The sequence below is a fragment of the Typopeltis vanoorti genome, chromosome 8 (assembly GCF_054136105.1).
Source record: "Typopeltis vanoorti isolate ZY-2024b chromosome 8, IOZ_Tvanoo_1.0, whole genome shotgun sequence".
Taxonomy (NCBI): Eukaryota; Metazoa; Arthropoda; class Arachnida; order Uropygi; family Thelyphonidae; genus Typopeltis; species Typopeltis vanoorti.
Window position 1 is genome coordinate 106656739 of NC_143556.1, and position 288358 is coordinate 106945096.

Here is a 288358-nt window from a genome sequence, read left to right on the forward strand (position 1 = left end):
TAAATAAATTTTGATTCACTGCTTTAACTGTATGGAAGTTAAAGCAGTGAATCCATACATGAGGAAACTTTTGTACATTTTTTTTTTTCAACATGATATTCATTTGTAACTTGCACAAAAACTAAATGGTGATCACTGATGACTTCATTACATATAAAAAAGCAAAGTTATTGTATTATAAGTTTTAAATGACAGAGTGTCACAGAAACAGTTGCAATTCAACAAAAACTTTCTGAACTGCAAAAGAATCAGTGGAGTAATTTTCAATAAATTTTGGAGCAATGCCTTTGTCCAAGTTCCCTTTCATACAAGAATTGACAGAATATTACCACAGTATATGTCGTGATCACATTTCTGGTGTCAAACATGACTACTAATTATATAGATCAAGTGGATATTAAATCCAGCATTATTTCAAAGCCAAATGGAGAAATTATGAAAGTTTTGTATGAAATTTGACCAGAGAGCTTACGGGAATGCACTCACCAGCATTTACGAGTTGTCCTAGCGTGGACCTTATAGAACACTTGCCCAAGCTTCCATATATTCACCTTCTATTGCTCTCTTAAGGTTTCTTCCGGGTGTTGTCCCGCTGAGGGGGCTTAAGATTTTATGGGAGTTTTGCTTTAAGAGAGAAATTTGAGTCTTTGGGGATTGATGCTTTCTGGCAGGGCCTCTATCAGAGCTGTGTCGGTGGGTGCTTTTCCCTGGAATATGAGTTGTTCTGCTTAGTAGTGGGGTGAGCCTGTCACTGAATGGAACCAACGCTGAGTTGGATGATCTTGTGGTCACTCATAGGGAATGGTCTGGGGAATCACCTAATTTTTAGAGATGGCTTTACTTAAATAGTTGCCTGGTCTCTGAGGAGGACCAGCCAGTTTAAAACGGCTGTCAGGCCAGTGAAACCTTATCAAAACTGACCAATATAAGGCAAATATATGAACGCTTGGGCAAGCGATCATGTCTTCACTGAGGAAGGACGAAGCAGTGTGGAAGAGCAAAAGAGTAAGGAAAGAAGGATTGAAGTGGTGCATATAAATATGGAGAACTGGGTAGCACAAGTGTGCAAGACAAACAGAGAAACGTGGGGACTCAGGGTGGACCGGAAAACATAGTGTGAGAAAAATCAGTGCTCAAAAAGGAAGTGAAAATGTGAATAGAAAAGATAGCAATGGGATGGCCTGGGATGTAAGGGGAAACAAGTGGGTTTGAAGAGGGTACCGGGGATGTGTTAGTGTGCTTGATGGCAGAATGCAGCTAGTCAGGACTGATGTTGCATCGTTATGCTGTCTTTCAGCACTGGCAAGTTATAAGGATGATCTTCATTAACACTGTCTTTGAGGAATCCCCTGAGCAAGAAGTAACAGGAGGTGAACGAGGTGGCCATGCAGTGGGAAATGCACAGCTGATTACTAACCTTCTGTATGAATCAACTGATGTGTGGAGGGACCCCATCCTGCATGAAAATGACTGCATTCATGCAGAAGCACTGCTGTAGCTCTGGCACAACAAAACTGTTTATCATATCATGATACCTCTTGGCAGTAACTGAGCAAGACACAGGACCTGACTGGCAAATGTCCTCAAAGAAGAAGAATGGTCCAATGATAAACAAAGCTGTAAACCTGCACCAGACACTAATTTTGGATGAATGCAAAGGAATTTGTTGGATTGCACGCAGGTTTTGCATAGCCTATACCTGGAATTGTGGGCATTCACAGCTCCATTCAGGTGAAAATGAGCCTTATCTCTCCAGAAAATCATCCATCCATGCAGCATCCAACTCCACTTGAGAAAGGAATGATGAGCAAATGTCAGTTAATTTTCAAAGGCATGCAGGTGCAACTCCTGTGTCAGGGTTATCTTGAACGAGTAGAAATGCAGAATCTTCTGTAGAATTTTCCAGACAGTTGTGTAAGGCATATTCATGCGTCTTGATACAGCATGCACGCTGTTATTCATGGCCTGCTCCACAACGGAAGTAGCAACTTCATTCACTTGTTGTGAACTGATTGGTTTGTGGCCTCTACCAGGCACACAAACTCCCAATCCTCTTTCTTCAAAATGATTAATCATTCGTTGCAGAGCACATGGAGGTAGTGGACCTTGTTGATATTTGTTCAGGTGATGAAATTTGCAGAGCGTAGCAACAGAATTGCAATTGTTTGGGTAACTTCACAAGCACAGTACATTGGGGCAAGGTTAGTGCCATCACTGTGCATGGTATTAACAACCAGAATGAAGAAGAAAATCCCATGTCCATCTTTTTAACCCTTCTGGTACCTGCCAAGTTGAGTGATATGCAAGTTCCATGCATTTGGTGTTTACAACATCCCTAGTGGTGAATTTTAGAATTTTTTTTTTTCTCAGATCTCACTTCTGCATGATGCACAATGTATTCCTGTCAAGTTTCACAGCATTTAGATCACTGGATGGCACTCCACAAGGTCTCAAATGGGATACTTTAATTTTTATCACCCTGTATATGATTCAGCACATCCAAGCTATGTGAAGCAGTTCATTTGTTCAAAAATTTTATTTTCAATCCTGAGTTTTTTTTATTTTTTCTTATCTTTGATTAGTGCTACAATTTTTTTATCCCAGTTTCTTATTCTCCTTCTCCTCTTCCTTGTTCCAAGGCATTCTGTTTCTTCATTTATAAATATGTTTTTTTTTAATTATTCCACTCTGTTCTCTATATCATCATTTTCTTTTATTCTTTGCAAAGATAGGTAATTAATAGTTTTTATCATCCACGAGTTGAACTCTTAAAGATTCTCAGAGAGTTCTCTTTGTTGAGTTGGTTAATTTTAAACCATCTTGGAGGTATTCTTAATTTTTTGTACACTAGATAAGGATCAGATTCTATTTCTGCTCTTCTAAATACTTGGCTGTCTAACATCATAGAAGTATTAGCTGTTTTCCTATTAGCTATTATATAGTCTATTATACTTTTTTAGATTTCTTGTTTCCCAAGTTGAACTCTTAAAGATTCCCAGAGAGTTCTCTTTGTTGAGTTGGTTAATTTTAAACCATCTTGGAGGTATTCTTAATTTTTTGTACACTAGATAAGGATCAGATTCTATTTCTGCTCTTCTAAATACTTGGCTGTCTAACATCATAGAAGTATTAGCTGCTTTCCTATTAGCTATTATATAGTCTATTATACTTTTTTAGATTTCTTGTTTCCCAAGTGAATTTATGGCAATCTGTATGCTTGAAAAAAAGTATTAGTAATTTTTAAGTTATTTTTTCACATATATGTGAAAAAAATCCCTAAGTCTGTATCTATTTCTGTTTTGTGTAGTTTTGCCATTTGTTCCTATATTTGTACTAAGTAGAACATTCCCTACTCTATCACTGAAATCTCCCATTATTAATAGATAATCTTTCTTTTTTAATTTTTTAATTTTTTGTTAAATCTGAACAAAAGTCATTACTGTCTTCCTTCCTTACTTACTCTGGGACATAGACACAATAATGATCAGGAAGCCACAACTTATTTGTATTCTTAGTTCTAGAATTCTCTTCCTCCACTATTTGTGATGTGTGATATATTTTTTAATTGATTTGTGAATAAAAATCATTACTCCTGCTTATGCTCTTTTTTTTTTCTTTTTTTTTTTTTTTTTTACTCCATTGTAGATATAGATGTAATTATCTGTTTTCATCTCTACCTTTTTTTTTTTCTTTGTTTCTGTTATTACTGCTTGATATTAATTGGATATTACTTTCTATTAGAGTTTTGTCTAGATCTTGGTATTTATGATGGATAATCCTGATATTCCAAGTAGCAACATTCCAGATATTGTTTATTTTCATTCTTTTCCTTTTCCTTGTCCTGATCATATCACCTGAGCAGGGTGATATATTGTGCATCCATCCCCTTTGAATCCCATCTCAATCACTTTATCCAAATGGAGTGAAATGCTATATAGATAATCATATCATCAGATCTAAGTCTGTTGAACCTGCTGTCTGCCATACATTATTATTATTATACAGGAATTTTCATGGAAACCATGCACTTGTCTCAGTAGGCCACACTAACCATTATATGCAAAATAGGGCCACATGTATTTGCACAGATTTGGTCACCTGGGTTTCTTGAAGATGTATGTGGAGGTGCTGGAAAGGATTCAGAGGTAAGCGACCAAAATGGTGATTGGTCTATCTTCCTCTTGGGCTGCTGCCTGTGAGGAAGATAGACTGAAGGTGTTGCGGGTTACAAAGTTGAACTGATTGGGAGAAAAAAAAGCATATAAGCTAATCAAGGAATTTTACAAAGTAGATGCTGAAGAAATGTTCCAATGCACAACAGAACAAGGGGGAGGGTCACCCTTTAAATTAATGTAACACAGTGTGTGTGTGTGTGTGTGTGTGTGTGTGTGTGTGTGTGTGTGTGTGTGTGTGTGTGTGTGTGTGTGTGTGTGTGTGGCAAAGTTAAGAAGACTAGATTTTCAGCTTGGAGGGTGATGAATAAGTGGAACAGGTTGCCAGATTGTGATCGTTGTGATGTATGGTTGTGATTGTCAGTGATGACTAAGAAGAGACACTACTGACAATCACAATCTAGCAATCATTCCACTTATTCATCAACCTCCAAGTTGAAAATCTAGTCTTCTTAACCTTGTCAAATGCACGGTTACATAAATTTACAGGATTATCCCCTTCCTTGTTCTCTCCCGTTCTGTCATATAACCTTTTCATCTAAGAGTTAATCAGCCTAACATCTAAGAACATCCAACCAAAGCCAATATAATAGGTGACATAGTTTTAGGACTATAGACCTCTCAATAGTTCTCCTATTCATTCTCAGTTGCAAAAGCATACCTGTGTGCACATGCTGATGCAAGTATATTAATCCCCTGAAGATGTCAGTTTAAATTTAGTGAAATATTGGAAATAATAGGTAAATTTATTTATTTATTATATGGTATGATTAATTTCCTGAAACAACATCATGTGTGCTCTGTGTTGTATTTCCTTTCTATATGTATAGAAATGGGGACCATATTCGCTTGATTTGTAATAAAAAAAATTAAAATTGTATTTTAAAATAAAGGAAATTTGATATGGCTGTGATTTGAAATTCAGTAGGCACACTGCAAAAAATAAAAAAAAATAAAAAATTAGCATCAGCAAGGATCACTTTGAAGTTGAAGAGCATGCTGACAAGTACAGAAAGAGATGTTGCTATTCCTCATAGCACCTATACTGCACAGATTTGTTGTGGATTTCTTGGTGAGAGGATCCAGTTTGGTGACCAAGATGGTGATATATGTGTCGGCTACAAAATAAAAATGAGGGGATATAATAGAAACATAAATTACTAAAGGTTTTGTAGAAAGAAATAAGTCATAAAGTCATAAAGATCTTTCATAAAAAAATCATATTCATAAAAATAAGTCATAAAGATCTTTCAATCTTGTCAATGTGACTTCATGGAGGGATTGAGAGCAGTTGATGATGGGGAAGAGAGACTGACTGTAGGTGAGCAAGAGGTGTATGGAGAGTTAAATAAACTAGATGTTAATAAGGCTGTGGGACATGATAATATATCACTAAATATTCTGAAAGAATGTGCCAGGGAGTTGACACCTGCCTTGACATATTTTTTTAATATGAGTCTTGCACTCGGTCAAGTTCCTAAGGAGTGGAAGGAGGGCAAGATTGTGCCACTTCATAAAGGACGTGATCGAACTCAAGCATCGAACTATAGGCCTATCTATGTGTCAGATGTTGTGGTTAAGTTGTTGGAGAAGCTTGTGAGAACTAGGATCCAGAGTTGGGTTGATAACAATGGTATAATCTTTGATGGACAGCATGGATTTGCTAAAGGGAGGTCATGTTTTAGTAATCTACTTACTTATTACAATAAAGTGACTGCTTCCTTGGAAAGAGGAAAAGGATGCACAGTAATATACTTGGATTTCGCAAAGGCTTTTAATAGAGTACCTCATGATAGGTTGACAGTCAAACTAGAGCAGATGGGGTTGGATATTCGATTGGTGCATTGGATTGGAGACTGGCTATCTGATAGGTATCAACAAGTTGTGTATGGGGATGCAATATCCAGGAAAAGGAAAGTCACTAGTGGAGTGCCTCAGGGGACTGTTTAACTTGTATATAGGTGAAGATTTTGATGGAGATATTCGGTTGTTTCCAGATTATGCAAAGTTGGGACGAACCATGAAGTGTAGTGAAGTTGTTGAGGCCTTACTTGAATAGATTGAGTGATTGGACACGGAAATGGGGATATGAGTTCAATGTTGCAAAATGTAAGGTTTTAAAATTTGGAAAACAAAGATGGGATGCAGAATTTATGCTTGGTGAGAATATATTGTTGGAGGTAGAGGAAATAAGAGATCTTGGGGTGATAGTGGATAAGGATCTAAAATTTAGGGGACACATCGCCAAAATTGTGAAGACAACACAAAGGCTTCTGGGAATGATGCAGAGGACACTGATGTGTAGAAGTAGGGAGATTCTTGTTCCATTGTATTAGGCTTTGATTAGGCCACACATGTACTATTGTGCCCAGATTTGGTCACCGGGTTTTCAGAAGGATGAAGAGATGTTGGAAAGGGTCCAAAGGAGACTGACTAAGGTAGTTTCTGATGTCTGGAATGTCGAGTATGAGGAAAGATTGAGAAGATGTAATTTGCAGAGTCTGGTGGACAGGAAGAAGAGGAGAGATATGATAGAGACCTACAAGTTGGTAAGGGGTTGTTATAGGATCAATGCTGGAGAAGTTTTACAGAGAATAGTGGGAGATCAGGGGAGAACCAGAGGTCATCCCTGGAAACTGTATAAAGAGGGTGTGAGTAAGGGAGTGAGAGGCAGGTTTTTTTTTTTCGTGCAGAGTTGTGAATGATTGGAATGCCTTGCCTGAGAATGTGGTGTCTGCAAAGAGTTTGAATGTGTTTAAAACACGGTATGATGAGCTGTGTGTGTGTGATAAAAGGACCTCCCGGATGAGTCTTTAACTCCATGAGGGCTTGGGGTGGTAATAATAATAACAATAATAATTGAGAGGTTTTTACAGCATTACTACAGAAAAAAATTTTCAATAGGAGAGAATCAGAATTACTCCTGAAAGTTTGTAAAAGTGTGGTCAGAAAAGGTGTGCAGGATAGATTGTTTGCTTGGAGAAGGTCTTGTGTGATTATTGTTTTGTGTGTGTGCCTCTGATGATGAGTCCTCAGACTCCATGGAAATGTCTGTATAATAATAACAGTAATAGTAGTATAATAGGCCTATAATAATAATACAAGTGGTATATTTATTATAAATTATATATTTAGTTTAATCATTTATCCAAGTGTAAGCAAACAAAGTTTGCACCTGAAGTATCTTCAAGACTGGGGCAACTCGTGACAAAGGCGGACTGAGTTCACATCACTTTCCTTAGTATCCCATAATGCAAAGCACATCTCCTTGCAGGCATGTATAATGCTATGCATTATGGGAAGGGTCACTACCCAGACCGGTTTCGAGATTTATTGAGGTCTCTTCAGTGGAAGCCAGACTCAGAGGTGATACCAAGGTTGAAGCAATTCAGAAGTCATATTTCCATATGCCAGTTGCCAAAAGGTGTCACACCTTATTATTAAATTACTCTGGATTAGAGAAAGATGTTGGAAATTTTTTTCCACTTGGTCAGACTATAAATTATATATTTAGTTTAATCCTTTATCCAAGTGTAAGCAAACAAAGTTTGCACCTGAAGTATCTTCAGGACTGGGGCAACTTGTGGCAAAGGTGGACTGAGGTTCACATCACTTTCCTTAGTATCCCGTAATGCAAAGCAAATCTCTTTGCAGACATGTATAATGCTATGCATTATGGGAAGGGTCACTACCCAGACCAGTTTCCTTGTATTAAGTGCGGGGTTACCTCTCCAAAAACTCGTGAGATCACCCAATGAGCGACCCGAATGATCAAACTCGGCATTGTTTCCCTCAGTAACAGGCTCACCCTGCCACTGAGTAGAATTGCTCATATTTCATCTGAGGGGTAACAGCAACAGCCTTGCCTCAGTTAACTTCATGGGCTACAGCATTGCTATCCATTACCCCTCTACCTGGGTAACAGCAACAGCTGAGCCTCAGTTACAACTTCATTGGCTACAGGATTGCCGCCCACGCTTCCAACCAGTTTTTACTCTTAGGGGTCTCATCAGTATCAGTAGGAGCCAGACTCTGAGGTGATACCAAGGTTGAAGCAATGCAAAAGTCATATTTCCATATGCCAGTTGCCAAAAGGTGTCACACTTTATTATTAAAGTACTCTGGATTAGAGAAAGATGTTGGAAGTTTTTTTCCACTTGGTTAGGCTATAAATTATATATTTAGTTTAATCCTTTATCCAAGTGTAAGCAAACAAAGTTTGCGCCTGAAGTATCTTCAGGACTGGAGCAACTTGTGGCAAAGGTGGACTGAGTTGACATCACTTTCCTTAGTATCCCATAACGCAAAGTACATCTCCTTGCAGACATGTATAATGCTATACATGTCTGCAAGTATAATGTGTACAAGTATACATGTGTGACACCTTTTGGCAACTGACATAGGAAATATGACTTCAGCAATGCAGAAGTCATATGGAAATATAACTTCTGCATTGCTTCAACCTTGGTATCACCTCTGGGTCTGGCTCCCACTGAACAAACCTCAATAAAGGTTGAAATCGGTGTGGGTAGTAACCCTTCATATAATGCATAGCATTATACATGTCGGTAAGGAGATGTGCTTTGCATTATGGGATACTAAGGAAAGTGATGTGAACTCAGTCCACCTTTTCCATGAGTTGCCTCAGTCCTGAAGATACTTCAGGTGCAAACTTTGTTTGCTTACACTTGGATAAAGGATTAAACTAAATATATAATTTATGGTATATTTATTGTTTCTAACTAACGGAATGTTTTTGTAATAAAATAAAAGAGCATATTCTGCCAAAACCACTTAGTTTCTATATATTTCTATATGTGTGTGTATTTTTTTTTCACTTCTGCAGTGTGTCCATGGTCATACTGTTTTCAGTGAATCATCCAAGCTGGTGAGCCTGTCTAGTCAGACAGACCCACCAGCTTGGGCGGCTGAGTGGATAGCATCGCTACTTTCCGACAAACAGACAGGATATGTATTCATGTCTCAATGTTGATTGGATGTTTGTGAATACGTTTAGATTACAGATAATTTTCATCTTCCAGTATGAAATGACATCACCACCATACTGCTTATTTGGAGACCTAATGTGGCTCGAAAAAGTAATATGTTTGTATATCAACCAGAGTGCCAAACTATCTTAGTTACCCATACTACCAGATGTATTACAGGTTTACAGTATTGAGTGAGTAAAATTTCTGTTCTATATTCTGTTTTATGTTTAAGAATAGACCAACACTGAACCATTCAGGCTTGCAAAACCAGATCTGATAGAAGTGAGTGGTTAATCCTTATTCGCATAGGAGACTATGCAAATAAAGAGACTTGTGCGGAATTGCACAAGTTCTTCTGGCCGGTTTGCTTGTTTTGCAGGATGAAAAACAATTTAGAGGAGAAAAATTCCCTCCCTCCATACAAGACAGGTTAACTGACCTTCAACTGAAAAGCTTGGATAAAGGTTCTTTGCATTTTAGATGGGATTCGAGACCAGGTCTCTCCTGCCAAAGGGCATTATCAAAACTGACTGACCTATGGAGATTAAGAGATTTACACAAAAAAATTTTATTTAAATATGTAAAGCAATACAAAGAGAGAGAGAGAGAGAGAGACTTATTTCATTATATCAAATGATATGCTTATTAAGGATATTAATATGCAGTGGTATAGCAGGAGCTTTCGCCACTCGGGGTGGTCCCTGAGTTTGCTTCCCCTCTCAATACACACCAAAAATACTACAAAAAGTCAAAACAACGTATAGAGATAGAGAAATAAATTAAAACACTATGTTTATTTTTGAAGAAAAACTTTAATTTCAACATTCTAAAATTTTATTTTTCTTGCTTTTCTGTTAGCAAAATCGTCGATGACATTGGCTAAGGCTATTTCATAATAATGTAGGTAATTCTTCTTATTATTATTATTATTAAACAAGACCTCATGGAGTCAAAGACTCATCTAGGAGGTCCTTTTATCTCACACACATCTCATCATACCGTGTCTTAAACACATTCAAACTCCTTGCAGACACCACACTCTCAGGCAAGGCATTCCAATCACTCACAACTCTGCACGAAAAAAACCTGCCTCTCACTCCCCTACTCACACCCTCTTTATATAGTTTCCAGGGATGACCTCTGGTTCTCCCCTGATCTCCCACTATTCTCTGTAAAACTTCTCCACCACTGATCCTATAACAACCCCTTACCAACTTGTAGGTCTCTATCATATCTCCCCTCTTCCTTCTCTCCACGAGACTCTGCAAATTACATCTTTTCAATCTTTCCTCATACTCAACATTCCAGAGGCCAGAAATTACCTTAGTCAGTCGCCTTTGGACCCTTTCCAACATCTCTTCATCCTTCTGAAAATCCGGTGACCAAATCTGGGCACAATAGTCCATGTGTGGCCTAATCAAAGCCTTATACAATGGAACAAGTATCTCCCTACTTCTACATGTCAGTGTCCTCCGCATCATTCCCAGAAGTCTTTGTGTTGTCTTCACAATTTTGGCTATGTGTCCCCTAAATTTTAGATCCTTATCCACTATCACCCCCAGATCTCTTATTTCCTCTACTTCCAACAATATATTCTCACCAAGCATAAATTCTGCATCCCATCTTTGTTTTCCAAATTTTAAAACCTTACATTTTGCAACATTGAACTCAAATCCCCATTTGCTTGCCCATCACTCAATTTATACAAGTCTTCTTGCAAGGCCACAACATCTTCACTACTCTTTATGGTTCGTCCCAACTTTGCATCATCTGCAAAACTGAATATCTCCATCCAAATCTTCGCCAATATCATTAATATACAAGTTAAATAGTAATGGCCCTAAAACAGACCCCTGAGGCACTCCACTCGTGACTTTCCTTTTCCTGGATATTGCACCCCCATACACAACTTGTTGATACCTATCAGATAGCCAGTCTCCAATCCAATGCACTAATCTAATATCCAACCCCATCTGCTCTAGGTTGACTGTCAATTTATCATGAGGTACTCTATCAAAAGCTTTTGCGAAATCCAAGTATATTACTGTGTATCCTTCTCCTCTGTCCAAGGAAGCAGTCACTTTATTGTAATAAGTAAGTAGATTACTAAAACATGACCTCCCTTTAGCAAATCCATGCTGTCTATCAAAGATAATGCCATTGTTGTCAACCCAACTCTGGATCCTAGTTCTCACAAGCTTCTCCAACAACTTAACCACAACACCTGACACACAGATAGGCCTATAGTTTGATGCTTGAGTTCGATCACCTCCTTTATGAAGTGGCACAATCTTGCCCTCCTTTCACTCTTTATGGACTTGACCAAGTGCAAGACTCGTATTAAAAAAATATTTCAAGGCAGGTGTCAACTCTCTGGCACATTCCTTTAGAATACGCGGAGCTATATTATCAAGTCCCACAGCCTTATTTACATCTAGTTTACTCAACTCCCCAAACACCTCTTGCTCACTTACAGTCAGGTCTCTCCTCCCCATCATCAACTGCTCTTAATCTCTCCATGAAGTCACATTCACAAGATTAAAAGATCTTTATCAACTGCTCATTAAGTATCTCCACCACACATTCTGCAACAGCTGTCTTTATTCCATTTCCTCCAATCAATGTCATCCTTCCATAATCATTCTTTCTTTTGCTGGCTACATATCGAAAGAACTCCCTAGGGTTCTTTTTGGCTTCATTAGCTAACTGTTGTTCATACCTCTCTTTTGCTGCTCTCACCAACCAAGTCACTCTCCTTGCTTGGTCTTTGTAGACCTCATGAAATTGGTTACTTCCACTTCTCTTATGCTGCCTCCACAATGCCCTTTTTCTCTGTATTGCATGCTTAATCTCTTTATTCATCCATCTCACACCTACCTTGTTTAACCTTCTCTCCCATGGTATACATTTAGACATTGCATCTACTAAATATTTTTTGAAAATCCCCCAAGCTGCATTGATCTCTTTTCCAGCTAACTCCTCATTCCATGCTACACCTGCAAGCTGTCTCCTGAGCTCTTCATAATCACCCCCCTTGTAGTTCTACATATACCCTGTTTTCACAGGGGTTAATGCACTGCTGGCAACCACCCAGTTAATCACCTCATGGTCACTTTCACCAATTGGTGGATGATTTGATACCTCATTGATAATTACATCCTCCAATGAGATGACCAAATCCAAGACCCTTAATCCTCGTGTGCCCTCTGTTACATACTGTCTAAGGTAGTTATCCCTCAAAAACTCAAGAAACTCATTTTCTTTACTTCCAGTTGCTATCTCTTCATTCCAGTCTATATTGCCATAATTAAAATCACCCATAATGATCACCCTTTTCTTATTTGCTTGGCTTATTTGACTATACATTTCACTATCACCACCATCCACATTACCAGGTCTATAACAACATCCCACCAAGTATTTGATTCTATTCACCTCTATCTCACACCATACTGCCTCAAAACCACTGGTCCCATTTCCCTCTTGCATTTCGACCTTGTATGGACATAACATTTTCTCTATCATCAATTGCACTCCCCCTCCCTTTTTACCCCTTCTATCCTCACGAAACACATCATACCTTTCCATCTTTATTCCTGTCAGAATGTCATCCTCATCTAACCATGTCTCACTTATTCTCACAAAATCTGGGTGCACAGATGCAATTTGTGCAACCATTTCATCTGCCTTGTTTCTTATACTTCTAGCATTGGTATACAAACACAACAGCTCATTTCTGGATCTACAGCTAGTTCCACTGATACCACTCACTCGATGTGATCTCTCCATGCTGGACTGGGGCCATTTCCCTTTCTGCTTTTTCATTTTAGAACCCTTTGCAATTCCATCTGTTTCCTTTTGATCCCTGATCATCCCATTACTTTCCTGCCTACGCATGCTCTGACCTCCTCTTGGAGCATCCACCTTTCTCACACTGTGTATCCCTGTCCACCCTGAGCCTCCCCGTTTCCCTGCTCCTCTTGCACACCCATTCTCTCATTTTCTATACTCATACCACTCACTTCCCCATTCATTTCCACTTCTTCAATCTCTCCTGTCTTACTCTCCTGCTCTTTCACATCACTCCCCTCTCGATCTGATTCATTCTCTCTATTCACTTCTCTACTTTCCAGCAGCAGTCTCTCCAAGCGACTCACACCATAACCACTCAAATGCAGTCCATCGCTCCCATACAGCTCACTTTGTCCCTCAAACTCATTCCACACATTAACAAACTGTACTCCCATCTCCTCACACATTTCAGCCAGAATATCATTCATAATCCTTGCTCTCCGCCTGATTTCACCACAATCATACCTAGGCAACACACTGACTACCCTTCTTGTCACACTATTCTCTTTTATCTTTCCAAGCAGTCTCCTGACATTCATTTTGACATGCTCTTTGTTCTCTCTCAAATCATTTGTACCAATTAATACAATTAACTCTTTTGCTCGGTCCCGCCTCATATTCAATGCCTCAATCACTCTACTCATTTTACCGCCTGGAAAACATACCTTGTGCATTTCATCCTCTAGCACACCTTTAATAATGGAGTCGCCATACAACTCCACTCGCTCATCTTTCGTTAACTCTTTCATGCCATCATGATATATTTTAATAGTTTTGACCTGAATTCTCTTAATTTCATTCCGCATCCATTTCATTTCTTGCTTCATCCAATCCAATTCACCTTCCGAACTTCGCGACACATTCTCTCTATCATTAAATCTTTCTAACTCTCGACCCCCCCCCCCCCTTCTCACTTTCCCTCTCATTCATCCTTCTTTGTTTCCGTACTTTCGGTCCAACATACGTCCAACTTTCACTATCATTCTTCTCACTTTCACTCTCACATATCTTTCTTTGTTTCCGTACTTTCGAACTAACATGCGTCCAACTTTCGCTATCATTCTTCTCACTTTTACTGTCATTCATCTTTCTTTGGTTCAGTACTTTCGTTCCAACATGCGTCCAACTTTCGCCATCAGTCATTCTTTTTTCGCTATCATTCATTCTTTCGATTTTTTTTACTTGCGATTTCTGCACCACGGCATTTCTACTTTCATTCGTTCTCTCAATTTCGTTTCTTTCCACCTCACTTTCGTCCCTTTTAACATCCGTTACGGTTGTCAAATCGCTCTTTTTCTTTTTTTCCTGATTTTTTAACATTTTTTCGCCTGCCTTTCTCACCATCCTTCTCTTTGAAACGTGCACTCGCGACACAATCGGTACTAGCACTTTCTGTCATCAATTTCATATTCGCATTCATCAATTCCTCGTTCAGGTCACACTTCGCACACACCCTTCTTCCATCCGCACTAAACATTCACAAATCATTTATGTAATCGAAGGAATACACATAACAGACCTCACACTTAACGAAATGACTGAAATCTAAATTAAAATCATGGAATGACAATGCCGCAGCCATTTTTTTTTTTTTTTTCTCTGCAGGTTACTAGGTCTAATAATAACGATTTCGTATTTAGTTTAGGCAAGGAAAAAACCCCCACACTAATAATATCGGTAGTGTACAACGTTTACAGCCGCTCTTACTTAAACAATTATGCATATATACTTAATTATTCCTAGTAAAACTTATCTGAATCAGGAGCTCTTCAAATCACGTCCGTAGCACTTGGCCCACTAGCACCCTTCTTAATCTATTTTATTTAGAAAAACTCCTCTCACAACTAACAACACTTACAGCAGTTGTGAGGAAAATTCGCAGTAGTATTACAATATTTGGAAATGAGTTCTCCAGACTGGAGAATTAACTGCAAAAGTTCAAAAAAGGTTCAAAGTGCCACCTAGGGCAGACTGCCCCCTCTGCTCCTCCCTAGCTATGCCTCTGCAGCTATGTAAATTAATATCCTTCAATTAAACCTCATTAAAGTTAACAATTAAGCCTATTTGTTACAAAGAGACTGCTACATCATCATAAAAAGCTTGGCTTTTTCTTTTCTGCTTTAAATAATTTTGGAGTTTCATGATATTTTCAGCAATTTACAGTATTTACTTGTATAAATGCTAAGGGTTTACAATACCAATATAACTGTGTTTTTTATATTAATATTGAATAAGATTGCAGTAAAAAAAAAAAAATATATATATATATATATATATATATAAGAGATTTTTGTATGTGAATTTCCATGAAAGATTGCAAACCCTATGCATTAGTATCTATAGAGTCAGATTAGTAGGAAAGCCTCTGTATAGACAACACAAGAACTGTTTTTTTTTTTTTTTTCCATAAGCCCATTTCAGACCTCCAATAAGCAGTTCCCTTAGCCAATGAAATTCATCTACCAACTAAAGACATATCCAGTGGCATTCAAATCCATCACATGTTGGTTGGAGATTGGAAATCCTATCCACTCAGCCAATTAGGCACATTTTCCAGCGTGTTAAGATCCTATTGTAAGTCTATCTGGATGCAACAAATAGTTTTCTGACTCTATGAATGAGGATTCTCATTCATAGAGTCAGTATGTGATGGTGACAATGTCGGTTAATTAGGTGTAAATAAAGTACAGGCATATTTGGGTAGACCAGTAGTAGACAAAGGAAGTCAGTCTTTATTTTGTTACCATTCTAGAGTGAACTTGGATATATTAACATTGGCTGTCAAGATTGCCAAGGAATACAATAGCATCAAAATGTGGATCATTAACTGTAAATAAAAATTAATTTTACATATAGAGTTATAAATTATCCTTTGTATAGTGCAGACACTGCAATTGACATTGAAATTCATTCTGAATTTAAATAATAATAATATTATAATAATACCAATAATATTTAGCATATTGGACCTTCACACACCCAGCATTCAAAAAGCATTCTAGTAACTGGTAATACATTTCACTCACACACACACACACAACTCCATGTCAAAATCTACTCCTCACACCCTTTTTTACCATACCTCTACACACTTTGTTCTTCCCTCTCACCTTTCAATGTTTTTCAATGTTTTCACAAATGGAGTCCTGATATTATTGCCTTGGTCACTTGTCATTGAATTACCTCCAGTGTTTCGATAGTACAATAAAAATTAGGTGACCAAATAAGGTCAGAACTTCCATGTGTGGTCTGACCAAAGCTTTATACATTGGACAACCACCTCCTTATCCCTATTTATCAGTATATACTTACCACAACAGCAATGTGAGAAGGTTAAATAAGTTAGGTGTGAGATGGATGAATAAAGAGATTAAGCATGCAATACAGAGAAAAAGGGCATTGTGGAGGCAGCATAAGAGAAGTGGAAGTAACCAATTTCATGAGTTCTACAAAGACCAGGCAAGGAGAGTGACTTGGTTGGTGAGAGTAGCTAAAGAGAGGTATGAACAGCAGTTAGCTAATGAAGCTAAAAAGAATCCTAGGGAGTTCTTTCGATATGTAGCCAGCAAAAGAAAGAATGATTATGGAAGGATGACATTGATTGGAGGAAATGGTATAAAGACAGCTGTTGCAGAATGTGTGGTGGAGATACTTAATGAGCAGTTCATAAAGATCTTTCAATCTTGTGAATGTGACTTCATGGAGAGATTAAGAGCAGTTGATGATGGGGAGGAGAGACTGACTGTAAGTGAGCAAGAGGTGTTTGGGGAGTTGAGTAAACTAGATGTAAATAAGGCTGTGGGACTTGATAATATATCACCGCGTATTCTGAAGGAATGTGCCAGAGAGTTGACACCTGCCTTGACATATTTTTTTAATACGAGTCTTGCACTTGGCCAAGTCCCTAAAGAGTGGAAGGAGGGCAAGATTGTGCCACTTCATAAAGGAGGTGATCGAACTCAAGCATCAAACTATAGGCCTATCTGTGTGTCGGGTGTTGTGGTTAAGTTGTTGGAGAAGCTTGTGAGAGCTAGAATCCAGAGTTGGGTTGACAACAATGGTATAATCTTTGATGGACAGCATGGATTTGCTAAAGGGAGGTCGTGTTTTAGTAATCTACTTACTTATTACAATAAAGTGACTGCTTCCTTGGACAGAGGAGAAGGATACACAGTAATATACTTGGATTTCGCAAAAGCTTTTGATAGAGTGCCTCATGATAAGTTGACAGTCAAACTAGAGCAGATGGGGTTGGATATTAGATTAGTGCATTGGATTGGAGACTGGCTATCTGATAGGTATCAACAAGTTGTGTATGGGGGTGCAATATCCAGGAAAAGGAAAGTCACTAGTGGAGTGCCTCAGGGATCTGTTTTAGGGCCATTACTATTTAACTTGTATATTAATGATATTGGCGAAGATTTGGATGGAGATATTCAGTTGTTTGCAGATGATGCAAAGTTGGGAAGAACCATAAAGAGTAGTGAAGATGTTGTGGCCTTGCAAGAAGACTTGAATAAATTGAGTGATTGGGCAAGCAAATGGGGGTGTGAGTTCAATGTTGCAAAATGTAAGGTTTTAAAATTTGGAAAACAAAGATGGGATGCAGAATTTATGCTTGGTAAGAATATATTGTTGGAAGTAGAGGAAATAAGAGATCTGGGAGTGATAGTGGATAAGGATCTAAAATTTAGGGGTCACATCGCCAAAATTGTGAAGACAACACAAAGACTTCTGGGAATGATGAGGAGGACACTGACGTGTAGAAGTAGGGAGATTCTTGTTCCATTGTATAAGGCTTTGATTAGGCCACACATGGACTATTGTGCCCAGATTTGGTCACCTGGTTTTCAGAAGGATGAGGAGATGTTGGAAAGGGTCCAAAGGCGACTGACTAAGGTAGTTTCTGACCTCTGGAATGTCGAGTATGAGGAAAGATTGAAAAGATGTAATTTGCAGAGACTAGTGGAGAGAAGGAAGAGGGGAGATATGATAGAGACCTACAAGTTGGTAAGGGGTTGCTATAGGATCAATGGTGGAGAAGTTCTACAGCGAATAGTGGGAGATCAGGGGAGAACCAGAGGTCATCCCTGGAAACTGTATAAAGAGGGTGTGAGTAGGGGAGTGAGAGGCAGGTTTTTTTCGTGCAGAGTTGTGAATAATTGGAATGCCTTGCCTGAGAGTGTGGTGTCTGCAAGGAGTTTGAATGTGTTTAAGACCCGGTATGATGAGATGTGTGTGAGATAAAAGGACCTCCTAGATGAGTCTTTGACTCCATGAGGTCTTGTTTAATAATAATAATAATAATAATGTGATGTCAGTATACTTACCATACAGCAATGTGATGATAAATGGCAACACTTGCAGTTTGCCCTCTTAACTTCAGTCCACTGTAAATCACTGCTTAAATTTTATCCACCTCCTTCAACACCTTGCACTTATTAAAAGTATAACTGCACTCATTTGTCTAAGTTAAAAGTCTATTCATATCTTCCAGAAGAGAATTAACATCAGCAGTACTTCTTATCATTCTTCTCAACTTTGCATCATTGGCAAGCAACTGATGATCCCCCCCCCCAATCAATCTGCATGAAATATCATTAACAAATAAGTTAGCAAAGGTTGGTCGATTGGAAGAGCCTCTGCTACTAATGGCTCACACAAAACGTTAAGCAAGTTTGAGCGCGGTTAGTAGTTGGAATGGTTCAATCGTTCGATGCTGTTGGCACACTCTCCCTCGATGAGTCTTTGGACTCCCTGCAGGTGTCACATAATAATAGCAGGGCTCAAGAACAGAACCCTGTAGTACATCACTAGTTACATTCTATTTTTGAGACACTGATCCCTCATATATAACTTGCTGGTATCGTTCAGATATCTAATCTGCAATCCATACCATATGGATTGGAATCTATCAAATGCCTTTGCAAGGTCCAAGAATATCAGCATAGGAGTCACCTTCCAACACATTCATCACTATATCATACAATACAAGTAGACTGCTAAAACAAGACCTACCCTTTATAAACTCATGCAAAATAAATAACATAATGATGCTAACTGGTGCTAAGAGTTATGAAGAGATAAAAAAGAGGTCACAAGACAGGATGTTGTGATGTGCCACTATAATTACCAATCTTCGGATTGATGCACCAAAGAAGAAGAAACAAAACCATCATAAAGAATCTCATGTTCAACAATCCAGTCATGTATTTGATTCGTAATCAATCTTCCAATACCTTGATGGCCTGATTCACCAAGCAGTTAATGTACTAGACACATCCAGAAAATAAGGTCTGTTCAAAATTTATGTTAAATAAGATATGGGAGAGGGATCGTGCACATGTGGTAGCATAGAATTACTCATTAGCTAGCTGTTGACCATTTTACTTTCGTCGCATTATCATAAAATTGTTGAGTGCTGTGATAAAAAAAAAAACTCCCACCAGTTGTAGACTTCGTGGTGTGATACAGTTTTTGTTGGCAGAAAACAATAGTCCTGCAGAAATTCACAAGGTTTACATATGATAAATATGATGGCCACTGTCTTCTGGGACCAAAAAGGGATTCTTCTCATTGATTTTCTTCAGTGAGGAACCACAATTAATGCTGATGTGTACTGTGAAACATTGAAGAAGTTCAGATGAGCAATTCAGAACAAAAGATAAGTAATGCCGTCGTCAGGGATTGTGCTTTTGCATGACAACATGTAAGTTCAGACTGCAGCTCAAACTGTCCAGCAAATTCAGAAGTTTGGGTGGGAACCTTTGACCACCCACCCAACAGTCCCAACGTCACACCCAGTGACTACTTCTTATTCCTGCATTTGAAGCAGTGGCTCCCATCTCAGTGCTTTGAAGAAGATGAGGAACTGAAGAACAGTGATGTAGTGGTTGAATTCATTGGTGGCAGACTGACATGCATATGAAGAAGTTGCTGCCACAATACCAAAAATGTCTGGAAGTCAATGGTGATTTTGTAGAAAAATAAATTATATATGTATGTAGGTATTCTAGGGCATAATAAAACCTTTTTTTTCTTCTTTATCAGTTTTTTTTTTTTTTTTTTTTTTTTTAATTCTTAACCAGACCTTTCTTTCTGGACATGCCTTGTACCTGCTCTCATCCAACAGGCTGCAGGATCAAATCCCACTGTAGGTATGGATGTTTGTTATTGTCTTATGAGGGGGGGGGGGGATGAATTTCATCACCAAGTGCCACCATGCACCACTTACTGGAGGCCTAAAGTGACTTGAAAAAGTTACATGTTTGATTTTAAAACAGGGTTTTGGATTATTTAAAAGATAAATAAAATATACAAAAAAGGTTGAAAAAATTTTATTCCAACCACACTACTAATGTAGTGTAGGTTTAAAATCTTTCTTGGGCAGGAGGCAAAAAAATCCTGCAGATATACAGACCAACCTATAATTGGAAATTTCTGTCCTAGAACCATTCTTGTGAAGTAGTACTGTTTTGCCCTTTGTTTTTTACACTCCTTAGCCCTTTCCTAGTACAAGACTTTTGTTAAGTAACCATATCAAGGGCACACCTGATTTATACATTCATTAAAAATATATGGTGATGTGTAATCCATTCCCATAGCCTTATTAACATATAAACCAATCAGTGATAGTACACCTCCTTCTATGCTGCACTGTATCATTTACACCAGCATTATATAAAGTGATAGTGCAGATTATCTCTCTGCCACCATAACTATCCATCAGTTACATTTCCAGAATTAATCTTTCTCTTGCTTACCACAAAGCAAAAGAATGCTCTTGAATTACCTTTGGCCTAGCTAGCCAATCTCCTCTCATGCTGCAGCTTTTCTTTCTTTACCAAGGTTTTCACCTTTCCATCTTGCACTTCATGTTCTTCAAACATCCATTCACTACTGACTGTTTTTACTGCCTCCATAACAACCTCTTTTCCCATACTACTTGCATCATTTCGCTGTTCATCTATTTCATTCCTAATTCTGTTTATTCACAATAACTTTTGGTATACAGTTTTGCATTGCTTGCATTAGATGCTTCCTAATAATGAATTCTCATGCTCTGTCAACCCATGGGATTGATGCTAGTTGACTATAGAACTTTTCACAATCACTGCCCTTATAATGCCATATATATCCCTTCCAATGGTAAGCTTTTCCTATTTCACCTCTCAAACAAGCACCCCCCCCCCATAATCTCTCTCTCTCTCTCTCACACCAACTGTTAGCAGTGTTCATACCTACAACCACATCTTGTGGGGATATCACCACCTCTGACAATCTGAAAACCTCATGTTCTTTCCATCATATGCTGTTTATGCTAGTTACCTCTTAGAAATTCACAGTTTCATTCTCTTAGTTCTTATACACCCTATCCTCTTTCCAGTCCACATTGTTATATAGCTATTCATTAACATTTCCCATAAAGATCACCTTCCTTTTTTTTACATGCCCCCCCCCTCAAACGTGCACTCTGTTATAACAACATCCTAATAGATATATTGTTCTATTAATTTCAACCTCAAACCAAACAGCCACAAAACCTTCATATTTTTTTCCACTCTTAGTGAACAAATTTCCTCTATCATCATTAGCAGTGCTGCCCTGCCTCTTTTCAAATTCTTATCCCTTTGGAAAATTTTATATCCCTCCATTTCTATCACAAACAGTACATCATCCTCAGACTACCAAGTTTTGCTTATACCAATTATCTTTGTATATATATATACTGGCTCAATCAATGCAACAAACTCAGCTCCCTTATTTCTAATACTGCTTACATCAATACACAAACACAGCAGTCCTTCCCTTTCTCTCTCTAATGTGTGTCACCAAATCACTCCTTACTCTAGCTACTATAATACACTTTTCTCTCCAATCGAACAATCCTATTTCTCTGTTCTTTATTCTGATTTTTATTCATATCTCCATCTTTATGCATTATGGACTTCTGTCCTTGCATAATCATTTCTTCACTCTTGTATTCATCTTTCTCCTGTTCATTCACAACCTACTTTGCAATTTCCCTCTGACCCTTAGCAATACCACTCTCCTAATCTTTTACTTCATCGCTTGCTTTCAACACACTGCTCTTCCATCTAACAACAGTTTCTTCAGTCCCCATAACTACACTAATTCTATTCATCGCTTTCTCATCATGTCCAAAGCATGAATATCTTGCTCATTTTCCTTCCTGGATAGCAGACCTTATGGACTCGTTCATTAACCAATCCTCTCATAATGGAATCTCCATATACTACTATTCTCAAATCATTCGTCATTTCTTTTACCCTTTTTTCTATCATTCCATTCTTTTGCACACTCATATGTTTTCACTAAATGTCTAATATCACTATGCATATTCCTCTTTTCATTTTGAATAACTCTTTCGTCAAATCTTGCATTCTGGCAATTTCATTCCCCATCACTCCTGTAGTCTCGCTGCCTCTCATTCTGCTGTGCCTTACTCCATTTTCTCATTCATACTTCCCTTCACTCCCTTAATGCTTACATCTGCTTTTCATTCTTGAGTTCTTTCACTCCCTCAGTTTCGCTAGATTTACTTCCGTTTCCATTTCTTTCATTTACGCTTTCGTTCCTTCAGTCTGTTTTATATTCATTAACTCATAATGTAACAAAATATAGCACTTTCTAGAAATCCATACTGCTCACGTCTCCTGTTCACAGACACATCTTTCACATTTTGCCACACATACATGTTACACTTGCATCATCGAACCATTTTTGAAAAATCTACATCATTAACGGCATTTGATTTTTGTGCCACTCACACTTTGCTCATTGTTGACCTCATGCATACCGGTTCCACTCAAGGCAAGATTCAAAAATTCAATAACAAAGTCAGTAATAAATCCACAAGTCCAATAAACACACAGACATACTAAGTTATCAAAAATAAATATATACTGAATGCAAGTAATATCACCAATTATTACACAAAATAGTACTTATTTTTTCCAGATCTCTTTCTTCGACACTTGCTTCATAGTACTAATTTCTCCATCTCATTCACATCAGCATGTTGTTTCTTTAGGTATTCAGTTCCATTCTCTAGATGCTTCATTTTCAATCTTTATTTTTACTAACTCTTATATAGCCCTTCCACTCTGTTTCCGTTATCATTATAGTGCTTCCATCTATTTTCTGACTGCTCTTGGCAACACTGGTCTCCATTTTGAAACATTCTAGCTTATCATAACACTTTGCACACATTTTAACACTTCTTTCATTTTGTCTATCCTAACAGGTAAACCTTTACATTTCCTGTTACATATATATATATATATATAACAATTTTTGTGGTGTATCCATGAGAAAAATCCAGTGCAAACCTCAATTTTTGAGCTGAAACTTTCTATATCTTGACATGTGCTTTCTTAGAGATTTCATTTTCAAAATGTTTAGCTGCCAATGGGAAAACAACACCATTACAAACTAAAAAATTAAGATACTGAACACCACAGATTCTATTCCGATTCTCATGAGTTGACTTGTAAAAATTTAAATTAATATTTACTAAAGAATAGTTTTACTTGTCATTATCCTTATCAGTATTGCAGTAATATATTTGTCCTTACATATTTTGCGGTGCACCCCCAAAATTCCAGCTGTTTGTTTGCATCTCTCCATTACAGCTTTATCTCATTCCATCTCATCTCTGCCTTCCAGTATAAAACTTTGTGATGCCGGACTGGGATACCACTTGTCTATCCACATTGACAGTCTATTAATCAGTCCTATTGGAAAGCTGCTATGCCAGCATTAATTCTTATTTTTCTCTCCAGTTCTATATTACCGCAAACAACTAAATATTTTCTGTAAAATCCCTCACATAGTTCTTTATAAGCGACACCCAAGGCATGAATCGTTAACAAATCAATGCAAAAAATAAGTAAATTCCACACAATGTTATGCCTGGATAATTCAAATTTATTTGCTTTTCCTAAAGCCCTTCCAGAGAAGCTGTTGAGTGCCCGAAACTAATATACAATTCAGTATAATCCAAATTATAAGCCAAGTGACAGAAGACATTATTAAAACAAGAGGCTATCCATGGAAGTTGTAGAAGAGTATGATGAACAAGAGAATAAGTATTTTTGTTTTTTTTTTCACATGAGAACTCTGTGTGCTATGAATGAATTTAATATTCAATATGACACTAACAGCTATCTTGCTGGTTTGAATCTAATGATTCTGCAGAGGTCTGCTAATAATGCAATATAAACACACACACACACACACACACACACACACACACACACACACACACACACACACACACACACACACACACACACACACACACACACACACACACACACACACACACACACACACACAAAATCCAGTTCCTACATGTAACTCAAAAATAGATGTGCAGAAATAAGTTGTAAATTATTATCATTACCAGGCCTTGATATATTCAAATTTCATCAAACTTAAAACTGCTAGTATGTGTATGAAAGAAACAGGTGTATCATTTTGATTTCATAGTTTGTGTCACTTATCATTATGCAAAAGAACTCATTGTTTACAAAGACTGCAGTTTGTGTTTATAAATTCTTTATATGACTATTCTATTGATTTATTAGTATAATACACAATAACAAGCTAATAAGTGCAATGCTGACACTCATCCTTAAGAAAATAAATATTCTAAAATTGCCTTCATTTATTTCTTTGTTTGTTCTACTTCTATTTTCCTCCCAGCACCACGAGATAATAGGGACTTGGTGCAAAGATTTGACTCAGAAGATGCAGTGGATTCAGATGAGGATGTCATCATTGATTACCTAAAATTCCACGGTTCATCGAAAAAAGGTTTTAAGATAATTCAGTGCAACTTATTTTTATTTGGCTTTACCAAGCTTTTTCTTTTATCATTCAGCAACCATTGCAGATGTAACTGCCAAATTTATGTTTCTCTATGTGGTTGATATAGTTTAACCTTTAGTTCTTCGTTTAAGAAATAATGCTGTTCATGTAGTTTATATTTAGCAATACATAATACACTAATTATATAAATAGTTCTTGATTAGAAGGCTGAGGCTGACATTGATGAGTTAATCAATCAAAAATATATGTGCATCAGGCAATTTATAATACTGTGGTCAATGCACTTTTATTTTTAATTCTGTTTATAACAGAAAGGAATATGCATAATTTCCATTATGCCTATAATGGAAATTATGCTCCATCACTGCATTAACAATCTGTTTATTAAGTTACAGAAATGCCAATTATTAGATTTATTAGTTGCATTTAACTCGATAAATTTACATTCATTAAATGCATCTATTTTAATCTAGGAACTCTTTTAACAAAGTAAGAAAAGTTTATGCAACTTTAAATGAAAATAGCATTGTCTACATATAAATGAAACAATCTGGAAAATATAATTATTTATAGGAATAACAATAATTAATATCTTCTGAATCAGTTTACAGTATGAGAGAACACAATGTGATAATTTGAAAAATATTCTCCTGTGAAAAAAAAAAAAAAGGCTTAAATGTGCATGACGCTGTTTAGCTTCTTGAAATTAAGAATGCCTATATGCTGCATGCTTTTTTTTGTTTTATAAATTTAGTTGTTGTGAAATACTGATATTTGCTATCTTGGGTGTTGGGTTAATCCAAAGCTTTGTTTTAATATGTACTGCTTCTTGTCAGACATATTGCAACTGATTTGTGTTAAGTGTGTTTTAAATTTTATTTCCTGCACACAATTCCATGAAATTTCATCTTTTTTGATAAAGATTGAAAAATATGAACTGATGAAAACAAAATTATATAACATGTTAGAAATGAATAATATAGTGAGAAAGGTTTCAGAGTTTTCCATTGCATGTTGAGTATGATAATATACAAGATTTACAAGCTCAACGTTTTATCAGTGATCTTTATAGAGTGTGTTGAGAAATATTTAAAGATAAGAGTTAATACATGGGATAATATTTCATCTATATTGAGTGATAATACTCATAAGCATGATGTGCATCTGGACCAAAATAACTTTTGTTACCCTTCTTTTTTTTTCTCTCTCTCTCTTATCCACCCATTTGACTATGATGGATGAAATATATCAATCATCCTGAATTTTACATTCATGTTATTATTATTGTACAGGCACCTCCATGGAGTCCAAAGACTTATCGCGGGAGATCCAAACTATCCAACCAATCTATCATACCTCTCCTTGAACCCAATGCTGGCCTGGTTGGCCAAGTGCTTAGCATATCCGCTCTCCAGCCAAAAGGCTATGGGTTTGAATCCTGCCTTGGGCATGGATGTTTGATTGTCTGTGAAAATACTAGTGGTGGTGGTGGATGGTAGACGGCGTTAGTGTAGCTGTGGTTCATTGTAGTTGGTGGACTGAGTGATAGACAGAGATCCTATGTAGGAACAGAATTCTATTCTTGAGAGACACTTGTGACATGAAATTAAGAATTATCAACACGTAAGCACAAGAATAATATTTTAATATATTTGCCAAATATTTCAGTCTGAAATTAACAGACTATTATCAGTGGCTTGATAGGAACAGTTTTTACAAGGTGGAATACAAACAATTGATCATTCAAAAGTAGAACGACTCGTGTGATGTTACATTGCTAAGCACTAAAGGGAGGTAAATTTATATCTAATTCTGTAAGGAATTTGCATATTTACTATCTAAAATGATTAACATCTCATGTTATTCCAAAGCTCAACTCCCCATGAATTACAGAAAGAACTTTCCACAATCAAACATTACATGAAATTAAATGGCTTCTCCGAAAAGATTACACAACATCTATTTGATTCCTACAATCCAAGCCAAAACAACAAAGAATCAATACGTTGAGTTCCAATTCCATATATTTCCAGAATTTCAGAACCAATTTCAAGAATTCTGAAGAAATATGATCTAACAGCCACTTATATCCCTATTAATAAAATGTCCACCTATTTCCCACTCTTCTAAAGATAAATGCTCAACTATGTCGCTACCTGGTGTATATCAAGTTCTGTGACTGCAATCTGGCGTTCTTTGGACAAACTGGTTGCTCTATAGAAAAAAGAATACAAGGACATCATTCGTACATTATTAACAATTCGTACATCCTATAATTCTGGATTGGCACAACATGGGATAGAGACAAGCCACAACATTCTCTGGTCCAGGACTCACCTTCTACACAGATGTCGCTATAAATTCGAACGCCTATTCAAAGAGAGTGCTGAGGCCTTACTTCAATGCCCTAACTTGAATCAAAATGATTGCCTATCCTTGTCAAAAATATGGGGAAGTTTGATCCGGATAACACGCTAAGTTTTTTTTGTTTTTTTCTCTCAATTGAGACCTTCTAGTTCTTACATTAGTCTAATGTTATCTTTAATTGAATTTATAAATTAAGATTGTTGTATGAAATTGTGAATTGATACCTATAATTCACTCATCACTCTGAAATTTACCTCTCTTTATTGCTTAGCAATGTAACATCATGTGGCTCGTTCTACTTTTGAATGATCAATTGTTTGTATTCCACCTTGTAAAAACTGTTCCTATCAAGCCACTGATGATAGTCTGTTAATTTCAGACTGAAATATGCTTGGCAAATATATTAAAATATTATGCTTGTGCTAACATGTTGATAATTCTTGGTAGACAGAGAGTTTAGAGTAGGTGCCTCCTTCTATAAGTCTTCGGACTCCCTGGAGGTGTCATGTAATAATAATAATTAACAGATAAAGCCTCACAACTGACTCTGGCAATCCATTCCACTCATTCACAACTCTCCAAGCAAAAAATCTAGTTCTCACACCCCAACTAACCACACCTTTATTCAACTTCCAGAAATTACCCCTTGTTCTGGCCCCACCAGCCAATTGCTGAAACATTTCCCCTGCGTCTATCCTATAAAACCCTTGAAACAACTTAAATGTTTCTATCATATCCTCTCTTTTTTTTCCTATCAACCAACTTCTGCAATCCATATGCCCTCAATGTTCCCTATGAAGATATCTATCTTCATAGGGAACATTCCACAGACCACTCACCATCTTGGTGACTTGGCTGTAAATCTTTTCCACCACTTCCTTATCCCCAAGAAACCAAAGAGACCAGATTTGAGCACAGTAATCCAGCCTGGTCAGCCATGTGGCTGCAAGTTGGAATACTCCTGTAGGCATGAATGTTTGTGATTGTCTTTAGGTGGGAGATGAATTTCATCAACAGTGTGAGAATACTGCCTCACTTGGCCTGCATGACTTGAAAAAGTTCCACATTTGGTCTCTAGAGCAGTGTTTCTATACTATGAGAAACATATATATTAAAAAAAAGAAATTTGACTACTCATGGCGATGATGTATTATATCAGTACTACACTTCGGCTCCCATTCACAACTTTTCATGAGTGGAAGTCACATTAAAAAACATTCTTTTGGCATATTAATTTCATCCACCCAAAATTTGTGGTGTTTACTGGGGGGGGGGACATCATCAAATTCTTACCATGTATGCACAAGGGGATACAGAATATGATAGTACTACATGAAAACTTTACATACTTTACTAACTTCCTATCAATTTTCCTCCAAATCAATCTGTTACCTGTCAAGACTCCAACATTATCAAATCTTATATTTCTATCTTCTAAGGCACTTTTTATCATATCAATCCACCTATATCTAGGTCTTCCTTTGGGTCTTTTTCCTGCCAATCTGGCAGAGAACATTTGTTTTGCTAATCTTTCCTCTCCCATTCTGTTTAAGTGACCTGAGATTAGCTCTCCTAACATATTCCTGGATGCTAACAATGTCAAGTTCTTTCCTAATATCCTTGTTTTTAATATGATATTGCCATTGATACCATCTCTTCATGCCCCTAATCTTTCTCAGGACTCTCATATCTGCAGCCTCGAGTCTTTCGTCAAGCGTTTTACTTCTGACCCAGCTCTCAGATCCATAAGTTAAAATTGGTTTGAGCACTGTCTTGTATAATTTACAAGAATTTAGTGTTTTAACTAATTTCTCTCTTATTCCATATAAATTTATTCAACTGATTTCCTACGATACCAGCTTTGTTGATTCTGTTGTCTATTTCCATATTTAATTTACCATCTTCACCATAAATCATGCCTAAGTAGCTGAAATGTTTTACTTGTTCTATAGGTTCTCCATTCAAAATGCAGTTGATATTTTCAATGCTTCTGCCTATTTTCATTGTCTTGGTCTTGTTATTACTGACCTTCATACCAAATCTATTACAATAGCTATTCAATTTAGTCAGGGAATCTTGCAGACTTGCAGAAGATTTATTTAGAAGTTTAACATCATCTGCATAAAGCAAAGAGCTGAGATTAACATCTCCAATTTTGATATCAGGTTTAATACCACTTTCCTTCATAATGTGATCCATATAAATAATGAATAACAGAGGGGATAATGTACATCCTTGTCTGATACCAGATTTAATATTAAACCATCGTCCCGTACTTTCTTCAATTCTAACTGCTGACTTACAACTCAAATAAAGACTAAGTATTGTTTGATATACTGTTCCATTGATACCATACAACTGTAGCATTTTGAATAGCTTCTCTCTTGGCACCTTGTCATACACCTTTTCCAGATCTACAAAACTTAAATACAGATCTTTGTTATATTCCCATGATTTCTCAACTATTTGTCGTAAAGTGAAAATCTGATCCTGACAGCCCCTATTTGGCCTGAATCCAGCTTGTTCTTCACCAAGCTTTTCTTCCACAATCCTTCTCAACCATTTTCTCAAGTATGCTTGCATAAATCTTACCAGGAACACTCAATTAAAAAAATACCTCTGTAATTCACATTCAGTTTTATATATGGGTACTATGAGAGTTCTACTCCAGTCATCCGGAATTCATCCCTCTGGCCAAGCCTTCTGAACTATGCAGTGCATCCACTGTAAGACTTTTATACCTCCATACTTGAGCATTTCTGGTCAAATATCATCTACTCTGCTGCCTTTCACCATTTCAGGCCTTTGATGGCTTTTTCTACTTCAAGTATGGATATGTATTCCTGACTGCATTCACAAGTGTTCCTGTTCAGTGTTTTTACCACTGTGCTATTATTGCTTGTTTCATTTAGCAATTTTTTGAAGTAATTACTCCATACTTCAAGGATATCTTTTTCTCCAATTTTTATGTCACCTTTATCATCTCTAATTCCTTTTACAGCACTCTTTCCTCCATTTCTGAGCTTCTTCAACAACCTCCAAAATATCTTGCCACCTTCTTGATATTTATTTTCTATGTTATTACCAAAGTCTTCCCATGACTTCTGTTTAGCTAGTTTGACACAGTGTTTAGCTTTCTTACATTTGTCTCTGTATTCTCAAAGAGCATAAGTTGACTTATCTACCAGGAACTTTTGATATGCTTTCTTCTTTTCCTTCACTGCCTCTTTCTCTTCCATTGTCCACCACACAGTTCTAATTTTTCTATCTTTACAGACAACCTCACCACATGCCTCTCCTGCTGAATCAACCAGTGTTTTCTTCAAGACTTGCCAGTGAATCTCCAAGGTTTGGTTCCTGTTCTCAAACTCTTTCATTTTTACTTGACTAATGTTTGTGTGTTTTAGTCTACAGTTCAAATCTGAGAGCTGCTTAACTTTTATTCACTTTAAAACTTTCTTACATGTTCTTCTTTTCAAAAAGCGCCTCCGTAGTGCAATTGGAAGAACGACGGTACCGTGCGCCCTTCAATTAGAAAAGGCCTAAGTTCGATTCTCGTCATGATGGGAGGAATCTTTATATGGACTTTTTCAATTGAATGAGTTAGCCAATCTCATACGGAGGTAGCAGGGTTTTTTCTCTCAGAAACTGGAATTTTTCATCCCACACACGAACAAATCAGCCCTTCCGAACACACACAATTTACAGACAAAAAATACTAGCTGTGGTGGTTGTGGCCAGTAGATGGCGTTGGTAGTGGTTGGTAGTAGAGGTTCTGTGTAGTAGTGGAGACGGAGAGTTGTACAATAGGTGTCCTCCCGTGATGAGTCTTCATACTTCTTGGAGGTGTCATGAATGATAATAATAATAATACGAAATTCAATTTTATCCTGCTCAAGACTAATTAGTGAACATTTCCAATTTCAATTCCTTTGTACATGCTAGTGTTCTAGTGCCCTGCACCAATGAGTAAACATCACTATGTTATTGTTTTCTCACTGGCAGGGCACTAGAACACTAGAATTGACAATAACATAGTCAATGAGACTTTTCTTATTCCTTGCCTCTTCTCTCCATGTGAATTTAAAAACATTTTTATGTTGGAACATGGTGTTAGTAATAATCAGTCCATGTCCTGAGCAGAAATCCAACAGGTATTTGCCATTATTATTAGATTTACTTTTTTCTCCAAATTTTCCCAAAATATTTTTGCATGTCTGACAATCCTTTCCTACTCTACTATTTAGATCCCCAACAAGGACCAACTTTTCCTTTTTCATTGTGTCAGTTGCTTTCTCTAAATCCTCCATTTCTATCTTAGTAGAACCTTCTGTGGGACCATAGGCACAAATAAGTCCCATTGTCCAGTTCCCAATTCTGATATTTGCCCACATCACTCAACTTGATATTGCATGCCATTCAAGAAGATTAGCATAGTATTTAGTGTTGAATACTATGGCTACTCCTTCTTTTCCTTGATTGTCATTGCCTAAATATAACATTTTGTATTTATTACTCAGAAAGATCTCACCAGTTTTTGTCTTTTTTTGTTTCAGTCATCCCTATTATGTCAATCTGGTACTTATTCAATTCCTCAGCCAGCTCCATTTCTTGGCCATTCAGGCTTATGTTGATAGTACCAATCTTGAACTCTGGTGATGTTGAGTTAGGGTATGTTTTAGGATTTGTTCCAGTAGCTGACTTTTTGCTGTTCGCCATGGTTCCCTGGAGAAAACTACATCTGTGCATATATAACACAGATAGATCACTACATGTCACTTGTCACCATTATCCTAACCAAAAATAATGTATCATAAAAATCCTTAAAAACAGGCTTGTGCCATATGAAATATTAAAAAAAAAAAAAAGAGTTAATTTACTTAAGAGAGATCCTCATAAAAATGGCTGAGTTAATTTCCTCTATAAAAATAAAATAAAATTGTATTTTTTGTATAATTTTTATTTAATTTTATTTTTCTGACTGTTTTCGAGATTTTAGATCTTGAATAGTCAGAAAAATAGTAACTACAAAAATGCTGTCACTCTACTCTACATGAAAAATATTACCAAGTCATCATGGTTCTCAAACAGAATAATCTGAAATCTACATTCACTCAATCATTAAAAAAAATCATCAATTCTGTAATCACTAAACGCTTCATCCACTTTAAAGAAATCAGGTGTATACAAAATTTTCTGCTCCCATATATATGATATTATGTAAGTCAGATGGGCCAATTAAGAGAAATTCATATAAAAGAACATATAAAAGATGTTTGCAAAATAGATTTTATTATGTGTCAGGTCTAGCTTTTCATGCAACAAAGAAAAAGTGTGAAGGAGCTTGGTAACTAACAAATATGTCACATCAAATTCATTGGTTATGTCTGTAAATTTAAAGATGCCACAATGGTTATCCATTGTCCAACTGAGTCAACAAAAACCAAGGTTTCCTTCAAACAGTATGGTGGTCCTCTTTCATTAACCATCTTAATTTTATTGATTTAGGTTACGACATATGATATGTATTTCAAATCAACAATGACGCATGCATGCATCTAGTACAGGCAACACAATGTTTATTATTGCCTTTTAGCATTATTCTATTCATGTGTTTACACATTATACATTTTAAGCATGCTTTTATGTTTAATAATTTTTGCATCAGCACCACTTAATATATTCCTGAAGAAGTACATAAAAGTGTTTCAGAAACTAGCTGAATGAATTTCATATATGCTTATACACAGAGCCTGTGTAGCTCAGTGGATGTGGCGTTTGCACACCATTGCGCTTGGCCGCACGAAGGAAGACTTCGTTTCAAGTCTAGTCGGTGACTAGAGGAAATTTTTCTAAGCCTTTTTTCGACCGGTTCCCGAGTTAGTCGATCTCTGGCACGGGCAAGCAGGTTTTTCCTCCCGGAAACTCGGGTTTTTCGTCCTGTAAACTCAAGAAAATCGACCGTAGAACCCACATTATTTCAGACATTAAATATATTGTGTTAGGGACCACGAGATGGCGGCACATTTGAGCCGTCTCTCTTCACTGCGTACCGCTTAATTAGTGATAGCTTTGGGCCATCTGTCTCTGATTGGGTACCAGTGGAGATTGAACTGCCCACTCAGTCTCCAAAAGTTAGATAGGGCTAAATGGCCTCGCCTACTCCCGTATACGGGAATAAAAAAGGCGTTAGCTGATTTTTTTTTTTTTTTTAGCTGATAGTTATTAATAGTCACTTTATATGCAAAAACTTCTCATCTGTGTATTTTATTTGTTTTCTTTTGAATAATCTATAAAACAGGCAGAGATGAAAAAACAACTGTAATTAACGGACATGATAATAGTCTCCTGCCATCATAGTCTGAATTTCTTTGATTTGTAATTCAAAAAACCCAACATAATTTTGAATAATTTATATATCAAATATACACTGCATCTCACAAAGTCCCTCACATATTACATTTCTTGAGGAGTGACATCTTGGCAGTTAACACTCTGGTATGCATTGGTGCCGTTAGTTAAATATTAATAATAGAAATTAAAGTTTCAAGTGTAATAATATACACACCAACTCAAACTTTTTTTTTTTGTAACTTCCCATCTATGAAAGATGGTTGTAAACCTTATAGTGCATTAGTACCACAGATGACTAAGAATTTTTATTTCATTTTTACATGATCTAGAAACCTGCACTTTATTTTTTATTTATTATGGCGAAAAGAATACAATGCAGCTATAAGTTAATGTCTAGCCCAGAAAGCCAATTAAGGGCTTCATCCATCACCTCATGGATGTCCTGGAAGCCACCACCATGAAATTGGTGCCTTGAGTAGTCATTCACGATATGAGTGATCGTCTGGGCTATGGGGAAACAGTCACAATAAGAGTGGTCTGACAGTTTCCATTTGTGTAGTAGGTAGCCACATCTGTCCTGGTTAGTTCTCATCCTGTTGACAGATGACCAAATCTTCCTAGGAAGAGCAAAACCAGGTTGCAGAGCACAGGGATCTACAACCAGAAAGCCATTTGTTGGGAGATTGTTCTACCAGTGTTCTCTTCACATGTCAGATGTTGATGGTAAGGCAGCTGAAGAGAGTTTGTCCATGGACCAGAAAGGATTTCTTGATATTAGGCAAAGAGTAGGCGGATTTTTGAGAGTCCGGTGCAGGGGCAAGAGCTGGTTGCTCATTACTTTATTAAATTCTTTAATCGAGGCTTGTCTTCTCGGTATATATTTGGTAGAGCAATGTTGGATGGGACAGGCAGCCAAGAAAGAGGAGGTGCTTCTCTGTGTCCCACTAATTGTGTGCATGATAGAGTTTAGCTGGGTATCTATGATGTTAGTGTGCACACTTCTTTCCCAGACAGGGCATAGTATTCTGCTGTAGAAAACATGAGGGATAGTGCAGACGACCTTAGGACTTCTGTCCCCACAATCCCAGAAAGCTGCACTAGAGACAAAACATGGAATTTTTTCAAACCTCTTAAGCCTAAAATAAGTGTGCAAGGCCACCACTATTTAAGGATAATCACAAACCTCCAGCCCATTGGTTGAAGAACAGATATCTAATCACTCAGCCAACCAGGCCAGCAGTAATACTGCAGACTCAGTAAAAACTAGATTAATAAACTAAATCTAACATAAAATACACAGTATTGCTTGTTATGAAACAAAATCTCCCCCTCTCTCTCTCTCTCTCAGCCTTGCAACATACTGTAATACAGTATGATGTATTACTGTAGCCATGACAATCATTCTGTCACTTGAATTTTGCTTTGAATCTAGGTGACAGACATGTGCATTGGTTGATGTTTTTTTTTTAGAACATCTGCCACTTGGGAACAAGTATACCAAGAGAAGTAAAGTGTAGTTCAGCCAGAAAGGAGAGCCAAAAAAAAGGTCTATAAACTACCAAGTTAAGTTCTCTACATAACATGTTCTTGATTTTGCTTGAAGTATATTATTCCCCACCTATATTCAACCTATATATTAAAGACAGTTGTGGAGTAAGATAACAATATATTATTATTATTATTATTCAGGCCTCCATGGAGTCAAAAGACTCATCGTGGGAGTTCCTTCCTAAGAAACACAAAGTTTATCATACCACTCCTTAAACTCGTTGACCGTTCTCACTCTCACCACTCCATCCAGCAATGCATTCCATGGTTCAACCACCCTCCATGCAAAGAAACCATTCCTCACCCTTTTGCTCACAGTAAAAGGGTGAGGAACAAAAGAACTCCCCAGTGTCAACCATGTAACCACCTCTCAATAGTTTAAAAGTCTCAATCATATCACCTCTCCTTCTTCTATCCACCAACTCTGCAGTCCACATTCCCTCAGCCGATCCTCATAACCAAAATTGTACAGTCCTGAAACCATCTTTGTCATCCGTCTTTGTATCCTTTCCACAGTTCATTTATCCCCTTCAAATCCTGGGTACCAAATCTGAGAACAATAGTCTGAGTGTGGTCTGATCAGAGACTTATACAACGGAATGATAACCCTTTTATCTCTGCAGGTCAGTGTCCTTCTCATAATTGCAGCAATCCTCTATGTTACCTTCACCACCTTTGCAATACGTCCCCTAAATTTCAGGTTTCTATCAATCATCAACCCCAGATCTCTTGTCTTCCCTACTTCCTCCAGTATAACTCCTCCCATAGAGTATGCAGCATCCCGTCGATGTTTCCCAAACCTCAAGACCTTACATTTTGCTGCATTAAATCGATCCCCATTCATTTGCCCATCTATCTAGCTTATTCAAATCCTCTTGCAGGGCTACCATATCTGCACTATTACTAATAATCCTTCCCAGCTTCGCATCATCTGCAAACAACTGAATATCCTCCTGCAATCCACTAGCAATGTCATTGATATAAAGGTCCTGGTACTGAGCCCTGTGGGACCCCATTTGTAACCCTCTGCCTCCTTGAAACTGCATCACCATACACAACTTTCTGATACCTATCAGACAGCCAATCCTGAATCCAGTTGACCAATCTGACATCCAGATCCATGTACTGCAACTTAAATATCAGCTTATCATGATATTTAATTTTATTTTAGTTGGTTAGAATGTTTCAGATTCCTTTATGGTGCATTGACTTCAGGATCAACATGTCGTGTTCTAAAGAATGAAGCTCAATGATAAAAAAAATTAAAATATTTACTGTAAATATATATATAATTATATACAATAGGTAATACATAAAGATCTAATTAAATGGCTATTTTAATAACACATCTGACTACAGATCAGAAGATTCCAGGTTTGAATCCTGGCTGGCTCGTGTGTATGTGTGTGTAATTTTTGTGGGGCAGTTTCAAGGAGGCAGAGGGTTACAAGTGGGGTCCCACAGGGCTTAGTACTGGGATCTATATTGTTTAACCTTTATATCAGTGACATTGCCAGTGGATTGCAGGGGGATATTCAGTTGTTTCCGGATGATGCGAAGCTGGGAAGGTTTATTAGTAATAGTGCAGATATGGTAGCCCTGCAAGAGGATTTGAATAAGCTAGATAGATGGGCAAATGAATGGGAATCGATTTAATGCAGCAAAATGTAAGGTCTTGAGGTTTGGGAAACATCGATGGGATGCTGCATACTCTATGGGAGGAGTTATACTGGAGGAGGTAGGGGAGACAAGAGATCTGGGGTTGATGATTGATAGAAACCTGAAGTTTAGGGGACATATTGCAAAGGTGGAGAAGGTAACATAGAGGATTGCTGCAATTATGAGAAGGGCACTGACCTGCAGAGATAAAAGGGTTATCATTCCGTTGTATAAGTCTCTGATCAGACTACACTTAGACTATTGTTCTCAGATTTGGTACCCAGGATTTGAAGAGGATAAATTAACTGTGGAAAGGATACAAAGACGGATGACAAAGATGGTTTCAGGACTGTACAATTTTGGTTATGAGGATCGGCTGAGGGAATGTGGACTGCAATGTTTGGTGGATAGAAGAAGGAGAGGTGATATGATTGAGACTTTTAAACTGTTGAAAGGTAGTTACAGGGTTGACACTGGAGAGTTTTTTCTCTTGGTGGTACAGTTGGAAGGAGCGATGACAAGGGGCAATTCCTGGAAGTTACGAAAGGAAACTGAGAGCAAGAGGGTGAGTAGTGGTTTCTTTGCATGGAGGGTGGTTGAACCATGGAATGCATTGCCTGATAGTGGTGAGCAAGAACGGTCAGTGAGTTTAAGGAGTGGTATGATAGACTTTGTGTTTCCTAGGAAGGACCTCCTGTGAAGAGTCTTTTGACTCCTTGGAGGCCTGAATAATAATAATAATAATTACATAAATGAGCTCAGTGATATTCTCTCATACTCTGACTTTCAAAATTCAATATTGAGAGATGACTCAAAATACTTCACAAAACAAACTGAACATAACATTCAGCTAAAAGTTCCATAGTCTCACTTAGCATATAGAAACTTTCTTTACAACATATTCAATATATCTTTCTTTATTTAATATATATATATATATATATATTACTCATTCAGTCTGTCTCTAAAATTTCTTAAATACAAAAGTTAAAGATTAAAAACTTGAAAATGTCTTCCAGTTTCCTTATCGTATCCATCTTTTCGTTTTCTGAAGTAGGCATAAAGAATAATTGCTCAAACAATAGGAATACATCAGATTAGAGAACTTAACTCAGTAGTTTTTTAGACTTTTTTTGGTTCTTCTTCCTTGATTGACTACACTTTACTTCTCTTGGCATTTCTATTCCCAAACGACAGATGGTCTAAAAAAAAACCCAACGCGCATGTCTTGTTACCAAGATTGAAAATGGTACTCAGGTGATAAAATGGCTGCTGTTGTTACAGTGATCTCACATAGTAATAGTGATATATAAATACTACTGTAACACAAAACTACAAATAATATACATACAACATTTCTGTGCTATTCTCTATTACGATATATGGTAAGCAAGCTTACTATTTAATTACATTTAAGTCTCTTTTAATATGCTATAAAATTAAGCTAATTTTATCTTTCCTTACATGTTAGTTACTTTTCTTGATTATGGTTATTTGTTGATAATTATTTTCTTGTTGATTGCATTTCTCTTTATATTACCTCCTCCTGGCTGATGATGATATTAAGCATATACTGTAAAATTGCAATACTAAATGTGAACAAATCACACATATATATTTTACATTATGTTATCATATAAAAAATGTATTTCTCATCAAAAAGTTACAGAGGTTTGAGCACAGTTAGTAGTTGGAAGGGGATCAATCGTTCGATGCTGTTGCCACACTCTCCCTCGATGAGTCTTTGGACTCCCTGGAGGTGTCACATAAAAATAAATAAATAGGAACTCTTTAATGAAATTTTTCACTTAGTATTTGTGTATATATATATATATATAAAACTGTAAAAATAGAAAATAACAAGTAATAATATTATGTGAGATTTTTGAAAGTCACCTGCCTTCTTCATGATTTGACTCTACCACATTTTGCTCCCCAGCCAGTGCTCTGTTCTGTGTCAATAGGTTCACATTAATCAGATTTGTTCCAGTTTACATAGCAGAGAGCTGTACAGCATCCTGTCATATGTCTTTGTAATGTCTAGAATTTTCATGTTGCAATTTCCCTTATCCACCTCAATGATTACTTTATTGTAAAAAGTCAGTGTGTGTGTGTGTGTGTGTGTGTATATATATATATATTTTTTTTTTTTTTTAATAAGTAAGTTAAGAAATTATTGACTATTTATAGTTATCTTACATTAGCAACTTAGGTGATACTTTTTTAGAATTGTCTGCTAATGTTTAATTGCCATTCTGTGATCTTGCCTATGATATTTAGGCGAAAATTCTACACTAATAAAGTTATTTACGTGAGTTTGCCTCTGGTTTTTTAATTCTTTGCAATATGCCGACTCACGGTCTTTCTTTACTGAAACAAATATTAAAATTAAAATGCAGTATAAATTGTAATTACCTCAAAAATAATAGTTATGAATATCCACCATGTAAGCCTTTCTTTACCATAAATTCCATCGATGATTTGTCTTGACAACATCTGCTTTATATGCATACTTGTGAAAAATTATTTATGATCTTTCATTTTTCAAGAATGTTTGTCATCACTTGCAATTATATTGATTGAAAACAAAATAGCGAAAATTAAATTAAACTTACCAAATAATAATATATTCTTATTTAATCCTTTATTCAGGTATATGTAATCAAAGTTTGCACATGAAATATGTTGACAAGTAGGCTACTTGTATATTATTATTATTATTTTGACACCTCGAGGGAGTCCAAAGACTCATCAAGGTATTGTACCTCTGCTCAACAGCTCTCTCCACCACTCAGTCCACCAACTGACTGCAACTACACCACCGCCATCTACTGCAGATCACCACCACTAGTATTTTCACAGACAATCACAAACATCCATGCCCACAGCGGGATTCAAGTCTACAGCCTTTTGGCTGGAGAGGGGATACACTAACCACTTGGCCAGGCTGGCATATAGAGGCGAATGATATCACATCAATTGCTTAGTATCCAATAATGCAAAGTGCACTTTGTATTATGGCTTCAACCTTTATTTGGATCTCATCAGTGGGAGCCAGACTAGAAGTTACCAATGTTGACTTATATATACAAGTAGTAAAAATGCTTATTGCCTTATTATTGAAATACTTGGGATCAGAGATACTTGTAAAAACGAGAATATGATTTCTTGACAAGTTTAATTTACTTGGTAACTAAGTGGGAAAAACTATCTAGAAATAGATAAAAATTTAAATTTTGAGGATATTATAACTGACTTTACCAAAAAAGTGAATAATATTAAGCAAAACTGCTAACTTACCTCCTCAAGTTAACATGTAAAAGATTTAATAAATATATTTTTGCATCTATAAATTATTTTTATTTTTATATACAAAATGTGATATGAAAGTCTGCACACTGAGAAGAAAGAAACTGCTAGTTTTTTTGGTCCACAAAATTTCTAGGTGTTTTTTTTTTTGCCAAGAAATTGGACCCTGCATTCATATTAATATTGCACAGGATCCCACAAAACATGGAGCCAGTCCTGATCTAATCTTCATCCCACTCATGGTACTAATGTATTATAGATTTGCCTTTTGTGGATAGAATTCAAATAAAATTACAAATATGGTATAAAACTAGATGCAGTGAATTACAAATCAGTATAAATTTCGGGAGTGATGATTAAGGTTTTGCAGAAGTTGCTAAGGATATGGGATTGGGTGGATGGGGAATATGATTCTTTGTGAGAACCAGGATGCATTTCTTATAGGATTGTCGTGTTTTAAAAATTGGGTTTAATTATCAACCAGATTTTTAAACATATCAAGGTAATACTGATTAAGTAATGCATATTTGGTGGTATTTATGAATTTTGTAAAGGCACTGGACAGATTGTTCTGTATCGAATTAGTGTATAAATTACAACAATGGAGTCCAGCTAGTAGATTATTTATAGAGGACTGGCAAGAGAAAGATAAAAGGGAGTCATGAGTGGAGGAGCAACATCTGAAAGAAGAATGAAAAATTGGGTATCTGTACTGGGTCTACTATTGTTCAACCTACATATAAATGAAATGTGGCATATGTGGTAGCTCTTCAGGAGATGCAGATCTATTGGCAATGCAGGCATATGAATGGGGATGCTAGCTAAGTGGTTACCATACTCACTCTCCAACAGGCTGTGGGTTTAAATTCCCTTCTAAGGCTTTGATTGTCTTTAGGTGGGAGATGAATTTCATTGCCCAGTACAAAACCACCACCCCACTTACTGGAGGCCTAAAGTGACTTGAAAAAATTGTTTGTTTCTAGAGCAGGGTTTCCAGACCTGTAAAAAAATTAATTAAAAAAATACAAAAAATATATACAAAATTGACCTATAGTACAAAATGTACTATAGGTTTGCAAATAACCTTTCATGGATGGAAGCAACATAAAAAAAATGGAAGAGTGGGGTGATTTGGAAGAAAATGAAAGAGTTTATAGATCTTAAAAAGAGATAGTGGAACAGGATGTTGAAGTTCTGTGAATTAATTGCAAAAGTAGAGAAGATAATCCTGAGTACTGCTGCTTATGGTAAAGCTGAAGATACTGTTTCCACTGATAACTAATAATTAAGGAATTGACAGCGTACACTAGAAATATAAATTAAATAAACTTTAATATATACTTTCCGATATTTCGGCAAACGTCACGTTGCCATCTTCTTGGGAACTTATTACAAAGACAAGTGCACACAAGTACTACATAACAGCAAATGAGAGCCGAAGCTAGGAAGCTAACATTTTTTGAATTTAACAATTTTTGAAGTTATTGAAACCCTATAACTCTAGACCCCCCCCCCCTGCATATTTGGGCTCCCAAAAATACATAAAGAAAATGTGCCATTATGTCCCATAGTGGATGGCATTGATTCCCCCACTTACAAACTAGCCAAGCATTTAGCCAAAGCGCTCTCACACTATACTGGCATCACACATAAAAAACTCAGCCCACTTCAAAGCCAGTATAGAAAACCTTACACTCCAACATAATGGTCAGTTTTGACGTCTTCCTTATTCACGAATGTCCCCCCCCCCCCCCTCAAAGAAAAGTTAGAGCTAATCCAAGCTAAATTTCCTCCTGATATCTCAGCCCTATTTCAGTTTACAATGAACTCAGGCTATTTTGTTTACCAGGGAAAATTTTCTACAAACAGATAGAGGGGACAGCCATGGGTTCACCACTTTCCCCACCCTTGGCTAACTTCTTTATGGAGACTTTTGAAGAGAAAGCCTTAAACTCAGCCCCACAAAAACCTACCATATGGCTTCGCTATGTTGATGATGTGTTCGCTATTTGGCCACATGGCCCAGATTCACTCCTCTCCTTCTTAACACACTTAAACAACCAACACCCTAGAATCAGGTTCACCCTGGAAAAAGAGGAAAACAATAACCTCCCCTTCCTAGACACACTAGTCACCCACCAACCTGATGGAACCTTGGTTTTCTCAGTTTATAGAAAACCCACCCATACAGGCAGATACATTCACCAACAATCCCATCACCTCCCCTCACAACAATATGGAGTTATTAAGACACTATTCAACAGGGCAAAAATAATCTGTTGAAATGATCAAGCCCTAACCACTGAACTAAATCACATCCGTGACACTTTCTCAGCCAAATGGCTACCCCCACAAAAGAATCCAAAAAATACTTAACCCAGTTATCCACAACCCACCATCCTCTCCCCTTCACAAAAAAGATTACTCTAAATCCATCACCATTCCCTACATCTGAGGCACCTCGGAAAAAATCAACAAAATTTTAAAAAAACATGACTTGACCACCTGTTACAGACCACATAGAAAATTGGCATCCCTTTTCCGCTCCACTAAAGACCAACCACTTCCCCTAGACCTACCTGGTGTATACCAGGTCCCTTGCAGCTGTAAACTGTCCTACTTTGGCCAAACAGGCAGGACAGCAAATATCAGAATCTCAGAACACAAGGATTACATCCAATTTCACAAGTACAGCCACTCTGGGCTTGCAGACCATGCTCTGGATACTCGCCACAGAATAAGATGGAAGAAAGCTGCAGTAATACACCGCAGCAAGTTCAAATATGAAAGACTATTCATGGAATCAGCCTCAGCCCTTAGGAACATGCCAAACCTCAACAAATTTGGATGCATGAGACTGCCCCAAATTTGGGAAACATTTATCAGAAGAACTTCAGCCCAAAGGCCAAGAACTACCAATATAGCCTGCCAGGGGACACCATCAGGAGACTTTAGGAAAAATGTTAGCTTCCTGGCTTCGGTTCTTATTTGCTGTTATGTAGTACTTGTGTGCACTTGTCTTTGTAATAAGTTCCCAAGAAGATGGCAATGTGACGTTTGCCGAAATATCAGAAAGTATATATTAAAGTTTATTTAATTTATATTTCTAGTGTACACTGTCAATTCCTTAATTATTAGTTATCATGTATAACCAGCATATAAGCCTCTCAACAAGAATAATGTTTCCACTGTATAAAGCTTTGCTCAGATCACACCTGGATTACTGTATGAAGATCTAATATGTTGGTTTTCATTGTGATGTGGAAATTTTGGACACTGCAGAATCAGGTAGCAAATGGCTTTACAGGACTGCAGAATAATGAGGGCAGACTAAGAAATTATAAATTGCAGTGCCTGATAGGAAAGGAATGATACATTGGCAGTATATAAATTACTGAGAGGAACTTACAGAATAGATATTGAGGAATTATAGAAGAGATGAAAGGAATAAAAAGAGGCCATCTCTGGAAATTGTATAAGAGTGTGTTAAAATAGGTATGTTGCAAGTAATAGGTTTTTGAATGGACTGTGTTAAGTGATTGGATTATATTTCTAGAATATGTCATCATAAGTGCAAAGAGTGTGAATAACTTCTTTTGTGTGGTACAACAAGTATTCCACAACAAAATTATCATTGTAGGATGGTAGATCTCCTATAGTATCTTATGAAGAAGTATTGTGTTGTTATAATAACAATATTACAAATAATTTTTCCAGGAAAGATTATGTATTTAGAGTTCTTTAAACCTCATGATAAAGCCAAAGTTATTTGTTGTAAATTCTGGGTTTTGTATCATTTCTGTCTCTATTTATTGCGGAAACTTGACCAATAGGAATTGAAACAAATTATCTGAGTTTGATTTTAGTCTTTCTACTTGTTCATATTGTTCTTTCTGGATTCATTTTATAATATCAAATATTTTCTAATAATTACATATAATATTAACTATTTATATGAATTTGTGAAAACTGTCATTTTATTTTCAGAAGACGATCATCAAGTGGTGTGTGAACAAAGGATTGATATTCAAGGTGAAACTAGATATAGTGATGTAAACAGGACAACAATATCCAGGTAATGATAAAATTCATAAACCAACCATAAGATTTAATCAAGCATTTTAAAGGAACATGAATACTAGATACATTTCTAAATATTTACATAGCTAACACATTTAGAAAAAATATAGAATTTATTAAAATTCTCTAATATACATCAAGGAGAAAAGAGATGTATTATTTTGAAAATACATCTGGTCTCCCTTGAATACATTTCTGCCATCTCAAAACCAATTTCCAGAATTTTTAAGAATTATAATTTAGTGGCTACATTTCTTCTTATTAACAAATTATCATCATGTTTCCATCTTCCAAAGCTAAACACTTCTCTCTGGCCCCGCTTGGCATTCACCAAGTTCCTTGTGACTGTCATCATTCTTGCTCAGTGGAAAAGAGAATACAAGAACACTAATCTTATATTAGCAACAAGAAATCTAAGATATCTGGCTTGGCATAGCACTGAATAGGTCATCATCATCATCATACTTTTCTTGGGTTTAGAAGTCATCGTTGAACCACTTTAGAGGGCATCCTGGTTTTCTTTTGCCTAATAGTTTGTAATTTAATATTTGTTTTGATAATCTTTCTGTTTTCATTCTTTCAACATGTTCCATCCATTTATGTTTATATATATTTTTTTTTTCTGTTACTGATTCCTGTTTTAGTTCTTTCATAATTTCTTCATTTCTTTTGTGATCGAAGAGAGTATACTTCGCAGTTTTTCCTCATAAACTTCATTTCAGCTATTATTAATCTTTGTCTTTTTGTTTTATTGTCCAGATTTCACTTCCATACAACAGGACTGGGAGGACTAATGTATTGTATACTTTTAATCTAGTTTGTTTCTGAACTAGATTAAGTTTAAATACAGAGTTAATTGCTCCTGTTATTTTAAATATTTTGCTACTTTTAGTTTTATGTCTTTTTCATTTTCATATGTAATCATACAACCTAAGTAGTTAAATGAATTCACTTGTTCTAAAATCTTGTTATCATTACTATTGTAATTCTTACTGGATCTTGTCCTTTAAAGGCCATTGTTTTTGATTTTATGTTGATATTATCGTTCTGTAATCATTGGCTATTTCATTTAAACTTAAAATATCTTTCTGTAGGTTATCTTCAGAATTTTTAATTATTATTTGATCATCAACGAAAAGGAGAGTGTTTAAGTTCACAGTAGGAGAAATTTTAATACCTTCATGGGAATTTTAAGGGAGCATTTTGATTGGTGAGGATATATTGTCGGAGGTGGAGGAAATAAGAGATCTGGGGGTGATAATGGATAAGGATCTGAAATTTAGGGGACACATTGCCAAAATTGTGAAGACAACACAAAGGCTTCTGGGAATGATGCAGAGGATACTGACTTGTAGAAGTAGGGAGATTCTTGTTCCATTGTATAGGGCTTTGATTAGGCCACACATAGACTATTGTGCCCAGATTTGGTGACCTGGTTTTCAGAAGGATGAAGAGATGTTGGAAAGGGTCCAGAGGCAACTAACTAAGGTAGTTTCTAACCTCTGGAATATTGAGTATGAGGAAAGATTGAGAAGATGCAACTTGCAGAGTCTGGTGGACAGGAGGAAGAGGGGAGATATGATAGAGACCTACAAGTTATTAAGGGGTTGTTATAGGATCAATACTGGAGAGGTTCTACAGAAAATAGTGGGAGATCAGGGGAAGAATCAGAGAAACCTGGAAACTGTATAAAGAAGGTGTGAGTAGGGAGTGAGAAGCAGGTTTTTTTCATGCAGAGTTATAAATGATTGGAATGCCTTGCCTGAGAGTGTGGTGTCTGAAGAGAATTTGAGTGTAGGACCTCCTAGATGAGTCTTTGACTCCATGTGGTCTTGGGTAATAATAATAATAATATTGAAAATAAAAGGCGGTTGCATTCCAACTATTACAGCTTCATGGTTCTCATAATCTCTCCACTCCATGTTAACCCATACAGCTAGAAATTGTTCTCTCTCTCTCTACTGATTAACACACAAATTTTGGCTATGCAGGCTACAAATCAGACTGGGCTTGCAATTCTGCAGGCAGTGTGGCAGCATGTGGAAGTTGCAACAGTATTTCTGGCAAGCCTGTGTAATGATATATATATATATATATTATTAGCTAGAGTAAGACTGGGTACATTAAAATAAAGAAATTGTATAAGAGTGTGTTAAAATAGGTATGTTGCAAGTAATAGGTTTTTGAATGGACTGTGTTAAGTGATTGGATTATATTTCTAGAATGTGTCATCATAAGTGCAAAGAGTGTGACTAACTTCTTTGTGTGTGGTACAGCAGGTATTCCATAACAAAATTATCATTGTAGGATGGTAGATCTCCTGCAGTATCTTATGAAGAAGTGTTGTATACTGTTGCAATCCCATCAAAATATGTTGCAATCCCATCATTAAAATCCCATCAAAAATTTAATTTACCAAGTTGCTTGGTCCAGTGGTTGGAACCCATCCCTGTGTCAGTTAACATGGACAAGTAATGATAGAGAAACTCATAAATGTTAATTATAAAACGCTACATTCAATTTACTCAAGAAAAGTAATTGAATGGTTCTGATACTCTTTCATAATTATCTTCTGAAATGATTCAGCAGAAAAAATACACTTGAACCAGTTGTGAAACAGAGTGTTCAAAGTACACTGTGAATGTTGTATTCCTTAAGGCAATTCAGACCATAAGTAAGCACTTATCTCTTCTCCCATAGAACATTACCTACACAGCGACTCCCAATCTAGAGTTGTCTGGCATTATAACAGTACCAAGTGGAATAAACTTCATAACTATTATGCCTCATTCACTTAGTTGGATTGCTATTTTCAGTCTTCCCATCCAAACATATGCACTGAACTCCTAACTGAAGTAATCCTTACTGGTATGGAAACACATATTCTCCCATTTCACTCTAAACTGCAATCCTTAATCTAAGCCTCATTCCAAGAGGTGCACCAAAACTGTGAAAGTGGAGAATCGAGCATAGTGCAACTGGCTTTCATCAAGAACTACATCTTCCTGTACCTCTTTAACCAAAGCAGCTTGAAACTGCTTTGAGAAAACTATCGACCCAGCCAAATTGGCTATGCCTTTTACATGTTTGTATAACTTTACTCTCAGCTCAGGAATGATACCACAGTAATGGAAGGAATGTATGATGTTTCCATTGTACAAGGATGGTGCAAAAACTGATGTATTTAACTACTGATCTATCAGTATCTCTGGTGTGGTAGTGAAGATTTTAGAGAAGTTGGTAGGAACTTGCATACAGAAATAGGTAAACAAACATGCTATACTCTGCAAGGAACAGCATGGGTTTTCTAAAGAAAGGTCATGTTTTAACAATTTGCTCATATTTTATAACAATGTTACGGCCAAGTTGGATAAAAGGAATAGATACACTATGACAATGTTGGATTCTATGACAATGCAACATTCTAAAGCAAAAAATCCAACCACATGAAAGGCTGTTGCATAAACTGAAGAATATGGGATTGGAATATAAACTCTTGACTTGGATAAGGGGATGGTTGACAGACAGATATCAAAAAGTGGTATACAGTGGGTGTGAATCTGTCAGATTTAAGGTGACCAGTGGTGTACCTCAGGTTCAATCCTTGGGCCTTTATTGTTCAGTCTATACATTAATGACATCAGGAAGGATCTAACATCAGATATGTGATTGTTTGCCGATGATGCAAAGATAGGCAGGGCAATCAGGGATGCTACTGATATTCAGCAATTAGAAAATGATTTGAAAAGACTGGAAATTTGGGCAAACAAAAATGGCTGTCAATTTAATGTTAGTAAGTGTAAAGTTATGCACTTTGGCATGATTAGAGTTCCAGTGTCATATTATATTAGCGGGGTTATGCTACAAGAAACTGAAAAGGCAAGGGATCTTATTGGTGAATAGGAATTTAAAGTTCAAAGGTCACATAGCAAAAGTTGCAAATACAACTCACAGGATAATTGTAATGTTGAAGCAAACCTTGACATGTAAGGATGAGGAAGTCATTTTGCCTCTTTATAAGGCTTTGATAAGGCCACACCTGGATTATTGTGTGCAGATTTGGTTTCCCAGGTTCCAAAGGGATAAAGAAGCTGTGGAAAGGGTGCAAAGAAGAGTTACAAAGATTATATCTGGATTATGCGATTTGATTATGAGGACAGATTGCGAGTATGTGGATTGCAGACTCTGGTTAACAGGAGAAAGAGAGGTCTATAAACTTTTGAATGGGTGTTATAGGATATCAACTGATCAAATTTTTCATTATATGGAAGTTGGGGAAAGAATACAGGGGCATCCATGAAAGTTGAATTTATTTGCAGTCAAGAAACGGGGTAAGAGCTAGGTTTTTCTCCCTGAGAAGAGAGCAGTGAGTGAGTGGAATAATTTGCCCTTAGAGGTAGTGAGTGAACCTAGTGAATGAATTTAAGGGAAGGCATGATAGCTGGTTTGGGTGATTTATAGCCTTCCTCGATGAGTCCTTGACTCCCTTGAGGTCTCAGATGATAATAATAATAATAACAATAATAAAAATCTCATTCTCATCAAACCTCAATAATTTTTGTTTCTTATCAATTACTAAATCACATCTATCTCACTTTATTCTTTATGCTACCACATGGCTCATAGTGTTTTTTGCTTAATCCATTGGCAAAAATCTATTTTATAATTAATAGTCTGATTGCCTCTGATGATGACCTGTAAATGTAAATATCAAGTTCAACTACGAGGGCAGTCTGAAAAGTTCTCAGCCTAACAATGAAAAAACGAATTTATCATTTCAAAATTATTTTTCTTTTTCAACATAATCTCCCTTTTGACTAATACATTTATTCCAGTGATGCTCCAGCGTCATTATCCTGTCCCTATAGTGGTCCTCAGTAAGATCTTCAGATTTGTAGTAGATTTATTTAAAAGTATAACATCATCCACATAAAGCAAATAGCTGACATAAACATCTCCAATTTTGAAATCAGGTTTAATACCACTTTTCTTCATAATGTGATCCATATAGATAATGAATAATAGAGGGGATAATGTACAGCTTGTAGAAAGTTGGGTATACTATACGTTAAAGATACCAAGCAATTTTATAAACTTGGTTTTAATCCTTTTTCTCAAGTAAGCTACAGCTGCAATCACCTCTTGATTCGAAGAAAAATGCTGACCAGCGAGGAAGAGTTTTAGTTTTGGGAAGAGATAGAAGTCAGAGGGAACCAAATCTGTGGAATAGGGTAGATGTTCCAACATTTCATAGCACAGATCCCTTAATTTTCCCATTGCCAAAACACCTTTGTGGACAGGTACATTGCCTGATGAAAGATGACTTTTTTTCTTCTGCAAACCGGGTCTTTTCTCACGAATTTTTTCGTCTAGTCTAGTTAAAAGATCGGAATAATATTTCCCAGTTATTGTTTTACCCTTTTCAAGATAATTAATAAACAAAATGCCTTTTGCATCCCAAAACACTGATGCCATGACCTTTCCTGCTGATGGAACCGACTTTGTCTTCTTCTTTGGTGCTGAACAACTGGCTTCTGTCCACTATTTTGACTGCTGTTTGGATTCTGGTGTGTAATGGTGAATCCAAGTCTCATCCATAGTAATAAATCGATGCACAAAATCAGTTTTATTCTTGTTAAAACACTCCAAGCACTGTTCAGAGATGTTCATGCAAGTGCATTTTTGATCAGCTGTGAACAAGCGCAGCACCCACCTTGCGCAAATTTTTTTCATTTGCAATTCTTCATGCAAAATATATCCTACACATTCGTTTGAAATGCCTATAGTCTCAGCAATTTCACACACTTTGACTCGCTGGTCATCCGATATCATATCGTGCACTTGATCAATGATTTCTGGTGTTGTTACGCTTTTTGGACGTCCTTAACATGGATCATCTTCAAGGCTGGTAAACTCGGCCTTTAATTGTGGAAAACGAAGGAGAAGAGTGCCCATAAACTTTTATGAACTTCGAATGAATTTCTTTTGGCATTAAACCTTCTTTTACAAAGAATTTTATAACCACACAATACTCAATTTTATCCATTTCTAGGGATACAGACAACACTTTTGCTTCATACAGATGTATAAAACAAACTACTTGATAGAATGACTTGTAATTTTCACATGGATGCTTATGACAGATGTACCAACTTAGAAAAAAAAAATCGTGCCGATATTGTTGCCATCTATGGTCGAGGCTGAGAACTTTTCAGACCACCCTCGGATTTGGCAATAAAAGTTTTTTACTTTTGTGTTATATTTTAATGCATAATCTGTTCTCATTATTGTGGCATAAATATCTCTATATCACTCATGACATTCAGCTGTTTGCAGACGATGCAAAAATGGGGAAACTAAGAGAAGCACAGCAGATCAGATCATAATAATAATAAATAGATATGGATGTCACTAAATATATTATTCATTTTTGTAAAATTTTCAGCAATGTTTCAAACCAGTTTTAGATACAACAGGAAGAGAAAAACAAAAAATTAACACAGTTAAATTGAAAATGTGTAGTATTATATGTGCAATCAACTACAAGAGGATAACTTTGCCAACATCAATAGATAAAGAAATAAAATAAAAATAAAATTTTCAGTTTTAAATAATTAATGACAGGGGAGGCTGATAATATAACCACAAGAAAGAACATATCTTAGACCTCTTTAACTCCCATGTTTCATCTAATTGTAATAATTTTTTTTTTCTTTTAGGATATATAAGAAGATATGTCAGTTCCTTCATGGTGATTATCACAACTCTTCAGCACACCCTCGTAATTACAGTTTTTTTTTTATATATTTTTTTTTATGAAACACATGAATGATGAGTATTAGTTAGAATAACTTCCCAAAATTGAAAAGGTTTAAAGGAATTGTTTTCCTTGAGGTTAGGCTTGTGAATGTGTGCTTCACAGCTCTCTTTATACAATCTTTCCAGAAGAAAATAACTTTTGTGTAAAACTTCACTATTATTCTGCTGTATTCTGTGCTTTACAAACAAAGCATAGCTAGCTAAACCAGATTTACTGGGCAGTGGAAGTGAGATGTGTTCTTGATGTTTTCTAAGATGAATTTGAAAGGAATGACCAGTCTGTCCATAATAACCAGGCTGCAAGAACAAGGGATTCTGTGAATTTTCTAAGGATATTTGTCATTTGGTGTTTAGTTTATGACTGAAAAAAGAGACACTCCCTTACCCAAAAACAACAGTCTGTCCAAATGCCTATGCCTTCTGCATTCAAATATGATCCACCTCTTGCATACAGCTCTCTTCTATCCTCAAATGGACTCTGTGCATACACATATTTCAGACCTCTTTTTCTACTCATTCTCACTATCATCTTATTCTTTATCACTGCTCTTTCCCTCCACTCTGCATTATCATACTGGGCAACATGCTCACTGTCTTTCCTCAGACACGTTTCTGTAGCACTATCACTAACATCAACCTCACCTTTCAGGTCATTCATGCCAACCATTTACTATCATCTCCTCTACATTTTCATCCCATAGAGAGTGTGGCCATTGCCACACTATCATTCCACTTGGCAAACACTCTACTCTACTCTGCACACTCTGAGTCATTGAATCTCCATATATGACACTCCAAACAAATTACTTCATCCTTCTCTCACCAGCATCACGGACTTACAGCTTCCAATTCTCCCTGCCTCTTCCTTCTCATGTCTCTATCCCTTTCTTCTATACTCTTTTCACTTACCGCAGTTTCCTTGCTTTTCCTGTCCTCTCCAATTCTCTCACCTTGCTCTCCGATGCCTTTCTTTTATCATCTTCATCACGTTGGTGTCTGATACCTCCATCACTATCTACTTCCATCTTTCTTTGTCCAGTGCACATTTACACTCATTCTACACCAGTCTTTTATGTTGTCTATCCATTCTCTGTATGGTCTACCTCTTCTGTTTACACCATCCATAATACCAAACACGAATGTCTTTATCTTCTGGTCCTCACTCATTCTGCAGATGTGTCCAAATAATTGCAGCTTCCATTTTATAATCTTCTGCATTAAATTCTTCTTTGGTTGTATCTTCCAATAGAGCTCTTCATTTGTAATTTTCTGTACCCATCCTATTATTAGAATCTTCCTGTAACAAATTGCCAATATTCTTTTTCTTGATTTTTATTTATCACCCACATTTCAGATCCATACAGTACACCACTAAAGATGCATGTTTCCAGCACTCTTAGTTTTGTTTGCAGGCTAATCACATTCCTTTTTCTGATGTTATCCATGGCCTTCAGATTTGTTCTTCCCTTTGCAATCCTGATCTTTATTTCTTTTTTACAGTCCAAATCATATGTCATTTTACTTCCCAAATATGTGAATTGTTCTAAATTTTCTATGTCAGTTCCATCCACTTGTATCTTTTGTTTCATGTTCTTCTCACCAAATACCATTGTCTTTGTTTTTTCCAAATTCATAACAAGTCCAAATCTCTTTCCTTCCTCATTTAACAGTTTCAATGTTTTTTGTAGTTCTCTTTCATCTTCTTCAATAATAACAATGTCACCTGCAAATCTCAGATTGTTAATTCTCATCCCATGTACTGATACTCCTTTTGCATCTTCCTTCATTTTATCTATTGCTCTTTCTAAATGTGCGATGAAAATGCTTTGGTGATATTGATATATTGATATAGTGTGCGTGTTGAATAGGAATGATAATGATGAGCTGAGCAGAAGAGCGGTGATATTGAATGGCATAATAGCAAGAATGTGTGACAAGAGAGGACTGGTATATGTGGATGCTTGGAGTGCATTTGAGGAAAGGGAGGAATTGTATGTGAGAGACCGTTTACATTTGAATGAGGAAGGACGTAGGCATCTGGAGAGATTGCTGTTCTGAACGAGTCAGTGTGTCCCAGGGAGGATGATAGCAGGGGTAGCCTCTTGTGGGAATGGATACTTGGGAGAAGGGAGACGATGTCAGGTAACACTGAGTCTAGTGGAGTCTAGACGGGATAATGCTGGGTATAGAAACAATGGCATTTATATGCTTTATACTAATGCCAGGAGTATCCGGAATAAGGGAGAGGAATTGGTGGCGCAGATAGCATTAGCCTGGCCAAAAATTATTGGGATCACTGAGACGTGGTTGACAGAAGGGGATATAATAACAGGAATAGAAGTCGCTGGGTATAGCATTTTTCGTCAGGATAGTAGGGGAAAGCGTGGTGGTGGGGTACTGCTTATGACAAGTGATGACCTATGTCCTCTAAGAGTGGAGGCTTTGGAAGGAAGTGAGACAAATGATTTTGAGAGCATATGGTGTGAGGTAGAGGTAGGCAAGACAGGATATTTAGTGGGGTGTTGCTACAGGCCCAGGAGCACAGAGGATGGGGACCAGGAGATGTTTAGACAGCTAAGTTTGGAAAGTGCAAGAAGAATGATTGTTATGGGAGATTTTAACTACAGTAGTATAAATTGGAGAGAGGAAGATGCATGTAGCAATAGTGGAATGGAATTTCTAGAATTCTTGAGGGACAAATGTCTTAGGCAAGGCAACATGTAACAGAGGGAACAAGAGGTTCAAGAGTTTTAGATTTGGTTATAGCATCAGAAGAGTTGATAATAACTGAGATGACATCTCTCCCACCAGTTGGAGAGAGTGACCATATAGTTTTGACTTGGAAAATGAATAGACATGCAGGAGTATCAAAGAGACGGGAACTTATGTGGAAGTATAATGCAGGTGATTATAATACTCTTAGACGTCAACTTCGGGAAGTTTCATGGAGGGAGGAATTGGAAGGCCGGGATATCGTTAGTGCATGGAAAATTGTGAAAGAATATTTGTTAGCAGCAATGGTAAGTTGTATACCATGAGACAGGTATACAACTATAATATAACAGGAATTGCATGCGAAAAAGAGGCTATGGAAGAAATATAAGGAGACAGATGAAGAGAGGATGCGTGAAGAATATAAGACACAGGCCAGAAGAGTGACTAGTGTGGTAAAGAAAGCGAAACTGGAATATGAGAGGAGATTGGCCCTAAGATCCAAAGAAAATCCTAGGGAATTTTTTAGCTATGTGGCCAGTAGGAGGAGAAATGACTGTGGAAGAATGATATTGTGGGATAAAAATGGGAATAGAGTGACTGATGCAGAGGACATAGTGGAATTGTTCAATGACCACTTTATTGGAGTATTTCATCCTGGAGGAGTCAGTTTTAATGCTAGAGCGATAGGGTAGGTTCAAGGTTTAGAGGTACAGGAGGAGAGTGTGTTTCAGATACTGAGAACTCTGGATGTCAATAAAGCTTTGGGACTAGATGGTATTTCACCACGAGTTTTGAGAGAATGTGCTAGGGAACTGACAGTGCCTTTAACCTGGCTTTTCATTGAAAGTCTGGCTTCGGCAAAGGTGCCCAGGGAATGGAAGGAAGGTAAGATAGTGCCATTGCATAAGGGTTGTAACAGACTGGAAGTGTCTAATTATAGACCAGTCTGTGTGTCATCAGTAGTTGTTAAGATCTTGGAGAAAGTAGTGAGGGACCGTATACAGCACTGGGCAGATGAGGGTAATGTTATCTGTGAGAGTCAACATGGATTTGTGAAAGGGCGCTCTTGTTTTAGCAATATGCTAGCCTTTTATAATGAAGTTACAAAAAATTAGATGAGGGAAAGGCATATACTGCAATTTTCTTAGACTTAGCAAAGGCATTTGACAGGGTGCCACATGATAAGCTGATATTTAAGTTGCAACACATGGGTCTGGATGTCAGATTGGTCAACTGGATTCAGGATTGGCTGTCTCATAGGTATCAGAGAGTTGTGTATGGTGGAGCAGTTTCAAGGAGATAGAAGGTTACAAGTGGGGTCCCACAGGGCTCAGTACTAGGACCTATATTGTTTAACGTTTATATCAATGACATTGCCAGTGGATTGCAAGGGCATATTCAGTTGTTTGCGATGATGCGAAGCTGGGAAGGATTATTAGTAATAGTGCAGATGTGGTAGCCCTGCAAGAGGATTTGAATAAGCTAGATAGATGGGCAAATTAATAGGGGTGTCAGTTTAATGCAGCAAAATGTAAGGTGTTGAGGTTTGGGAAACCGATGGGATGCTGCATACTCTATGGGAGGAGTTATACTGGAGGAAGTTGGGGAGACAAGAGATCTGGGGTTGATAATTGATAGAAACCTGAAGTTTCGGGGACATATTGCAAAGGTGGTGAAGGTAATATAGAGGGTTGGTGCAATTATGAGAAGGACACTGACCTGCAGAGATAAAATAGTTATCATTCCGTTGTATAAGTCTCTGATCAGACCACACTTTGTTCTTAGATTTCCAGGATTTGAAGGGGATAAATTAACTGTGGAAAAGATACAAAGATGGTCTCAGGACTGTACAAGGATAGTTATGAGAATCGGCTGAGGGAATGTGGACTGCAGAATTTGGCAGATAGAAGAAGGAGAGGTGATATGATTGAGACTTTTAAACTGTTGAGAGGTGGTTACAGGGTTGACACTGGGGAGTTCTTTCGCTTGGTTGAACAGCGGGAAGGAGTGATGACAAGAGGCCATCCCTGGAAGTCACGAAAGGAAACTGTGAGCAAGAGGGTGAGGAGTGGTTTCTTTGCATGGAGGGTGGTTGAGCCGTGGAATGCATTGCCTGATAGAGTGGTGAGGGCGAGAACGGTCAATGAGTTTAAGGAGTGGTATGATAGACTTTGTGTTTCTTAGGGGGAACCTCCCCTCGATGAGTCTTGATAGACTTTATGTTCTTAGGAAGGACCTCCCACGATGAGTCTTTTGACTCCATTGAGGCCTGAATAATAATAATAATAATAACCTAAAAAGTTTTCCCTGATCTTGACAATTCCATTGTCACAGGAAACAAAGCAAATAATAATGGTCATTTGTTCTGTTTTACTTGCATCAGGTGTGCAGTCTAAAATTATGGAATAATATTTAGATTTTTGAATTGATAATAAAATTGTATCCCTGATTGTGTTACTTAAAGTTTCCAATATTCTATTTTGACTGTTTTTACTCAAATAGTGTTCTCTTTTGTTTCGTTGTAGGGCCCTTTCAAAATGATTTTCCATAACGGGATCTAACTTCGCAAACAGTTCGACTCATTTAAAAAAATTGCCATTATTCCTTTCATATAATTTATCAGATGATCCGCAAAAAGCTACATTTTGGCTACCAAGGAATTTTATAATTCCAATCAAGCTTTAGAAAACACTCGTTGAATGTTTCATTTCCATTTCATACATGCTTTAAGTCTGGCAATCAATAGTAGTTTTTTTTTTTTAATTTTTATCAAGTTCCTTCTATTTTTATAAATTTTTCATGTGAGTTAAACTAGTCTCATTGCAAAGTTGTACTTACATTTCTCCAATTGTTATAACCTTATGCAAGACTATTTGAGTCAGTAGTTGTGAAAAGTTTGCAACAAAAGTAAAAACTGAATTTAAAGTTTCAGAATAAATGAGCCATGTTCTTGTCACGAGCTCCCCGTTTTCCATTTTTCTATTATAATACACGTCACCAAATTTACGACCATATGTATCTCTGGGATATATTATATTTTCTTTTGAACAGGCCCCATTTCAATTAAAACAACTCATAATTTTTCATCAATATTTCCCAATTCACCTGGATCTTCTAAATTTACAGAGACTAACAATGTGTTAGTTTCGTGGTCAACTACAATTAAATTTTCTCCTAACTGTTTTTCACTTAAATTATGTGTCTTGTTCAATAGTTGCAATAGTACTTTCATGCAAACTGGTTACAATCTGCATCAGAATATTTTAACAAATTTATTAAGAGCCCCAGTTTGTTTCTTAATATCTGCTTATTTCACAGCATGATGCTTATGATTTTGTGCACCAGATAACTTTTTTTAAATTTTTGATTCCATTTCTATTTTATACCCACAAGAAATTATTACACAGAGACGTAATAATAGTTCGCACTGCGCTACTGTCAGTAGCCTACTGAAATGCGTACCATATGACTGGTTAACTAGTAACAAATGTTTTGTACGAAAATTCGTTTCTGCGCATAAAAACTGTTCACCGTTTCACTTTAGATAGACTGCAGTAGACACAACATTCTGCAGGCAAGCATTTAGCCTGCTCTCGCTGCAAAATTGTAAACAGCCAGCTGATCAAAGAGGCAGCAATATACAATTTTTTTTAATTTTTATTCGGTGTATTCGGCTTTATTTATTTTAATATTGATCATTCTAAGAATTTTTTGTTTTTATGATAAAAATTTTGTTTCTTAAAAATGAACTTATGAACCATGCTCCGCCGGCGGTGCCCACATGCTCTGCATGCCCGCTTCTGCTGGCCCTGGCTATTAGTTTTCTATCAATTCCATAGGATTCTAGCACTACTTATATCACTTTCTGGTTAATACTGTCAAATGCCTTCTGAAAATCAACAAAGCAAGTATACGAGGGTGGACCAAAAGGTTCTTGGCCGAAACAATGAAAAAATGAATTTATAATTTCAAAATTATTTTTATTTTTCAACATAATCTCCCTTAAGACTAATACATTTATTCCAGCGATGCTCTAGCACCATTATCCCATCCCTGTAGTGCTTCTCAGTGAGATCTGCAAAATACCCCTCTACAGCTGCAGTCACCTCTTGATTCGAAGAAAAACGCTGACCAGTGAGGAAGAGTTTTAGTTTTGGGAAGAGATTGAAGTCAGAGGGAACGAAATCTGTTGAATAGGGTGGATGTTCCAACAATTCATTGTGCGGATCCCTTAATTTTCCCATTGCCAAAACACCTTTGTGGTCAGGTGCATTCATCTTTCATCAGATCATATCCTGATGAAAGATGAATTTTTATGACTAGCCTGGTTAAAAGATCAGAATAATATTCCCTGGTTATTATTTTAACCTTTTCAAGAAAATTAATTAATAAAATGCCTTTAGCATCTCAAAACACCGATGCCATGACCTTTCCTGCTGATGGAACCAACTTTGTCTTCTTTGGTGCTGAACAACCGGCCTCTGTTCAGTGTTTTGACTGCTGTTTGGATTCTGGTGTGTAATGGTGAATCCAATCGACTCACAAAATCAGTTTTATTCTTGTTAAAACGCTCCAAGCACTATTCAGAGATTTTCAGTCAAGTGCATTTCTGATCTACTGTGAGCAATCACAGCACCCATCTTGTGCAAACCTTTTTCATTTGCAATTTTTCATGCAAAATATATCCTACATGTTCTTTTAAAATGTTTTTGGTCTCAACAATTTCATGCACTTTGACTCGCCAGTCATCCAATACCATATCATGCACTTGATCAATGATTTCTGGTGTTGTTACACTTTTTGAACGTCCTTCACGTGGATCATCTTCAAAGCTGGTACAGCCACGTACTCAGCAGCCCATTTCTTAATTGTCGAAAACGAAGGAGAAGAGTGCCCATGAACTGTGAATGAATTTCCTTTGCCGTTAAACCTTCTTTTACAAAGAATTTTATAACCGCACGATTCTCAATTTTATCCATTTCAAGGGATGCAGACAACACTTTTGTTTAAGACATCTATATAAAACAAACTACATGATAGAATAACTTGCAGTTTGAAATGGGTGCTTATGATAGATGTACCAACTTAGAAAAAAAAATCGTGCCGATAGCGTTGACATCTATGGTCAAGACCAAGAACTTTTTAGACCACCCTTGTATATGTTTTTGTTTTTCTCCTAGCTTTCTCTGCTGTTAACTGCATTATCAAAATCTGTTGAATTGTACTTCTGTACTTCTAAATCCTGCTTGCTTGTCTGCAAGGTATTCTTCCAATTGTGTTCTCAGTCTTTCTGTCAGTATAATCATCATCACCTTACCAAGGTAACTTGTCAAAGCAATTGTTCTACAATTTTTACATTCTAGCTTATTTCCTTTCTAGTATAATATCACTAATATCAATTTTGCCCACTCGTCTGGCATTTTCACTTCTTTCCATACCATATTATATTATTATTATTATTACCCCAAGATCTCATGGAGTCAAAGACTTATCTGGGAGGTCCTTTTATCACTCACACATCTCATCATACCGAGCCTTAAACACACTCAAACTCCTTGCAGACACCACACTCTCAGGCAAGGCATTCCAAGCATTCACAACTCTGCACAAAAAAAACCTGCCTCTCACTCCCCTACTCACACCTTCTTTATACAGTTTCCAGGGATGACCTCTGGTTCTCCCCTGATCTCCCACTATTCTCTGTAGAACTTCTCCACCACTGATCTTATAACAATCCCTTACCAACTTGTAGGTCTCTATCATATCTCCCCTCTTCCTCCTCTCCACCACCAGACTCTGCAAATTACATCTTCTCAATCTTTCCTCATACTCAACATTCCAGAGGTCAGAAACTACATTAGTCAGTCACCTTTGGACCCTTTCCAACATCTCTTCATCCTTCTGAAAACCCGGTGACCAAATCTGGGCACAATAGTCCATGTGTAGCCTAATCAAAGCCTTATACAACAGAACAAGAATCTCCCTACTTCTACATGTCAGTGTCCTCCGCATAATTCCCAGAAGCCTTTGTGTTGTCTTCACAATTTTGGCAATGTGTCCCCTAAATTTTAGATCCTTATCCACTATCACCCCCAGATCTCTTATTTCCTCTACCTCCAACAATATATTCTCACCAAGCATAAATTCTGCATCCTATCTTTGTTTTCCAAATTTTAAAACCTTACATTTTGCAACATTGAACTCACATCCCCATTTCCATGCGCAATCACTCAATTTATTCAGATCTTCTTGCAAGGCCACAACATCTTCACTACTCTTTATGGTTCGTCCCAACTTTGGATCATCTGCAAACAACTGAATATCTCCATCCAAATCTTCGCCAATATCATTAATATACAAGTTAAATAGTAATGGCCCTAAAACAGACCCCTGAGGCACTCCACTAGTGACTTTCCTTTTCCTGGATATTGCATCCCCATACACAACTTGTTGATACCTATCAGATAGCCAGTCTCCAATCCAATGCACTAATCTAATATCCAACCTCATCTGCTCTAGGTTGACTGTCAACTTATCATGAGGTCATCTATCAAAAGCTTTTGCGAAATCCAAGTATATTACTGTGTATCCTTCTCCTCTGTCCAAGGAAGCAGTCACTTTATTGTAATAAGTAAGTAGATTACTGAAACATGACCTCCCTTTAGCAAATCCATGCTGTCTATCAAAGATTATACCATTGTTGTCTACCCAACTCTGGATCCTAGTTCTCACAAGCTTCTCCAACAACTTAACCACAACACCTGACACACAGATAGGCCTATAGTTCGATCACCTCCTTTACGAAGTGGCACAATCTTGCCCTCCTTCCACTCCTCAGGAACTTGACCGAGTGCAAGACTCATTAAAAAAATATGTCAAGGCAGGTGTCAACTCTCTGGCTCTTTCCTTCAGAATACGCGGTGATATATTATGAAGTCCCACAGCCTTATTTACATCTAGTTTATTCAACTCCCCAAACACCTCTTGCTCACTTACAGTCAGTCTCTCTTTCCCATCAACAACTGCTCTCAATCTCTCCATGAAGTCACATTCACAAGATTGAAAGCTGTTTATGAACTGCTCATTAAGTATCTCCACCACACATTCTGCTACAGCTGTCTTTATACGATTTTCTCCAATCAGTGTCATCCTTCCATAATCATTCTTTCTTTTGCTGGCTACATATCGAAAGCTCCCTAGGATTCTTTTTGGCTTCATTAGCTAACTGCTGTTCATACCTCTCACCAACCGAGTCACCCTCCTTGCCTGATCTTTGTAGACCTCATGAAATTCGTTATTTCTACTTCTCTTATGCTGCCTCCACAATGTCCTTTTTCTCTGTATCGCATGCTTAATCTCTTTATTCATCCATCTCACAGCTACCTTATTTAACCTTCTCACCCTTGGAATACATTCAGACATTGCATCTGCTAGATAGTTTTTGAAAATTCCCCAAGCTGAATTGATCTCATTTCCAGCTAACTCCTGATTCCATGCTACACCTGCAAGCTGTCTCCTGAGCTCTTCATAATCACCCCTCTTGTAGTTCCACATATACCCTTTTCTCACAGGGGTCCTCGCACTGCTGGCAACCACCCAAGTAATCACCTCATGGTCACTCTCACCAATTGGTGGATGATTTGACACCTCATTTATAATTACATCCTCTGATGAGATGACCAAATCCAAGACCCTTAAACCACGTGTGCCCTCTGTTACATACTGTCTGAGGTAGTTATCCCTCAAAAACTCAAGAAACTCATTTTCTTTACTTCCAGTTGCTATATCATCGTTCCAGTCTATATTGCCATAATTAAAATCACCCATAATGATCACCCTTTTCTTATTTGCTTGGCTAATTTGACTATACATTTCACTATCACCACCATCCACATTACCTGATCCATAACAACATCCCACCAAGTATTTGATTCCATTCACCTCTATCTCACACCATACTGCCTCAAAACCACTGGCATTATTTCTATCTTGCATCTCTACTTTGTATGGATATAACTCTTTCTCTATCATCAATAGCACTCCCCCTCCCTTTTTACCCCTTCTATCCTCACGAAACACATCATACCCTTCCATCTCTATTCCTGTCAGAATGTCATCCTCTTCCAACCATGTCTCACTTATTCTGACAATCTTTAGGTGAACAGATGACGCAATTAGTGCAACCATTTCATCTGCCTTGTTTCTTATACTTTTAGCATTGGTATACAAACACAACAGCTCATTTCTGGATCTACAGCTAGTTCCACTGATACCACTCACTCGATGTGATCTCTCCATGCTAGACTGGGGCCATTTCCCTTTCTGCCTCTTCATTTTAGAACCCTTTTCAACCCCAACTGTTTCCTCTTGATCCCTGGTCATCCCATTCATTTCCTACCTACACATGCTCTCACCTCCTCTTGGAGCATCCACCTTACTCACGCTGTGTACCCTTGTCCACCCTGAGCCTCCCTGTTTCCCTGCTCCTCTTGCACACCCATTCTCTCAATTTCTATACTCATACCACTCACTTCCCCATTCATATCCACTTCTTCAATCTCTCCTGTCTTACTCTCCTGCTCTTCCACATCACTCCCCTCTCGATCTGATTCATTCTCTCTATTCACTTCTCTACCTTCCAGCAGCAGTCTCTCCAAGCGACTCACACCATAACCACTCAAATGCAGTCCATCGTTCCTATACAGCTCACTTCGTCCCTCAAACTCATTCCACACATTAACAAACTGTACTCCTTGCTTTTTCTATCTTTCCTCCTGAAATGCCCATATTATACTCATTACCTGATGTTGATATCTACTTCAATTCTTCAGTCGGTTTCCTAATGCTATGTAAATCTAGTTTCTTCATATAACTAAATACAGTATCTTGTCCACTGCTGTACTATTTTATCTTTATTCTTCAATACTTTGCCTTTTTCATCTTTAATTGTGGTCTGTTTTGGTTTCCACATTCTATTAATAGTTCTAATCATTTTGTACGCCTTCCTGGTTTTATGCTCTCCATAATGCTGTTCTATATCATTGCAATGGGCTTTTAACCATTTCATCTTATCAATTCTGACTGCTTTTTTCTATATCGCTCTTCTATTTGTTCTGATGTATCCCTTCTTTTCTTCAACTTTCTCTTCTCCTGTACTAGCTTCAGTATTTCTTGTGTAATCCACTTCTTTGATCTTCTCTTCTTCTGGTACTGTTTTTTCAACAGCATCTTCTAACACCTTCAGTACTCCTGTCACTCTTAGATTCAAATGTTTTTCTTTGTCCACACTTTTAAGTTTCTCTTCTGTACCTTCTTCCTATTTCTGCTCCACTTAATCTTGCTGTGTCTCTTCGTTTCTGATGATGGGGTTTATATTTTCTTTTTTAGTTTCAACTTGATGTTTGCAATCACTAAACTATGATTTGAGTCTATATCTGTTCCTTGAAAAGTTGAACACTGCTGTACTGATGTTATCCATCTTCTTTTAATCATAATCATATCAATCATGTTTTTGGCTTTCCCATCATTTGATTGCCACATCCATTTTCTACACTCCTTTCGCTGGAATCTTGTGTTACAGATCATCATCTCGTGGTCCACAGCAAATTCTAACATTTGTTCACTCATTCATTCCTTTCTCCAAAACCATATTTTTCCATGATGTTTTCCAACACTATCATTATCTATTCCGACTTTGGCATTTCAATTTCCTTCAATAATTAGTACATCTTGCTTCGGTATTGTTTCTATTGTCACTGTTAGATCTTCATAAAATAAGTCAATATCTTCATCTGTGCTGTCAGATGTGGGTGCATATATCTGGACTACTGATATATTAAATGATTTTGCTTGAAATCTTGCTATGATGATTTTTTCATTGACTGGTTTGTAACCTAATAGTGCCTTTGTAGCATTTTTATTAAGAAGGAAACCAACTCCTTCGAACTTGGTGTCATGTCCTGGCCATATGACTTCACACCCATTTCACTCTCCTAATAATGTCCATCACATCTCTGCCAGTCCTAGCATATCACACCCGATATCTCTTCATTTCCTCGTGAAGTAATTCTAGTTTTCCTGACATCCAAAGTGTCCATACATTCCATATTCCTACTGAAAATAGTTCTGTTAGTTTTGGTTTCCTTTCGGTATCCCACTTTTCGATCCAACCCGAATCACTTGATGGGTATTGTGGACCTTGTTCATCTGGGTGATGTCTGAGCCAGTATGTTTTAGCTGTTGATTGTATAGACATAAGATAACAATCATGTTTTTTCTTTATGGTCAGAGCATCGACACTCATCTGACCAACCCTCCTCCTTTATCCAGGCTTGGGACTGGCATGAGACCCTTAAGGATCCCATGGCAGAGTTTTTATACCAACTCTCATTATTCTTGCACTAGCCAACCTCCCCAGCCTCCTAATATCTTCATTCACCCTCCTCAACTCAGTCTTCATTCCTTCCATCTCCTTTCTCAGCAGCTCTATTTCTCTCTCTACACATCCTTCTTTCAATTGACATTTACACATATAATCATACTCATTCAATAATCATGTTCCACAGTTTTGCCTAAAACACACACACATACAGAATAAATATCAATATTAAGACTTTCATAGCATCAACAAAACTTATCTTGGTAATAGCTTCAAGTTCTGAATTAACAGATTTTGAAAGTTTATTTCACTTGGTTAAACTATAAATTAAAGATGCCAAGAAATTATATTTTTTTGTCATGTTGTACCATCATTTTTTATTTTGGTTTAACCAATAAGAATACAATTTGGTCGGCTAAATCCCAAATTGCCAGCCCATCCTCGTTCGTTCAGTATCAAAGTAGATACCCAACAGGGTGCACCTCGAGAAGATGAGGATTGGACATTAGGTCAGAAGCGCTGGTCGGTTCTCCGCATTCCTTTAAAGGCTATGTGGAGGTCTCCTCTCAGTTATACAGCTTTGACTCTTAAGCACCAAAAACCCACCACTGACTTTTCATGTAGTACTGTCATATTCTGTACACCACTTGGGGTGGCAGGAATTTGATGATGATGATGATGAAGAAATTATATTCTTGATTTCATCCTTGATCCAAGTGTAAGCAAACAAAGTTTGCACGTGAAGTCACTTCACGACTGGGCTACTTGTATGTAAAGGCTAATGACTTCAAATCAATTGCCTTACTATCCGATAATGCCATGCACATGTCCTTGTGCATTGCATTATATGTGTCCATATAATGCAATGCATTATGGGAAGAGCCACTACCCAGACCAGTTTCCACCTTTATTGTGGTATGTTAAAGTGTGGGGACACCTCTCCAATAACTCTGAGTGATCTACAAGATCACTCTAAATCCCAATGAGTGACCCTAAAGGATCACTGCTAAACTCATTACTCCTGACCTGAATGATTCCAGGACAGGAAACTCAGCAGTGGTTCCATTCAATGAGAGGCAAAAACCCACCACTGAGCAGAACTTCTCTAATCCCTAGGAAGCAAGCAAACCCAAAGATGAAAATTATTAAATGCCATCAGCAGGAGCTAAACCCAGAAGTAATACCAAGGTTGAGGTAATGCAGAAGTCATATTTCCATATACAAGTAGTCAAAAGGTGTCACACCTTATTACTAAAATAGTCTGTACTAGTAATAGATACTGCAAGTTTTTAAACTTTGTTATACTATAAATTAAAGATACCAAGAAATTATATTCTTGGCTTCATCCTTTATCCAAGTGCAAGCAAACAAAGTTTGTGACTTTGAGCACAAAGTCATTAGCCTCTAATGAAGTCAGTAGAGGCTAATGACTTCACATCAATTGCCTTAGTATCCCATAAACCCATAAACTGCATTACTTCAATCTTTGTAGTACTTCTGTGTCTGGCTTCCACTGATGAGACCTCAATAAAGGTCGAAACTGGTCATTGTAGTTGCCTTCCCATAATGCATAGCATTATACAAGTCCATAAAGATTTGTAATAGTGTTTTGCATTATGAGATACTAGCGAAATAGTGTTTTGCATTATGAGATACTAAGGCAATTAATGTGAAGGCATTAGCCTCTTTATACAAGTAGCCCAGTTGTTAAGTTACTTCATGCACAAACTTTGCTTATGCTTGAATAAAGGATGAAACCAAGAATGTAATTTCTTTTCATCTTTAATTTCACAGATTTTCTTAATCCTTGTCAGAGTCTGTTGTGAATGACTTTAAGGAGCTAGTGATGCTGCTGGTTGTATGAGACCTCCCACAATAATTTTAGTGACTCTTAGGAAGTTTCTTAATAGTAATAAATGTTGATTCATTTTTACTTTATGCAGGGTAACAACATCCACTGGTGAGCATCATCCAATAACTGAAACAACTCAGGAAAACAGTGAGTCCCTAAGGCAAAGCATGCAACATATCCTTGATCAGTTTTTGAGTGAAAAAGAAAGTCAAAGAATAGAAGAACAAGAAAAATAATATTGTGAAATATTTTTACGAAACAGTAGAACTCTCTGTGCATGGCCAAGTGCAGCTGTCCATAAAGTGCTGATAATCCACTTTTGTTATGAATATTTTTTAAACTTATAATAAGTTTGAATTAATTTTAATGATGCCATCTAGTGAAAAAAAAAATAACTCCTATGTTGTCTACTGAAAAAAAAAGAAGAAAAAAAAATTGGCTTTTTTGTGCCATATTTTTCTTAAATATCTGTGTTTATTTATGACAAGAGTTGTTGTATGATATTGCAGACATGCTAAGCTTTATGCTACTATACAGTACTGTTTAGAAAGGTAATTTTATACAGAAAAATATTTATGCCTGAACATGTAAAACGGATAGTAATTATTTCATTTGTAAACTTTTACATTTGTGTAAGAGTATCTGTCACGTAAACTTCACTAACAGATGATATTATGTCTCTTTGTGGAGAAATTTTGCCAAAAAAATAATTAAATGCCAATACACACACACACACACATGCATGCACATACACACACAGCACATATAGTTCTACATATAATGTGTGTGTATAATTATGAATATGATGGTATTTCATTCTGCTGAGAATAGACAAATCAGAAATTTGTGTGTGTGTGTGTGAGAGAGAGAGAGAGAGAGAGAAAGAAAGAGAGGGGGGGGGTGTTTGGGTTGGTTCAAAATATATGTACATATGTATGTATTAAGTATATACATATACATATATATATATATATATATTTATGTATTATGTACAGTAAGTTACTCAATAACTGACCTCCTCTTCAGGACTTTTGCACACTAGATATCTAAGTCTAGGTCATAGGTATTATAGTAACTTAAAAAATGTGCCATGCACTGTAGTGTGATTAATGAATGTTTTTGTCCAATTAGTTTTCTGCAGTAAATTAAAGATAAGCAACTGCTTTAGAGAATAAATACATTTATTATTAACTCGACGTTTCAGTCCCTGTAATAAAATCATATTCAGGGGTGTGTGTGTATATATATATATATATATATATATATACTATATGCAAAAGACAAGTCAATGCTATCATAGTTATGCTGAACTGCAGTATATTTATTATAAATTCAACTAATCATTATAATGAAACTAATAGATACCTGCTTTGTCATAAAATACCAGATAACTCATTATTATAAAGGTGAATTGAAAAAACAAGAAACATTTACACAAATATTTAATAAACAAGCATTAATTTAATTATTGTAAATGTATCTATGAATTAAACTTGTTTGCTATATATCCACTATAAAAGGCTAACAAATATCATATTAAGATTGTTCAGTGGTTGTTTATCATTCAGCTACTCTTTCTCATTTTAATTACTAAGGTTTTTGATATTTCACCTATATACTTTAAAAAATGCAACAGAAGCATCAATTTGATTAACTGTATTAAAAATTTTTTGTTTGTTTTAAAATTACTGGAATACACTCTACGTATTCTGTCTAAAGAACAGTCACGGTCTAGTGCATTTCTGACTTCCATATCATGAATGAAGCCATTAGTGATATACAAGAATCTATACTCGTTAATGACTAACTTTATATAATATATAAAAAAGTAATAGTTTCATATAATTGCTACTCAATAGTGCAGCTAGAATGAGAGGATGTTGTGCACTCCTTTTGAATGGAAAAGACCAAGGTTTGATTCTCGTTGCAATGAGAGGAATTTTTATATAGGCTCTTTCAGAGAAAGATAAGTTAGCCAATCTTTTACTGAGGTAACAGGGTTTTTCCTCCTGGAAACTTGGGTTTTTCATCGCACATACAGACAATTAGCCAGAGAACACATGCAATTTACAGACAAAGAAGAAAAAAAATCTTCTTGGTGTGTGAAAGATGCCATTATGCATAGACTGTGGATAGTGCTAGTGTATGGATTATGCATAGACTGTGGATAGTGCTAGTGTATGGATTAAGTAGTGAGAAGATGGGTTGTGTGGAGTGGAATACACTCCTGCAATGAGTCATTGTGTATCTTTAAAACGATATCACATGATAATAGTAATACCAATCCAGCTCAATATCTCACTTATTTAAAGCTATACCTTATGCAATGCCTAAATAAAATATTTTTAAAAAAAATTGCAAATTAAATGAGTGAAATTACCGTATTTTTTCTGTGTATAACTCAATACTTTTTTCTAAAATTTCTAGACCCAAAAATTGGGGGTCGTCAACCAGTTACCCCTCCCGTATACACACGAGAGGGTAACTGGTTGAGAGAACCACGGTTACCGTGGTGAAACTGCCGGTACCTTGTCTCCGTGAACAGGCTTCTGCCAATCACTAACCATTGTTAACTCTGTCGATTGACGTCATTAACGGCTGATTCTGAATAAACCAATCAGAACTCTGAAAGCATTCATACGTCTGCAACTCATTGGCAGGATAAATTAATGCATTAACAATATTTTGAGCACTAGCCCACAAAAATGTCCGAAAATAAAAAACGATGAAAAAAATGATATGCCCGGAACTGAGAGTTATACATAATTTCTTAGTAGGTATCTTAAAAATATTACCTAATTACTAAATATACTTTGAATATTTAAAAAAATATCAAACGTGTTCTCTTTTATGTTTAAAATATTAATTTCTTAATTTTGGGTTCGAAAAAGTAGGGTTTATCTTATACACGGAAAAATACGGTATTTTAGAGAACTATATAATTAATAGACATGATGAACTTTACTAGTATATATAATGCATTTCAGTTTGACAAACATTGAAGCTGAAAGGTTAGCATTGATAAGTAGTAGTAATAATAGTGTCCATTACAGGTCAGTATTAATATTTTAACTTTAAAACAATAGTGATGATAATCACATCCTTTTGACTTAAACTAAAAAGGGCCAGTAACTGAATGAGCGAGTTAATTTGAGGTCAGATAACACATAACTTACTGTACATGTGTATATATACATACATGCATACATATATATGTGTGTATATACATACATGCATACATATACATGTATACAATACACACACACACACACACAGATTTTAAAATATTGATATTTTCTGTTTGTGAACTGTGTGAGAATACAAACAGACAATTTTAAAATGTTGCCTTACCTATTGTATATTAAACCAAGTCTTGTCCTACCATACCACTTGTGGCAATACTTATATTTAAATGCAGTTCCTTCTTCTACATCTTACCTAGCTATGACACCAGGACTTGAATATAAACATATTTGTATTTTATTAGTACCTGGAAAAAATATATATTAAGTACAAAATCCATTTTCTTATCCAAAATTCCATTTTACAGTATACTTCCTAACTGTTATCTCTTAATAAAGGAGAGAAGGAGTGATAACATGTAATTGACTTCAAGACCCATTAAACATCACAATCACTGTTTCTAATCTTGGTACACTGTCATATTTTCATAATATAGCCTTAAAAAACTTTTTTTGTGGTAAAACAAAAGTGTAACAGTGTGAGCGCTACAGAGAATTTCCATTGCATATGTTATATTAAAATAATCATGCCATAACACACACACACACACACACACACACAGTGAAAAATGTTTGTGTCATTCAGCATCACTGAGCTTTGTTACAATCTGGAGATTTAATCATAGCAGATTGTAATAAAGCTATAAAAACTTCCATCTTCATCACCCTGATTTACATACTGTTAGCTGCTTCATTTTTGCAAATAAAACCTTCCCCTCAGGCCTGTAAAAATGCTTTTGTGTAGTGTCTGAATTTAAATTAGAAACATAAATATTCCTATTCTTAAAATTATTTACATTTATAAACAAACTGCAATGCCGAAGATGATACCATTGAAATATTATAATTATGTAGCAATCATTTCAACATGGCATGATATCTAAGCAAAACAATAATAATTATTATTCCAGATCTCTCCATGGAGTTAAAAGCATTAGCATGGGAAATCTACCTTAGAAACTATCATACTACTCATTATTATTATTATTATTACGGGTATTTCCATGGAGTCGGTAGACTCATCACGGGAGACCCAAACTATCAAAACAATATATATCATATCTCTTCTTGAATTCATTTACAGAAGAAGAACTCACAACTGAGTCAGGCAATGCATTCCACTCATTCACCACCCTCCAGGCAAAAAACCTCGTTCTCACACCCTTGTTAACCACACTTTTCCTTAATTTCCAGGGATAACCTCTTGTTCTTCCATCACTATCACACAGCTGAAACATTACCCCTGCATCAATCTTATAAAAACCTTTTAGTAATTTAAATGTGGCCAAGGCAGGATATTTAGTGAGGTGTTGCTATAAACCAGAGAGCACAGAGGGTGGGGACCAGGAGATGTGTAGGCAGTTGAGCTTGGCAAGTGTGCAAAAAGAATGATTGTTATGGGAGATTTTAACAACAGCAATATAAACTGGGAAGAGGAAAATGCAAGTAGTAAGAAGGGGATAGAATTTCTGGAATTCTTGAGGGACAAATGTCTTCGGCAGCATGTAATAGAGGGAACAAGAGGTTCAAGAGTTTTGGATTTGGTCATAGCATCAGAAGAGCCGATAATAAGTGAGATGACATCTCTCCCACCAGTTGGAGAGAGTGACCATGTGGTTTGGACTTGGAAGATGAACAGACATGCAGGTGTATCCAAGAAAAGGGAACGTATGTGGAATTATAAGGCGGGTGATTATAATAGTCTTAGGTATCAACTAGGGGCAGTTCCATGGAGGGCAGAATTAGAAGGCCAGGATATCATTAGTGCTTGGGGAAATTGTGAAAGAATATTTAAGTAAGCTTTATTCCACAGGTGAAGAAGTGGACACAATTTGGTGTAAAGTGGATGACAAACGATATCAAACAGGAACTGCAGTTGAAAAAGAGATTATGGAAGAGATTTGGTGTAAAGTGGATGACAAACGATATCAAACAGGAACTGCAGTTGAAATAGAGATTATGGAAGAGATATAAGGAGATGGGTGGAGGACAGATACACGAAGAATGTGTATAAGACGCAGGCCAGGAGAGTGACCAGAATGGTGAGGAAGGCAAAACTGGAATATGAGAAGAGATTGGCACTAAGATCCAAAGAAAATCGTAGAGAAGTTTTTAGCTATGTGGCCAGTAGGCAGAGAAACGATTGTGGAAGAATGACATTACAGGATAAAAATGGGAATAGAGTGACTGATGCAGAAGACATAGTGGAGTTGTTCAATGAGCACTTTATTGGAATATTTCATCCTGGAGGAGGATTTAATACTAGAAGGATAGTTTCAGGGTTTAGAAGTGTGTTCCAAATACTGAGTATTCTGGATACCAGTAAACCTGTTGGACTGAATGATATTTCACCATGGGTTTTGAGAGAATGTGCTAAAGAACTGACAGCTCCATTGACCTTGGTTTTCAATAAAAATCTTGCTGTGGAAGGAAGGAAGGAAGGTAAGATAGTGCCACTGCATAAGAGCGGTAGCAGACTGGAAGTGTCTAATTATAGGCCTGTTTGTGTGTCATCAGTAGTTGTTAAGGTCTTGGAGAAATCAGTGAGGGACTATATACAGCATTGGGCAGATGAGGGTAGTGTTGCCTGTGAGAATCAACAAGGATTTGTTAAGGGGTGCTCTTGCTTTAGTAATATGATTGCCTTTTATAATAAAGGGTTAGTCAAATGGATTCAGGATTGGCTGATTGATAGGTATCTGAGAGTTGTGTATGGTGGGGGCAATATCAAGGAAGTAGGTTACAAGTGGGGTTCCACAGGGCTCAGTACTGTATTGTTCAACCTTTATATCAATGATATTGTCAATGGATTGCAAGGGCACATTCAGTTGTTTGCGGATGATATGAAGCTGGGAAGAGTTATCAGTAATAGTGCAGATGTGATAGCCCTGAAGAGGATTTGAAAAAAAACTAGAGAGATGGATAAATGAATCGGGGGTTTCGGTTAAATGCAGCAAAACGTAAATTCTTCAGGTTTGGGATCCATTGATGGGAGGATGCATACTCGATTGGAGGAGGTAGGGGAGACGAGATCTGGGGATGATGATTGATAGAAAACTGAAATTTAGGGAGCATATTGCAAAGGTGGTGAAGGTAACTCAGAGGATTGCTGCAATACTGAGAAGGATGCTGACCTGCAGAGATAAAAGAGTTATCATTCCGTTGTATAAGACCCTGATCAGACCACACTTAGACTCTTGTTCTCAGATTTGGTCCTCAGGATTTGAAGGGGATAAACTGACTGTGGAAAGGGTACAGAGGCAGATAACAAAGATGGTTTCAGGACTGTACAATATGAGGTATGAGGATCGATTGAGAGAATGTGGACTGAAGATTTTGGTGAATAGAAGAAGGAGAGGTGATATGATAGAGACTTTTAAACTGTTGAGAGGTAGTTACAGAATATACATTGGAGAGTTCTTTCACTTGGTGGAATGGCTGGAAGGAGTGAAGCAGTGAAGGAGGAAAGGGGCCACCCCTGGAAGTTACAAAAGGAGGCTGTGCGGAAGAGGGTGAGGAGTAGTTTCTTTGCATGGAGGGTAGTTGAACCTTGGAATGAATTGCCTGAAAGAGTGGTTGGAGCGGGAACGGTCAATGGGTTCAAGGAGTGGTATGATAAATTTTGTGTTTCCTAAAAACGACCTCCCACAGTGAGTCTTTTGACTTCATGGAGGCCTGGATAATAATAATAATAAATGTTTCTATCATATCCCCTCTTCTCCACCTATCAACCAACCTCACCTCTGCAGTCCACAAGCTCTCAATCTATCAATATAGGGAGCAATTTTTACATCACTCACCAACTTAGTCACTCTCCTCTGAACCCGCTCCACAACCTCCTCATCTCCAAGGAATCCAGGTGACCAGACCTGAGCATAGTAATCCAAATGTGGAAGTATCAATGCCTTATAAAGGGGAATAATAACCTCTTTATCTGTGGATGTTAGTGTGTTCCTCAACAATCAAGTAATCCTATATGCAATCTTGGACACCTTAGCAATGTGTCCCCTGAACTTCATCTCTATCCACAATATATAGGGGTGTCACATTTGGCATGCATGCCAAGGATTCCTCATCCCTGATCTAGCATCTCGCTCTCTTTAATTTGTCACTAGTCTTTTTTTTTTTTTAAACATGTTATATGCTACTTCTGTTCCACTGTCTGCTGATCAATTACTAATCTTCCATGACAAGAGGAACTTGTTCATTTCACTCTCTTATCTATCAAAGTATACATTGCAGCAGAGTTTTATAGAGGAATTTTGTAAAGGAAGTGCTTCTTTTGATACAGTATGGTGTATGAATTTAGCTTTATAATGGGCTGTATTAAAAGGCATGTCAGGTGTTCAAATGTTTTACAATCCATCTTTCTTTGGAAAGCAGCTACGTGTATGTTTCCTGGGTGATTTCTGGCCAATTCCATGTCACAGCATTTTTTTTTTCTTTTCTGAAATTGAAATCTCATGAAATCTAAATGTCTCTACTTTAAAAGACCTCAAAAACTTTGCAAAAATTCTGGAGTTTCTATCAGCAGTCCCAGGATATTTTTATACGTTACAACATGTAATTTTGTCTTCATAGAATTATTATTATTATTAGCATCTGACCTCCATGGAGTCAGAGACTCATCATAGGAGGTACAAATTACCACTCAAATTCCTTGAGCCATTTCTTGAAAGCAGGTCTGGATTGTTTTTAGTTATTTTAGTCATTGCCAGCATGGCAATGACTGAAAAAAAGCTGAGTGGTTAGCATATCCACTCTCCAGCCAAAGGGCTGCAGGTTCGATCCCGCTGTGGGCATGGATGTTTGTGGAAAATACTAGTGGTGGTGGTCTGCGGTAGATGGTATTGGTTTAGATGATGAAGGTAGTTGCAGATGGAGAGTTGTAAAGTAGGTGCCCTCCCTCGATGAGGCTTGGACTCCCTGGAGGTGTAATGTAATAATAATAATAATAACAGAACTCTTTTCTCCACTGTTTTTATTATCTTCTGATTCCTCACTTTTGCCTTCAGTTTTGCACTTCACAAAACTGAATGGTGTAGCTTGCATTTCTTTTCATAATAAGAAAATTTCATTTATTTTACAGATAATTTATATAAATTATCCATAAAATAATTCAATAGGAAAGACAAGTTTACAAAAACAACAGAAAATAGTCAACACTGGCAATGGAGCCAGACTAACTTTTCATGATGCAATGTCAATAACATGATCTGGTCTCCAGCTCATCAATGCAAGATAACTGTCTTTTTTTTAAATAACCCTATTAAAAACCTTTTCATTAAGTATGTTCAAGTATATAATTATACTAAGCTAATTCATGTTGTGAATTTTGAAAATAAGCTTACACCGGTACTACATTACAACTTCATACCTACTTAAGGATTAAAGAGGGTGTATGGGATAATTATAGTTGGCAGCAAAACAAACAAAAATCAACATTGTTATATTATTTTTTCATTTTGTTTTGTTTAAGGATATCTCTCATTTAAGAATGGATTACAACTTGCAAGTTATGCAGAATGAAATGTTTGAGAATACTTGTCTATTTATTTCAAATTAATCTGTAGACACAGAGTAAGTTTTAGTTTATAACAGGATGAGAGATAAATAGTACCACTTGTTGTCACAGATATATCACATCAAGGTATCTTTGAGAGTATCTTCATTAAAACTAACTTTTGGCAAGGACATCAGTCTACAAAGGAATTAACTTATTAAATGAATTACATAAGATACTGTCTCCTGGTTGAAAATAAAACTTCTTTATTACATTCATTGGAGGGCTCCCCACCCTGTGATCAAATAACTTGATAGTGAATGAGATGAAGTTTTGAAAAAAAAAAAAAAAAAAGTGTAAATTATAGAAAAAATAAATAAGGCAATGCATTTAGAAAGAAGCTAAAAATTCACTTCCCACTTGTCTCTGATAATTTGCCTGTAGCAAGTGGATTTCTGGAGCCCTAATCCACCTAGTTTAACAAAAACCAAGGAATTATCTTAAATCAAGCCTGGTCTTCATTTTTCAAAAATCTTAAATACACTAAACTGCTAAATCATTTAACCATTGATTTTTTTACTATTGTCTTGTAAACACCTCTTGTTAACATACTAATCATTTTTTTGTATTTCTCATGATGAAGTGTACCACAAGAGCACATAAAACAACTGGTAAAGTTGTTTTTTTAATTTTTTTTATGGTTACCAGTTTACACGTGATTTTTGTGAAAACTGCCTAATTAAAGGATATGCAGTCTACTCTCGCTACAGAAAATACCATTAAAACTAACTTGTTCACTAATGTACAATTAACTACCAAAAAAGTCTTGACTAAATTCTCACAAACCTAATCTGAAAGAAATTCAAAACAGCAAATTATCCCTGATTACAAGTTTACTATAATGAGAAACTATAAGGTAGGTGATGGCAATAGAAGAGAGTCACAGCAGTCAAGTAGCTTCTGCAGACTGGCCTCTATATAATATAATATGCAGGACTGAATCCAATACTGGCATGTCTGGAGGCTTCCCGATCAGCTAGCCAATACTCCTGCTTGCTGTGCCATGACTGAAAGGAGTATGAGTATACCAGTTTGCAGGGGCCATTGTCAAGACCACACTTGGATTGGAGTCTGGGCACTCCCTGTGTGGGAATTAAGTGCATAATCTCTCTCACCTGAGCTATGTACCCTCCATGCTCTTTTAGTTTCCTGGACTAACTCTACCACGAAAGATAACAAAACAATCTGTCACTGAGGATATAAAAAAATCTCTTACAAAAAATGCAGACAAATCGGCTCTTCAGAACACATGCAATTTACAGACAAAAAATAGTAGTGGTGGTAGTGACCAGTAGATGGCATTGATGCAGATAATGATTGCAGGTTTGGTGTAGTTGGTGGGTGGGGACGGAGAGTTGTAGAGTAGGTGTCCTCCCTTGATGAGTCTTCAGACTCCTTGGAGGTGTCATGAAATAATAATAATAACAAATACAACACTGCAAACAATAATAAAAGTACATTCCAAAAAAAGCCAAAATATCATCCAATAAAAACATTTCTACATCTATTTCACTAACAACTGGGGTATCAAACCCTATTTGGCCTGCACCAGGACTGCAGTCTTCCTCATCTATCTCAACTACTTTGTTAATTATGCCTTCTGTAAAAAAGGGAAGCACATGCACTTTTGTCATATTGGCCATTCTTTATCAATGGTTATTGAACATGGCATCCCCACTTTTTGATCTGCTCTGGGTCAAGATTTCCTTACTTCATTTTATAGCTTTCCTAATTCAGATAACCACACTGCACTCTTTCACTACTTATCTTGAAAAGTTGATTTTGTGTGTGCAAGCAACTTTTAGAAATAATAGCCTGTTTTGACAAAAGGTGCTCTGGCATACCCAGCAAACATTCTCAACACAAAAAGGATATCTTCCTGGTTGGAGGAAATGCCAACTAAACCCATTAGGTAGTAGATAGTGGATGACCTTCATTATCCATTGAAATACCACTATCATGTGCGTCTGCAAGGGGGGGGGGGCAGACGAGGCACTTGTCCCCATTGATGTGTGAAAAAAAAATTAACTAATTAAATAAAAATTTATTGATGTAATTATTATTATTATTTTATTATTTTCGTGACACCTCCAAGGAGTCTGAAGACTCATCACGGAAGGACATCTATTGTACAACTCTCCATCTCTACACTGAACCTCATCTAATCATCTACATTAGCACCATCTACCGCCCATCACCACAGCTAGTATTTTTTGACTGTAAATTGCATGTGTTCTGAAGGGCCGATTTGTCTGTATGCAGGATGAAAAACCCGAGTTTCCGGGAGAAAAAACCCTGCTACCTCCGTATGAGATCGGCTAACTCACCTTCGATTGAAAAAGTCCATATAAAGATTCCTCCCGTCATGACGAGACTTGAACTTAGGCCTTTTCCAATTGAAAGGCGCAATGTACCGTCGTTCTTCCAATTGCGCTAGAGGCACTTATTTGTCTCTCTAAACTTTGCCCCCCCCCCTGGAAAATTTTCTGCAGATGCCCATGACCATCATCCTGTTTATGGGAAGCCTGATCTGATGCCATATCTGATTCTGACCTCCACAGCTGGGGGTTCAGATTTCTGTCCCCTCTCTCCTCCATGCAGCATTAGTTATACCCTTCAAGGACATTCCAACCACATTTAGAGACCCAATGTCTATTCCATTTTGAGGACATCAATGAAAATGATGGTGCTGCAGGCCAACCTCCAAGATAGTACATGGTCCAAACATGTCAATAACGAGTCAGGAGACTTCCTAGTGAGTAGGGGCCAATACCACATACTCTGCCAGGGATGCTGAGTCTGAGTGGTGTTATGTGGGAGGTACTGTCAAGGCCATGTTATTGCAATGAGACTGGCCACTCTGTATGAGTGTCATGTTCAAAAGTCTATCTTTTCTCACTTCATATCCCTGCTCTATCTATTCATCTAATCTGAATCAAAAATGAAATTGAATAGTAGCAGTGATGCTGCAATGAAAATAAATCTCCTTGAAAAACTAATCCCAACAAAAAGAGCCAAACCAAACGCAATATAAAAAACATGCCAGAATCCTTACAAAAAATACTTTCACATCCACATTGCCAACATCCATGGCATAAACACCAACATACATTATGTAAATCATCACTTAAACACACACACACAGATCAGACTTCCTACTCTTGACCAAAACTAAAACTAGCATCAACCACAGCTCACACTCATGTTCAAATTACACACCTCGTGATTCCTTTCATCACCAGGATGACACATGCTTTTGTGAGATCTGATATTGCTTGCCAGAGCAGGTAAGGAACCCTTGTGCCACAGAAGGTCAAAAGTAGGAGATTCTAAATTAGTCATTCTCTGACCTCTTCATCTTCCTATCCATCACCTTCTACAATCCAGCTATCCAAATAGTGAAGCTGAGGTCATCTTCCTAGGTGATCTTAATGCTAAAAACTCCAACTGACTATCTTTTTCCCTCACACTGCTGACCAAGATGGATGAAATGCAGAAGTTATTGATATAAGCAACCTAATATATATTGTACATTTACATACCTAAATTCTTAAAAACCCTCTCCACCTTCCCAATATCTGAGGATTTATTTTTTAACCAGTTCTCTTAGATACACTGCTCCTCTTGATAACTCAGATCACAATGTTGTACAAATTTCCCTCACACAGAATGCCCTCCATCCAACTACTCCAAACCTAGTTTGCTTTGGTACTATAAAGAACCAAATGAGTTGACCTCTGGAACATCTGCTCTACTCTTCCTTTCCTGTGTTAGTACCAAATGTAATAAGCTTGCCTCCTGCTCAATTGGCTAAGGTGCCACTGGACATAACTTCTGCCCTACCTTATTTCCACTTCTCTCTCATATTCTGATGGTACCATGGTAACATTACCTAAAGATACCTAAAGGTAAGGCAGACCTTTTGGCATCAGTCTTTTTTTGCCAACTCTTGTATAAATGATTAAGGAAAATCACTGCCTTCAATACCATAAACTGTTCACCCCCATGCCTCCTGATTTTTTGCCAGAGGGGCTTCAGAAAAATCTTCATTCTTCTTGATATTAATGTCTCCTTGTCCAGATAATACCCCTCCAGTTGTGCTCTAGAATCTTATTCATCTGGCATGTACTCAACAGCAGGAAGTAATCCTTTATCCAGGCTGTACCTAAAAAGGGGAGATAAAAATCAACCATCAACAAACTGTCATCCTATTCCTCTCCCCCTCAGTACTCTTGAAAGTGATGGAGGTCATCAACAACTAGCTTCTTCACTACCTGGAGACCCATCAGTTAATCAGTGATTACCAGTCTGAATTTTGCCATTCTTATTTCACAGTAGACTTCCATGTTTCCCGTTACCCATATTTGGACATGGGATGTGGAAAGATTTGAAGAAATTCATATAGTTGCTCTTGATATTTCAGAAGCATTTGATCCTGTCTAATGTTGAGGTCTATTCAACAAACTACAATCTTATGGTTTTTTCCCTCTCCCATTTGTGAATGGACTGCCAGCTACCTCTCTAGTTGCTCAGTGCATGTCATGAGGAGGACTTCCTTTCATCAGAGCAGCCACTGGTTAACATCAATGCTGGAGTATCCCACAGTTCTGTACTCATATCCACACTCTTCCTTCTATACGTCAATGACATTCACTTTCTATAACTCTTCAAAACCTAATCATCATTTTGCTGATGACAATACTCTTCATTTGAGAAATCCTATACTGAAATAATTGAAGTTTCAAGATCTTTCATAATCTGTGTCTTAAATGACCAGAATAAAATCACTCTTCTTACTTATGATAATGTTCTGATTTCCATTCAAGATCAGGTCCCCCTTCTTTGACTGATTTTCACATCCATTTTATCCTGGCATATGACACCCAGAATCTCCTAAAAACTACATATTCTTTTTTGTTCAAAACACTACTTCTCTCCTACTCAACTCCTAACACTTTATAAATCCCAAATCCATCATTAGAATGTTATTCTCACATTTGGGGTGATGCACTCCCTAAGAATTCCAAGATTTCTTAGGAAATCTCCCTAAGAATTCTTGATTATAGTAAATAAGCAGATTCTTGATTAAGTAGATTGTAAGAGGGCAATGTACCTAATTGGCACTCCTCTGTCAAAGATTCCCCTCCAATCACTTTATGAGAGGCACTCTTTTTTTTTTTTTTTTTGCAATTATGCTTTTTTTATAAGTTTTAATGGGCATTGCTGTGTTGAACTGGCCATTACCATTCCTCTATTTTCCTGCAATCATGGAAGAACTAGAGCAGCCACTGGTTAACACCTGTATAACAGTCCAACTCTAAACACACCAGACCAACTCTTCATAACTTATTTTAATAGTATCAGAACACAAAACAAACTAGATTATAAAAAGATATTTATTAACTGGGTTATATTTCACTGGTTTGAAAACCAGCATCTTCAGAGCAAAACCACATGATACAGTTTATATGTGACAGATCTCAAGTCCTAATTGGCATCTTCTAATGTTGAAAAAAGTATTACAAGCATGTAGGAATTGATCTTAGGATAACAATCTCCTAAATTTTTGGCACATTAATGCAGCCATACTTAAGATTAGGAGAATGCTTCATAGCCACTGCTGATTCTAAAAATAATCTTTCTGACCTTGAATGACTTTTGTAGAAAGTATTTTACCTTGGGTATAATAAATGTTAAAGATACCAAACTATTTTAAACCTGGTTTCACTCCATTTCCCAAGTAAGCAAACAGACAAACAAGTCAAGTTTGTGCCTGCAAGTCTAGCTGACCCTGCAGGTAGTGCAAAACCAAGGCAACTCATGGTAAAAGTAGAATAAGGTCTGATCGCTAATCTTAATATTTACCCATAATGCAAAGCACAGCTCCTGGAAGAGATGTATGATGCTTTGTATTAAAGGCAAGGGGCCACTACCCAGACTGGTTTCGACCTTTATTGAGGTCTCATCAGTGGGAGCCAGGCTAGAAATACTGAGATTTTTATTTAATAAGGTTAAAACACCTTATGGTAACTTGTTCTGGTAAAATACTTATAAGCTCTGTATTACTAAAATCTTGGTATTTCTAGCCTGGCTCCCACTGATGAGACCTCAATAAAGGTCGAAACCGGCCTGGGTAGTGGCCCCTTGCCTTTAATTTAATACAAAGCATCATACATCTCTTCCAGGAGCTGTGCTTTGCATTATGGGTAAATATTAAGATTAGCAATCAGAGCTTATTCTACTTTTACCATGAGTTGCCTTGGTTTTGCACTACCTGCACGGTCAGCTAGACTTGCAGGCACAAACTTGACTTGTTTGTCTGTTTGCTTACTTGGGAAATGAAGTAAAACCAGGTTTAAAATAGCTTGGTATCTTTAACATTGAATGAGTTTTATATAGCACATTGGTTTTCTTCCATCTAATCCTGTATGAAGGGATGTCCAAAGATGGTCTGCCCATCCAAACTTGCCATAATAATAGTAGTAAATGTATTTCTTATGTGCTCCAAGGCAGATGTTAAAAAAATCTTTCTGTCTGTCTATAACAGGATAAGTCACAGGGAACTTCATTTATACTCCAGGATAAGCTAGAGGGCGTGGTTTGTCCTTAGGAGGGCAAATCAGAGTTGCTAATTTGACACATGATTTGAATATGGTGTGATTATATAGAGATGCACACTGAAAAGACAGCCAAAGAACTAATAAAACATAACCTTCACACCACAAGTCAAAAAAAAAATAATAATAAAAATGGAAGAAAGAAAGTAATGAATATGCTGCTTCCATGGAATCTGTTAAGAACAGTAACTGAAAAATAAAATTTTAAAATTTAATCTGTTTCAAATATTTACCAAACTTCTTAATAGCACAGAACATGCCTATGAATATTTATTATTATACTTCAAAATAATTTGGAAGTTTGACATTTTTATTTTAACACTATAAAAATTATGATGAAAAAACATGAAGGGATGTCCAAATCATGGTCTGCACTTTGACAAGAGGATTTGAATAAACTAGACAGATGGGTAAATAAATGGGGTTGTCAGTTCAATGCAGCAAAATGTAAAGTCTTGAGGTTTGGGATCCATTGACAGGAGGATGCGTACTCGATTGGAGGAGCTGTACTGGAAGAGGTAGAGGAGACGAGATCTGGGGTTGATGATTGATAGAAAACTGAAATTCAGAGAGCATATTGCAAAGGTGGAGAGGGTAACTCAGAGGATTGCTGCAATACTGGGAAGGATGCGGACCTGCAGAGATAAAAGAGTTATGATTCCATTGTATAAGACCCTGATCAGACCACACTTAGACTCTTGTTCTCAGATTTGGTCCCCAGGATTTGAAGGGGATAAATTGACTGTGGAAAGGGTATAGAGTCGGATAACAAAAATGGTTTCAGGACTGTACAATATGAGTTATGAGGATCGACTGAGGGAATGTGGACTGCAGAGTTTGGTGGATAGAAGAAGGAGAGGTGAAATAATTGAGACATAAACTGTTGAGAGGCAGTTACACGGTAGATATTGGAGAGTTCTTTCACTTGGTGGAACGGTGGGAAGGAGCGATGACTAGGGGCCATCCCTGGAAGTTACAAAAGGAGGCTATGCACAAGAGGATGAGGAGCGGTTTCTTTGTGTGGAGGATGGTTGAACCTTGGAATGCATTGCCTGATAGAGAGTGGTTGGAGTGGGGATGGTTAATGGGTTCAAGGAGTGGTATGATAGACTTTGTATTTCCTAAAAACGACCTCCCACAATGAGTCTTTTGACTCCATGGAGGTCTGGATAATAATAATAATAAAAACATGACAATAAAAATATCAGCCATTATAAAGTATAATTTCTGGGAAATTCCCATGCTACTCCTCTTAAACACTATTAATATAATTAACAGCTATTTTAGCCTGTTTTTGTTTAGGAGTGTCCCTTATATTTAATACATTGGCTAACATAACTCAAAAGGGGTATATATATATTTTAGGGCATTATGGGCGAGTGTAGAAGGCAATTATGGCAGAATAAAAAATGTGGAAAAATTATGTACATACCTTGATTTTGGTTTAAAGATGCCTTCTAAATCCAAGCTCTTGTTGAAAGGGGGGGGGGGAGAGAGGGAAAGAACATTGGGATGTACTTGAGACACGGGGAAATAAGTTTGGGAACAAAAAAATATATATTATTTTGTTGTGGGGAGAGGGAGGAAAGAAGGGGAAGGGTATCCTTATGTGGAAACTGGGGCAAGGGTTTACGGGGTGTGGACTGTTTCGGTCATCGTCGGAACTTTGTGGAAATGACTGTAGGGCTATGTCAAGGCTGCAAGATGTATCTGCCAAATTTGGACATTTGTTGTCGCTAAATGGCCAGAGGCGTGGCTTAATTTGTAAGTTTTGGAACGTCCAACATTCGGAAATTAGGTAGGGGCGGTGGACGTTGATAGAATTATCATCGCATTTTATGGCAATAGTTTCGGATATTCTAAGCATCGTTTCGTTTTCTTGTTTGTCAATGATGGCTTTGTCAATTTGGGGAATGTGTTTTAGTTCAAGGGCGTGAGCTGCAATTTCAGTCTTCCCTGTATTCTGTGGTTTGTTTTTCTTTTTGATGTTGCGATGTGTTTTCGTGTTCAGATATTCTGGAATGGGAATATTGCAATCCCTGAAGTGCTCTTGTAGTCTGGTCCATAACGACCTAATTGTAGAGCCCGTGTAGGTGACGTCACAGTCTTTTTGACAAGGAAATTTGTAGACTACGTTGTGGTGTTCGAATAATTCTTTATGAGTGAGAGATTTAGTAGGTTTTAGGAGAGTTGCTAATTTATGGTTTGTGGTGAATACTAGCTTATAGTCCGTGTTTTTGAAAATGTATTTGTAAGCTTTGTATGTGTTTTGGATGTATGGCAATTTGATGACCATACATGTCGGGAAGTCTGCTTTTGTTGTTTTATTGTTAAGATGGCATTTTGCCGTAAAGTTCGCGTAATTTATTAGGTGCGTGGGGTAGTTGCAATTTTTGAAAACCTGTGTTAAATACTTCAGTTCAGTGTTAAGAAAATTGCTGTTGGTGGAGAATTTGTAAGCATTGATAAATTGTGATAGGATGACTGATTTTTTAACGGAATATGGGTGGTATGAATTGAAATGGAGGTAGTTTCCGACATGTGTGGGCTTGTGAAATATCTTCGTGGCAATTCTGTTACGGCTTCTGATTAATATAAGATTTAAGAAATTGATGGATATGTTCTGTCCTGTTTCCATGGTGAATTGTAGTCTGTTGCTAAAATCGTTGAGGGATGTTTGTAAGGCGGAGATGTGTGAGGGCTTGCCAATGCATAGAATATCGTCTACGTATCTGCCATAGAAGGTGATGCCGGGGGGAAGGGAAGGGTGGAGTAGAAGTGATTCAATGTGCGCCAGGAATAACTCCGCTAATTGTCCACTGATGTTTTGGCCCGTTGGGAGACCGAAAATTTGAACATATAAGGAGTTGTTGAATTTAAAGAAGTTGGCAGATATTGTGAGTTTAATCAAACTAATGATGTCATTTGGTGTTAATTTTGTGCATGTGTGTGGGGTGTGGTCCTCGGACAGTAGTGTGTATACGATGTCTAAAGTTTTGGGAACATCCACATTGGTGTATAATGAAGTTGCATCTAGTGAGGAGAGGATGTCATCCTGGGATGGAGTAGTGTTGCTTAATTTCCAGAATAGGTCATCTGTATTTTTGATCATACAGATAGACGTATCAAAAATACAGATGACCATCTCCGCCTTACAAACATCCCTCAACGATTTTAGCAACAGACTACAATTCACCATGGAAACAGAACAGAACATATCCATCAATTTCTTAAATCTTATATTAATCAGAAGCCATAACAGAATTGCCACGAAGATATTTCACAAGCCCACACATGCCGGAAACTACCTCCATTTCAATTCATACCACCCATATTCCGTTAAAAAAATCAGTCATCCTATCACAATTTATCAATGCTTACAAATTCTCCACCAACAGCAATTTTCTTAACAGTGAACTCAAGTATTTAACACAGATTTTCAAAAATCGCAACTACCCCACGCACCTAATAAATTACCCGAACTTTAAGGCAAAATGCCGTCTTAACAATAATGCAACAAAAGCAGACTTCCCGACACGTATCGTCATCAAATTGCCATACATCCAAAACACATACAAGGCTTACAAATACATTTTCAAAAACACAGACTATAAGCTAGTATTCACCACAAACCATAAATTAGCAACTCTCCTAAAACCTACTAAACCTCTCACTCATAAAGAATTATTCGAACACCACAACGTAGTCTACAAATTTCCTTGTCAAAAAGACTGTGACGTCACCTACACGGGCTCTACAATTAGGTCGTTATGGACCAGACTACAAGAGCATTTCAGGGATTGCAATATTCCCATTCCAGAATATCTGAACACGAAAAAACATCGCAACATCAAAAAAGAAAAACAAACCACAGAATACAGGGAAGACTGAAATTGCAGCTCACGCCCTTGAACTAAAACACATTCCCCAAATTGACAAAGCCATCATTGACAAACAAGAAAACGAAACGATGCTTAGAATATCCGAAACTATTGCCATAAAATACGATGGTAATTCTATCAACGTCCACCGCCCCTACCTAATTTCCGAATGTTGGACGTTCCAAAACTTACAAATTAAGCCACGCCTCCGGCCATTTAGCGACAACAAATGCCCAAATTTGGCAGATACATCTTGCAGCCTTGACATAGCCCTACAGTCATTCCCACAAAGTTCCGCTGATGGTCAGACGATGACTGAAATGGTCCACACCCCGTAAACCTTTGCCCCAGTTTCCACATAAGGATACCCTTCCCCTTCTTCCTCCCCTCTCCCCACAACAAAATAATATATATATATATATATTATTAATAGTAACCCAGGTTCCCAAACTTATTTCCCGTGTCTCAAGTACATCCCCATGTTCTTTCCCTCTCTTCCCCCCCCCCCCCCTTTCAACAAGAGCTTGGATTTAGAAGGCATCTTTAAACCAAAATCAAAGTATGTACATAATTTTTCCACATTTTTTATTCTGCCATAATTGCCTTCTACACTCGCCCATAATGCCCTAAAATATATATATACTCCTTTTGAGTTATGTTAGCCAATGTATTAAATATAAGGGACACTCCTAAAAAAAAACAGGCTAAAATAGCTGTTAATTATATTAATCAGCCATTATGTTTTTTTACATCTTGATCCACCTCTTCAGAAGCAGATTAATCTTCTACAATACTATTCGTAGATAAACAAAATTTGAAGCACTCAGTCTTAACTTTCTTCTCAAAGTATAGTCTGTGACTATATGCTGAATGACAGAAAGCTCCTGCTCTATGATTTCTTTTTGTATCTAAACTTCTAGCATCAACTGGTTTTGTCAGGTCTACTTTCCTTTGACCAGGTATCGCTCATGAAGAGCAGCACAAACTTGGTCTAGTTCTTGAGAAGATAGATTGATGCTTATTGATCATCTTTCAGAACCAAATCAAAGTGGGCTACGGCCTCAGAATTCCACAAAAATGAACCGTATTATCCTGTTCACAAACCAAACTCTTATTACAATCTCAAGTGCTACTTCAATCTGTTGATTTTGCAGTATGAAGTAAATGTACTTTGCTTTTGATGAAACAGTTTTCTTAAGGCTCACTAAGCAGGTCTCTCACTATAGACAAGTCAGATTCTAACCTTAATAACATTTTGGCAGTTTTTATTGACTTTGCCAAGCTAGTGCCCAGTGAGCATTACACTGTACCATATCCATTGCAATACTAAGTCTAGTTAACAATCTATGTGTGCTTGCCACATAGATTGTTAACATCTCTTTGATGGACCAGTTAAGAAGGGCTAATTATCCTCAAAGGCCAAGGTTGGGTTTTGAGTGATGTGGCCAGCCACAATGTCTTTAAACAAGTAAAATGGAGTAATCTAATTCACAACAATTCTGTGTATTTCACTTTGCAGTTACTTTAGGCTGCTTTTTTTGCTATGACCAAAGTGAAACTCAGAGAGAAAATAAGTACTGAATATAAATAATTCATATATCATCATCATTTTGTTTCAAAGTTCTTTAATTTCTTACACACAGAGATATAATTATTTATTATAAGATAAAATGAAAATACAATATTAAGTCAAACTTTGAAAATATTTTGGTCACATGTGGTCTAAATGAGCCTTTGACAAATGCGAATGAAGCAAAAAAAAATTATATATTCTATGTCCACCTCTATCCACACCCTTCTTTCTTAATCCTCCTTTTCTACCTTTTACAGTGTCGAGGTTTTTTTTTTATTCTCGCAACTGCAACCACCTCAAGGATAAGGTGGTTGGTCCTATGTCTGTAAATGCATGTGTTCACGGGCCTGATTTGCCTGTTCTGGGGGTCGAAAAACCCGCATTTCTGGGTGAAAAAATCCCCTAACTGTCCCCTATGAGACCAGCTAACTCACCTTTTGTCGAAAGAGACCAGATAAAGATCCCTCACATCACTGACAGGAATCGAACACAGGTCTTTCCGACCAAAGGGCTTCGTCTATAATGACTGAGCTACAGAGGCTCTATCCACATTAAATTATCTCAAAATCACCCACTATTTTCCACTTGCATTGACATAATTCTTCTGCTATCATGAATGGCACACTTTCTGCCCTATCTTCACAAAAAACATATCTCTGAGTCTCTATTCCTGTCACGATATCACCCTTGTCCAACCATGTCTCACTTATTCCAACTATTTTTGGGCAAAAGAACTCAGTCAATGCAACAATTTCATTTCATTCAACAAATTCACCCTTATTCTGGATACCTCTGACATTATGTTTTAAGCAAACATAATAGCTTGTTTCTGGTCCCATAACAGGTCTCACTGATACCACTTTCTCAAATGTGACTCCTCCATACCTGCCCCAGCCATTCTTCTATCATTACCAATTCTACATCCCCTCCACAGACCCCAAAGCTCCTCCCTTATGCCAGGCCATCTCAATCTTTCCTTGCTCTACTTATACATCCACACTTCTCCCTGTCCATCCTTAACTCCCCCCCCCTTACACACATTTCCATGTCTGCCTTGTGTTCTGCTCTCTCATTCCCTTCACTCACACCTCACCTCACGTTCACAAGTTCTCCTTTCTTACTTTCCTGATCTTCCACATCACCTCTTATCTCCTCAATTTCCTATTTCCCTACAGTCATTAATTGCCCTTCCAGCAATGGTCTCTCTCTCTCCCTCTCTCTCTCCAACTGACATGCCAAAACCATTTAAATGTATTCCATCTTTCTTCTATACAGTTACCATCTTTCAAATTCATCCCACATATTCATCAAATGCACTCCTTTCTCCTCACACAGCACCATTAGCATACAATTCATGATCTTCATTTTCCATTTCAACTTGCTATCATCATACCTAGGCAAACATACTGGCTACCTTTCCTACCACATTGTTATCTTTTACTCTCTCTTCAATAACCTCCTGATATCCATTCTTCTTATTCCCAACCAAAAGATTCATTCATTTACCACTATCAACCCTCTTTATCCCTTACTTCTCATGTTCAATGCCTCAGTCTGCTCATTTTAAAGAACTTTCAAGTTCGAGAAGTTCAGCATTATTTAAATAAAACTTTTTTCATTTCAAGTATTTGATTTACTAATAAGGCCTTTCTTGCTTTTTTGATAAAGTTTTTAAACATGAGTACATTTGTTTGTTTTACAAGATGATCGGTGATATCTTGAAATATTTAATAATAATTATTCATAATCTTTTTTTCAATAATTATGTTTATATATGCATCTTTTACAATTCTTCTTTCTGGTTGGCCGAGTGGTTAGCATATATTCTCAAGACAAAAGGCTGCAGGTTCGAATCCTGCCTTGGGCATGGATGTTTGTGATTACTGTGGAAATACTAGTGGTGGTGGTGAGCAGTAGATGATGTTGATGTAGTTGCAGTTAGTTGTAATTGGTAGATTTGAGTGGTGGAGACAGAGTCATAGAGTAGCTGCCCTTCCTCGATGAGTCTTCGGACTCCCTGGAGGTGTCATGTAATAACTCTGGTAGCGTAATCATATGCTTCAGCTGTGATGTCACTGCTAGCACACAGGGGTAATCTACTGTTCTTCTTCTTCTTTTTCATCGATCAGATGATCGGCTGAGCCCTCTACATCTGGTTCTATCTCTGGCTATTTCTGTCATCTCTCTGAATCTTGATAATTATGACCTTTTGTTCAAAGACTGTAGCCAAGTTCTTTTTGGTCTACCTTTTGATTGCCTTCCTCCAATGATTCATTCAAGACTATACTTGGTAATCTTTGAAAGGACATTCTCTGGAGGTGTCCAAACCATCTTAATTGGTGTTTAAGAATTATGGCTATGATATCTTCTTTATAGATTAATATCTTCTCTATGGTTCGACTTGCTCATATCTTTTGTTCTGATCGGTGAGTCTTTTTTTATTTTTCTTATGCATTTCATTTTGAATACTTTGATTTTCTGTATTTCTTTCTGATTGAATGTCCAAGTCTCAGCTCCATACATTGCTGTAGGCATAATAATAGCTTCATAGAGTTTAATTTCAGGAATTTTTTTTGAAATGTTGTTATTTTGCCAGCCATATTTTGTTTAATTTACAGTTATTTGATTTATATTAACATTTACAAAAATACATGGAAGATTTTGTAATTTGATCCCCCAAAGCCACCAGATAATAGCATCTTTAGCCATCTAAGCAATTAACACAAGCATATTCATTTTATATCTGAATTAACAAAAAAAAAAAAAAAAAAAGCCTTTCCATCATACGTTAGTTACTAGCTTTGCATTGGGCTGCCTATCATTCTTACATAAAAGCTATAGCATATAATGTGTGATTGGTGTGGTCTTTTGTTAGGATATTATTGTCTCTGTAATGTACCCAATTCCATTTGATTCTGCAATATACTATACTTTTTTCTCATCTCCCATGTGGCTATTTCCACAAGAGACCATCTCGGCTACCATCCACCATGGCCGCACTAGTAATTATTATTATTCAGGCCTCCATGGAGTCAAAAGACTCATCATGGGAGGTCCTTCCTAAGAAACACAAAGGCTATCAAGACTCATCGAGGGGAGGTTTCCCTTCCCCTAAGAAACACAAAGTCTACCATACCACTCCATAAACTCATTGACTGTTCTTGCTCTCACCATTCCATCAGGCAATGCATTCCATGGTTCAACCACCCTCCATGCAAAGAAACCACTCCTCACTCTCTTGCTCACAGTTTCCTTTCATAACTTCCAGGGATGGCCTCTTGTCACCATTCCTTCCCGCTGTTCAACCAAGCAAAAGAACTCCCCAGTGTCAACCCTGTAACCACCTCTCAACAATTTAAAAGTCTCAATCATATCACCTCTCCTTCTTCTATCCACCAAACTCTGCAGTCCATATTCCCTCAGCCGATCCACCATCTTTGTTATCTGCCTTTGTACCCTTTCCACAGTTAATTTATCCCCCTCAAATCCTGGGGACCAAATCTGAGAACAATAGTCCAAGTGTGGTCTGATTCTTATACAACGGAATGATAACTATTTTATCTCTGCAGGTCAGTGTCCTTCTCATTATTGCAGCAATCCTCTGTGTTACCTTCGTCACATTTGCAGTATGTCCCCTAAATTTCAGGTTTCTATCAATCATCAGCCCCAGATCTCTTGTCTCCCCTACTTTCTCCAGTATAACTCCTCCCATAGAGTATGCAGTGTCCCATCGATGTTCCCCAGACCTTAAGACTGACAACCCCATTCATTAACCCATCTATCTAGCTTATTCAAATCCTCTTGCAGGGCTGCCGCATCTGCACCATTACTAATAATCCTTCCCAGCTTCGCATCATCTGCAAACAACTGAATATCCCCTTGTAATCCACTGACAATGTCATTGATATAAAGGTTAAACAATATAGGTCCCAATACTGAGCCCTGTGGGACCCCACTCGTAACGCTCTGCTTCCTTGAAACTGCCCCATCATACACAACTCTCTGATACCTATCTCTGATAGTTTCCCTGCCCTAATACTTTCACTTGTCCAGAGAATAATCTCTGCAGATTCCTAGGCCTTCCATCTTCAAATGCAGTACATCTCTTGCATATTTTGTTTTATGTATATATATATATATATATATAACTGACCCACACACAAAAGGCCACAAGACCTATAGTAGATCAGTACTGGGTGTGAGCAAAAGTATAAGAAGGTATATATTTACATTTTTAAGTGAAGGTTGTATTTTGTATTCTTTGTGGAAGGCAGAGTAGTAAAACTGTTCCAAAGAATAGAAATAGATGGAATGAAGGCAGAGGCAGTGAAGTTGGTTCAGAGAATTTCAATATAGACTGTAAAAGAGTGTTGACTAGCAGTGGCTTTTGTTCTAACGATTTTGGAGAAAAGTAGAAGAATAATAGTGGCAAATTCAGCAGAGTACCATAAAAGTCGGTTCCATGAAAATGTCTGTACAAGAGGCACAATGCAGAAACTGAATGTCTGTGAGAGAGTGATCATTAACTGAATTTCCCTCATATGGATAGAATTGAGCAATCTTAGAGAGGATTTTGGTGCACCACCCCAAACATGGGAGCAATATTCCATGGTTGGGCAGATTTGGGATTTATATAGAGATAGTAGCTGTGAAGTAGTGTCTTGTGCAAAAAAAAAATACAAGTTTCTTGGCAAATACAAAAGCTAAAGTTGAAATGTGTTTGTACTAGAAAAGGTCAGAAGAGAAATCTGAGCTTGTTTGGATATCTGGATATTACTAAAGATAAAGAGGAAGGGATGCAAGCTGTTTCTTACAAGAGATCAGATAGGACTGAGTTTTGGCGGTACTGAAGCCTACAAGGTTGTCCATTTCTCATTGAGATATCGTTAGGAGATAGGAGTTCAGAACATTTGTCATGGTGAATCTTGAGGATTCTAATACTTGGACACCACAAGTTTTGTCAAATGAAAAGGAGGGATGGAGTGTACTGTCATTGGGAAAGCTATGGTGATGATTGGAAGTCTATGAGAGCAGGTCATTTATATACAAGTAGAAGAGAGTGGATGAAAAATGCAAAACCCTGGGGTAATCCTGCATTGGTGAGGAAATCTGAGGAAAGGAAACGATTCACCATGACATGTAGTGGGTGACCAGTGAGAAAGTTGGCTATCCAGTTGCATGGCAGTTTGCTAAACAGGTCCCTGTGCCAAACATGATCAAATGCTTTTGAAATGTCAAGGGCAACCAAGTGAGTCTCTCCAAATTTTTCCATGGCTTAAGTCTAGAGGTGGGTGGTGAAAGCTAGATGATTGACTGTAGATCACTAGTGGCAGAACCCATACTGTTAGTCACTGATTAGTTGGTAAGTCTCTATGTGGTTTAAGAGTTTATCTTCTCCATAATTTTAGAGTGAGCGGAAGTGAGAGCAATTGGATGGTAGTTAATTGGTTGATTTTATCATGTTTCTTTGAGATGGCTTGGATGTGGGGGTGTTTCCATGTTGTAGGGTAGATGTGGCAGTTGAAAAGGATAGATTGAAGAGGCAATACAGGACAGATGTCAGTTCTGAGACACAAGATTTTAACACAACTGGTGGGATACCATCAGGACCAGATGCTTTGTTTGTATTCAGGTTAAGGATTTCAGATTCTTCGGATTTCTTTCTGGCAGAACACTATGGGTGACATGGAGAGAGCAGTTCTTGGTGGAGTGGAGGAAACTTTGCCCAGGTCATTAATGCAGGAATTGGAAGATAAGAGTGATACCAGTAAGTTGGCCTTGTCTTTAGGGGAGGTGACTACAGTACAAACTGGATGTGAGAGTGGTGGAAACCTGGGTGGGAAAAAGTTGCACCTGATGGCTTTAGCAGAGGATCAAAAAAAGCAACAGCGATTTGGGCAGGAGATGAGTCTGCAGCATTTGGCCCTTTCAAAGTCTGATTTGGATTTGGTTTACGGCTGATGCAAGCTGCAGTATAGGCAGAACAAGCATCTGGAGTTTTGGTCTTGAGCCAGTCATCATATACAGAGGGATTTTCTTTTTACTGCATTGCCACACTTTTTGAGAACCAAGGTTTGGATAGTGCCTGTGAATTTGGAGCTCATTAAGAGAAGAAAACCTTCACTCCTGTGAGGATGATTTCCATTATTTGTGCTGAGCATGTGTTGGGATCAGAACAGCTGAAGCAGTATTCAGACTACGAGAAGGAAAAATAGAAGTCAGAGAGGTAAACCAGTTTGACACCCTTCTAGTAACAAAGGACATGAAACTGAGAACTGGTGGGTGAAGGTTGTTCTGTAGCAAAAGAGACTTGTATGAGCGATCTGAGTTGCCAAGAGGAGAGTGACATCCACGGTATACTTGGAAGGAGAGCTTGTTAGGAAAAGATAAAATATTGACAAATTGGAGTGGGTTTTCAGGTATTGTGGTAAGGAGATTGATGATCTGCGATAGGTCATTGCTAATGGAAAACACCTCAGCATCCCTACCTGCTTGATCAGTAAAACTGAAAAAGGAAACCAATTTGAGTTGTAGATGAAGTTCCCAAGAAGGATGACCTCACTACTAGGGTATTTGACTGTAGAAAGCCGAGGCTTCAGAGAGAGCGAGATGGTTGAAGAAATCAGAGTGGTTAACAGAGTTTGGAGTGATAGAGAGAGAGCATATGAAAGGGACAGGCTGGTTTGGTAGAATTTTGAGCCAAAAGCAGATCAAACAGGGGGATTCAAAGTTCTGCTCTAACCATTAATACCACAAAAAATACCACTTTATGGCAGAAAGAACTGTGTAATGTGTAGTTTGGACAATGGTTGAGGTTGCCAGATTGGGAGGTTCTGATAAGAATAGTAATTCTGGTTTAGATGACTGTAGGTAGTGGTGCACAACTACCTACCTAGGTAGTGATGCACACTTTTTATAATTTATGCCACAGGTGTTGAAGTGGATGCAGAAACATTCTGTTTAGTAAAAATTGATGTTGTTGGGAGTGTGTGTGTGGGGGGGGGTGTTTCATTTTTGTTGTGTTTTTTGTTTGGATTTTTGCAATGTGAAATTTCAACAACCTATCCCTTGCTTATTCACATCCTTATTATATTGTCCATGGATAGCTAATTGTTTTACTACTATTTCTTTTGATGGAAAAATTCTCCTCTATATTAATCTCCTAACCTTGCCGACACCTTATCACTTCTCCTCCTATCCACAAGGTTCTGCAACTGGAATTCTCTCAATCTGTCTTCACATTCCAGAGACATAACAATGCCTTACTGTCTATCACAGCAAATACATACATCTATTAACAACCCAATTCTGGATCATAAGTCAACAACCTCTCCCATACCTTAATGATGACTCGAACCATGCAGTTTGGTCTATAATTTGTAGTTTCAATCTTATCGCTCCTTTTGTGAAGCAGAACCTTTGGCACTTAACTCTTGTTAAGTGCCAAAGCAGTGGAAAGCAGGGACTTAATAGCAGTCTTGCCATAATTATTATTATTCAGGCCTCCATGGAATCAAAAGACTCATCGTGGGAGATCCTTCCTAAGAACATAAAGTCTGTCAAGACTCATCGAGGGGAGGCCCCCCCCCTAAGAAACACAAAGTCTATCATACCACTCCTTAAACTCATTGACTGTTCTCGCTCTCACCACTCCATCAGGCAATGCATCCCACGGTTCAACCACCCTCCATGCAAAGAAACCACTCCTCACCCTCTTGCTCACAGTTTCCTTTCGTAACTTCCAGGGATGGCCTCTTGTCATCACTCCTTCCCGCTGTTCAACCAAGCGAAAGAACTCCCCAGTGTCAACCCTGTAACCACCTCTCAACATTTTAAAAGTCTCAATCATATCACCTCTCCTTCTATCCACCAAACTCTGCAGTCCATATTCCCTCAGCCGATCCTCATAACTATCATTGTACAGTCCTGAAACCATCTGTTATCTGCCTTTGTACCCTTTCCACAGTTAATTTATCCCCCTCAAATCCTGGGGACCAAATCTGAGAACAATAGACCAAGTGTGGTCTGATTCTTATACAACGGAATGATAACTATTTTACCTCTGCAGGTCAGTGTCCTTCTCATTATTGCAGCAATCCTCTCTGTTACCTTCGTCACCTTTGCAGTATGTCCCCTAAATTTCAGGTTTCTATCAATCATCAACCCCAGATCTCTTGTCTCCCCTACTTTCTCCCGCATAACTCCTTCCATAGAGTATGCAGTGTCCCATCGATGTTTCCCAGACCTCAAGCCCTTACATTTTGCTGCATTAAACTGACACACCCATTCATTTGCCCATCTATCTAGCTTATTTAAATCCTCTTGCAGAGCTGCTGCATCTGCACTATTACTAATAATCCTTCCCAGCTTCGCATCATCTGCAAACAACTGAATATCCCCTTGCAATCCACTAGCAATGTCATTGATATAAAGGTTAAACAATATAGGTCCTAGTACTGAGCCCTGTGGGACTCCACTTTTAACCCTCTGCCTCCTTGAAACTGCTCCACCATACACAACTCTCTGATACCTATCAGACAGCCAATCCTGAATCCAATTGACCAATCTGACATCCAGACCCATGTGCTGCAACTTAAATATCAGCTTATCATGTAGCACCCTGTCAAATGCCTTCGCTAAGTCTAAGAAAATTGCAGCATATGCCTTTCCCTCATCTAATGTTCTTGTAACTCTATTATAAAAGGCTAGCATATTGCTAAAATAAGAGCGCCCTTTCACAAATCCATATTGACTCTCACAGATAACATTACCCTCATCTGCCCAATGCTGTATACGGTCCCTCAGTACTTTCTCCAAGATCTTAACAACTACTGAGACTGGCCTATAATTAGACACTTCCAGTCTGTTACCACCCTTTTGCAGTGGCACTATCTTACCTTCCTTCCATTCCCTGGGCACCTTTCCCGCAGCCAGACTTTCATTGAAAAGCCAGGTTAAAGGCACTGTCAGTTCCCTAGTACATTCTCTCAAAACGCGTGATGAAATACCATCCAGTCCCAAAGCTTTACTGACATTCAGAGTACTCAGTATCTGAAACACACTCTCCTCCTGTACCTCTAAATCTCGAATCAGCCCTATCCCTCTAGCATTAAAACTGACTCCTCTAGGATGAAATACTCCAATAAAGTGTTCATTGAACAATTCCACTATGTCCTCTGCATCAGTCACTCTATTCCCATTTTTATCCCACAATACCATTCTTCCACAGTCATTTCTCCTCTTACTGGCCACATAGCTAAAAAATTCCCTAGGATTTTCTTTGGATCTTAGGGCCAATCTCCTCTCATATTCCAGTTTCGCTTTCCTTACCACACTAGTCACTCTTCTCGCCTGTGTACCCTATATTCTTCAGGCATCTTCTCTTCACCTGTCTCCTTATATCTCTTCCATAGCCTCTTTTTCGCATGCAATTCCTGTTTAATATTGTTTGTCATCCACTTTACTCCATATTGTGTCCTCTTCTTCACTCGTGGTATGCAACTTACCATTGCTGCTAATAAATATTCTTTCTCAATTTCCCACGCACTAATGATATCCCAGCCTTCCAATTCCTCCCTCCATGAACCTTCCCGAAGTTGACATCTAAGACTATTATAATCACCTGCTTTATAATTCCACATAAGTTCCCATCTCTTTGATACTCCTGCATGTCTATTCATTTTCAAAGTCAAAACCATATGGTCACTCTCTCCAACTGGTGGGAGAGATGTCATTTCAGTTATTATTTATCAACTCTTCTGATGCTATAACCAAATCGAAAACTCTTGAACCTCTTGTTCCTTTACATGTTGCCTAAGACATTTGTCCCTCAAGAATTCTAGAAATTCCATTCCCCTATTGCTACATGCATCTTCCTCTCTCCAATTTATACTACTGTAGTTAAAATCTCCCATAACAATCATTCTTCTTGTACTTGCCAAACTTAACTGTCTAAACATCTCCTGGTCCCCATCCTCTGTGCTCCTGGGTCTGTAGCAACACCTCACTAAATATCCTGTCTTGCTTACCTCTACCTCACACCATATGCTCTCAAAATCATTTGTCTCACTTCCTTCCAAAGCCTCCACTCTTAGAGGACATAGGTCCTCTATTGTTAAACAAGTATGGCAAGACTACTATTAAGTCCTTGGAATATCCTCTTAAGATGTAGCAATACATCAATTCAGTACTACTGCTTTACTAGGTTTACTCATTCACTCCATCAGACCCTCCTCCACTGTACTCTATACTCCCTATGATGTCGCACTTATGAAGATAAAATACTTTATGAGTTGCTTATCAAATCCTAATGTAGCAGTTACCAATCTACAATATTCACCACTAACCTCGTTTTCCAATAATCATTCTTTCCTCTAATTGCAACATAATGAAACAACTGTAGGATTTTTCTTGGCCTGGTTGGCTAATTTCTGCTCATGCTGCACTTCTACTGTCTTTACTAAACAAAATACCTTTCTCAGTTGGTCTTTGCAAGTGATTATTAACCTGTGCTGCCTCTAATGCCTTCTTTGAATGCATGCTCAATCACTTCATTTATCCATTTCCCACCTATCTTATTAACTTTCTAATCTTTGGAAGATATTCAGACAATGTTGTTGGTAAACAGCTGTTGAACAGTATCCAAGCAGCATTTATTTCCTTTCTACCTAATTCCATACCATAATTAAAATGCCCATAATGTTCACCCTTCTCTTGTTCACTAAGCCAATTTGCCTATACATATTTGTCTCCACACTCTCCAGCCTATAGCAAAAGCAAAATAAATCTCATACTGTTAACCTTCACCTTGCACCACAAAACCACTTCCACTATTTTTGCTTGCATATCGACCTTTTATTATTATTATTTCATGACACCCTCCAAGGAGTCCAAAACTCATCGAGGGAAGGCACCTACTCTATAACTCTGAATCTACACCAATGCCATCTATTGCCCACCACCACCATCAGTATATTTTTTTGTCTGTAAATTGTGTGTGTGTATTGAAGGCTGTTTGTCTGTATACAGGATGAAAAACCCAAGTTTCTGTGAGAAAAGCGCTGCTACCTCCATATGAGATCAACTAACTCACTTTCAATTGTAAAAACCCATATAAAGATTCCTCCCATCATTACAAGAATCAAACTTAGGCCTTTTCCAATCGAAGGGTGTAACATACTATCGTTCTCCCAATTGTGCTATGGAGGCTAATATATTGGAGACACAATTTCCCTGCTATTATCAAAGCACTCTCCTCCTGCACTTCCTATCCGTACATAAAATATCATACTCTACCATTTCTATTCTCATCAGGATACATCCTCATCCAACCTTGTTTCACTTCTTTCGACAATTTGCTGATAAATCAACTCCATAAATGCAACAACATCTTTTTTTCTTCCTTATTTCTAATACTCTGAGCATTGATACTTAACTTTATTCTCCCTTATTTCCAATACTCTAAGCATTGAGACTTAATTACTCTTGCATGCAGCCAACCAATTACTTTGCTAACAATCCCCATATATGTATTCACTACTTCAAGCATCCAATCTCCTTATGCTGTGTTTCCCTACCCATCTTGCATATCTGTTGTTATATTCTCATGTCTCACACTGCTCTCTTCTGATCTCAGGAGCACTTAATTCTCGCCTATTTCATTCTCCTGCTCTTTCACATAACCTCTTACTTCATCCAGTCTCTTATTTCTACCATTCATTTTTTCTCTAGTGATTCACTCCAAGCCTTTTGTACAATTCTATCTATCCCTTGAATATATTACACACATCAACAAACTACTCCATTCTCTTCACACAGATTCCCCAATATACCATTTATGATTTTTTTTTTCTCCTTAACTCCTCATTATTATACCTGGGCAACACACCAACCATCCTTCCTATGACAATGTTGTTCCTCGCTCTCCTAAGTAAGTCTTGATATCAATTCTTACATCTAATCAAATCATTTTTTCCAACAACCACCACTCTCTTGTACACTTAATTTTTTATATCCACAGCAATGATCCCCCTGTTAGTCTTCTCTCCTAGAAAACAGACCTTGGTCACTCTGTCATCCACCATATCTTTAATAATTCAAACTCCATGCAACACTACTCTTGAGTCATTCAACACCTCTTTTTATCTCATTCTAACCTTTCATATACTTCCTTCCACATCCATAAAACATCTAATTTCACATAACCTTCAACTCATTTTAGATATTCATCATCCATTCTTTTGTACTCCATTTCAAATCAGAAATCACACTTGCCTTTGCACCCTCAAGCTCTTTCCTACCACCTGCAATGATATACTCAGTATTCATATACTCTCAGTCATCTTTCTGGCTAATACTATTCACAATCACCTCACTACTGTCTACTCTTTGTCTAACATTCATTTCTCAGTCTCTACTCACATTTAGTATGAAATTCATCAAAATATTATACTTTCTGCAGATCTATACTCTTTCCCTCTCTCTTGTTCAATCTCCACAAAAACACATCTTCCACATTCCTTCATGAAAACAAGCTATGTTAACAATAATGAACTATCTTCATTATCAATACATTTGAGTTTTGCACTGCATGTCTTTTGTCACCTCAGAATAACCCAGAAAATTACAAAGGAATCATGCTACCACACTGAAAATCTATAACAGGATGTTTCTAAATCAAACTGAACCATGTGTAACACCTTTTCTGCTCAAAAATCAACCAGGTTTCTTGAAAAACAGAATTGCTGTTGAACACATCCACTGCATTAGAAAATTTGTATAAGGTGCAGGAGATAAAACTCTTCCCTTAATCGTAACCTTCATTGATTTCTCAAAAGCCTTCAATTCAATCAATGGCCAAATGATATTAGAAATTCTTAGTTATTATGACATATCCTTGAAAATATTCACAGCAACAGCAGAACTGTACAAGAATTATCACATAAAAGTAAAAAAAGTAAAGGCTAATGGAGACATGACTGAGAGCGTTCCTATTTACACTACAGTTCTTCTGGGGGAATCTTTGGCACCTTATCTTTTTATTATTACCCTTGATTATGTATTCACACTCATGGGAAATAGGTATGGAATAACTCCATCTGTTTTGCAAATGATAATGTACTGATTGACTAACATTCAAACATCCCAAAACCAATACAACAATGACTTTAGTAAAACTAAAGTCCTAAAGAACAGAATAGAAGGAAATGTCATGAATGCATTCTTGAAGCAGTAAATGATTTTCGGTACCTTGGTTCCTACATTTTTATTATTATTATTAGACACCTCCAGGTAGTCCAAAGACACATTGAGGGAGGGTACCTACTCTACAGCTCTGTCTCCACCACTCAATCCACCAACTGACTGCAACTACACCAACGCCATCTACGGCCAACCACCACCACCACTAGTATTTCCAAAGACAATCACAAACATCCATGCCCATGATTGGATTTGAACCCACAGCCTTTTGGCTGGAGAGTGGATACGTTAACCTCGACCTGGCTGGAAACTCTAACTGATATAGTGAAAAGAAATCATAAAGCTCTTCAATTCCATAAAAGTAACTAATATCTGAAAATCCACTCTCATCACCACAAATACCAAAATTCATCTCTACAAAACCATCAGTCAAGCCATGGTACCCAGACACAGAACACCACTACTCAAAAAGCAGTTATATCATCAATAGCTTCAGGACGATATGCTTTTGGACAATACTAGAATATACATGGCAAGATCACATTCCTAATATTGTCAAGCTTGAAGACAGCCAGCAAAGAAACCTAATAGAAACAACCTCAAAAAGTCAACTGAGATGGTTTGATACCAATTTAGACATCTCTACAGGCCAACTAATGGACACAGAGCAAGAGAAAGACCAAGAAAAGTTTTAGAAATACATAACTTGTTTTTGAAGATGAGACACAAGAACCATCTGATATTTAACATTTATCACAAAAAGAAATATAGCTCATTTTCATCTAATAGACTTTATCTTCATGAAGTTTTGATATATGAATATTTCTGTATATTCATAAATGAAGATGATGTCTTTATTTAACGACGTTGTTCTCACTACAGTTTGTGCTGCCTAAAAATATGTCACTGAATTTATTCTTGAAGCTTTTGACTCAAATAATAAATTAATTTGGGGGTGGGGGGATTTCAGTTAAACACGATATAAAAACTCAGAAAACAATAGCAGTCTTCTATAAAGTAACATAAAATTTGAATGTAATGCAAATACTGACTGCCTGTCCATTCCATTTGCAAAAGTTAGGGTTAAACGGGCCTTTGCCTACTCCATTTGGAGTATAAAAGGCGCAATCGGATTTATATTTATTGAAACTATTATTATACACTTACATTTAAATGCTAATTATCCTGATGGGCACTATGCCTGTCCAAATACTCCCTGTCATAAAATACGGAAACTAATGTCATTCTTTCTATTTGTTAATTAGAAACAAAATTCTAATTTATATATTATTATTATTATTCCTGATACCTCCAAGGAGTCCGAAGACTCATCGTGGGAGGACATCGAGATATGAGATAGTTTTACGGAGGCTAAGCCGAGGGTATATTTTATTCATTCTACATTTACACACACATAAAAATCCTTGACCAAACCGATATTAACAACTTTGATGAGCACAATGCATTTTGTCTCCACTAAAATTTATTTCTGTTAAATATTTCTCCCATCTACTAAAGCAAACACGGAACATCTTCGCTTAAGCAGTTCGCCAAATTAGTTCCTCGTTTTAGTATCTCTAAGTCAGCGGTTCTCAACCCTATGCCCACAGGCGCAATCGCACCCACTGTATTAAATTAAATTACGATTTCAATAAATAATATTTATTGAAATCGTAAAAAAAGTTAACATTTACGTTATATTACGAACATGCTAAGGTTAGGGAGCACGAGATAGCGGCACTTGTTGGGTCGTTTCTTCATGTGTGCCGCTGAATTAGTGATAGCCTTGGGCAAGCTATCTCTGATTTGGATAACAGAGGAGAGATTGAACCAGAGGCGTGGCTGGGGGGTGGTCCTTCCCCCGGATGACACTTTGAACCTTTTTTGAACTTTTGCAGTTAATTCTAAAATACAGTCTCCAGAACTCATTTCCAAATATTGTAATAGTACTGCGAATTTTCCTCACAATTGCTGTAACTGTTACTAGTTGTGAGAGGAGTTTTTCTAAATAAAACTGATTAAGAATTACCTACATTACTATGAAATAGACCTCGCCAATGTCATCAACGATTTTGCTAACAGAAAAGCAAGAAAAATAACATTTTAGAATGTTGAAATTAAAGTTTTACTTCAAAAATAAATATAGTGTTTTAATTTATTTCTCTATACGTGTTTTGACTTTTTTGTAGTATCTTTGGTGTGTATTGAGACGGGCGACAAGCTCAGGGACCGCCCCAGGCGGCAAAAGCTCTAGCTACACCACTGGATTGAACTGTCAGCTCGGTCGCAAAAAGTTAGATAGGGCTAAAATGGTCTCGCCTATTCCCTGTACAGGAATAAAAGGCGTTAGCTGATATCTCTGTCTGAATCCTCTTATAATGCATAAGTTTTATGTATTTAGTCTACTGGCAACTGTGCTCTTGAGAGATGTGTCACCACTTCACCAGTGTAGTCGGCTCTTTGACCATACATTGTTTTCTGATGTTTAAAAATTTTGCTCCAAAATGAGTAATCCAAATGAAAAACAATGAACCTATAAATTCAATAACAACTGGGAAGAAGATACTGTTTTATCCAGGGTAAAGAGAAATGTTTTTGCTTATTGTGTGGTGGTTCAATTGAGTTGCATAATAAATGTTACATGTGTATTTATCCTACTTCATTATTAATTAATGTGTTAATTATCATTTTTGTTAATTGATATGATACGCAAGTATAAAAATTTTCATTTAAAAAAATATTGGTGCCAGCCACTCTCTTCCAAATCTCGAATACGCCCGAAACCACAAAAAGGTTGATAACCCCTGCTCTAAGTAGTAATAGTCCTATTCTCTGAAACGAATTCTTTTTGATTATCGCTTTATGATCGAAGAATGCCATTAATATTGCTTTGATAAAAAAATTTGCAGAACCTTAACGATCGCCATTCTATGGTTTGCATTCTGGACTCTGGATCTGAAAGCACCGAATCACGTACCTAGTAATAGATCTGTTTTTGTAAATCATGTTCACTATTGGCTGTTTGAAAAGATCGCGCCCACTTGTTGTTTAGTCATAGGAACAAAGTCTCATATTATGGGCAGAAATAGATCTTGCTCGACAGAGTGAAGCGGAGTTTGGGCAGCTCCTCTTTTCACTAGTGCTACCATCTTCCTTCGTGGTATATGGTAGTTACAAAGATATTGCAATGATAGTTACAAAGACTTTGGCTTCTACAGGCATTAAAATTTTGTCACTTAGAGTTTCGCAAGGCACACTGGTGGCTTGGCGTCGTCACTAACAAATAATTTCTAGAATGGCTCGTACCGGCTTGGGATAGATCTTGATGTATTTTAGCTTCGGCCTTTCTGACCTATTGGGGCAAAAGCATCGGCCTTTGCTCTGGTAGACCATAATATGTATCACTGCATTTCCAAAAAAAAAAAAAAAATCAGCTAACGCCTTTTTATTCCCATACATATACGGGGAGTAGGTGAGGCCATTTAGCCCTATCTAATTTTTGGAGACTGAGTGGGCAGTTCAATCTCCACTGGTACCCAATCAGAGATAGATAGCCCAAGGCTATCACTAATTAAGCGGTACACAGTGAAGAGAGACGGCTCAAATATGCCGCCATCTCGTGGTCCCCAACCCTAACAATATATTTAATGTCTGAAATAATGTGGGTTCTAATATCGATTTTTTTTAGCTTACGGGACGAAAAACCCGCTTGTCTGTGCCAGAGATCGACTAACTCGGGAACCGGTCGAAAAAAGGATTAGAAAAATTTCCTCTAGTCGCCGACTAGACTCGAAACCAAGTCTTCCTTCGCGCGGCTAAACGCCGTGGTGTGCAAACGCTACATCCACTGAGCTACACAGACTCTCCCTGCATTTCAGTGCGATTTTGAAAAGCTGTTTGAAAGCTTTTCAAACAGATTTTCAAAAGCTGTTTGAAAAGATTTTTCATTCAGCTGTTTGAAAAGATTTTTGCAAGTAGTGAAGATCTGTTTTTACTCATAATTCAAATAGTGTCTAATAAACTTCGCGCAGATTTTTGTTATCTCACGTCTGTGGGAATTATTGAATTTATCTCTTTCTTATCCACCTTTTATTATTTTTATTTATTTATTATTATCAGAGCTCCATGGGGACCAAGAGACTCATCAAGGGATGTTCCACTCTCACACACACAGCTCACCATACCTTGACTTAAATGCATCCACCACACTCTCCTCCAATGCATTCCAATCACCCACCACTCTCCATGTAAAAAATCTACTTCTCACCCCCCCCCTCCCCATGCTCACACTCTTTCTCATACAGCTTCCAGGAAAGGCCTCTTGTTCTTCCCCTGTCTCACATTCTGTGAAAAATCTCATTCACATTAATCTGAATGAATACTCCTTACCAACTTATATGTCTCGATCATATCCCCACTCTTCTTTCTATTCGATAAGTTCTGTAATTTGCATTTTTTTTTTTTAAATCTATCCTCATACTTCACATTCCAGAGACCTGAAATTGACTTAGTAAATCGTCTCTGAACCATTTCCAACAACTTCTCATCATTTTGAAAACCAGACGACCAAATCTGTTCACGGTAATACATATGGGGTCTAATCAAAGCCTTGTACAGAGGATCTTATACATCTTATACTTCCACATATCCGTCTTCTCCGCATCATTCCCATAATCCGCTATGTTGTCCTCACAATTTTAGTAAAATGTCCACGAAATTTCAAGTCCCTATCGACCATCACCTCCGATCTTTCATCTCCTCCACCTCTTCTGTGTTTTTAAGAGCTCCGAAAGCTAAGTTGTTGAGTTTAAAATACATAGCGATATTAGTTCAAAATTGTGTTAGAATTAGATTGCATTGTGGTGATAATTAGATTTAAGTTAAAAGTTTTATTTTAAATATAGTTAATATAGTAAAAAAAGATGTGATATGATTGAGACAAACTTCTGAAAGGATTGTACAGAATTTCAGTAGATGGAATAATTTTTCATTTTTTAAAGGGCAAGGAAAAGAAGGGAGACATCCATGGAAGTTGAGAATGAATGCTTTCAAGATGGGGTTAAAAGTTAGATTTTTCTCTCATAGAGTAGTGCGTGATTGGAATGGATTGCCATTGGATGTTGTGTGTGTGCAACCAGTGTGAATGAATTCAAGAATAGATATGACAGCTGGTGAGAATAGTATGGCCTCCCCTTAATAATAATAATAATAATAATATAGTCTTTTTGCACGGCAATTTGCGTAACGTAGCACATGGCACGGACGCGAAGCAGAACACTGGCGTCTAAGGCTTTAAAGTTCTTTAAAGAATTCAACCATAGGGACTTCGTACAGTGAAATATCTACGAGATGTACCCATTACCATAGTCAAATAATGAAGTGATCGTCGTGAGAAAGTGTGCCGAAAATGCTAAGAAACCGATGAGCAAACGTGCGGGTCAGGTCCCGAGAGTGAAACGGTGGACGGAACACAGAATACTTGTGAAAATGTCTGTGACGGTGTAATGGCAGATTACATTGAAACAGGGATTAAAAGTCACACGATTGAGAGAAAGAGAGAGAGAGAGAGAGAGAGAGCAAAAGTGTTGATGGAAAGAATAGTAGTCTGATTGACTACTATAATGCGGGTGTAATGCGGGAGATAGCTCGGTTACGCGGAGTGATATACATGATGAAGATGGAGCTGTAATGAATGCGCCACCGTCTGGCGAGTGGGTCAGACAAGTAGGTTATTATTCGTCTTTATCGAGCCTTGATAAGACCCCATATTGACTATTACGTGTAGATCTGGTTACCTGAGTTTCTTGGCAATGAGGAAGAGGTGGAGAGGATCCTGAGGCGAGTGACTAACATGATATCAGGTCTATGGATTGAACCTTACGAGACCAGGTTGAAGATTTGCGGGTTACAGAAATTAGTTGACTGGTGACGAAAAAAGGTGATTCCATTAATTCATTTTTATTTCATTACCTTTTTTTGCCTCACTGTGTACACATTCTTCATTTCTCCGTATACACACAGTAGTGCAAAAAAATGCAGCCACACCTAAAATAAAATAAAAAAAATGTAAATTTAGCAATGAGAATAAATATATTAAGTGCTAATGTTAGCGTGGAATAGTTGCGAGTTAGATGGCACTATTAACATCGCTTGAAGAGTGTGTTTCAATGTTCTTCGTGAGGAAGGACATTTCACAGAGATATTATCGCAATATCAGATTGCCATTTCACAGCAGTGCATCTCTTCAGATGATGCGAGAAAGAAACTTGGAAATAAAAGAAAGTCGCTGTATACAGAGAAACATGACTGCTACTACTTGAAGCGATTATAATTAATTATAATGCCGCATCAAATTTTGATTATTATAAGAACAGCAAGAAATATCCTTCGAGGAGGTAAAAAAAAAATATCCAGCAAATTTTTTTCAGAAATGATAGTCTGAAAATACTATATGAAAGTATGCATGCTCTGTGTTTAATATGGGCCAAGGAGCATGCTAGAGTGAAATTCCAATCAATTGAACTACTTTTGTGTTTTGTGCTAGATTATGCCTAGACTACATAGGCATCACTGTGCATATTGAAGTCCATTTTTACGTTAATGAAGGGAATGTAAACCTTATTAAAATTTACTCTGAACTTCCTTCTGAACAAGTACAGAATAAAATAATGATTATTGTAAAAGGTAATATAAAAAGATTTATTTACAGAAGTTGTAGCGTTCTACGCACAGGATGAAAATGTTATTCTATTCGGGATATGAAACATTGGCTACACATTTGTCTGCTTAGCAATGCACCGGTTCTTTGGCTCCTAATGGAAAATGAGTATCATTGTTCAAAATGAGAGTTTTATTGTTTCTAGTTTTTAGACGTGTATATATCTGTGCAACATGCACATGTGTGGATCCTCTTTAACTAAGATCATTTTTAAACTATTTTTGTCTGAATATGTTTTTATGTAACCAACCACTTTTTGGTTTATTCTTGGCTTTTAACTCAGGAGATGAAGGACAACTATGCGGGCTTAATCCACTACCTTCTCCACCAATTTTATTATCGCTTTGACCATCATCATTAGGTAAACCTACCAGTAGACTCTGGCGACATAACTCACTGACGGTGGCCATTTCTTTCTTTCTCTTGCTTCTTCTAATTCGAAGATTCAAGAAATGAGAAGATAGTTTGGATGTACTTCCTACTGAGAGACTCTTGGACAATGAAGGAACAGAGGAGGCTGACTCTGCCGAATAGCCAGTTCCGCTTCCAATGTCTTTGGACTTATCCGCTGAAAGTGATCTTTCTATCTCTCCTTTACGAGAAAATCTCGACTCCTGACACGTTTCACCAGTTCTAAATATCACCAAACTCATTGAATCCATGGATTTTCCTGAGGTTGTTGAAATGTTATCTCCTTCTTGAGAAGTAACTTTCATTCCCACTTGTTGTTGCGTATTTGACGAATATTCAGCTTTTTGTTGGGATTTAATTAAATCGGGTAACTGCGAAAGTGGAAAATCGCATTCTTCTTCTGCTCTTTTTACAGGGGCTTGAAATGAAATGATATTCGAGGAAATAAATTGCTCTTTAGCTTGTCTTAATGCCTCAGACCTAGCTCTAGATGCCGGACTCATTGAAGGACTGCTGATATCTTTGGATTCTCGAAACGTAGTTTGTGTCCTGCTTTGAAAACTTGAAGAAGGACTCAACTTGATGTTAGAATTATCAGACCACGTTATTCCTTGGTTGTCTGATGTAGCACATTTCCTTACGGGTATTGAAGAGATGGGCGATTTATTTTCTGTTAGACCTTGATGTTCTAAAACTTTTTGATTATATTTTTCAATTAAAACTCTCACACTTGGTGCACCATCATGGGCTCTCTTTGCATATATTTTTTTCCAGCCTAATTGTGGGGCAGAAGTTGATTTTAAATAATTTCCTTCTTCTTGTCTTTCTTCCTGTTTATCCCGAGAAATCTCTCTTTTAAATTTACGAGGACTTCTTGATTTTATTATAGGACTTTCTGATTTTAAATTAATTTTATGTTCCCCATCTTTGATATCTGTTTTAGAAATATGAGATTTACAGATGGATTCTGGAATTTCATTTTGTATTCGAGAGCAACTAAGATTCAGTTTACTGGTGTGAAAAACGTGAGTATCAGAAATACTTTGTCGAACATTGGTAACAGGTTTTTCCACTTCGGAAGTAACGCTTATAATTAATTTATTCTCATTTGGTAATTTTTTTGCACTTGGTTGCTGCGAAGACGTCGTGTCTCTTCTACCATATATCTCACCATCAGTAGACGATCTCTTTGTAGTAGATTGACGTGACAATTCTTTCTGTTGCTTCCTTTGAGCGACTGTAACTGTTGTGTTATTTGCTAATCGAGGTTGAGTTTTGGTACTTTCACGATTACTAACTATGTTAGATTCATTGGAAACTTCTTGGGGCGCAGTTGTTTTGAAGCTTTTGGGCTTTGACAAGAAAATCGTGTATGCTGACGATTGTAAATTGTTTGTCTCTTTTCGTGGTGTAGTTCGTAAAGTTTTAGAAACTGGTTGAGATGAGTTTGCATGTGTGACTTCTAACTTGGCTATTCTCGATGTAGTTTTTCTATTTCCTTGATCCAGTACTTCAGTTAAGCTGTCAGGGAAAACTTTATTGCAATTTAAAACGCAATCACCTTCCTTTGGGGATTTTTCATCTTCTGGAAATCCTGTTTTCCTTTTCCTTTTTTGTGCAAAATCACGTCTGTTGTTTATAATATCCCTTTTGTCTTGTGAAACAACATAATGAGACCGATCACCGGCAAATAACCTCCGTTTTTCTTTAACTATGCTTTGTTCTTGAGATTCACTTCGAGATGTTACTCGTTGATTCGCCAATGGAATTTTTGATTCTGGAATTCTTATTTGTTGTGCACTGCTCTGTTTCTGTAGACTATTACGTTCACTGTCACTTTGTTTGTTTCTAGATGATGGATATTTCAGAATAAGTTCTCGACTTTCACTTTCTTCTTTTAAAGACTCGAAAGGTTTCTCCATGCTGTCTGTGGTACGTACTGCTGGTAGACACCACGTCACACTTTGGAAACTCTCTTCATCCTGAGAACAATTTTCTGAAGAAGATGACGTCGATGCATTGCTCTTTGCTCTTTGAAGAGGACGCTGCTGCAGTCTGGTAGAAAAAAATGCCCTATCTCCATCGTTTAGACTTGAGCTTTCGCTACCCTCTGGTCCCGAAACACTGCTAATATTATCTGCAGAATTTCTTCGAACTCTAATTTGAGAATTTCCTATTACGCGATGATCGGTTTTCGGCACGAAGGAATATAGCGTCCGATTTTCTGAGTCCAACGATATTGTACTGTTGTCATCCAGATTTTTGTTGTTGCCTTTTTCCGATATCTAAAAATAATAAAACATCGAATTAATTGAAATCAAACTTCAGTATTTCAATATCATCATTATCCAATATACATAGAAATATGGAATTCTGATAATTAATTGTTTACATAGACTTCGTCTTGTTTCAAAATGAAACGAAAAAGATATATTTTGCAGACTTAAATCATTGAGAAAGGAATTCCCATTAACTGAAATGTAAATAGGAAACCTTTTAATAGCAATCTCATTACTCCGTTGGGAGAAGAAAAAAAAGTAAAAAATTCTGCCGCAGATTTAAAGCAGGAACGGTGGTTATCCATATGCTATTTTCTGATGGTATTTGCCTTTTGTATTCAATATAGACATCAAATGCATAACGCTCCATGTGATTAACTGCTTTTTATATGTCCACGATTTTAAATAACTATGCAAACCACAAAACTGGCAAATTTATAGAAAAGTGCTTTTTTTTTTCGTTTATGTGCTACTGAAATTGAGATATAAAAGTTCATTCTACTGAGGTGTGCGCAAAGTTATTATTATAATTATTAGGTGACACCTCCAGGGAGTCCAAAGGACTCGTCGAGGGAGAGTGTGCCAACAGCACTGAACGATTGAGCCCCTTCCAGCTACTAATGATGCTTAAACTTGCTTAACTTTTTGCGTGAGCCATTAGTAGCAGAGGGCTCTGCCGACCTTTGTTATATTATTATTATTATATAACACCTCCAGGGAGTGCAAGGACTCATCGAGGGAGGGCACCTGTTCTACAACTCTGTCACCGCCACTCAATCCATCAACTGACCACAACTACACAAACGCCATCTACCGCCGACCACCACCACTAGTATTTTTAAAGACAATCACAAACATCCATGCCCACGGCGGGATTCGAACACGCAGCCTTTTGGCTGGAAAGCGGATGCGCTAACTATTCGGCCAGCCAGGCTATTTTATATTTTAAAATTTCGAGTATCCGCTCTTCGCAATAAAAACTATGAATCTCCAGGTTTGTAAAAGACTACTACCCTCCTTATTGGATGTCTGAAGTGCTTTGAAAAAAGCCCATGTTGGACTCTAGAACAGGATTCCCGGATAATCTAATTTCTAAGCTCACCAAAGGTTCTAATGCGTTCTAGGATTCCGAGCAAAGTTGCGTGAATAGAATTATCAAGCCAAAACAAAAATACATAACCAATCTGCAGTTTTTCCGTTTATCAAGCATGATTCTCCTGCGTAACATTATTATTATTTCATCATCATTGTTGTTGTTATTATAGTTTTAAGGTAAGCTGTAAAATCGATCTTTTTACAGAATATCAAGTTTGCATTTCATCAGTTGAGATGGATTGTTTAAATTACGGTAGAAGCAAAGAAGATTTTGAGGCTAGTATATTTATGCATATAATCGCAATTAATTAAAAAGTTAATTGCGGATATTTTTCTGGACAGTTTGCTGCTTTGCCGGACGAAAAATCCTGCCACCTTCGTAGTATGCTATAATCAACAGAATGTATTCAGTGCACTTCATGTATTGAAATTGCAATAGTTCAGTACTACAAACGAATGTTTAACCTTACCTCTACTCAGTCTTAATTCGTATACCCCAATCTTTAACTTCAAGCAATAACATTTATTTTCTATCAAGCTATACCATTTATGTTTCTTTGCTTTTTTTTAAATATTTTCTTTCCGATTTGATATACACAAAAGTGTCTGAAACTCGTAATAAGAATTATTATTCCTGAAAAAGCAAGTCAAAGGAATTATGCATTGATACCAGCAGTCAAACTATGAAAAAGCTTTTTTTTCCCCTTCTTTTCTTCTTTTACATCACTTTGACTTAGAATACAAAACAGCTCAACTCTTGGAATCGGTAAATCTTTACAATCCTTTATTTTTATTTTATTATTTTTTTTATTTTTATTTATTTATTTATTGTTTATACTTATATTAAAAATGCATCATATTAAAAACAGGTATTATATATATATATTATGGGGTACAAAGCTAATATGAATCTGAACTGCTAAAAGGTCAGTTCGCTGCCTAGTAGTACGACAAGCTTTTCTATCATAGGCGGAGATTTCTTACATGAATTTCGAACAGAAAACGACTTTAGTCTGTTATCTATCCATTTCTTATTAATCTCCGCTAGTAGGCGTTAGTCAATGGATTTGTTAAAAACAAAGCAGTTACGTGCTGTTTACCATAGCTACCTCTGTAATGAAAGGACAGGTAACTGTAGCTGACTTTATCATAGGTTGCCCTCAGTAGCTTATAATGTAAGCAAACCAGCAAATTTCATTCTTGCCAAGTCACAATAAAAGTCTTTAATTGTGTAACAGGCAAGCTGCTCTTATTTGCATACCTTACAGTAAAATTGACACAATATCGGGAAATAAGGATGCTTCAAAGGCTGATGTTCCTCCCGATAAAACTTCTAAAATTGACTTAAAACAAGCTATAAAGAAACTGAAAATGAAAGATCGTCAGAGAATCAAAATTGCAACATGGAACGTGAGAAAAATGAACAGATGTGGAAAAGTAGAAAATCTCGAACAAGAAATGGACAAAAGAAAAATTGATATCATAGGGCTCTGTAAAGTCAGATGGGAAGGAATAGGTGATCTTTATAGTGACGAAGTAAGAGTAATTTAATCAGGTGGAGATAAAAAGGAAAAAGGAGTTGCGCTTGTTTTTAATAAAAGAACAGCAAAGAGCATCATTAGCATAAAATGTCTGAATGACAGAATTATGGTGGTGAAATTGAAGGCTGAACCGGTGGTCATAACAATAATGCAGGTATATGTGCCACCAAGTGACCATTCAGATGAAGAAATAGAGGAAATGTACGAACAATTACAAGAACTAATTAAGGAAGAAAAAAGAAAAGACTATATGATTATAATGGGAGACAGGAATGGAGTTGTGGGAGAAGAAGAGGATGGGAGTGTAATAGGAAGATACGGACTAGGTAATAGAAATGAGAGAGGGGAATGGTTAGTGGAATTCTGTAAAGAAAATAAGCTACTAATTACGAATACTTGCTATAAAAAAATCTAAGAGAAGACTATACACATGGAAAAAACCAGGAGATACAGAAAGGTATCAAATTGATTACATTACAGTAAAGCAAAGATACAAGAATAGTGTAAAAAAATGCATGCACGTATCCTGGAGCTGATATTTACTCTGACCACAACCTACTATTCATAGAAATAAATTTGAAACTAAAGAAAATAAAAGAAGTTATGAAAAGGAAAAAATGGAACTTAGAGAAATTAAAAAATACCAAGGATTTTGGAAATAGATTGGAGAAAGAATTAGAGGAAACAAGTTTTGTCAAACCTGAAGATCCAGAAAAGAAATGGGAACAAGTTAAAGAGAAAATAAAGAATATTGCAGAAGAAGAAATTGGATATGTAAGAGCTAAAAGAATAAAAAAAAACCTTGGATAACTAATAAGATGATTTCTCTAATGGAAGAAAGAAGAAAATAGGTAAATAAATACACCCCAGAAGGGAAAATACATTATAGAACCCTGAATGACAGATTGAGAAGGGAAGCAGAAAGTAGAGAAGATTGGTTTAAAAAAAACAATGTGAAGAAATGGAAAATTATGAAAGAGTGGGAAGGTATGATCTTTTGTATGAAAAAGCGAGAAACATAAATCACAAAAGAAATGGAATTCGAGCTAGAGGCATAGAAAATAAGAATGGAGAAATTTTAACTAAAGAAGATAAAATCCTAATGAGATGGAAGGAATACATTGAAGATCGATCTATCTGACAAGGAAAATAGACCAAATGAATTGCTATTAGAAGATATCAAGAAGGTAAATGAAGATAATCTAGGCTCAGAGATTTTGAAGACAGAAGTAGCAACGGCCATTAAAGAACTAAAATGTGGAAAGGCAGAAGGAATAGATGAAATACCTGCAGAAATCCTGAAACAACTTCAGAAGAAAGGAACTGAAGAAATAACCAAAATAATAAATTTAATTTATAACAAAGGAGAAATACCAAAAGATTTTATGACTTAATATTTATACCAAAGAAAAGTAATACAGTGAACAACAAGGATTTTAGAACAATAAACCTCATTTCCCATACATCAAAAATACTTATGAGAATCTTAACACGAAGAATTTCATCTAAGGTGGAAGAATTTCTTGGAGAAGATCAGTTTGGTTTCAGGAAGGGTAGGGGATCAAGAGATTGGACTGTTAAGAATAGTAAGTGAAACAAGTCTGGAAATGAATAAAGAAGTTAATATCTGTTATATAGATTTTGAAAAAGCTTTTGACTTTGTAAAATGGGATAAGATGGTGGAAGTAATGGAAAATATTGGTATAGATTGGAAAGACAGAAGGCTAATTATTTCACTATATATAGGACAAAACTGCCATGGTCAGAGACATATATGGTACAACAGAACCAGGTATCATTGGACGAGGAGTAAGACAAGGCTGTTCTCTGTCACCAATTTTGTTTAGCATGTATTCCGATGCAATGTTAAAAGAAGCACTGGAAAATTTGGAAGAAGGAATAAAGATTGGAGGTAGACAGATATATGCAATAAGTACGCAGATGACAAGGCATTATTATCAAATACTGAAACAGGACTACAATATCTGTTGAACAGATTACTGGAATCCTGTATCAATTATGGAATGAAAATTAACATAATAAAAACAAGGGTATTGAAAATAGCAAGGAAAGAGGCAAATATGGATATCAGAATAAATGGGGAAAAACTGAATCAAGTAAAGACATTTAAATATCTAGGAAGTGTGATTAGCAGTGATGGAAGATGTAAAAGTGACATAAAAGCAAGAACAGCGATGGGATGAGATGCCTTTAATAGAAAATGGAATTTATTCAGAAGTAAAATGGATAGAAACCTAAAGAAAAGACTAATAAAATGTTATGTGTGGAGTGTTGCCCTCTATGCATCTGGAACTTGGACATTGAAGAAAGAAGAAATTAAGATTTTGGAAAGCCTTGAGATGTGGATTTGGAGAAGGATAGAAAAAAATCAAATGGACAGATAAAATAACTAATGAAGAGGTCTTAAAAAGAGTAGAAGAAGTCTGTTAAGGAGGATAAAAAGAAGAAAGGGAAACTGGATCAGACATATTCTGAGAGGGAATGGAATCATCAGCGATGCCATCGAAGGAAAAATAGACAAAAAAAGACCCAGAGGAAGAGTAAGGAAAACAATGCTAGATAATATGCTGAATTGAGACAGGTACACAACCTTGAAAGAGAAGGCTCAGAACAGAAGAGAGTTGAAGGAAAGTTTTTGCCACTAAGAGAAGAATCTGCTCTGCAGAATTCTCAAGAAGAGGAAGACAGTAAAATGTAGATGAACAATGAATATGAACAAAGTGTTTACAGAATTCGGTCCCTGCGAGCAGAGGTAGGATTCAACAGACGTAAAGATAGAATTACGTTAAGTTACAGTAACTTTCCCAAAAAATAGTAAATAAATGCACAACCGTTACAGTACGATTAAGGAACTCCAGGATGATAGTTATATTTATCGCATTTCTTCTTTATTCGGTATGAATCAGAAAAAAGTTCATGTTTTATATAGTAATATAGTTTTTCTATAAAATGCTCCTATTATCAGTTAAGTTTTGAGTTATCGTAAAATCAGTTTCTTCTCACTTCGAATGGCCATAAATTATTAGGGAATGCTGGCTCAAAAATTCTTCCGATGACTTTGGCATTGTGAAAGACTTAACATTGAACTTCTGTGTTCGTTCGATACATATTCAACCATATTAAATATGCAAAACAGAAGTGATGTAAATATAAACTGCTCCACTCGAAACACGATTCCATAGTATATAATTATAAATCCTTTAAACGAGCTGTAATTTTCTAATTAAATACTCCGACTTATGTGTAGAGGTGCTTATTATTACATCAAACACTTAAAAAAAAAAACATTTCACTAATGATAGCGAGTAAGTTTAAAAAAAAAAAAAAAAGGAAAAGAAAAGAAATTAGAACGCCTAATATACCCCTCCCCCCAGGGAACTAATGAGAATGAAGTTTTGGACTTTGAGAAGAAAAAGGAATGAGTTAAATATGCTGAAAGGGTTCATTATAAATATTTACAAATTAATATTGATATACTGCGTAAGAAAGCTGAACTTGATCGGCTAGCATATAAAGAAGAAATATGTACAGAGGCATATGCAAAGCATGACTGTAATACTTTTTACAGAACAGTTCAAGATATAACAATGAACTATGAACTTGTATCAATCACTGCAAAAAACATAATCAGGGTGTAACTTTTTCCAGAAAGTGTTCCAAAAGACAAACAGAGAAAGGGAGGGGATACGAAGAGAGAGAGAGAGAGAGAGAGAGAGAGAGAGAGAGAGAGAGAGCAGGAGAGAAAGTGGGAGGAAGAGAAAGAGAGAGATAAAACCTTTTTTTTCCCCTTCCTAAAAGATGGAAAAAAGGTGCCAGAGATGATAGAAATAGAAGTAAACCAAGCAATCATATATATAATTTTATTATAATTTTGTAAAATCGAATAACCATAATATATGAACAATCCATTGAAGAAAGAACAGTTGCAGAAATAATCGTGTGTGTGTGGGGGGGGGAATTTATGTTTATTGTATTTTCTTGATTTCAGACAAGCTTGATTTGATTTGAGCTTGTTGATTTCAGCCATGCTTGATTTGAGTTTGTTGGAGAGATCACATACACATATAGACAATATCAAAACAGTTGAAATGATTTGGTGGCATAGAATGCATTCAGAAAGGAGTACATGAGATGTAGGTTGGATGAAATTATCACGATCCAAAGGAAGACGCCATTGCAATGTCTGTATCATATTAAAGACATTATAGACAAACATAAATTTATCAAGGAAGAAAATGGTGAATTACCATTCATCAATCTGTCCCAGGGCGGAAGAGATAAGAAGTGCAGCAACAAGGGAAAAAAAGGGATATTGTTCCTCTATAAAAATTTTATCACTTTATAATTAAACCAATGTCAACTAATAGAATGTTAAAGGGCAGTAATTAATTTCATTAGCTCTTTTTTTTCTTTTTTGAACAGATGGTAAAGAATACGCCTTAAAGCAGTGGTGAGCAACCCAAGAAATGTATGAAGCACTCTTCGGCTCAGGAGCTAATTCGATGAAGAAAAAAAGTAAAATAAGACGAAAGTTAAAACAAACATATTTCTTGAAACCAGCGTGCGAATATTTACTAACAATTCATGTGAAAATATTTACTTAAATTCTTATTTTATATCTATAAATCTTAAATAGCAGAGGTAATCATTCTGGCAATAGTGAGTCAGATTCTACTTTTGGCCATCTGTTATATATGTCAAGTTAAAATGTGAGGAATATACATCGCTCATTAGTTTTTTATTTTATTAATCAGTATCAATCGAAGGATTTTATTGTTTGAAAAGATAAAAGAAAAATATATTCACCGAAATGTTTTAGCCGTTGGCCAGCACCATTTTCGAGATTTTTTTTTTTTTTAATTGAATGGTTGATCACCACTAACCAAAAGCATGCCATTAAAATCTCTTCGTGAAGATCTGATTCTGACCTTCAAAAAAAAAAAAAATAAATAAAAAATAACAAAAAAAAAAAAGTTGCTCGCCACTGCTCTAAAGCAAATTAATTTAAAACTTTTACTACACAGAAAGTACCACTTATCAACCTCTGTGTGTGCAGTTTCAGCTACGGGCCTTTTATCCTCTTCCGCTCGAAAGAGAGTATCTGCAAATAAAATGCAACTTATAAGCAGATGTTTAGTATAGAGACTATACTACTTTGCTTTTTTTTTGTTGTCAGAATATGTTTATTTTTAAATACACATGCTCCTTAATTAAAATATTGTGATGAACGAATAACGAATATACAGCACAACAACCAATAATGTGTAATTTTAAAAAAAATGCAATGAAATGAAGAAACTTTAAACTATTACCCATTAATGTATTTCTTAATATTACATTTTCTGGAATAGTCCTCAGGATTATCCACTCGTAATCCATTCCCTTCCTTCCTCCTCATCCACAAATACATTACAGAAGAATACGTTTTCATTCATCCTGAGTATTGATTTCTTTGAACTCCTCGGATAAATCATATAAACAAACTGAACAATTTCATAATTGATCGTTGGTATATCTGCGGTTGGTATACAAACATTATCGAAGTGAATCCTTAATGGATATTCAAGACATACAACAATAGAAAAATGCCTCGTATATGAGAATTATTTGATCTCCAGCCAATGACTACATTCTTCTTTACCACTTTCTTACCTACCTTCCTGTTGCGATTATGATGTGATAGAACCATAAACTGATGCAAGGTCTACCAAGCATTGGCTCAATATATGAAAGGTTAAAAAAGACATGGGAGAGATGACCCTACCCTTGAATTGATTTGGCTACAGGAACCTGCAGAAATTATTTATTGCGATGAGACCAAATTCGGAGATTCGGGGAAACTAAATCCTCACGGGAAGAACGTCGAGAAGGTGTGGGTGAGTTCAGCTAAGCTATGCAAACGCGGTAATGATATAAATGTCAGAAAGCATAGTTATGAATAAGGTGGAGAGATGGAGCTGTACCGTTTGGTGTCGGACTTTTTCGAGTGTGCTTGGGGGGGGGGGGGATTTCTAACTCGGCCAAGCACACTGCAAATGTAAGTATAAGAAAAAGCCAGGAGATCTTTTATCGTCTATACAAAATATGTGTAATAGTCCAGTTACACAAGTATAGTGCAAAATTAGACATAAATCTGTCTAACTACTGACTTATCGGTATCTCTGGAGTCATGAAGATGTTAGAAAAGTTGGTAAGAACTCTCATACATAAATGGATTTACCTGAAGCTATATTTTGGAAGGATTAGCATAGGTTTACAAAAGGAAGATCATGTCTGAGCAATTTGCTCATATTTTATGAAAATATTATGAATGAGTTGGATAAAGGGAATCGGTGCATTATGGTATTTTGCTAAGCCATTTGATAGGATACCACATTAAAGGCTGTTACCTAAATTGGAGACATGGGATTAAAATATAAGCTTTGACATAAATAAGTGGATGACTAATGGATATGTACAAGGAAGGGGGGAAGAGAATCCATCAGATTTAAGGTAATCAGTCCCCGGACAATTATCGTTCAATCTGTACCTTAATGATCTTAGGAAGGACCCGATAGATGTCTACTTTTTTCGACAGTGTTGAGGTATACAGGACAGTCAGTGATTTTACTGTTGCACATCACTTACAGAATGATTTTAATCGACTGTAGCTATGGGCAAATGAAAATGGCTCTCAATTTAATGATAGTAAATTTAAAGTTATTCACTTTGGCGTGATGAGATTTCCAACGGCATAGTCATAGTTTTTCGTAGGATTATACTTGAAGAAACTGAGAAGGCTAGAGATCTCGGAATTATGGTGGATAGGAAGTTGAAGTTCAAAGTCACACATATCAAAAATGTCAAATAAATCTCAAAGAATAATTAGAATGTCAAAATAAAGATGGAAATTTAAGGATAATGAAAATATTTCGCCTCTTGACGATGACTTAATACGATCGCACCTGAACTACTGTGTGTATATTTGTTTACATTATGTACGCATGTTAAGTTCGTAGAATTATACTTGGAGAAACTGATTATGCTAAGGATCTTGTAGTTATGGTGGATAGGAAGTTGAAGTTCAAAGGCCACATAACAAAAAATTCAAATACAGCTCAGAAGATAATTACAATGCTAACACGAACATTGAAATTTAAGGATAATTAAAATATTTTGTGTCTTTACAATGAAGCAAACATTTTATGTGCAGATTTGCTCTCCTAGGGCATAAAGAAGCTGTCGAAAGCATTATGAGCACAGATCGAGAGTATGTGGAAGGAAGACACTGATGAACAGGAAAACAGGAAAAACTAAAAATTGAACAGGAGTTCAATTTTTGGTTTTCTTCGCATGCTAAGATTCGTTGATGAACTGGAGAATATTAGTTGGCGATCCGTGAAAATTAAGTTTGTTTGCGATTAAGAAGGGATGAAAGGTAGATTTTTCTCAGAGAGCACTGAGTAAGTGGAACATACTGCCTTTTGATGTGATACATGCATCTAGAGTCATGCATCTCTTGAAGTCATTCGACTTCAAGAGACGATTTAACAGCTCTTATGGATGATGTATTGGCCTCTCTCAATGAGCTTTTGATTCCCTGATGATGATGATGATGTTGATAATAATAATAATTTATTGTTATTATTATCTAATTTATTAATAATTTATTATATATTAATAAATATTATATATTAATTAGTGATATATTAATAAATATATTATTTATTGTAATAATAATAATAATAATAATAATAATAATAATAATAATAATAATATCCCGATATGACTTTGAGTATACACAATGAAACGTAATCACAGTTCTTTTTATATGGAATATTAGTATATTATATTGAATAATAATTTAACATTATGTTTCTGTTCGTTTGTCCTTCCCCACCGCTCATACAGAACACAACTAGTACATAAAATTTCAGAATATTGCTCTTATTTTAAATTCTGCCTTTTCTGTTTTGTTAAAAAAGCTGTGAAATGCATATGGGCAAGGTGGGATGATAACTAACCATTCCAGAACTTTCTTCACTCGGTCTCAGTCGAAATAGATGGTTGTTGTGAACAACGTAGCGGAGATAGACAGTGCAAGAGGAGGGGAGGGAAGTTAAGTTGAGAGCAACGAATCAAAGGGAATAATAAAGGCTTTTTACTGCTGTGATAGCTTTGGTAATATAGTTCGAAGTTCAATTTTTGGTTTTTCTTCGCATGCTAAGATTCGTTGATATACGCCTCGACATGCCTATATAGCCTCCTAAGTGAAATGTACACTGGAACAATATGACGCATCTCTATACTAACCACAGTTTCAGTCATTAAGTAATGGTTTTAGATTTCATTCCGATGTTAGATTTCACTAATCTAGCCTCAAAATCCGACTTTTACATGGCACTCAGGTACATGCACTGTTATTATACGAGTACGCCACTACGAATGCTATGACATATCACTAAAATGATGATCTTTAATAAATCTAATAAATCTTTAAGTCTTTATTTATTAAAATTATTTTTATTAGAATTGGTTTGCGATACGTTACCAGCCTTTTCAAGTAGTGTTTAATCAAAAAAAAAAAAAAAAAGACATATTTAAGAAAAAAACTCAACAGTAGGTTTGTGCACTGATAATAATATAATAATGTAACTTCAAATATAGCTACTCCAGTTTGTGTGTGTGTGTGTTCGTTTTTATTATTATTTTTATTAAATGTATATTTACGGTATTAGGATATGTTAGCTTCAAGGTGCATTTTTCAATTTATAGTAATAAATTGAAAAATGCCCGGATTCGTTCAGGGCGCCACGAATGCAATGTGACAAAAATTGGCATTCAGTTAGTTTGTTGGTGTTATACTGTGGTTGGTTTGTTGATTTATTCGGTCGCCATTATAAAAATAAATGAAATAAAACAATAATAATAATAAACTACTTGGCTACTTATGTAAGTACTGATATGATTTAATTTGAATATTGTTATTTTATTTTTCAGTAACATGCCTGATTTATGTAATGCATACAACGAACGTAATATTTACTCTCTACATAACAAATTCCCTTATATATTTGGAGTGACTTTTATATCACACTTTTTATAGCTTTTGCGTCCCCCCCCCACTCTAAATTTGTCTATTTATTGCAGAGCCTTAATCCATAAACGCAATCCATGTCACTTATGTTATCTAGAATTACTTTAATCTTCTCTCCTTCATTTTTTTTTTTTATTATTATTATACGAAGTCAAAATTGAGTGTCATAGCTGAAGCTGTGCAAACCAAAATTCTGGACATACAGTGTTAATTCAAATAGAGATTAGTAGTTCAAGATTATGTTAAATCTAGGGAATTTAATTCATAATTGGCGTTGGTAGCATGCACCGGTTCTAGGCTGGGAACAACGCATTGTAAACGCAGTCGCAATTCTCAACGCACGTGCCGCAGAGCCATCTGCGAAAGCACAAAGAATATTGATATTGCACTGGCGAGGATTACGGGGGGGGGGGGGGTGGATATACAGCAGAAGTAACTAATGCAATCAGGCCAGTGTATTATCTCTTCTGTAAATTGGATGCGTTCTTCTAGCTAGTTTGACTATTTTGCGAGATGGAAAATCCTTCCAGTTCCGTATTAGACCGGCTAACTCACCTGCATCTGAAAAGGCCTGATAAAGGTTCATCTCCACGGAATGAGCTGCGAATTCTCTTCCCCCCCCTCTCTCTCTCTCTTACCTGTGTGTGTGTGTGTGTTGCATAAGCTAGGCTGCTTGGGAAAGTGAACATTTTCTGTTTGCATGTATTCGTTTTGCAGTAATTTAACATAATGCTTCCGTTGTTTGTGTGCTAGAGGTATTGACATCTCTTACGCATAGCTGAAACTAATTGGTAATTCTGGGGAATGAGTAGGGAACGTAAATTCAGTTCTAACAAAATCGCCTGCTGAGAAACGGCGAAGAGCTTATTAAATTCCATGCACTTATTCGCATTCTTCCACATATTGGGAATTAGATAGCGATATAGGAGCTTACAACAGACTGCGGCATCAATTTGTGTCAGTATCAGACATCAATTCATGTTGTTCTATAAAGTTAATGATAGTGGTAGTGTGTGGAGGTAACTCCACGAAATCCTTGTCCTTGAATACATCACTTCTATAATTAAGGAGAATATCACGACGGAATAAAAACAAATAAACGAAAACAGTATACTGGAATTCGGGTTTTGCAGCATCAGAAATGTGCAATATTGATTGTTGTCTGACATTGAGTTACCAGTGTAAATTACTTCACTGTAATAGTCTTGTATTCGTAAGTTTGTTTCATTCTTTGCAACAGTTATAACTATTTCCGGTGATAGTGTACTGTTTGTGTTTACGCATAGCCGTAATTTATTTTTTCTCCATCGTGGTATTTTTCTTATAGAAGCGATGCATTCAAGGACAAGGATTTCGTGGAGTTATCTTCATGAAATCCTTGTCGAGTCTATAAAATACGCTCATGATGGAAAATGCATTTGTTAAAGATGTGTTGACATCATTTTCCATTGTTCTCAGCCATAGTAAAAAAAAAAAAAAAAAAAAAAAAATCTTAGAAAACTGTGTTAGCGGTGTGTACCTAAAACTAGCTATCCATAAATTAACTATTTTATGCGCCTTAATCGTGTGCAAAAAAATAATTAAAGTTCCGAATACACACTGTATTTTCATTTCTCGTTTCATCATCTACCCATCTCTGCACAATTAATATGATCACTAGACCTAAATCTACTATAGCATCGGTACCATATGCTAAGTTATCCAAGAAAAGCAATAATATAATACAGGTGAATGTTGCTTAACCGCTTTTACAGCTAAGCAATATTTGGTTGCATTCTTATGGTAATTTCCAAAACTAGATCTGCAGAATAAAGATCATTATAGATTATATATTCTAATCAGCAACGAGAGGAACTGTTTCCGTTTCTTTTTAAATTATTTTTTCATTGATTTCAGAGTTATTCGATCTTTCATTTAGGCAAGTAGGGATTTTTAAGCTGCAACTCAGAAAATCTATCGAAGACCTCGCACTATTTCAGACAGTAATACCAATCGCGGAGTTAGGAACACTGGATGACAGCAAATGTATATCGTACACTCTCGTCAGCAGTGGTGTAGTTAGAGCTTTTGTCGCCCGGGACGGTCTCTGAGGTTGTCACCCCTCTCAATACATACCAAAAATACTACAAAAAAGTCAAACGACGTATAAGGAAATAAATTAAAATTCAATATTTATTTTTTAAGTAAAACTTTAATTTTAAGATTCTAAAATGTTATTTTCTTGCTTTTCTGTTAGCAAAATGATGACATTGACAAGTCTATTTCATAATAATGTAGGTAATTCTTAATCTATTTTATTTAGAAAAACTCCTCACAACTAGCAACACTTACAGCAATTTGTGAGGAAAATTCGCAGTAGTATTACAATATTTGGAAATGAGTTCTCGAGACTGTTTTTTAGAATTAACTGCGAAAGTTCAAAAAGGTTCAAAGTGTCGCCCGGGGCGGATTGCCTTCTACGCTACACCCTAGTTACGCCTCTGCTCTTCAGCCATAAGTCTACGAATCATCAGTGAAATTAAAGTCAACCACTAGCAATGGCGAACGGTGAAGACTGTTGCCTACTGATTTATAAAAGTTGGGTCCAGAGATTTCTGTTTGCTTTATTTGGAGAATGAAAAAGGCATTAGAATATTTTATAAGATGTTGCTATCAAATTCATTTTAGGATTAGTCTTCGGCTTTTGGTGTAACTAGCTCTTAGCAACTAAGGTTACGAAGCCAGCTGGGGTGTCTGTTTTACTGGAAGAATAATCTGAGTCTTTCCCACCAAAGGATTAATGTCGGATCCTACTACCGACGAAGACTTTAAATTCATAGGATATTTTCTTCAAATGAGGTTCTTTTTGTTGCACAAGTCTACATGTTAATAACTTTAAACTATTTCCCTTTATAAATCCGGAAATTTTTTTAAAAATCTGTAATCTAATAAGCATATTCGTTTTTATATGTAATTGCCTGAAATTATAAACATTAATATGTTCAATTTGCAATATTCCTTGTACTACCTAAATCGATAAGATATAGTGGAGAAAATCGATAGGACGACTGTTCAGTCATATGGTCACGTCCTTCATTTGAAGTACGACCGAACAGTCATATGGTCATACGACAAACATACTGATAAAATACTCGATACAATGTACAATATTGTACATTGTATCGAGTGTTTCTCCGCAATGGTAAACATGCCCTGTATCGAAATAACGACCATGGTGGATACGAAAACAAAAAATTCCGGTTCCGTTGAATTTTGAATAATCCCATTAGTATATGATCACATCAGCAACATTTATCCACACCGGAGTCCACTTTTTGCAATCTGTTCATTGAGCAGTGGTCAAGAATAGCAGATTTGAGGATTAACTCTTTTCTGCGGTTTGTTATAAGCTAGTTTGATTTATTTAATAGGACCAGGCTATAATTGTACCTTAATTTTTATATACCCTCCACGTTTTTTTGTTTGTAACTCATCGCATGATTATCTGAACTGACTCCAGTTTTAAATGAAACGTAATCTTTGTAAATGTAACGTGATTGTAAGAATCCTGTCAGTATGACAGGATTCTTATTCGAGAAACGCGAGAAGGAATGAATTCGAAGAAAAGAAGAAAAAAAATTTAATATATTCATCAAGATCTTCAGTCATTTTATTAAGTCATTTTACAATTTGTAGATATATATGCTCGAAATCTGTTTCAATGTGTGTGCAAATCCTACTTATCTTAATTTTTCCTTACTTTTTACTGTTTTCTTTTTAAGTTTATAAAATTTATTATTTTTTCTCCACTCTTTTACAGATTATATTTTGCGTAAAAACCCATCTTGGGGGGAGGAGGAAGAAAAAAGACAGAGACCTGTAGAATATCAATAATATAAAACAAGCTACAGTATGTGAATTATGGTAGTAGTCACCTGATGTTTAAAAGTGAGTTCCTCAAATTACCTCACCTGCAACAGAGGAGAGTTTCAGTAGCTCTTTATTCAGCTGATGAACAGTTTCTATTAGTTCACCTGGTCCAAAGTCTACTTTAGGTAAATTAATGTAAGACGCTGCTGAAGTGCGCAGAAGTTGTTCGGACTGAGCTTCACAATAATCGATATCCTAGAAGCATGGAAAAAAAATAAAATAAAAAATAAAAATTATATATATATATATATATATATATATATCTTGTTTAAGTGATAATTTGTATTTGCTTTTCAAAAATTAATTGAAAACAATAAAAATACACTCACAAAGTTGAGCTTAAACTAAATTAAAATTGTAGGTTTCATTCAAAAAGCACCTGGAATTGCCAGTCAGTAAGACACTTCAAATAAGCTCATCGTATTATTATAATAACACCATCAATAACAATGCGGCATTTAGTGTTTGTTGCATCTCTTATTTCAAGATCCGGAGTAATTTGTTCAGAAGCCAGTTGCTACAATTTCCAATAATCTCAGACCTCCATCACCAGAAGAATGCAGAGTATAGAAACTGGATTGTTTGGGGGAGGGTCATAACGTTTGGATTTTCCTAACTCGAACTAGACTTGAAAATTTCGTCCTGAGACGATTATCGCCTAATGTAGCTGAAAATGTCTTGTAAAATGTGCCGTTCGTACAAAACACCTCCGTAGCTCAATTGAAAGAACAGCAGAACACTGCGCCCTTCAAGGAAAATATCTAATTTCGATTCTCATGGTGACGAGAGGGATCATTATATGGGTTTTTTCAATGGAAGGTGAGTTAGCTGATCTCATATGGAGGTATAGTACGCCCACAGATACGAGACCCTTCGACACTTCTGCGCATGTCAAAAGAAGTAGAATCCATTCCGATAATAGGGTAATCATTCCTATTGTGGATTGAGTTGTTTATTATTACACATCGGAAAATTAACTTCTCTTTTATGATCATTGTAGTTATTAAAGTGGTAACCATTTTGCTTGTATAAGTTGGAAATTTTTACGTATAAAGCACGTGATTTCGCGTGTTGGTGACCAATTCGTACATCGCTTTATTTCTTTCTCCCCTTCAACATGAATTGGCCCTTCTTGGCAGTCTTCCAACGACAGCTCTCGCTTATGTGGTCGGACTATAGTAGGATTTTTTTTTTTTTCTACCGGAAACTCAGTTTTTTATCCCGCGGCCAGACAAATCGGCCATAAGAACGCACGCAATTTACAGACGAAAAAACTGTTGTTAATGATGGTTGTAGGCATTGATGGTAGTAGAGAATTAAGTAGTAGGTTAAACGGTGAGATGTGTGTAATGAAGTAGGTAGAGTTCCTTCACATGATCTTGAAATTGTCACGCAATAATAATAATAATAATAATAATGAGAGCTGCGTCTCTTACAAGAAGATCTGAGGTGGTTGCTTCGTCCATTGCACTGGCCTTGTTTGTAACGCAACATCAGTTCCGATTCCCATTATCCTTTTCGTTTGTGATCGTACTAGATAACTTCCTGAATAAACCAAATATAGTAGAATATAACAAAATTAATTTCATAAATTAACAAATTGTATTAGATGTTTCGCTGGCGACTTAATCTACATTCTGAAAGTACCAAAAATGTACGATATCCTCGCTAAGTCACGTAACAAAATGACTTAGTTAAGGAAATTACGTGCTTAGAACTGCGTCATGCGCAATTGTTTCTTCGTGTGACGACGGCCTGACAATTTATTACAGCTGTTTAGGATGAGACTATTTGCTCAATTGCAGTTTCTAGAAGCTTGGGGTATTTCTGCTCCTCTCATTGAGTCTCTTTGGGATTAAAATCCGAATCCGTCTAGTAACTTATAAAATGTTCATATCTGACATCATGTCAAGGAATTAGTCCGTTCACCATCCTTATCTTTTGTAACCGAATTTTCATGATATAAGAATGTAATGTAGTAAATTCATAAAAAGGAGTAGCGTTCTATTGCTTTTTAAACTCTCTCTTTCTCTCTCGAGTAGTCAAGATTTTATAAAATATTTCTGAAAATGCGTTAAAAATTATTTCCCAACTAATATTTCTGGTGGATCATCGAATGTAACTTATTAATTTTGTTATTGTTCACTGCATGCATAGCTACGTGGTTTATTGTGCTAGTTATACATATCTTGCTGTGCTCAACTAGAAATTTGTACGAAAACACTAGTTATCCTGTTTGGTCCAATTTTCGTAAACATTATATATGTCCCTCTTCTTCAACTTTTTGGTTCTGTCCACTGCTGGACGAAGGTCTCCCCCGTGATTTTCCAGATCACTCGGTTTTCTGCCTCTCCCATCCATCTCACTCCTGCAATTTGTACCAGTTCATCCCTCCACCTTCTTCTCGGTCTTACTCTTTGTCTTACTCCATCCATTGGTCTCCACTCTATGTTTTTCTAGTCCATCTCCCGTCACTGCATCTGGAATATGGCCAGCCCATCTCCACTTAGCCTGTTTAATGTATTTTAATATCCATGACACCTGTTTGAGATGTTATCCACGTATTTGTCTTCCTATCTCTTAATGTTATTTTTAGCATACTTCTTTCCGTGCGAGTTGTTCTCAGCTTTTTGTTTAGGGCTTTTGTTAAAGTCCATGTTTCTCCTCCATATGTTAGGACAGGAAGTATGCACTGGTCGAAAGCTTTCCTTTTTAGACTCATAGGGATGTCACTTCTAAATATAATTAAAAGAAACACACGTATTAAACACAGTGAAAATTATTTACTTGTAAATATTTCATCCGAAGTATCTTAGGACATCATCAGTACAGTAGGATTAAACAATAATAGGAATAACATACAGTTAGGGCGCATGATTACAACAGAATCTCATTAAACGTGCGTAACGTGTTACAGAAGTAAAAAAAAAAAAAAAAAAAAAAAAAAAAAAAAAAAAAAACACTAATAATACCACATTCGTCTTTTTAAACCTCAGAAACTGGCCTCTCTCAACACGGAATTGAAAATCCAAGCCATAGGATCCATTGGGAAAATTCTAAACTTTTACATAGATCTTTATATAAACATGAACGTTTATATAAAGAAAGTTCTAAAGCCCTACTACACAGACCGAATTTAAACCGCAACGAAGTTCTTACTATCCCTGAAGTATGGGAAATTGTCATACAAAATTGTGTAAAATAATTATTATTAGTTTTTTTTTTAAAACTACTGTACTGATGATGTCCTAAGATACTTAGGATGAAATATTTACAAGTTAATAATTTTCACTGTGGTTAATACGTGTGTTTCTTTTAATTATGATCTCTCCACAGGTTTCGTTATTTAAAAAACTTCTGAATATGTCTCTCATTTTCCCCATAAGCCATCCATGCAAGGTGAATTCTTCGTTCAATCTCTTTTCTTTGGCATTCCTCAAAGGATAACAATTGGCCCAAATATACATATGGAGTAACTTGTTCTATTTCATGGTTTTCAACTTTGACAGTTCTATGGTTAATATATTTATTCATCATTATTTTTGCTTTTTCTCTATTTCTTTTTAATCCAATTACTCTGGAGGCTTCATTTAAATGATTTAGCCTTTCTTCCAGATTTTTAACATCATCTGCTATTAGGACAATATCATCTGCAAATTTCAGATGATGCAGCCTTTCTCCATTTATGTTTATTCCTTTTGTTTCCCAATCAAGGCTTCTAAAGACTTCCTCTAGTGCAACTGTAAATAATTTGGGAGATATGGTGTCGCCTTGCCGGATGCCTTTTTGTATTGGGAACTTTTGACTGTTTTTATATAATTTAATTACAGAAGTTGCATTATTGTAAATATGTTTTAGTGTTTCAATATATGGTTTCTCAGTTCCCTGGGTTTCAAGTGCTTTTAGTGTTGCAGATGTTTTAACTGAATCAAATGCTTTTTCGTAGTCTATATAGGCCAGACATAAGGGTTTATTGTATTCAATTGATTTTTCAATGAGCTGTCTTAATGTGTGAATATGGTCCAAAGTGTTATAATTCTTCCTAAATCCAGCTTGTTCACAAGCTGAATTTAGAAATATGTCACTCTAATAGTCTTTAAAAATTATTCATTCATTCCAGTGGAATTCATATGCAAAATTTAAAAAAAGTTCTGAATTTTATATGTAGTATACTAAGAAAACGTATTTTTTGATCCAAAAGCAGCACCAACTGAAAATCTGGTCAGAATTGTGAGGCTGAATTCATTTTAAATATCCAGTAGGTACGCGAAGGCTAAATCTCAATTTCCAAGTCTACTTTTGTAAAATTATTCTACAAAAAGTAGAATGCAGAATGGTGTTTGATATTCTTTACTTATTGTATTAACGCTCAGCTGTGTCCTATGCTTTGGTTACTGCTTTTTCATATCTTCAGCTCTACTTTTTAGAGTAAAGTAGCTTTAATCATTTTGGCTGTAATTTTAACCAAATGGGATTTTTAAATTAGCTTTTCTTGCCGGTGTAAAGAAAAATGTTAAATAAAATCTCCGCGATGAAGCATATTACTATTATTTTAACCATGCACGATTACGAGACCTTCATATAACGTTCATTCTGGTGACCAGTATAAGAATTAAGAGGAGAGTGACAGCTGCCTACTGTATCTTATCTAGTATTAGTTTCTCAGTTATACACCAAACTTAACTGTATTTATTATTATAATATCATTACAGTTTGGTTCAGAAATAGCAATACGTTGTTTTTTATTATTATGATTCGTATGCTGTGGCTGTGATGCTGCTTTGTTTACTAATTTATGCAACCATCTGCCAATTACATGTTAATGTAATGATATTTACCTTCGGTTTGTTTAACATTTCCTCTCCAGAAGACCAAGATCGTTTGTGCGCAAAGCTTGCTCTTTTAGCTGCCCATTTGTTGTGACGACCTTTTACCCCATCTTGCAAATGAGCTTTTTGTAATTCGGTATGCAGTTTAACTGAGGATACATCCCGATGTAGAAGTTCCCAGCGTAATTGGCACACTTGTTGTGTTCTTTCCGCTAATGCTTGCTCAAGGTCGCGGGTCTGAAAGAGAAAAAACAAGTGATTAAGTGGTTTATTTTATTTTATTTATTTATTATTTGTTAAAGCAATAATAGTAACATACTAATTTTGCCAAAAAAAAAAAAAAATCTGGATAAGATATTTTTTTGAATAGTTAGATGAATAGTTAAATGAATATTTAGAAAATATTTAGACATTTCTAATGCAATTAGCAATTCTCCTTTGAGGTCGATATTTTTTACATTCGAAAAATGATAAAAATGATAATTATTTTCCGTATTTATGGAAAATAAAACATGTTACATTCGTCAAACTCTATGAGACGCTCCCGTGAAGTTACGTCAACTTCTTCTTCCTCCTTTCTAGTAATAGGCCTAATGGCCTGTTACAGTCTCTTCCCATCTTTTCAAAGGCTGTCCTCTATTCCTTCTCCTTTGAGGTCGATATCTCTGTATCTCTCTGGGGAGTTTTCCGTAACTCATTCTTTTAACTTGATCTTATGTCAACAGATAGATGGATTCATGAGAAAGGTAATGATAATTAAGGGCATCAAAAATGCGCTTAATTATCATTACCTTTCTCATGCTAGCATGTAATTATTATTATTATTATTACGGGCAACTCCAAGGAGTCCTTAGACTCATTGAGGGAGGCCCTACACATCATGTCAAGACCTATCGAACATTTGCGCAGTATCTATCATACTTTGCTTTGAACTCATTCACAGTCATGGCACAACACACTCTGGCCACCGATTTCACTTATTCACCAATTTAATCGAATTTATAGTAGCACGAAACTTTCAATATACAACACTGATATCGAATAATATCCTAATTAGGAACCATGAAACTTCAGAAGAAAAAAAATATATATTTATATATAACTCGGGTTTTTCGTCCCATAAACTCAAGAAAATCTACTGTAGAACCCATATTATTTCAGACAGTAACATATCCTATTAGGGTTTTGTACCAAGAGATGGCAGCACTTGTTTGCCGGTCTCTTCATTGGTGACCGCCTATAATTAGTGATAGACGTGGGCCAGCTATCTCTGATTGGCTACCGGTAGAGATTGAACTGGCCACTCAGTCTCCAAAAGCTAGATACGGTTTAAAGTCCGCACCTACTCCCTATAAGGGAATAAAAGGCATTAGCTTATTATTATTAGCTTTAATGGGTTAAAGTAATGTATGTAAACGTCACTTACGCAGAGTATGTGCCAAGTACTTGATCACATTTGTAACCATGTGTTCTAGGCAACTATTTAAGAATGAAGAAGGAGGAGACTGTCAATGAGATGGATTGATTGTGTGTGTGTGTGTGTGTGGAGTGACTGATCTTTAGAAAGTTGAAGCCTCCAGAAAAGCATACAATGGTGATGTGCCACACTAGTTCACATGGCAAGGACTGGTGGGGCACATCACCGAGCATATGAGTGACCATAGGCATCTGTGGATATCCAATAAACAGATGGATGGATGGATGGTCAGTAATCATCAATAGTGTTGATCGCAATTGGAAAAGCAAAAGATGTTTTGGAATTTGATCAAGGCCATATTGCGAATGCCTGTCTTCCTGGAGTCACGATCTTGAAAACAGCAGGGCTGATTGGTTTCTCAATAGGAAAGGTATCTTGGATATTTAATCAGTGGAAAAATAACCCACATTGCTTGTCTAAGAGACATAACTATGGTCTTAAGAGAGTCTATCGTCTGAGAAGGCTTGTATGGACAAAGATAACTTCATGAATGAGGAAGGAGCAAACTGTCAATGAGATAGATGGATTGTGTGTGTGTGGAGTGACTTATCTTTAGAGAGTTGAAGCCTCCAGAAAAGCATACAACGGTGCAGCAATTGACCGAAGTACAGTATTTATGAAAGCTGTTTCCGACCCATATCTCACCAAGCTATGAGTAGGAATTGGCAGTCGAATGCCTGTATATACGGAAACCACTGATTTCCGCGAAGAAACTGTCGCCTATCAGGTATCAGGAACACTGTCACTCACTGGAAGACTGGGGGAAAAAAAGTCATGTGGTCCAACGAGTTACGGTACATCTTGTTCTGTACCGACAGTAGGCAGAGAGTTTGGTGGGAGTCCCATGGAACAATGAACCCAGCTTGCTTTGTAAACATAATTCAGCGTTCTGGAGGCAGTGGTGTCATGATGTGGGAATGTTCTGTTGGTACGGAACGAGTCCCCTGATATTACTGGAAGGTCGGGTGTGTGAATATGTTGCTGATCAAGTCACCGATTTTGACTTGCTATCCGGAAGGAAGGCTGTTTCAGTTGTTCAGCAGTGGTTCAACGAGCATTAAAACAACTTCCATTCTCCCCTGGACACCATATAGCCCGGATCTGAACTCCATTGAGAAAGTATGGAACATGTTAGAAAAACAGATCCGGGAATAAAATCATTTTCTGCCAAATCTGAGTTTAAAGGACTGTCTGGTGATTGTTTAGTACGTTCTAGACGTAGATGCAACCAACACCTTGTGCAATCTATGCCAAACCGCATATGTGTTGTAATTCGGACTAAAGGAGGTTCAACACGGTATTAAATGAAAGTTTCTAATTCAGTGGCCGGTATATGTATATTGCAGTGTTGGGCTGTAAAAACAAGTTTGTGTGCATATTTATTTCTTGTAATCAAATCCACACAAATTGCCAGCAGTGTTTCGGTAATATCATTTTAGAAAAAATAACTTAAGACGAAGATGTCATTTTTGAAAACTCAACGCCATGAGCTGCAGTGCATATGCGGCGAGTGAACTTCAGACCTGAGCTGTAAGACAAAACAGAAGTGAAGTATAGCAGATTAATTTAATTGGATTGTTTTATATTACGGCTGACGCAAAGTATACGTAGTAGATAGATTTTATTGTTCAATGTGAGACCACTATAGGCTAACAGCCAGACTGGTTTGGGTGGGATTCACATAGAAAAAAAAATTAAGGCTGTGAGGCAGTGTGATATGTCTGTTAATTGCGTATTTTTCTGTTTGGTTGCGCGTTTTACGAAAAAAAAAAATGCTCTGCCACCTCCTTATGAGTTTCACTAATTCTTCAGTTGAAAAACCGTCATAAAGGTGTCTTGTATCTTCGACGGGATCTAAACCAAGGCCTTTTCAACTAAAGAACAAGTGTCGCGACGTCCTCACAATTGTGCTAAGGAAGCGTTCTACAGCAATCAGTGTACGTGTCGTGCGGAGATGCAATACTTGAATGCCCTCTATATACACAAATCGTTCGTCATTGCTGCCAACTAACTTGCGAATTCATTTGGCATATATATAGCCAAAAAAGTTGAATAGTGAAATCAATGTGGTTTGATGTTTCCACCTTCACTATATTTCCTATAATAAACCAGAACACGACGAATTAAATCCGTATAAATCCATAAACTTCTTAACCGAGTAATAAGTCAACAATGAAAGGGATCTGTTGAGGTACCTGAATAGTATAAAGTGTGTTTCCTGGTAGGAGGACTCGGAGTCTGCTTATTCCATTAGAATAAAAGAGTGCTGTAACACGTAGCATTATCCATACCATAATGCAACATTTCCGTTCATGCACACAGTGTAACTAGATTGATTTCCGGAGCTTAAATGCGAACATTAAAGGAGACCATTATAGAATATCTGCATGAAAGTGGTAAGAACTAAATGCCTTTTTTATGAAAATATGGTTCACCATTCCGAGTGATTTCAATACTTGTTTGGATGCTAAGTCACTTGGTATCATGATATCGCTGTTTCAATCTAAGACTTAACAACCAACTAGTGACACTAGGTTCATGTTTCTAGTTTTCTATCCAGTACCTGCATGTGTAAGGTTATTCCTAGGGTTAAGAGTCGAAAATAGTTTTGATACTCTCCTTCAGAGATGGTTTCCTCTTTCAGCAAAGCCCTGATATAATTTCTCTTTTCCAAATTAATTATGCCTATATTCGTCTTCCTAGCTCATTAGTTATATAATAGTCTCAATAAACATTACATATAAAATATAAAATTAATTAGGAGATAAACTTCAGTTCTGATATAATACATGATATTTTATAATAAAAAATCCTCATCAAATGTCATGATTTTTAATCAAATAAAATATTCTAATGGTAGCGGTCAACAGTATTATTTATGAAGAAATTTTTGAAGCTTAGTAAAATATATTGCTTAGAGATTAAAAAGTTGAATTGCCATTAGCTATTTGTTCAGTTTTAATCTCTTTAGAAATTCTTCAAAAAATTAACAAGATCACATATTGAATTTACCTGCTGGAGAAGACTAGCTGAGAGATCATGCAACTTGGCAATGTTAGCAGCATCAAACGAGAAAGCCCTTTTGGATTTTTGTCCTTTTCCTGTGCAGAGTAAAAAAAAAAAAACGAAAATGAATAGTTAATGACATGTTACATTAGCAATCCTGTTTTAGAAATACAGTTTTGTTAAAAACCAAAATAGAGAAGTGGAAGATAACTATTTCAGATAATTTGCTAACGTCCTAACAAAATCAGTCCTTTTGAACATATTAAAATCTAGTTAGATTCAAATATGAAATCGTTATTGGTTTATTCCTGGTAAAATAAAAATAAAATGATTTTTTCTTAAAAATAAAATTGGAGTGTTTTATACCTTTATTTAAAATATGAAGTTAAGCATCATAATGGACTGCGTTATTTGGAATTATGGCTAAAGCAGTAACACCAACAATTATAACTCTAAATCCAGAGTATTATGTCAGTTAATTGCATGTGCTCTTGTGTCGGTTTGCCCGTATGAAAAAAAGACTGAGCTAAAGTGGCTCTGCTTCTTAATGGATGCTGTATATATTCCTTAATGTACTTAATAAATGTCATCATTGCTTCATTAAATAAAAGTGCTTAAAAATATCTGCTTTTTGAATGGAAACTTATTATCCTTTCTTTTAATATTCTTCATTGCTCAGTTCAAGCCTTTTGGGACATTTTCTTAAATGTTTATGATTTATTACAGATTCGGACTGCACTTATGAAAAAAAAACCTATTGCAGGCATAAACTAACATGGCATTTTGGGTTGGTTTTCTGCTTGCTCTCTGATGAGAACTACTATTAGTTGGTTCGATGAGAGGTAGGAGGATTTTTTTCACGGAAACTCGGGTTTTTTGGCCCCCAGAACAGGCAAGCCGGCTTCGTGAACACATGCATCTACAGGCATAGGACTAACCACCTTATCTTCAGGACAGGTACGGTTTGGAAGGGCTAAGACAGCTCCGTAACACGCCACTAGGCCTAATACTTAAAAAGGAAGAAGATGATGATGATGACAACTGTTAGACAAATGAAACCCTAAGAAAGCCACTAATGAATAGGTTTCTGGATCCAGAATCTACATTTATAAATAGAGACTGGAAAATTATTCATGTTTCTATTTTAATTAGTCCAGCCTAAGTCCAGGGAATTTTCAGATAGTGATGCCCTGCCAGTAATAGTGAAGGAAAGCTGTGCAATTTTTTTAAACTTGTATTTTAAACACTAACAAAAATCATCGAGCCATCTCGCTTGAATTCGTTTCATTCGGATCATTTACAGGAGGAAAACGCTTCTAAATTCTATAATGACAATAACTCCATTCTTGCCGGATGGAATTTAATAAAACTTGTTATTTAGAATGTAAAGTGGAATAATGTTTCATATGCTGTTTTGGTTTCAAATGGATCATTTTTATTGACAAAATTTGTGAACCAATTTGAAATGATAATATTTATTTCGCATTATATTCATATAATTAGAAGAAATAAAATTATACATCTGCGGAACATCTAGAAATAGGTAGAAGTTTTAAAAACCGCGCACTGACTTTTTTACACTCCTTGGAGTTGTGTAAAATTCCCGCCATTCAATATATAGCTCTTTGAATAACATTATAAACGTAAGGATATTTCAGCAATTCAAAATTCACCTCTGATCAATCTCAAACATAATTATATGTAGACAACTATAAGTCTGTTAACACTTTCATTGCCAAGCTGAAAATTGGAATTTCGTGTGGTGGCCAAATTTTTTTTAATTTTTTTATTTAGTTAGCGACGTCCACGCGATAACCCGTGATCGGCCGTTTGGTGAGAACTCGCATCACGCGATATCGCTTGATTGGCAATGAACATGTTAAACCAATCTATATTTAGTCATTTGCATACAGAAATATTTTAATGCAGAAATATTTCATCTTATAGCCAGCATAGCCCTGTTGCGGTTGCGTTTCTGGCTCCATCATTTTAGTCCTGCAGATGGAAGACTGTTATATGTTCTATTCTGGGTGCCAACTAGAAGACATTTTTTTCAGTCGGTTCTCGAGTTAATCGATCTTTGATTCAAGCAATTAAGACTTTATTTCGCAGAAACTCGGATCTTTAATCTCCCCTGAACGTAGAGAAATCGACCTTAGAACTGATGCTATTTCGAACAGCAGTACGAGTTAGGGTTCAGGATCACGCTATGGTGGCAGTTATTTGGAGAAAGCCGTCATCGACAACCATGAGCTCAGCCTTGGTGACAGTAAGGATGAAGATTGACTGCTTATTGATTTCCAATAGTTGAGAAAAATTAGGTTTTCCATAAAATGGGATACATGACTAATTCCAGTGTCCCATTTTTTTGTACTGCAGTTTTGAATTTATGCAATATATTATTACTTGTAATTCTCGGCGTGGACTTTTCATACTTTTACACACACACCCATGAGTAGATTATAAAAATGCCATCGACAGCCATGTTTTTTTTTTAAATTCAAACATTATTAAATGTTTGAATTTTCATTATGGCTCTTCACAGAGATTTTGTAAGAAAGTGTGCTATACTGTAAATCTCCTAACGTTGTAATGTCAAAAGTTCTTCACTCAGTTATTGATAATGGAATATTTCATTTAATTTCATATGGTGATTCAATGACTGTGAGCCTCCTTTTACGGGGAGATACGGGGCCACCTCAATCCCCCCTATTTTTTTGTATCCGGGCTTGGGACCGCATAGCTGACAAGTCAGACCTATGGCTGGAGGGATTGTCTTAAGTATTCCTGGCTGTATCCGTGTGTGTTCACGGGGCTGGTTTGCCTGCTCGCGAATGAAAAACCCCAGATAAACTGGGGGGGGGGGGGGATACCTGCTGCCCAAGACCGACTAACTTGGCTATGGCTGAGGAAGATCCCTAAGCTCCTCACCTCGTCGACGAGAATCGAACCTAGGACACTCCTTCCACAGGCATATTGTTGCGAAGCGCATAGCCACTAGGCTAACCGCGCGGACAATGAAATATAATTTTGCTATTCAAAGTCATTGTTCTTTCTCCTTCCGTGAATTCAAGAATCATTGAAGTAGTACGAGTGTGTATGCCTGGTTGAGTTATTAATAAAGATAGCAAAATTATACTGGTAAAATGCGCCTATTTGCTATTTCAGTTCCAATATTTCCAAATTCTATCGCAAAAGTATTTCATATATTTCGAGTCTAACTGTAGTGCATTGCTTTTCATTGGATTCTTAGTAGCTCAGTTTGGTACATGACCGTAGGTTAAAAAAAAAAAAAAAAGTTAAAATTAATTGTCAAAATACATCATCGATGCGCTGGTTCCAGAGTAAGTCTCTTACTTCAGAAGTGGGAGGGAAATTGAACTGTCGCGAAGCCTCCATTTTTATATGTTCGCTACAGAAGCAGGAAAAGTTAAAGATTATAAAAAAAATTGTCACAGCAAGGTAAGTTAACTATGTATTTTGTTTTAATTTTCTTTCAAATCTTCTTATCTATTAGATCAAATCTGTTAGATTTTGTATAAAAATTAAATCAGTGTTAATATTTTCCTTATAATAGCCGTGCAAGACGTACTAATTAAATATTTTACTATCAGTCAGTTTAACTAAGAGATGTTTAATAGCTTACATAACAATTCCAGGAGACAATTAAATAAACATCTCAAGAAGCCACGTAGCTAGCACCCTTACCCTTAGCAAATACTTAGCTAAGCACCTTTTATAGTGTGGCAATTTCGATAATTGGTAAAATATTCTGCCATTGGCGACTTTGGCAAATGCCCAAGGTTTCCCACACCTCTGCTTTCAAGAATGATGATGGAAGCAATGGCACTTGTAATGAACTTTAAAAATGCTTATTCAAATTTAAAAATATAATTCTCAATAGAACCAGGCACGTGCAAGACTTGTACAATATATATATATATATATAATTTTATTTGGGGATTTACGTGATGAAATAAACTGCTTTGAATGAGTATCACATAGAACGGTGTTTTTTTTTTTTCATATTAAAAAGAATTAAAGGCGTACAGGTATATAGATGAGCAAACGTACATAAGTACTGTACAAACGTACTTTGAAATTATTGATTTTTGTTGGCTAAATAGGTCAGAAGTACACACCGTTAACACAATACAGAAATGGGTTGACAGAGAATCTATATTTTTCAATAAATAGCATGGATTTACTAATGGAAAATCATGTTTGATTAACTTGCTCACATTTTATAACAATGTAACTCTGAGTTAGACAAAGGGAAATGCATATATCATGGTATTTTTGGACTTTGCTGAATCTGTTGATAAGATTCGACATGGAAGGCTGTTGTACTAGTTAGCGGATGTGGGATTTGATTATAAATTACTAGTTTGGATAAGAGGATGGCTGAGTGACAGATATCAAAACGTAGTGAATGGGGGGGGGGATGCGAGCCAACAATATTTAATGTGACTAGTGGTGTACTGTAGGGATCAGTCCTTGGTCTATTGCTGTTCAATCTCTACGTTATTGACATTGGGAAGGATTTAACAGGTGACATACAGCTAATTGCTGAGGATGCAAAGATAGGCAGGGTAATCAGGAATGCAACTGATATGCAGTACTTGAACTATTGTGCACAGATATAGCCTCTTGTTTCCGAGGTGATTCTGATACGCTGGAGAGGGTACAAAGGAGGGTGTTAAAGATGATCAGGATATGGAATGCAGATGCGGAGCGATTGAGAATTTGTGGACTAGACCTTAGCAGACAGGAGAAAGAGGGAGTAATATGATATACCTACAAACTTCTGAAAGGATCATAGGATACCAGTAAATGGAATTTTTCATTTTATGGAGGGTAGGGAGAGGGTATCCATAGAAGTTGAGAATGAATGCATTCAGGAAAGAGGTGACAGCTAGATTTTTCTCTCATAGAGCGGTGCGTGACTGGAATGGCTTGCCTTCGGAGGTTGTGAGTGCAAAAATAGCGTGAATGAATTCAAAAGAACGTATGACGTGGTGTGAGTAATATGCGACCTCTTGTAATAATAATACTAATATACTGATTAGTCTTTGACTTCCGCCATTATGGGTTTCAAATTCTTCGAATTCTTCGGTCTGTTCGACATTGTCATTATAGCTTCGCGATTGTTAACGACTGAACAGGTAGATATAATAGGATTATACTTCAGGCAAACTAATCTAGCTCTTCAGTATGTTTAGACTTTCCCCTTTTTTTTGTACCTAAGCGTTTCCGTTTCCACTTTGTTTCTACCCTTATGGATTTTTTATGCTGTTATGATTAAAAATACATCAAGAAGTTTCTACTATTTCACCACATCCGTTTTCATAATCCCGGTAATCGTAAGAATAATATACACATCTGTCAACTAGTAAGAGACCTGAATTCAGCGGGGAGGGAACTTTTTTTTTTTTTTTGCTTAAGGAGACCCTCAGGTTGTTCTCTTAAATATATATATACTAGTGTATATATATATATATATATATATATATATAGAAAGTTTTTTACCTTGGGTATATACTATGTTAAAGATACCAAGCAATTTTATAAGCTAGGTTTTAATCCTTTTTCCCAAATAACAAACAGACAAGTAAGTCAAGTGTTTGCGCCTGCACGTAATGCAAAACCCTGAGGCAACTCGTGGTAAAGATGGAGTAAGCTCCGATCACTTTCCTTAGTATTTTCCCCTAATGTAAAGTACACCCCCCCTTGCGGAGATGCATCATGCTATTCATTAAAGGCAAGGCCCACTATCCAGACTGGTTTCGACCTTTATTGAGGTCTCATCAGTGGGAGCTAGACCTAAAAATGCCAAGGTTGAAGTAATGCAGAGCTTATAAATTTTACTTATAATAAAATTTCTTGGTATCTTTAACATAATATATACCCAAGGTAAAAAACTTTCTACATTCTTACTCTCATCCTGAGATTTTATTTAATAAGGTCAAAGCACCTTGTGGTAACTTGTTTAGGTAAAATTTATAAGCTCTGCATTACTTCAACCTTGGCATTTTTAGTTCTGGCTCCCACTGATGAAACCTTTAAAATAAAGGTGGAAACCGGTCTGGGTAGTGGCCCTTGCGTTTAATACATAGCGTGCATTAGGGGAAAATACTAAGGAAAGTGATCGGATCTTATTTCACCTTTACCACGAGTTGCCTCAGACTTGCACTACGTGCAGGTGCAAACTTGACTTACATGTCTGTTTGCTTACTTGGGAAAAAGGATTAAAACCTAGCTTATAAAATTGCTTGGTATCTTTATATATATACACACACACACACGTGTGTGTGTGTAAAAAGGCACTTATCAATGTGCCTCGTCCTACATGGGATTCGATCTAATTAATCCTTTCTAACGCACGGTATTATTTTTCGCGACTTCGCTACAGAGGCAGGCTGCAACATAGGACACATAATACATGCCTCCTGGAAAATTGATCTGAGAACATATACAGATGTTTTTAATTGGAATTATTAAAAACAACGAACGGCTAGTATAGTTATGTTCGGTAATTATGACTATTTTCGAGTAGGTCTGTTTAGCGGAATTAAAAATCCTACTTCACTACTAGAGGGAAACCCAGCCACTTCCGCATGAGATCAGCTACCTTACCTTCAGTTATATATATATATATATATATATATATATATATATATATATATATATATATGTGTGTGTGTGTGTGTGTGTTCAAAAAGTGCTTATCAGTGTGCCTCGTCCTACACAGGATTCGACCTAATCCTTTCTAAAGCAGGCTATTGTTTCTCGAGAGTTCGCTACAGAGACAAGCTACAACACAAGACACATATACAATCACTTCGACTAATTCTAATGACTGAAACTAACTCTGATATTAATAACGCGGAAATGATGGAAGGCAACGGATGAAAGAGATTAACAGTGGTCTCCACAGAAAATTATCAAATCATATCCGCTCTCCCTCCCAGGTTTGCGAACTCTCCACAGTAGTTGATAATTTGCTATCTGATTTATGGTCCTCGTTACCTGGCGAAGAGTTCCATCCTAAGAAGCTCGAATTCCACAGCATCACGGATATTCGTGATTAACTCTTGGTAATAGAGACTCGAAATGACTTATAAGAGTGCCATGTTTGGGTAGTAAAGGAAGATTCCTAATTATCTAACACACTGAAGGTAAGTGTTATAGGTTTACAGCCTTTCATTATATATATAGTGAAATTAAATTACTTATATATATATATATATATATATATATAGAGAGAGAGAGAGAAAGAGAGAGAGAGAGAGAGATTAATTAGTTGGGACATGGTTTTAGAATAATTTACCTGACTGTGAACGGTTTGACGAGGAGACGGTTCCCCATGTGCTGGTTTCTTGAAGCTCTTTCATCTTTTCCAGTAATTCTACTGTCATTTTCGTTTGTTGATCGTAATGATACTTGAAGCTTTCCTGAACAGAAAATACAGTAAATCGATTTGAACACGAATCTTCCGTTTTCATTTTTGTCCTTTTAAGTAACAAAAAAGATACACAAGCAAATACTGACTTCTAATTGTAATTAAAACATTTGGTTATACCGTATTTACTCGAATATAACTCACCCTCGCGTATATCTTGCAACCCTGGTTTTACTTTACGAAAAAAAAAAAAAAAATTAAAACGTTTCGCATATACCTCGCACACGAAAAAAAGTTTAAAACTTGAAGGAATAGATAGTGAATACTGTTATGGCAGTTTCAGATATTTTGGAATTCGGTTGAAGAGAATCAGCATTTCAACTCAACATTCGTCGGCTTGCCTTTGTCGTTGAGTCGCGCGATTTTTGTTAATACCGCATCAATCATATGCACTATCTCTACCGGTCTACCACTTCTGTCCGTTTGGCGCTCCGCTTTCACTTCTCATTAGTCATTCGTGAAGGATTGTTCGTAACTTATTTAACGTCTTGTAAATTACTGGTAATTTTTGCTGGAAATATAGAGAACGTTCAAGTTACAGTGCTGGTTTTAAACTCAAAGATCTTATGATTACGAAATGATAAAATGACAAGCAATAATGAAACTGTTTTAATTACAGAAGCATTGTCGCTAAAGATTCAAATATATCCCGTGATAAAAGCATAAATAACATTGATAATTAAAATTTAAATGCATTCATTTTCTAAATGTGGCCAATTATAAATTATAATGAATACTGAGGATTTAATTATAAACCTCAATTTAGTTTTTTTCCTGAAAAAACTTTAATTTTCGAAGATCCCGCATATATCTCGCACCACGATTTTTTAACTTTAATTTTGGAGTTATATTCGAGTAAATACAGTAGTTACAATTCAAATATGCTTAAAAACTGAACTGATATTTAAAGTTCCATATTTCACGTGATGGTCCAAGTATATAAGTACATTACGTACTTCCTGAGCTGTAGTAAATTAAGACCTTAGTTATTGTGAAATTTGGAAGATAGAGGGAGACAGCCTTAGATGGAAACATACAAATGAATGGGGGGGGGGGAATCTCATAATCATATAATAATTCAAGTAATGTTATGAATATTTAACAACACGAGTGCTTACTATGTAAAGATAGTGTGATAGAAGTAATGAATTTAAAAAAAGAAAAGAAAACTGAGACTAATGTGAAGATCGCCTTACAGCAAAGTTAATAAATACATAGTAAGGACAAAAGCGAAATATTTGAAAGATCACGAATCAGTGAAGTCCTCGTCCATCCACTGTTAGTTCTGGCATGTATCGAACACACGCAGTTATGTTTTTTTTTTTTTTTTTTTTTTTTTTTTTTTTTTTTTTTTTATTAACTCTTTGCCTGTCCTGTGCATCCTATGTCATACTACTGGCGCTAATCTCAGATGCTTGTGCATCACATTTTATTTTTTTTTAATTGTATGATACAATCATGCAATTAAAGTAAAGTTTTGTATGAAAATTTGTACGATTGTATGATATGATAAAAAAAATTAAATCTGCATCGCTTGTGATGTCCAAGCGTCTTGAGGTTAAAGCGTATGTATCATATGTGATGCATAGGACAAACAAAGGGCTAACTTAATACCATCTGGTTAAGGTGTTTTGAATGATGACGTTTGGTATACCATCGAAGCCATTTATTATCTGAATGAACCCTTTGCATTTGTAGCCCAAGTAAATTAGTGTTGAGAGGAATGCAATCGTGTAAACAATATTGTTGAAATTGTTCTTAGGGCTAGAATGCTGAACCTTTTGAACGAAAGTGGGTTTTGATATGTGATGAAGCGACCTATCCGAATTCCTCTGTTTTAAGTGGTGAAATAATATATAAATTTCCAAAACACTGTTCCTTCAAAACAGTCCAAGATATAGTGTAGGAAGATGTAATAAACCATCCACTTTATACTACCATCTGTCTTTTGTAGCTTTCAAAAAATTTCAATTCGAAACGATAAAATTTAGTGGATTTTTTTCGAAAATTCGGCTGTATTTCTTATTAGAAATATATGCATAAAATACATCTGAAGAAAAATTGATAAATTTTTTTTTTTAAATTTGTTTATTTGATATGTTTAAAAAACTAATTGTGGCTTAGTTTGACCGCTGTTTAAGGCATTCTTGACAACACACAACCTAATGACGAAGATTCACCTACTTTGTTGGGGTATTCGACATCACTGTTCATTTTCAGTTAGTTTTAACTGTGGCTTTGATTTTTTTTTTTACTGCACAATATGCACGCTGCATCTTTTAAGTAGCTCTACAAGTAAAAGTTGGGCGGGAGTTAAATCACGCAGACGCGGAGGTATACCGAACATGCCGCTTCGACCTATCTACTGGTTCAGGAAATGTTCACCAAGATGAACTCTGGGCTCGGTGATAATGGAGTGTGTGTCACTTGTGGATAGTAAATGTCTTCAACTCCTGATGAATGGCAGGCACAATAGATCTCTCTCTCTCTCTCGAGCATGGTGGGTAACTGTCCCTTCAAAAATAAAAAGTATGGAAAAAGTTCCACAATATCCCTGAATGACACATCGCACAAGATGCTAAGTTCTGGTGAACATATTGCCTTCTCTACTTGAATGTTAGGATTTTGAGAGGTATGTATATGTTGGTTCGCTGAGCTATTGGTCAGTGAACCAACATAATATCTAGCTAGCTAGAGCTAGAATTTGCCTCGTCCAACAAAACATTCACAAACTGCACATGCACGTCTTGTAAAGAGACTATTATTGCCCATCAAAAGCTATACCAAAATTTTCGGGGAGTTCTCATTTCTTCTACATTAATTAATGATAAGTATTTAAAGTGAATGAATATTTTCTTTAAATTTCCATTAAGTAGATACAAAAATATTTTTAAAAAAATACTCTCATACTTCGTTTTAGTGTAATAACCATAACCATCGGTCTGATAAAAAAAAAATTCTCATTCAAGTATTTCATAGCGTTGTAAAACCGCAAAAAAATTGTTTATATCTGAAATTCGTACTCACCCTGAGATTTAGGCTCTATTTTCGATTTTAAGAAATTCGTTTAATCCATTCTGCTTGGAAAATATTAATTGCAGCACATAGATGTTCATTCAATTGGCTTGATTATGACTTGCCACATCGAAAAGCATTCTTTTGGTTAAATCCAGAGAGGGAATATGTGGTTAATATGTGGGATAGCACGTTTTTTCTGCCAGTGTCAGTTACACCTTAACTGGTATCGATAATTCTCTATCCTCTGTTAAATCAATTGAAACACATGCAGCACCTACTCAATACCCTTTCACAATTCAACTCCATATCTACAAAACAAATTTACCTCCTCGTTTATCTTTTGCTGCTCTTTGGAACCGTCTTCCACCTTATGTGTTTCCCAAGGAACACAATCCACAGCTCTTCAAACTAAATGTGAACAAGTTCCTTCTCACCAGTCCATGGTAGCCTACACCAGACTGTAGGTTACTCGACCTGTCATGTATTTTTGTGTCAAATTACGTTCATAATTTTGGAAAAACATATTCTCAGTTTACTTAGAATGCGTGAAAATTTTTATAAGCTGTTTTCTGTATTGCCATTGCATTCATCGATTATTTCAGTATTTCTTACTGCAATTACTATGCGATATCACATTTTATTATCTTAAAATTTTGTTGCTGGTTTCCTTTAAGAACTGATGTGCTTCCTTAAAACTAGCCTTGAAGTAGGAAAAGAAGTCAGTTTTTTCCCTCCTCGTAATGAGTCGTGATTTATCAATCATAGGTTTGTAAATTACGCATCTAAAGAAGGAAAAAGCATAACTTTCTTGGTTGATTTATACAGTTTGAATGAAAATTGCTAACATACCCTAGTAGTTCCCCCCCCCCCCCTCCCGCGTGCTCAAGAGCACTTAAACAACAGCCTACGTAAAACAAATGGAACAATATTCTGTACAATATGGATGTTCTTCGATCGTTGCTAATAGAGCTACTTTACAAATACTTACGATACTACTTATTTTAACAGCCAAACATCATCTTGAAGGGTGATGTACAGAACTGAAATGTTAGCAAATAGCCAACTGTAAAAATGACGAAGCGATAGTACTACTTGCAGGATCTTTTCATTAGTGTAGGAATTAAAATTAGTAGCTTGATGTCGAAGTCATTTGCATAATAGCTCATCGTGAGCAGTGTGAGCTCCATTTCAAATTTGACTTCCGATTTGATATTACAACTTGTAGGATTTTTATGAATGGAAAGATTTTTATTACATGTTAAAAATTATAATAGTAGCTGGATAATTTTATGTTCCCATTACTATAAAGCACCCTTTAAATAAAATAATTAAAAAACAGCTGCATTTTAACTGTCCTTTGTAATCGGTTTTTGACTACTGTTAGCTAACAAATCATTCTTTTTGAAGATCAGTTTATTTGTATCACGAGTTAACTGCCAAGTGTTGCTGAATTAGCTTTTAAGAACAGAATGCACAAGGTCTAATACACACTTTTCAAAGTCATTAGCTTCTTTAAGTTTAAATCTGATTTTGACGATTGCTGTTTACAAACATCAACACAGTGGGTTTACCAAATTGTAATGTATTTGAATCCTATCTGATAAACAGGAACCTTTATAATAGCTTATCGATTGAAGATCAATTAACTGTTCACATACGGAAATAGCAGGTTTATTTCCCAGAAACTTAGGATTTTCCTTCTAGATGGGACTCGAACCCTGAGCTTTCCGAACAAATCCCTTCACCTCTATCGTTCTTCACAGATGTTTTCAAACATTTTCATAATACATAATTTCATAGAACACGAATTTCCTTGGAATTACAGACACTTGGTTTCGTTGTAGAGCCTCATCATAACACCACCGAATCTCAATTTTCAGCTGTCTGTTCTGGTAACCTGCTCCAACTTGCTTCATGAAGAATTGTTGCAATCGATCAGGAAGCAGGTTCACAGGTTATTAGTTACTTTATTGGAAATCAACTTTTTTTGACATTAGGGATATCCAAATATTTTTGAGACAAAGTCTATATATATATCCACATTCTCAGCTGCTTTTATTAAGTGTTTTGCTCTCTATGATTTATAATTGAAACCTGCAATATATGCTAATGATTATATGCATTATTTCAATTTTTTTATTCTTAGTAAAGAAAACGATGTTGCCTCCGGATCTCATTTCTGTAATATTTCTCTTCCCATTTTTAACGTTCACCTGTAATGGAAACTCAAGTAAAATTTAAAAAGCACTTTAAATATATTGTTAATACAATACCTCCAGTTTTTCTCTGTCGTTTTTCAGCTTTTCGCTATAGTTTTCGAGTTCATCTATGCGCGATTTTAGTTCGGAAATGATTTTCAGACATCCTTGTAAATCACGTGGTTTGCTTCCTGGTCTGTGCACTTCCCATAATTTTTCGCGATATCTTTCTAGAAAAGCAGAAACATTATGTATATTTATAAATATAACGTGTAAAGAAGTTGAGATAATAGCTTCGTGATGATCATTTTGAAAAATAAACTTAATAGATCACATGAGAATGGAAATAAACCTTTCGCATCTATATTAGCCACAACATATAATACCGAACCTCAAATTATCTTTATCATGTAGATATGAGTTTTTATCTCTGCAGTTCATAAATATAAACGGAAAGACCTATTTTTATATAAAAATTCAATGCATAAGGAATTTATTAATAATATAAAACCGTAGAGTACTGTATCGCCCCCCCCCCCCGAGTGCATATCAAGAATGATAATGTTGAAAGTTCATAAAATAAGGAATTCGAGTCTCACATTAAGAGCTGTGAGCTCATAGATTAACAATTAGTTATAAAACTTTTACCTACCCATTTCATCTTTGTGATGCTTATTCATCTCTTCTACTCTATCGTCTAATTCTTCTAGCTCTTTCTCCAGACGTTGGCAGATGTCCTCTTTGTTCTTTAGCTGTTCCAAAAGAAAAACATTTTCCTCTAGAAGGCTGTAATAATTATCTTCGGCCTGCTGAGAGGACTGAGTTCCTTGACATTCATCTCCTTTGTCAACGAATCCTTCTTCTGAGTCACTATCAATAAGCTGTGTCACTTCCGGCGGAGCGTAACTTTGAATGTGTTCACCTGAAACGGTCGAAACTAAATCTCCAGACTGAGATCGATGCTGAACTCCAACTTCCTTTTGGTTACTGAAAGTAGACAGATCTGGTTCCGAATTAGCTCTAGAGTGTAAGGGACGTTCTAAATCGCCATTGTCATGTTTTAATGAGGGAAGAGAATTGGACGACGTTTGAGACGGTTGACCCATGTCTACAACACTGCTTTCAGATCTGGAATGTCCTCTTTGCAGTTGCGAAAGTTTATCCCCTCCTCCACTTCCCCCCGACACCTGCCCGTACTTGTGTCTGAAACTGGAATCTAACAGTGCTATCGTTGAGAGTTCTGGTTGCACTCCACGTTTAGTCTCCCACTCGTAAAGTTTTTTCGTAAAGGCATCAGATATACCTTCGAAGCGAAATTCTCCAGCTGAAGTACGTACAAGAACTTCCTTCTTGTTCGTGCTCTTTGCTGTCATAACAGTTTCTCGCAGTCGCTGCAGTCGGATAGCCCTTTCTTCATATTTTTGCCTCTCTTTAGTTAGTCGTTGTTTCTCTTTCTCTATTTTCTGTAATTCTTTATCTAACCAACTTAGATCTTTTATTTTTTGTTTTGGGATCTTGTCCAAGCGGTCCTGCTTTGTTTTATCTTGTTTAGTTTTTCGCTTTACTGCTGATTCTTTCCTTTCGAATTTTGGAGACGATGGCTTAAAACCAGTCGACCTGATTTTTTCCCACTCTTGGATTTTTTTATTGAAATCGTCGCTCAGATTTCGTTGTAATTCTTCCATTAAATATGCTACGGGAGCAGAGGCCGAAGGCACGAGTTTGTTATGAAAATTCTTTGCGAATGAAGTTACCTGATGAATATTACTTTGCTCGGAATCTTTCTCTTCTGTAAAAAAAGAAAATAAATTATATGAAGAAAATAATTGGCATAAAATAAGAAATGATAACATTCACGACAATCGTTCTTCCTGACTAGAAAGTTGTATATATTACTTGTATAACTTAATAATTAAGCATTTAGAACAGTAGAGATGAAAATAAGAAATCAGCGGAAGATCTAAAAGGCAGCTATAGAGATAAAAATTCTTTCTTTGAAGAAAGAAGGATAAAATCATATTGTGAATTTTCATTTAAATTACAAAAAAAAATCATTTTTTTTTTAAAAAAAGCATAATAAAATTAATGTTAAGTGAAGGACGTTGTTAATTTTATTAGTTATTATTATTATTATTATTATTATTATTATTCCTGACACCTCCAAGGAGTCCGAAGACTCATCGCGGGAGGACACCTACAACTGTCTCACCCACTACACCGAACCACTACTACGAATCATCTCCATCAACGCCATCTACCGCCCACCACTACCACAACTAGTATGTTTTGTCTGTAAATTGCGTGTGTTCTGAAGGCGTAATTCAATGTTTATATATCAAAATATGAGTAAATAGATTTTTATTCTTTTTTGGTATTACAAATTAGTCGTCGTCCACCATTATCGAAATATTTCGATGATCTTTTAGGGATTACACATCTTTTCAAGCGCAAGTTTAGTATCTTGGAAAAAAGAAACAAAATCAGAAACTAGTCTTGCAACCTGTCCAATGGCAACTCCCCTTCACCCCTATTACTTTTTTTCACTAATGTGAATCCTCATTTTGGGGAAACAGTACGTCGAACGATGTAAACGGGTGAATGTGGAATGCGTTACACATTCACCCGTTTATCATATTTAGCAATTATCAACAACATGTGTAATGATTTGCTAGCTGGAGCATTCCTGCTCTGAAAAACATCCATAAATCGATGGCAAGCGTGGAATGAAAACGTAGTTACTTTTCAAGAGTGGTGATAGTGAATGGATTCTCTAAGCACCAGTTATCTAGATTTCGTCTCGTTGGCTTTGTTTCAATAAGTGGAAATTTTCTCCTGATATCGTCAAGACATTTCTAGCCATCTTGCTGGCTATTGTATCGATCGCCTACTTCCTCTTATATTCATTCTTTCTTTCCTAACGTGCTGTTTGTGACTTCCACAGTTTAATCGAAAATTTATTCATAAATACCACGTGGAGCGTGTGATAAAAATGCACGTACGATGGCAATTTATCGCATTCTCTTTTTACTATTCCGAAATATTCAGCAAATAAAAAATGAGCTGCTAACCCAAGATTTAGTGAAAGAGAAAAAAAATCGATGATTTTTCTAACAGATCATCACGCATCCAGAAGAATAGTGCACTTCAAAACTGCCAGTAGATTTCGTTAATAAATACATTTTTAATCCTACTAGAGGAACCAGTTTGGAGAAAAGTACATACAGTATTAAACAATATTTATTAAATAAATTACCTTGATTCATTTTAGAACCTTGAGTTTTTGATTCTGTCAGCCTATCGTCAACGATGTCGTCTGTAATAAGAAATATGTTTAACATATAAGCTAGATGATAAGGTCGTATAAAAATTTGCATTCGGAAGTTACTTTTTAAATAAAATACATGCACCACTAACAGGAAATTGAAGTTACAGATTTCTCCATCCCGCGAAAACAAGCAAACTAGCCTGAATAACACGTGCAGTTAACGGCTATTACACTTGTACAGAAACCTCTTCCATCTTGCTTTACTATATCAATATATTTTCTTATATAGGAACTCTGAACTAGAATGTACTACTTGTAAATGAGGTATAATTATTTTTTTAAAACAGTGATAATTTCGTTTGTCTACTAGCAAAGTTTCAGCAGCTCAATGAAAGAATCCTAGTTTCAATTCTAACCGCCTTGCTATATTGTAGAGAAAGGGTCTTATTTATCTGCGGTGCTATTCCTAGGCCCTTTTTAAACTGCTACTGTTTTGAGTTTATCCTCAACCAAGAACAGTCTGTCCTTGGATGTTTTACCCAGATGAATGGCTTACATTTCATGCTGTTCAATCGCAATTGAAATATCAATTGCGATTGAACAGAAATGAAATATCTTAAGTTTGCCAGAAGTAATAGCCTGGTTTTTATTGTTAATTACCCTTATATTCATTTTAGTGCATCATTTTATAATAAGACGTGTGTGTTGGAATAATTTTTTGATACTATGTTACTTTTTTTAGAACAGTAGTATAACAAACACGGAAAATTGATAACGACTTTTTAATAAAGCAGTAGTTCGATTCGTATATAATTCCACTGACATCTGAATTGCCTCTGTAAACAGGAGACACCATGATTTTATTGACATGGATGTTAGGCTTAGCATCTACTTCTCAGTTTCACTTTTTCATTTTTTAAGGGGTCAGGGTAAACATTTTTCCTTTTCTAGTCATCTAATTGAGTGCAATAATAACCCGTCACGCTTGGTTCTTCACTAATACTACTTCCGCTATATTCTAAATGACAAATGCAATCTATACCTTTCCTTTATTGATATTAAATACGCATATAATTCCTCAATTTTTTCCTTGTGCAAATCTTATCCAAATCTTTCTCAAATTCTGCTTCAGCAAGTTTTATCTATTTAGTAGTCACTTGTCGCAACATAAGTGAATCTTTCCGAAGTCTGAAATTCTCCTAAGCTGCTTTTCTCATCTTAACTCAAGTCGGTTGTCACCCATTTGTTTGTTTATTCTGGAGTGATATTTTAACTATAATAAAGCTGAAAACATAATTTCCTTTAACGTTTCCCATTTACGAGTATTTACCATTTAACTTCTTGGTATTTTATTCACTTATATAATTTCCTTCGGAAAAATTTAATTCCTTACCTTTCGTCCTTGCTGTTTGATAGCACATATTCCAAATCAGAGCATTGCGACTGCTACTTTCGATTAATTCCATAACCAGAATTCCGTATCCGTGCCCTTTCTCTTATCTATCATTCTCAACTGAGTTTCACAGCGTTCTGCTTATACTCTTCCAATAGTTTCCACTTTTGAAACATAAGCATCTACCATATTTTCCAATGCTGGGAACCCTATTATTTAAATGTAGCGTACCGCTAAAAAGTCTTCCCGTATCAAAAAAAATTCATCCACGAAGCAGTTCCTTACCGTATTTTTACTAGTATTAAATGAACAATGGAGCGCTTGTTAATCTCGGTATAATTCTCAGATTGCTTTTAATCTGAAATTTTATTGGTTATTTCATTACTAAGTCCATGACACACACGCACATTGCTAGTATCGATGGTTCAGAACATTTCAACAAAATACGAACTTTATCACGAAACGAGTTTCATACATTCATGTTCTGGAGTCCACATATTTCTAGGATCGTTTAAGTCGCTTGGGCATGCAATAATATATTTCTAAAGTTGATATCAAATTTTTCTTCAGAGAATTAGCATCACTAATTACATACCGTATCAAGAATAAGAATTTGATATTTTATTATGGAAAATATAATCGTTTGAATATTTGCAAAATAGTTACATTTATATTAGCAATCTACTTAGCAGACGTTTCAACCAGTTAAATCTTACCTTCAATGTCTTCGAAGTCAAAAGTTATTCGATTGCTGCCAGTGGCGGGACTGGATGGAACGGAATGTGATCTTAATGTTTCTTCTTCTTTTTTCCCTTGTAGTGCTTTTTTTACTTTGGTCCATCGAGACTTTCTGTGGAATTGAGGAGATGAGCTTGGAGTCCTTGGCTGATCTCTTTCTGAAGGAGTCGTTATAAGAGGTCGCATATCAGGTTCTTCACCAGTAAAAGATATAGAAAGAGGCTTCGGCTTATGACTCCTATACTTCCTTTCCGTTTCCTGAGTATCCCCACTTGAAGCATTTAGAGCAACAAGTTTGTTTGTTTTTGCTTTTTCCCAATTATCCACCATTTTATCTTTGTGAATAGGAAGAACCAAATCTGTTGAAAGATATTCATCTACATTCTCCAGACATTGAAGCGTTGAAGTCCTTTTTCCTGCAGCCTGTTCCAAATTTTGCTGACTGCTTTCACCTTTCATGCCAGAATTTTGTAATTCGTAATCCAAATCTTCGCTGCCAAATGAAGTTTCCATCAAACTAGCAGTAAAGTCACAGTCTCCTTTTTCTCTTCGGGGTGAGATATTTCTTCCATCACTTCGCCTTTGTTTTCTCCTGAGGCTGTCTCTTCTCCTTTCAATTATTGTTTTCACCCGACCCCAAGGACTTTTATGCGATTTTTTGTCCTCTTTGTCAAACTTTGAAAATGCTTGTTCAGGATCCATGTCCCTTTCTAGTGTAATAGATTTGGGTTCCAACTCTGCAATGATTTAAAACTTCATATTAATCAATTATTAATATTAAAAAGATTTTTTTAAAAAAATGCGCTCAATGTCCTGTAATATAATATTTTCGCCAACGATACGAAACGAAAGTACGTAATGAAAAAGGCTAATTCCTAAAAGATCGTCACACTAAGAGATACTGCTGTGAATCATTTCTACTGAAGATGAGCTATAACTATTGTATATACTGCACATAATGCTAACTTATTTAAAATAATTCTATATATTATCAAACAATTGAAATATTCAAAAAATCAATAAATGGAACAATCACTCCGCTTGTTATATTTGCAATTAACATAATTTTTTGAAGTTCGTTATTTTTAATCATCTCTCCAAAAAGTTTTTATCAATAATATTTGACTCATTTTCAAGTTTTAGATGAGTGATGAATTTCAACGACTTGTGTGAAATCACTGCCCTGTTTACTGGAGGCCTGAATTGGCTTGAAAAAGTTCAATGTTTGGTTTCTACGGAGGGGTTTCAGGACCATGTAAAAATAAATAAAATTGAAAAATGGGAAACGAAAACTTTAGCTCACCAGTGGTACTCTTATACTACAGGTCAAGTGGTAGCGACAAAAAAGTAATTACTTGCACATTCCGATTAATAATTTCAAAATGTTGCGCGCAAGATTAACATCGATTAAGAAATACAAATTTAAAACTTTTAGATTTTTTGTTGTTCACTTTTAGATCATATAAATTAATTCACATTCACCGAAAAATGTAGAACTTTTGAATTTGACGTCGTAATGGATTTTCTATTCTATATGTTTAATTTTCATGCTGCCTGATCCAATCAGATATCCTAGAAAAGTCAAGAGCCACCGAAGAGATTTTCTAAATTTTACCATGGCTGGTGTTCAAGGTACGCAATGTTTATTAATGAGAGGTGGCATGATCCATATTGGCAGTCAGTGTTTAACATTGACTTTGTTTTAGAGAAATTGAGGCAAGGACAATGGGACGATAGTTTCATTGCTGACTAACATCCCCTTTTCAGGATTACGGGGAGGAATGAATATTGGCTAGCTTCTGTGCTGTCAGATAAATACCAGAAGTATTTATCTGACAGCACAGATAAATTTTACATTTATCTGTGCTGTCAGATAAATTTTTTTATCTGACAGCACAGATAAAATGACAAAAAAGTTTACAGTCAGATAAATACCAGAAGTATTTATCTGACTGTAAACATTACAGTAATTATGTTCTTCATGCTAATCATATTTATTTGTATTTATTTATTGAAATACATCTTATTATATTGCATTCATGTTTTAGTCATTCTTTTCCGTTTGTTTTCCAATATTTCACATCATTATCAATGTGCCCTTAGAAGAGTATCTGGCACATGACTGGCATATTTTGGTTTTCTCTCTTTTAGTATAATATAGTACTGATATAGTATAATATAGTTTACAATAATATAGTCTCTCTCTCTCTCTCTCTCTCTCTCTCTCTCTATATATATATATATATATATATATATCGTTGTTCATAAGACGAAAAAAAAAACCTCTGCTAGCAACTTAAGAATTTGAGAGCATCACATTCAATGCCTTGTCTTGACCTTTCTTGACACTACATCTTGAACAAGTTATGATTAGAGTTTTCTGCTAAATTTTAATAATGTAGCTCTCTTTGTTCTACCGGATTTTACTTATACGTACTGCTAGAATAACAGCTCGTATTTGACGTCTGTAGTTACAATCTTATAAGACTGTAAGACCGGAAGCATGTCCCACCTATATTGGTAAACTGGTTCAGTAAGTGTGACTTATTCGTTACTTATTGATACTTCTAAAATGACTCGAGACATTCATACCGAATCAATATAAAATAAAAGCTATTAAGCGTTTTTTTCCCTTTCCTGATAATGATGTAAACCTAACGCACTTAAACCAAACCATCCTCTTAAAAATGTCAATAGTAATAAAATTTATCTAGCCTATAGCAGCAGTCTTTTTTGTGGAAATATTTTTTTCTTACTCGTTAATTTCCTTTCCTATGGAACATTCATTTTATGTATTTCTCAAAATCATAATTTACAAATCTTAAAATTCAGTGTTAACACTTTTCGCCTCAACTTTTTGCCCTTCTATAATACACAATAAGTTAAACAGATTCTCGCTTGTAGGGAACAATAAAAAAATATTGTGTTATCACATACATTGAGATTGCCTTTCCGAACCACTCGGGAGATTTGAAATAAGACAAAAATGCCATACATTTCCTGTAATAACTATATATAAGAGCTTCCACAGTGTGTAACAAAAACTAGGTGATGTTACTGAGTTAAATGTCTGCTCTAATTAAACAATTCATCCAGAAAGATAATACAACATGAGAAAGAATATCTTAACTACTGTATATCTACAATGAAGCATACCTACATTATATTGTCTTCTCTCTCCGGTCGCTGTCTTTCTTATTGTTATATGTTAATTTTTCTTTTGTAATTCTTATAAAGCTGGCCACAAAGTGAAAGAAAAATTAATAAAATCTACTTTTGATATATCGTGCCAATATTTTTTTTCTAAAACTACTTGCAATACTTCCCTCCCTTTCTCTAGCCGAGTGTTCTTATCATAAAATGAACTTTCTTAGAATGATAATAATCTGTTACAATTGAACTGCAATATTACCAATAATTTCCCTATGGTCATCTCTTCCGCTTTCGGTGGATGGACTTGGAGTCAATTTTTGCCTTCTGGGTGAATCGTGAGGTAGTTCCAAAATTCTTTTCTCCAACATGCCTATTGACTGCCTTTTCCACTTCCCTGAAATACAACAAAGGAAGCAATGAGAAAAATTCGCTCCATTTTTAAGCTTTATATCATCTTAAAAGATTACCTCGTTTAATCAGTATTATATGCTGTATATTTTAACAAGCTGAAATATTTTTGATCGTATGTGCAGCTTACTTAAAACACAAATTAAAATTAATGAAGTTAAGAAAACGATTATTAATACAGACGTGCGAATCAGTATTAATTTTATACTGTTTCAGACTTTCACTTTTTTTATTTAGCCATTAACATTAATTATTAATAACTTTAGCAGTGTACCTCAATAAATCCGTATGGAACTATAACAGTAGTATGTTGAAATTGTAAATGTCTCCGTAGACGAGGAGTATCTTTGGCACAAATGCGCAAAAGCTCGAAATGCTCACTGATTATATTTTCTCTTCCCTGTAATCACTTAAGGGATACCCATTTTGTTTAAGATTTTTTTTTCAAAGCATCTTTCACGATGTCCTTGAATCTGATGTCATTTTCGAGCATTGCATGGTCCCAAAGTCCGTGATCCAGACAGACATGCAAATATAGAAGTAAGCTCAGGTCGCTGGCTTTACTCCCAATTTTTACTTACTGGAGAGATGCCATGTTCTGTTCTCGGAAAAAGAATGCAGATAAGAGCTCAACAACCCTAACGGTTAAATAGGTGCTGAGTTGCTTTACTTCAATTCTTGAAACCATCGGCCCGAAAACTCGAGCATATTACAAATAAATAGTGCGCTAATAGCTTGACTTACAATACTCTGATTCATGTTCCGAAAACTGCGTAGGCAATGAAGGCTTCTCAAACATGAATTTAGAAGTAGAATATACTATGGCTACCATTAAATCACACTCTAGTACTACGATTAAAGTTCAGTGTAATGACTAATGATAACTCTTCCTTTAAGATGGAATGAATGTCCATACGTGAACCATATATAGCAATATAGATCAACGTCTGTTCTACTCCTTAGGATAATTATTTTACGTAAAAGAGAATTATAGTATATCTAGGAATTAAAACTAAGACATAACACAGCTATTAAACGAATCGGAGATTCAAGTTTGATAACGCAGGTTCGTGTTGAATTGAATGGATTGTGATGTGCAATCTCGAGTTCCAAGTGTGTTTGGCTTGCATTTTATTTTAACATCATTCAAAATTATTCTTATTGAAATGGTTGGTAGCACAATGGTACAAAGTTTATTTCTTACTATTAAGAATTTACTAGACCAACGAAGATTTTTTTTAAAAAAATGTTTAATGATTATCAAAAAAAAAAAAAAAGATACATATGAAAGAAACAATAACAAAAATTCAGTAACGAAAATTGGAACTTTATTTGAAAGTGAGAAGAAGGAAAATGGAAATCAAAAAGAATGAATCTAAATATATCCTAGAGAACATTAAAAAAAATAAGTAGCTATGAAACGATAAAGAAAAACGAAAATTATAAAAACTGCTCTGAATAAATGGAAAATAATATAATAAATATTACAGTCATGGAAAGGAAAGAACTTGTTTTTTATGTGAATTCACATGTGAAAGGCCATTAGCCTATAATGTATTAGAATCAGTACGTGAATGAATTAACGGCTAGATTATCATGAAATCTTTATCTAGAGGCCTTTTTCAAGCCATTCAAGGCCTTCAGTAAGCAGGGGAAGTCTCACACCAACGATAAAACTTCTTCCACTTAGACATATATGAACGACATCCATTCCCGAGATGATTCGAAGCCACAGCCTACTTGCTAGCTTTCATTATTTGGTTTTATTTGCTGCTTTTGTTAACAAGAGAGAAAAAATAAGATGAAGTCCAAACATTAAAAGTGGAAAGACATCTAAAGACTACAAATTTTTATTTTATTTAAATGATGAAAGCAAATGACATGTAAAATATTAAAGTTAGGTTTATAAGTGGGTCAACAAAAATCGTATATAACGAATAGTGATAGATTATTTTTAATGGGTAGTTGGTTTAAATGACTAAATATAATATCCATATAAAATGGTGTCGATTTGCCCACTTGTAGCTATTATTTAATATCTTTCATTTTTCATAGCTGTCTTCGTGAGAAATGGTTTTATTCCTTCAGAAAACCAGCAAACTAAAACAAAGCTGAAAGTATGTGTGTGTGTGTGTGTGTGTGTGTGTGTGTGTGTGTGTGTGTGTGTGTGTGTGTGTGTGTGTGTGTGTGTGTGTGTGTTAAAGAGGGCTAAAATTTACAAAATAATTACGTTGTTAGTAAATGTCGTAAAGAAATGAGGATTTCTAGCTCATAAGGTCTATTAAATAATGAAAGCAAATTAAAAATATAATTTCTGTGTAAAATATTCGGTGAGTTAAATAGGAATAAATTTACGAAAGACGCACTAATCTTATGGTCGTTTCAATATAACTGAACCTTTTCTTGTAGAGCTGTATTTACAGCGTGATCATTTCATCTGCAAAAAGTGATGTTCTTTCAAGAATTTTTAAGAATGTTAGAAATGGCAAATAGTACAAGTTAGACTTGGCTTTATTCAGATAAAGCCAAGTCTGACTGGTACAGAATTGCCCAGGACTAGGTGACGTTGAAAAAAAGGGAAGACAAGTAGATCATTAATCAGGGCACAGGCTATCCCACGTGTTCGAACACTATTTATGTTCAAAATGGTTCAATATCTCTTTCTCAAAATGTTATAAGGAGTGATAAGTTTATAATTTTCATGATATGGTTGAGTAGGATTAGATTATTTGTGCCTAAATGGGAACTGTAAAATATGCCTCCTTAAAACTTAATTGGACAACATTTTCGGACAACAGGAGTTACTAAACAGAGTTACGATAGACAGATTTCAACTGGAAAATGTGGAACACTTCACATATCTTGGATGCCACATGACGCATGACTTGGACCCCAAAAAAGAGAAAAATTAGAATAGCCAGAGCAACAACTATTTTAAAAGCCATGGACAAAATATGGAAGAGCCGAGCTATAAAGATGCAAACTAACTGCTCATTGTAGAAACCTGTATCTTCAGCAGCATGCTCTATGGATGCGAGGCCTGAGAGAATCTGAAAGGAGGATATTGACATTTGTGAGGAAGTGCTATAGAAAGATCTTGAGAATAAGCTGGATACAGAAAGTGAACAATGAGGAAATCTACAGACGAATACAACCAAAAGAAAACCTGATCCAGAAAATAATCAAAAGGAAACTACGTCTCTTTGGCCATATATGTAGAATGAATGATGAGAGAAAACTAAAAACGTTGCTGTTTGGAATGATTGAAGGAAAGAACAAAAGAGGAAGACCAAACAGAGAATGGGGCGATGACATCATCAAGTGGTTCGGAAACTCTATACACAAATTGAGTCATCTTGCACAAAATGGAATGCAATGGAAGAATCATATCAAGATGGCAGCAGACACCTACGAGCATTGGACCCATGGTTGTTGTTGTTGATGAAAAGCTGCTACTACATATTAGGACGAACTCTTCGAATTCTTTCAGTTCAGGCAGTTTTTTTCCTTCGATGTAATGCAGCACTCAGAGTTAATGGTGGCGTCAGCATGCATGAAATTCTGAATGAACTATACTAATAATATTTGACAATGCAGCGCTGAACGTATACAATCAACATCGAAACAGTGCTGATGTCTACACACACTAGTTACCTATCAACAAATAATTTGTAGAATAATATCCTGAAAAAAAAATCATTGCAGCTTGAACTAGGTATCGCTGCACATTATATCATGACTGACATCACCTCTCTTAACCAGTAGAAATGCTCCTTTTATTTATTTTTTTTTCACCAAAAGTGCTCCGAAGTGTGATATGGAAATCGCAGCAGTTCGATTCGATGTGAAAAGAGATTAACCAGGAGCTCAAACGATTTACAGGAGAGGTTAGTACTTAGGACATTTTGACCTTTTCATTGATCCATTTCACTATCACTGTAGCTGCACAATCTCGATTTCCACGGAAACAGCTGCACATACATCCAACTTCAGTCATGGAAATCAACAATGCCTGCTACATAAATATGTAAAGAACATCTTTTCGTGGAAGAAGTGTAATTGTCCGGAACTATTTCTTCTGCATCCGAATCGTTGGATGTATTATCTTGGATGATGAATGCAATAAAATGCAACGCTTCTGGATAATTCGATACTTCTTGCATTCTGGATTTTATGAAATAGAACCACAACAATGACAATGAACTATGTTATACTCAAGTGCTTCTGCAAATTGGTTTAAGAAAAATGGGTGGGAAAACTTGATAGATTACACAGAATAACGAACAGTCAGTGCTTCCCTCGGTACATATACTGGTGATCACCCTAAAGTTAAAAAATTAATTTAGGTTTGTGTGAAAAAATTTCTGCTCCAATGCATTTTCGAAAATGATTGAGAATCTCAAGCTGAATAAACATCGCGATTACTCACAAAATATGCATCCTACACTAGATTAGGTGCATCTGTAGTTACATGTACATACAAATGTATGGGATGTGCATTTACAACTAGTTGTTACTTCTAGTCGCAATGCCTGCGAAAATTGGTAGCTTCAGTCTTCCGTGGTATTTCAATGAGGCACTTCTAATTTGTGTATTTATGCCATTCTTCCCACAGTGCAGGCATAGCCGCTCTTTAGACATCATCATAATAAAAATGTGAATTTTTAATACTTCTATCAATTGAAAAGGAGTTCAATCAGTACAATGTTTAAAAGAAAGATTTTCAATAAATAGGAAAACGGGGCCTTCGCTAGTTCTTCATGCATCTTATTTCTGGAACCATATCCAATAAGCAATGTCATATGAACATGGGGGTATAATTCTTATTGATTAAAGATCAAAAGAGTATTTGAAATTTGAATTTTTTTATCTTGTTCACCCCCCCTCCCCAATGACTATTAACACAACAATTTCGTATGTAGATAAAAAGAAAGAAGGAATCTGTTAACAAGTTTCTTAAAAGCTGGCTATTCCAAAGAACAAAGCAAGATGAAATGAAGGAAGATGAGAAGCTGATTGCTATATATTTTAGTTGAACTGTATACGGATGTCGACCTGCCTCTGTTCGTGTTCTTACATGATAAGAAAAAAAGCTAAGAAGTGATAGTGGCCAATTCTCTGTAGGAACCTATATTTTAAAAGCTTAATGCAGAAACACTGCTATAAGAAAATGACTTAATGGAGTCCGTGTGTGTGGGTGTGAGAGAAAGAGATGGGGGTGGATATCCTGTTAGGCAGATTAACTTCTGTATACAGAATTCTAAGGGAGATTTTGTGTGCACCACGCCAATTGTGAGAACAATATTCTAAGGTCGGTGAGATTTGGAATTTATAGTGTTAAGAGTTGAGCAGGAGAGAAACAGTGTTTGGAACGAAAAAGAATACCAAATTTTTTTACAGAGCGAGGAGGCTATGCTGCAATATGTTTATGCCATATTAAATCAGAGATTATCGAAAATAAGATGGAGATTGAAGTAGGTCATTTCTTCCGAGTAATAACTTGAATAAATATAATTATTTACTGGGGAAAAACTTTCATTGTACTATCAGTGTAATAAATGTTCAAAATGTAGCTTCAGTTTGGTTTTGGTGCTGATGGAAAATGCAACTTTATAAAGAACTGCGACGTGATTAGTGACTTGTAACATTTAAAATTCGCCCAATCTGTTGTATTCGTCTTGCGAATATGCACCACATACTTGTATTATACACCATGCTTTAATAATAAATCTGTTTTGACAAATAAAAATGGAAAGATTGTGGTTAGATAAATCTGTACACAAAATATATCTTCTTCTTCAGGTAGCTTACTCAGTGAGAGGGTGCAGCACCATGTCCTTCCAGTTCTCTCTGTTGGTGGCTTTCCTTTTTGTTTCTGCATAGCCATGTGATCCTATCCACGATCTTATATCTTCAAGCCATGTCCTTCGTTTTTTGCCTCTTGATCCTTTTCCCATAATTTTTCCTTCTAAAACTGTTAGCATCCTCTGTCTACTGAATCTCTCAGTACATGTCCTGCCAATCTCATCTGTCTGTGGATCATTTCTTTTTTGCATTTATATCTAATCCAAATTCTTTACCTTCTTCGATTAGAAGGTAAAGCCTTCTAAGATCTCTGTTTTTCATTCTCTGTAGAACATCTGTATTTGTCACATGTTTTGTCCATGGGATTTTCAGAGCTCTCCTATAGCACCACATTTCAAAGGCCATTATCTGTTGCCTTACTCTCTTCTTGAACACCCAGGTCTCACTTCCATATGTGAAAATTGGCCACACTAATGTTCTTATCATTCTTTTATTTGTCTCGATACTCACAGAACTTCTGAGCAGATCTTTATTTTTCCAGAATGCATCTTTAGCTATGGCTGTTCTTATTTTTATTTCTTTGTCTTGCTTTCCATCTGCAGTAAAGTAGGTGCCTAAATATTTGTTATTGTTTCTTATTGTTTATGAATATTTCTGGCTCGGATCTGCTTTCTTTTGAGATTTTCATAAATTTGGTCTTTTTTGCATTTATATCTAATCCAAATTCTTTACCTTCTTCAATTAGTAGCTGCAGTAATTTGATTAATTTGTTTCTGTTTTCTGCTATTAGAATGGTATCATCAGCTCAGCATATCTAAGGTTGTTGTATTTTATACCATTGATACTAATTCCTGTTTATTGTTTTTCAATCTTTTTCATCACTGTCTCACTATAGATATTAAATAGATCTGGTGAAAAGATATATGCATATACTCTGTATGATGACCTTAATATGAAGGTCAAAACATCGGGAAATTAAAATAATTATTTATAACATGGTTATAGAGTCCATTATTTGTGTAAAATGATTGTTTTGCTAATGTTTACACTTCCATTCTGTTGAAGTGACCATACCACCTGAGATTAGCTCTGCTAACACATTCCTGAATGCTAACAATGTCAGTTCTTTCCTAATATCCTCATTTTGAAAATGATATTGCCATTGATGTCATTTGATCATGCCCTTAATCTTTCTCAGGACTGTCATATCTGTGCTCTCTAGTCTTTGGTCCAGTGTTTTATTTCTAACCCAGCTCTCGGAATTGTATCATCAGCATATCTAAGATTGTTGTATTTTATACCATTGATACTAATTCCTGTTTATTGTTTTTCAATCTTTTTCATCACTGTCTCACTATAGATATTAAATAGATTTGGTGAAAGGATACAACCTTGTCTAACTCCTCTTTTTATTTTCACTACAGAAGTCTCATTGTTAAACAGCTGCACGTTCTGTTTGGTGTAAATCATTTTTATAATTTTAAGTACATGATCTTCTATGTCTAATATATGGAACATTTTATTATGCTTTACCCTATCAAAAGTCTTCTGAAAGTCTATGAAGCATATGTAAATATTCCTATTTCTTTCAAATGATCTTTCTATTAGTATTTTTAGTTCCAGGATAGCATTAATGGTTCCCATTCTCTTCTGACGCCTTTCTGTTGTTCACTCAATTCACCGCTTATGGCTCTTTCAATTTGTTTGTTAACAATGGTTAAAATAATTTTAGATGCATGGGATATTAGGCTCGCAGTTCTGTAATCCTCGCAATTTTGTGCATTATGTTTCTTTGGAATTGGTATGCAGATAGATGTTGTAAACACTTCAGGTAATTGTATTATTTTATAGATGTCTTGAACGGATTCCACTAAATAGTTATTATTGCCAGTCAAAGCTTTCAACAGATCAGCCGGAATATTATCGCACCCGGGGGATTTATTATTAGGAAGATTCTTGATTGCGTGTTCTACTTCCTTTACTGTGGGTATCTGTTGTTACGTTTAACTTAAGGTGTCGTGAATCATCATCATAGAGGTCTGATAAGTACTCCACCCATCTTCCATTTATCTTTTCCTTATCAATGATATGTTTCCATCTTTGTCCTTGATGTTATTAGACTGTGTACGTTTTGTTTTTCCATTAAGTTCTTTCACTTTCAGGAATGCTTCTGGTTTTGTTCCTGTTTTGTAATTCTTCTATCTCAGTGCACTGCCTATTTATCCAGTTTTCTTTCAATCTTTTACATAATTGTTTGATTCTTTTATTCAGAGTTTTATATCTTAACCGTTCTTCTTCATTTGCTCCTCTTTTTCATGTTCTTTTTCCATCAATAAGGTTGATTACCTCTTGAGTTATCCATAGTTTTTTCTTTCTTTCTTTCTTTCTTGTTTATTGATGTGGTTTTTAGCAGATGTTATGATAGCTGCTTGTAGTCTATTCCACTGAGAGGGTTCATTTTCGTTTTGCAACTGTGCAGACAGCAGTTCTGAAATATTTTCATTGCATTTTGATTTTATTATTGGATTTTGTACCATTTGCAGATCCCATTTTAGGGATTGACTTCTTTTAAATTTTATTGTTTTCAGGCGAATATTCATCTTCATTAAGACAGTCTATGATCAGATCCACAGTCAGCACTTGGCATCACCTTTGAGTTCCGTATTCCATTGAAGTAACGTTTACTGACTACAATATAGTCTAATTGACCGGACTTTCCCCATGTGTAACGTGCTGTTGGTTTTTGCTCAAAATAAGTATTAGTTAAACAAAATATATAAAATAACTATAAAATATTATATCCATAATATTATTATTGTTTTTTGTTTGAAAAAAAAATTTTCATGAAAATTTCAAACTCTGGAATTGTATAGTTAGTCTGTTAACAAGAAGAGGAAGTTTCCATCTTATGAGATAAACACTCCAGCTAGTCAAGTTAATCACTATCAGTTTGTTTACTATTAGTTACTTGGAAAGAGGTATGCAGTAACCTTGGACAAAATTACATTTAATGGATAACTGAGGCTGCTTAAAATTGCTACAGTTTTTTAAAGGTCACCTTTTAAAACTTCTTCAAGAGAAATGGCACACTTAACTCGATTAACTGTGCATGCAGATCTCTTCAAAGGGATAAAAAAAAGGCTTCGGAATTATCGAATAAATTACGAGTATTCTTTCTTTAAGTATACGCAGTGAAGTCTCGTTAAACTGTCACTCTTACAAGTGTAGGAATGAATTCAGTACTTTGCCAAATATATGCAGCCCTCTTTATACCTCTCACTCGTGCTGCCAAGGAGCGCGGCTACTTCCAAAGGTTCCGTGAACGTTAGTCAAACCCCGTCACTCGAGAAAAAGAAAGAAGCGTTGAAACTTGGCAAAGGAAAAGTTAACACTGTTCTGTAAGGTAATTTCCAACTAGGATTCACACATTTGAACCTTTTACGGGACATATCCATCAGAATTCAGGGCAGTAGGATGCATTTTAACTTTGTCGTTATTTTTGCAATGATAATTTACAATCTTTCGCATCCATTGTAAACCTATAGAGCATGAATATGTGGGTGTGCTAAGGGTGATATAATCTGAAATTATTCTAGTGACCAACATTTATAACACATTGAGTAGAGCAACATTTTCCCCTTAATCGAATTTTAATTGTGACTAAGATCAATTTTAAATATTTATGAGAACTCAATATAGCAGAGTTAAGACAAAAAAAAAAGTGGCGACGACGCTTTTTAGTTGGAAAGACCTGATTCAAGTCTTAGAGCCCAAAGGACATCAGAGCTCCATAACTTAACCTGAGTTAACCAGTCTCAAATACTGAGGAAGAACTTTTACTTCTTGAAAGCTAGGACATTTTCATCTACAGTACAGGCGAACCTATCAGAGAATACACGCCTTAACATCAAAGACTACGGAAATGGAATAATCACCCTATCTAGCAAAAGTTAAGTTCACGAAAACCAAATTTACTTGGCTAATTAGTAAAGAAAGATGGAGATGAGGTAGGAGGATATTTTTACAAACATGTCTGAACTATATAATTTGTCTTTGCGGTTTTAAATCAAGGACTTCATTAGTAAGTCATGCTGCTTACAACCAGCGGAATAATTACTTTAAGTTAAAAAATTAAAATCTCATTCGCAATATTTTAATGAAAAATTCGCCAAATATTTTTATCCCAGACATAAGAAAATTTAAGGAAGTTTTGTTGCTGTTAATAATGATGTAATTACCAAAGTCTTCAAGTGCATAAGCACAGCAGTAAATGTTTACATTTGCTGCTGTTTTTACTGATTTTATTTCTTTTCTCTTCCTATGGTCAGTTCATGTATTACTGTGTAAAGAAAATATTCAGTTCAGGAAGATACAGGGAACACGGTGTAGACAAATTCTATCAGCCAAAAAAAAAAAAAAAGAGTTTCATACAATATTTAGCTGTCCTATTCCATTTATCTAAGAGAAATTATCATTTCAACCTTTTTTGCGTGAGAATTTAGTTTGTTAAACTCTTGGAAAGCGACATTTTTTAGTTTAAGTGATATTTTATTTGAACCTATCAGTTACAAATTAACTCAGTGGATGTGGCGTTTGCACACCACAACGCTTGACCGCACGAAGGAAGACTTCTTGTTTTCGAACCCAGTCGGCGACTAGAAGAAATTTTTCTAAGCCTTTTTTCGACCAGTTCCCGAGTAAATCGATCTCTGGCACGGGCAAGCAGGTTTTTTCTCCCGGAAATTCGGGTTTTTCGTCCCGTAAAATCAAGAAAATCGACCGTAGAACCCACATTTTTTCAGACATTAAATACGAGTGTTAAGGTCAGGGACCACGAGATGGCGGCACTTGTTGAGCCGTCTCTCTTCACTGCGTGCTGCTTAATTAGTGATAGCCTTGGGCCAGCTATCTCTGATTGGGTACCAGTGGAGATGAACTGTCCAGTCAATCTCCAAAAGTTAGATAGGGCTAAAACGGCCTCGTCTGCTCCCTATATACGGAAATAAAAAGGCGTTAACTTATTATTATTATAGTTACAAATTCGTACTTTTACAATCTCCTTTCTTTCTTTCTTCTGCCGATCTGGCATTATGGAAGATCGACAGAAGAAAGGATTGATTCTGGTATTCCGTTATGGGACTTTTTCTATGCCCTTTTTTCTGATGGTTCCTGCATTACTTGATCTCTAGTGCTGGAAACTAAGACATTTTCCCCTGAAATGCTGGGTTTAAATTCCGCAACTCAGAAAATTCGACGGTGGAAGTTGCGCTATTGGGTTGCAACAGCTGTCTCCAGTAATCTTCTCGTTTAAGTTTACAAATTTTCCGTTGGCCCGACCTCAACTACTGAGATCACAGGGCATATATAAAACTTGATTACCAACAAGTTTTAGAACCCTCCCCCCCCGCCATACTGTCTCTGAAGAAAGAAAGTGCACCAGAAGATTCACTTTTAATACTTATATAAAAGGAAATATATTTATATAAAAAATGTATATAAAATGAAAAACTGCATAATCATTAATATACTTCACTGCCCTGCTATTATTTTTACAATTACATTTCAAGAGATGTGTAATTTGGTACGAGTTGTATTTGAATGTCCGCATGTAATCGTTGTTGTATGTTAAGATGACTTCCAGCGCAAAATCACAAAACTGGTCTTTCATTTATAATAATTGTACTCCACAAACCATTTCCATTTCTTTCAGAAATGGAATAGCATTTATTATTTTATGTCTTCATTCTTCGATATTTAATTTACCTAACAAATCATTACAATTGATCTTAGTTGCAATAATTCTATTTAAAAAAAAGTCATCAATGCCTGAGCTCACAAAATAACGTTGAAGATACTCACTAGAATTATTATTATTGCATGAGAACGACTTTTATAGCACTGTACGAAATCAGTTTCCTTACCGAAGGAAACTGATTTCGTACAATGAAGGCCTAAAGTACCATGAAAAGAGACCATGTCGAATTTCTAGAGCACATTCCAAAATTATCTGAATTACTTTAGCCAACCACCACAAAAATACGTTATACATTTTTAACCTTTATCGGTGGGATTATTATACAAAGATGGGTTTTCATGTTTCAGGATGGTTGATTTTGTTTGCTTGATACTATAACTCCAACATGTCTTGTATTTTAATGAACATTCCATTATCGGCCATGTATTTCTGTCATGGCTCTCATGGCCCCACTCTCTTGTAAGAGATCAATATTGAATGCACTTTATTCTACGCTGTCATTATGCATAATATTAACAACTGGTGTGTGAGCAGTGAAAGCCCAGCTTTGGAAACCATCTTAACATACAAAACAACGATTATACTGCCGACATTCAAGTACAGCCTGTGCCAGTTTACACGGCATTTCTTGAAAGATCCAAAAAATGTCAGGGCCCATGAAATATATTACTGCTTTAATTTAGAAAGATAAAGTGGGTTATCTCACCATTCATCAACTACGTTCATTTCTTTTAACACTGTAATAACGACAAAGAAGAGGGATGATTGATCTAAAGTGACCATCTTCTTTCCGATGGTCACTTTACTATGTCGGAAACTCTACGAAATATTGCTTTTACCATATCACTGGAATAATTCTTGCTACAATTATTAATTACTGCTACAGTTAGCCACAGTAGTACAAGGAGGAAAATTCTGAATATTGTAGGTGGCTTAATAAATATCGAAAAATTTTAGTCGACTTTGGAAAGGACGATTTCTGTGTCGTCAAGTATTTCGGTGGAGAATAATTATTAATATCCAAGGTTGGATTCTAATAATGTGACTGGATTAAAGAAATACTGTTAGGTTTAAGGTTTTGTGACCTTATGAAAATATTACTTCATGTAATTATAAATCTAATGAAGAAACTTTTATATCACTCGCGCTTACAAAACTTATAACTTACGTGTCGTATGTGGACAAAGTTATGTAGTATTGTTTGCCCTTATGAAAATACTTGATTATTATGCATATTTGATTTATATAGCTGAAAATTTATTTATTTAGGTGAAAAATTCTTGCATATTATATACATAAGTAATAGTCGGAGGGGTGCAATATCAACATAATCATCAACAATTAAAAAGCACGATTGCATTCGTTCGCTTCCATGTTTGTTACCTTTCCTAATAGACAGAAACATTCAACTGAATTAATAATATTTTCATAGCGTCTAATCTCTAACACTTTTCACGTGTTGAAATCCATTGAAGCTATGGTCATTCCATCAGTTCCTCTCGATTACATATTTTCATTATTTCATTTCGATTTGTGTTAACTGATACTCTCTCAATATATTTTATAGGTTAATAAGCATAAATAGCAAATTAACATATCCGATGACATAAGAATTGTATAGTACAATTACAATGTACTGAATAACAGGACAGATATGTACATCGCTCTTTTAGCTTACCACTAATCCTTCATATGATATTAGCTTCTTAAAGTGATTTCGTTTCCTTTTCTATTTTCCCCCAAATGTCCGATTTCTTCCATTGTATACCTCCCTTCCATAAGTGGTTAAGCCATAACCTAGTTAATCTGCTTAGTAAGTCTACTCTTGATCTATTACCTTCGAAGATTGAGGAAATAACTTTCAAATGTTATAACTTGACGTATGATATCTAATTCCATGGATGCCTGCAATCCCATCTATTCAGAGCAATTAACGTTTGCTCTTGGAAATTTAAACAAGAGTGCACAGAACTTCAAATAGGATTCTTTACGCACACGAAGTATTATATTCAATATGCTTTACACACACACACTCACTCACTCCTTGGCATAAGATCTAATTAAGGTCTCAATTATTGTTTTTAGAGATGTACCTACAAATAGGCATGAGTATGACCTTCACATAATACATTCTTATATAGTGTACTTTTTAAACAAACTATATTCTTTCATGTTAACTACTTCAGCAAAGAAACCGCTCCTTCATGCGCTCATCAAAATTGAGGTCATTTAATATAGGCATGGCGGTAATTAAAATATAGCAGTACACGAAGTAATATACAATACGTACCTGAACTGAATATTAATCTGAAAAAGTATTTATATTTTAATCTGTTATATTCAAGTTGTGCGTATCGTAGGTTTTGTTGGAAACACTAAAATCTCACCTTAAAGATAATGGTGGTGGTGCTGCTGTTAACGTATCTGAGCTTTTGACAGAGTAATTTAGCGCTGCAAAGAGTTCACTGTACAGACTGCCAACATTAAATGAATACAGTATTTCCTAAAATAGTAGAATAACCCACTTTACACCTTCCTTTGGAGCAGAAGATTAAAAAGAGTTTTTATTTTTTAGCTTAGTCGAAGCTAAACACATCTAGTGTTCGCGACATATCACATTTATACATTATTGTTTCACAAATTTTGGCAATAAATCCTGTAACTTAAATAACAGGCAGGTGACCAAACATCATTAGTAAAGCAGCTTGATTCCATCTTCTTTGCAAACTTTATTTGTAAAACAGCTTAATTCCTTTCAAGCTGTTTTACAGCTTTCAGTGTTGGAAGGGTATCGATGATTAATATCCTTGCCAAGTTTCAGATAGCAGTTTTCTTTCATCTACACAAAATATTTCTGAATAGAAATAATTGAGGGCAAGAATCAGATGTAATGAGGACTGCCAATGCTTAAAAAAATCACTTTTTTTTCACTGATATGCGCACACAAAATATTGTGCATATCACAAAAAAATACACATTTTTGTGATATGCACATTATAAAGATAATTGGTACTATAACAATTTCCTAAAGAGTGCAGTCGATTCAACCATTACATTGTAAAGTAGCGAAAGATTAGACTGAACTGATGTCATTTTATGTATTTTGGTCTGTCGCATGCTTATAATCCTTTTAACTAATTAGTACTCGTACTATAACCGATCTGAGACAGCTTGTAACTGAGAATTTTTTCTTCATTTCGATACAGAATTCTACAAAAATAGAGCTATGCTCTAAATTAAATTGTTAATGTCAAAATTAATCTACGTGGGCTGTTCAATAAGTAATAAGACTAATTTTACTGTGGCGAAACCACTCATCACAATATTAATTTCTGTGGAATAAAGAAATGTTGCTGTCTGTATTAACAAAAGAGGTTGATAGATGGCGTATACGGGCTGATGTGCCAGAGTGTCACGTGACTAAACGCAAGTGCTCATCGGCGCGCCTACGAGATGCGACCAGTCTTCGAAATGGAAGCGTCTTTGGAACAGCGTTATGCGATTAAATTTTGGGTGCGTTTGCAAAAATCGGCATCGGACACTTTTAACATGATACGCGAAGCTTTCCACGATGAAGCAATGTCGAGGGCAAGTGTTTTTCGCTAACATAAAACTTTTAAGGAAGGAAGGCAAAATGTGGAAGATCTTGAACGTGAGGGAAGACCTTCAACGTCCATTACAGAGACGATGATCAACACAGCAGCGATTATCATCAAGCACGTCAAAAGGAAGCGTCCATTGCTGAAGAATGGCTTCTTATTGCATCAGGATAATACAAGGCAACATATTGCTGGTTGTGTAGTGGACGTTTTGCAGAACAACACAGATATCCTACCACACCCTCCATGTCCTGATCTCGCACCGTGCGATTTCTGGCTGTTTCCTCAGCTCAAGAAACCACTAAGAGGCCGCCATTTCGAAAGCAACAAAGCATGTGTAAAAGCTGCGGAGGCGGTTTTGAAAGAACTCTCAAAAAACGGACTCTCACGTGTTTAAGAAGTGGACGCAACGTTGGGACAAGTGCATCGCGTCTCACAGTAGTTACTTCAAAAAAGACCATGTAAATGATGACGATTAAAGGTAATCTGTTTTCTGTATAAATATAGTCTTATTACTTATTGAACAGCCTACGTAGAATACATTAATAAGTATTAATGCATAAAGCGACTCCAACAAAGTATATATAATGACATTGTTTTACATTTAAAGTTCAGCTAAAGTTGTGTTACTTAGAACATAGATGAATCCAAGAAGAAATAACCCCAGAAGATAAATTACGTTATTAGGGAGACGGAATGTCGTAGTCTTCCTGATCATAATGCCATTTACATTGTGGAAATCACGAAAGATTGTAAAGCATATAATACATTAGCACCGTGAATGTAGTAAGGTACTTCGTAATCTTGTCTCGGAAAGACACGGTACTTCTGGTACTTTTTTTTTTATGCAACTGCGACAGATAACGATCCTTATTATTTGTTTGCATATTTGTTCTATATTTATATTTATTATAACATGTAAAGTTTTGAAATATTATAAACAAAAACGTGAAGTAAATGAATAAATTTAGCAAGAAATGTTTAAATTAATAAGAATCCCTGAGTTTCTTCTTTGCGGTGGAAAGAAATGGAGAAAAATATTGATTTTTTTTTCGATTAGAAACGCAGCATATTAACGTAATTTTAGAGATAAAGTTTAACACAAACATAATCCACTTAAATGATTTATCTTATGATTTCAAAATATGATAGTGTTGTTATCCAGAAATATTTTTTTATGAAAATTAGAGATAAAAGTTCATGTTTACTTACGAGTATTTTTTTTAATTTGAGACTTGATGAGCGGAGCGGTGTTTGGAAATATGTCACACCATTTCAAAAACGCTTCACATAATTTAAGAATGGCATCACCCGTTGAGTGAATTGCTCATTTTTGATGACACGGAACATTTCTAATTCATCAACTCTGTTTCGAGGGCTGTTTGTCATTCTTGTTTGCTCTCTTATGTGCTTCGAATATGTTGAATTCGCTTTGCATTTCATAACCATCGTGCTTTTTAATATTCTTACGTTTTTTTTTTCTGATAGTTTTGATATCACGTCCCAAACTGTTCCTGGCACTTTATATGGTCATTATTAAATTTATGTACTGTTTGTATTACTGACTTTTGTGCATTTTCTCTGGGTTGAAACTGATTAATTTTTTATACTGCGTGCTTACACAGAATAAGTCGGAGAGGGATTTGAGATATTCATTATTTTCTGCTCGTGATGCAGTTCTGTTTGCTTTGCGTTTTTTCGCTACACTGAGGGAAGCACTAGACCGTGCATATGGGTTTGCTTTCTAAATAGCTTCTTATACTGCAGAACACTAATAGTATAATTTGTTACTGCAGCCTGAACAAACACAGCTTCACCATCTGGGCACAGTGGTTCACCGCAGTTGTTATGTAACATCTTTATGCGTTCAGAAATCGCGTATGTTAACTCAGTCTCTGTCCCCAGTTATATCCATTTGTTAATTTTAATAATAAATTAATACTTATTATTACATTATAATTTTATTTCTTATAGATTAGTCTATCAGAAAATGAGTAAAAACAAAAAATCCCTCGTTTAGTTAAAGAGCAAAAGCGCACAATAACAATCCAGAAGTTGATAGCAACCGTATTTTCTCCATAACAATATGCAGAAAATCACGGTTAACTCTTTAAATTAGACTGACTGAAAATTCGAATAACTCTTTGATATTTGGAGAATTATTGTCGCATCCCCTTCGTGCCTTTGTTGTTGGCGCGTTCTCTTCCCCCCCCCCTCCTTGCTGTGGATCCTAGGGTTCACGAAACTAAAAGTTTGTACATGTGTTCACGTTAATACTTCAAAGTTTATTCTAAAAAAAAGCGCGTACATACATATTTTTCCATATCATTGCTATTATTTCAACGGTCTACTAGGAGACATTAGACAATACAGGACAGCAAAGGTCCGAACAACAAATTACCGAATTTCGATTCTGTATTATTATGACAATATTAAAAATAGATGCAGTCTTCTTATGTTTCGATTGGAGAGTATTATCGTTACTTATAAGAAATTTACTTTACACGAGAATTTTTAAACATTTTATTTTTTAAACTAAAATTTTAATAACTTCAGAACTTTGTATTTTTGTAAAATAACAGTTCTCTTCTAATATATCTATTGCCCTTTAGTTCTCTTAATATGTATTGAAATTATGCTTTCCTTCTAAAATTAAAATTAATGCACGCGCTCGCTCAAGCACCCTGCACGCATCATTGTTTGCTGTTTATCTTTGTCTTCTCTGTGTTAAAAGGTAATATCTCTCTTTCCCCTTATTAAAATTTGCAATGATGAAAAGGCGAGTTCAAATATAGAGAAGCGCATGAGCTCAGTTAGTGATTTAAATTTTCAATATTTCTAATCTTAGAAACTTAGAGATCATTATCTTGAGAAAAGGACCGGAAGGTAGCAAACATCCAGGGAATATACAATATTGAGAGGGTTATTACGTAGGAATAGAAACAAAGATAGAACTGGTAAGCGATGCGTGAAGTTAGGATATAATAAAGCGAGTGAGAGCAAGAGCGGCTTCGCTGATATTTTAATGTTGAATGAAACCCTACTGTTTGAATAGTAACATCATGGGTTTCACTCTCTACAAGAATGAATTTGTAAAGGCAGAATGTCATTCAAACTTGAAATAAAGTCATTTATGTTAGTCATTACTTTTGTTTGTTGTGAAGTTAATGAATTCAAATTTCTCCTCCAACAACTGCTTCTGTCATACATGTTTGAGAGGATTTTGGCTTTAGGAAGTCTCCTCTCCTTTGTGTGTGTGTGTGTGTCATTTAAAGAACATGTTGTAACAAATTTAATTAACTTTTTGGATTTTCTTTACTTTGGTCGTTTGTAGGTCCTTGAGACCGATGGCCGACCAAGAATCCTCGATTTCCAAAACCGTAATTTAGTAGGATAATGTACGACGATTATTCTTACGTTCATGAAATGTATTTTGTCTATAGTTTGCGTGTGTTCCCTAGCTGGTTTAAAGGCTTTAAGGATGAAAATCCAACTTTCATCTGAGATCGGCTAACTCACTTTCACTTGAAAAACTTATAAGTTCGTATCCTACGGGTTCCGAATCCAGGTCTTTTCAACCAAAGGATATCAAGTGAGTTACGAAAGCTTTGCATTTTTCTGGACAGAAAAATTATTTTTAAAGTTCTGGAATAATCTAAATGGATATGAAACTATAAACTAATTCTAAAATACTTCCTGTTTTTTCAAATAACTTGAGGTTGAAGTCCAGTTCATGTGATATTTACTGCTAGTATCTTCTAAAGAAAGCTAAGAAAAAGTTTTTTTTTTTATTGAAATGCTTTATGCATTCTGTTTTATAGTAAAAGTTTCGTACATCTAACTTCGTAGTATACCTGAACCTGTGATTCATGTAACTCTTTTGGGCTTAAGTATGAAATGATATGGTGCTGACTACCAACCTTCCAACTTTCTGAACCCAGAAATCCGATACGGTCTTTTACCCCGTAAATACCACTTTTATTTGTGTCATTTTGAGAGCATTTTAAATAGTATACATTTGTATTTTATTTTATTATGTTTATAAATGTCTGAGGCCTTTTAAAATATATTGTCTTTACTTCCTTTTTTTCCATTCTAATTCTATTTTTGGATTATTTTATATTTTCAGCTATTTTAATTCCCATCTCGTAATCTTCGCTATATTTATTTATTGTCGTCATAACACATCCGTTACTTCCGATATTGCATGGGTTTCGTATATTTTCCACCTCGATGATTATTTTTATTCCAACTTCATATTTTAACAAACCTTGAAACATATCTCAACCCCAGAGGAAGCCATTAAATTCCAAAGGTTTGATATTTCCAGAAGAGTAAATATCACAATGGTAGGCTGATGATATCATTACACGATTGTTGTCGTTAATGTTTTTTTTTTTTTAATATTTGAGTCCTGTCCTGTTAAGTGCCATCTCCATTCAGGAGGTTGGCTATTATGGATCTCTACCAGAGATCTATAATATGTTAGAACGATGCGATGGGGAGGCTCTTATCTCTTTCATCTCGCAGTTAGTGTCCTATGTCGGTAAATATGCATGTTCACAAGGAACATGCATATCTAGACACAGAATGCTAATCTATGTTTTGTGTTAGACCTGCTAACGCACGTTTGACTGAAAAGCCTTGATAACGTTTCCTCGCGTCATAGACAGGATTCGAATCCATGTCTTTCCATCTCCGTCAAAATCAACTGAGCTACAAAGGCTTATAATTTAGACTAATCGTTACAAAAAACGGTGCACTATTGTAGGGAGCTTCGTATTCATAAAGCTTTCATTATTTCATGCTTTCGTACATTTATTATGTATTTCCCATTATTAAGTGAGGACGCGTGTCGTTAAGACTATCCTTCTTCGTATTCCGCCTTAGGTCTTAGACCTGTTGCAACAATGTTTTCCACCTTTCTATGGTTTTCTAATACTTGATTTCTATTTTTCTGTTCGTTTACATTTTTCTCTTCTGTCATCATGCTTTTGCCATTCCTTTTTCTGTTTCATTTATGCGCTGGTTGTAGGACACAGTTTTTGTATATTTCTTCATTTATGATCTTATCGAATTCTCTTTTTTTTACCACAATTTTCTTAAGTTTTTTCATTTCTCTAATAGTGTTTAACTGTTTGATCTTAACGTTTCAGCTCTTGTTTCAGATGCATAAGTTAAGATTAGTCTTATTGTATTTTATTTTCTGTTATTCCTTCTGAATGAATCTGAATTCGTTAGTATTTAAAATTCATCACTTTTTCGATTTTTATGTTTGTGTATTTCTGCCTTACACCTGATAGTTGTCTACTAATGGTTATAGTTTGTTTGTTTTTTCAATTAATATTTGCATATTATATTTTTTGGAAAATGTGTTGGAAATGAAATACACTGCTTGGAAAGAAATCGCCGGGCATTCCCATGGGCAAGGTGCATCGTTCTATGTAACGAGTCACGTGTTTGTAGTCGGTATAGATTGAAAGAATATGATGCTCCTAAGTCAATGCAACTGTGTCCGGATGAAATGGCTGCGAGAAGGGAGCTCACGGAGTTTGAAAAGGACGTTGTGATAGGATGCCAGGTTGCAGGCTTATTTGGTTGGCAAATTGTCATCTCAGGTCAACAATCAGTGACATCATACTGGGATGGAAACGCACGTAGTCAACTGCAAGTGCTACCCCAAGTGGACGACCCACCACACTGACCGAACGTGACCGTAGGGTGCTACGAAGGATAATATATAAAAACCGCCATTCGTCGGCAGACACGTTGAATGCGGAGTTCCGGGATGGAACACGAATCTGCACAAAAATATTTAGAACTGAGGCTCACAACACGGGTTTCCATGGTAGAACCGCAAAATACAAGTCCCGTATTACCCGAACCAACATGCAGCGTCGTCTTCAGTGATGCAAAGAGCGTGTACAGTGGGACGTGGAAGCTTAAAAAGCTGTGTTATGGAGCGACGATCACCACGTTACACCCTCTACCGAGCACGTGGACTGGTGTGGTGATGCCTGATGAACGTCTCTTACCAGAGTGCGTAATTCCAACTATGAAATTTGGAGGTCGCGGTGTGATGGTACGGTCCTGTTTTTCCTGGTTCGGTCTCGAAATTCTGTTTCTGGTGCTCCGAGAGGCATATGAACATTCTGGACAATGCAATGCTTCCTACTTCATGGCGTTTCTACTGAATTGACCATTGTCTCTTTCGGCAAGACAGTGCGCCGTGTCATAAGGCTGCTGCTGTAACTGTGGTTTACATGAACGTCACCACACTTGACTAGCCTCTACAGAGTCCTGATCTCAATTATTGAACATTTGTGGTATAAACTGTAGTGTTGGGAGAGGTCAACGGACGTCTGCCACACAATATTCCAGGATCTAATTACGTGTCTACAGGAAGAAAGGTCCAAAAGTACCATTCATCGCTATTGTATGCTAATGGAAAGTATGTCCCATAGGATTGCTGCAGTCATCGCAGCGAAAGGAGGTCCTACACCTTATTAAGGTGGACGCCATGGTGTCCGTTAACTTCTTTCCAAGCAAGGTACTTCTTTTTGTAAGTTATCTTCTGTGTCTGTTTCAATTACTACGTTATGTGCATAGTAGATTAGATTTAGTATATTGTTATCAATTTATTCTATTCATCTTTTAGTTCCATTGTTATTTCATCGATTAAAACATTGAGCAGTTCATTATTGTACTGCCTTATTACATATTATTTGTATAAATATCTTTGATAAGATTTTTTATGTTTTTTCACTATATTTAAAATATCTTGTAACCTTGTGCTATTAAATGCTTTTTGTGGATTTATAAAGCATATAAAAACTACTCTATAAGCTCCAACCGAGAAACTGTAACAAACCTCATCCCGGAAAAGCTAAAGGCAAAGTCCATTAGCGTGGCGGACCTATGGAGACTAGGAGAAACCAAAACAGACCAAAAACTCTGTTGAATACCTTAGCAATTGTATGTCAGAAAGATATATTCATTATAAGTAGACCTGGTAGGTGCATAGTTAATTGCTAAAATATAGGGCTAAAAGTTCAATTTGGCATAAATAAGAAAATAGGATAAAAGCATATTATAGATCCATCCATATTTTTATAGCCATATATAGAAAGAAACTTAAGTTTTGCACTACTTAATCTTAATCCTTTAATCATATTAGTCTATGTTACTTTTTGTTTAATTTTATTTTTCAAATAAGTACTGAATTTAAATTTCCGGCTCTAATGATAATTTCTGTTGTTTTTATTTTATCTAGTTTATTGTAATTCTTTGTCAAATGCATTTATTTCTGTATGTTTTTGTTTCCCCTCTTCAGGACTGTTAAACACTTGTGAAATTTATTGTGTGATCTTTTATCTTTACCATAATGCGCCCCAGTTGTAAAGTACCCAAATTAACCGTAGGCGAGACCTATGGTTAATTTTAGGTGTATTGGTGTTATCTTCCTAGATCTTCCTGTGCATTTCTTGACGTAGGAAGTGTGAAATCTTGGTAGTCAGAAGTGGAAACGATTAGCCAGAAGTTCGGAGTCAGTAAGAGTTCGGGTTTGTAAGATACTATGAAAAAAAGCTACGGTCTGAGTTTCTATTGAAGTAATGCTACACAGAAGCCATAGCGATCAACAAACAGCTATACTGATGAAAACAATATCGTGACTACAATCGATGGGTGGGTGCGTAAGTGAGTGTGGTATAGATGTGCTCCTGGAAAGATCGTTTTATGCTCCAGAATATCGAGGAAGTTTCGGAAGCTTTTCTTTTGGTACGAACTCCACTTTTGTAATGTCCGGAGGTACTTCAGTGAATATATAACACGATAATGTAGTCTTCCTACACTATAGAAGCTGTAATGAATAGACCATGTTTATTTCGACATCACAGTACTTGCACGCAACAAACAGTACGGTCCACAAGTTTTAGGACAAAAATTATAAAAAATCAAAAACACACGATAAAATATATTTGTTATTAGAAATGCAATCTGTTGGCATCTATACATGCTCTAGCGTGGTCGTACAGTTTTCGTACAACTGCAGAAAATTCCGCTTGTTCGATTGTTTTTAATTCATCAGTTAGTTTATTTGGATGGCTAGAACATCAGCAAATTGGCCAGCTTTCGGATTCATTTTCAACTTGGAGAACAAAATAGTCCGGCGTGGATAAATCTGGTGAAAGGAGTGATAAAGGGTAGAATACTTTTGTGTCAAAAGTGACACACATTTTCAGCTTTGTTTCAAGGCATGTTTGACAGAACGCGCAAAATGATCGTTCTTCAGCAATACAGAGGCATTGCTTTTCTGAGTTCAAGTCGATGCCATTTATTTCGTTATTCTTTCTGCCTACTCCTGTCTATGTTTGCTGATAGAGATCACTCTAGTACTGTTCGCATGACAAACAAGTCCTAATACTTATGGACCACACTGTACAGATTAGCAAGGCACAGATGTCATAGTTCAGTACAGCGTGAAAGATACGCTGCTTACATTTAGTAAGTAGTGTATATTTTCTCTGTAATCATGACTGCTACCATAGCAATGCATGAAAGGGGACCAGTAAGTATGTCATTTTGACATACTTACTTGCGTTACTTGCATCAGAGGCGTTACTTGCATCAATGTTTACCAGATTATTAAGAAATAAAATCTTTATTCATCTCCTTTTATGCATTACACCAGTGTTTTCCAAAGTGTTGTTTTGAGGAATTATCCAAATATGAAACGGAGTTCTGTGAGAACATTTGGATGCTTGCGATTTTTTTCTCAACTATGACTGACGAAAAAATCGATTTCATGATAGTAATTGCGTAGTTAGGTATGAAAGCGTAGTACTCTGGATTGTAGTAGAAGTCACTACCAGAGGAAACCGTGTGATATTCTATATCCCAATGAAGTACTCGTCAGTGTTCTTGTGCGTGCATGGAGAGAAGAGAGCGAGTGGGGGAGAGTAGATAACTTAGCAGGAGATTAGCTGAATTCAAATGCAATCAAGAAAGCTTAGAATTAAAACATCCTAGAAGCTGCTAAAATATTTTAATATTTTAAGATATTTTTCTCTCTAAAAATCAAATCGATGGCTTAAGCGAAGGATTACACCCAAAAAGTTGTGATTTTTAGGATGATTCTCTTTCACAGATTGATGCCAAAATCTATACGGTTGGTTGTTATAGTAATTTAAACCGGATTGTAACACATGAACATCGAAGAAAAGACTCCATCGTGTTAATAAATATATTTGAAACGCAGGCGGGTTTCAAATAATATGCCTAACTTAATGCCTCAAAAAGAGTAAAGAGTGATAAGAATATTTGCAGAAAATCTTTTTCATTTTTAATTATTCTGCTATCAATTTTTACTTGTCTGATTTACATGTCACAAAATTTTCTTCGAAATTCACTCTTTATCCAAAAAAAAAAAAAAAAAAAACGTTGAAATAGTCACATTTTAGAACTATATGTGATCATATATTATCTTTCTAACGTTATTTCATTTAAATGAAAAAAAAAAAACTCGTGTAATACAAAAAAAAAACTCACCTAACTTTTGCTGGAAGTTCTCTTCTGCAGTAGTCCGGATATCCTCGTTGGACGAATGAATGCCAGGTGAATATCTAGAACTAGGACACACGTCACCTGCTAATGAACTAGACGGACTGACATCATCCTTCTCCAGGTCTTCAGAGTAGAGGGGAATTCTTAAAGCGTCAACATTATCTCCTTGTAGAACTCTGCTAGGGCCAGTAAGAAAATATTTTGTCGTTATACCTTCACGACTTTGGCTAGCTTGTTCCTTTTGTTCCACATAAAAAGCATTGGCGCATATACTTCTATTGACTGTTGCTTGTACTGATCGTTCCCATCCAAAAACCTCCTTTACTTTTGACCATTTCGGGAATATTCTCTTAGACTTTGCATCACAGAGATCTTCGTGTCCCACTGATTTACTTCTTTCCCTCGTTCTACTTCTCATCTGACCGATGTTTACGTTTGTCTTGCTTTTCTGCATAACATAACGTTGTTCTTTCGAATCCACTGATTGTTCAATCAATTCTTGGCTTCCCGATTGGGAAGAAAACCCAATACTCCTTTTCTCCTGAATTTCACGTTTCGTCATCAGCGCCCCTTCCGATCCGTATGGTAAATCTAATGCTATTTTCTTATGCATTTCGTGCAAACTCCTTAAATCTTCTAAATACTGAACTCGACGCTGCAGCTTTGCATTAGCTTCCCGTAGATCTGTTAACTGTTCCATTAGTTTGCACAGATTGTCTAGATGGTCCAAACCAACTTTTGTAGCTTTTTTATTAAGAACACCCGTAGATTCCTGTTTTGGCTTTGTTCCCACAGATGGTTTTCTTCCACCCCCTGAATCGAAAGAAGAAGAAGGCAGTGCCATGACATATTCAATAAACGCTTTCTCCGACTTGAGAGCATCCTTTATGACTTGTTTATCTTCACACTCGAACTGAAGTTGATCCTCGTCGGAAATTGACAATGCACTCACCTGAGAGGAATTTTGATGTGGCAGCATTTCCTGGCCACTTGTTTCATTTCTTTGAATCTCTCCAACAGATTTTTGCAAAAACCTTTTCTCTTGCCATTCGCTCTTTTGAGTTGATGGAGAGGCATTTTCAGGAGTGACGTATGAGTGCAATACATCGACAAACACTTCATCGCAATCTTGATCCTCTAATTGTGTTGTTTTCAGCAAAGAAGCATTTTCATCGTTTTCTTCAACTCTTTCTCTTCTTCCATATTGAGTCAATTTTCGAATCCGCTCTTCCATTCGGAACCTCGAATCTTTATTACCGGAATTTATCCCTATAGGATTATAAATAAGTATTTATAATAATTGGTGTATTAAATATTCACAAAGATATAAGAAATGAGCAAATATTAAGGAAACGCAATAAATGCTACTGTTGGTCCAGTGGATAGCGACTCTGCTCTCCAACTAATGTCATGGGATACCACTATGGGCATGGATGTTTGTAAACGTTTTAGGTGGGAGATGAATTTCCTCTCCCGATAGGTGACAACTACGCAGATTATTGGAACTTTTTCAAGCCATTTCATTACGTGAAAAAAAAAAAAAAAAGCTCTATGCTTGGTTTCTATGGCGAAGTATCCAGAATACTTCAGCCTTCTTATGGTACCGATTTACGAAAAGTTTACAATCTTTCGTATGAATTGACATAAAAATAGAGTAAAGAGACAGATGATTACTCCTGTCCTGGAGTCATTCAGGACAGGAGTAATGAGTTTAGCAGTGATCCTTTAAGGTCACTCGCTAAGATTTAGAGATCACACATACCTCATTAAAGGTCGAAACCGGTCTGGTAGTGACCCCTTCCCATATTGCATAACATTATACACACCCAAAAGGATGTGTGCTTTGCATTATAGGATACTAAGGCAATTGATGTGAAGTCATTAGCCTCTTTATACAAGTAGCCAAGACATAAAGTTACTTCACGCACAAACTTTGTTAGCTTACACTTAGATAAAGGATTAAACAAGAATATAACTTCTTGGTCTTTAATTTATGTATAACCAAGTTAAAAAAAAAAACTTTGAACATGACTGTATGATTTAGCACATTTAATTTCTCTAGTATCTACTTTCAACTTAAATAACTTTCGTATTATTTCCATATGTATATTAAAGTCTCAATAAATTGTGTAGCATTTACTTCTTCCCACAAGCGCGCAGATTAATATTAGCTTCGCATGTAAAACGTTTATATAATTAGATAACTTCTCATGTTCTACTAGAATATGACTATAACATATCATTCTATATCTCTCTCCCCGCTTACTGCTACAGAACAATTTCTTGACTGCTCCATCTCCAAGAATATAAATTATCTCATAGGCCCAATCATTTGATGTGTTCTGCAGAAATCTCTCTCGAACCTGTGTGTACATTCACAATTTTTTCTCAATCGGCTAAAATATTCCTATATTTAAGGAACATGTTTATATTTTATATATTAATTCATGCACTAATGTAATCAATATTTAATTTTTTTAGTAATCATAAATGGAGAATCTCATCTTGTCAGACTAGCGGTTCTTGAACTGTGGGAAATTCATAAACGTGAGTAAATTAAATATTCATTATTAGAACGATTGATATTATTATACACTATGACCTTTCATTTTGTTTGTTCAGTTTATTGCAGAAATAAACGTCGTCACACTCATGGTTATCTGACACTAGAGTATAAATAACTTAACCAGGTGCTGCCATGGGGTCGCTAATAATTTCATTTTATGAAAAAGGATCGCAGTTAAAAAAAAAAAATAGGAACCTGTGTTCATAGACGACTAGCCGTCCTGGTTGGCCGAGTGGATAGCGTATCCGCTCTCCAGTTAAAAGGATGCGGGTTCGAACCCCGCCGTGGGTATGGATGTTTGTGATTGTCTGTGTAAATACTAGTGGTGGTCGGCGATAGATGGTGTTGTTGATGTAGTTGTGGTCAGTTGGTGATTGAATGGTGGAGACGGAGTTGCAGAGCAGGTGCCCTTCCTCGATGAGACCTTGGACTCCCTGGAGGTGCCAAATAATAATAAACTCATGATAGATAAATTTCAGAACTGAGGGTAAATTGCCGAGTATTAATTCTGTTTCGTCTTTTCTTCCGTATAGTATATATCTCAGGGATATATACTTACTATACTTGTATGACCTTGGATCCTTTCATATGAATCACAGTTTTATGATTAAACCGTTAATCATAACTACTAGACATAACGATCTAAATTTCCTCTTGCATAAGGCTGTACTAGTTAGTATTTATTGGTATCATTCGTGTAATTATGTCACATGCGCATAATTTTGCCCAGTAATATTCTGGATTGGGAGGACTTTTCTCCTGACGTTTAGAATTTATACTTTTTGTCATTATTTCATTTAATATTTCCTCATCTTCTCCACTGTAATAATTATTTAATAAATACAAAAGTTTTAATTGCTCCTTTCCAATTGTTTTGAGCTCATTTCCATATGATGAGCATGAAAATGAAATATTATACACTGTTTTAGAACACAGGTTAGTTCCTTGGACATTCAAGTTGGCAAAATTCTCACTGGTTATTGTTTTATTCCATAGCTCAGATCACTTCACTGTTGTCGATAACCTTTACGAAGCCACATACCTACAGTGTTATATTACTTTAGATGCCGTCTATTGGAATCGGTGCATGGGGAATTGAAAATTTCAATCATGTAATGAAATAAATGATTTATATAATAATTCATCTGAGTAGGAAACTTTCTTTGGTAAAACCATTATAAAAATGTTTTACAAGCCATTCTGTTTCTGAGGCCTTTGGCCTCCACCTCGAGATTCTTCTTCAGATTCAACTCTCCCTAATGGTGCGCTTCTCACAGCCGTCAGACTGGGACTAATGCTGAACACTGCATAATATAAGGGAAAAAACAATGAAAATTGATCAGCTCTCAACTTGCCAAATTTGCTTTCAAACCTTGACTGATGGGGACAACTCACATTTCAATACCGTTTAATTTCTCTTTAATTCAAGACTGTTCTTGAAATTTCATCGATAATAAACAATATTTTGTCATGTTTAATTTTTACCATAATTTTGATATTTTATCCAAACACGTATTGTACTTGCAGTGCGTATGTATATTTCGGAAGTTGCAGCACCCCACGATTTCAAGCCACGAGCCGCCACTGGTCATAATGTGCACGTTCTTAAAGTGGCTGGAATGTATCCTCTCTCTCTCTCTCTCTCTCTCTTTATATCTATCAACAACCTGTTTTACTTGCTCTGAGGGACATGGTGAGGAGGAAACCCGTGTTGACCGATCTCAGTTATTCAATCAGTTGATTGTATTAATGTTTGATAGACAAACGCTTAAGTGGCATATACGTTCCTGAAAGAATGTGAATGTAGGCTTTTGACAACCTGGCGGCACGTTACAAAGCCACTGCGTAAGCCATAATTACGAGTATATTGATTTTGCCTATGGCTGAGATTAGCATTATGGCTATTTTAGGATTTATAATAAATCATCTTTGCCTTATGAAATTAATGTCTCGATACTGATTCGTTTTCCTAAAATCTTTTCAAGTTATCTAATACGGTAATACTATTTTTTCAAAGTTTTTTTCTCTTTGTGATTATTTTGCATTTTTCATTACTTATTATAGTCTTTACAATATGCATTAGTTATCATTTTCATCGACTTTTTAGAAGTTAGAAATGGAGGAGAAATGTAATTTATTTCTTTTTTTAATGGAGGAGAAACGGTCTACAGTTCTAAAATAAGATACAGGTTGGAAGATTCTGCACCTGTGTATGTAGAGTGCCAAACTTGCTACGGTTCGAACCCTTTTGAATAACTCAGCAAATTTATTCCGTGATTTTCTCTAAGTACTGTTCATTTTTGTGCAGTGAAAGAAGGGATTTTTCATAATGGTCACAACTTTTTAATCCAACTGTTATACATTCAAGAAACTACACAAATTTATCCTGAACAGGTATTCACAAACACTCACGCTTAAGGGAATTCATACCTCAACCTTTGTAAAAAAAAAAAAAGCCTCACAACTGAGCTACCGGAAGCAGGATAGTTTCTCCACGAAGTGAATATATAATCCACTAAACATACTGTTTTCGAAGTAACACCACACATCCTGTGTATGTGTGTGTGTGTGTTTATTTTTTACACGCTGCGAATAAGAAATGGATCACTTCTTATTTCATAATGGTAACTGACAGCGGTATAGATCAATTAAATACATTGCTAAAACGTGTATCTTTACATTCTCCTCCTTTTTTAAGAAACACGGATTGCGGTGGAATAATGTAGTTTTGATTTTTACCTCCTTAATTCAACTTGAATGACGATATTCTTGTTAAGCAAGTCGCATGCAACCCAGGCGGTGTCTTTAACGTTTCCGTGTAAAGTACCAACGCTGACGTAACAACCGACTGTCAAGAGTTGGCTGTATATTTCAAGGTGAATCTGCAGTACTGCGGGATCCCTGTCTCCAAAATAGTCCTCATCGCTGTTGTTTATTAGTGGGAAGATGGGAGATACTAAAAATATTTCTGGAAGCAGAAGACTTAGTAACGTAGTGGCTGTTAGCAAAGGACTACAGCATCTACACTTTGAGACTACAGCATCCCATCGGTGCATTCGCTCTGCATTAGTAGGTCGGGAGATCCAAATTTCAAAATACTGTACTGTCTGGTGATAACTTTCTTTACCGTTGTCTGTAACTTTGATGAATTATTTGAATTATTTGTTTCATTAAGTTTGTGAATAGAAATGAGGTTCTTCTTCTTACTGTGAGGATATTAAGTACGAAATACTTAATATTTGAATATTATGAAAAGCGCTGTACAAAACAGTATGTTCTTTTAATATGTAAACTGAATACCAATACGAGTATCGAAGTGTAACTGGAATTCCTTAACGTTAACCATTTAGTCATATAATGTCAATTTACAATATGTTCAAGGATTGTTTAAAACATCAGTATTAGTTTTTGAAGATCAGAGTTCCGTTTCAAATGCCTAATGTGGATGTGACAAAAGTTCTTATGTTATTTGGATAATATTTCTTTTAATTGCAAATAGGACACCTGAGTTCGGTGTTCTATTTGCAATTCGCAAAACAGTGAATGTTTATGGCTCAGGTTCGGGATCGATAATGTTTTTATTACTATATACATTCACAATATTCTGCAAAGATTTTTACGAATGAAATTTTATTTATTTATTTATTGTCTTTGATTCTACATAAATGAAATCAGAACTTATTTCATAGTAAGACATTTTACTTCAGTGTAAGGCGTTTAGATCTTAGGAATCTTGGATACAAAAACGAATGGATAATTTCGACTAGGAATCGCAACTGTTAATCTAATAGTTTTGGCATCATTCATGAAAAGTGAAGCCATATCATTAAAAACATCATTAATTATTCAAACAGAAACTTCTATTTCAAAAATAATGCAAGCTTTTATTTTTAGGTGCATGAATCTTTCAAGCATTAGTTCAATGCTCTTCGAAAGAACCCTATTATCAAATGAGGTTCGGTTATTTAAAATATTTTATAGTAGTTTGTTTGTAATAGAACTTCGAACCGATAATAATAACTTTATACTTGAAGAAACACATAAAAGTATTTGATATTTGTCTCAAAGTTCCAGTTTTTATCATTAATAACTGTTAAAGGATGCAGAATACGAAGTGTCTGACACACAGTATGTATAGTTTAATGCCTAATCTTATTTTTGGTGTTGTGTGTCATTTTGTGAAGTTCATTGTGATAATTCAATGAGAATATTTGGCTTCTTAAACCAGCGCTTCCCAAACTATGGGCCGTGGCCCTCTTGGGGACCGTAAGTTTTGTTGAGGGGGCCGTGAAGTAATGAAAACAAATTTAAAATGTTTTAAGACTAAGTAGATTTTTTTTATCTTAAAAGAAACATTTAATTTTTATTATTTATTATTTCTTTTTTGTTCTTTTTTATATTTTAATGGAAAAAATCACACATTGGTGTTAGTTCACAAATTTTGCTTCTTCCGTATTTCGGCGATTAATAAATTGCCGAAATACATTAATGAAATATATGCTTATTCATATAAGTTTCATTTCAGAGGTATTGATAAACACAAAAAAAATTACAAACCAAAATCTTGAATATAAATACGATAAATATTATAATAATATGTGTATGTTACGAATTTTTTTTCGATGGGAGAGGTGAAATATTTTAATTTTTCCAAAGGGGGGTCTTGGCATCCATAAGTTTGTGAAGCATTGTCTTAAACCATTAAGTGGCGCCATCTATATCCATTTTCCAGTAACTACTGATATTTATTTACCATACTTTCTTTCTGTCAACATGTACGTCATGCGATGAGTCTACTGAATTCTGCAACACGTGTATAAACATAACGAGTTCTTTTGCTGATATTTTAGTTATTTTTCTTGCAAAAATTATTTGAGGCACTTCAAATGGAGACAGATCCTCTTTGAAAATCTCTAATCTTTCTGTGAAATTAAAACCGTTTTACTTGGAGGCACTAGCAAACTTGAAGACTGACGGATTTGCTAGATGCAGACGAAATTCCGAAAATAGAGGCTTTAAATCTTCCCATTTTATATGTGAACTGAATTGCTTTGACAGCATGTAATGTGTCTGCTTATTCTCTCTCTCTCTCGCTCGCTCTTTCTGTGTGCGTGTTGCCAACTTTACTACATCAAGGTCGTTCTAGTGCAACTGAAGAAAACACGCTATCACAATGACTTCAGAGGTCAATGAGTGAGTGTCTTTCAGTAACTCTTGTGGCAAGTGTCTCTCTCTGTTCTTGCCATTTAATCTATACGGAGATTGACAAATTAAAATACTGTTTTATTTGTCAATCAAATTTTATTTGTCAATCAAATTTTATTTGTCAATCAAATTTTATTATAATTTTATTATAATAAAATTTTATTATAATAAATAAAAAAAATTATTATGTTAAAATAAATTCTGAAGGGTCACGAACAGCATAAACAATAGTATTTGCCACCGTTAAATTAGAGATAAAGAGGTGGTGAAGGTTGTGCTTGTTTTGAATTATGGCCAGCGTACTGAAAATGCGAGATGAAAAACTGGAGTTTTCTGGTGTGGGAAAACTCTGCATCTCCTTTTGAGACCAGCTTCATATGAAAAATGACTTCTGATAGGGTGATCATTTTTATTCACGCTAATTGGGGAGACGTAAAATTTTCTGACCACAAAAAAAAATAACCATGTGAAAAAATTATATAATTTATCTTATTGCGTCAATCTGCAGAATATTTTAACAATTATATGACAAAAAATCAAAAAAAAAAAAAGAATTATGGAAGATAGTAATGAATAATTATTTTATATATAAGATACGTTTAGTTATTTAAAAACAAAAATTATCGACCGAGTAATTTTTTTTTTTTCAAATTTCTTCATTTGACTCAATTGCCTTATTGAAATTTTCTCATGAATTTGCAAAATTATATTCTGTAATTATCAAACTCTTACAGTGTCGAGGTTTAGTTCCGAGTTCTTAGCAATCCACACGTTGTTAATTATTGAAAATATACGTTCTGTTGCTCATTCATTTCTTTCAAATAGTATTTAATGTAACCCCATTTTGAAGTGCTTCAACTCATCGATCTTCTCTGTAGTTCGAAATAGGACTTGTGGTGTGGTTCATGAATTGTTCAACAAACCGTTTCTTTTGAACACCGCAAATGCTTAGTTTTATTTTGCGAAGAATTTAGGGTTGGTGAACAAATTCGCAAGAAATTATTTTCCTATTAGAGATCAAATTGTCGTTTAATTGATTAACTGTTCTATTAACAACACGAATATAAGAAAAACATTAAGTAGCACTGTCGATAATAACACTGTTCACTTTTTGAAATAATATTGCTCCTAACAGGTGGCGACGACTTACGGTAATTGGAAGGGCGAATTATATTTGCATGAAAAACACCGTAATCATAAACATTGCGAACTGACAAGCGTAAGAACAGTGTTGCAATCTTCGCACGAGTTTTTTTTTTTTTTTTTAAGTAACTGACATCCAAAAAAGGGGGTTATTATTTTCAAAATCCGGGACGTTTTCCAGGACATTTACTAATGCGTGACAATGTGTCAGAATCCGGAAAGGTTGGTCACCCTACTTATAAAGGTTCTCCTCGCCCTTACGGAATTTGAACCTAAGTCTTTCTTTTAAAACCGAATTGTAGAGAGAGAGAGAGAAAGACTAAAAACCTAAGCAATTATACAAACCACATCCAGAATAGGTTTGCGTAAACATTCATGGATTACGTGAATTCGAACCCCCACATCCACTTCATCCTGCTAACCTTTGCGATTAACAAGCAGTGACCAACTGAGTCACTCAACAGACTTAATATTACGAAACAAATTATAGGAATCTCACCTCGATTTTTTTTCAATAATAAATCATGTGAATGTAACTATTGGATACAGATCTTTTAATTAGAGTTTGTTACCATGTTAACTAGGGAAGTGACGGATCGTATCTATGCTAATATGGTAAATACAGTACTTTAGTTGTGTTTTATATTGTACGCCTTTTTTCTTTCTGTACCTTATTGCTAGTATCATTGGTCATGAGCCCCCTTCCTAGAAAAAAACTGTGTGGTAATTGGCGGAGATGAAACTAAACTATAATGAAACGCGTTTTATAGAGTGGTAAATCGCGTCCTGAGACATATCATGACATGTCATGACAGTACTTTCTGGAACTCCAGAACGAATTGTATATTCATCGAATCAGTCTTCTTTTTTTCTTTTTTTTATGACGGTTCCGAAAGATTGGAAATGTATGGTATAATAGTAACGTGGGTGAGTGTTGAATAATACAGAAACGCTGTTCTTGGTGATCAAACGTAGTACTTGTTTTCAAGCTACTTTAGGACTTCAGTAGTTAGGGAAATAGTCTCACATCGGGTGATGAAAGTTGTCTGTTACAAACATCCATGTTATAGTGAGATTCGAAATCACTATTATCCACTCGGACAATAGGCTAGTAACAAAGTTATTGCCCTGGTATCCTCGCGCGTGTTTTATTGTTATCGCATAAATAAGTGATTGTTATTTGGGGGGAATTGGATATTATTAACTGGAAATTTAGAATAGTCTAGTAGCGAGATACTTTAAATTCAATTTTAGTAATTTTTTAGAAAGTTTAAAGAAAAGCAAGGGGTCATCAGTGATGAAGCATGAGGCTGTAGAATTTTGCTTTCACATTATTTGTAAGGGTGTTATTAAATAAGGGTAATCATAGTCATAATTCACTTAAAATTATGCCGAAATTTTCATCATTCTTTAGCAATTTTAAACAATATTTTAATTCTTTCAATAGTTTTTAACAATCTTTACGTGACAGGAAAGGAGAGAACGTGGGTGGTAACACGTGGAAGTGATATGAATGTACAGACCAAGATAAGATATTTCTTCTATTGTTGTCACCCTAGAAGAAAGGTTGGATTTGTGCTCTGATAAAGAATTTGGTTCTTTTTTCATATTCAGATAAGCATTTTACTACACAGTTAAGAATTAGGATGTTCATGATAAAGAGCGATGCTTTATGATACCATACACTCCAGTTTCATAGTTTATATAGTATCTTGTCTAATGCCTTTGCAAAGTATCACGGTATCAACATCGCTCTCGATAGACATGATGTTGGTAACATGGATTGAGGGTGGCTGATGGATAAATATCAAAGCAGTAAATGAAATAGCGGAGAAGAATCTGAGAAGGCAAGTAACTAATGGTGTTACTAGGCTCTGTGCTTGGGCTGTTTAAATTGTACACACTAATAAACCAGGGAGTGATCTGACGGGAATGTCCAATTGTTGTAGATAGAAATGTTGCTATGCAAAACTGGGGAAGAAAATGCTTAATAAAGATGCGTAGAGACCAGGGTAATTTACACTGGAAATATAGAGAAAAGAGATAACGGTTGAAAGTTTAATCTGGAAACATATATACGTATACACCTTAGAATCAAAATATTACAATCTGTGAATTATATGGATAAAACTGGATTGCCGGAATATTTGATATTATGATATTTGATATAAATAGCCTTAAGATCCGTTGGATGTCGAAAACTACTGACGTAAAATATGGAAGTTATTATCCCTCTTTAGATGGTTGATATGGCCACATCTAGAGTGCTATGCATCATTTCTTGGACGAGTAAAAGTGTTGGAAAGGATCCAGAGGCAAATGACCAGAATTGTGACTGGTATATGGAGTGCTCCTTATGAGGTCAGAGACTGCAGGTTGCAAAAGTTATCTGACAAGCAGAAAGTGGTGGCAAGGGGGAAGGGTAAGATAGAAATATAAGTTACTAATATGGAGGTAGATAATTATAGAGCAGATGATGAATAAATGTTTCTATACGTGACAGGAAAGGAGAGAACGTGAGTGGTAACGCGTGGAAGTGGTGTGAATGTGTCGTTAACAAGTTAGTGAAAAGTAATTTTTTTTAATGGAGAGATCAGTGAATGATGTGAATGTCGCAATCAGGAGGTAGCCCTAAGCAGCAATTTTTTTATCTTTGTTACTTGTTTACTTAACATTTACGCCTTTCTAGAACCTCTGAATATATACAAACGTTATGCGGTGAACTCTACAGCTTTTCTCTCCTCTTTTGAGAAATACTTCTGGAGGCCCGAAAAAGTCTCGTCTTTGATTTCTAGATTGGTTTACGACTCTCCATATGTGAGGTCACATATAAACGATTAGTTGAAACATTTAATAACAATAGCATCAAATACTAATAATTAGTATGATGCCTCACTTAAAATATTGCAGTACTTTATAAAAGAGAATAAAACTTACTTCAGTGTCCAGCAGAAATCCTGATGACGTGAGAGTGAGTGGATCGAAAAAATTATAAAAATATAGAAATGAAGTCGATGTGATAACAATGAAATAATAATAGAGGTAGTAGGTCATGATTTCGTGAGAAATTTTCAAATGTAGAAGTCGTTCCACCTTCTTTACTGAAGGGTAATATATTTCTGCAAAAAATAAAATAAAAATAAATAATAATAAATATAATTATTTTAATGAGCACGTTTTGCATTTTAGAGACAGACTAAAACATTTCACATTAATATAAGAAGGATATGATTACATGGTCAATAACTGATAACTAATTGAATAGATACTACTTTCTGGTATAATCTGTTCATCCATAAACATTTGCTAATTAAAACCATGAAATAATTGAAATAAAAATGTTTCCTTAATTAGAAATGTTTCTTCCAATTCAATTGTTAAAGATGCGAAAATATTAAAAATGTATGAAACCTCAAATACTGACAAGTGTGAATCTGACTAACCATCTAGCTAATACGATTTTAATATTTCTGGGGTAGAATTTCTGTATGAAAAATATAATTTTAGCGTGTGTTAAATCCACTGCTTATCTTGGCTAATAGATTTAAACCAAAAGGGATTTCAGTTATCTACAATATTCTTATGAGTTTAGTTATGTGGTCTTCATACCTACCGTTATAACTTTATTAATTCATACCTTTTATAAGTTTATTAGTTTTACCTTTCTATACTAGCTTCGCATACTTTTTTGCACATTTCTTCGGGAATGTTTATTAAATATTAATGTAATTAACAAGTGGCCTTTACTGTATCAATTTGGAATTGAATCGAAAACTAGCTTAACAGTGGAAGCATGATGGCATATGCTGGAATTATCATGTTTCGGAACATAATGTGCCTCATATCCAAGATCTGTTTGCGTAAGATTCTGTGTGAACGATGACAAGACTTGATGTTAAATGATGCCTTGGCTTTTATTGCATTGCGTAGGAATATTTGAACCCTCCTTGTCTACAACATAACATATGCAGTATGAACAGTGGATTTTATAATCCCCAAGTTTCTTAAGGGGGGGTGAATGATGTGGTTTAAGAAGATATGAATAATATCTTGATCTTGCATAGTGGGATGAAATATTTTTGTCATGCTGTCAAAGTATGTTGGATATTTTGTTCGTTCCGTTACGTGTTGAATATACCTATCTAAATACATAGTGGGAATTTCGAGAAATTACCGGCAAATACGCTAGAAATTGCATATTTGTCGACCTTTCTTTTATAGACAGTAGCACTGCCTATAGGAAAAAGAGTCTTAACGAACAGTCCAAAGTTCATCGGGAAAACCCCCAAAAGAATTAGTCATAGAACTGTCAGACCTTCGGACCAGTTGTCTGAAATCTGCTCATAAATGTCCACAGAAAGGAAACTTTAGAATTGTTTCAAAGTCTTTCTCTACCGAGCACTGAACACAGTTCTGAACGGTTGAACACTATTCGACCGCTCAGAATGGAGCCTTGCCATCAGCTAAATTTATTTATATTTATTGAATCATTTGAAGAAAAAAGTGACAGAAAACGGCCATCATAAATCCAAACTTTAATTACGTTATATGGACGATATATTCGTCATCTTCAGGTTCAACAAGAGAGCGGAAAGAATTCACAAATTACCCGAATTCATTCCCACATACCTTTCACTCTTCGACTTGAAAACATCTTTACACTGTAACAATTGTAGACCCACTCTTAGAGTTCTCCGAAGAAATACTCAATTTTTCGGAAAATATCTCCATACTAGAAGATACCTCTATGCGTTATCGTTCCATTACCAACTCGCTCAAAAAATATGACTAATTAAAACCCAGAGACATAGAGCATACATCTCTAATAGAAAATATAAATTGAAAAACCTAAATACTTCAGCCACATCCTATCTCAAAATGAATATGTAGGTACAAGACAATCGATATGAACTTGAAACCCCCTGCGCCGACAAAGACAAGCAAGAATACAAAGGTACAGTAATCTTTCGTAACCCTTATTATTATTATTTATACGGGTACTCCATAGAGTGAAAAGACTCATCGCGGAGACCCACACTATCCATTAACACAATACCTATCATATATCTCCTTAAACTTATTCACTTAGGGCGCTCACAACCACCTCTGGCAATCTATTCCACTCATTCACCACTCCAAGTAAAGAACCTAGTCACACATTCTTAGACAACTATTTGTGACCCCTTATATCCAGCAAGTAACGGACAAATTTTCTGATTCACATGTTGAAGATAGAAAAGAAGAGAAAATTCAAATCCCGATTAGCCTATCATTCACAAACGAATGTCATCCTGTACTATGACAGAAAAGGGAAATGCTGTTCGTGAACTATAACCTTTTCAGAAAATGGAAGAAGCTTCAAAACTTCCACATACACCTCCTTCAAGGCATCACATTAGATCAAGTCCGATCGTCAAGAATCTCACGTACATAGACCTTCAATACGAGCCACATTATGTTTTGGTATATAATTATAATCATCATCAGAGACCGCCAGGGAGAGTTAAATGAAGCCACACATCATTCATACCAGCTGAAATACCTTCTCTTAAACTCGTTCGCATTAGATGCACTCAGAACTTTAACAGGAAAACGGTTCCCCAGTAATCTTTCCACCTTCCATATAACGAAAATTTTCATCAACCTTTATATAATACCCTTTCAGAAGTTTACAGGTTTCTATCATATTACCCCTCTTTCTCCATCTACCAGTATCTGCAGTCCACATACTTTGATTCTGCCTTCGTAATCTACACTCCATAATCCCGATACATCTTGTACCTATTCTCTGCAGCATTTTACAGCAGCTTCTTTATCTCATTTTGTAATTCCAGCTAGTATATATGCCATCAAGTTTCCATTGTTAAACGAGCTTTCGATTCCATTCCAAATTTGATAACGATCTCTTGTCGTTTGAATTAATATCTCACAAATTTTGTACAAAAAAAATGTACAAAAGGGTAAACGAAACTAGTAGAGTAGAAATCGTTTTACTTTAGAACTATATGCTCTTCACGTCAGAAATCTCAAATTATTAGCAATTAATTTTTATCGACATTGTTAGAAAATGATATATCGTGTGTAAACTATAAGACGGAACGTCATTCAAGCTGTGTAGTAACAAGAAAACTCGTAAGGTGAATCAATGGAATTTGCAATCATTATTGCTGTCTGAGACTTCGGTCACTTGGGACAAACTTTAGTTTCTATTTAAGAAATTTCGGCAGACTCTCTAATAACATTTTAAAGAATCAGTGTGCTACTTTAAGCTAGTCTTAGGTATTAAACTACCCAGCATATATACGTTTATTATTACTAGTTATAAGTAACAGAATAGTGGGGAACTCATCGCAGAGGTATATTATGCATATAGGTTGTCACTCTCAGACATTATTTAGAATAAACTTTAATTTACAGGAAATGTGGATTTGTTTTTACTCCTCTCATTAATTGGAAACATTCTCATGCTCTTTCTTTCAAACGATATGTCTACATGTATTCTCTACAGTCATAATAATGGTATCTATCGTTATCGGAAATGGAATCGTCGTGGAAAGTGCATAACAATTTAACGGATTATTAAGAAAGTGTTTTCCATAAAATTTGATGTAAGAAAGGTACATGAATAAAGAGTCTTGACAAACGCTTAGTTCCAAGACACAACAATATAAAGTATATTACAAAATAATATTATTGTAATGTTTCGTTTAGTATCCTTTTAAAACGGCACAATTGAAGGTTAGGAAAATTGTTTATACTCATATATATACGTTCAGGAGGAATAGTAAATATTTTCGTAGGTGGTAGTATCGATTATTCTTAGTAAAAAAAGGTTCATATAAACATGTGTCCAAGAGAAAAGCTATTCAAAACGCTACAATAATATGGGATCAATGGAGCATTATATCAAGCAATACTTAGTCTTTATTTGAGTTGTATGTCAACAACAGTTAGAATTGAAGGAAGTACAGGAGGATGGTTTGATATTAAATCTGGTGTCAGACAAGGATGTACATTAACCCTTCTGTTATTCATTTTATATGTGGATCACATTATGAAGGAAATGGTATTAAACCGGATATCAAAATCAGATGATGATGTTATACTTTTAAACAAATCCAGTACAAGTCTGCAAGATTCCATGACTAAATTGAATAACTGTTGTAATAATTTGCTATGAAGGTCAGCAATAACAAGACAAAGACAATGAAAATAGGCAGAAACATTGAAATTATATCAACTGCACTGTGAATGGAGAACATATAGAACAAGTAAAGAATTTCAGCTACTTAGGCACGATTTTTAGTGAAGATGGTAAACTAAATATGGAAATAGACAACAGAATCGACAAAGCTGGTATGATAGAAAGTCAACGGAATAAATTTATATGGAATAAGAGAAAAATTAGTCTAAATACTAAATTAGCTGTATACAAGACAGTGTTCAAACTAATTTTAATTTATGGATCTGAGAGCTGGGTCAGAAGTAAAACACTTGAACAAAGACTAGAGACTGCAGATATGCGAGTCCTGAGAAAGATTGGTGGCGTGAACAGATTGCATCAGTGGCAACATCATATTAAAGCTGAGGATATTAAAAAAGAACTTGACATTGTTAACATCATTCGTCAATTATTTGTGTTTTGTATAATTCAAACAATCAATAAATACAAACAATAGTCATTTATCGTTCTTTAATACATCTCTTTTTTTTTACGTGCCAGTTTCTAACATCTGTATCTCCACATGTACTAGTAATTTCATAATGTCGATTGGGCTGCTAAGAAAAGTTCTTTTTAACAGATTCCAATGGAAACAGATGAGGATGAGTCGTAAACAATGCGAAACTATGACGAGGAGTGGATGCAGCTGTATATGATTATGGAAACTGTCTTTATATCACTAAAATGCTTCAGAATATACAGAGATGGCGATCCCAAGTAATCTCTCATCTTTTTTGAATCATCCAGATTTTAGACACGGATTTTGCCAGCATTCACGTTAAAGTGAATGTTAAAACCTTTTCCAAGCGATCACTTTTGAATCTTATTAGAGTTGTCGTAGAAGTGCATCTTTGTTTTAACAGTGAGAACTAACCTTTTTGGAAGTTAAAATAAACTTCAGTAGAAAGAGAAATGTACACGATTGCATATAATGCATATATACTAGGTAAATTATTCTTTACGTATTTCTGAAGTAACATGCAGAAAAAAACATTCACGAGCAATGTAAATTTATCTCCAGATCATTTTAATTTCTGGATAAATTGATAATTTATCCAGAAATTCTTTCTGGATAAATTATCAATTTATCCAGAAAGAATTTTACATATCGATGCTTCAATTTAAATTAATTCAATTTTTTTAATTTAATTTAAAATTTACCAGATGAGATTAAAAAAAGACAATGTTTTTCAGTGCTCAGTGTTAAATATAAAAATGATTTCCCCGTTTTGCTATCATTAGGATTTTTAGATAATGAATATTTTACCTTGTTAACCTACATTATATTAAATTGGAAATGTCAACCTTAGACCTTTTGCTTTATACAGATGATGTACTCCTAAACAAATCTCCAGGATTCTCTAACTAAATTGGATAAGAGATATAACAAATTTGGCATGAAAATTAGCACTAAAAAGACCAAAACTATGAAAATAAGCAGAAAAATTGAACACATCAACTGCATTCTGAATGGAGATCCTATAGAACAAGTAAAATGTTTCAGCTGTTTAAGTACAGTTCTCAGTGAAGATGGCAAGTGGCATGGTGGGGAGCTATTTGAATAAATGTATATGGAATAAGAGAGAAATTAGCCAAAGCACCAAACTAGTAGTATCAAAGACAGTGTTCAAACCAATTTTAAGTTATGGATCTGAGAGTTGTGTGAAAAATTGCGCAATCGATTAAAGACTAGAAACCACAGATATGAGGGTTCTGGGAAAAAATAGCGGAGTGAACAGATGGCATTAATGACAGAATATTAAAAATGAAGATAATAGAACGGATCTTGACATTGTTAGCATTCAAGCATCTGTAAGCAGAGCTAATCTAAGCTGGTATGGCCACTTAAAGAGAATGGAAGAAGAAAGGTTAGCAAATCAGGTGTTTGATGCCAAGATGGCAGGAAAGAAACCCAGAGAAAGATCAAAGTCTAGTTGGATTGATTCAGTCAAAAGTGCTTTAGAAGCACGAAATGTTAGGAATAACAATATTGGGGTGCTAACAAGTAATAGACTGTTGTGGAGTAAAATTGTGGATAGAAGATTTATAATAATGTAAACTTAATCATGTAGTGTCCGGTTAGCCTAGTGGTGGCTATGCGCTTCGCAACCATATGCCTGGGGAAGGGTGTCTTAGGTTCGATTCCCGTCGATGACGTGAAGAGCTCAAGGGTCTTCCTCAGCCATAGCCAAGTTCGCCGGTCTTGGCCGTTTTTCCCCCCAGTTTATCTGGGGTGTTTCATCCCACAAGCAGGCAAACCGGCCCCGTGAACACACACACGGATTATAGTCATGAATATCGCCCTTAGGGAATGCAGCAGAGGAGCAGCGAACCGGCTCATTAATACGCCAGTAACCCCTCATTAGGAGGGGACTCAACCCATCCTAGGACGGACGAGAAGGATAGGAGGAATCATGTAGTGCTGTCATAGTAGCCTGAATACCCCTTGAAGTTACATATCAGGAAATTGATGATGCGATAGCTACGAGTATATTACTATAAATCCTTATACCGTCTTATGACTTGATTGAAATGTTTTACTGGTTGAATATTCTGATTACATATGATATTCGATGTTTCCCCTCATTCGTACCAGTAATGATCAATAAGCATACTGCGTCTATGTCCTCTGGGATTATTTCTCCATTACACAAATATTCGAGTGGAACCACTTTCTTGTTCGTTCACATATATTTCCAAGTATGCTGGAAAAAATATGAGTGAAAATCATAAAAATAGTAACTGGTTCATTCATTTAAACAGTATTCCTAGTTGTTGCTTCAACCTCATTCAAATTTTAAAATAAAATTTAAAATATTTAGTCAGTTTTCTTGTTTGGTTTAGGAATAAAACGAATTTTTGGTAAACGTTTACTTTAAAGGGTGGTCGCTAGAATTATATTGTTGTTTGAACTTCCATAAGATTTTATGTAACATTTGATACACAGAAAAACAATGCATGTTTTTTTTCATGGGGGGGGGTATAGATGGGCTTACCGCTGTATAGAAAACAGTATGGCAGCAGTCAAATGTAAGGGCATAATAAAAGTTGCATTATATTCAATTTTATTTGTTTTATAATATTGTTGATGTTTAACTATATATATATAATCTCAGTTTAGTACCAGTCTATAAATAGACTTGCCCTTATTTTGCCACCAGTAGATCATGGATACTGCGAGAGACCGTTTTTTGTACTTTTTTACTACTCTCTAAATGTGACTACACAATGTGCACAACAAATATGTGAAGAAATCGATAGTATATAATATGCAAATCCATGATTGATATTTCTGCATATTTTAATCTTTGTTGACTTTTCACTGTTTAGTTCCCTATCTTATACTTATTAAAATATAAAACTTTTTAAATAAATATTTTTCTATCATATTACTGTACACAGTAATATGATAGAAACTGACCAAGTTTGGCATGCTTGCTAAAGTCGATCAGTTTAGCAAGCATGCCTCTATTATGAATGGCATTTACCGCTTCGTCAGAAACAATATCAGGTGAAGTTTCAGGCTATGTAAAATATTGAAGGATAGCGTATATGTATGTCTATGTTAGAGAATTCAGTGTGATAATGGACCAAAAGCGCGATCTCAGTGACTGAGCGCGATACGGTGGCGAGCATCGGACGCGTTGGTACACTTTCGCCCTATCGTAGCATTAATTAGGTTACTATGATGCTAAGTTACTTGGTCATAGCAAGATATTCAGTCTAACATGTGAATGTAAATATGAAGTCCAACATTAAGGCAAACTCTACACTACAAGTCGAATCTGAGTCACAGTTTGGAATGATGTTTGACTTTTACGCAGGAAACTCTGTAACGCGTCCGAAGTCGAAAGATCAAGGTGAGTTAGCTGTGGTCACAGTGGAGGTGTCAGGATTTCTCCTCCTCTTGTTTTTTTTTCATCTCACAAGACGGGAAACGTCCCCAGAAAAGCATACACTTTACAGACAACACACTGATTTCATAATCTTAACTGCTTCTGCCATAATTCCAACCATCATGTCGAAGGGTATCCACCTGGTCCCTTTCTATCAGGTTATGCTCAGGTTGTTTCTTTCTTCTCGTTTTTTTTTTCGACAGTAGGTTTTGCAGTGTTAAATTGCAAAAAAAAAAATTGAATTATTCTTAGATGAGTTTTCTACAGTCTGTTTTTATCAGATGTGAGATTCTTGATATGCAGCCTGGTGAATCTACTAGCATGACTAGTAATATATTACTACTGTAGTAATACTAGCAATGTTCACAAGGTTAGAAAACACAGTGGTGTGTGTGTGTGTGTGTGTGTGTGTGTGTGTCAACCCCATACGCGAGAGGTCTCAAGACTTGCAACAATGCTGTGTGCTGGCAGAAATGTGAAGATGTGTTTTGTGGTACAAAATCTTCCACTGTTTTTAACACCTATACAATTTTACTGTGGCGGACCATGCCTCTTTGCTGGGGTCACTATTACTGACAGAACTCGAAAGATTTCTGCGTTAAGAAAAGTTGAGATGAATTTCATATGAAACTTGTCACAATAACGTCCACATAACAAATTCAAAGCAAGTGAGTTATAAAGTCAATATTTTGATCTTTTGATTTCTCTGATATTCTAATTATAGTCACATAATATATACTTGAGCATAGTCAACGCCTAGCGTATTGAAGTTTTACATCAGAACAATAGAGTACCGATTCTTCTGTCGATGGTAAAACATCCCAGGCCATTTTTACTTAAGTTTTTGTTCTAAGCCTCAAATTTGTGCAACTTATATCCCATACGTATTAATATTATTCGTTCCCGGCAGGTGACCAGATGCTATAAAAATTATTCATTGACTTCTACCACTTCAGTTGGAACATTTTACAGGAAATGAAGAGATGGCAAATCTCTCTCCCAATCTTATAATTTTTTTCGTGCATGCATATTATGGACTCTGCAATCTGCTTTGTTTTATTAACATTTCCTGTCAATTCGGTTTTCTATTTCGTTCATTTTAAATTTTGGGTGTTAATTATTTCAGTTTCGGTAGAAAATATCTCTAAAACAAATCTTCCTTTACTGGTAATTTCAAGTAAAAAATCACTTCTGATATATCCATAAAATTTCTACTGACATCGCTGATCAGTTTTCGCATTTAGTGTATTTTATTTTATTTCATGTGTCTTACTTTTTTAGAATTTGATTTTAGATATCCTTTACTTGTAAAAGGACCTACATAATTAAAATTAGAGAATTATCTAGAAATCAGAAGTGAGTGATTGCTCACCATGACTTTTACAAAGAAAAAATAGCAAAATCTTCCAAAATCTTCAAAATCTTACTCACTCATCTACTCCGTTGGGTAAAGGGCTGCTATAAAAGTAAAACAAGCCGGTTGACCAAACCAAGTATTCGACATCGACTAAAAAACGTAGTCCGTTGAAAGATCTATGATTACAGAAGAATATAAGTGTGGATATCGATGAACACCTGGGTGGCATTTTGAAAGAAACACATTTCATCCCACTGCATTAAACACAACCGTGACATTAAAAGTTCGTAAAACAGGTGAACTGGAAGTAAGAAGATGCCAACATGTATCTGCTGACGATTTTCAGGTGATATAATCAGTGTTCTACTTTTTTTGAAACTGTTGAACCCTACGTAAAAACATTATTTTCAGCTGAACCCCTATAAAAATTGTCATAAAAATTATCGGAAAGTTTATTGTGACAATAAACAGTTACAAGCAGATATTTTAATCAAGTAAACATGATATTGTAAACAATAACATAACTGTTCTATAAATAATTCAATTTAATAAAAAATGGTAATTCGCTTAAAGTTTTACAGAAACTACGTCACATACAATTTATAGTCTGAATGTTCTGGGGAACACCTACAAATTTTGACGGAACCCCGGGGTTACTCAACGCACGGTTTAAGAAACTCTGCTTTAAACTGAGTTTTCATATAATCCATATCTAGTACTAACATTTTCTTTAAACATGCCCTGCTATCAACTTGCTATTCAGGGAACCGATTAAACCTTTGCACTACTTTTCACGTGCGTCTGTTGTGCACTATAATGAAATATATGAATACATATGAGAAATAACACGATCCTAAAATTTATATAATGTACATTGGCACAAGGCCTAATGGATTTTATAAATAAACAATCGCCGAATCATTTTACTTGATTTTCATGACTACACGAAAAGGAACATCACTTTTTAAATAAGTGAATATTCTTAAATTTTAGTCCACAAAGCGAAAACTTTAAATAAAAAAAAACATTAAACTCTTGAAATATTAGCACACGATGATATTTTAAACCATCAACGTGGATCTTCTTTTGGAGGATTCAGCTCTCATTTATGTTTACACATACAGCACACGCCGAAGCTAGTGACGGCGTGTGAACCATGCTCGCGACCTTTGCTGCTCATATCCCTAAATTTGTCCGTCTGGCGCCCAAATGCCAACGTAAACCAAGTGACGTTTCTTTTTCGTAGCTTTCCTGAGAAACGCAGCTGCTCTTCACTGAAGATGTTTCATCACTGCTGTCATACATTAGCAGTTCTTCTTTATATACATAAAAACTGGTTTAATTACACTCTTCTCTTACTAGTTCGGCTCTCTTAACAGCTCTCTCTCTCTCTCTCATTTTTCGACTTTTAGTACTTTCAAAGAAGGAAGCTATTAGATCGGGTCAAAGTAGGTTATGGGAAAGATTTAGAGACTTTATGAAAAGTGCTTTCGTTCTCTCTTTTTAAAGTACAAAAACTTTAAGGATATTAGTTTTTTATCGTTATTTTTAATTATGATACCTCTGGAGATCAAGAATTGAGTACAGCTGAGAAGTAGAATAACGAAAATGAAACATGGTAAACTTCGTCTAAAGGTTAAAGGCTTCTGATGATTATCTAGAAGTTAATATACAAGATTATATGCAATTTATGTTCATTACATTATAATATATTCAACATATTCAGTAACTAATACGGACATTTCGAATAACTATTTAGGGGTATAATCAAGAGATCTAAGAAGACGTCTTCCTTATTAAAGCCAATCAGAAAGTAACTATTCACAATTAATAGTTAATTTAAAACTATGGGGTTAGAGAAACACCGCGATTCTGCAAATATTTTTCGCAAGTTAGCGATTCTTAATACGTGAAATTTTTTACTCTAATGTCATTGTAATTTTACTTCATTTGTCGATTGTCAAATTTATTTATAAATGTAAACTCAGAAAGAAAAATCCGTGATATTTCTTTATCATGCTGGCCAGTATTACTTTATTCGTTTTGTGCTTACTAAGTATAACAACTCTCTCGTTGTAAAGATTTGATTTTAATGAAATTTAGTATGTGGAATCGTTAATTGGATATGCCCATTCATTTCAATTTTAGTTTTAATCGGCTATTAATTAATAAAATTCTGCAAAACGAATTTTGCCAATAAAAATAGCACGATTTAAAACATCCAAAATGATGTTACAAACCGAAAACGCTAAAAAAAGAACTCCCGGTTAAATTGCTGCGAATCTTATTGCGAAATACAGTGTTATCTATTTTTATCAATGTCGCACATACTTTCCCTGCGCGTTTAATATTAAACTTGGAAACTTAAGTTTCTTCGTATGCACCTCTGGTTTGAATTCTGACGCTTAAATGAAGAGCGTTGCTGTTAGTAATCTTCTGAAGATAATTAAGGAAAGGATAAGTGACTTCGTTTATGTTATAGCTGCTACTTGAAACTCGTCTTCTCGTATTAGTTACCGTAGATATAATTAACCCTGATTTTTGGCAGTCCATAATATAGTTGACATACATACTTGCGATTCGTTCTACTGCCTTGGAAATGTTCAAAGAACAGTTGTCCGAGTAAGAAAAGAACTGGGTTAAATCTAAACGGAAAGAATAAAGGGCAGTGGGAATGGAAGATCACAAGGTCGTGAAAGCACAACCACATAAAACTAGAAGACTGAAGACCGGAAATGAGTCAGTTTTTAGGATCGTTTCCAAACAAAGGGAGTCTTGTCAAGGAGCTCGTATTTATTCATAGAACTAATGAGTCACGTTTTGGATAGAATGAGAAGGACTTTAAAAAAAATGGCAAGCGATGATCGTGCTCTTGACAATCTTACATTCTTGACATTTACCACATAGTTTGAGCGTGGGCGTGCAAACAGAGGCTAAAGACATTTGGTTCTTTCGTATTTTGAAATATGACAGGCCAATTTAAGAAACATTACGATTCTTTAAAGTGGTACATGGTATTATATAATGCCGTTTTTAATCAAGTTAATATACATTTCATAGAAATGCAATTAACTTTTCAGATCAGCTTTTTCATGCAAACAAGCATTAAATTCGAAATGAGCTATTGTTATATTTTACATTTTTTCTAAACCACTTCCCCTTATGCGATTTTGTTTCGCTAAATTATTATTTCAAGAATAGGGAATTCTACTGATAGGTGATTTTTTTTTGAACTAACGAAGTTTATAGTTGTATGGGCTTCTATGCCAAGAGGTTTCGTCATGCGTCACTTCCTTGGAACAGTAGTTTTTCTCCCCAGCGAAAAACTGGTCGACAGTATTCTCAATTAAAAAATATACATGCATAAATCCACTTGATAACATTAAGCCGAGACATACGCGTTTTTTTCTAACCAAACCCGACCGATACCCATAGTACAAAGGGAACCTTTATAAAGGTTTTTCGACTAAATATAGCCGAATATTACACAGAAATAGCAGGATTTTTTTCTCTCTCTCCCAATCGCGGTTTTTCGTTCGACAAACAGGTAAAGTAAACTGACAGATCCCCTGTCGTGCAAGCATGCACACTCGTAACATGCAACACCTGCTTGTCAGCCTGGCTGGCGAGAGAATGTAATTAACATTAGCACCAAACTAACTTAACTAAAACTCCAAGCTCAACATGAATTACAAAAATAAAATACCGTGCATTATTATTATTGTGTAAAGTTAAGGGAAAGATCTTCTATACGGAAGGGTATTTTTTGCGTTATCGCTTAGCTGCTAATAAAGGGATGAACACGTTACATAAAAGCAACGATCACGTAGTAACGTAAAACAATAAGTCCATAATCTGTCAGTTTGTATAAGGTTCGTGTGATTAATCCTTGAATGTCTTCAATTACATAGTGTGATTAACAATGTAATCCCATATGTGCGGATTAAAAATTTAACCCCTTGGGCTGTTGGAGTAATCTGTCGTATTTAAATGAGACCATAGGACATTAGTAAAAACTGTAACCTTCAAGCAACGTTTCTTTCTATATAATGCTAGACCGCCAAAAGAAAGACAACTGTCTTTCTTCTTTTGGTCCTTTTTAAGCTGTTTCCTGACTAATGTTTAGTTGAGATGAGGGTTTTTTCCCCCCTTCCTGAAAATAGTTAACCCCATAAACTGGGAGAACCTCCCCCCCCCGTAGAACGCACTATTTCAGATAGTAATAGTGTCAAAGAGGTTATGAACTCTAGTTCAATCCTTAGAACTAAGTTCTAAGGATTGAACTAGCTGCCTACCTATTCTCAAAATGAGTTAGGGCTAAAGATGCTCCCCATACTCTGAGCTGCACAAAATCGCGTTACAGTATTTAATAATATTCCATAGCCTCATTTAAATACGACGGATTACTCCAACAGCCCAAGGGGTTAAAATTTTAATCCACCCATAAATAACTTTCGTTAGCAGATTAATCGGTTAGAGCATGTTGACATTATATGCCAACTATTACTAGTATTTGTAGCAGCACCAGGTAAAAATATTAATTCTTGGAAAATGCAATTATTATTTTTTCCTGTCAACCGTGTGTATTGAAGAACTCTTAAACAAAAGCTACCGGTTAGCTAGACGCTCACATTCGAAAGCACAATTAATCCCCGCCTTTAGTCTGTGTATTTCTCTGGTAAGTGTATAAAGTCTCAATGTAATTCTTACACTTGGAAGTTTTTTTGGGGGGGGGGGGTGCCAAAGGTTTTCCTCCCACAAAGCAGTTAACAGACAATGACATTTTAATCTTTACTTGTTTCGGTCATAATTCTAAAACATGAAATGAACTTTACAGTGCCAGAGTGGATATAAATTTCAGCTGATCTCTTTTTGAATTTTCATTTTAATTTGAATTCGAAACAAAATATCAAGTTTTTGACTAAACAGTTTTATGTAGGGTAACAATGTGTTTAGTAATTTGACATTATGATTATTATAATGCACAAAAGTACCTTTTTATTAGATTTCTGAGGGAACTGATATAAATAAGGCCAGCCTAAGAACTGATTAAAGTGTCAAACCGGTTTTATTTCCCGACTCCTGTCCGATGCCAATCAAATTAAATTACCTTTCAGAGTACCGAAAAACTTATAAAAATGATGCTCTTTCAGTATCAATACCCATAATAAATTCTATTAGATATGAAAAAAGTGTGATTTTACAAGATGCCCAAGGAAAGAAGCCAAATTAGTTGTCCTTTCTGGTACTCACTAGTAAGGACAACTAATTTGGCTTGTTTCCTTGGGCATCAATCAGGAAATGAGATCCGTTCTGCTACTCTTAGTAGTTTATTTAATTTGATAACTAAAGTGCGACTTATGTCAGTCCTTAAATATAACTAAGCCATTTTTCTGTTCCATAAAACTGCCTTATATTCTTTATAAGATCTACAATCAGCCAGTTCTAAGGTTAGCTTTATCCGTTGTAATTCCCTACTAAACACTCCACTCTCCTGCAAAATAAGAGCAGTAAATCACCAAATCACTGTGCTTGGAAATTGAAGACATTACTGAAAAAAAGGAGTGAAGCTCCATTTTTGGTCGAAAATTGAGTTGTAGGTTGCACTGATGTTAAAAACGCTGAATAGATTGGTTTTAATTAGCCACTATAGAGTTGTAATGATTATAGGATGCGCCCTACAAGTTCGTGATTAATATTCATAATATTTTGTAAATATTTCATTGCAATTTTCATAAAACTATGTTGATACATAGTTTCTGATATATTCCTGTGTCATACTAGTGTTGTAACAACATTTTGTAACTTATTTTAATTATTTACCTTATATTAGTGTATTTTATGCAATTTGAAACAAAAAAGGGACCTAGCCCCAAATTTTGAAAATTCATCCAGCTCTGAGGAAAAAGAATTTTACCTTAATAAAATTGCTCAAATATTTCTTCATATGTATATAATACATTAGAAAAACGTTTCAAGTAATCAAAAAATATTTTTTGAAATAGTTTTTACTTAATTTCCAAAAGTTGATAAAATTGGAGCTGCCCACTTCTTGCTGCAAAATCTTCAGTTATTCTCATCACATACCCTTGCGCTGTTGCCAACTCGGACATTTTTGTGCTGCTGTTCATTTTACTCAAACTAGATCTTATTATCTCTCCGATGCTTATTTATTGCAAGCGTGCTCTACATGAACTGCGTTTCGAAAAACATCAGAATATATTTATGCCGGCCTGGTTGGCCGAGTGATTAGCGTATCCGCTCTCCAGCCAAAAGGCTGCGGATTCGAATCCCGCCGTGGGCATGGATGGTGTGATTGTCTATGAAAGTACTAGTGGTGGTAGTCGGGCAGTAGATGGCGTTGGTGTTAGATGATGAAGGCTGGTGGAGTAGTGAGACGAAGAGTTGTAGAGTAGATGCCCTCCCTCGATGAGTCCCTGGAGGTGTGATGTAATAATAATATGAATAATATCTGAGAAATACACATTGAAATGTAATATTTCGATTTTTATAAGTATAAGGGCATTTAAAGCTCATCGCGGCATACAAGCTTCGTGGTAAATGTTCCTTGAAGAACGGAGAGTTAATGTGAAATTAACGTAAGTTCTTCAGCCGAAATGTCTCGAGTGTGTGACTGATATTAACGTCTAGCGAGATTCATCATACATCAACCACTTCATCTCACAGTTCCGTTGTTGTGCTTGGATCTGATCGGGTCAATCTATTAGAACCACTTGATTGTCCTCAAATGAAGCATATCAAATGTTATTGTATGACATATAATGTTATTACATGACAAGCCTTACAAAAACATCTGTTATTTAGAAAATCGAGATAAAGTATCGATATGAAAAGTGAGCCAATTCCATTACCACAACAAACACCTTAAATTCATCTAATAATCGTTCCAAAGTATCCCCCCCCACACACACAGTGGTAAAGTTAAGCACCACCTCAGCAATTCCAGAATATATTTTATGTTGGAAGTTAAGTTCATATCTGTTCTGATTACTATTTTACTTGAAACTAATGTAGCGCTTACTGACGATTCTTTCATAATACCCATCTTTTATAGAACGCTGTCTATATCATTTGCAAAGCCACTATTTTCATGTTCTTTTATGAATAGAGATTTCTTCACGGATTTCCTGGCCTGGTTGGAGAAGTGGAGTGCGTCCCCTCTTTCCAACCAACAGGTTGTGGGTTCAAATCACGCTGTGCAAGTTGGTAGATAAATTTCATCTTTTGGCACATGTTAGTAGGGATCCTTTACTGATCCGCCGAACTAACGCGATAAAGGTTCATACCGTTATTCCCGCACGCGAAAAGTTTTTTTTTTTTTTACAAAATCTGCTTTATCACTAATATGAGACTCCAAACCCGGCATGTATGCGACTGTTTTATATTTTGCGAGGATCAGAATTTTGAATTTTCCGAACAGGCATGGGTTCTTAAAATTCCCTTATATCTTATTCCAGTAAATATTCTGCATAATACCTGATTGAATCGTTCTCAGTCTTCATAATATAATCTAGGTTATCCATTCTCTGATGTGGAATTGACAGTTTTCCTCTCAAACATGCATAACATAGAGCATAAGTAGTTGACTAGCAGATATTTTATGGTGATATTTGTTTTGTTTATAAGACTATCAATTAATCCTCTTGGAAGGACACTGTATAACACTGTGTATATATATATATATATATATATATATATATATATATATATATATATATATATCAGGGGAGAATATTCCGGGTGTGCGGTGCTCATCCATGAAATATATAAGTATCGCCGATATTATAGTTTTGCATTTATTCCCGTTAAAGACTCCCCCAATCGATTTCAGGTAAAAGCCCTGCCACCACCACCACCATGTGAAACACATCCATTCACTTTTAGCTGAATAATCATTATAAGTGACATCTCATCTTAAACTGAATTCGAATCCAAGTTTTTCAATTCAAAAGGTATCGTCGCTACCTACTGCGCTACGGAAGTTCTAGAAACCAATCTAAAAAATTTAAAGACATACAGCTTTTTTGAATTATTTAATTTATTATTGTATTTCTTTAGTACGAAATACTTTAGAAAAGGTCATATACTACTTAATTATGCTTCAAACGAAGTTCTTTCAGTAACGTCCAGGTTTCTTTTTTAATTAGACCCAATTAATTAATTCGCTAAAGATATCATTGGCATCGAGTCAGCTAGTAGATGGAGGAAAGAGAGAAGACTAAACACACTGCATTTTACGAACCTGCAGTATGCCAAACATATTGCACAACCTATGTGATCGTTGAAAACATGTTTCAGTGAGACACTGAAGTAAAAATGGCTACGCACTAACTGGTTAGAGGATGAGGTCATGGGGTAAAAGAGAACGCGGCTACAGAATTTCTTCTTGGAAGCGCAAACAATTCTTTAACTAGCGACGTGAAATCGATCAAGTGATTTTATAAATTGTCAAGGGCACTGACGACCACATTTGAACTGTCACTTCATTGATTAATAGCTTCAGATCAGGCACGTGCAACTTTTGCTACGGCCCGAGAAGAATAAAAAGTGTAAATGTATTCGAAAGCGACATTGCATGATCAAAAAAAAGTTTATTTTCAAAATACTGATATTTATTTGTTATTAAGAATATCAAAATTGCAAGGCTAATTAATCCTGTAATGCCTAAAGAATATACTCAGGGCGCATGGATGTAGTAAGAAGGGTTTGCAATAATGTCGTAAGAAGTGAGCTATGACAGATTTTAAACAAGAAACTTGTTAAGAAACAAGTGAAATTAAGCTGAGTCAAACAGAAAATATCACGTACATCAAGATTTAAGGTCGCTCCTAGAGCGTTCGCAGTCATAAATTGTTCCTATAGAGAATTTTTCTGTGTTTCAGAGAAAACAGTTTTTGAGTACCATGTGATGAGTATGTCTTTATAAGAATTAGAATGAAGTGGTAATGATTTTGATCCTCTGGTTTAAATCCTTTAAAATTCAATAAGCACTTTGGAATAGTAGATCTAATGAATAGTACTATCAAATGGGGTGATTTTTTAGCTAACTTCTGCTCGTAAAAAGAACTTATTTTTAATAATTTTTCTTTTCAAAGATTTTCATTTCTTTCATAAACAAATCGCAACCAAATCGAGTACTATGTGATTCAAAAGTGATACTAATTTCTTCCATTGATATGACTCGCTGTTTCAGTAAATCCGTGACGTAAGCAGTCAACTAACTTGTATCGGGTTCCTTTTCATAACCATGAAAACAAACTTCCCCTTCACAATAAAAAAAAATGAGATTATTAACCACTGTTGTTTTGTTTTCTTCTTAGGTGAATTATGAAACGCATAAACTCATATCTGAATGTCATGGCCATCTACAAATACACTCGCACGTGGCAAGTAGATTTTGCCAGTAGCTAGCAAGTCTAGTCAGTAGCTAGCAAGTAGCTACTGACTAGACAAAACAGAACTTTTTTTCTTTAATGAAAAATAACTTTCCAAAGCTTTTTTCACTTTAAGAAAACAGAGAAGAATATATGTAATATAAAGGGCTGTACTAGTAACAAAAATTAATATAAAAATTATATTTTCCAAATAAAGTCGATGTTTTTACCGTTTTTCCTATTCTTATGTTTATTGAATTATCCTTCTTGGAATGTTTCTCGCACAATGGAAATGTTCTCCAAACAACGATAGAGCGAAATCGCTTTATGGAACTTCTACTGACTGGAACATATTAAAAATTGGAGGGGGAAGGATCTTGGACGAGTACTTTTTTTTTCTTTCTTTTTTTTTTTTTTTTTTTTTCGTGGCAGGTAAAGTTTTGCATAATTTGTCCAGCCCTGGTCATGACTACAGCAGACATTACATTGCTGCACTTTTCACCTTAATTCTAAATAAATTTATAAATCATAAATTTATAAATAAGTAGACTGAAAGCCAAATTCAATAATAGTTGAATTTTTACAGTCTCAAAATCAGGTGGTGTTGGCAGTATTTTACAGATTCCTACTCTGGACCTTGTGCTATCACGGAATGCGCCATTACACCGTAAAAACCTATTATTTTTCTAAACTTTATTATTTCCGTATTCCGAATTCATTCACTTTTTATCCTATTGTTTTCATTATATTTTGATCTCGAGGCTATTTTATTCCGATAATTATACTACCTTATTTCCAACGACTTTCTCCTTGAAACGCCTGAAATTTAATTCACTTCTAATGATCCCATCAATTCAGAAGTTTCAATATTACAAAGGAAGGCAAACTACATCATTATATAAGTATTAAATAGTGCAATAATGCCTCTTTTTTTTTTAATTTAAAGCAATTTTAGACAAAAAAATTCATTATTATGGAGAGTTCCATAATGAAAAAAACTTTCTTGTTCACTTTATAGCCAATTCTTATTCCCTTTAAATTTATTCATTTGTATTTAATATTTCCTTATTTCTTCAGGTGCACGGAAAGTGTGTCTTGACATTGAATAAAATCTAATAAGTTAAACGTAATAAGTAATATGAGGACGGCATTATTATATTCCAGGGATGTTTTTCTCCTCAAAAAATTCCCTTTTGATCTCGGCTGATAAAAACTACGCATTTAAAACAATAGCAGATGTGTGCGGTTTGCTCGTGTTTCTATTGCTGTCGTGATAGATTGCTTAGTTCACAAGAAATCATGAATCAAAAACACACTATCGGTAGTTTACCGCCAAAACGACGCAAACCTGCATGGTGTATTTATTACTTTTCTTTAGTAAATATTGTGCCTGAAAGTTCATATTATCCATATGTTAACTGAATATAAGTTCTGAAGAAATACCGTACATGCTTGTATTATTTTAAGTTAATCTTACTAAAATCTATAATAAACTGTATTCTGTACTGCCCAGAAAAACTGTAATCTGCTATTACTGCTTACATTTGAGATATAAGTAACGGATGTTTACCTATAATATGGGAAGGATCCAGCTGGGAAAACATAACTGAACTTCCTCAGACAGCAGCTTAAGGAAGTAGCTTGTTTTGCAATGGATATTTTAATGGAGGTCTGCAGCCCCTTTGGCAGTATTCCCATTTGTAATGAAGTGCACTTAGTATCACATCCAGAGTTTCGCAACTGTCATGCTCGTTAGCTCTGCTTCCCAATGGTTACAGATTTTGATATTGATCAAAGAGAAATATCGTCTTTGGAACCTGGCATTTTTTCTAATATTTGTATAAAAACGTGTTAATTATTGATCTCGGTTTAATCTACATAATTACTTTAGTATTTATCCACACTGCTCCATTACTTCAATCTTTAATCCACTATTACAAATTTAATGCAATAATATTATAAATTGAAACGGAGTTTTTCAGATAAGCTTCATGAAAAATTCTAAAACTTGCAGTGAAGGATCCAGTAGATGAATGAGTCATAGTTTAATTTATCATGAAAGAAAAACAAAGCAGAGGGAAGGGATCAATTTTGATAGAAAGAAAGAATTCATTCTTCCGAATAATTTCCTTAATCCTTCCGCATTTAGAATTCAAGGAGCATTAAGAATTTTTGTAAAAAATATTTATAAAGTAGCATTTGAAAATGAATAACTAAATTCAAAACATCGTGCGAAAATGACATTAGTCATAAGTAAATTAAAAGAGAATATGAATACTACAAATTAAAAATAACAAAATAAATTTTAAAAATAATAAATACGAAATGTACATGGACCATACATCTCCCATTTCCATTTCTTTTTCTACGCTTTTAAAACTAGTTACACTATATAAATGATTTTTAAAATGGATAATTACAAACACGGAGATATATCGTGTTTAAACATGAGCGTAAAAATTTAAGGACAACAAATACCAAGAATCAATTTTTGTTTGGCTTATATTAATATCATATGAGGAATATTTTTATTGCAAGCCAACCTTGATTCAGTGCAAGACATCTGGATAAGTGTTGGTTTTCTATAAAACTACTCCAAATCTGTATTCGCTACATATAAAAATACATGTATATATAATTTGCATCGATTTGGAAACACAGATTATAGTTTATAGATTACAACATATATATCTGTATCTACCTTAATCTATAGACGGTTTCTATATCCATATAGGCTAAACGCAGTGTCTGTGTACGCTGCATATAGATTCGAAAACAGTGAGAAGACCGAGGCCGTCGGTATATCTGTCGTAATAACACGTTCATAGACAATTCATTGAATGCAGTAAATACAAAGCACTAAAAACATATCTTCGAGTAGTATATAGGACATTTTTCGAGCTGCGTTGATATAAAAAATACGATAAGGATGTGTGGTGCCGTAGTGGTTTTTTTTGATATATATATATATATATATATATATATATATATAATGATGAAGGGTTATAAATTCAAGTTTTCCCGGAGCAAGAATTAAAAATATAATGCAAGCAATTCAAAAGCAGAAAAGAAAAGTAAACGAGATCGTAATTGTAGTACGTACTAACGACTTAACTAGCAATAAATTCAGAATGAGAGAGGACATGAAAGGGCTGTTGGAAGAGACAAGAGTGAGAAAGTGAAAATAGTTGGTATATTACCTCGATATAATATAATAAAAATTAATCACGAAGAAGAACTATGATAGCAAATGATTCGATGAGTAGGCCGTGTGGAAGGAATGGATGCCAATTTTGGGATGTGTGGAGTGAGTTTGAGGAAAGATTGGATTAGTATAAGAGGGACTCCTTACAATTGAATGCGTTTGGTATCAGGAATCTTGAAAAACTAATAAGTGGTATGTGACTAACACAGAGAGTGAGAGAAACTAAATTATAAAGGGAGGAATGGTGTGAATATGAGTGAAAGAACGACAATGTTATATAACTGTTAATGATGGGAATGGGCATTATCATGGAAATGATTGCGTGGAGAGAACGATTTCGAATATGTATTCGTCCGGTTCGGACCCATCAAACGCGTGCAGAGATGACTATATACTAGAGAAGAATCGATGTGTGAAAGTTGTCCAACTGTGTCATGCAGACTGCAGACAAGAGTATACCAAAAGAACATGCTTGTTATTATGTATGTACACGAATACTAGGAATATCAGAAACAAAGAGGTAGATTTTGTTGCCCCTGGTTAATATGTTGGGATCGCAGATTATAGGCATTAGTGAGACCTGGGTATTAGATTCAGACATACTAACTAGTATCAAGTGTGAAGTGTGCACAATTTTTAGGAAGAATAGACAAGAGAGGAGTGGTGTGCTGTGCTGCTAATGATATCGGATGACTTGAATCTGGTTAGAGTTGAAACCTATGATTGTGGTACTAGTAACAGTATTTCGTGTACCAGTGAGTTTGAAGCCATCTGGTGTGAGGTGGAATCTAACATCAAACACATAGTGGGGTTTTGTTACAGACCTGGTGGATCGGTTGCTAGTGAAGAAATGCATCACCAAGAGAGGATGGCCGCGAAAAGGGTAATCATAATGGGAGACTTTAATTACCAAACATTGATTGGTAACAGTAAAATCTCATGAAAAGAATGAAACTGAATTTATTGAGCTGTTGCGAGACAACTCCTCAAGCAGCATGTGACAGAAGGAACTCGAGGTCAAACAGTGTTAGATTTGATTATAGTGTCAGAGGATGTTTCAGTTAAAGACGTTCCTCTGGTTGGTGACAGTGATTATGCGGTACTCACTTGGGAAGTGACTAAGTTTATGAATGTTCCATTCAGAAAAGGTTACATGCTGAACTACCAAACAGGAAACTATGACCAAGAGAGGAGTATATGAGTTCAGTGGAATGGTGTCGGTTGCTGAATGGGAAGAATATCGACTGTGCATGGGAAGCATTTAAAAAATACTTAAATGATGTGATATCAGAATGTGTCCCTAGAGTTCGAAGAAGAAATATCAAATGGGTGTGTAAGCTTATTAAGCAAGAGATTGCTAAGAAAAGGATGTCATGGAAGGAATACTTTGTGCATGAGAATGATGTCCGCTATGAAAATTCTAAGCATTAGAATTTTCATAGCGTATTTCATTGAGTATGAAAAGAAACTGGCTCTGCAAGCTAAAGACAACCCACAAGAATTCTTTCGATATGCTGCAAGTAAATGAAGGAATGAAATTAAAAGAAACACTTTACCGAATGCAGATGGTGTGGGTGACTGATGCAGAAGTTGTTGTTCAACTAATGAGTGCCCATTTTGCTAAAAGTTATCAAGCTAGCGTATGCAACATTGAGTTCACTGTTTCTTCTTCACTGGATGAAGAAACTTAGGTGTACGAAGAGGAGGTATTATAGCCGTTGCACAAAACTGAATAAGAATTCAGCAATAGGAGCAGATGAGATATCAGCACGGGTGCTAAAAGCGTGTTCAGCTGAATTGGCTATTCCTTTGACCAGGCTATATAATTTGAATCTCAGAACAGGGAAAATTCCGCAGGAATGGAAAGAATATATGGTAATCCCATTACACGAAGGTGGTGCAAAGCCCGATGTATCCAAATATCGAGTTTGCTTTACTAAGCATTTGATTTACTAAGGGAAGGTTATCTTTTAGTAACTAGTTCACATTCTATAATGTTACCGTTGACCTTGACAAGGGAAATGGATACACCTTGGTATTTTGGGATTTTTCCAAGGCTTTTGACAGAATACAGCATGGAAGACTATTGCATAAATTGAAGAATATGGATTTGGATTATAAAATATTAGCGTGGATAAGAGGATGACTGTTTGCCAGATATTAAAAAGTGGTATACGAGGGGTGTGAATCTGCAAGATTTAAGATCTATCTCCTACCTCGCTTTTACCACAAGTTGGTGCTTGGTAGGACATATATCTCGGTACTGTCCCGAATGGACAGGGCTATCCGTTCAGCCGTGAGATCATGGCTCCGACTGCCGCCAGACACCCCTACTGCATATTTCCACGCAAGGGTGGAGGATGGTATGCTCGGGGTTCCATCATCACTTAGATGGCTGATCCCACGCCTGCGGCTGTCAAGAATCGCTGAGTTATAACGTTCTTCTTTCCCTATCTGCAGAGAGGCTTTCTATAGCCCATTAATACAAGAAGACTTTAGGCGGGCTAAAGGCTGGTCCCATTATCAGGGTTCCTTAATTGAGTCAGCACCCGCAGAACACAAGAGGTGGGCATCTCTGTTGCACTGTTCTGTAGATGGTGCTCCTTTAAAAGAGTCATATCTGGTGCCTCCCCGGCATGATTCGGTAAGGGATGGTACCAGACTCCTCCCTGGGTTCGAGTATATTGACCTTATCAGGACGAGGATCAATGCCCTGACTACTCGAGCCCGCACAGCTCGATGGGGTAGTGACGACTCAAACTGTAGGGCTAGTTGCCACTACAGTGAGACATTGTCTCATATAGCCCAGTGTTGCTTCCGCACCCATGGGGTCCGCGTGCGGAGGCATGACGTTGTGGTCTCCATTCTGAACAACCGCTTTAAGAACAAAGGTTGGGTGAGCGCGGTGGAACCACATTATAGGACCTCCGCAGGTTTGCGTAAGCCAGACTTAATGATTAAAAGAGATGGTGACGTTTAGGTAGTTGATGCCCAGGTGGTGGAAACAGGGCGCCTACTAGCCTATAGCAATAATAATAAAGTGAACTACTATAAAAATAACCAAGATCTAGTTAGTAAGATACGGGAGGAGCATGGGGCAACTCCGAGGTTTACCAGCCCACCATCTCTTTACATGGCGTATGGAGCGCAGATAGTTATAAGGACTTAAAACAGCTTAGGCTTACGCAGAAGGATATAAAAGTTCTTTCCTTGAGGGCCCTACAGGGCACACTGGTGCCATGGCGTTGCTACCAGAGAATGACTACAATGATAACTAGAACAAGCAAAAGGGTGAAACAATTGTAAAGGCTTAGGACTATATCAAGTCTGGATCTGGACGTGATGTAAGGATAGTACTGTCCATAACCAGTACAAAGATTAATAAAAAATAATATAAATAAATAACCTGTAATGTACCGGGATCAGTGTTTGATCCACTATTATTTAGTCTGTTACATTAAAAACATTGGGAAAGATTTGACACGAGGCATACAGCCATTTGCTGATGATACAAAGACAGATAAGGTGATCAGGAGTGCTGCTGATATGCAGTACTTGCAGAATGATTTGAATAGGCTGGTATTGTGGGCATGGGAAAATGAATGTCAGTTCAATGTCAGTAAATATAAAGTCATGCATTTTGGCGTGATTAATTATCCAATGTCGTATTATATTGGTGAAATTATTCTAGAAACTAACCAGACTAAGGAGTGTTAGTAGATAAGAAGTTGAGGTTCAGGGGCCATGTAATTGCAAAGATAATTGCAATACTAAAACGAACTTTGACATGTAAAGATAAGGAAGTTATTTCGCCTCTTTGCAAGGCCTTGGTAAGACTGCATTTGGACTATTGCGCAAAGATTTGGATTGTGGGATAATGATTATGAAGACAGATTGAAAATTTGTCGACTGCAAACACTTGCGAAGAGGAGTGATATGATTGAGACTTACACATTTCTGAAAGGGTTATACAGGATTTCAGTTGATGGAATTTTTTTATTTTATAATGGAGAAAGAAAAAGAGGGCATCCCCTTGGAAGCTGAGAATGAATTCCGTTAAGGAGGAGGTGAGATCTAGATTTCTTCTCTCATAGTGGTGCGTCATTGGAATTCATTGCCATTGGATGTTGTGAGCGCAAGCAGTGTGAATGAATTCAGTAATAAGTATGATAGCTGGTGCTTGTAGTATGTGGCCTCCCTCGAAGAGTTCCTGACTCCCTGGAGGAAGGAAAGCAGAGAAAGATGTTTGCAGTGAGAATAAAATGTTTAAGGACATGTGACAAAGAGTGTATGTCAAGATAATAGAAGTGTGTGGGCGAAAGAAAATGTATTTGAATGGATGGGTATTTAAGCTCATGTTGATGTAGTTTGGACTTTCAGATAGAGTGCATGAGTGAAATGGGATTGCGAGTGACAAATAGCTTAGATGAATAGTTAGAAATCCCGAAAGGAATACGGCACGAAATTTTGTTACGTGCAGGAGAAAAGGTAAGATTATTTGAAATTTCGTGCTGTATTCCTTTCGGGATTTCTAACTGTTCATCTAAGCTATTTGTCACTCGCAATCTCGTGGAAAATAACAAAAAAATGGACTTGGGCAAAGGAAATATTTCAGGATGAGAAAGCGTTTCCCTTATCACTGGCTACCATGCAAGAGATAAGATTTTCAAATATGTCTGTCGTATCGTTTTTTTTTTTTTTCAATTGCGACTACCTAAGATAATCATTTATGACACTTATTCTTTATATAATTAGTATTGATTATTGTAGTTATTCCGTAACGTATCTGCATAGCTTAAGAAATGTGCCTTAAGATGTAAATACTGTTTTATTTTATTTGTTTTTTTTTTTCGATAGCTTTGTTTCTATTCGAGATCTCTAAATTCCTTTACTGTTATCATTGCGTTACATCTTCTTACGCCATGTTGATAATGGAAACTTTACGTTCACTAGTTCAGTTTAGGAAAATAATTGAGTTTTTATTGCTCGTTAACAAATAAAAACATGTAAAGAAATACAGACTAGTTTCGCTACTAGTTTCTTCGGGGTGAATGAATATGAAGATGACAAGTAACATGTAAATGATCTTAAAAATAAGAGAAACTGCTATTAACAATCGAAGCACGAGGAGACAGTGTAGTTTAGCAGGCGTTGTCTCTTTTCTAGTATTGTTTGAAGTCATGTATGTTAAGCGATCTAATTAATGAGTTCCTGGAATCATTTAGGATAAGTCTCAGATTTTCGTTGAGAGAATGTAAATCAATTAGTGTTAATTCTTTAATCCAATCTTCAAGTTTCATCCCCCTAGGAGGAGGTTGGCAACCATGTCACGGAACCTTTTTCTTTCTTTTACTGCTCTGGAACATTTATGGTAATTCAGGCCAGTCCAGTCCTTAATGTATTCAAACCACATTCTCCTGGGTCTACCTCTCCCTCTTTTTTAATCCAATAAGAAAGAAAAATTTCCTCAATATATGGTATAGATGTGTAGATATATGGTATAGTCGGTGTTGGAAGAATGGTAAGCTAGTCCTCATTTTAACTTTGTTATAAGCCCCTTCATTCTTATTTCTAAACTTCTGAAAGTCTAATCTGTCTAGGGAAGACCAAGAAACATGGAATTCTGTATCCCCCCCACCCCCATTGTTTGTAGAAGGGGGTTACTGACATTTGGAGTATATGGGCTTATAGGCCACTTCATAACCTATGAATTTTAAGGTTGGCGATTTTAATACCGATGTAAGCGATTGAAATGGAATCCCTGCAATGAATATACCGATTTTTCCATGGAGGGCGACTTCAAAAATAGGATTTTTGGACGGATCTCGAATACTCATTGAGAACGAATTGTTTGATTAGAAACTGGAGTTCTTTTTATTATTAAGATAGAAACTGCACGTTCTTTAAGTCTGAATGGCTATTTTTGTAATGGATGGTAAGAGATTGGGAATGAAGATGTCATCCAACGTGACTGGGCTTTCGGTAAACGTCCAGAGATAATCCATTCTGAGATGTTTTTGAAATTAGGACATCAGAGATATGGTAACTTGTTTTCGTTCTCGAATTCCAAGGTGAATTAAATTTTGGAGAAGAATTAGTTGAATGAAATAAATAAAAAAGCTATTTAAATCAGAAATGTCCTGATGATAAAAGCATCGTCAACATCTCTCCACCAGAGAGCAGGTGTAGGGTTGGCTAACAAAAACTATTTTTTTAAAGTTTCCATAAATAGATCTGCAGAGGAGGGAGGGAGGGAGATATATTTTCATAAGTTCCATATTGGGTGTCTAGAGCGGGGTTTCCAAACTATTTGAAAAATAGATAAAATTAAAAAAAAAAGTATAAAATTAACGAAAACAGATAAAGATGCTTAATCCCTACTGTACGGATGTACTATACGTTTATATAAACCTTTCATGGATGAGAACCACATATACATAGCATTTTTAATCGAAATATACATTGAAGGACACATTTGTTGAATTCCATCTGGAGATCATCATGACGCCATGAAGATGGTCCAAACTGCATGACGCACGAACTGACTAAGAATGTGCAAATACTTACGTATATACATTAAATCTTGGTTAAAATGCTATATGCTACTTCAGTTTGCTTCATGGGAACTCAAATAGAAGATGATTTTTTCATTCTGTTATGCTCATTTCACTGATGAATATTGAAATGATACGGAAATTATATTCGACAGTGCTCCTCACGATCGTAGACAATGATTTTCTTCGATATTATTTCTTTTTCGATCATCTTTTTTTATAAACAGCAAAGCATGTTTTAAAGAGCGCACTGTTACGGTAAATCAATGTAGAGTAACGCCCGTCCTTTACTAGGTTTATTTTTTCTGTGTGATGGGGAGGTACTCAACAGCTGACTACCATATAACTAACAAGTAGTTTAAATACCTTCCCACAGGCAGAGCATCAGTTCTTTTTATGTTCTATCGAGGATTAATTGTCTAGTCTATAATAATCATTACCATTTGGTATGATTTTCTCCCATTTCCCCCCTTAATTATCATGCTGAGCGCCTATTTGAATTCATAAAGGATCGAATTTGTTGTACAATAGAGAATTTTGAAATCTGTAACTTATTCAACTTGAAGCTTATACATGAAAAGAAATGAAAGTTTTCTTTTTTCTGCACATTAAAAAACTGTACTCGATAGATACAGCTGGTTCTACAACTGAAGAGCTTCTTAAACTTTAAGAGTTTTTCCACATGAGTTTCTTAAGTATACGCGATGGAGCATGCGACTTGGAAAAAAAAAACGTTGAGAGCGCTGATGTTTATACAAAAATCTGTCATATACTTATCAAAGAAGCTCTCATACTAAGAAAGACCCTGCACTTTACCTGTAAAATCTGCGACAACACTTTCTCATAAGATTACTCTGTATATTCTTTTAAAATGATGAATATATTTTAGAAAATGGCATGCACTCCATAGCTACTACTCAGTTCTTAGCAGTGCACACCTTTATTTTATGGTAGCACCTTTCAGCTAAACACTAACAACTTAGTAAACTGAATTTTAAGACAGTCGTGTACTTAACAAATGCGGCGTTGTTCTTTCATAGCCGGCTATTATTGTATTAACCTCAAACGTTAGATAACCTGCTATCATCTCGAAGCAACAACGCTTCACAGCCCATACATCTCGCTCAAAACCCACACACACTTTGTTCCTGTCGGACACTTGTAGCAGGTTCTCAAGTTGCCGGCCTCGTGCCTATATATGGGAATGAGAACGCTCAGCGAGATGCCTGTCCAAGATAAACTGACTCTTGCCCCTTGCCGTTCATTAGCGCTATAGCTTGGATATTGTACAGGAACGGCCAAGCGCGAGCTCTAATAGTTACACATTCTTCGGCTTTGTTATCAATGGAGACTTTTGTATCTTAACAACTCTACACATTCAGGGTCACTAAGAGAGACGAGAGACCTTTTATAAACGGCTCCTTTTTTTTTTAACTGTACGAAAGTCGCAATGTCGATAACATCACAGACAGATTCTTCCATATGGTCCATTGAGTATACGACCACATACGACAACAGTCTGGGACGTCCTTCCATGTATAATTAGTCTCATATGTGATCGAATGTGAATTAAGCTGTATGCCTGTTGTTTACTTAGAATTTCTAAGTAAACAACTTTGTCCAACGTTCTGACTATTATCGCTAATGATAATTATCTTCATTCTAAGTAGATGGAGTTATTAGCCTAGATATATTTACCAAAGTGCATTCCACAAAAGAGTAACCTCATTTTTTCAATAATAAGGAAGCAACCACGCTTTTTTTTTTGTATATATTTACATTAGTCTTTGTTTCAATCAGGACTCTGCAGATAGGTCTTTCCCCTCCTCTCCTCCGAAAATAACTGAGCAAGTGTATATGCAATTTTAAAGGATTACAAATGTATGAATAAAGTTATAAAAATATTGGTTAAAGACAAAAATAAAAATCCGATGCGCATGTAGCAAGTTATAGAATGATTATAATACAGATCATTTCTGGGTAATGCAATGTGCACATATAATTCCATTTTGACTAATTGATATTTTGACATTTGACTAACTTTGAATGCGGGAATCTATTGTAATCATTTTAATGCTTTCAAAATAATGTTAGTTGGACTTATCTTGAGGAAGTATTTTTGTTTTAGCTAATGACATCTCGATAAATTGCAAGTAAAACAACTTCTAAAATTACGAACTGAAAAAAAAAAAAGTGCGATTTACTGTTTAACAATCTTTTGTAGTGATTCCACCTCATAAATATTTTCTGCATGAAGTAGGGAAAGTATTGATTATATTTTTATTATATTCTCCGAAATAAATCTTCGTGATTGGTAAATACTGCTAGGTATACATTTGGATAAATTACATATATTATTTGTATTTTAACCAAGTGGGGAAAACAATTAATCAAAAACCAAAGTTTGTGACAATAATCCTATATTATACATGCTTGTTCCCACTTGTTGCTTCGTTATGTATTTCGGCTTTCATTATACCTATTTAAAAGTTTTAGTGGCCCGAAATGCTTCTCGGGTTTAATTTATTGCCTGTTGAAGACAGGGTTAGAAATACAGTATTGGTAAATGTTTGGAATTATGGCCTATACAACTGACTAGTGTATTAATCTGGTATTAATCAAGCGTATGTTCTCCAATAATTTCGCATGCATGGCGGAAGAAATCACGAATCTAAAAACCATGCGTGTGCGCGCGTAGTGTTCCAGGAACTGGTTTTCTAGAAATGTGCATAAAAAATTGAATAAGATATGCATCAGAACTGTAACTGAAAATAATGGCTGTGTGATTACGTTCGATATTTACATTATCATTCATACTGTATGTGTGTAAATTTGTTTCAAATTTGGTAACATTCAATTTAGTGTAAACTCCAATTACATGACGATTCTTAATTCGTTTTGCCAATCCGTCCGTTCGCAAATTATTCTGGTTGAAGAGATTTTTTTATTAAAATTTGGCATCTGAAATACTTGCAAAAGTTTGCTGAACAAAATAAGCTGCTATGTTATATTACCTGTGCATTTTTAATCGGAAGAAATTTTGGAGTGTAAAGAGATAAATGTGTCCAAATTATATATATATATATATATATCATCTTTATTGGCAAAATGATTCTGCATCGGGTGTATTTTAGTTTTCACGTATCACATAATGATGTCTCTGACAACCAAAGAACTCTATGAAGTAGGGTCATCTCTGTTAAAATCCGTCGAATTGTTTCAATTTTGATTTCATTCGGACTATTTGTAGTAAAACAAACGAGTCCAAATGGAATTATACGTTCACATTGCATTACCCAGAAATGATCTGTGTTATAATAGCTCTATAACTTGCTACATGCGCATCGGATTTTTACAGATACACTTACACTTTATACAGCTTTGGTTAAGTAACTTTCTCGGAGATTCATTTGGTATTCATCGTTGTGAACTACTTTCAAGACTGCTTAATGAAATATCTTTTAAAGATTTCTTTTGTTATAATTCCTCCAGACTGAATGGAAATGAATGAATTTGGTATTCAGGATCATTATTAAAATTTACTGATATAGTTAGGTCATTTTAATGACCAAATTACGTAAAGCAGTTAGAATTGTTGGCATATATAATGTGGAGATAGACATCGCAATATTATAGCAAATTCATAGGCATCATAAGACGAATGTTTTATTGTCATGGAAAGTTTGCTATGGTGAATTTTTTACAGATATTTTAGAAAAGCATTGTGGAACTTTGATACTTTTGGTGGTCATTAATGAACGAATTGTTAAAGCTGTTTACTATAGTGAGAATCGACTAAAATTTTGTTTTCCTAATGTTATCTCTAAATATTGTCCTATTGAAACAAACAAAAATAAATTAAATCATTCGAAAAGGTTAGGGATGATACTGATTAGCGAATTTAATTGAATTCTTTATAAATAGAGCGAGGTACTACTTTGTCAAGTTGCGAAAATTTTTTCGCTAAAGTTTTGTGCGAAAAAAAAAGAGATTGCTCGACAAATTGTAGCATTCAAGGTATCGAATTTCAATAAAAATCACTGCAGGAAGAGCCTGCAAATAATCTGCATACGGAATTAAAGGTATCTAATAATTATATTGTGCGTTTTGAGAAATACAGCTAAAGAGAAATGACGTAATAGTTCAGTATTAGCATTGATAAATAATTGCTTGCGACGAATGAAACTATTTAGAATAAAAAATCATTACTGTTAATTCGATTTCTTGCTTTGACGTAAGACGAAATAATATTATATTAACACAATGTATTCTTATACAATAGGTATAATAGAACCTCGCTCTATATATTTAAAAACTGTTAAACTAAACTTTGGATATGATTACACTAATCGTTTAGAAATTTAGCACTTATTTGTGTGTTATTTATAACTTAACACAATCATGAATAATCACCAACACCGAAGTGTTTCATTATGATTATAATATTCTATTATTATAATCTTATCACACAATTTTAAATTATTCGAAGCATAGTTTTCAATGGCAAAATTTATATTTAAAAATTTGTTTGACAACTACGAGTATAAAAACAGAGAGAAAATATATACATCTAACAAAATAATAACAAAACTTGCAAAAAGGAATTTATAAAGTGTCATTTTGATTAAGATATGTTATTATTCCCTGAGTTATTAATTTCTATTTTTCGCATAATCATAGAAATAGTTTTGTAAAGGTAATAAAGGTATCGGCGTAACATTTATGCAGTGTCCTTTTTTACATCTCGAGAAGTAGTTAAAAACCGGATGAAAGATAAGTAAAATTTATACATGTAAAGCATATATTTATTTCAGAATCAATGAATAGCAAAGAGAATTTCAAAATGCTATTTTTGCACTATGTAAGAATGATTAAAAAAGAAACGTTAACCAAGTAATCATTTCTATACCTATACGAAAAATGCAAATAAAAAATAGAGTAATGACAAATCATAATTTTTTTTACATGGCTGAAGTTCGATTTATTTCCCAAACAATAAAAGAAAACTTGAAAAAAGAAGTTTATTTTGCTTCTTGACATTATATTAAATGCGAAAGATATATACCTCTGATTTTACCTTGAATAATATGGAACTTTATGAAGAAACGTTTTGAGAGTTGAATAACTGAAGATTTACCTTTCGATCTAATTAATAACAAACCATCGTCAAATAATTGAATTTCATAGTGTGAATATTTATAACAAATGCATAACACCAAATCCACAGTTGATTGCAGTTACAATTGGAGAAAATTGCAATTCTTTTGTATGCAATACCGATCTGAGAACTGGAAACTGAGAAGCAATGCTTCCTCCATGGAATTCGTGCAACTGTAGCCTATTATCGTAATTTTGACAACTTCAACACTTTATCAAATTACAATTAAAAAACCTTCTTCAGCGAAATCTGTTGTGATTTTGATCCTTCTCTCTGTTATGCAGATTGATTCCTTCCTGACACCAAACCACGTACTTTTGACTTTCTTAACTTTAGTGCAAGAAGGAGCCATCGACCAAATCACTTAGTATGCAGACACAAGAATATCACAAATTATATGTTTCTGAAATATACTTTAGCATGGCCAATAAAATATTTCTACGTAGCATATTTCAGACAGTTGCAACCACACTATATACCGGACTGAAAGCAATCATTCCGATTCAGTAAAACACACATTATGGCGTGATTAAACATCAGTTAATATATTCTTCAACATTAACGTGTTGTTTCCAAGTAAGTATATGAAAATTGGTATCTCATTCATTATTAATAAATATTACATTAGTTGCCATATACAATGTCACTTTTAAATATGATACAGAAGCATTTCTTATGATAAATTCTTTTTATACCCGTTGCGTTTCGTAGCATGTGCATGAATATTTGATGGATTTATTTGTTTCGGTTCGAAACCCTGCTTTTGTATTTCACCGAATGTATATAAAAACGCCTGACTGCTTAAAAAAAGTTTCTAGAAATTAGTAAAATACTTCAGTTTTTTTTGTTACAAACGAAACGTGAGTGGAAGTTTGTACACAGGAAAAAAAAGTATCTGAGATTTCCCATTAACTCGTGTTCCTTGTTTCAAACAGAAAATATAATCATTTTGATGTTTAACTTCTATAAACCATGATGCCTAAAAGTAGGGTTACCATACGTCCGTATTTATGCGGACATGTCCGCATTTTGAATGAAAATATCATTGTGACAGCACTGGCAGTGTTGAAAAGCTCTTTTCATTAATACGAGCTCAGTGAACCAAGGGAAAAAATTGACTTACCATAGAATCTGTGAAAAGACTTGCTATAGTTAAATTTAATTATAGACATTTTACATGTAAAAATATGTTCGACTATTTGTGTCGAAACAAAGAACTGCTAAAGAAAATGCGGACTAGTGAAACATATGCATGGGCGGCCTGGGCTGCAAAGTAATATATGTAGTGTGATAAGTCTAATTCTTTTTCAAGTAGGCCTACTCTTGTTTCATAAGACTTATGATGACACTTAAAATCTCATATTTTTGTGTGTTCTAATAAGCATACTCATCACATCGAATTAATGAAAAGCTTACAAAGGTAAAGATTTCCAACATATGTATTTATTTTTGTGTTTGTGTCCGGAACGAATTGGTCAGGCGATGGGGTGTCAGCATTTTGGCATTTTAGAATATGGTAACCCTACCTAAAAGTTCATAAGATGTTCACAGTTAAAACGAAGGATGCAAATTTCGTGCATACAAAAATGTTTAATTTTTATTCTGCGTGTAATATCATTGTCACATCACTACTTTAATGCATGTGGTTACGACGACCTGTGACATCACAATGATAAACAGGAAAAAATTGACTTGAGGTTACACGATATCCTCCCTTGCTGATCATATTCCTATCGTTGGTGTTAAGTAAAACGCGTTTGGACTGTGTACGATGCACGCTGCTATTTAATATGTAAGTTGGGAGCATCTGATAATAATACTAATACTAAAATACAACTCACATGCTCCAATACCAATCAAAGGCATAATTTATTAAACGAAAATAAGCGCTGTAAAAATAAATGAAATGTATAAGCCAGTAAATTAGAACCATTAAATGCTCTCTTCTTACTTATTTTAGATTACAAAATGGCCGGTTTTCACATATGTAAAATATTCTATTCTCACTTATCTAAAACCGCTAAAATATTTCTAAGTTCAACAAGAAATATTACGAATGTTTGTTTTAGATATGTATAGAATTTTTTCATAGTTCATCTTAGGCAATGAAAATTTGCCGAATTTTAATCGCATCCCTAAGGACTAGTAAAGTCTCTTGTAAGATATTCCTTTGAAAGAAGATTATAATTACACAGAAGAGACATTCCTACCTGCTTAGAAAAATCTTAGTAGACATCAGCCGATGTGGAAACAAGGCGCACATTCTAGAGGCTGTTGCCCAAATTCACAGACGTCCAAGAAGGTGACCTAGTTGCTTTTCAATGGGAAGAAACATTTCAACACTGGTTAGACTGTTTACAGACTGTGACATCTCTAGTATATGTCTTCATTAGTTCCAGAAGTACAGACTGAATAAATCAACACTCGGAAGGAGATTTTTTGTAGACAGTGGATTTTTTATTATGCTCGTATCTTAGACCATTTTATTTTGATCTCTAGTTCTTTAATTTCCTTTATTAGCATGATACAGTGAAGCTATGTCAATCGGCATTTCTCAAAATATAGCACGCGTGTACAATGATTTGATAAGCAGCTCCCAATAGGAAAGAAAAATGTTTTCAGTTTTCAAATATTTGTAGTTATTTTGTAGGTTTTCTTTTTTTAATGTATCGAACAAATATTATTCTGACTTTTAAGAGCTGTCTTTACATCGTTCATAATCTATCGGTGCGGTGAGTTTTAATGTAAAGCAAGGTGCTTAAATACGATTAAAAAGAAGCGACATGTATCTATTACAATTTTAGACATTTTGATGCTCGTAAACAATTTAGATAAATTCTGAAGCAGCACTAAGAACTTCGGGTGAAAATAACGTATCTGGCGGTTGTATGTATATTGTCTGTCACTGATCTGATTTGCCTGAAGGAAATCCAACTTCGAGGAAGAAAAACTCTCATCTTCGTATGAGACAACTCATTAACTTTGTTTCCAGACTGTTTTTAATAGAAACTAAGATAAGATGGATCAACCTTTATTTCAAAGCTAAACAGCTGCATTTACTTAAGCTGAAGTAAATCTTAAGTCCTAGTTGATATGCTCGTGTTAATTGAAAATTTTGTCTTCAAGATGATTTCATAATTCTTATTTGTTTCATGAAATATACCATCAACTCCTCCGATTACACAGGTCGGTTTTTTTTTTCTTCAAGTAAATGGAAACGTAGGTAATAGAATGGAGGATTGCTCTTTAGCACACAAATGTGTTTACTTCAAACTGAAATAAAGCAGTGTATTTGATTTTTGTATGATAATTTCTGACCAACAACTCTTCAGCAGAGGAGAGCTCAGCACCATCTTATCAGCAATGTTACATTTGTAGATGAAACTACCAGCGCCGTCTTTCGAGTCCCAACGAAAGACGGCGCTGCTCGTTATAACGTCTGATTTTTTTTTTTTTTTTTTTTTTTTTTTTTTTTTTTTTTTTTTCAAAGACAAAAATTTGAATTTTTGAGCTGAAAAAATCCACCATCCTCCACTTAAAGAAAAATACGTGTCTTAACTTTAGCCTTATATGAATAAAGTGAAAAATGTCATAGAAGCAATAATAAAATACAAGACACTATTTAAGTATGAAACTTTCATTATCTCTATACTTTCATTATAATGAAACTTTCATTCTAAGTGAAAAAGTGTGAACCTTTTTATATACACTAAAATGCTTGAGTTCACGACACTCGTAGTACTGTAGCTGTGACTTGCACGCCTCTTGGTTAGAGAGGCGTGCGAGTTACATTGATTTAAAACCTTATATATTTATTGTAAGAAATTTTCTAAGTATTTTTAAGTGAAACTGGTTTATTACATGTCAGGCAGCGATTGCAGTATCCAGAGATCCAGTTTCCTTCCTGAAATAAACAAACTGGCTTGAGAATACACAGGTACATCATGCTTGAGTAACTTCAACACTGATCCAACTAATTATACCTACAGCTGATCGTTTGAAGAGATGTCAGTGACCGGAAAAACAGCTGAAAAGAGGATAGGATCCTATTTTTTAAAAAAAGGCGAAAATTTCTTCCTAAAAAGATTCTTTAGACGGACTGAAACTTTTAACCAGGAATCCTGATTCATTACAGGTAATTAATAATATCTAAGGATGGCTTTAAAGCAGGTTTTCTTTTTTACATCATTTCGTTAAAATTTACTAATTTATTAATGCCAAATAACCAATTTATGAAATATAGTTGGCCGGTATAGTGTTTTTACATCTATTATTTTAACAATTTAACAAGCAGAAACTTTCTCGGTGCAACAAATCTCATACACAAAATAAAATTGACATTCATTTAATTAGGTCAGTTACTTTCAGCACGAGGTAACAGATCGAATTCATATTTAAACTTAAGAATTTGGGCATTTCTTGGAACATAACAGCGCGCGCACACACACACACAAAAAACAACCAACAATTGAAAACTGTTTTCCTATCTTTCATGTTTGCTTAAAGCGTTAACAATATGGGCATCAAAGCACGCTTTTATTTTTACTTTCATATTTTTGGTCTTTTATAATGGGTTATGTTGAACAACTCGTGTCCTTTCGTAGACGAGATGTTACGAAGATCGCTTTTAAGGATATTTTAACTGCAGGTCAATTAGCCGATTTCATCAGTAAGATATTCTTTTCGAAACTCCGCAAACAGACAAACCTGTGAACACATGCATTTGGTAGCATAATACAGTATATTGATGACTTTAACTGCTTGAGGATAATCCTAAAACACAAAAGAACAGTATCTTGGTCTCAGTTGTTTTCTTGAAGCGGGAAACAGAAAATAAGAATGCTTGGTAAATTCTACTCAACTGATGTGATTCAGAATGCAAGGACAGGCGATTTTTAAAAGCGATGAAAATGGAGATAGCCATATCACTGAATATCATGAATCAGAGGGGAGTAATTCTCTTAAATGTATATTCGTGATGATTTTTTTTTTATTACAGAAGCATTTAAATCTTTTCAATAATATGTGGAGTGGCGGTTATGGGTTTCTTGCCTACTTTATTAAAACGCAGCAAAATTAATCTATAATTTAGAACTGTGACAAACTGTACTTACGTTATTAGGAAAGTTCACATATTAAGTCCGTGGTCGTATCAATTTAAACAACACAATGTTTATATCTCTTGTTATCGGAGTCGGATTAAGAAGGTCGCTTCGGTTGACTCGGTAGTCGAGGAAATAATTTTCTCATTTCACAAGGAATAAAAAGACATTCAAGAAATATTGTTAAAGCAGAAAAAATTGCAACTAGGAGTTGAGAAAGGAGCGCGCACATTTTAACACGTAACACATCACGCAGAACACACCCACTGCACTACTACATAGTGTCCCGAAGGGCGAGTAATAGAGAAAACTTGAGACAAATCGCAGTCAACTGACATAGCAGAACTTTCAGAGAGAGAGGCACAACAGAAATGGTGTAAGCTGAGAAGTGGTTAAGCTCGACAGAGCTCGGCCGCGTGCTGCGAGGCCAAGGAACCCTCCCAGCATCTCCTGTCCTGCGCTGGGTGCTGCAGTTATATTTGGAAGGTCTATTTTTAAGGCACGCTAGAAATCAAACGCAATTGACCCGGCAAGCCAGCTTCCATTCGAATACCTCATATCGTTTCTTTGATCCTTCGAAGAATAAATCTGAGAGATAAATAGTGGGAAAACATGCGCACTCATTTGGATGAGGGATGCTATTCATTAGGTTTCTAAAGGGCTCAAAGGGATGCACAACTTCTTTCACAAATAAAGTGCATGCTTTGGCTGCAATCTCTGGAAAGCTTTTTTCGGTTTTTTTTTTTTTTTTTTTTTTTCTCCGTCAGGAGCACGTGGCAGAGATCGCTTTCGTGCGTGCGAACAGCCCTAACCATATAATCTCCTTCATAGGCGTGGTGTTGGTCTCTGCCTACTTGTTTAGCCACGGTGCTGATTTGGTTGATTGTTCGAGATGACTTGACGCTTGATATCAGATTTGCGGTTGGTTCCTGGTGTGACGTCACAATTACGTCGGAATACGGATTGATAGGTTTTATTATGTTGTTTTAGTTCTCATATCAGCACTTGATAAGGATGACATTTTCTCGAAACTGATTGTTAAATAACCATGATATTTTAATAATATCATAGTATGAATAATCAGTATATATTTTAATACAATTAAAGAAAAAAAAGCCTTGAAAAAGCAGTAGTAAAAATAAGCAACTAATTAGAAAAATTGAGCGATAATCTAACATAAAAAGCTTAAACAAATAAAATCAAAGCCAAATCAGTTGAGTATGACCATTTGTATCGAGGAATTTATGAATTCTTAGTTTTATAAGAAACTTAAGAAACTCAGACCAAGCATTGGGCAAGATTCGAAATGTTTTTAATATTTTTCTCTCTTTCCAGTTATAAACGAACTATTATATTATTACAATGTACTGTAATATAATTACAATATACCGTACATTGTAATAATACGGAATTTGCCACACTATTAAAAAGTAGAAACGGGAAAAAAATCAGACATTAAATTCCTATAATAATTTTATGTTTGAAGCATTTATTTTTAATGAAAGATAAATGCTTTTTAATGTGAAGATGTTCTTATTTCACATTCTGAGTGATGGCTAAAATTACAAGGAGAATTTTCATAGCTGTATAAAAGATAATATACTTTCAAACAGAATAAATCATTTTTGCATAAATAATGTCCCTAAGCAGGTTTTAGTTTTTATAACGCCACATCTAAATAATGTCAATTCTCTTTGGATTAAGTTACAATTACGAGAAGTATATTTAAATGCAGTACAAGACACGGTTTTGTTGAAGAAGTCGGTTAGTTGGCAAAATATGAAGGGAAAAATAAAATGTGACAGAAAAGTTGTTTGCTAATCATGTGTTTCCTGTCTCAAATGCTGGGATTTTCTTATGGCGCTATACTCTTGACATATCAACATTAAGAAAGTTCACAGCTATGATGCCAAGTTTGTTATCGATATGTAAAGAGTATATCGCAATCGAGTCTCGTCCTAGTTTGTCAATAACAAACTTGGCAACATCGCCACAACTTTCACTGTGGTATGACACGAGTGTAGCGAGTTTTAACTGTTTTTAACTTTTGGATTTTTTTTTTACCCAGGATAAGTTGTGACGCTCAACTTTAATTTCTTAATAAAAAATAAATGAAAATGTTTTTCTTTACGTTCTGTGCCTTCAGACTTATGGGATATTTTGTATAATAGTTTGAGCCTGCTTCGTCTATAGTAAAAGACTTGTCTGCAGCAAGCTCATTGAGAAAATGGTAACAATAACTCTTCGAGCGACTTCTCAACCACAACTGGAAAACATTGGTGAATTCTTCATAGTCCTCTAAAATAAACCATGTGAATTTGACCTCTTCTCTAAAACAAAAATTAGCCACGTACTCGTATTCGAATTGCCGTTCATGCATATATAATGTTTGGTAAGTGCCTGAGAAAAAGATTTAGCTGGTTAGCGATCATACTAAAATCTCATGTGTCTGAACACATCTTTCAATATCATTGAGTTGATCTTCAAATGTTTGCGGTTTTCTGCTAAACTGTTTGGTTTCACCATGACAATTATCAAAACACAAAGCCAACCACTACATATAGCATGTTCTTATTTCTAGTATGATTTTTTCCACAAGGAGCTGCATACTGAGTTCTCCCGAACCAGTGATACGTAGCAAATTTAACATTTTCAAATTTAATAATTAAAAAAAAAAAAACTTGAAGGAACTGTCTTAAGTATAATGTGACATTTTGAACCAGGAACCGGTGAAGAGGACATTGCGGAAGTTAAGGCTTCATTGTGATAGTGTCCTATCCAAACGAGATATCTGTGAAATATAAAAATAAATAAATAAAGGTAGGTCGAAGGCTCCACTTCAGTTTCATACACTAATTTCTGAGCATAATCTCCCTCCCTTTGAACATATTTTCTTCATCCTTTAACAAGCCGTTGTGGTAAAATATTTCCAGTTGATTTCGGAACTATGTTTACTCCTCTACTTTGACAAATTAGTCATAATCAAAATGGATACCCTTGAGATCGGTTTTTGAAATAAAAAGTCCGATGAAGCCAAGTCCACGTTGTGATAAGGATGACTAACGATCAATTAGAAGATTCACATCTTCTAATTGATCTCTTCAATAGCTATTGACGTGAACGCCCTCGTGATGAGTTATCATGTTGGGAAAGCAATGTCGGTTCATCGGTATGAACACTATTATTTCGATGTTCATTCAACTTTCTCAAGACCTTCACATACTTTTTGTGAATTTATTGTCATTTCTTTCATCATACAGTCAACTTCTATCCCAAAAGACAAATCAGAAGGCGCCTTCTGGTGGAAGGTAGGTCGTTCCTTCCACCACAAAGTTCTGGACTTTTTGTGCCCTTCCGTATGTGATAAGGGTGGCTTGAAATCGGAGGTGAATTTCAATAGCATACTCAAAATTCTTACGCTGTTTTACACGCTCCGACAACTTTTAAAAACACTCGCCCTTTGTGTACATGATGATAACAATGTGAGAATTAACTTTGACGGTATACACCACTATGCTAAACTGTGGCGGAGGATGAAGAAAAAAACAAGACTAGCCGTTTCAAGACCAGTTGCACTCTTAGTGCAGGAAGAATTTTGTGACCCCCCCCACCTCTTACATTCAGCAGTATTAGGGATAATTAAGAAAACTACTCAAAGAGATAAATATTTCTACTTGACTACATTCTAAAAACGTGGAGAGAAAAAACTGCAAATTTACAAATTCAGATTAATCTCAGGAAGAACAAAAATTCCCTGAAATAACAATTATTTTCAAAAATTATTTATTACTACTTTTAAGCCAGGGGTCTTTTAATTCGGTGTTTTAACATACTGTTATATTCGTATGCATCTATATAATATTTCAGTCAAGTTACACTGATTTTCTTAATAGAGACGTGCAGTGACGCACTCCGGATTTAATCTGGGGGGGGGGGGGGCGAGTTGAGTAGACAGTTTGAGAATACACACTTCGCATTGCACACGACCTATGACTGAGCATCTGCAGTGATTACCAATACATGATACCCGTGATCTCTGGCTTGGCTCGGACAAACAAAGTATCGCCCGAGCACTACTTCGTTCGCCTTGCGTTCACAACGGCCGTGATTCCCGAGAGCTATAGGGTATTCCCACCTTATGTGACCGCTAATTCATAAGTAGTATAGAAATAGAAGACATGACACAACATAAATAAAAAAGAAAAAAAAATTAATTAGGAAAAGATTTTTGGAAAATTTCTAGTCTTTTTTTCTTTTCTTTTTTTTTTGGGGGGGGGGGGGGTCCAGGGCTCCTTGGCCCCCTCCCTGAGTGCGCCAATGGAGACGTGCATGTAATACTGTTGTATACAGCAAACTAAGAAATAAGAGGTCTTACTTTTGTTACTTTCACGCACTGGTTAATTTATTTTTGTTTTTCAATACAGAAAAATATTTCAATAGTACTCGTATATTTTGCAGAGCTTCCAAACACCGGATTTTTAAATTTTAAAGAACAGCTCAGATTATAAGATTAGAAGAGGTGGCTTAGCTTTGTTTTAGATATTCCATTTTCTGATACTTGGATGTTTCTCGTCGGGAATTTCTTTATCAAAAAAGACGGTTAGAAATGACTTGGTAATTTTTGGAGATGAGAGATTAGGTGGTGGAAGATTAGTATGCGAAGGATTAAGATGGGAGGGTAAAAAATACTTTCGAAAACAGACTTCTTGTTTTAACGAAGAGAAGTGTAATTATGTTTCTTTGCTTTTCATGTCGATAAGTAGGTGACGTTAGCAATTGTTTACATTGCCACAATAACAATAATAAAAAAAAAAAAACTGTTGCTCAGGAAGAGAAAATTTAGTACTGAGTTTTAAACAGGATTGAAGACCAACTGATAGACTTCCCAGATGGAAGACATACTTTGAAACATTAGCTCTTAATGGTCAGAACTCCAACCTCGTGGCAGGGATTTCCGCTACGACCTCTTAATCATAGGAAAATGGTTGTGGATTGGTCTTATTTTAGAGCTGTGTGCGTCTCTTTCATTATGTCGATTGACTGTACTATGTTTCGGTTTTGGATTTGAGACGTGCTCTGTTAATTTCCGCTTTATTCGTTTCCTAACATGTTTATTTTACGTTAAAGATATTTATAGTTCTCCTGTTTTCAAACTCTGGACTAAATTTTCTCTTCCTGAGCCATCTATTCAAATTTAAATAGATTATTTCCTCAAAATACCGGAGTTCAAGACTAACAAAGATGTATCACCATTATTCAGATGTAATGGTGTAGCACTCTACAGGTGTTACAAAAAATACTTCAACTTAGACATCGTTGCTGTATGCTAATAGATGTGCCTTGTCTGTAATGGTGCGAAAATCATATCATTTTATGAATATTTTATAACAACTGCTTATTGCATGGAGAGTTATTATGCACTTTTCATATTTATGGCTCAATTTCCTATATTCTTTCTTCTTGTTGTTGTTGGCCTATTTTTGATACAAAAAAAATTCATTTCCTTGTGGAAAATGCCTTTTCCACAAGGAAATTCATTTTTTTAACTTTAAAATGGAAGTTTTAACTTCCTTATTATCTCTTATTATCATAGACAGCCTGAGATAACAACTATCCCAAGCTCATCTAAATAATTCTAATAAATATACTGAGTAGATGTAGTTTCTAATTATTATTATTATTAACTATAGCCTGTTTATACGTAATAAACATATCTTTTTTTCCAGGGAAATATTCATGAAGTTCGTATTCTTTCCAATATTTCATGAACAAAGGGTTTATCGATACACTCTGAGAGTTTTCGGGATTCTGTGACCATTCGCTCTAACATTGCGGCCCAGAATTCTTTTTATCCTTAGCAAAAATAATGTCAGGAAAAATATTCCACTAGCTACTTTCACGCTGCATGTAACGGTAGTGCTGCTGGATTATTTATTTCCTTAATATAGCGTAGGTAACGGAATTCATTTCAATCGTGCCTGAACAGTGTCATGAAACTAAATGTATTTCTTCCCAGATCATTTCGTGTCCATGGCTTGAGCATATTATATTCCGAAAGCTGCTTCTTTGTCGACTTTAAATAATTTATTTACCTCAAATGCAACAAGAGAATTTTAAAGTAGTAGAAAATGTGTATTCCAAGAACAGGCAGGTACTGGTTATGACATATATACTCATAAATATTCTCCGTAATGGCAGGGTACGAAATCATCCAAAAGATACTTTCAGGTGAGAGATGAGATGATCTCAGATGGGTTTCCAAAAGAAAAGTACAAATTTTATTTTCTTTCTGTTCTGCTTTTTTATTCTAAAGAAAAATAAAACAACAATAAAAAACAGTATTATTTTCTGTGCCGAATTAATAAAGAAGGGAGGGGGGAAGAAATGTCAAATGCAAGAAGATAATTTAAAACCTCAAAAAATGCACTTACATGTTTTGTTAGATGTGATCTGAGATGTAATTCAAACTGTCTGTTTTCATATAATCCGTTTCTTAATGTCAAAATCAGTAGGTACGATGGGAAATGAATTAATGTTCAGAAATATTTCCTTATTTTATATTCTGTAATAATTCGCCAAAATAAATGCCAATGCTGTATGCTATGGATTCAAAGGTGAAAAGGGTTTTGAGTTTAAACACGGGAATATGCTATTTACATATTCCTTGTACAAGTGTCCACCTCTACACTGAAGTATAGAGGTGGACCATTACACTCCCAACATCATTTGATGGTGGGAGTGTAATGGTCATCAATTGTTTCTCCTAGTATGATTCGATCTTTTAATTATAGTACACACAGGGTTGAACGCCAATCGAAATACAACATTTCTGGATAATGCAATGTTATCTACTACAGAAGTTTCAAGAAGCGTGTTTACTTCAACATGACAATGTCTAATGCTATCGCGACATTCTTTGAGAAGAATTAAAAACAATGTTGAGTAACTTGTTTAGAGGCCTGATTTCGATCCAGTGGAACACGCTTTGGATGACCTGGAAAGTATGATGCGAGTCAGACAAGTGCGTTCAACAATATACCTCTTTTTTGATATTTGTCAGTGAGCCATCTTGTGATACACGCCAATATTTTATAATCCAATCCCATATTCTTCAATTTATGGAACAGTCTTCCATGCTGTATTCTGTCAAACGCTTTAGCAGTCTAAAAACATCCTCTTGTATACGTTCGTATATAATTCAACGGGAACTTTATTGTAGAATATCAGCAAGTCACTCAAACATGAACCCCCCATGCTGTTCATTATAAAGTAGGTTGGTTCTCTGTCAACCTATTTCCCCATGGAAGGTTCCCTATTCCCTGTCAACCTATTCCCCTAACCAACTTTGTTTTTCCAAAATCTTTATCAACACTCCAGAAATACTAATAGGTCGATAGTTGAACAAATTAATCCGAACATGCATTTTAAAGAAAAATTTTAATTTCGCAAGAAAATAAATATAAAAATTAAACTCAAATTTTACCTAATAATTTATATGTGCTTCTCTGTTCCTAATTAGTTCATTAATTCGCTTAAGCATGGACTCTACCAACACAGAACACATTTTTCTTTTTCTACATCGAAACACTACTTTTACAATGGATTGTATTAAGTTATCCTTTGTATCATGATTTAATTTTTCAAGTTTCTTTTTCACAAATTTTCTACTGGGTTAATGTCAGGAGAGCTACCTGGCCACTGACGCAATTGGATGTTGTGGTTTTTGAGGAACTCTTTCACTTTTTTTGAAGTGTGACATGGAGCGAGATCCTGTTGGAAGATGAGTTTTTTATCTTTCTGGATCCGTGGGACTACGCTTTTCTCTAATAGTTTTATCTACTGGTCACTTTTCATCATATCTTCAACAGACACGAGTGATTCTGGACCGTCATGTGCAAAACTTTGTTGTATAATGAAACCTGTGGAACATTGGTAATTATATATATATATTCAAGATATCAAGTAATTTTATATACACTTGGTTTTAAATCCTATTTCCCAAGTAAGAAAACAGACAAGTAAGTCAAGTTAGTGCCAGTCTGAGGCAACTCGTGGTAAAGGTGGATTAAGCCCGATCACTTTCTTTAGTATTTTTCCCCTAATGTAAAGCACATCCCCTTGCGGAGATGTATGATGCTATGCATTAAAGGCCACTACCCAGACCGGTTTCGACCTTTATTGAGGTCTCGTCAGTGGGAGCCAGACCTGACAATGCTAACGTGAAGTAATGCAGAGCTTATGAACTTTTACCTAAGCAAGTTGCCACAAGGTGCTTTGACCTTATTAAATAAAATCTCAGGATGGGATATAGATGTAGAAAGATTTTTAACTTGGGTATATTATGTATTCGAGATACAAAGTAATTTTATATACGCTTGGTTTTTAATCCTATTTCCCAAGTAAGCAAACAGATAAGTCGAGTTTGCGTCTGCACGTAGTGCAAGTCTGAGTATGGTTATATATATATATATATATATATATATATATATATATATATATATATATATATATAAATAACCAATATAACTATATATATATATATATATATATATATATAGTGTGTGTGAGAGAGAGAGAGATGGGTGTCAGTGGAATACGATTATACTATGGGGAGGAAGCTGTTCTAAAATTAATATTTCCACTATTCTCTACTTATGTGTAGCAAAAATTCAATAAACTTATAAATAGCAAGTGATTGATCATAATGGCAGTGTACTGATCTCGCGGAGGGCTCTTTCCATACTTCCTTTACTAGCTTCTAGATGTTACAGGATCGTTGCTTTGGTTGTGTTAAAGAAGATTAATGAAACAAATGCGACATTTGAGAGCGCTTTTCGTGTCACGATGTTGCATCATACTTTAAAAGTTGCAAGAAGCGATCGGAGCAGAAGTTTCAGAGTTATTCGGAGGACGATAACTTTGTGTGGGGGCCTTATGTATATCTACCGGATGACCATTTGCTAGTGATAACCATTTGATAGCATGGAATGCCTTCGGTATCCGTTGATCATAATCTCATTATGCAAGAGGCGATTTAACTGCATCCTGGCACCATAAAATTATAGACATCAATGCGAGGGAACATCGCAAAGTGCTCGTAAATCATCTCCTAGCTTAGTCAGTGACACAATGGGAGACGAACAATCAGGCATAGGACATGGAGGAGTCATCCTACACCTGGCAATCAAGCAATGCATAATATAAATATGCTCTCCACGGCGTCTACTTGATTGAATTGCTTCTGCGTACGTAAGCATATCATACCGATAATGAAATGAGCATTTACCTCTTGGCTTATGTTTCAGGGGAAAGCGTTCATCAGTCTTCTCTCAGTAGAGTATTCAGAGCTCAGGGCGTAGAAGGCCTGTCACATAACTGATTATAGCTTTATGTCGATCAGTATATAGAGTTACAGATCCACAATAACGCATAGATTCTAGTGATCAGAAACAAATCTTGTTTCTATTTTGCTCACAATATAACTCTCTCACTCACTGAATAAGAAACGTTTGAAAATGAAATATTCTCCTGAGTACAAATCATGCACAGCGCATAGACTTTAAGTCAACATTAAGCTTATTTCTTAACTCTCTTGCTTTGAAAGCATTTTTTAATAAATGATTTATAAGTTGTAAGTTATAAAATGCTGTTTTAAAGTGATTATGATTTGATTTCGAATCGAGAAAAATTATGACCATCATTTGTCAGTTTTATTATGGTAATGAAATAACTTTTATTCACAGGTAAGAATTATATGATCGTTGGTAGTTCGTAGTTAATTTGTCCTGCATTTTACTTTCTCTCTCTTTTTTTTTTTTTTTTTTTTTTGCATTACGTGTATACCGCTCTGATTAATTCGCGCGCACACACAATGCATCATTACAACTTATTGCAAATGGTTATAACGCAGTTGCATACATTACAGATCCTGATCTAAAGCGAGTGTTGTAATACCTCCTTTCGTCGTACTAACCAGCTAGCATAGTAATCATAATTTCGCAACAACAGCAAAAAAAAAAAAAAAAAAAAAAAATCTGCTTTATAGCAACAAAAATTATAAATTTTTAACAACTTATTTTAAAATATTAGTTCAAATATTCTATACTTGATAATTTTTATATATTTTCTATATTCAATAATTTTTTAACTTTAAAAATGCCAGTGATAGAGAGAAAAAAATCAGATAGAGCCTTTTATTCCCCTATAGGGAGTAGGCAAGGCCATATTAGCCCGTTTGGGAGACTGAGGGCGCAGCATGGATAGAAAGCAAGACAAAATTTAAAACAGTTACTTGCTATAAATAAATAGAATATCATTCAGGACAAACCTGCAGTTTGGTAAAACAGAAAACATGTTGCTTTAACACGAAATTCAAAAAATTAATTTGAAGTGTAATCAGTAAAATTTTATATACTTTCGATTGATGTAAACTTCTTTATTATTCTACCTTACATCCTTCTATTGTCAATTACTATTCTATAGGGATTTTGAAACCTAAATTGCTGGAATCAAAGTAGCTTTCTTCTAATATTATTTTTAAATATTTTTGCACTTGTAATTTTGTACAGAGTAGTATTTTTCAGGGTCATACTATTGTATTCTAAAGATTACAGTTTAAACCTTGTACAAGAAAGTCGAGGTAAAAGATTTTTCATTTCTTTTGAAGAAGCGATACATGCACGGTACATTTCAACAGAATGTATAGAATTACCTACAGAAATACACAAGGAAGAGATAGTCCTTTTTGTTGTAAAAATTGAAGTTAAAGAATGCAGAGACAGTAAGAGAGAGAAAGAATGAGAAACGTTTTTCTTCTAGAATAGGAAAATTAATATTTTGCACACCATCTTATTTAAATAGTGAAAAGATTTAAATAATTATTAAAATTAAAATATCTACATCTGCTTTTAAGTTCTTTCTAACCCACAATTGGCGAACAGATTCCTTTCTCAAACGTGTGTGTGTGTGCGTGTTTAGTGTGTTTAAAAATGAACACGGTGAAAGTATTTCTACTCCGTTCCGTGCTAAAATTCTTCAATATAATTGTTATGTTTTAACATAACCAAAAGATTAAGACAATTCCCACGGGAAAAAAGTTTGGGGGAACTATTCGGTTCAAAAAACCCAAAGTGCATCTAGCGTTATCAGAGACTGCATTCAGTATAATTTGAGGTTTAATCAAATATTTTTGTTTACGTGTAGAACTTATTTTTAGTTCATTTAGTATATCCCTCGATGTCATGATGATTTTGAAGTTAACGCAGCAGAATCCGAGAAGCAAGTCGGCCCAAATAAAAACAACTTAATGAGGCATGCACCGTGATATATAACTATTCATTATGGATAGCAACCGCAGAAGACCCAAAAGATTATAAACTTAATGTGTATTTTTTAATAAAAGAACTTTTGAAGTTAAAAAAACATAAAGACAAAGCAAAAAATAATTTGGATTTCCAAGTAGCACAAAGTTTTCGAATTTTTGTACGCCAGTGATAGTTTATGAGGTGGCTCCATCTCGTGAGCGATATCAACACTAATATTGTACAAGAATTTCTAGTGTTTGTTTTATGGTTTTCCAAGTGATATATTTTAAACTGGATTTGAGTTCTAGATATGAGAATCTTTCTGTTTTACTCTCCCAAGAAAAGTCGATGAGCAGACGCACAAAACTAAGTAATTTTAAGGATATTAAGGTTGTGTCAAAGAAATACTATCCTTTATGGTAGAGAGAACAGAGAAGCTGCAAAACTTAAAACATCCTTCTTCCGGGTACTTATAAAGGTAGAGGGAAATTGATATTTTTAACTCTTCTTGAAGTAAATCTTGAATGAAGTTTCGAATTTAATATTTTTATAAGATACTATTTTTCTTTTGAAGGTTAACAAAATCGGTATTTAAAGATTCATCTACTTAGAGGGAAAAACTTATCGAGAAGATAAATGTTACAGAAATAGTAGAGGTTAAATAGTAATAAGGAAAGTTTTTTGAGCTATATGCCTATAACTTCAAAATTTTATGAAAGGTGTCCCATATTTACTGTTTTCAAATAATATATAATTTTTAAAATATTTTTTCATTAACATAACAGTGCAGTATTCGTTACAATAATTAGATAATATCAGTATATACTAAACACTAAAACAATATTTTTATATAACTTTTATTTTTGAATGATAAAAAAGCTGTGTAAAATTTTGCCTATGAGCTTCAACAACTTAAATCCAACACTGTAATGCAACAGAATGGATCACTTAAAGCAGCGATTTTCAACCGGTATGCCGCGGCACTTTGGTGGGCGCGAGATTTATGAAAACAAATTAATTGAAAGAAATGTCGTAATTTGCGCATTTAGTTATTATTGTCTGGTCTTCCATCTTCTTGTGCGTGTAATTCAATCAAAATTATGCCTATTTTTAGCCAGATCATCAAAAAAATTAAAATAATATATTTTTAGTGTGCCGCAGAAATTTAATAATTAGTCTTGGTGTGCCGTATTATAAAAAAGGTTGAAAATCACTGACTTAAAGTGAAGTAGAGCACAATGCTATTCTAATAATGCTGTGCAGGTTGATGATCTATTTATATCAGCATTATTGGGAGAAGTTCTCTAGACTTAATTGTGGCTTCTTAGAGTTGAAGAGCAGCTTCCCGAAATATATGTTTGCATTTAATGTCTTTTTTAAAGGTTGCAGAACAACTCAATTTTATTCCTTCGGCTTTTAAATGAAGAGTTTGGTATTGTAGTAGTTACATTGTTGTCCCACATACATGGCGTGCATGTGGAGCAACAATGTAACTACTGTACTACAAAACCAATCGCTTCATGTAAAAGCCACAGGCAAAAAAATACTATCTTCATCTTCCTTTTTCCCTCTTTTACCTTGCGGTGCCGAGGGTTTATTCAACCATCGGACCTCAAACCGTTCACAGGATAAGGTGGTCGGCCCTACTCCCCAATGTATCCCATGTCCGTAGTGTTCAGTTCTCCAAGCCGGTTTGCCTGCTTTGCGGGATGAAAACCCCCAGGATAAAGTGGGGGGAAAAACCCTACTGTCCACGCCCAAGACCAGCTAACTTGGCTAGATCCTTCAGCTCCTCACGTCACGACGGGAATCGAACCCAAGACACTCCTTCCCCACGCATATGGTTGCGAAGCGCACAGCCACAAAGAAGCTGTAACCTAGGCTAACCGCGCTGACTTTAAAAAAAAGGCAAAGTTGGTCAGGAGATCTGCAGTGGATGGAAGGGGGTGGATGAATTCATTTTGGTGATTACTAACGATGATATCTTCCCCCCCCTCTTATTTGCTTTTTGTGTTTTAAATTATCTAAAATTTGGATTAAGTGTTATTACGAAAGTAGACATGAAAGAGAAATGTCTCTAACAAATATTATTAACACGGTGAAAATAAAGGGAAAACCTAAGGCTTTGATTTAAGTTCCAATTTGGTAAGTGGTCACTATTCTTCGAATAAAGTCTAACTAGGTACCTACTTTTCTAGGTGATGCAGATTTTCTTTTAAGAAAACCGACATATTTTCTTAAAAGAACAACTTGCTAATTAATACAAATGAATAGAAGCCTAACTATTCATTCATGAACACCAATGTTTTCACCTTTCCCCACTTGTGAAACACTTTTTTGTCTCTCCTCACAATTAAACTTAGACGTTAAGCCACAAAAAAGCTGTAACAGTTGGATGCCATTGTGGCAACAGCGTCATGTGCTTAAAAGTATAATAATGATAAATTTTACGAAAACAATAACGTTGATGTGGAAAGACATGATTTATTCACTTCTTTTGTTTCTCATTTTTATTCGCAAGTTATATTTTAATCTAAAAAAAAGTCCAATTTTTTCGAGAAAAAAGACAAATAAGAGAAGAAAAAAAAAGAAATCATCGTTAGTAATCACCAAAATGAATTCATCCCTCCTTCCATCCACTGAGATCTCCTGATCAACTTTGCCTTTGTAGAGAATCAGGTGATTTCTCTTGGCATTTCCGGGGCATTCGTTTCAAAGCCTCCTTACAGAATGCCTACTATTTTGCGACTGCAGTCTTTTAAATGTTACAGAACCATGACGTTAAAGAGTCAGAATAATTTGCTCTTTGTGCAAGAAAGAAATTAAAATGTCTATAGAAACTTATGCACATAGCTATTATTTTACTTCGTATATTTCGGCGCATTAATATCAGAGAAATTGCAGTGAAGTCCTTTCCTTCTATTTTCTAATGGCGAGCCGATGTGATATCTTTTACTGTGTGGTACTTGGATTCTAAATTATCTTTGGTGCAGATGATTTCGCGCTCTCATTAAGCCATAGAGGATTCCCACTTAATGCTGTGCACTCGTTGTTGGCAACTGCACATTAAGTGAAATCCTCGTTTACTCGGAAATATATATTTTAATGAGACTGTCTCCCAAAAGCCCAAGACATTCAAATAAATAACTATGCCTTTGGAAACATAATCTATAATGTTAAAAAAACTCGTAAAATAAAGATTATTAAAACTCTAAAAAATAAAAATTAGTATAAAAAATAACAATTTCTCTCGGGAGCAGATTTCTTACTCTAAAGGGAAAAAATGCCCTAAAAATCAGGGAACTGTCCCAAACTTTTCGTTTGTCATGAAAAAGATTTGCACTCTCACAGACGTAGAATACCAACTCACCTTAGACGTCCTTTGACTAATATATTTTCTATTTATTCATCAGTTAGAACGACAGAAACTTGATTTATATTATCAGCGTAACTCTACTAATTCGTTGAAATCTGTTTTTGTTTTTGCATAATTTATTAATAAAACATTTAACAAAAAGTTAATTCTGTGAATTATACAATAAGCATTTTTTTAAATTTCATCATTATAAAAAATTCGAATGGTTTTTATATTCCTTTATTAAGGAATCCACATTGGCCAGAGGAACGTTAAACAGAGTTTCCTATCGAGTGAATGAGCATTAGGATTTTTTCATTTTATCACTATTCCAGATATTCATTTTATGTATTTTATTAATTTACATTTTTAATATTCAAAGACGATTAGCCTTCTTTCAGGTTCCTATCAAAAAATCTTTCTTTGAATTTCCAAGTGCACTCCTGGTGCGCTATATTTTTAGTTCGAAAATTCAGAGCAGTCTTTGAGGATAATAAACAGTTCCTCCCAAAGAAACTGCATAATATGCATTTCTTTGGGAGAGAAAATTGAATTCCTTTCACTCATCCTCAACTAATCCTTTTATTACCGCGTCACGGACTAAATTAACACTCGTGCATTGAAATTTACCGTGGTACACGCATATCATGTTAGATAACGTCGGCATCATTTCAGTGTTGCCAAGTCAGAATTCCAAGCTTTCTTTAAATAGCGAAAGGCGAGGGTGTTCAGACTTTAAAATCGACTCTCCTCTTGTCAATTAAATTAAACTTGGGGTATGATAATACTCACGTTTTCTATGACTCTCCGATGCTGCTAAATGAAACAGTGAACAATATTTTAATTATTAAGAACATTTAAGAAAATAAAACATTCAAGAAATAGCATTAAGATGCCGCCTGGTTTCAGGCGGATGTTTTAATCTTATCAGAACGAAGGTCGTTTGTCCTAATTTCTGATATATCACCGTATTTGATTTGAATCGGCTATTAAACAAACGTTGAGATATCATATACGTTAGTTATATCTAGTAATTAATGATTGGATGTCTTGTATATGACACGTCCCTCAGACCGATAGAAACTGTGTTTATAAATAATTAAAAATCTAATATAATAATAGTAAATAAACTCGTACGTTGATTTTGGTGTGTGATTTCACTGAAAGAGCTTTAGACAATATCACACAACATAGCAGGACATTTTCTTCCGCGAATGTTTTTTCTAAAAAGAGACAAACCAGTTATAGAACACATACAATTATAGATATAATACGCTATCTTCATAGCCTCAGTTGTTTTGACTAATCTAGACGACTATTCAAAGTTAGCTTTTGTTATACTTTTTTAAACAAAAGAAATATTCAACAGGATTTAGTTAATGACTTGCAACAACAAACATGGAGAACGTTTTTCATTAATAGGATTGAAGAGCTTAACGTAAAAAGTACATTATTTCATCATTAACAGGTCACAGGCATCGCAGGAAAAAAAAAGGAATTAAAAGAAACCAGGTTTTAGAAAAGATGATCCCGACATCTGAATGTGTACAGTTCCTTCGTGCATCCATTCAGGTCTTTTAATCTTCGTTAACTTGGATTATTTTCTTTGAGAGAATTTTAAAGGAACAGTTTATGAAACCACCTCGGAGACAAACAATTCAGCGCTGGCACGAAAAGGAGCTTCTGGGAGATACTCCAATCTTGAAAGTATTTTTGAACACATTTTCAAGATTTTTTGCAGTCGTTTCTAATATTCTGACCCAGAAAATTAAAAATCGTATCCACTTAATATCAGAGTACTTCATACAGAATTATGCCCAAATTTGCGAGAGGTATTAAATGAGCTTTCCTCTTCATAAATAAATAAACACAGAAACATGTCATTTTATTTAATAATGGGCAAAAAACTGCAAACCTCAAGACTTACTGTGTTGGTGTCAGACAAATGAAGGAATCCACTATAAGAATGTGCGAATCACCAAATGGCAAAAGGGGTCTATGCATAAAATAGTTTAGAATGAGGACACCTACCTCTGATATGAGTAACAATAGCGTGAAAGAGAAAATGACATTTTAGAACTTTAAGGTTTAATTACCTTTGTGATATTACACTTAATGCTTTCGGCATAGCCAAACTCGTATTGACTCCAAGCCTGTTTTACGGAAGAAAAATCTATAACCAGCAAATCAAGATATCCGCTATGCTCTCAAGGTGATGAAACCTCGATACATAGCGTATTTGTTTCGGTTGATGGTTGAAAGAATACGATGTAGTGAAATTAGCCGCCTTCCTTAGTCATCCTGATCCTCATATTTCCATCCAGCTGAGAATTCGCAGATTGCATCAAAATCCAAAACGAATTTACAGAAAGGAATTTGAAAGAAACGATTTTTCAAACATGTTATGAATGCGAAAACGTCTGAATATTGTAGTTTCGATTCTGCAGCATATCATTACTTCAATAAAAGAATATTTCTCTTCCAATCACCAAATTTAGGCGATCCCTACATAAAAAAAAAACATTCAGTTCTTTTAAGCTTGGGTATTCTTTTTTTAAGAACAATATAACTATTCTTATAAGAATAACCTCTCCACTTTTACTAGGCTGAGATATCGCTGTAATCACCCATAGATGATGCTGTTAAGTTTTTTAAAAAAATGTTCTTTCAATCAGTTATGAATAATTGTAAAGAGTGTTGAAAGTGAGAAAGTATTTTGCTAGCAGACAACAGTTTCAAGCTGTTAAGTAACTTTTTTTTCCCTTGTGAATAATAAAACATAATAAACTAAAGGGAGAACTTTAAAATGCTACGTGGAATAAATTGCTTTTTTTTTTTTTGTAAGTAAATTTTCATATTGAACTGGACAGATATTACTGACATTATAAATAATTCCGTATTCTATATTTGGAAATTCACTAATGGAATTAATACATTTCTGACAGATCTGCATGATAAATGCGTTCTGGAGTTCACAAATTAAATCAGGACTTTATTATTAGTGTAGAAGCGTGCCCGAATGTCAAGCAAAAAATGAAAACATTAAAAGGGAATAGCTGCAGAGGGAAAAAAAATCAAAGGACACATTACAGTATGTCGTTGTAGCTAATATAACAGCGAACGCCATAAACATCGCGAGGCATTCAAATCTTCTCCTTTCAGTTATCATTTCTAAATTAGTCCGGAAACGACAAAAAATGAATACATTTGCGTGACAGTCGCTTATTAAAGACATCGCATTCAGTCGGCGTTCCCTTCTTCGTGATGTTGAATTCGAGTGACACCGCCTTCAGAAAGATGGTCATTCGTATTCAGAACAATGTCTGAAATGAAAATGGAAATTTCTGACTGGAATTTTAACGGAAACTTAAGGAAGGAAAATAGATGTGATCAGAAAGATTTTTTGAAACCGTGAAGTTATTCGGAACTAAAAGATTTTCTTCGAAAACTTAATATGTTAATTATTAGACGAAAGGGGGAAGTTAAAAAAATCAATAAATTCGATAAGATAAACACCTTTACAATTAGTTAAAAAGATACCGAATAATTTTAATGAAAAAAAAATTAAATGGTTCAGAATATATTATTGTGAAGTGTTATTCCGTGATATGCTCGTATTTTCAATCAGTGAATGTGGAAGAACATTTTCTTTGGGTTACAAACACTTAGGTTCGAATCCCGTCTTAAAGAGGTGATGAACATTTATAAGAGCGTATTGGATGTGAGAACCAGTCTCATGCACAGATGGAAGGGATTGTTCTGCAAAAAGGTAAAGTTGGGCAACACAAAAATTTGAGATAAAGGAGACATTATAGCTCCATTCCATCAGTTCTACTTTACATTTATTGCAAGTTTTCTACCCTAGATCCGACGGAATAGGGTGATTATTCCTTATCCCCTTACTCTCCTATGGCTGTGTGTTGCGGGTGCTCTTTTGGCCGGTTTATCTGTTCTTTGGGATGAAAAAAAGTGCTTAATTTCTGGGGGGGGGGGGGAAATCGGCCATCGCCTTATGAGACCAGTTAACTCACCTTAAGTTGAAAAGCCTTGAGAACGGTTCTTCAGTCCTAGATGGAAGTCGAATCCGGGTCTTTCCGTCCAAAGTGCATTTCGAAACCGACGGAGTTACTGAGGCTTATGGTAGCATTGCCTCGTCATATTCCTAAACAGCTGTCGTTTGCAATTACGGATGAAGCAACTAAAGATGAGGCCGGTGTAGTGTCTGCAATCCATCCTTTCCATCCCCCGTATGAAACTAGTTAAGTTTTCTTCACTTTCCATTGAAGCCCTTATAAAGATTCTTGGGGCTCTTCATGGGGCTCCCGCCAAACTCTCTGCCTACCATCCGTACAGAACAAGGTGTACCGTGAGTCGTCGGACCACATGACTTTTATCCAGTGTCCAGTCACGGTGTTCCTGACACCACTGTAAACGAACTTTCCGGTTCTTCCAGAAATCAGTTTCCGTATAGGCATGCGACTGCCAGTACCGATTCGCTTCAATTCCCTGCGCATTCGGTGAGATATGAGTCAGCCTTCATTAAATGCTTCGTTCAATTGCTGCACACAGGAAGTTCTGTTTGTCCGTACAAGCCTTCTCAGACGAGTGCGATCTCGTTTCTCACAAGAAGCAAGTGAGCTATTTTTCCACTGATTAAACACCCATGATATCTCACCTTCGAGAAACCAGTCAGCTCTGCTATTTTCAAAATCGTGGCTCCACTCAGACGGGCACCCGCACTAAGCCCTTTATGAAACTCCGAAAGATCGTTTATTTTCCCCATTGTTATCGCTATTGACGATATTACTGGCCAGTAAACGTTATGTTATCTATAACACGTGGTGACACACATGACTAAGTACGCATGTACGCACCGAAAGTGACGTTTAAGTATATCTGCATCTTTAAGCAGATATACTGATATACAAATTCAGTGTAGTACCAAAGAAAGAGAAAGATTATAGGAATGGTGTTCTGTATTCGTATCACATGAAACGAAAATGTATTAATTAAAAAAAAAAAAAAAAAAACTATTCAAAGTAGGTGGAAGTTAAAGTAGTGGTGTGAGAAGTTTCAATGGAACGAGTTTGGTTTGAAATAAAATATGTTAATGTTTTCAGTTCATAAATGTGTTCTTCCGTTACGATTTTTTTTTTGTTTAATATAGCTGCCAAGACAAAAACTAGTGATGCATTCGATATTTTTCTTTTTGAATTTTTTTGCCTTTCCCTTTTTTGATATTTTCCTCTGCGAGCAGTATGAATGAATTAAAAAATAAGTATGATAGCTAGTGCGTGTAGTATGTGGCCTCCCTCGATTAGTCCCTGACTCCCTGGAGGCCTCTTAATAATAATAATAATAATAATAATTATTATTATTATTATTATTATTTATCGTTACAATACATTCTCGCCTGATTATATAATTGAAATCTACTATTGTTTACATATTCATTTGAGTGGCATATTTGTGATGTACGTTGTTTGAAAATTTCTCATATACTTGTCATTAAGCAAAATATTTAACTTGATTACTCTGTGATTTTCAGATTAGGAACCACAATTACAGAAGAAAAAAAAAAGTACCTCGGGTGAAGTGAATGGTTCAGAATTGCTAATTTTTCAATCATCGCAAAATAAAAACTTGAAATAAATTAACAATCGTGTCAGAAAAATGGAAAACTATAAATCCTTCGAACATGCATAGCAAACCCCAAGAGAACTGTGTCAGTAGATAGGTTCAGCAAACAGACTATGCTAAAAAGCAGGAGACCCAGAATGCAAATTATATCGTGCAAACTATTGAAAGCAAGACAGAGCTATTGTGAACAGTCTATTAAATGAGGATGAACATTAACTGCAGCAATATAATAGATCACGTGTTCCCAGGATGAAAGGAATGAAATTGACTTAGGAAATTGTAAAATGATACTAGACTGAACGCTGTAATTACGAAATATGCAGCCTTCGGTGCTGTGGAGAATTGAATTGAGTTGAGTTCTGCAGATTTTGTATCTTTCCACTCACAAAAAATTACAGAACGAAGCCATAATATTACGATGCTCTATCTCTTATTTTTTTTATTTTTTTTTTTTGTGAAGAGCTGCAATGCATTGTGTTCCCAGAAATTAAATTCTGTAACGCCGTTTAACTTAACTAAATCATAAATATTTTTATAACATTTTTGTCTAGATGATGAGAACCAGTTAACACGATCATATAATGCAAAGAATGTAAAATGCCTTTCGTATCTTATTTGCACGGTGCGTGTGCGCAATTATTTGAGATCCTCGTGCATCTCCTGGTACAATAGGATATTTCATTCCATTTCGCGTGCTGTCACTAATGGTATCGCGCCTTCGCTTCCCTCCCCACCCAAAATCATAGTTATGGCTTTTTATATTGCGAATGCATACCGATAAAAAATCTTTGTGTTATTAACGATTTTTCAATGTGTTCCTCTTCACCCACACCTTATGAGTGAAATACATGAAAAGTATTTGATCACATAAAACAGCAGAACGAAATGAAAAAGTAATGTTTTTCCAATGGGGTTTTGTAACCAGTGATAGTTTGAAATTAATGAAGCTCTTTTGCAGAGACAGATACTGCATCCCCCTTTAGATCATATTCTTAAAATTTTTTAAGCTGTTAATAACATACTTATTTTTCTTTCCTTTCCACCCCTCGTACATACTGCATGATCTCAGAATTAGCTGCTTCGGAGTTTGATATTGTATGTCGCGCGTGGTCCTGCTAATATTTAAAAATTCTCATTTAGTAAACTTGATGAAGCAAAATATTTAACCTGATTACTCTGTGATTTTCAGATATGAACCTCAATTGCCAAAAAAAAAAAAAAAAATGAAGTGAATAACCGTTCAGAGTTCAGTTTTTTATGCGACTCACACTCAAGCAAAGTTGTAAGCGTAGAATATCCTAGTACCGAGAGTACTAATATATTTTCTAGATAATTATAATTCAGTTTTAGCAGAATATAGCAAAAATAAATATGTTACGCTAATATCTTAGTGGTTTATTTTATTACTATTCGATTTCTGTAATTTTATTTTGTTTGTGACTTGTAATATGCCAGTTTGTGTTACTTACATATTTGCGTAGTCAGTAAGGTTTCGGGATAGAGATTAATGCTTGTTCGAGGTAATTGTCATTTACGTATAATGTTCCATGTTAGTAGCGTGAAGTATGGTGGATTTCAACAATAGTCGTCGTTCGTAGGATTTTGTGAAGAAATTATTTTACGGTGTGCATGACCAGTAAAGATCAACTATTTAAATACTGGATGAACCGCGAAGTAATATTTCGACTAGCCGACAAACTTCCTCCTATGTTACACTTCCCACTGCACGTGGAATAAATCAAAGAAAAGATAAGTCATTGCCTTGTAAATAAACAATTGAGGAGTTCATTTAATAATTGCATTATTTGTAAAATAATGTCGCTTTTATGATTGTGATGGTATGCAAATAAGTAGTGAAGATTACTGAATTTTGGATATCTCAATACTCTAGTGTAGATATATCTATCTAAATAAATATCACAATAAAAATAAATAATGAATAAACACGAAAAGCTCCAATGCTTATAACGAATCAGTGCATTATGTGGCAGTCATAAGCATTTAAAAGCACCCATGCCTACAATGGGATTCGAACCTATAAGCTATTGATTGGAGAATGAAAGCGTTATCCTCTCGATCAATTAGGCTTGGTCGTATCCTTGAAAGATGAGATCATCTGTAGAACGTAAACTGTAATTAATTTCATAATTGCTTGGTGACTTTTGGTTTTCTGGTTTGGTTGCTAGTCTTGTGCGCCCACCTTGGTTATCATATTGGTGCTCCAAGAGGAGAAAAATAATTTCCAGTTTCTTAATAAGAATGCAGAATTAGTCTAGTCGTTAGCATCATTGCGCTCTTAGAAGTGGAATATATTGAAATTGGTCGAAAGCCAATAATAATCGTCGAGCATTAAAATGGAGGTGGAGGCGCTTTAAATATTTCGTCTAAACCAGTGGAGGGGAGGCAAAATTTTGTTTCCTATTAAAATAATATTTGTATAAATCCCGATATCATAATTATTTTAATGATAATTAAGGATCAAATTTTAAATTCTTTAAATTATATTTTTAAATTTCCACTTGTCACAAATCATTCAACATTTATATAGATTTTTTTTCATAGTTAAAAACTGCAATCAAAATCAATAATTATTAGGGAAATGACAGTGTAAATTCCCTTTTTATTATTATGGGTAATGGATCGAATGCAAATATAGCATAAAGGCCCCAACTCTCTTGGCAAAACCTACCACTCCGCACAGGCAGCATTTACTTTTCCTTTTGCAAGAAGTACGATAATTCAGTTTAGAATATTTTAATAGTATTTACCACTGATGTGTAGAAAGCTTTATTTGTGTATCTGATAGGTGATTGATTTGCGCCAGGTAGAAAATTATTGAACTGAAAGAGATTTTAGCATTCCTCGGTTAATATTTTCAGTTGCTTGTTTCTGGAGGGAGGTGCTTGTGTTGTTATGAAAGCAAGGTGTTCTGCCTTTTCAGTGTGCCCTTGAAACATTTGCGTTGTTTCAAGAACAGGTCATAAAATAATACTTGTAATAGTTGGAATAGGCCGTCGTGACATGAATCCAAATTACTTTTTGCACGAAGTTGGTTTCTTGGACTTAATAGTACTTTCACTAACTTTTAAAGGTCAAACAGACCAGGTATGGGCGAGGTCCCGCAGACATGAGGAACGTTTTGAAAGGAAATGACATTTTTCATCCTCGAGGTTATTGCTTGAGAACGAATGCATATAAATCAGCAAATTATAGGTCATAAAATCCTTGACATTAATTTTGTGAAATTTCTTTCTAGATGTTGAAAGAATGTGTTCTCCGGTGTGCGTGCGCGCGCGCTCATGTATGTATATTTCATATGATGTTTATCCCTTTTCATGTCAGTTTTGCGTATGGATATAAAAGCAACATTTGTTCTACAACCAGTCCTGTACGGCCTTCCCCATCAAGCCACTCTTTCTATACGAAACAGTGACATCGAGTACATGCGGTTATGCACAGGATCAAATTAATAATTACTGTAGTTACCTTTATAAATGACTAAATGGTGCTCAGTAGTCACTTTATGAAAGATTATCTATATTGAGCTTTTTTCCAAACAAGCTTCCTGCACAGCTTTTGGTATTGGAATTAAAAGAACTTATGATTCCTTTACAGCCGTATTGAACATTATCCTGTATTCACTTGTGGTTTGTAAATCATAGCCAGGAAAGTTTATAACCCTATTGTGCATCAGTGTGGACTTGAGGGTGTTACATAATTCTGAACCTTCGCTCCGCATATCTATAGTAGAATTTTTTTAAACAACTTCTGGAATTCAGTAAGTCGGACAGTGGTATCACATCGGGAGATGAAAATCATCGATCAACTAAAGACTAAATCATTTGTCATAGGTCAGGTTCATTTTTCAGTTTTATAACTGTGATAGCATACATGAATTTGCGAATTCATGTATGCTATTAGAATTGCTTCGTCGCAAGTACCAGTAACAAATAAATGTTCATTAACAGTCATGAAACATTTAATTGCAGTTTTACGTATGACGAAAAACTGCAAAGAACAGAGCAATATAAACGAAATGAGCACATAGTTTATACTCCAGTATAAATAAATCTTAAAACTGAAATACCAGAGTAACAAGTGTCATCATTGTTTTTCGATGTTTCATGTTTTCTGTGGAGCCTCCATAGTTCGGTAGATAAAATCGATGCCCTTTGAATGAACCTTTATAATGGCTTTTCAATTGAAAGTGAGTTAGGCGGTCTTATGCAGGGGCTATTTTTTCCTGGAAACTTGTGTTTTTCATGCCTTAAAATAAATAGCGCAATTGGAAGAATCAACGCCCTTTGATTGGAAAAGACCTAAATTCGATTTTTGTGGAGACTAGAGCAATCTTTATGCGGGTCTTTTCAATTGAAGGTGAACTAGTCGATATCATATGGCGGTAGCTAGCTTTCTACTCACGGAAATTAGGTTTCTCATCCCGCATACATACAAATCGACCAGGAGAACATACACAATTTACCGACCAAAAAAAAGTTGGTAGTGGCAGTTGTAGAATTAAGTAAGAGAGGAGGTGAGTTGTGTTTAGCGGAGCAGTGTGCCCTTCTACGATGAGCCCTTAAACTCTTTGGAGATGTCACATAATAATAAAATAAGCAAACCAGCCAGCAGCACATACGCAATTGACGGATGAAATATACCAGCTTCAGTTAGCCTGTTCCTGAGACTAATTGAAGTTAATACCAACCAAATAAAGGAGTTTTCGTTTTATCATTAATATGAGGCATTATTACCACTTATGAAGCAGAAAACGACTATTTCCAACAGAAACAAAATACTCAGTATATGTTTATTTAGACTGTATGCAGATCGCCAGCAGCGAAAATTAAGTGAAAAGTGTGTGTATTTGGATATATTGGATTTAGACGAATTCTCCTGAATTAAACTATATCCAAATCAACTATTTTTCAGCGCGTGTTCCTGATTAGCCGGGAACACGCACTGAAAAGAGTTATCCACAATATTTTAATCGCATTTCTCTGGAGGAAATCAGAGGCCAGGGGTGACTGAGTAGTAACAGAAGTATTGAACCAGAATAGAGAAGAGTGATATAACTTAACATATTCATTTATGCAGAGGAATAAGCGATATATTAATTAATATTTTAATATCAAATTATGATACACTTCTTTCTAAAGATATTTCATTTACATTGTTCAATTTTAAAAGGAATGAAGAAACTTCAGTGTCATCAGAGAAAAAAAATATTTTACACTTTTGGTAACAGACAAACCATTTGTTTTTAAAATCAGTGTCAGAAAATTGAAACACTAATTTCCTAATGAAATAGCCAAGTGTATTGTTAAATTGTCTGAAAACTTTGAAGGTAGTTGCCACAGTTGATAAGAATGCACCGCTGGAAAACTTTTCGTTATCAGCTGGCGAACGTCATTATAAGGCAGTCGGAAGAGAAGTTATTAACAATAACAGTCCTCCTTTACCCCACCTTCCTCCCCGTTAATTCTCATCCCCCCCTCTTTCGCTATCACAATCATGATGGCTGACACGACTCCATTGTGGAGAAAATTAATCATAACACTCTGTTTCTATGCACCCGTGCTAATCTAAATAAAATTATGTGACAGGTCACACTGTGTTAAGGAAAATGGGGAAATAAAAAAGTGGAGGGGGTGTGAGCTCTGGATGCGAGTTGAAAGAGCAAGTAATTATTGATACAGCTGCTAATCGCTTTTGTGACAAAAAGGGAAAGATTTCCGGTAAATAATGAACTACAAATAAAAATGTATAAAGAATCTGACGTCGTTTTACCATAAAGGAATCCCAGGATTGTAACGTGAAGAGGAAGATATGGGCAATTATCACATTAATGATAATATTAGATTGAGGAAGACATTTATTTTCAATTATGTAGCAATTTTTGCGCGCGCGCGCACACACACACACACAAGAAGTGCTGTTTTCTTTTACCCATTCTAATATTCATTACTGTTGTTACAGTAATGTTGTTATTGTTGGAAAAAACAATTCGTTTCTCATAAAGTCCACTTTCTGTTCAGAACAAGAAATTTATCAGATGTGCACAGTCTTGGAATTTCTTTTGTCACTTCATTCAAAGGTCATTGTCAGGAGTGCGTTGTTGCTAGCTAATAGTCATTCAAATTAAGACGATCGTTGACCAATTAAAATCTCCAGTAGCCAATATAATGGAAGTAATCGCTTGGCATCGAGTGCTTTTTCCTAAATGGAAATTACTAGCTAATTTTAAAGAAGTTGCTGCAAAGTTTCTAGAAATATCCAACTATCAAGGTGCAAATCGGTAAAACGATCAATGAAATTTTAACTGGAAAGTTTGGAGTTGTTCGCACTAAACATAGTCGTTAAGAAATTGAAATTTCGATCTTATAAATAATACTTAGTATGCTAAGAATAAAATCCTTTTCACTATTTAAGAAGGTTAAAATGCATTATTTTCATTTAACATTTCAAAAGGCTCTTTGCTTCATAATTATCCATACGTAACAATAAAATAAGCAGATTGCACCGTTTAGGTTTCAAAAAATAATCATTAATATAAGGAATACACACAGCTTTCCAAATGATTGGCCTTGTTATTCCACTACTTAACAACTCTTCTGCAGTTCAATCGGTGACGTTGATTATCTTTTTGGTTTAAATATTTGAGTTCGTTCCTGTCATGCTACGAAGAGAAATGCTTTATAATTACTCTTCAGTTAAAGATAAGTTAGCTAGTCTCATAGCATTCATAATCGATAACAGAACATACGCAATTTGCAGATATAATACGCTAGATTCATAGCCCCACTTATTTAGATCATCAAAAAGCAACTAACGAACTTAACGGAAAGAACCTTGCTGGTGTCTTGAATTAAGTGTTTCGAAAAGTGCTGTACAGTATATACTTGTATAGCGAGTGGGTAAAGAAAATTTAGGATTTCGCTGATCTAACCACATGTTCCAATTTTTATTTTCAGCGTACCCCATTTAAAAATCATGACACCTGTTTATGTATGCCGACATATATATACTGCACTCATTAATATTAGTTAATAGTAGTCATATTAGCCACTAGTAATCATATTCGTAGTTTACCGTTTAGTAGGTAATACTAATTTAATAGTAATTTTAAATGAATATAGCACTATAAAAATACATCGCACAGCAAGAATTCAAAGTTTTACTTTGCCTTCCTGTTGATAATTTGACAGCATAAGCAACTTATCTCGAAGCAGCAAGCACCTGGATTAGCTCATTCATGAAGAATTGTAAAACGATGAGGTGTGTCTCACCTTGGATTAGATGGTTTGTAGTTCTAAAACAAAATTCGGATACTGGGAAGCATGATGGGGACCTATTTAAATTTTGGTAAGAAATCCAGAAAAGAAAACTGGAAATGAGTGAGAAAAGTGTTTAGAAGAGAGTGGGGGAGGGGGTTTAGAGACATGTTACATTGACAAAAGGAAGTATGGTAGAAAAGTATAGTTCGTAATCGTATTGCAGCAGAACACTGGAAACCATGAAAGTTGCGAGCTCTTATTCATCGCGACCCCTCACAATGGCTTAACTTTTTCTGCCCACAGCCTCCTTACACACATCACTCATGACGTCACCTATTAGGGACGATTCGTTGAAGACATCATTAATAGTCAATGGCATTGAATCCTTCACTTCCTTACCATGTGCAGCAACGTAACTAAAAGACTGAAACAGAAGTAAAATGATCTATTAACTTCATCTGCCATAACCAAACTCTCAGATTCCGCATCCTCCATTTCTCTAATAACTTCCACTATCGTTCTTACAGGACAACTTATGTAAAAGAGAAGCTGTTTTCCACAGTGTTTATGGATATACCATTGACAAATCAAATACAAATCGTATTGCTTTTTTTCAGCACTTTCCAATGATTATAATATTTATAACAAATCATTCAAAACACCCTACACAAAAACATATCTCATAGAAGGCAAACATCATCCTCAAAAAGAAGGTACTTTTCTTCCCACACTCGCTATACAAGTATATACTGTACAGCACTTTTCGAAACACTTAATTCATTTACAGACATAGTAGTACCTGGCCTTATTTGCTTTAGTCGTAAATAAAATCAACCAGTAATCAACGATTAAAATACACGTACTAACATCGATGGTCCAACCAATCCTGATAGAAACCTTTTCGTGAATCATAAAACATTTCAGCAACTGTGGACTACCTGTACCCCACTACCTTTGCTTAAAACGTAAAAATTCTCCCCCTTAAACACTCACGCGGAATAGTCTAGAAATTAAATTGGCCGCCGTTTGAAAATTGAGACTAGCCATGAATTCTCCATGAAATCCAGCAATTAAAAATAATCATTCCATGAAATTGCCAAACATCCCTTTCAACCTAGTTTCAGAATATTATAACTATTTAAGCACTCCCTCACCGTTCTCTCCCCTTTCCCTTGCCAGTCACCTATATGAAACAGGTGATCCAACTCTTTTCAAATAATTATACTCGGGTAGGGATCAGCTAAGAAGTTGTCCTTCTTACCAGCTCTTTCCTTCTTCTTCTACGAATGCATCATCCGTTTCTCCCACTTCATTCTCTACTTCTTTTTTTAATAATCTTTCCTGTATTCATTTCTAAATTAATGTTCTATCACGGTTTAAATCAAGAACCACTTAATGATTTTAGTGTCTTCTCCTTCATTGTATTTTTTTTTTTTTAGCTTTAGAAAAAATCCGATAGTTTTCGGACCAAAACTTCGTCGACTGATACGCCACATTGTTTTATACTGGGGGATGGAACACGATCGAGTAGTTGATTTCATAATGCTTTTATTGCTTTGACAGTAGCTTCGACCGATTTATGACATCTCAATCTTGTAGCTTCAGATGCATGTAACTATCGACAATCTCGATGAGAGGTTTCTTTTGTCAATTTGTGGGGTACTTTGCTTCTCGTGGTTGCTGCCTGTTGATAGATGGCTCCAAGAGTAGCAGGTAGACAGCAGTAAATGATTCGTGGATTTAATGGGGTGCTGTTCTACTTCACTTCTTGACAGCCATAACGAAAGCACTTTTGTCACGAAGTGTAACCTGTACAGTTTCTCCTCTTGCATTACTTTGTGTAAAGACTTTCCAGGTAATATTTTACATCTAGTAGCCGCAAGTATTTATATTGATTTGTACGCTAACAATTGCAAATAAAGATTCCCTTCGGCAATAAACGATTTCACATGATCATGGATGCAATATATTTGTTTTTCTCGCAGTGAATTTTTTTAAATTGAAATTCTCATTCGGAAAAAATACAGGGTGGCCATAAAATACCGTTCCCTCTTTGGAGGCATCTGTAGCTAAAACCAATACACGGAATGAGACCAAATTTTATATTGAGACTTTTGAAGGCATGGGGAGATGATTTCCGCGAAAAAAAGATTTAGTACCAAAAGTCGCCGATGGGGGAAATTTTCGCACTGGAGGAGCCGAAAGCAGTCAAATATTTGCAGTAAACGCAGGTAAAAAGGATTATGCAAATTTTGCTGTGCGTACATGACAGCAGCGCCACCAATTGCATTTAAAAAGGGATTGGGAACGTTCATGCAGTTATTCGAATGACTGTCTGGTTATCAGTCAATTCTTTCCGACGGCATGGCCACCTCGATCCCCGGACATCACTCCATGTGACTTTTGGGTGTGGGAGGGGATATTTAAAATCCGTTGTGTATTTTGGTGGCGTTCCCAACTTGCATGTCTTGAAAGAGAACATAAAACGGTCTGTTATGAACATCCAATCCGACTCCTTATGCTCAGCTGTAAAGCATGTCGCACACCGGATGCAATTTGTTGTACACAAGAAAGGTCAGCACATTGAAAATCGTGTATGTGGTCCAGGGGACCCTGATTCTGATGAATAAAAGTTATTTCCTGTGAGTTCAAACACTACATTAATTTCTGTGTTTCTCGCAAGTTGTTGTTTTAGTTTAATTATTCTTATCCTTATTATCATTGTAACGTGCCACATATCCAGCTGGAATGAGTGACGCGACTATCGCTTACTGTATACCGTCGAAATGTTATTATTCCATTTTATCTGCCTTTAATGTAATTATCCGCTTGTTTTCTGCTCCGCCAGCGCCAAAAATTCCCCTATCGGCGACTTTTGGTACTTTTTTTGCGGAAATGATCTCCCCATGCCTTCAAAAGTCTCAATATAAAATTTGGTCTCATTCCGTTTATTGGTTTTAGCTACAGATGCCTCCAAAGAGGGAAAGTTATTTTATGGCCACCCTGTATATTAAAGTTCGTTAGTTTGGTCAAGGAAGTGGAGTAGTATCTCTCCATTTCAGTATGTTTATTATTTTGAATCATGCACATAAGCATATTTTCTGTGGTTCAGATCGCCAGTAACTGTTTTTTTTTTTTCGTATTATGACCAAGATGCTGGCAATTGTTCGTTCCTAATCTTAATATTAAGAAATGATTTAACGTTAATATGGATATCATAGTAAACTAGATTTATGGCCAATTTCTCTTAAACTGCCTGCTTGGGCAATTAAGGTGGCTGCTGGTGGTTTTAAGTAAATAAATTATTAGTAGAAATTAATCTCCGAATTTTTTGCCAAGGTAAACCAATAAAACTCGTAAATATCGAAACTTCTGAGTTAGTGGTTATTACATATGTCTTAGAAGGAATGACGATCCATTTGGCATATAATTAAGATACTATTTTCAATATATATAGTATTATTAAATATGTATATTGAAGAACTGAGACATTTTGAATTTTTTTCGCCTGTCGAGTCATTTTTTTCCCCTATCCATTATTTTATTATGCATTATGTAGTTTAACTTATTTTTACTTTTATTTATAAATAAGTTATCGCAGTGCATGAAAACATTTCTCGGTTCTATTTTCTTCTTTGATAATGAATGCTGTTATGAGATGGGTCTTTCATACGATTCTCTAGAAGCATTTCCATACTTGTTCTGTTCCGTACAAAGCTGCCCCATTACCATCTTTTTACTCAAGTTTATTTTATTTTTTTCCCCGAATCTCGTTGTACATTACTTAGTGCAAATTGCCTATTACTTTAACACATGCTAATATTATTTCATCCCGCAAAACAAAAGCCGACTAGAGACCGCATGCAATTCACAGGAATTACACATTCGCTTCATAGCCTTAGTTGCTTTAACGTAATCTAAAGTATCAGCCAATATCATAATTTAAGAGAAACAACAGGATCTGACAGCCCATCTGAGTACTTCGGTTTTAGTTGTTTTACACAGGAATGAGACAGAAGGACTTATCTTTAATCCGCTGGTGTCTGCTGAATCGTAAGACATTTCGGTCGAAAGTGGGACAAAGGAAATGTAAACTGGATAATATTATGAGGGGAAGGTTGGGGGTCGATGAGAAGAGCTAAAGCTTTTTTCAGATGTTCCTTTGTTAATTAGTGCCATTGAAATGAGAACGTTGGTAGAGAAGCGATGCTATATTATTTTAAGTATTTTAATGGATTTTTAAGATATATGCATTTTAAAAAAAAACGGTTGTGCATGAAGTACAGAAGTGGGATTGGTGATTCTGGAGGTTTACCGTTTTCTAGTATTGTAAAAATACTAGAAGAAATTACCGAGAATCAAATTATGAGTCGCAAAAGTTTTTGAGATATTGATATTTAAATTATTATTCGGAGTTTCTAAATATATATACAGTAGATTTGTTTTTTCCGGCCTTGTTGAAAGTGAGGATTAAAAAAGCATTGGATCCACAGGAAAAGAGTGCATTTTCACTGAAATATTGTATACGCTATCGTCGTAAAAGAATGGATAGACGGAGTGCAGGGTGGTGTAGTAGGCTTTTTGATACGATAAAGTTTGTTGTATTATTGATTGGAATAGGATCCAAAGGAGCTAATTTACTCTGAGATAATTACTATAACTGAAGAGTAGTGGAAGGTTCAGAGAAGCCTACCTAAGTACTTTAGCATGAATAATGTTTAAATGATTTTCTCCCAACCAATTGATATTATATACCTTACCGAAAAAGTTTAACTTTTGTGTTTTTGTAGTGGTACTTATGAAGAGAAGAAGCATCTACTCAAATATATTTTCAGAATTAGCTATAAACCGCAACTAAATAATGAAACCACGTGTAATAAGCATCTCTGAAAGTTAAACAAAAAGCAGAATGTTTGCATTTTGGTAAATCAAAACACAAACTTTTTTTGCTTTTCGTTTTGTTTTCTTTTATTCAGGTGGAAAAATCTAAAACCACTCCAGCTGAGCAGAGGAGAAAGGCCAAGTTTTTTATTGTTTGTAATACGGAGTTTTCATCCAACTTAAATATATATTAATAAACAGCACCTCACCACAAACGATACCCGTTTGTTTACTCCGAAATAAAAATGGAACATCATCAATGTGTAGATGGTTAGAATTATCAAATTTCCTGTTCCGTTTTGTCGCTAACAGTACATATGTCTCTTCATCCAATTTATTCATTGTCAGTAAATGAAAATATGTAAAATAAAATGCTTCGTTTCTTGCTTAACGCAAAAAAGGTCGTAACTTTCTCAACTGAAGTTCTACAATATATCTTTAACCAAACACTTTGAAAAGAAAATCTTTTCTAAAATTCTTAAACTAAAATCTCCAAGAGAAGTAGGCTGTCTTTCCTGAGATTTGGGTTTCTCATATATATATATATATATATATATATATATATATATATTATTGTGTCTGTGCGAGTGCACAAAACAAAACATACCTACACATAGACAGAGAGAGAAATAGATATATATTGCAATGATACCATCAACAACACTCCGCAGTAAGCAAAAACGTGAAGGAACCGAGCCTCCTTTTCTTGGAGATAGAGAATGATTGACACTAAGTCTCTTCAACGTATTACGTCTGTAAGGTAGTTTTTTTCTTCCTCTTCTATCTAGCACCGTGTTTGAGTGACAGAAAAATCGGATTTATCTTGTTTCTTAGGAGCACGTGTTTAGAGAGGCTGAACGTGCAGGAAGCTAGCTATCTTGTTCACAAAATTGACACGGGATCTTATTATCGAGCGCGAATAAAGACACGAACTTTCTTACTAAGTTTCCATGTTCCAAAGAATTTTTAAATGGTTGGAAGAAAATGCTATTAAAATTGTGCCGGATATAGTGATCTACATACATTTTAATGCTATCTTAATTTTTTTTTCGTCTAAGTATTGGAAAGGAGTATTTTAATAATGTTGATCTCTTCATAATTTTTCACCTAAAGATTGTGGTGATTAAAAAAAAAACATCCGCGATATCTTGTGATGTGTTCAAGAAAATTGTTTATTTTTAATAAATAAGATATTCGTTTAAGAGAATTAAGGATATTATTTGCAGAAGGGCCGATCTTGTCGACTACAATTCTCTTCATGTTGCTTGGTCACCAGTAGAAGAATTGAGGAAAATAATGTAAGCAAAAACTGGCTCGTTTTCGTGTATATCAACTCGACTGCGATCTATCAAACACATCTGCAATGTTTTGGAATACCAAATAAGTCGAACTCTCAACTGTTATTTTTATTTTATTTTTTTTAATTCTTTTGTTTCCTTTACAGAGTGCTGCTGGTAGATATCAAAATGGATTTTTTTAAATAACAGTTCTTTGTTTGAAAGCGAACAATAATAGAATATAAACGGAGATGTATGGAAGGTTGCTATTCATGTGATTAAGGATATATTAGTCCTATAGACACCGTAACTTTTTTAATCTAACTTTTTCTTTTTGTCAGAATTAATAATCGAATACCATTCTTCAACGGAAACTGTGTTAGTCGGGAAAAATTTAATTAGCCTTTTATTCCAGGAGTTTTAATTTGTTACTGACAAAAAAAACCAACCTTGGGTATTGTTTAAATCTTTTTTAACGACAGGGTAAAAAATCCAAGGGAATAAAAATCTTTTCCGTTTTTTTCATTAGTTGATTAATGAGACTGGTGTTCCTATATATTTTAGCTCCGCTAGTAATATGTTAACTTAGACAGCATTGATCCAGCGCTGTTGGAAGTGTTTAAAAGAACGTCTCGATGAAAGGTGAGAATTCCAATACTTTAGTGGTGATTTAGACGGACATCTTTTAGAGCGAAAGACTTTTATTGAGAGCCGGATTCCAAGCTGTACATTCCTAAGTCATTGGCTTTGTTAACGACTTTCTTGATAATAAGAGTCGAGCAAGAGACAAGAAGAATACCGCAAAGAGAGAGCCAGTTTGATTATTGAAGAGGACCGGAGTGCAGATAAAATGACGCCATTTTGAAAAACTGCGTATAAAACTAAGGCGTTAGCATTTATCTCAGTAATTAGGATATCGTCGTACGTTTGCGAATGAACTCGTTTATTTTGATATATCACATAAAAAGCACACGTTACTAGAACTGCGATTCTGTTCTGGATTGTATAAAAACTTGATAAAATACTTCTGAACAGGTTCGCCGAATTTATTGCTTCCTGAGTATGTTTGCATTCTTATAACGCCTTCTAGTCTGATCGGAAACCAGCGACTATTTCAGTGAATTTTTGAAAGTCATGACAATTAATAAAAAAAAAAAATTCACCAACATCTTTCTAAATATTTGGAATCTTTAACATAAAGGAAACCATTTAATTTTCGAATTAGAGTTCTCGTATACCCCCCTCTCAGAGTAATATATTACAGATTCCTCAACTATCGTAGATTGTTCTCTTATGAACATAAAAGTACAGTTACTTTGATAATTAGCTGATAATTACACGTAGTTTATCCGTGGCGAAAAAAAAACGAAATAAGTTCATATAAAAAATCGAAATTGGAGCACTCCTGATAACGTTTTCATTGCAGAACTTTCCGCTCGATTTGGAAAATTCCAAAACAAAGATTTGGCTCAATACTAGTTAAGGGCATTTACTCGTAGATCAGAACATATTATCCTTCGGAATGGTATTATATCACATAGTTTTCTAAACCGTTTGACTCTTCGTTCAGTTAATTACATCAAGCATATTTAACTGTATTCAACTCGGTTAACTTCATCAAAGTAAACCTTAGAGTGTAGTATTGTTGTAATTTTCACAAGTACGAACTTTAAAAATGGCATCCGAGTTCATTAAATTTCCTTAAGTGAAATTTCTTTTCAAATAGGGATGCTATTAAAAAAATTAACTTAATCGTAAATCTCAGTCTTGAAAAATACTGCAGTCAGAATGTGGAAATGCCGAAATTCAATGCTTGCTATTGAATGTGCTCCAAAATTTCTCTTGGAGAAAGAGGTGCGAAAGATATTAAAGTGGCCACATGAGAAATAACTGTCGTTTTGTGAGGTTCTTAAGCTCCAAAACTGTCCATCATTGTTGCTCGTGAGAGAAATGCTAAGCAGCATACGAAAAGAATTTAAAGTAATGATAAATTATTGTAGGTCATTTTATAAAATTCAGACACACATTTTTCATGATATAATTTAACAAATTATATCGGTATAGTTCTGTACAAATAACCTAACTGAATGCGCAGGTGGTAACTTGCCATTTTAACATACTTTTTGCCCACAGTACCGTTATAACTTTACGCAATCGATCTTATAAATATTTATAATTTACATCTTCTGATCAGATCTAAATTGAATCATATTTTTTTCCACAAGAAATCTCCTTATAAAGTGTTTTCAGTCATTTCTTTGCATACTGATTGCGGTTTACTCGTAGGATCAAATCCTGAATTATAAAACTCAATCAAAAATTGATTCCATAACGAAATTAGAATTTAGGAAAGAGTTCTAAGGAACACACACTTTGATTTTTTAGACATGCGTGCATCATTTATTTTGGAGTGAAAGCGATTAGCATTTGTACCAAACGGGATAAAAAACCATGCACTTTACAGTGAAACGTGATGCAGTAAAATGATATTCAGAATTGTACTTCGTGCCTTTCTTTACAATGAAAGATGGTTAATATGTTTTTTAAATCTGTAAGTTCAACCTTTAAGAAATATTTCTCAGTCGCTTTCTTTAGGCCATCTGTAATCTGTTTAGCAGTGGAGTGGTAGCTCGAGGCACTCTTCTTGATAAAGTTCCTTTGCTGCAGTTGGTGGTAAACCCTTCTTCCCCTTTTCATTCATTTTTTTTTCCTCTTTTCCATTTCATTCACTCATGTGAAGCACATCTTTTAACAGCCTGAAAAACCGTGCACTATCTGAGCATCCAATGTCAGTAGGGAAATCTATACACATTTAAAAGGAAAGAAATGAGATTCCAGTTGTAGTTTTTATAGTGACGAGTGTAATGCGATCCTTCACTGGCTCTTTCCTTTCATCTCTTGTATTTATTTCTCCAAGCTCAAATTTCATTTGAGAGAAACTAACTCCCAGTTTGCATTAGCAGAAGTGACTGTAGGTAGTGTTGCTCAGCTGAAAGATTTTTTGATGTTCATCACAAACTCAGAAAAAGAAATGAAGTATTTCGAGAACATTGGTAGTAGGATAGCTAAAGACAAACGAGTATCGATACCATATAAAAAGTCCCTTAAATCTTATCATTCAATTTGACAGATTGGACGCCTTAAATACACACTCTACGTATCAAGTTAATTAGCAGCAGTGATGGAGGAGCAGGGCTTCTGTTTGTTGAAAGTTCAATTATTTGATCTTGTTAAATAGATAATGCGCTTTTGAAACGTCCTACTCCTTTAAATAGCACACACAATATGTAACATTAGTACAAGATTCTTTGAAACATTTTTTTTATAGTTGTAAAATTTTTCATTGTTTAATCATGAACTTTTAATAAGGTGGCGCCATCTGGATTTTTTTTTCACACCTTTCGCAAGGAATTGTTTCCATACATCGCCGCTGAAAGGTTCTAATGCATGGGAACGATTAATTCAACTCTTGAGAATTAACCATTAATGTCTCTAGAGAGAAAAGTTTAACTAATTATTTTCTATTCTGGAGATGATGCATAGTGATAGGAAAACTATAAAATGAATGTTCGTTTATGAAAATGATACCCACGAAGTACGTTTAAGTAATGTGATAAATTTTTCAATGATTAATTCCTAAACATTTAACTCATTAAAATATGAATTAAATGATTTATTGCCAATAAAATCTATAGATGGAAATCTTGGCAATACATACATTCCCGGAATATTCGCACATCATTTAATAAAGTAAAGCAAATTGAACAAAGTACTGTTTGAATGGCACTCAACCATATATAAAACAGAAATGGTAGTTGAAAGGACCCGAGTTCGAATCTCACTCAGTACTAGATACAGTTTCTCATCTGTGGAACCAACTCTATATACACCCCAAATCCTTTCGACCTTGAAATACCTTTCCAACATTTGAAGTGACGGATCAAAATAACCTCTCTAAAATGCAATCAGATTAATCGACTTCTCTCTCTCTCTTGCAAATTCACTCTAATTCGTTTGCTTATAAGGGTTCTCTTTCTTCCTCTGCTTCTTCTTCTATAGATATTTTTATGGGAAATGTTTACCATAAAAATACTTATAGAAGAAACATTGTCGGAAGTAAAAGTGAAGTAATATCTTTCTTGCACTAATGTGCTGCCGGCTGAGGAAGGCTAAGCCAGGATGGCAATGCACTACCACAAACTTCTAGAATTTTAGTAGTGTTGTCGTCAGAAAGGCAATGAAAATTGTGTCACTGAGAGTTTAAGGAAATTTTGCAAATCCTAGTCCAACTGTGATACGATTTTTTTTTCTAATTTGAATTAAGCTTTGAAAGAACTCGATTTTTAATAACAATGCTGGCTACCAAATTTCCTTGAGGGGAAGTGAGAAGAACTAATGTTGTTTTATTTGCGGTGAGAAATCTACTCTTGATAAGTATAATGTGGGGGGGGGGATAATATGGGATGTACAGATTCTGAAGATCACTGCGCAGACTTCACGTTCAAAGAGTTCAGATGGCAGATTATTAAACATTTTCGTTCATTCTTTTTTCGGAATTACTAAAAAACGTGAACTCGGTATTTCTTTATGCGAATCTATCCACTAAAGGTTGAGGGTTATATAATTTAGAAACTATGCTTTGAAGACCAAACATGTGACTTTTTTTTCAAGCCGCTCCAGACCTACAATAAGCAAGGGTGGTGGTCTGGTCTCTCGGTAGGTGAAGAAAAAATATTTACAAACATCCATCTCTGCAGAGGATTTAGATCTACAGACTATTAGATGGAAAGCGAACAGGAATGTCAACTAGACCAGCAAATTTCTCAAATGTGCAGAAGTTACCGGCAGCTTATATGGAGCAATGAAAATCCTTTCTCAATAAACTATTTGATAGGTTCTGAGCATCAGTGACTGGATGCCTTTCTTCTGATTAGTAGTTCAAGAATAATCTTTGGAATTGTAACATCCTGGCTATTAATATTTTATTTGAAGTAATTAAACTTTTGATCTCCTGAAAATAAATAGACAAGTTTATCTTATTCTGTAAACAGGTATGAGTTTATATAATGTAATTATGTCTGGGGTGCAAAAGTAGACTAGCCTCCTAGTGGTGCACCCCGGCAACGTTATTTTCACAGCGAAATAGTCTACAATATCTGGCAGTCAAATAATCCCAAGGGATATCCTGACTATTTGATTACATCGCGTTTACCCAGAATCTCAAATCAAATAAGAAGCTCAGGCTCTTTCCAGAACCAGCAGATTCGTCAACTCGGACCCCCAGTCCGTATCTTCCAATTAAATATTGAAAGCATTGGCTGGCCTAAATGTCAATGTTTTTTTTTAAAATACTCAAAAAAATGAAATAGACGTAGTTGTTATCCAGGAGACACGCATTGATAAGGGGTAAAAGGATTTTCAGAAAAGGGGTAAAATTCCAGGGTATGATCTAGTGGGCGCAACACTCCACTAAGTATATGGCGTTGCCACATATGTTCAGAGCAAGATTGATAATGTCTGCCTCTTATCAACGTCAACCCAACGAAATATCCACACTGTGACTGTAAAAATAGGAGAAATCACAATCATCAATGTACACAAGCCTCCGAGTGTGATGTGGCCAACACATGTGTTAGAGACTCAAGTCCACCCTTCAGTTTATATAGGTGACTTCAATAGCCACGATGAAACTTGGAAATATAGGACTAATGACTTGAATGGCGAATCTCTTGTCGACTGGATGAAGATCATAACTACCATTTGATCTTTGGCGCAAAAAATAGGGATACCTTTAAGTCTGCGGCCTGGGATCAAGAATATAATCCAGATCTGTGTTTTGTTTCCAAGAGTAACAAAACGGCCAACATTTGATGGCTAAAAGAAAAGTCTTTGAGGACTTCCCCCATAGTCAACATCTAGCTGTATTTATCGAAGTGGGGTTGCAAGTACCGCTGATCTCTTTTTTTTTTCCTCGCCCTCGTTGGAACTTTAGTAAAGCAAACTGGAATGCCTTTGATGAAGATCTGGACAAATGTCTCGGTTGGATACCACCCACAGCAAGGAACTATAGCAGATTTATAAATGCTGTCATTACAGTCGCCAAAAACTATATCCCGAGAGGTTTTAGAAAAGAGTCTATTCCGGGATGGGATGAAAAGAGTAAGCCCCTTTATCAAGAATTTTTGGATAATGGAGAACAAGAAATCGCCGAGTAATTATTGCATAGCCTCAATGATGCTCGTCGACTCAAGTGGACAGATTTTAAGCACTTTAGCCGCAGAGCATGGGGTCTGCTACGAAAACTGGGGGAAGTTTGACCGATAGGACCCCAGGAAGCCCAAGTGTCTCCTAATCAAGTTGCAGATCGAATACTATCATTGTCAAGAGCACCCCGGAATAATAGCCATGATACTCGAGTTAAAAGAGATCTTGATAAATTGCAAGAGACGTGCAATCAAGAATCTCGTTATTCTTTCCCATAGCTTACAGACGTGATGGATGCATTGATGGAAATGAAGCCGAGTAAGGCTCTAAGGTTTGATTGAATGCACCCTGAGTTTCTACGCCACTGTGGTAAATATGTGCGTTTCTGGCTATCAAAGTTTTACTCTGATATTTTACAGACTGAATATTTACCTTCAGAGTTTAAAAGATCAAAATAATAGCTATTTTGAAGCCAGGTAAACCAAATGAACAGGTATAGAGTTAACGACCAATCGCTCTGTTAAGCACGTGTCTTAAATTATTGGAGAGACTTTTACTGAGTAGAATAGGCCCAAAAATACTGGAACATATACCTATAGAACAGGCAGAATTCAGACCAAATAGAAGCACTTACGCCAAGTCCTATCTTTGACTACATACTGTATATAGAAATAGGAATTCAGCAGCGCCTTAAGACTTCAGTTGCCTTTATAGAGTTCGTTGCCGCTTATGATACGGTTTGGAGGCAGGGCATCATTTATAAACTACTTCAAGTTACACGGTGCAAAACAACAATTGCGCTTATCAATAATATGCTCAGTAATAGGTGATTCCAGGTTGTTATGGGAACCAAAACAAGTGGAAGCAAATTACTGAATAATACGCTTTCCCAGGGTTCTGTCCTTTCTCCGATGTTATTTAGTCTTATATATCGCCGACATGCCAAATACCATATCCAGATAATTTGGATATTCAGATGATTGGGCTCTGGCAACGAGTAGTGACTCAATAGAAACTACTGAGACAACGCTGACGACTGACCTGGACTCACTTGGTAGATATTTTAGGTGTATATCTATTTATATTTTAATTATATACATATTGTTATAATTGTCACTGTATATGTTTCTTTTTCTTTCGATGTAATAGCCATACGATAAATAAATAAATTATATTTCTAATAAAAATTCAAATGAGTATAATCCAATTGGCGCACAAGAAAATTCACATAAATGTTTGGAGTAATAATCCCACTTGAGCCAATTTCCTTCTTCAGCTCCATTGCTGATTGCAATGAATGTCTTCGTTATATTGATGGAGTCGGTTCTTATGTCAGTATAGGAGCAGTGTATGTGTAGAGGGATGGGGGATCGTTTTACCGTGTTATTTTAATCCAAAATCAAATTTCTCCGATATACAAAGGTAAATACTAAATTTCAAAGAGCGCAGCATAGTGGTACGAAGTTTTTGTTAACTGATCTGTTGGAAAGAGATAAAATAAGATTTATACGCATGACACAGTACTCGTTTAGACGAAGAGAAGGTAGGACTATAGCAGTGTGATGGGAAAGTAGTCTCACAAGAGACGCATCTGGCTTCCTTACTTGATTACAGAGGACAATTCGTCCCGTTTGGAAGCAGACATTCTGAGTCCTGGAATGGTACCCTTGGGGGAGGTTGTATCTTTCCGAGCAGCCAAACAACTACATGTTGATCTGGCTTTAATCTAAAACTTTATTCTAATAGCATCGGTTAGCGTAATTTCGAAGCTTGACGTCATTGTTTGGTTATTAAAGTTTTCATATACAGTATATATATATTTAGACTGCGTTTACATTTCGTCATAGTTCTGAGTGAAAACAACTTACTCATTCTCTTTAATGAAACTTTCCATCATGTTTCCTGTTTACCTAATAAATGAAAGTAATATTTACTGCATTTTAAAAGCAATGAACACCGTTGAATGTTTTATGTAGGATTTTTCAAGTTCCTTCAAAAGAAATTTCTTTCTCTTCGAGATCGATATACCAAATTATTTCTCTCTTCTGTAAAGAATATTCATTTTGGAATATTTAGCTATTAAAGTAGTAAAGCTGCCAGTTACGAAAGATTAGAGAGAAATATAACATTGGAATTATATAGAAGAAATTTACTTAAATATATGTAACAACTTTTAAAGAGTAACGTGCATAATGAAGGAAAGTCTAAAACGTACTTAAAGAAAGAAATAAATATTGACATTCTGTCTGAGGCATCAATTTCAATGCTCTGACACGATCACATCAGCGGTTTCCAGTGTGAGCTCGAGTAACACGTAAGTGCAACTGATTTTTGCTTCTGGAAAAATGAAGCTAAGCTCCAGTCTTGGATAGTCCTCGTTAGTTCTCATAGGTGGCCAACAAAACATCCTCATGAGTTAAAGATTTCTCTGTGCTCCTAATAAAGATGAAATGGGCTCATTGAGTAGTATCCTGAAAGGCAATCTTCACTTGTTTTCTTTGATACGGTTCGCGAATTGACATGCTAATGCAATCTGCTTACAGATCTAATATTCCTTGTAGTAGCCATATATTAAATACCATAAGTACGCTAAGTGTACTTACGGTATTTAATTACTACTCATTATTCCAAACGTGCTAATGTTTAAATAAACTATCCAAAAAAGGCTTGTATAAGACGGCATAACAAAAATTAACTTGTTTTGGCCTACAAATTTAAGCAAGTTTCAAGTCAGTATTTCCTTCAAAAAAAACTTTGAACTGGTAAATATTATTATTATAGAAATTCTAAGTTGGAACTACATTCTTAGTTTGAATTACTTGCAATGAATAATCACTTATTAACCCTTGCAATTTATCCAACTGTCTTAATGTCCGCCTTTAGCTGAAGGCTTTTTGATATCTTTTCGATTCGATTTGTTCGTCTGGACAGGTTGTTCGTACGCTCTGGCTGGTCGACTTTATCGAATGTTATATTTAGAAACTATACTAAAACTTTACTATACTGAAACTATACTAAAGTCGTGTTGACTTATGTGGGCTCGTTTTTATTCATAAAGCAAAATTATTACTACAAAAATGAAAATGGCAACAAATAAACTGTATACAGCACATAAGACGGAACTTATGTTTATTGATGTGGCTTCTGTCTTATTTCGAATTATGATTATTTCGGAAACACTTCTATATAAAATCACCGGAATAAAGTGCTATGCACGAAACAAATACATATGCTTTATTTCATGCATAATTATTCGGAGAACTCCTATACTTGTATTAAATGTGTTGCTATAATATGTCCTAATTTATCACCTTCCGTTTTTTGCCTGTCTATCGAACTACCACATAAGATTCGGTAGCGTGCAAACTTCTGAAAGTTGAAAATATTTCCCATCCCTTACAGCTTACAGTTATTGCTTCAGCACGACACTGAGCTCTGTTAGAAAAGCTTTTCGCGAATCCTCATATCAGGAACTCACAAGTCCGTAAAATAAATAACAGCCTTCGGCAGAGAGAGATAACCAGGAGTCAGTGATTACCTCAAATGTAGGGTGGTACTCCAAACAGCGCTCAGCCTACGTGACCTTCGTCTGATCTAGCGGTATGTGAATCAATTGCTCCGAGAACTGCTTCTTAGGAAAATACTCTTGTACAGTTAAGCCGTTCTCCATATTTAGACACCGAAAAAAGGCAGCTTAGATGAATTTATTACAAAAGGGAAGAAAAAATCCCACCTTATTTATGAATGGTTTTAACTGAATTTGTAACGATAATGGCGCACAATATCCAAACGAAATACTGCAAATCAAACTGTGAGGGGGCTCGAGATAAGGAAATGCGATGCCACGTGGACTGAAACTTAATTGTTAGCCATTAATTTAAGCGCACGCCTGAAAGATTACTGATGAGCTGTGCGGTACTGATAGCACACGAAGTTTATTTCACGTTTCATTTTATTTGCGGTACCAGCTTAATAGATGTATATTTAATTCAGCAATCTTTGTTTATCACCAAAATTTCGCAATGCTTCTTTTCTCTTCAGCTCTGAACACTGACAAGTTTTGAATGCTTGTAGATCAGAAGCCAAGTTGGATGCTAATTTAAGTTTTTATTTTTAAAACTCATCTAGAGGAGTCGATGCATAACTGATGTATATTTTGTTCAGTTTCTAAGAGATTATTATGATGATAGACTAGTTGGTGTGTTGCAGTGGTTTCTATAAACATGGAATCGTGTTGCTTTTGCTAATTTATAAGTAATGGCTACTAAGTAATAATTGGTAGGCGATTATTTTAAAAAATCGAAAGCCACGATATATTGTGAAGAGCAGTTTGGCAATGCATTGTACAAACTCCATTTTAGTTACAACATACATTCTTGAGAAATATTCTCAAAATATACGCAGACCTTTGACTTGTTCATCGCATACCGATACTGGTAGTCTGTATATCTAGATGCTTATCAGTAAACGTCTCCTTAACGACAGAAAGGGGGGGGGGGTATTCATATTATCTTTGCAACAAAGAAGCGCTCGTTCTGAGTTCATGTAAAGTGTATTTGTAAATTTTAGCATATCGAAATTACTTAACTTTTGTTTCATTTTGCTTGATCGGATTCTCTCCGACAAGATAATTATTCATTCATAAATAGATAAGCACAAAAATCTGTATAATTTTCATAAAAATATTAATATTTTGCGATTCATGTTATTCTTTTTCATTTGTAATATCTCTTGCGATGTTACTAATCTGTGTACCGCTTAGAAAAGCTGTCGCTCCAAAACCTTGGGTAGCATACAAACTTATAAAAGTCGATTTTATAATCACTTGTAAAGCAAACAGCACGGAGGAACACATACTCTCCTGTAACTTTGTAAAGGAACTACCTTGGAGAAGAAACGGGAGGAAAAAACTGTGATTCCGGTGTGCCATGTACCTTGGCTTATAAATTCAATTAGCATATCAAAAGAGTGACTGCTGCAAAGTCCGCTCTTTTTTAACATATAGTCTCTAAGCAACTCTAATTTACAAAGAAAATGTTAGAAAATGTCAGAAACTTTTGAAATATAATGAAAGAAGTTTTTTTTCTTGATTCAATTTAGGAAAACTATTTAAATGGACAAGTTTTCAACACATGCTACTAGAGTACCGTGACATAACTATTCCACTGGGGGGGGGAAAATAAGATATAAATCTGACCATTCTGGATGTTGATGAAATACTTTCTAATCTAAATAATACGTTAATTTAGTGCTGGTATAAAACAAAATATCAGCCGAAAGATTTTATTTGGCTGCTAATTTTACTCATCGCCCATCATTGATGGGCGATGAGAAAAAATAATATACAAACGATTCAGTACTGAAAAAAAAATTACTTAATATTAGGACGCGTGAATAATAAATACTCCAAGTTCTTCTGAAATAGCATTTATAGAACTTGCTGCGTAAAATTCTTCTGAAATGATTCCACTTAAGAGATGATCAGCTGATCTTAAATGTTTGCATTTATACTATGTTTTAATAAGCTTCGTGTTTTCCTCATTCCCTTATATGAATGGAACATTTAAAGTAAAGAGTATGATGAAATTACACTGTGAAGCATCGACGAGTTTTTAATATTTGTAACTTGTCTAGTTATGGTAATTAAGATAGAAATTAGTAACATCCATGATCATTCACTTTATTTCTAATTAGATGCACAAACCTTATTTTACATAATGTGATTTCCCTTCGTTAATATTTGAATATGTAACATTCTCCTTTTGCCTAATGACGCTGATGTAGTGCATATATTATCTAAACCTGCTCTGAAATACGTTGCATCGAGGAATTTGAGCTAAAATATCAGAGGATCAAATAGCATGTACATATCTTATTGATAAAAATAGTCCGTGGTCCAAATTTCTATTTTTGCTTTTCTAATAAATATTTTATTATGAAATTATAATTATTTCATAAAATTAAATATATTTTGATACAAAAGAATTGCTTTACAACTTTTTTTTATTTTGGAAACTCGAATTTATCTGCAATTTCTTTTTGCAGATAAATTTAAGTGTTCAAAATAATTTTTAAAAAAAGTTGTACTCAGAAGTAATGCTCAAACCTACCTCCCCCTTAAATTTATCTGCAAAAAGAAATGCCATCTCTTATTGCAGATAGATCCACGAGTGTTGGGCATGTAGGTGTCTGTATGATGTGTGTTCAATGGTCGATTTGTCTGTTCTGTGAGGGGGGCAAAACCCCCCTCACTGCTCCGGCCCAAGACCGACTAACTTGGTACTAAGAGAAAAAAACTTGGGAAATTATCTCCCGGAGATTCGAACCCACATTCTTCTGCTTAGCAAGCGCACGCCAGAAGCACTACGCTACCGAAGCACAACGTAAAATGTTGAACTTCAGCAATTCATAGTAGCGAAACTACAAGAACCGGAACTGTTTCTCTTCGATTTGCTAGCAACTTATCTATTTTGACAGCACTTGAAACATGGAAGATTTAAAAAAAAATGTAATATTTAGGATGCTATGGAAAATTTTGTGTTCTTTACAAAACTGGACTACTTTCATTCATATGATAAAAAAAAGGCAATGAATAGTTTACATTCTGTATATTATAACAGCTTTAAAAAGCATTCATTTTGCTTATCCAGTTAAACTTCATTCGAATATTATAGTGATTATTTTTATATCGAGTTTATTATAAAACTTTTGCAGTAGGCCGTAGTCATGAATCAGTTATCTCAAATATTTTAAGCTGAGTTCTATTAGGGATCAAATTAATAATAATAATATTAAATTTTTAAAATCGGTCTCTGGCTATAAACATTATTTTATGTTACAAATGAGTCGATGCTTTTCTCTTTCTCTGACTATTCACAACAGAGAAACAAATCTCTTATCCCCCCCCCCTCCGATATCAGCCGGGGTACAGCCTTGAAAAAAGAAATAAAATTTACATTTCTTTATTTTGTAATTAAGCATTTGTTGCATTTAAACTGTAATATTGTGCAATAAGCTTCATAATTTACAAACAATGTTTGTTGGAAGCCAACAATTTAGCATTCTTAACTGGAATGAACTTAAGTCTGCGAATAGAACTCCCCCTACAGAACAAATGGTTACAGAAATTTATTGCAGAAGCTAGTAATGACTTGCTGCTTCAATATTCTTTGTTAATATCATATTTTGAAAGTACTGTATGTGGAATATATTTTTGTTTCATTTGACATTGAATTTCGTGAGCCATCCGAAATGCTTCGTGTTTTGCGAGATTAGGATTAGTTTGTGGTATTCCGTTGTGATGTTTGTTAGAGTTTAACGATCTAATTTTGGTATCGTCTTCACATCGTTTCGAGCCGTAATGAGTTTAAGTATTTTGTACTTTTATTAGTGATTTGTTTTCTCGAAAATATGGTTATAAGAACAACTGTTTGGTTTCGCTGCAGTGAGATATAAAATTGCATTTCCTTAAGTACTTCAGCAATACTGCCGCTAAGGAAATCAGGAGTCAGCAAAAAAAATGATTTTACGGCTAAGGAACAGTTTCTTAATGAAGCAGAAAGTTTAAGGTAAAGAAAAAAAATGAGCAGCGAACAAATTCACTGGCGTCGTTTGGGTTACCTCGCAAATCTGGGAAAGGTGATTCAGCTGAAAAAGCGGGTTGCTTGGTGGCGTTCTATAATGGCGTTCAACGAGATAAAATGATGGACGGATATCCGGAATTAATTACCAAGTAAGCGACGGAAGGCTTTTCCTCAAAACTTTGTGCCTGGAGACTAATAGGGTAGTATAAGAGTGTGCCTTAGACTGTTAAAGGGAAAAAAAATAAAGGAGATTTTAATTGAATGTCCAAGAAAATTAGACGGCTTTCTTGTGCGAGACAAAAACAAGTTCAAGAGTTATCCCAGAAGTATTTGAATTATCGCAAATTGTAAGTTAAGAATTATTAAAAAAAAAAATGTGCTTCGTAATTTCCCACGTTATTGTTTTAGTCATGAATAATAGAATGTTAACGTACAGGATTTATACAGGTTTAAGAATTTGTGGGGCGGAGTCATTTTTACGCCGTCTCTTAAAGTAATATTTAATTTTCCTTATTTCATGTGTGCTTGGGTGTGAATAAAAGGAAACTTACTTGCTTCAGGGTTTACGAGGTAGCCCCAATGCTGTGCGTACTATTTTTCTCTATTGTGATGTCAGCTTAAAATAAGCCATTATTTTTCTCGAATTCATCCTCCCCTATTATGTCCGCCTTCCTAAAATAGTAGGCAGGTGTGTAAGACTTTGTGGGAATTAGCAGTTCGTTAAACTTTGTGTATTAGCATAACTGCGGATAATATTTCTCTAAATTATCTGAATTCTAAGCCTCCGTTATAATCATTCATAATAGCATTTCTCATTTGCAATAACCATCTGGATATTTTCATGTTGAAATCAATTATAGAATAGTTTATCATTTGAACTAATGGCGTTATCTATCCCAGTACAATAAATATTAATCTGTTTGTGCATGGTTGGAGCTTGAGTGATCTAAACAAACTGTTAGATAATGCTTCAAAGGATTATAAACACATCTGCTATTCGATATTGAAGTGGGATTAGAAAATATTTCTATCAGTATCTAGAAATAGAAAATCGTTGTAGATTTGTACGAAGCAAATGGAATTCACTGTTTAATTGACATCATTTCTTCGATCGTTGCTTCAAGTTGTGATGTGATGCTAAAGGCTGTAATAAAGTCGATTATCAAAACAACGATTTCAAAAGATGGCGCCCAAAGTTTTCTTTGAACTGTACAAACATAAATTCTAATGAATTCATTCCTCGCTCCCAGACATGGAATGATGTAGCCATTACCTTTCTCATCTACTATCGCTACTTCTCAGCTTGATATCGGGTAAATGTCTGATCTTTCTCTCAAGCGATGGTATTTTAAGGATAATTAATACAATCGACATTTTCTGTTCTATAAGTAAGCAAAAATGTCTACAGGAAGGGAGAGAACTCTAGAATTGTCTGAATAGCAATAAGATAATAACATGTACAAAACGCTTGTTTGTATTGTGTTCCATTTATTTCAGTTTTTTAATCGGAATGGAATAGATCTGTCTGCATTCATCCCATCCTCGGAATGCAGAATATCATAACACTTGTATGGAGTACAAAATAAAAGCAACATTTGATATTTAGAGAAGCTCTCGGCCAAGGAAGATTCTTTCCTTAGCCCACTAATAGTACTAGTATACAAGGGCATTCAACTTATAAGGTTTGAATTAATGCAAAAAAAATGAAAAATTAATCAGCCGCAATATTTTATAATGTTAGTATCGCTCAAGACTCAGCGAGTAAGCCGATTTCTTCAAAAATATGAAATAAGTAAAATTCGCCAGGAATAAAATTGAGACCTCAGTAACTTGAGTTCTAGACCGGGACATCATGCAATTGCGGACCTATATAATAAAAAAAGAAACGTTCTTTTACTTCATAATAATGTATATATTTTACAGCTGAAATCACCCATTGGTTTCGTAAATTGCATACGTTGCTCTTCAGACAAACGGATCATTAATTAGCTGCTTAAGTGAATTTCTCTTAGCCTGTAAAATTTGAAAAAACAAGTACCTTTTTTAAGGTACAATGAGGTCCACTCGCTTCCTGTTATTTCTTTGTCAATCACACCGACAAAAAGTCCTAAACATATAGGACACTAAATATTTTAGGTGAATAAAGGATGAATAATTTAGAAATCTTCCTTTTATTTAACGAACATTTGGGCTTTTTCATCACCAAGCAAGATTGTAGTCTCCTATCTGACATTAAAAATCTTGTGACGCACAGAGACATATGCAAGCATCTATTTTTATAAGATTCGTGCCTTCTTTCTAGGTTGGAGAATAAAAATGCTGTCTGTTTCGCCCAACTCGTCAGGAACTGCTTGTAATTATCTGTGACGTCATGTTTCTATGACAACAGTAGGTTTCAGTTTTAGTACTTCAGTGATAAGACAAGCAGTAAAATCTGTACTAGAAGTACTTTCTTTGTTTTTGAGTTGAGAGAAAGAGGGTTGGGACGAAAATGTGTACTTCATTTTGTTACAGTGTAACAGAAACCAACTGATAATTTCGCAGGTGAACTCCTTACTCCGAAATAAGAAAGAAAAAAAAAAAACGGAAATTTTCCCTTTGGTTTGCATTCAAGATGTACATTGGAAATTTCAGGAAAGTAGCTCCCCTCCCCCAACCCGAAAATACACAATTAACAGACCCCATAATCTCAGTCGCGCAGTAATATGTGCAACCATATTCTTTTCTCTTGTGGATTTATTGTTTTACTGCATGTCGAAGATTACATAATATAACACTCAGCTGTTTGTCGGCAAGACGCAGTTTCGGCTTTCGTCAAGGAAGTTAGGAAAAGTTTTAAGTTTTCCAAAGTGAAGATGACTTTGTCTCAAACGGACATGTCAGAGCTTTACTCAGATGATGAAGTAAACATACAACCCTCCATCGGTTTAAAAATTCGCCGCTAATCTAGGTAGCTAACTAGTATACTAAAATATTTAATAGAAATATTGGCTTAATGGCATTCTCTTTCCTTCAAGAAACTTTATCCAATTCATGAAGGTGTATCTTAAAACAAAGGCATGTTTTGGAGTAACAAAAAAAAAATATCAAGATCTAGAATAACTTTCTCAGAACTTTAATTTTGTTGTCCATTCTTGCTCATCAATAGCGGGATAAAAAATGCTCTGCAGTTTATATAAAAAGAAACTTTGGCGGAAGTGTCATGTTAAGCGTTTGCCTGAGTAGCTGCTTTTTCTTTAGTCTAACTTCAGTGTTCGAAACTGACACCAAGATTTTCGATAACTCTTCGTCATTTCCCGACACGAAAGAATGTTTTCTAGAAAAGTTTTGGAGTCACTTTAAGAGAATGGACGAGTTTCTGTGTTTTACGCTCTTCCAGTGTTGAGCTCGTGTCAGTAAATGGAAGAGGGGTTGGACTAGAATTTATCCAATTCAGTTCAACCAGGTTTAATTCTCTGGTCGCTATACCTTTTGACTTCAGCTATTGTGCGGATAGCAAGAATTTTTTTAAACGCTGAATTTGATATACCATTTCAGGAAACATTACAAGATCAGTTGATATTAGCAAAACACGTTATTGGCTCCCGTCATACCTGTTACGTTGCATCTTTTTTCTCTTAACCAGTTCATACAAGTATGTATATTTCATTATAGGAATTCTCGTTGAAATGCTGCAGATTGAACACAAATGGCTTCAATTTATTTCCCCGAAGCAACTGGAGCCATGATTCTAGTATTTTATGTCTATAAATTGTCTGTGTACTTCTAACTAGTTTGCCTGTTTTGTGGGATTTAGAAAAAAAAGGTTTCTTGGAGGAGAAATAATCTCTATATGAAAACTGCTAACTGATCTTAATTTGAAAAGCCCTTATTCTTGGTCTGCTAGATGAGATTTGAATCCGGGGTCTTGATACTTCTTTCTGCTATTGTTGCACCAGTAGTGAAATGTAAAAGTGAAATATTTGCATTATCAACGTAGATACGGTTTATTTTCTCTTGCTTACATTTCATATTTTGTATGTTAAGAAGATTGCAGTTTCATTCCAATGTTATGCTGTTGATGATTGGTTAACTTTGCCTTCTTCTTTGCCCTATAGAGATAATAGATTTTAGTTTAAAAATGGTTTGTGACTAAAGTTATTACAAAAACAACGAATGCATTCAGCAAATCATCTTCTCGAATGTAAAACCTAAGTTTAATAAAAGAAATATTTCTTAAATGAAATTACCATTTTAGGTTAGGAAGCACTTGACATCAGATTTAATTAATTTAACACGTTGCATACGCTGTACTAGGAGAAGTCATGGAACGTCCAATTGTAAAAAAATGGGTGGCATGATTTGAATAGAACTATCCAGTCTTTGGGATGCTTCATTGTAGAACAATTAAGAAATTATGTCTCCAAATGTACTGAACCGAAGACAATTCTAATTAATATAATTCTAATAGACTGCCAACAGTCAATGCTACTAGACGACCTCATAGAATCTGTGTTTAAAGATGCGAGTAGCCATAACCAGTTCCATAAGTGTTTTCGAGAGACGCACAACAGAGCTGTATGTCATAAATTTTCGTGGCAGCACTGAAACCTACAAACCTTTTGTTAACAACAAGGAATGCACATTGTCAATTGCCAAGGAGCCAAAGCACATGTGGGTAAAGAAGATGCCGTGAAAACGCTCTAAATTTAACTGAGTGTTCCACACAGTAATGGTATGGAAGCACTCTTAAAAAAAAAAAAAACAACTTTGGCGTGTTTCTGTGACCAATACAGAAACTATCTAAACAAGCAAACATCTGCAAGAGGAACTAGAATGTCCTATTATGGGAATTCCCAAGATAGCCGTTCCAATAATTAGCATAAGGTCTCAAGACGCACTGGAACAAGATTGTTATTAATTTCTGCCAATAAACGCATGTTTCAAGCTGCTTCATTATCTTGAACCATCTGCCAGATGTAATATTTTTCACTTCTTACACTTAAAAGCCCTGTGGTTATGGGAGATGACTGCACTTCACTATATTAACCAAAATAAATATTTAAGTGATCATTAAATATCTCAAGGATGCGATTATCAGAAACCGAACGATTTAGATCTACGTTTATCTATTTCTCAATTTGGAAATATAATTAAAACCCTGAATTTAACTGCAGCATTATAAACAGATCTTTTGAATGTTTGTTTGAATTAAAGTGGGAAATTTGTCTTTTCTCTGTATGTGTGCGCCATCTAGTGATATTTCTGAAAAAGTCAATATAATCTGAGTTAATCCAATCTTTAATGATGACATCAAGTGGTCTGAAAGAGGAAAAAATGTGGACAAAATTACGCTGTCTGTTTCTCTTCCCCACTGACAATATACATGCATCGTTAGCTCAGTCTCCTTCTTAATTAAGTTTTTCTGTCATCCATATTTTTCTTATGCTGCAATTTTTTCTCCCACTGGTTTTTTATGAGAACGAAAAAATATTTTTTTTTACATTAAGCAAACATTGACCACGTGCTTTTATACAAAAGAATGTAGACATCATTATGTCCGAAGGTTTTTTTTTTGACGCATAGTGACATGATTCCCATCTGTGAGTGGATAGATCGTCCTTCCGAAGCAGGTAAAGGCCCACTTAATTACGGTATAAAAAAAATTCTAGAGGTAGTTCCGAGAGAGACTTAACATTTTTCGCTTTGCGTTAATTATTTTATTATCATCTTAAACAAAAAAAAACGCCTTCAAAAAATCAAGAACGCAGAATGAAGACACTATTTTATACAAAATGCACTTTTTATACATAAAAAAAAGATTGATCTCGCCTTGTAAAGGAAGCCATTGAAGAATTGTCTGAAGTGGGAGGCCAGGATGTTTTTTTAATTGCGATCAATTTTATGTAGATTTCCTAGCTAGAATCTTTCAATGCTATTTTTTATTAATTTCTTCTTTTATCTCAACCCAAAAGGGAATAATAATTCTTACGTTTTTCAATCCTAAGTGTAAATTATATTCTCATGTAATTGCTGGACTTGTTTCGACCCTTACTTAGTATTCTCCTTTCCTCACAATTTACACAAATTTGAAAATAACAGTGAGTGAATAATCAAGTGATGATTCCCCCCCCCCGCATACCTTGGTGTATATCCACTGTCATAATTCAGGTACCAAACTAACGGTTATTATGAAAGCATTACGGCACATCAGTCTTACACTTTTTATTATGCTAGCTGAAATACTCGTTCTTCTAATCTGAGTTTAAAATAATACGAACCGATTAATAAAACTATTTCGTTCACATTATAGTTCAGGTGTTATGACAGTCTCGTTTATGTCAGAGCCTCTGCTACTCACTCTGAAACAGGCTACCTTTGCCTATGTGGAAAACAGCATGATTTCAAATAAATGTCCGTAATTCGGAGTGTTTGGCCTTGTTAAGTCATTGCGAAGCTGATCCGAAACTGGAGGCGTTTAAATTCAAAGCGTAGTTGGTCGGAATTAGGAGGATGTGGTGAGGGTGGGGGGATGAAACAGACTCGCCTTTTCTAGCTGGTCAGTGTCACTTTCTTTAAAGAAATGGTTAAAGTTCATATAGAGAACATTCACCTCTATATGAAAATTATAGATGAATCCTTTATCTAGCTGGGTTTCCTTGCATAAATTGGGGGCATTTAAATTCCTGTCACCATGATTTGTAACACTGTCTATAGATGTAGACTATTTCCAAATCTGCTTAGCATAGATTGATTAATTCTAATTAATACTATTAATTAGAATATTAATAGATTAACTTCGCCTACTCATTCTTGGGAGGTCAGCATGGAGCAAGTGCGAAGCCAAGAGGTTTGGTAATAAACAATGTGAGAAACCTCTAATTGCGGATGAAATAACCAAGTAATCTAAGACATATTCAAAGTAAAGTTAAACGAAATCCTCAAAATTTCAAGATAAATTCATCCGTTTCTGCGTGATACCCGAACAAAAAGACGTTTGAAATTGAAATGTGGGATTTTTCTGAACGAAAGATGCTGACATATGATGATTTAAGCAATTTAAATATGCCTGCAGATAGTAAGTATCTGTAAATAAATTATAAATTCGTTTGAATATTGATTCTATAAATGTATTAAATGAGTCACAATTAGATATTACATTTCATTATAGCCAGGACTCATCGTAAAATGTTTGGTAATAATTAATCATTCGATTAATATGAAGTGATGGTATTTGAATGTCTAGAGAAACGAAGTGGGTATTCAGGTGAATGTTAAGTAAAAATACTTTTATTCGCATCATCAGTATTTCCAAGTAGCAGAGAAGTATAAAATTGATCCCCGAAAATCATTTGAAAGAACGTTTTTTGGCAAACGTGGATCATATTTCAATGGACTGATCCAAATGAATAGTACCGTTTCTATTATCATTCGACTTCCTCCCCCACAGAAAGTTTTTCATCCCACAAAACAGACATTCAGACTAACAATTAACAGATAGATTAAATGGTCTCCCAGTTTTTGTTGCTTCAGCAGTAATTCCAGCCAACCTCGTCTCTTCTGCTATTATCAATCATTTCAAAAAGATTTGCACACTTGTTCCCAAAGTTATTTCTCGATGTTCATGGTTTATTCCAAATGTGGAACACTTTCAACTGAGTGTCTTTCTTCTATAAATATACGGAACACCTCAAAGATTTCTGTTCGCCACACACCATTTTTAGCGAGTGGAACGTAGTTTCGCTAGCCAGTCGTAAAATTAAATTTATTAGGAACATGTTCTGTGCTTTTACACATCGTAAAAATGTACACCACACAATAAAGTGCATGGTTAACATCGAAATATACATGAAAGGCTTCATAGTTTTCGAACAAATCTCATAAATTCAATTTCTACAAAAACGTGACCGAATTCATCCAAAATCTAAAACTTTTTTTCCCTTTGAAAGCTCTCCTCCACTTTTGAAACTTAGTTTCAAAAGTGGAAGAGAGCCTGAAGAGAGTTTACAATCCATCCTTCTGCGTGAGAGTTGCCTTATATTGTACTACTTAATCGAATATCCGCTTATTATTTATTTATTTTCGAATTAAGGGATTCAATGGCTTGATAGATATTTCAAAGTATTGAATTTCGTCTATTGAAAAAGACCCTCTGTGAATAAAATTTTTGCAATCTCAGTTTGAAGGCTGTAATTTTCGTAATTGAATTGTCGATTGATAAATCACAACTATAGAAGGAAAGAGCTTAAAAGGACTAATTTCGCAACTGTTATACTGAAAGGCGTATTCTAGGATCTTGTTCACTTGCGAATATTTTTAAATTTCAAAGATAATCTTTTCGATATTTGGTTATGAAACAAACAAAATAAACTTTCCATTAATAAGCACGTTTATGAGTTCAGATGTGCCGCACAAACTCTGTAAGCACAATTCCACTATAGCTGGACGAAGTTTGATGAAATTCACGATCTTTGTTAAAATTTGGCCCATCACCTCAATTTCGATTTCAAGAGTGAATATTTTAGTGCGAAACAAAATGAATGATAAAAAATTACGTATGTTATACAACTGACATTTAAAAAAACACTCTTTACATTTAGAACTATTGGCTTACTACAAGACAACAGTGATCGTGGATTCAGAATACATGATTTCGCTTTACAAGAACGTTATTCAAAAATGTACCTTTTTATGATTTTATCGATAATTTCTATTCCATTATTTGATTTTCACCAACATTATTAAATGGTTCAAATATCCGAACCATAGACATTCTGATTTAAATCGGATATTTATGATAACATAATCAATTGAGTGGAATGCAGACAAGACTGCGTGGAATATTAAATGTATATTAGACGCACGAACGTGTAATATAAAATCTCGAGTTGTAATAGTTTCTTTCGAAGTACCATATTCAAATAGATCGTAAAAAATCACTTATTCAAGTTGAGACTTCCTAATTTAACTGCCTGATGCACAGAAAACCGACGTCTGTTAGATCGTGTACATACACTGCCTCGTGTACTTTTTTCCCTATAACGGAGTAAACGCCACGTCCGGTCACATCACAATCACGAAAAACTTTCGTATATTTATGACCTCTGTAAACTATTGTATTTATGCATGTAGACCCATTGACGACGAGATTGCAGCAAAACGCCTCGTGTGCAGCAGTTACCCTGATAAGAAGAAAACACACGCAGTCGATCGTGGCTTGTTAGTATGTATTATAGGCCAGATGTGGGCTGAATAATAAATATCTTGCTAGAAAACGTGGAGCACTATGTGGTGAAGCTGTACTTTGC

The 288358-nt window shown here is 35.5% G+C and overlaps 2 protein-coding genes across 11 annotated transcripts in view; one reads left to right on the forward strand and one right to left on the reverse strand.

The window, feature by feature from the left end:
* The window catches only part of LOC150104251 (uncharacterized), a 1804220-nt gene extending 1734882 nt beyond the window's left edge, over positions 1 to 69338 (forward strand). For 7 of the 9 annotated variants that reach the window (XM_090396244.1, XM_090396245.1, XM_090396250.1 and 4 more), the window contains 3 exons: positions 24746 to 24856; positions 44096 to 44183; positions 66044 to 69338. In XM_090396244.1, the coding sequence (XP_090252370.1) occupies positions 24746 to 24856; positions 44096 to 44183; positions 66044 to 66188 (344 nt within the window). In that variant the 3' untranslated portion in view covers positions 66189 to 69338. The remainder of the gene's footprint in view (positions 1 to 24745; positions 24857 to 44095; positions 44184 to 66043) is intronic. The other 2 variants (XM_090396248.1, XM_090396249.1) reach the window with 1 other exon arrangement.
* A 37362-nt stretch (positions 69339 to 106700) lies between these two features.
* On the reverse strand, positions 106701 to 232063 carry LOC150104252 (uncharacterized). 2 transcript variants are annotated; one of them, XM_090396255.1, is made up of 14 exons: positions 231564 to 232063; positions 192600 to 192781; positions 180734 to 182017; positions 155877 to 156011; positions 152443 to 153201; positions 150322 to 150381; positions 147721 to 148857; positions 147144 to 147298; positions 141721 to 141844; positions 134397 to 134485; positions 129917 to 130144; positions 125120 to 125273; positions 117136 to 117194; positions 106701 to 109442 (listed from the first exon to the last, which is right to left on the reverse strand). In XM_090396255.1, exons 3-14 carry the CDS (start codon positions 181980 to 181982, stop codon positions 106962 to 106964), a joined length of 6630 nt encoding a protein of 2209 aa, XP_090252381.1. In that variant the 5' UTR covers positions 181983 to 182017; positions 192600 to 192781; positions 231564 to 232063; the 3' UTR covers positions 106701 to 106961. The 2 variants fall into 2 exon arrangements, with proteins under 2 accessions (XP_090252381.1, XP_090252382.1); XM_090396256.1 differs by lacking the exon at positions 192600 to 192781.
* Positions 232064 to 288358: the final 56295 nt, after the last annotated feature.

Excerpts from the sequence above, each read along its gene's own strand:
- LOC150104252 (XM_090396256.1), bottom strand. The coding sequence starts at position 181,982 with ATGGAAGAGCGGATTCGAAAATTGACTCAATATGGAAGAAGAGAAAGA. Across the intron at positions 141,845-147,143 it reads ACGACAGAGAAAAACTGGAG|GAAAGCTTCAAGTATCATTA; the intron begins GTATTGTATTAA and ends TTTTCTGTTCAG. Across the intron at positions 130,145-134,396 it reads CAGCTAGTCTTCTCCAGCAG|ACCCGCGACCTTGAGCAAGC; the intron begins GTAAATTCAATA and ends TTTCTCTTTCAG.